The sequence below is a fragment of the Mustela putorius genome, unplaced genomic scaffold (genome assembly GCF_011764305.1).
Source record: "Mustela putorius furo isolate JIRA1106 unplaced genomic scaffold, ASM1176430v1.1 tig00000127_pilon_pilon_pilon, whole genome shotgun sequence".
NCBI lineage: Eukaryota > Metazoa > Chordata > Mammalia > Carnivora > Mustelidae > Mustela > Mustela putorius.
Genome location: NW_025421288.1, coordinates 10,924,808 through 11,178,953, shown reverse-complemented (window position 1 = coordinate 11,178,953; position 254,146 = coordinate 10,924,808). Strand labels below are relative to the sequence as shown.

At 47.9% G+C, this 254,146-nt stretch overlaps 9 protein-coding genes and 1 non-coding gene across 22 annotated transcripts; 3 read left to right on the top strand and 7 right to left on the bottom strand.

The window, feature by feature from the left end:
- Nucleotides 1-7,055: 7,055 nt before the first annotated feature.
- Nucleotides 7,056-9,716, top strand: CD248 (CD248 molecule). Its single transcript, XM_004769956.3, has one exon. It carries the CDS (start codon nt 7,118-7,120, stop codon nt 9,431-9,433), a length of 2,316 nt encoding a protein of 771 aa, XP_004770013.1. The 5' UTR covers nt 7,056-7,117; the 3' UTR covers nt 9,434-9,716.
- A 5,031-nt stretch (nt 9,717-14,747) lies between these two features.
- LOC123388735 lies at nt 14,748-14,883 on the bottom strand. The gene has a single exon (XR_006603257.1). It is a non-coding gene; the product is annotated as a small nucleolar RNA SNORA18 (small nucleolar RNA).
- Nucleotides 14,884-21,905: 7,022 nt separating this feature from the next.
- On the bottom strand, nt 21,906-26,819 carry TMEM151A (transmembrane protein 151A). The gene is made up of 2 exons (XM_004769957.3): nt 26,568-26,819; nt 21,906-24,355 (listed from the first exon to the last, which is right to left on the bottom strand). The coding sequence occupies exons 1-2, from the start codon at nt 26,640-26,642 to the stop codon at nt 23,024-23,026; spliced, it is 1,407 nt and encodes a 468-aa protein (XP_004770014.2). The 5' UTR covers nt 26,643-26,819; the 3' UTR covers nt 21,906-23,023.
- A 2,286-nt stretch (nt 26,820-29,105) lies between these two features.
- YIF1A (Yip1 interacting factor homolog A, membrane trafficking protein) lies at nt 29,106-33,441 on the top strand. Its single transcript, XM_004769959.3, has 8 exons — nt 29,106-29,329; nt 30,027-30,238; nt 30,403-30,507; nt 30,642-30,720; nt 32,225-32,282; nt 32,448-32,603; nt 33,044-33,137; nt 33,235-33,441. The coding sequence occupies exons 1-8, from the start codon at nt 29,299-29,301 to the stop codon at nt 33,379-33,381; spliced, it is 882 nt and encodes a 293-aa protein (XP_004770016.1). The 5' UTR covers nt 29,106-29,298; the 3' UTR covers nt 33,382-33,441.
- A 364-nt stretch (nt 33,442-33,805) lies between these two features.
- CNIH2 (cornichon family AMPA receptor auxiliary protein 2) lies at nt 33,806-39,813 on the bottom strand. Its single transcript, XM_004769961.3, has 6 exons — nt 39,445-39,813; nt 35,733-35,801; nt 35,266-35,313; nt 34,905-35,017; nt 34,634-34,777; nt 33,806-34,450 (listed from the first exon to the last, which is right to left on the bottom strand). The coding sequence occupies exons 1-6, from the start codon at nt 39,523-39,525 to the stop codon at nt 34,423-34,425; spliced, it is 483 nt and encodes a 160-aa protein (XP_004770018.1). The 5' UTR covers nt 39,526-39,813; the 3' UTR covers nt 33,806-34,422.
- A 686-nt stretch (nt 39,814-40,499) lies between these two features.
- Nucleotides 40,500-47,898, bottom strand: RAB1B (RAB1B, member RAS oncogene family). Of its 2 annotated transcripts, none has more exons than XM_004769965.3 (6): nt 47,758-47,898; nt 46,026-46,098; nt 45,651-45,746; nt 45,442-45,537; nt 42,097-42,228; nt 40,500-42,001 (listed from the first exon to the last, which is right to left on the bottom strand). In XM_004769965.3, exons 1-6 carry the CDS (start codon nt 47,769-47,771, stop codon nt 41,807-41,809), a joined length of 606 nt encoding a protein of 201 aa, XP_004770022.1. In that variant the 5' UTR covers nt 47,772-47,898; the 3' UTR covers nt 40,500-41,806. The 2 variants fall into 2 exon arrangements, with proteins under 2 accessions (XP_004770022.1, XP_044921227.1); XM_045065292.1 differs by lacking the exon at nt 47,758-47,898 and adding an exon at nt 47,003-47,097.
- Nucleotides 47,899-48,580: 682 nt separating this feature from the next.
- On the bottom strand, nt 48,581-58,422 carry KLC2 (kinesin light chain 2). Of its 8 annotated transcripts, none has more exons than XM_045065276.1 (16): nt 58,331-58,422; nt 57,225-57,499; nt 54,520-54,750; nt 54,331-54,400; nt 53,497-53,719; nt 52,746-52,833; nt 52,546-52,647; nt 52,281-52,454; nt 52,074-52,173; nt 51,380-51,429; nt 51,206-51,273; nt 50,637-50,745; nt 50,375-50,533; nt 50,174-50,298; nt 49,910-49,967; nt 48,581-49,622 (listed from the first exon to the last, which is right to left on the bottom strand). In XM_045065276.1, exons 2-16 carry the CDS (start codon nt 57,450-57,452, stop codon nt 49,371-49,373), a joined length of 2,037 nt encoding a protein of 678 aa, XP_044921211.1. In that variant the 5' UTR covers nt 57,453-57,499; nt 58,331-58,422; the 3' UTR covers nt 48,581-49,370. The 8 variants fall into 8 exon arrangements, with proteins under 8 accessions (XP_044921211.1, XP_044921196.1, XP_044921222.1 ...); XM_045065261.1 differs by having other exon boundaries at nt 57,225-57,462; nt 58,331-58,421; XM_045065287.1 differs by having other exon boundaries at nt 48,581-49,587; nt 57,225-57,462; nt 58,331-58,420.
- An 11,023-nt stretch (nt 58,423-69,445) lies between these two features.
- On the bottom strand, nt 69,446-210,261 carry PACS1 (phosphofurin acidic cluster sorting protein 1). Of its 2 annotated transcripts, none has more exons than XM_004769970.3 (24): nt 209,706-210,261; nt 109,264-109,351; nt 100,532-100,621; nt 99,257-99,382; nt 94,795-94,939; nt 94,428-94,519; nt 94,252-94,332; nt 91,404-91,463; nt 90,396-90,556; nt 89,939-90,032; nt 84,615-84,695; nt 83,169-83,284; nt 82,863-82,998; nt 81,554-81,658; nt 80,731-80,837; nt 79,852-80,006; nt 79,605-79,715; nt 78,730-78,832; nt 78,252-78,294; nt 76,060-76,102; nt 75,669-75,804; nt 72,815-73,041; nt 71,064-71,183; nt 69,446-70,913 (listed from the first exon to the last, which is right to left on the bottom strand). In XM_004769970.3, the coding sequence occupies exons 1-24, from the start codon at nt 210,053-210,055 to the stop codon at nt 70,798-70,800; spliced, it is 2,886 nt and encodes a 961-aa protein (XP_004770027.3). In that variant the 5' UTR covers nt 210,056-210,261; the 3' UTR covers nt 69,446-70,797. The 2 variants fall into 2 exon arrangements, with proteins under 2 accessions (XP_004770027.3, XP_004770026.2); XM_004769969.2 differs by having other exon boundaries at nt 82,863-82,995.
- Nucleotides 210,262-211,723: 1,462 nt separating this feature from the next.
- Nucleotides 211,724-226,067, bottom strand: SF3B2 (splicing factor 3b subunit 2). 4 transcript variants are annotated; one of them, XM_045065248.1, is made up of 22 exons: nt 225,895-226,067; nt 225,687-225,736; nt 225,310-225,387; nt 224,326-224,574; nt 223,854-223,904; nt 222,799-222,916; nt 222,405-222,505; nt 221,980-222,076; nt 221,691-221,782; nt 221,107-221,322; nt 220,816-220,953; nt 220,567-220,647; nt 220,121-220,348; nt 218,934-219,083; nt 218,168-218,257; nt 217,949-218,056; nt 217,091-217,198; nt 216,673-216,815; nt 216,488-216,589; nt 212,574-212,673; nt 212,298-212,483; nt 211,724-211,955 (listed from the first exon to the last, which is right to left on the bottom strand). In XM_045065248.1, the coding sequence occupies exons 1-22, from the start codon at nt 226,025-226,027 to the stop codon at nt 211,884-211,886; spliced, it is 2,691 nt and encodes an 896-aa protein (XP_044921183.1). In that variant the 5' UTR covers nt 226,028-226,067; the 3' UTR covers nt 211,724-211,883. The 4 variants fall into 4 exon arrangements, with proteins under 4 accessions (XP_044921183.1, XP_012900115.1, XP_004770034.1 ...); XM_013044661.2 differs by having other exon boundaries at nt 223,854-223,901; XM_004769977.3 differs by having other exon boundaries at nt 225,687-225,733.
- A 2,858-nt stretch (nt 226,068-228,925) lies between these two features.
- Nucleotides 228,926-236,906, top strand: GAL3ST3 (galactose-3-O-sulfotransferase 3). Its single transcript, XM_004769978.3, has 3 exons — nt 228,926-229,125; nt 232,630-232,866; nt 235,173-236,906. The coding sequence occupies exons 2-3, from the start codon at nt 232,742-232,744 to the stop codon at nt 236,341-236,343; spliced, it is 1,296 nt and encodes a 431-aa protein (XP_004770035.2). The 5' UTR covers nt 228,926-229,125; nt 232,630-232,741; the 3' UTR covers nt 236,344-236,906.
- The last annotated feature ends 17,240 nt before the right edge of the window (nt 236,907-254,146 follow it).

The following is a 254,146-nucleotide window of genomic DNA, read 5'->3' as shown; positions in this document are numbered from 1 at the left end:
TCCCGACTAATCTCACTCCAGCCTGGGCCTATCCCTGCCACACTCAGCCATTCCAGGCCATGGTGGACCCTGGTGGGGTCTGGAAGTTGCTGAGGAGACCCCCGTGGGGGGTGTGGCACCCCCACTGGCCAGGAGGGAAGCAGAGGCCGGAGGTCCCCCGGGCGGGGCGGCCTGAGCTCATCAGATTCCAGCCTGAGTGATTCACGGGAAGCGCCCCGGGAAGGATCTGCGAGGGTGGGGGGAATGACCCAGGGGCTGGGGCTTTGGGGGCCCGGGTTGGCTTCAGACTGGAAAGCATCTTGGGTCCAAAGCAAGCCTCTAGTGCGGGAGGGGGCTTCCTGAAGGGTGGCCCAGCCTGAGGGGTGTCTGCAGGGTCTGGCCCCTGGGAGGGGCTCAGGACACGGAGCTGAGCCCGCAGGATGAGACAATCGGCCACTCCCTCCCTCCCCACCCCCCCCACCCCACCCCCCCGGGCCTGGGCCCCTGACCCTAAGCCTTCCCAGCCCCAGCAGCTGGGTGTCTTTAGCAGGGGTTAGGCCAAGGGTGGGGGGCAGGGGTGGGGTGACCTTCACGGCCATCTTGGCCCCTTGGGCCTTCAGACCGGCAGCCGTACTGGACCCCAGAGACCCTGAAGGGCGGGAGCCGGCTGGCCCAGTCGGGGCTGACAGGGTTACAGACCCTCGCTGCCCTGCCAGGCCAGGCTTCTGCCAGAGAGAACACAGCGCCACGGATGTTTTCCTGCTGAGATGGAGTCCTCGGCTCCTGCCGCCTCCTGAGCCCCCTGCCTCCCCGGAGGGGCTGATGCTCGGAGGACCCGCTCCTGCAGGGTGACAGGAAGACAGGATAGGGCTGGAGGCAGGACCGGGGTTGCAGGAAGTGCCTTTCTTGGAACTTGGTACCAAAATAGCCTGTTCTGTCCCTACTCTAGATCTCAGTGTCCCACGGGGGAGAGATAAGTGTCACCAAGGAGACCCTCACCAGGGAGGGGCCTGAGCTGACCTTAATCAGGCTTTGGCTCACCACCCCTCCCCTCTCCTACCCAGACCAGCCCCCACCAAGCCTGCCTCAGGCTCTGCTCTGCTTTGAAGTCCTAACATAAATATCATGTCTGCTTGGGTTCCCCTTCCCGGCCTGGTCACAGCCCCCAGACCTGGCTCCCACCCCAGCCAGCCCTGGGGGTGCGTACGGGGGGGGGGCGGGGGGAGGCCTGGACCACCCAGGGAAGGGGGCGAGCCAGAGACGCTGGAACAGCAATTGGGAGACAGGGCAGGCAGCAGAGGCAGAGAGGGAAGGCACGGAAGTAGGCAGACCTACAAGGTGGCCATCCTGGGGACAGGAGAGGAGACAGAGAGACCCCAGAGGGTGACAGGAGCGCAGGAGATGCCTGGCTGCAGAGAGGGAGGAGAGGATGAGAAATAGTGCCGAAGGCCAGTGAGACTGCAGAGATCCCTGGGGCAGGGAGGGGGCAGGAAGAGAAGGGAAGCTTCCAGGGTGCGGGGGTGCAGACTGCGACGCTGACACTGGGGTAGCAGAGGGAAGGACACGATGGAAAAATAAACATCCTGGCAACAGAGTGACGGAGCATCCTCACTTGCTGGGGCGCTAACGGGGTCCCCACTAGACAGGATTTGCAGTGCTGAGACCAGAACGCTCCCCAGCAAACTGTGACAGGTTGGTCACCCTCGGCAGCAGGCTTCTGCCAGATGCCCCAAGGACCACAGAGTCCCCACCCCCACAGCCAAAGAGCAGCAGAGGAAGGACAGGAACAGCAGAGGCCAGGGGAGCAGCTGTCCCTCCTGGGAACCCCAGACTCGGGCAGTCCCTGCTCTGCCTCCACCCTGTGACCCAGGGCCAGCCTTGTCCCTCTCCGAGCTGGGAGGACACTGAACAGAGGGCAGGGCTGGGCTCTTCTAGCTCTGCGCTGGGCTCCAAGATGCCCATCGTTGCGGGCAGATGTGGCCAGATGTTCAGGCCAGGCATCTGGCGGGAGAGGGACTGGGGCCCCAGCTGTGCCCAGGTTGGGCGATCCAGAGGAACCATACGTTGCTCCCCTCACAGCTGTGGGAGCAGGTGTGGGCCCGTGGGGATGCGCACACATCACCCAGCTGCATGGGCCTTCAGCAAAGCCAGCCCCGGGCAGGCACATACACTCATGGACACACTGCCATGTACAGACACCCAGGTACACCCACGAGCACGCCCAGTATCTTTCTGTGGGGGACGCCACCCTCCAGCCCGCTCCAGCTGTCAGAATCCCTTACCCCCAGGGACCAGGCCTGGGCACACCACTTCTTCCTGGGCCCCCCCTTCCCCAAGCCTCTCCTTCCCACCCTGTCCAGTCCCCAGCGCCACCCGCCTCCCCGCCCCCGCGCTCCCATCCAGAAGCACAGAGGGTGCGGCCCCAGCACGTGGGGAGGGAAAGGAGACCAAAGTCGCTGCCCTCCCCCCAGACAGCCCTCCCTCCCCACTTCTGCCCTGGGACCTCGCCCACCTCCCCGCCGTCTGGCCGTCCAGCAGCTCCCACTGGAGACCAGGCGCCTCCTGCCCACCAGTTGCCTGAAGGCTGGGGCGGTTTGGGAAGAATTTGGAAATGGAGGGAGGTGGGGGGATGGGGACCGAAGAGAAAGGAGGAAAGAGGTGATTTGTACACAAAGCAATGTGCTGGCTCGGCAGCGGGCGTGCCAGGGCTCCAGGACGCCCGCCCAGGGGGCGCCCCCCAATCCGATCAACACCCCCATCCTGGCTGCTCCACTGGGCTCTCTTCAGGCCAACCCCTCTGCAGGCCGCCTTCACCCCCGCCCCCACGGGCCCACACATTGCGTCCAAAACCACTGTCTGGTTTGTCCCAGTAGCTGGAAGACCAGGCTCCTCCTGGGGAAGTGGGCTTCTGTTTTCAAGGCCGTCTGGAGGTGCGCTCTTGCCGTAAGGGCCACGGTCAGAGCCAAGAACTGCAGCCTCCGAACCCACACTGAGACCCAAACTTGGTGTCTGGAGCTGTCTCCACCTCTGGGAGGGAGACGCAGAGGCCTTGGGCCCCCACCCGAGAAGACAGACCAAGGGAGCATCACACGTGATCCCTGCCAGTGGTCATTCCCAGCGGTCCTGCCATCCTACAGTCCCGAGTGGCATTCTGAGACCGCCATCCATCGTGGTGTGGCTCACTGCGAATCAGCCGTTCTGCCTGAATCCCTGTGGCCAGCCATGCCTCTCCACATCTTCTCTCGTCCGCACACGCGTACACTTAGCCGTCTGTCGGGCCAGCCCCTTCCTCCTTCCCCCACCCAGCCATTACCCGTCTGTCCGCCCATCCGGGCACCCACCCGTTCCCCACCTCCCCGCCCGGCCGTCCACGTGCACGTTCCTGCGTTCCCGCACGCGGGCACCCTCTACCCACCGCCCATCCTCCAAGGGCTGACTGCATCCGTTAGCATTTCTCTGTGCTGGGAGAAAAGCAGGAGGAGGCAGGCTGGACGCTACTGGCTGAAAGAGTAAGAGCCCCGCAACCAGCCCCTCTCTGTCCGCTCAGCCCCGGACCCCCGATGTTGTGCCCACTGCCTGCCTGTGCCCACTAGGGAAGGAAGTTCCTAGGCTGCTCCACTCCAACTCTCTCAATCCGGACAGGGGAGCAGGGGAATGCCGGGCACCCAGGTGCGGCTCCAAGCCTCAACCTCTACCCACGAAACCCTTCACTTTGTTGGGGTCAGAGGTGCCCCGCTCATTTCCACTCTTGCCCCCTCCTGGCTCAGCCATCGTCAGCCCAGACAAACCATCTGGAATTTGGCCTTTGACCCTCTTCCTCCTGCTTCTCTTGCCTGCCCCCCAACCCCTCACCCCAACCGAGGCTGGAGTCCTGACCTCTGATCTGACCTGCCTACTCGCCAGCCAGACGGCTCGCAGCCTCCCCTCAGACGCCCCAGCACGGGCCATTGCCCGAATCATGACTGGGCCCGCCACACCCTTGGATCCGGCTCTGGCCAGCCCCTGAGGAGCCTCCAGAGGCTGCCTCCCCCAGCCCGGCCCGCCCTGCGGCCCGGTTCTCCAGCCAGCTCCCGCCCCTCTCCCAGACTATTGCAACAACCTCCAGTCCCCCCTCCACCCACCACACACCAGCCCCAGGGAACTCCCATCATGCCTCCTTCCCTGGGTCCCCGTGACAGAGGCAAGTGTTTTAGGGGTAGCTGATTGCCTTCCAAGCTGGGCTGCTCCCCGCTTTCTGACATTCCCTCCTCACTACCGATGGTCCCTCCAGAAGCCCCTCACTCCAGTGGGGTCCTTTGTAGTCTCCAAAGGCATCTGGAGCTGCCCACCCCAGCGCTCTGTCTAGGCGGTGCCTTCTTGCTGTCAGGCCTTCCTCCGTCCTCACCTCCCGATGCCGTGCCCAGCTCTCCGACCACGCTTGAGAGCTCCTCAGGGCACCGCAGCCAAAAGAGAATTGGAACGAGAATCAGACAGCCTCGGTTCTAGTCCCAGCCCTGCCACAGATGAGCTTGGAGACTCCCTGGGCCTCAGTGTCCCTACCCGCAAAACGGTTTGCTGCTTTCCAGGGATCTCCCTGCTCTGAAATGGTCTGACTTCTGGGGAAGGCTGGGGAGGTGTGGGGAGTAGGTGGGCTTTGGCTCCGGAGAGCATCCTGGATTCCCCCAGCAGGGCCCTGGGCCAGGTTCTTCATTTATCTGAGTCTCATTCGTTCATTCACTCATTCGTTTGTTCGACAAACCCTACTGAGCAGCATCGATGGGCCAGGAACTTTCCAGGCTCTGGGGATACAGTAGGGAATGAGACAATGATGATGCCCTCATGGGGCCCACAGTCTCCTAGGGCAAGAGTCTCCACGGAGGGCATAACTAACATTCAGCAAGCTCTTGAGACACTTTTGATGGTCACAACTGGAGGGATGCTACTGGCCTCTAGGAGGAAACCAGGCTTTCTGCTAAACTCTTACAATGCACAAGGCAGTCCCTACAAGAGGTGGGCTTGGACCTGGTGAGTTTCACATACAGCTTCGAGGCCAGAGTAGTTGGAGCAGAGGGGTGAGTGAGAGTGGGGTAAGAAATCTGGGGGGGGGGGGCAGACCACATCACCCTGAAGGCCATGGCCAAGATGTTGGCCTGTCTTCTCAGTGAGATGGAGGCCCAGAGGTTCTGAGCAGGGGAGTAACCAGATCTGTCTTGGGTTTTAAAGGGATCCCTCTTGGCAGGATGGGGAAGGCAAGACAGAGACCAGAGGAGAGGCTGTTGCAAGAATCTGGATGGAAGGGGCCCGTGGCGCGGGCCAGAGGCGGGGGGCAAAAACGGTGGCAAGAAGCAGTCGGATTGCGGCTCTATCCCGAAGGTGAAGTCAACAGGATCTGCTGAGAGACTGGATGTGGGGTGTGGGGGGAAGAGGATGATCTCAAGGCTCTGGGCCTGAGCCAAGGGCAGGATGCACTGCCCCATATTGACCTTCCTCTCACGAGAAGGGGGATAATTCTATACATTTCACAGATGTAGACCTTAAAAGAAGGTACTGCCAGGGATGTAGCAAGCATTTCAAGAGCCCTGGTTCTCAGGGGGACTGGCTGAGTCTGCAGGGCCAGCCCCGGCACCGGCACAGTAAGGTGATTAGCAAAACTGCTCTGGTCCCCACCCCCAGCCCAGAAGATTTGCTCAGAAGACTAAGGAACATTAGCCTCCTGCCTTGCTGCTGACAAAGCACATTTTCAAACACCATGAGCTGTGATACAACAGCCTTGCTCAGCTAAAAGGCCCTGACCCATTACCCCATTTTGTAGATAAGACCAACGGAGACCCAGAGAGGGTCGGCGACTTCCCAGCAGTCACACAGCACATCAGGGGCAGAGCACTGAGGGGCAGATCCTCTCTTCCATGTCCCCACCCCCCCGGATCAAACTTCTGCTAAGAGTGGAGAGGGTGTTCATGGGTTAATCTGACAGCCCGCTCCCCAGGGACCATCCTGGATGATGGGCTCAGTGCACATGCCTCCAGAGGCCTCCAAGAGGGGCGGGCGGAGGGACCCTGGCCAGGCCCACGCAGCAGCCTGCAGGGAAGGCTCCACACATGTGATGCCTGTGTCACACACACATGGATGTGACATTGTGAGCTTCACGCCCATACATGGCTTCTCCCCGGCCGTTCCCCTCCCAGCCAGCCCTGCTCCCCCACCCCGCAGTGCAGCCTGGCTCTAGCCTGCCCCCTCCCCCACGCACCCTGCCCTTGTGCAGCAGGAGCCCAGAGAAGCATTTCCTGTTTGGGGGCTGCCTCCTCCCCCTCTAAGCCCAGGTTCCCAGGGCCCCAGGCTGAGCAGAGGTGAAGGGAGGGCAGCCCCCTGCCCCTCCCCCTCCCCCCAACCCGGTCCAGCTGGAGCCAGGAAGCTTGGGGGTGGGGGGAGGTTGAGGCAGGAGTTTCGTTCATGAATGAGGGTGCATGATGCCCCTGTGCGACGCCTGCGTGATCAAGACGGGTTCCGTTCAGGGGCCGCACATGAATGTAAGGGGTGTCTCGTGTGAGGGCACGGAGAACCCCACAAGGACCCCACACCACTTGAGGATGTGCATCCACGGGGGGGGGGGGTTAGCGTGTCAGAGCGTGTACGAGTCTGGGACGACAGGACAGTATCAAGAGAGTGCCCTTACGTGGGGAGCCGAGCGTTCACACACACACACACGTGTGTGATGCGAAGGCCATGAGTCAGAGCACGTTTCCACATGTATGACGAGCCGCTGGGCCCTGAGACAGTTCACAAGTACGATGAGGTTGGTGTGTCCAGACAGGATCTGGGGTGAGTCTCTGGGAAGGGACCTCAGCCCACCGCCAGGAGCCCCGACTGCCGGCACCTTCTGAGGGTCTACCAGCCTCCTCTCCCCGACTCCCAGCGGGCTAGCGGTGCCTCCCCCCGCCCGCCCCTCCGGCACCCCCCTCCTCTGCCCCCCGCCCGACTGCTTCCTGCTCCAGCGGCCCCGGGGGAGCGGGAGCAGGGAGCTGGCAGCGGCCCCAACCCACTCCTTACAAGGCCTGAGCCCGGCCCAGGCCCGCCCCCGGCCCGCCTGCCAGAGGCCCCGGTCCCTCCCCCTGTCAAGAACGGCCGAGAGCCGGCCCCGGGCCAGTCGGGGGGCATCGCGATGCTGCTGCGCCTGCTGCTGGCCTGGGCGGCCGCAGTGCCCACGCTGGGCCAGGCCCCCTGGGCGGCCGAGCCCCGGGCCATCTGCGGCCCCAGCAGCTGCTACGCGCTCTTCCCTCGGCGCCGCACCTTCTTGGAGGCTTGGCGGGCCTGCCGCGAGCTGGGGGGTGACCTGGCCACGCCGCGGACCCCCGAGGAGGCCCAGCGTGTGGACAGCCTGGTGGGTTCGGGCCCGGCCAGCCAGCTGCTGTGGATCGGCCTGCAGCGGCAGGCCCGCCAGTGCCAACCCCAGCGCCCGCTGCGTGGCTTCACGTGGACCACGGGAGACCAGGACACGGCCTTCACCAACTGGGCCCAGCCGGCCACAGAAGGGCCCTGCCCAGCCCAGCGCTGCGCCGCCCTTGAGGCAAGCGGCGAGCATCGCTGGCTTGAGGGCTCGTGCACACTGGCCGTCGACGGCTACCTGTGCCAGTTCGGCTTCGAGGGCTCCTGCCCCGCGTTGCCGGACGAGGCGGGCCAGGCAGGCCCGGTGGTCTACACCACACCCTTCCACCTGGTGTCCATCGAGTTTGAGTGGCTGCCCTTCGGCTCCGTGGCGGCTGTGCCGTGCCAGGCTGGCAGAGAAACGTCCCTGCTCTGCGTGAAGCAGCCCGATGGTGGCGTGGGCTGGTCTCGGGCCGGGCCCTTGTGCCCGGCACCCGGCTGCGGCCCAGACAACGGGGGCTGCGAACACGAATGCGTGGAGGAGGTGGACGGCCGCGTGTCCTGTCGCTGCACTGAGGGCTTCCGGCTGGCGGCAGATGGGCAGAGCTGCGAGGACCCCTGTGCCCAGGCTCCATGTGAACAGCAGTGTGAGCCCGGCGGGCCGCAGGGCTATAGCTGTCATTGTCGCCTGGGTTTCCGACCGGCCGAGGATGAACCGCACCGCTGCGTGGACACAGATGAGTGCCAGATTGCTGGCGTGTGCCAGCAAATGTGTGTCAACTACGTCGGTGGTTTTGAGTGCTACTGCAGGGAGGGCCACGAGCTCGAGGCTGACGGCATCAGCTGCAGCCCGGCTGGAGCCATGGGAGCCCACACTGCCCAGGACCTAGGGGACGAGCTGCTTGACGATGGGGAGGACGAAGAGGATGAACATGAGGCCTGGGCTACCTTTGATGGCAGCTGGACGGAGGTGCCTGGGGTGCCGTGGATGGAGGCCACGCAGCCGCCTGACTTTGGCCTGGCCTACAGACCTAGTTTCCCGGAGGAGGGAGATCATCCGATGCCCTACCTGGACCCCACCTGGCCACCCCCGCTTAGTGCTCCCAGGGTCCCCTACCACTCCTCGGTGCTCTCTGTCACCCGACCCGTGGTGGTCTCTGCCACACGCCCCACACTGCCTTCTGCCCACCGGCCCCCTATCATCTCTGCCACACGCCCACCCTGGGCCCCTGCCCCCGAGCCCCCCATGATCCCTGCTAGGCATCCAGTTTTGCCTCCTAACCACCAGTTCCCCATGATCTCAGCCAACCATCCAGATTTGCCCTCTGCCTACCAACCCCCCATTATCTCTGCCACTCGCCCAGCACAGGCCCCGGCTCACCAGCCCCCAATTATCTCAGCCAAATATCCTGAACTGTCCTCTGTGTTTCCAGACACCCGGGTCACTGATACCCAGACCACCGCTCATGTGCTTCAGATCCCTGCTAACCACACTCCTCTGGGCACCACTTCTGGGGGCCGTCAATCCCTTGTCACCCCAGATGTCCCGGTCCTCCAAGCCCAGGCCACCCACCTTCCCATTACCTCGACTGTCCAGCCCCCTCTGACCACTACCTCCAGATCCCCTGTGCTCCCTGCCCATCAAGTTCCTGGGTCTCCTGCCCCCCAGCCGCCAGCCCCCCACACTACCCTCATCTCAGAGCCCCCCCAGAGCCCCACTAACCAGACCTCATTCACCAGCCCTACACACCCCCATTCCAAGCCCCCACAAGTCCCAAGGGAGAGTGCCTGGGATGCTAAGGTGGCCCCATGGCTGCCCTCAGCAGCCCCCACAGCAGCCCCGACAGCCCTGGGAGACTCCAGTCCGGCAGGCCACAGCCGGAGGGATGACCGGTGGCTGCTGGTGGCACTCCTAGTACCCACATGTGTCTTCTTGGTGGTCCTACTCGCATTGGGCATCGTGTACTGCACTCGCTGTGGTCCCCACGCACCCAACAAGCGAGTTACCGACTGCTATCGCTGGGTCACCCACGCCGGGAGCAAGGGCCCAACAGAACCAATGCCCCACCGGGGCAGCCTCACAGGGGTGCAGACCTGCAGAACCAGCGTGTGATGGGGCGCAGCACCCCCTCTGCGGGGTGGGGGGGAAGGTGCGTGCATTGGACACATGGCCCAGGCTGCACCAGGGACCCACGGGGGCTGCCCAGCCGGACAGAGGGCTTCCTGCTCCCCCGGGCCCAGCCAGGCTCCTCTCTCGGTCAACTACCAGACTAGACTCTTGGGGATTCCGCTCCCCGACCCAGCACTCACGGCAGAGGAGACGCCAAGGCTCCCAGGACCTCAGGGGGTGGGTGCTGGGGTCTTCTTCAATAAACGGGGTGCCAACCTCACCCAAAGTTCCTGACCCCCATTGATGTCTGAGGGGAGGGCCTGGGAGGACTCAGCAAAAAAGAGGGGACCTTCCTTCAGCTTGTGTGAGCCCCAAGGAAATAAGGTAAGACACCTTAAAGGAGGGTATGCTTCAGAGATTCTCTGGTAAACAGGAGCCCAGAGAGGGCAGAGCCTTGCCCAAGGTCACACAGCTAGCCCGGGAGTGGGAGTTTTGGCATGGAGAGAGTTTCATATTTGTTTTTTCTTTTTAGCAAAACTCCAAGAAAGTGGGGCTAAAAATGGGGGAGCGTTCTAGAACGAGGGCTTCTGATCAACGGCAGCCAAACTGGGATTTAGGAGTCAAAGTTAAGCTCTGGGTCTGGCAGTTCTGGGGAGTGAAGGGTGAGCTTCTAACTGTCTTCTGGTACTTGCCATCCCATCCCCACAGGCCGCCCAGAAGTTGGCAGCTGGGGTCCAGCTCTCCACTCCGCTGGGTTATAGGTGCTCTGAAGGAGCCCGTCCTCCCTGCTCTGCGGAGGAGGTGGGAGTCACTGCCTAGCAGGCTGGGATGTGGAGAGCGCAGAACGTGGGGGAGACATCCCGCATCCAGCTCCCCTGGCAGGCTTCTGAGCAAGGCTTCAGCCGCATTTTGCCCTTCTCCATGCGGGTGGTGCTGGGACAGAGAAAACCCGGGAGACCAGAGCTTGGGCAAGTTGCTCAATGCTGAGGTGTCCCATGAAACCAGAAGGGGATGGTCAAAGATCACAGCCTGCAGGAACCTGGCAAACTCTTCTCATCCTGGGCTCACTGCCTTGGGGATGGGGAGAGGAGGGACCTGCGCCGCGGCAGGGGGTGGGGGGTGGGGGGGGGTAAGGCTCCGGTTCCCACTGCCTCTGTAATTTTTTCAGTTGCAATCTCGAAGGGGCCTCTAATTAGGACGGAGCAGAACCACCACGACCACCCAGACAGGAGAGGAGGGGTGGCCTAGAGGCCCCTTCCCTACTGGGTGCCCTATGCCATCCTCTAGCCCCAGGGCCTGGACCTCGGCCGGGCCGCAGGGGACCGGTAGAGGAGGGGTCAGAACTGGGGACGAACGGGGCGCTGTGGAGGGGGTGGAGGGAACGCTATGCACCGCCCCCGGCCCCCGCTCTCATGTTCCCCTAACTCAAACCAGACGCCCCCGCCAGATCCTGCCCAAGCGTTTAACCTCAGCAATGCCGCTGGAGAGATTCGATGCAGGAGAGTGGAGTCGCGGGGTGGCCTAGAGGCCCGAGTCTGAGAAGTAGGTGTGGGAGCAACCTGGGGCGGGAAACAAAGCCTGCCAGGATGGCACAGACTGGAGCTCCCTCCTGGGACCCTGAGCAGGGTATCCAGAGCGCCGTCAGGGCAGCAAGGAGTTAAATGCACTGCTGTCGGAGGGAGGGGATGGGCGTGGGGAAGGGGGCCCAGAGCCGGCTCTTTGTCATCCCGTAATGAGCAACAGATGCGGAGCTGCGTGCGGGCCTAAACAGACTGCCTCGCAAGGCAGAAACCCCGCCTGCGCCCAGGCTGGGCTCTGCCCAGACCCGGAGCTGTGTCTTGGGCTCCGCCCACCGACCCTCAGACCCCTCCTCATCCAGGCGCGAACGTCGCCTGTAGGCAGATGCCGACACTGACCGACAGATCCCTCCTAGCTACGAGCCACGCCCACCCACTACTGTCAACGTGCCCCTCGGGAGTTCTTCCGAAGCACCGCCCACCAAAGCCACCAGCCACGCCCCCTGCCAGCTCAGAGATTCTCCAAGAACTATTGCCCCTCCCCTCCTCTCTATCAGCTCCGCCCCGGCCGAGGCAGTAACAATGGCCCCGCCCACCAGGGGGTTCATAAGCCCCGCCCCCTTAGGGCGGCTCGCACAGACTGGCAGTTATTGGTTCCCGCTTCCAGAAAGTACGAACAGTTTCCTCTCACGCCGCGTTGTGTGCCCCGCCTAACAGAACCACAAGCTCCGCCCCTCCGCGGAGCCGGAGACTCAGCTCACGAGTGCAGGGGATCGCGCAGAAACCCAGTTGCAAGTCCCGCCCATTCATAGCGGCTCAAATCGTAGGGCGGGCTCCAGGCCCGCCTCCCTTGGGAAAGAGCTCCGCCCACGTCCAGCTAACACTTTCCCTTCTCACCGAGGTGATGGCCCACCTACAGGGTCCTCGGGTCCGCCCACTGAGAATACCCACAAGCTCCACCCCTGCCTATCCCTTAAGTCCCGCCTACCCAGAGCGCCCCAGGTCGGGGGCGTGGCACAAAAGCATCCGCCCACGCAGAGAGCCTAACCTAACCTCTTCTCTCAGGCTCCACCTACTGTGAATGCATAGCCACGCCTACCTGTAGGTTCCGCCTTCTCGGCTTTCCGGGGCCCGAGACTCCCAAAGTCGCTGACCGCCTTCTGAATTTGCTCAGAATAGTGTGGATCCGAACTCCTTGTCCCTGACCAGGATGCCCCTGAACCCGGTCCTGGCACCCCGTCTCCCTCCCGAGAGTACACGGTTTCCGGTCGTCTAGATTGCAGGTTCTCTGGAGGGAGCTCCGGGAAGAGGTCGAGAGCCCGACGGGCGACGTGAAGGAATGGGCCTTTGGCGCCACCTGCCTTCGGCGCCCGGGCTTGCAGCCACCGGCCCGTCTCCCAAAGCACATTCGGGCTCAATAAATACTTGCTTAATTCATTAAATGTTTGTATTATTCCGATTTTGGCTGCTTCGGCAAATATTTGCTCGCAGGAAAAACAGCACATCCACTCGCATGGGCCCTCTGTCGTATTTGGAAGACGCCAAGGGGGCCTCTGTGAGCTGAAGCGGCCCCCCGCCAGTCTTTACAGCAGCTGGGGGGACTTTCGCTGTCCCCTACCCACGAATCCTGTTTCCCAGGGCTGAAAGCACAGACTCTTACCTGAATCCTTAAGGCTGGATCCTCCCCTCCCCCAGCTAGTTCTCCAAAGTGTGGACACCTTCTTTAGAGGGGTGCCTTTAGCAGGAGGGAGTGGGTTTGGGCTCACAGACCCTCCTGTAGAAGCTGACACTCGCAGTGTCATCACTACGTTTGAAAATATTCCCCTGCTCACTCCCACACTAGACGGGGGTTCCAGGAGCCAAGGACACTCCAGAGTTCGGTGTCAGGGGCGCAATGTTTTTTCAAACATTACTGGGGCAGACTGGGGAGCTAAGGTTGAAGACGGGCAGCACTAACATCTACTGAGCTCCAGTAGGTACCAGCACCGCGCTGGACACCCTTCACTTCCTGCTTTAGACATTTGGTGGTGGAGCGCCCACCCCCATCCCCCCACCGCACCCTCCTCCCCTGCCCGCAACTCAAAGCCTGGGGAATGAGATGCTTTCCAGATGAGATTTCCAGTTCTGGCGTCCTGGGGACTATGAACAACGGGAGTAGGGTTCAGGGCTAAATCGTAATGAAAATAATCGTCTGCCTCATCCTGTTCTAAGGGCTTTGCATGTCTTTACCCACTTGAGGTCAAGAAGGACCTTGCAGTGAGGGCCACTCTCGCCATGATTTGCAGATGAGGAAGCTGAAGGCGCTTGCCTGAGTGCCTTGGGTCAACCCACCCACCCCACTTGATCAAGTTAGTAAGTGGAGGTTTGAACCCAGATGGATTCCATGATCTTCACCCCTAGAGCAGAATCAGTCCATAATAATAGCCACGTCTCAGATTAGGAAATGCACACCTTCCAGGGAACTTGGCTTTTGTTTGTTTGTTTGTTTGTTTGTTTTGGTCAATACTTTTTTTTAAAAGATTTTATTTATTTATTTGACAGACAGAGATCACAAGTAGGCAGAGAGACAGGCAGAGAGAGAGGAGGAAGCAGGCTCCCCGCTGAGCAGAGAGACTGATGCGTGGCTCGATCCCAGGACCCTGGGATCATGACCTGAGCTGAAGACAGAGGCTTTAACCCACTGAGCCACCCAGGCGCCCTGGTCAATACATTTTTATTTAAGGAATTTTATGTGATTCCTTCCACACCCAATCACTTTAGTTCCTCCCAAGTCAGAATCATAATCTTCAAAATAATCATTTAAAAAGAACTGTTTAATCCACAGTTGTCGGTGTCAGTCCACAATCCTTTTTAAATGTTTTTATTTATTTATTTATCTATTTATTTGAGAGAGAGAGCATGAGAGGGGGGAAGGTCAGAGGGAGAAGGGAGCCTGATGTGGGACTTGATCCTGGGACTTCAGGGTTATGACCTGACCCAAAGACAGTGGCTTCACCAACTCAGCCACCCAGGGGCCCCAGTCCACAATCCTTCATGGTGGGCTTCTTTGATCTCCACTTGAATATGGACATACTTAAGAAATTCTGTACCTGTAATCTTTGGAATCCAATTTCTTTACTTTAGGACCACATTCGGGGGCAGAGTAGGTGGTTCTTTCTGGTTCTCTATTCCAGACACTCTCTAAGCATGAATAATGTCAATCATATTCATCCCTGAACTATCACACTCTGGAATTGTACAGATTATTGGGATATGCCAATAACTAAGATTGAAGGTATTTGACTGCAGGGCACCTAGGTGGCTCTGTCCGTTAAGTGTTGAGCTCTTGGTTCCAGCTCAAGATCAGAGTCTCATGTGTTGTGGGATCGAGCCCCCAGGGGAGACCTCTGTCCCTCCTCTCTGCCTCTCCGCCTGTCCCCCGTCTCCGCCTGTGCCAGCTCTGGGCTCTCCTGGAAGTCTGCTAGAAGATTCTCTCCCTTTGCCCCTCCCCCTACTCATGCATGCATGCTTTCTCTGTCTCTTAAATAAAAAAATGTGTGTGTGTTTTTTTTAAGATTTTATTTACTTATTTAGCAGACAGAGATCACAAGTAGGCAGAGAGGCAGGCAGAGAGAGAGGAAGGGAAGCAGGCTCCCTGCTGAGCAGAGAGCCCGATGCGGGGCTCGATCCCAGGACCCTGGGATCATGACCCAGCTGAAGGCAGAGGCTTTAACCCACTGAACCACCCAGGCGCCCCAAATAAAAAATATTTTTAAGAAGATAATGAAATATTTGACAGGCCTTCCGCGCAGCTTCTAGATCGATGTCTTGTAGTTCTTTCACATAGATCTAACACATAGTTCTGTGAATAAAGGAAGCCACACATCTACATCTATTTTATGAGGCATTTCCAGCTATATAGGTCTACAGAAAAAGCCCCATGGGGTCGACCTCAACCCGGGGAGCTTGCTTTCACCGAGGAGCCTGCAAGACATACACTCCCCTTGTGCTTTGATAATGCTGGTTACACAAGGCATTACTCGTGACTTTATGAGATCCGGGTGAGGGGTCCAGATGAGGGGTCCAGTCTAGGCTCAGTTTTAGGGCATCCAGCTGTGGCCAGCCTTTAGCATGGTTTTGGTGAGTTCAAGGATTTCTCCCTGGGAAGCCCCAGTGTGGTGCTCGATCTCCTGACTCAGATCAGGACCTGACCCAAAAATCAAGAGTCCAACGTTTAACAGACTGAGCCACCCAGGCATCCCAAAGAGGTACTTATAGTTTAATACCTCAGTAGTTATTTGAAAGAATAATACACATACACTGAAAGATGGAAGAATATTTTTATTCTTAAGTAATCACAATCACTTGCTAGTGGGCTATGTGTGCCTGTTGCGCACTGCACAATTTCTCAAAACTTGGAACCAGATTGGACAGCGCCACTTTCATTTCCTGTCACACACGGACTCTCCCAATAGTACTTGCTTTTGCTGGTGGCAGCTGCCAAAACCCCAGATTCACAGAGATATTATGTTATCAAAAGGAACGTGTGCAATACAGTGGTGAAACTGTGAACTGCCTCGAGCTAGCCGTCTGAGAGATGTCCAGTATTTCTCTCAAAGTTTTATAGTATTTTGTGGCCTCCTGGGAGTTTGCTGCAGTGTGGCAGGCCCTACGTCGAAGGAAGGGTCTTGTTAGACAGCTGGATCCACTTGGAGAGCAGGGAGGAAGGTTCGGGATTGGGGATGTCTACACCCCTTCCCCTCTCCCCTTTCTTTACTTCACTGCGAGGTTGACCCCATTGTGGCTGATGAGAGGGTGAAAACAGAAACTGATATGGGCCTGTGGGAGGCATGCAGAAGTCAGACTGGGAAGGCGACGACACATCTAGGATGGGTGATGGAAGCCAGGGAGGCAAAGAGCATGCAAACCTGAAATTCGGGGCTGCCCTATCAGGCGGCCGAAAGGAACTATTCAGATCTTCTTTTTTTTTTTTTTTAAAGATTTTATTAATTTGTTTGACAGAGATCACAAGTAGTCAGAGAGGCAAGCAGAGAGAGCGGAGGAAGCAGGCTCCCTGCCGAGCAGAGAGCCCAATGCAGGGCTCGATCCCAGGACCCTGAGACTATGACCTGAGCCAAAGGCAAAGGCTTTAACCCACTGAGCCACCCAGGCATCCCGGAACTATTCAGATCTTGACACATGGATTGTCTTAGGGGGTGCTCAGGGAAAGGTCAGTTTTCTTGCTCTAACACAGACATCTGGTGGCAGCTTTTTCCAGAGGGTTCCCTCTAGCCTGGACCTAACACTGACCCACACTATGAAGAGTCAGACTTCCTTTGGAATACTACGTAGGGAAGAATTGTAAGGCTTGGAGGAAAAAATCTATCCCACCCATGAGCTGCAGGGTCCACAGACTGGTGCTTTGCCAGCCCCCAGCGATTCTCCACTCTCTGTGGCCCCTGAAAACAGGCTGATCAAAGGAGCCCCCAAAAGGCTGGTTGAAATGGATGCTGCACCTGGATATTTTACAATTATCTTCACACTTCAAGGTCCTTACCTTTGTTATTTTTTAAAAAAGATTTCATTTATTTGACAGAGCGTGAGAGAGTACAAGCAGGGGGAGCTGCAGAGGGAGAGGGAGAAGCAGGCTCTCTCCACGAGCAGGGAGCCCATCATGGGGCTCAATCCCAGGACCCTAGGATCACAATCTGAGTTGATTGTGATTTAACCAACTAAGGCAGGCATTTAACCAACTAAGCCACCTGGGCACCCAAGTTTACTTTTTTTTTTTTTTTGAAAATTTAATTTATTTATTTATTCGTGAGAGAGCGAGAGTGAGTGCGCATGAGCGGGGGCAGGGGAAGAGGGAGAAGCATGTTGTGCTTTTATTTTTTTAAGTATTTTATTTATTTAGTTGACAGACAGAGTTCACAAGTAGACAGAGAGGCAGGCAGAGAGAGAGTGGGGGAAGCAGGCTCCCCGCTGAGCAGAGAGCCTGATGCAGGGCTGGATCCTAGGACCCTGGGATCATGACCTGAGCCAAAGGCAGAGGCTTAAACCACTGAAACACCCAGGCGCCCTGCATATTGTGCTTTTACAACACATACATTGAAATTCTTCTACTGAGGGGTGCCTGGGTGGCTCAGTCGGTTGAGCGTCTGCCTTTGATTTAGGTCATGATCTCGGGTCCTGGGATTGAGCCCTGCATTAGGCTCCCTGCTCATCGGGAAGCCTGCTTCTCCCTCATCCTTTGGCTGCCACTCTGCCTGCTTGTGCTCGCTCGCTCTCTGTGAAATTAAAAAAAAAATTCTTTGAAATTCTTCTCCTGAAAGAATTCAGTATTTTTATTTTGGTCTCTTTCATCTTACAAGTTTCAAAAATAGCAGTCAAAGAGAAGAAAAACACGCCTGTCTTTCAAAGTAGGACCCCGGGTTACTGAAAACCATTTGATCTGGGCCTCAGCTGACGTTCTGGACAGAAACTCCTCTTTGGAGCAGATGCCGGACTTATGGCCTCTGGCCCATCGTGTGCCCTTATCAAGCTGGCCGGTCTGGCTTTCTTTCTTTCTGTGGAATCTGACTTCTAGGAGCCTTCACCCAGCAGGGCAATAGCACTCTGTGCCCGCCCTGACTCAAGGATGTGTCCAGTTTCGGGCTGGACGCCTGACCCTCCTCACATGCTTTCCAGAAACACTCCGGCCACCTCAGCGATGACTTCTCTCGGGAGCTTCGGAGAAGAGATTGGCAGCACGGGTGACATAAGAGAGAGGATAAAACTCATGGAAAAGGCAGGGGCCAGCGAGCTGGGTGAAGCTCTCTGAGGGGCAGGGGTCCTGGGCCTCAATTCATGGGGGAGACGCAAAACTTCAGGTGTGCTCTGGCTGGGAAGGCTGCTTGCGTTTCCCCAGGGGCCCTTCTTGGGTGCATTCATGTCCTTGGGATTGTAAGTCTCCACCTCAAACGAGGCTGAGTAAGGCAAAGGCTCCTGTGGCTGGTCTGGGCTCTGGGCTGAGTGGGTCTATGACTCCGCCCTCAGGACACAGTAACCCTGGATGTCGGAGGTGTCGGTCATTCACTTAGCACATACCGCCTGGACGTCTATCGTGTGGCAGGCGCGGTGCCTGTAATTTTGTGCTGACTACTGGCGAAGCATGTGTCTGTCATTTGGAGTGTCTGTTCATAGTTAGTAATGATACTAGTACTGATAATAATACTAGTACTGATGACGATTACAGCTAAAGGTATTGACCGCTGACTATAGTGGGGCCCTGTGTTAGGCATGGTATTATATGATCTCACTCAGTCCTTATGACAACCCTCTGAAGTCAGTAGATTTGATTATTATCCCCCATTTGAGCTGAGAAGACTGAAGCAGAAAGAGTAAGTGACTTGCCCAGGGCCACTCAGGTCATACTGGCAGACTTTGTCCAACTCAAAGGTCTACATCTGGGACCACCTGCCTCCCAGAGCTTTAGTGCTAATAGAAGAGCAAATAATGCACTTGTACACACTTACATAGAAATTAGTGCAAGGATAGCAGTGGGGTTGGTGGGGGATGGATTTAGACCATCAGGACTCACACACAAGCCAAGCCCCCAGGGGTGAGAGGAGCAAGGGAAGAGTGAGGGGAAGGAAGAGAGCTCCGGGAGGTGGGACAGAATGTGCCAAGGCTTTGAGGCAGGAAGGAGCTGGCCCTGTTGTAGGATCAGGCACCAGGTCCCTGTGGCTGGGACTTTGTTAGGAAAGAGGGGCCTTGTGTCAGCTCTCCAGTGCCCGCATCTCACTGCCTCTAAGCTCAGTGTCATAAAACGACAAGGATTTCTTATTTCTCACCAATCTGGAGGTCAACAATTTGGTCTGGGAACAGCCCCGTGATTCTTCTGCTAGTTGCACCCAGGATCATTCTTGTGGCTGTCTATGGTGATCTGTGATTCAGTTGGGTCGAACATATCCAAGATGGCCCCATTACCATATCTGGAAGCTGATGGTAATAACTAGCTCTTGACTGGGGGCCCTAGTCTTCTTGCACACAACCTATCATCCACCAGGAGGCGAGGCTGACCACAGCTTGGTGGTCTCGGGGCTCCAAGACACCAAGGGTAGAAGTTGCAAGGCCTCTCAAGACCCAACCTCTCCAGGTGCAAACATCACATCCACCATGTTCTATTGGTCAAAGCAAGTCACGAAGCCATCCCGGATTTAAAGAGTGGCTAGATAGATGCCATCTCTTGAGGGAAGGCTGTGAAGAATTGGGGGCCATATTTAAGCTATCCTGGGTCAGAGGGCCCCAGTAAATGACCTGAGCAGGTCGTTCTGTCCGCAGTTGGCCCACATCTGTCATGTCACCACCTTCTCTCAAACCAACATCATGAAAGGGTTGGTGTTCATATTGTAGACCACTCTGTAGATGTCTGTCAGTTAGGTCTGGCATTTGGCTCAGTGGCTGATTGCCTTTTTTTTAAAAAAAATATTTTATTTATTTATTTGACAGACAAAGATCACAAGTAGGCAGAGATGCAGGCAGAGAGAGAGGAGGAAGCAGGCTTCCCGCTGAGCAGAGAGTCTGATGTGGGGCTCGATCCCAGGACTCTGGGATCATGACCTGAGCTGAAGGCAGAGGCTTTAACCCACTGAGCCACCCAGGTGCCCCTGATTGCCTTTTTGAAGATAATCACCAGGGTATCTCCTATCTGGCATCCCAATTGTACAATGTGATGTTGACAAACTCCCGCTGTGATGTGGGTCTTCTATTTCCTCCCCTAGAAACTGGGTAGATTTTCTTAATAAACTTGACCAACAGAAAGGGGTAGAAGTGGCATGCGTGGCTTCTAAGACTAGATCATAATGGACAATAACAGCTTTTACCCTCATGATACACTTGTCCTTGGAACCAGCCACCATGTTACGAGGGAGCCCAAGCTACATGGGGAGAGGTCTCTTTGGGTGTCCCAGTCAACAGACCTAATTAGGCCCTCAGCCATCAGTCAGCACCAACTGCCCAACATATGAATTAATGAGACTTCAGATGATTCTTCCCCTGGCTTTAGAACCTTCCAGCAGAGGCCCTAGATGTCCCAAAGCAGAGTTTAAACCATCACTGTTTGCCCTGTCTGAATTCTTGACCCACAGAAACCAGGAGGGATAATAATGATTATTAATGTTTTAAGCCACTAAGTTTTGGGGTAATTTGTTATGTGGTAGTAGATAATTAACATAGGATGCCAGTAATAGAAACAAGGCGGGGGGCGGAAACAGTAGCTTAAAACAAACTGGAAGTTTATTTCTCCTTTTTATTGAGAATCTGGAAGTAGGCAACCCTAGGATGATATGGAACCTCCTATGATGTCATCAGAAGCCCAGGGTATTTTATCTTGTTGTTCTGCTAGCCTCAGCACAGGAGTACAATTCTCAAGATCACATCCTGATCCAACATTGCTGCTGGAGCTCCAACCATCACATCTGCATTCCAGGCTGAATACAGGATGAAACAAGAGGACAGAACTAGCCTTCACGGATACTATTTCTATTTCATGGACTGTCTTAAAAATCCTTTCCAACACCTTCTGCTTGTATCTCATATCCTAAAATTGAGTATCTCCACACTATATATGCAGGGGAGGCTAGAAATGTTGCCTATTAGCTGGGCTCATTGCCATCTGAAGTAAAACTGGGGTTCTGCTGTTAAGAAGGAGAGCATAGTGGATCATAGCTAGCAGGGAGTTCGTGACTGTGCTGTTAGTGCAGGAATATGGAAAAAGGAGACCTTCTCCATGGGCAGAAGTTGGATCCAGTGAACCACGTCCCCCCAGCCCCCACACACACACACACACACACACACACACACACACACACACACACACTGTCCCTGCAGCCTCCTTAAATGCTTGGGTACCATAGTTTTTTCAAGTTGCTTCTGAACAAAGAGCCAACTTCACTTCCAAAGAAGCGAGGCAGCAATGTCCAGGGAAAGCTTTGGTTTAACACCTCCCTCCCCACATGGCCAGCAGGCAGCTGGACTTTGCCTAAAATTCTAAGAGGGGGTCCTGACCTCGTCACTAACCTGCACAACCACGTTTGTGGATCCAGATTGCCCCAGCTTACAGACAATTTCTGAGGTCTGGTATTGAAGGTCTTACCAGCTGTTTCACGGCTGTTGGCTTCTCCCTCCTCTTCATGCCTTGCTTCATGCCTTGCATCCAGGCCTTTGTGTGGACAGCTCTCATGGCCCAGAAACCCCTCTGCCCTGTCTCTGCTCGGGTGAATCCCACCCCTTCCCAGGACCTTTCTAGAGCCACTAGTCCTTCTGGCGCTTTTGCACAGATTAGAGAAGGGTGCCTTGGTGCAGGAGGGTGCAGCTCCAAGCCGGGGCTGGAGGAGCCACCCACAGGTTGGCTTCCACCCACACGTGCCCTTCAGCCGGGTGCCCTGGCACAGTGAACATCCTGCACAGCCGTACATGGGAAGATGCCATTGCCAAGAGTAAGCGAGGCCCTTCCTTCGCCCTTGTTCCCGGTCTTCAGATCCCATGTGCTGGCGTGGGGCTGGCTGCTTCCCACCCTGTGTCCTCCCCCCGGCTCAGCACCCCTTCCCCCGAACACCAGTAGCCATCGGGGGCACTGAACTGGCACCACAGACCATATCTCTTTCCTTCCACTCTGATCTTTTGGTCCTCAGCCTGCCTAGCCATGGAATGAAAACCCCCTCCGGGCTGGAAGATGGACCACTTAGACGATGCGTTAAAAGTGATCCAGATACCAGTTGGCCCGTGGGAGTCAGCTGCTCAGAGCAACTCAAACCTGGGTCTTGGCCCTCAGCTGAGCAGGGTTGGGGGTTCCCTCACAGCTTACCCTGTTCCTGGGAGCACTGGAGCCCAACCCAGCATCCCCTTCCAGAACCAAGCATTGAATCACTGACCCTGGGTGGCCCATTGCACATGTAGTGTCCTTGGACACACCCTGTAGGAATGCACGTGAGAAGACCTTCCATTTCATACCTTTTTATTTTATCTGCATCTTCTCCACCTCCTCCCTCCCCCACTGGCCCCTGAGAGGTGGTGGAAAGCCCAGTTGGAAGGGGACTCCTCTCTCCTCCCTGGAGGAGGGCTGGTGTCCACTGGGCTGGGCCCCACCGGTGGGAGAAGCAGGGGCCCCCGTGGCAGAGCAGGTGCATCGTCCAAGAGGCTGTGGCCAAGGCCAAAGTCCCTCAGATGCCCTGTGGCCCGGGCCCCGTGGGTCATCAGGAAGGTGAAGAGCGGAGAAGTCTGGGGGCGCAATGAGAGGGCAAAGCCTGGGGGAGCGTGTGGGTGGCTGATAGAGGCAGAGGTGACCTTGGGGGGCACAAGAGCAGAGGCCAGGAGTTGTGGGATCAAGGTGGGGCCCTGAGAAGGAACCCCAGGTCACAGGGGAGCTGGATGTTGGGGGAGGGCACACCGGGGAAAAACAGGGGGCCACGGGGGACAAGGCTCTGCTCCAAGAACCTGGCTTCCAGTACAGGGGCTGTGCCGCAGGGTCTGACTGGGGACTGGCCCTGAGCAAAGACCAGGGGGCAGGCAGGGAGGGGCGTGTCAGGGGAGGAGGACGGGGACTTGGGGCCAGTAGCCACGGCCAGCTCCTCAGCTTCATGGAGGCTGGCCCGGCCAGGCATGGCCCCAAACCACCAATTTGTGCTTCTGGGTTGCTCGAGGGCTCCCAGTGTGGCCTCAGCCGTGCAGGGAAGAGCCTAGAGGCAGCCCTCGGCTGCATGCAACAGCTGTCCCCAGGACTCTTCCTCCGTCAGGCTTTCTGGAAGCATCCCCGCCACCCACTGCCCAACCTGAGAGGGGCCTAAGCTGGATCACCAGCCACTGCAGGGGGTGGAACGTCATGGCGGTGGCAGGGGCGGTGTTGGGACAGTCCACGGACTCAACTCCAGTGCTGTCCATTTACCCCCAAAATGACCCTAGGTCACTGCGCTTCACTCTGTTTAAGGACTTTACCCACCCGACCCCCCGCCTCATGTGCTGGTCTGTTTTCCCCTCCGTCTAGGACAACAGCTGCTCAGGCATTGAAGGCCGTGGCAGGGTGGTGGGGAGGAGGCCGCTCCGGGAGGCCACGTGGGTCTCAGAGTGCCCCCTGCCCATCCCCCTGGCAGCCGCTGTCACCGTGGACGATGAGCACCGGGAAGTAAAGGGCGTCCTCGTAGCACGGGGGGCTTTCCAGGGGCTCTGTGTCCTCTCCACGGCGCCCCAGTGGCCCCCCGCTCAGGCTTCGGAAGACCCCTGGCGTGGCCCGACCCCCAGCTCCCAGGGACAGGCGGCTGCGGCTGAAAGGCAGGCGGGGCCCGCTGGGCCGGGCCGGGGGCAGCGAGTTGCTGCTGAGGGAGCGGCGGCAGCGCTGGCAGCCCCGGAGGTAGGCGCCCGAGCCGGCGCCCATGACCACGGCCTCCGAGTAGCTGGGCACCAGCTGCCGGTTGGAGCAGATGTGCCACTCCAGCTCGGTGAAGTCCACCGTGGCCACGCGGGAGAGCGGGGGCCCGCTGGGCACGGCGCCGGGGGGCGGCGAGCTGGCCCCGAACAGCTTCTCCACCTGGTAGTGCACGTGGGCCGTGCCGTAGGCGGCCACGACGCGCAGCGGCCAGGACAGCGTGGCCGCCGACACCAGCCAGAAGACCCAGGCGCGGGCGTACCAGGGCGGGCTGCGGGGGTCCGCGAAGACCATGAGGGACTCGCGGAAGTCCACGTCCTTCAGGTGCATGCCCTCGCGGGCCTCCAGGTAGTCGTCCAGGCCCTCGTTGGCGCTGAAGAAGCGGGCCCTCTGGGTGAGGTACGAGGCCTCGGCCTCGGCGCTGCCGAAGCTGAAGCACTTGGTGAAGCGCAGCCGCGTGGCCGCGTGCTCGGCCAGGCCCACCAGCTCCTTGGAGACGTCGCGGACGCCGTGGGCCGAGTAGTCGAACTCGCCGCGCGCCGTGCGGCTGTCGGCCCGCTCGTGGTAGACCTGCGTGGTGGTGTAGGCGTCGCCGTTCCGGTAGCGGGTGATCTGGCGCGTGCGGCGCACGTAGTGGTAGCTGGTGGCCTTCCACCAGACGCACGGCGGCGCCTGCTGCAGCCGGCGGATCAGCGCCAGCACCGTGCCCGCGTCGGTGCGCGGGGCCTGGCAGGAGCGCACGTGGCAGTGCCAGCACTCGGCCAGGTAGAGGAGGTAGAGGAGGGAGACGAAGGCCAGCGGGATGTACAGGTAGCCGTCGGAGCAGGGGCTGGCCGGGTAGGTGGGCGGGGGGACCCCGGCCCCTCGGGCCAGAGCTGCCTCAGGCCCCAGGACCAGCCTGGGCACGGTGGCCAGGCGACACCAGGCCACCACGGCGCCGCAGGCATGGATGAGCAGCGTGAGGAGCAGGCACTTCCAGTGCGACTCTCGGCACAGGGAGCTTCCCAGGGACTGTTTCAAGGGCCGCTGCTGCAGGGCGGGCAGAGAGGGGAGAGGCGCGGGTCAGGACAGGTCATCCGTCACAACTGCCCCTCTGCCTGAGCCCTGGGAAGGAGCTGGGGCAGGTTCCCCACTCCATGGAGGGGGAAACAGAGGGTCTGAGGGACAGAGCCTCTTGCCCCAAACCTCACCCTTCAGGCTCTCCTGCAGTAGGGCTGCAGGATTCAAACTGGGGCCTCTCTGCTCCGGATCCTGTCCTCTACTGCGCCCCATCATCGCTCAGTCAAGGCCACCCAGGACAAAACAGACCCATCTCTGCCAAGAGGAAGGAAGGGCCCCCTGACTGGCTATTGAGAAAATGGAGCTCTGGTCCCAGCTCTGCCCCTAATTTGCTGTGTGGTCTTGGCCATATTGCTCCCCTCTCTGGGCCTTGATTCCTGGATGTGTTGGTACAGGAGACCAGAGTGGCAGGGGGCCTGTGGATGAAGACCATGGGCTTTAGAGCCCCACAGCCCAGGACTCGGGGTGCTGGCTCTCCCACTTACTGGGCAACTTGGACAGCTCCCCCATCCTCTCTGGACCTCAGTCTCCTCATCTGTAAACTGGGGCTTTTGTGAGGTTTCAACAAATTCTTATGTGTAGCCATCTCGGCACGGGGTCTGGCCATGGCAATAAATATTATTGCTGTTGCCCTGAGACTCCCTCTCGTCCCTTGGTTCCACTTAGAGACTTGGGAGAAGCTTTTAAGTAAGCGAGAAAGAGGAAGAGCTGGGAACGGAGGAGGTGTGAGTCGGGGGAGCAGATGGAGCGGCGTCCTCCGCTCCCCATCTGTGCTGTGACAGCGGGGGCGGAACACAGCTGCTGGGCAGCAGGGGCCACTCTTGGCCCAGAGGGTTTGGCCTCCCCTCCAGCCTGGCCCCCACCTCACCTCTAGCGTCCCCACAGAGACAGAAATGGGGGAAGGAGTGGGGAAGAGATGGAGAAGGAAAAGTTAAGGGGCCACCTCTTCAACCCCAGGACCACCAGGTCTTGAGAGACCCCAGAGGAGAGGAAATGCCCCCAGCCCAGCCCAGGGCAGTGTACCCTATCCCTGGTCACCCACCACATGAAAACATCCCCACCATGACCCACAGGTCCAGTCAGAGGCATACACCCACACACCCACCCTCCAGCCCATGTTAATCACAGACCTACCTACCACCGATGTGCACACGGCCGGCTCAGCCCAGATCCCGGACCTTCATGGGTGCCCACCCAATCATAACATGGCGCACAGGTGCCTGCACTCGCAACCCCCACCACCACGCACATGCGCACACAGACCCACCCAGCACAGGACGCACACACAGGCGCATATACCCGTTACAAATTCACTGAAACCCAGGTCCACACCAGAGCCTCGCCTGAGCGCGTGCACAGCCTCCAACCCCACCCCTACTGCAACCTGAAATCACACCCTAGACTCTACAGGAGAGACCCACCCACGACAGAACACGCTCACACATCCCTACATCACCCAGGCGAAGCACCCACCAGACCATCACCTGACTTTGGCTCACCCAAGGTGTGGGGAGCATGGACTAGCATTCACACACCCACAAGCACGCTACATCCATCCAAACACATACACAGACCCACTGGCCACCTATCACCCCCACAACGGGCGCAGGGCCCCACACTTCTGCAGACCCTTTCCTTGGCTAGCTCTGGTGAGAGGCCAGTCTGGAGGGGTCCCACCCTGAAGGATGGGCCCTCGGGCCTCATCGCGGGGAGAGGGAGAAGGGGTACCAGAGGCCGCATCCTTTCCTCTTTCCCCTCCTCCCTCCGCTCCCTCCCCCCAACTCCCGGCTACTGCTGCTGCATTGCAGGCGTCGCCCGGGCACCTCGTGAGCCGCTGGGCTGGGCTGGGCTGGGGGCCTGACCCCCGGGCCTTGGGGGTGAGGGGCAGCGCTGCGGAATGAGGGCGCGCAGGGGCCAGGCGTTGACGTCACAGGAGGGCGAGGAGGGACGAAGGGGCGTCCGGGGCAGTAGTCGCCCCCTCCTCCCTTCCCAGTCACCCCCCCACCTCAACCCCCACGCGAGCCCCTCCGCTCGCCAGACGCCAGCTACCCTAATGACGTCATTGGCAACTGGGGTTTGGGGACTTCCCTCCTCACCCCCTGTCCCGGTGTTTGCCCCTTCCGTAGTCCCCCTCACCCCGCTCTAGCCCTGGCTCCGGCCCCCCAGCACACAGCGCCGGTACCTCCTCCCGCAGCGGCTCGCCGTCCGGGATGAACGCGGGCACCTCCCCGCTGTCGCCTCCGCCGCCCTCGGGCATGGTGTCCTGGGTGTTTGCGCGGCCCGGGCCCGGGCCCGGGGCATGATAGGGGGGAGCGCAGAGGGCTGCGGCGCGGCCCCGAGGGCGTCCGCTCGGCTCGGCGGCCGCGCAGGGAGTGCGCGGAGCTCGAGCCCGAGCGCGGCGGCGGCGGCGGTGGCGGCGGCGGCGGCGGCGGCGGCGGCGGCGGCGGCGGCGGCAGCGTTGGCGGCCGCGGTGCCCGGCGCCCCGCCCTCCGCTGACCCCGCCCCCGCGGCACCCGCGGCGCCGCCGGCAGCGCCTGGTACCACGGGCACTGCCAGCCCCCCCACCCAAGAACCCCAGGCGGGCCGACCCAAGCTTGTGTTCTCCTCCCGCCGCGCTTGCGCTTGCGACCTTGGCCGAGTCCTTGCTCTTGGGGCCTGTTTCCCCTGCTGTAAAATGAAGGGGGATGGATCCCAAAGGTGGGTAATACCTCCGGCGTCCTGTCTCTGAGGAATGGGCCTAGGCCTAAGCCCACCCAGACTCCACTCCGGAAGCCTTGATGGTAGGGAAAAAAACAGTTACAACCCATAAAGGTGTGATATGCCTCACTCACTGGACAGAGGTGCTGGGTGCTGCTTGAGAGCAGGCAGGACACCCAGGGTCCTAGGCTCCGTGACCTTGGGCCTGCACTCTCTACCCCAACCTCAGTTTTCTCATCTAAGAAATGGGAATAGAAAGGTGCAAACCGTTCATTGTGAGGTACAGGGGAGTGGGATCTGTCCTTGGGAGGATGCCCTCCCAAGTAGTGGTGGACGCAGGGCTGCTCCTTGGCCCTGAGGGGCCTCAGACCTTCACACCCGCCCCTGGGTCTGGGCTATCCCCAAACTAAACAATTATTTGGTGAGATATAGGTGAGTTTTGGGTTGCTTTGTCACTTTTTCCCCCCAAAGGGCAACTCAAAAACCATTCAGTTCAACACTCCTACCCGTTTAAAGATGAGGTGATTGAAATGATAGAGTAAAGGAGTGACCCAGGGCTTCATCCGTTCATTTTTTATTTACTGGGCACAGAGGTTTGTTGGGTATCTTCTATATCCAAGTATTGTGTTTGGCACTCTGAAGACGAGGGGAGGAATGGAGAATGACACAGGTCCGGTCCTAGTGGAATTTATATCCAGGACAGACTAGTGTACCCAGAGGGAGCCTGGAACCCAGCTTCTGGTCTCAACCCCCAGCCAGGTCAGTCCTCTGTTCCTTCTGTCTCTCTGAGAGGCACAAGTTAAACTGATTCTTAAAGAATAGGCTTTGGACAAATGGATATGAGGGGGAAGGGCATCCCAGGTAGAGGGGATTTCTGAGCAAAGACACTGCGATTAGATCACGTGGGCTGTGTTTAGAAAGCAGGAAAGTCACCTGGTGTAACTGGACACTGGGTTAGCTAGAGGCAGGTTGCAGAGGACCTGATTTTGCTCTCTAGAAAGTGGTGGCTGAAGGTGTGTGAGAGAAGACGCCCCTGAAGGCTAGCTCTGAGGAGGGTGAGAGTGGTCACAAACTGGGCAGAGAGAAAGGAACACACCCCGCCTCAGGAGGGAGGCTTGGTGTTGGGGGTGGGTAATCTCGCTTGAAGATGGACCGCAGGGCCAGCAATGACTCAGGAGTTTCAAGTGCAGCTTCAGGAGGTGGACCAGCGCACCTCCACACCCAAACTGGCTGGATCACGGGAAAATTGATGGGTCAGGCCTGGTGCAGGGTTCTGTCCCGACTATACCGCCCAATCTCTGGGACTTCAGATCTTTTGGAGTTTTCAGTATGTGTAATGCGTGTGTGTGTGTGTGTGTGTGCGCGCGCGCGCGGGGGGCGTCTCTCTGTCTTAAGAGGTCAGACCCTCCCAGCAGCAGGCCCCTAGGCTGTGCAGGGTAGCGGCAGTGGCCATAGGGCATTTCAGCACCGGATAACGGACAGCGCCCGCGCGGGAAGGAGGGGCGGGAGGTAGGAGGAGGAGTCAGCTTCCTGGGTTCGCTGGGCCGCGCTGTCACTGCCCCGCCCGGCCTCCAATAACACCTCGCGGGCTGCCCGGGCTCCGTGCCAGGACTTGGGGGGGTAGCGTGGAGGATGGGAGAGGAAAGCTGGCATTGAGAGGGAGGGACAGGAGACCCAAGGGGCGGGACTTGGTAGAGCCCCACGGACCCATTCCCTCCTGGGGCACGTCCCGCGAGCGAAACTCCGTTCCTGGACTCACGCCTCCGCCAGGTCTCCACCTGGTGTAGTCGTGGCACGGCGAGCGTCATGCGCCCCACTACGCAGGCGCGGAAATAATTCTCAACCCCCTCCTACCTTAACCCATCCATTGGCTGCTCTGGCCCCGAGCTAGCAAACCCACCATCCAATCCGAGAGCTCCTTGAATTGCTCCGCCTCTCTCCCTCCCGGAAGTTGACTACTGCCGAAATCCAATTCGGCGAGGTCGGGCCAGCAGCCAATTGGGAGAGGGGAGGGACGAGCTAGCGCCGCCGAGGAGCCAATGGCAGGCGACGGAGGATAACGCTGAGGACATGGCGGCTGCGGTCGGAGAGTTCGCGGACGTGTCGGTCGGCTCCGTAACCCGGGTCGGCGCCCAGGCACCAGAGCAGCTGGCTTATTAGTATTCGTACCCACGAGGCGGCGCAGCGGGCCCTTGGGGAGCGCCAGCATCGCGGCCATGGCTTATCACTCGGGCTACGGAGCCCACGGTGCGTGGGGCGCGGGGCGGGCGGGACGCGGCCCGACCGGCCGGAGGAGGGTCGGCGGCGCGGCCCGCTCACCCTCAGGGAGAGGGCCAGTCGTGACCGCTCCCCAGGGCGGCGGGTGTCTTTCGGGTTTCTGCCCTGCGGGACTCCACATCGCGTCCCGGACTTCGCCCTCTGGGTCCAATCCTGAGATCGGGCGGTGACAGCACAGCTGGGATTCCCTTGCCCGACCCAGGCACGAACGGGGTCTGCCTTCGGAACTTTCTTTACCTGTCATGGCCCCGTTGGGGCTCTCACCACAGCCCAGGGCCTTTGGGTACCAAGCTATCGCTTTTCCCACCCTTGTTCCTGCGGGGTGCCCTCGCAGTTAGTTATCTTCACCTAGGAACTTTCTCTCTCCCCCAAGGCTCAGTTCAGAGATCACTTCCCTCGAGAAGCCCGCCCCCCCAAACCTATAGGTGGGCAGCCGCTTCCAGGCGCTGCCTCAGCTCTTTCTTTGCCTACATTTAGTACCTCTGGAAAAGGAGCCCTCATCAAAGTTCTTTCTGGGTTACCTACACCTATGCAGCCCGGATTTCACTAACCGATTGCTGGGTGGCCCCAGGACCCATACAGGGCTGCCCAGCTTGGGGAAAGGGGTGGTGGTTTGGGCCCATGCTTGATATTCCTGTCACCTACTCCAGTACCTACAAACCCACAGGCTCCAAGCACAGGGCCCGGGCAGCTCCAGACCCCCCTCCCCTCTTCGATGACACAAGCGGTGCTTACTCCAGCCAGCCAGGGGAATATCCAGCCCCAGGAGCCGACGTGGCCTTCAATGTCAACCACTTGCTTGGGGACCCAATGGCCAACGTGGCTATGGCCTATGGCAGCTCCATCGCATCCCATGGGAAGGACATGGTGCACAAGGAGGTGTGGCCCGCCCCCAGGGCAAGGGTGGCAAGATTTGTGGCCAGGGATGGGGCATCATGGGATCCCGCCTAATTCTCCCAGCAGCCCTCAGGGAAGGAGCACACCGAGGAGCACCCTGAGGTTTGGTGTGCGGCTTGCCCACAGCCTCCTCTCTCCTCTCCCAGCTGCACCGTTTTGTGTCTGTGAACAAACTCAAGTATTTTTTTGCTGTGGACACAGCCTATGTGGCCAAGAAGCTGGGGCTACTGGTCTTCCCCTACACACACCAGGTGAGCTGCCTACCAGGTGAGCTGGCGGGGCCCTGCGCCTCCCTCCGCCCGTCCCAGAGTTTGGCCCCCAGATCTCAACCCCCTTCTTTCTTTTCATCTTTTTCTCGTGCCCTGGCTGCTGCTGCCACCGCCAGAACTGGGAGGTGCAGTATAGTCGCGATGTGCCTCTGCCCCCGCGACAAGATCTCAACGCCCCTGACCTCTATATCCCCAGTGAGTCTTTCTTTGACCTGGGCTGGGGGACCGTGGGGGGGACTTGTGCCTTGAGGCCCCAACAAGGAGAGAGACGCTCGTGCATTGATTCAGCATCTGCTCGATGCTTTTGTGTGTGGTGGTTGCTAGACACCTAGTAGACAGAGTAGCGGGACCAGTAAGGAGCTTCCCGGGCGTGCCCTCAGGGCCTTCGGAGTTTTTCCTTTTGCGATCTTCTCGCCTCTTAACTGGGATCGTGTCCTTCCACAGCCTGGAGCTCAGGGCTTAGACCTGATCCTGCGGCTTCCGGGAATGGGACCTCAGGCTGGCTGCTTTTACTCTTACGTACGCAGGAATGACAACAGTCTCTACCACAAAGGACTGTTGTGGAGATTCAGGGAGGTGATGTGCACTCAGCAGGGGGCACACTGAAAATAATAGTGTCACAGCGATTACTGGTCCCCCAAGTCCTCCAACATTGCCTTCTCAGAGGAAGTGGTCACTCCCTTCTGGGTTCCCATAACTGCCCATCCACATGGCACGGGGTCAGGCTGCCCACCTTGGACAGTGGCTGGCAGGCTGTCCCTCTGACTCCTCTCTGTCCTGGGGCCTGCAAGAGGCGAAGCCCAGGGTGGACACCCCGGAGGAGGGGTGAGTGGCCCTGCGCGGCCTGCAGGCGGGTTGCCGGGGCAGCCAGTCGGCTCAGTTGCTCCGGGCTGGCTCCTGGTTCTTCTGTCCTCCAGTCCACTTCCTCCCAGAGCCACGTTGTCATGCAGGACTTGCCATCCCCCTTTTACGTGTGGAAGTCAGGGCTCGGAGACAGCTGTCTTTGAAGCCGCATAGCTTATAGGTGGTAGAGCTCGTTTCCTGACTTCAGACCCTGTGCTTTCTGGTGGGCGTGTCAGTTCTGGTGCTTCGAGGGGGGCAGAGAAGAGGGCCGAGGAGTTCCAGGCTGTGAAAGCCCAGCTCCCCCGGCGCTCTGAGCTTTTGTGGAAACAGCAGAGGTAAACTGGGTGGGAGCCCTCTACATCGGTGGGACGGCCAAAGCCAGAGCCAGTGGCCAGACCCAAAATTCCTGGCTGAGGGGAAGTCTTCCCCATGGCCGGACTCTGGGGAGAGCCTGGGTTGTCTCCAAGTCTGTATTTTAGTCCTGTCGTGTTGTGGGAGATCAGTGTGGCTCCTGCCCGTTGGTCTAGGATTAGTAATAGCCTTGGCCTATGATCCGGTGTGATCCAAGCAGGAAACTTGAGTTAGTGAGTTTCCTAACACAGGGACAGGGAAGGAGGTGGCTCGGTGGTCCTGAGAGAAGGGTCCGGAAGCATTCACACCGGGAGAGAGGGCTGAGCCGGAAAAGGCATCCCAGGCAGGGCAGTAGGAGTGACTGGAGGCTGGGCCCATGCATATGTGCGGGCGCGCAGGAAGGGATGTATGGGGGGAAGGTAGGGAGTGGAAATGGCCCCAAATACCTAGCCCGGGGCTCTGATTGAGGAAACCAGGCGAATGGCATCTTTCTGGCTCTCGGCAGCAATGGCCTTCATCACCTACGTGCTGTTGGCGGGGATGGCACTGGGCATTCAGCAGAGGTTAGTACCGACGCCTCCCCATTCCCACCGGCACCCCTTCCTGCTCTCCTCACCTCCCTAGGGGACCTGTGTGGCCGGTCCCAAGCCCAGCCCATGTCCTCAGTCTCACACCTGCCACAGGATGGCTGGTTTCCAAACAGCACTTTTCCCTGCGCATGGTCACAGGTTCTCCCCGGAGGTGCTGGGTCTGTGTGCGAGCACGGCGCTGGTGTGGGTCGTGATGGAGGTGCTTGCCCTGCTCCTGGGCGTCTACCTGGCCACCGTACGCAGTGACCTGAGCACCTTCCACCTGCTAGCCTACAGCGGCTACAAATATGTGGGGTGAGTACCTACGGGCCGGCCAGAAGCAGGCCTGGGAGAGGGGCCTGCTGCCGTGGGTCCCCAGCTGGTGCAGCTGTTGCCTTGAATTGGGTCTGCCCTCTCTGGGCCCTAGCTCTTCCGTTAGAGGAACCAGCTGCTTTTGGCATTGTGCTCGGGACCCGTGTACTGTTGCTCAGGTCAGGAGTGTAGGCGAGTCACCCTGGGACCACAGGGGAGAAGGGCCTTGTGCTGGGGGCGTGAAGGGGGTCTCACGTCCACATTCTACACTGAGTCCTAGGCCTTCTAGGTTCATTTTGAGTCCAGGAGCCTCAGGGGATAGACTGGAGATAAAGGGCCCCAGTGGCGGTGGGTGGGATCTAGGTGGGCTGTGGGGCCCGTCTGAGGCCCGGACCCTTCTCTTTCTCCTCTCCCCCTCCCCCATCGGCCCCCCGCCCCCGCAGGATGATTCTCAGCGTGCTCACCGGGCTGCTCTTTGGCAGTGACGGCTACTACGTGGCCCTGGCCTGGACCTCGTCCGCGCTCATGTACTTCATCGTGAGTCTGGGGCTGCCCCTTGTGCTTCACCCCGGGGTCGGAGCTGGGAACGAGCCTCCCCTGCCCGGCCCAGCTTCAGCGCCCTCCTTTCTCCCAGGTGCGCTCTTTGCGGACAGCAGCCCTGGGCCCCGACAACATGGGGGGCCCAGCTCCCCGACAGCGCCTCCAGCTCTACCTGACCCTGGGAGCTGCGGCCTTCCAGCCCCTCATCATATACTGGCTGACCTTCCACCTGGTCCGGTGACCCCTGACCCCCACTGGCACTGATTTTTTTTTCCATCCATTGAAGATTTGATTTCCTTGATTGTATTTGACCCTTGTTCCTGGGGACGGGGGTTGGGCGGGGGCTCGCCCTTGCCCGGGTTTACCAGGCTCAGGGCACCCAGGGGAGGGCTTCCTGGAGTTGGTGGCCTTGGTACCAATTTGAGAGGGAGGTGGAAGGGTTTCAGCAGGAATGGCTCTTTGGCTGTGGCCAGGGAAGGGAGGAGAGAAGGGAGCGGCTGCCGACCACACCGTGAAGGCCTCTGATCCATCCGAGGGGTTTCCTAGAGGGTCCCGTGGGCGGGTGGTTTGAGCCTGGCTGTACTGGGGATTCAGCTGAGGGCTGCTCCCTATAGAGTCCCTGTGCCCCATGTCCTCTTCAAGCCTTTCCGGAGCAGAACCGGGGCCCACGTGTTTGCAGTAGTTTATTCATATTTTCTCACAAATGGCCGGGGAGGGGGTGCCGGACTCCTCCAGGCAACATAGAAAATGGGTCCAAGAGACAGGACAGGCTGGGATTGGGGCAAGTGGGGATGGGGAAGGGGGAGGTCTGGAGAGAGCCTGGGAGGGGAGAGGGCAGACTAGGGGTGGGACTGCCCCCCTGCTGAGCCTGCTCATTCCCGGTGCGGGTACCCCCCCACCTGCAGGGGGAGCCTCAGGGTGGGGGTGGAGAGGGGCGGCCCAGAACTTCCAGGGTCAAGCCCTGCCCTTTGGCAGGGTCCATGTTCCCCCCGAGAAGTGGACAAGGCCGGAGGTTCCGCCCCTTCCAAGACTGACTGCCATGCCTACAGGCTGGCAGAGGAGCCCCTGCCCCATTTAGAGCTCTGCCCAGCCCTGGTCCAAGGGGAGGGGGCTCTGAAGGCGGGAGGTCCCCCGCAGCAGCAGTTTGGAGGGGTGGAGAGGAGGCTGGGGGCACCAGTGCCCCCTCCCTCCCCAGGGCTGAGGCCTCTGCGGCCGAGGGGTAGGGCTGGGGGTGCACAGGCGTCCGGTCCATTCTGGGCTTGCTCCCTGGCCGGCTTCCCCCTTAGAAACTCACCAACGTATAAACCATACTGCAGGAAGAGGAGGCAGTGAGCCGAATCCCGAGGAGGCCCGGGTACTGGCCGCCCACGCCCCCATACCCCGGGCTGCCCTCAGTCCTTAGGGGGAAAAGGCGGCAACTTGGGGCCCGACCATTCCTGGAATTGGAGGCACATCCCTTCCCTGGCTTCTGACTGTGGCGGGCAGGGCCTCACCTGTACAGGTAATAGAAGAAGGAGAGCAGGTAGAAGGCGAGTTTGCACCAGGACTCCTTCTGGCAGTAGTTGAGGATGTCAGCATTCATGATGGAGACCGCATCATACATGACCTCAGAGCCGTCCGCCGGGCGGTGGAAGTACCTGGCGTGAGGGAGGGGCCTGAGCGCCCACCTCAGAGCTCCCCCCATCTCTCCCCTGCTCTTCCGCCTCCCCCCTCCCCAAGGCAGCTTCCAGAGGCGGCCCAGCCTGGGGAGGCTGAGGCCCTCACCTCCAGAGGTGGTAGAAGAGGAGCGGGATGTTGAGGCCCAGGGTCACCCACTCTGCCGCGCACAGAAACATCAGACAGAAGAGGCCGTGGATGGAGTATTCCGGGACCACCAGCTGGGGAGGGAGGGCGAGAAGTCAGCGGCCTGGTGGGAGGATGCCCCGCAGCTTCAAGGGCACAGAGGGGAGCCGGGGTTTGGGAGGTGCCCCCCACCGTAACCTCTGGGGACTAAAGAGGCCTCGAGCCTCCCACTCCCTCCCGGTGGCGGACCAGAGGGGCCCAGAGGGGCAAGGCGGCGCTCCGGGTCGCAGAGAGAAGGGCCAGCCTGGGCTAGGAGCCTCCTGCTACTGGCCCTGACACTGACCTTCCTCAGGAGGCAGCAGATGCGTTCGATGTTTTTTAAACGCTCGCGCTGTAGGGGGAGGAAAAGGTTGCCATGGGGGAGGCGGAGGAGCGGGCACTGGGGGGTGCCCCCCTGCCCTCCCTACATCCCCCGCCGACCCTCAAGTGGCCGCCAGGGGGCGCCAGAGCGGTCGTTGCGGCAGGGAAGCAGCCGCGCCGTCCCCATGGCAACCGTCACCATGGAGGGACCTTCACCCGCGTCTCCACGGCAACGGCCCAGAGCCTGGCAACGGCCGCCCCGCCAGGAGGAACCCGAGCCCTGAGCCCGCGCCAGGTGTTTGCTGGGGGCGGGGGCAGACAGGAAAGGGCCACGGCCGGCGCCCGTCCCACCACGCAACCCTTTCTTCCCGTCCCCCATCCCCCTTCTCCTGGGACAGATGGAAAGACAGATGGACGGACACACCTCGGCACAGCACATGTATCACTTACTGCCCGCGCTGGGTTCCCCTGGTCGATGGGGTTCTTGAAGTCGGTCCGCAGCTCGTCAAAGGCTATGATCTGGGGGAGGAGCGTGTGCCTGTCAGGGTTGGGGCAGCAGCTGATGGCCCCCCCACCCGTCCTTCCGTGACTCAGGAATTCATGCATGGGCACTGGACCAGATGGAGCTTGATGCAAAGGTGGAGAAACAGGTTGAGGGAGGGGCGGGGCCTGGCCCAAGGTCACCCAACAGTGGGGAATGGCATCTTGGTGCGCTATCGCCCAAGTCAAGCCATATTCACGACGCTTCCGTCCAAAACATCCCAAGAGATGGTGTCTTTTTCTGCCCTTTGCTGGCCACCGGGGCCCCAGAGGCCTCAGGCACAGCCCTCGCCTGGGTAGGCTCCCTTGCTTGGGAGAGCTGTGAAGAATGTTCCAGAGTGATGGGTCTACTGGGGTGCCTGGTCCAGCGCTGGGCGTGATGGGGGGCAGAGTTCAGGCTGGACTCTGAGTGGGTGACTGGTGAACAAGCGCGGGGGGGGGGGCAGTCCGAGCAGCAGGAACAGCAGGCACAAAAACGGAAGGTTGAAAGAACAAGGAACATTGAGGAAGCTGCCGCTTCCATGGGGTCGAGTGACGGTGTGAGGTGAGCGGGAAGAAAGAAGGAATGTGAGAGATGGGCTGGAGATGCTGTGAACCCGGACCAGATGTTTGGACTTTAACCCAAAATAAAGGGGAGCCATTGAGGGGTATAAGCCGCAGAGTAGGACGGTCAGGCCAACACTTGAGGTTGGATGGAGCGGGAAGCACACGTTGGCGAACAGTCCCGGCGAAGACCTGTATGACGTTTGCTCTACGCCAGCAGGCTTTACGTATACTACCTCACTCACTGCTTGCAACAACCTGACGGTGTAGGGCCTGGTATTATCCTAGCCGTCTTGCAGATAAGGAAACTGACACAGACAGGCTAAGTCACTTGTCCAAGGCCACACAGCGAGTCAGTGCTAAGCCAGGATTCTAACCCAGTTAGACTCCAGCATTAAAATTCTTAATGGCTTTATCCTAGGAAGGCCAGGCCAGTGAGGAAGTGGGGGAAGGGTGGCAGGTGCTGCTCATCGATGATGATCGGCATGGGGACAGCAGCAGTGAGAGTGGAGAGGTGTGGAGGGATTGCAGAGCTGTTTAGAAGCCAGACTCCAGTGGGTTGAATGGCAGGAGTCGAGGCACAGGGGACCAAGTTGCCTTTGGGTGTTGGGGCACTTGGTAGATGGCAGTGTACTCCTTGGGATGGGGAACTCTTGGGAGGTACAGGTGTTCCTGGGTGGGGGGCAGTGGGAGCTGACATGGAAGGAGGTCTGGAAGAAAAGTCTTCTGGGGTCCCCTCCCCTCAGCACCAGGGCCCATCACCCCCAAGTATCCCGGACCCCAGACGGCTTGGAAGGAGAGAACATGGGCTTCCTGGAGGGAGCCGGGGCCATCTGGAGCAGCACCCCCCTCCCCATGGACTCTGGGCAGCCACCTGCCTGCCAGGCACAGCAACAGGGTCCAGCAGGGAGCGGAAGGGTGCCGTCTGTCTGCCCCAGAGCTGGCACCACCAGCAGGCAGCGGGTGTCGCGCCTCCCACCCCCCAGGCTGCCTGGCTCTGACTCAGCCCCCTGGAACAAACAATCCCCCACGATGACAGCTGACACGCGTCACTCACCACCAGGGTTGCCTAGCGACTAGTGGGGACTGGGCTCAGGGTCTGGGGTGGGATCTGGGGTCCTGCCCTGGAAGGTTCTGGTTCTTACTGATTCGGATTGAGGACCACACCTCCTATGCCTATGCCCAACCCACCCCCCTTAGCAGGTCATGCTCTGGGCACTCTGATGTATATACAACAAACCCACTTTATCCACAAGGAAACAGACTCAGCATGAGTGACTTGCTAAGATCACCGAACTAAATAGCTTAGCTGAGTGAACACCGGGCTTGACGCATAATACGTGCTCAATAAATATTTGCTGGGCCCTTTTCCCCAGCCTAGGAGCCTTACAAGGGCAAAGCCTGAGTCCTACTCATCCTTGACTCTCCTTCAGCTGCCCAGACCCCGGTTCTCAGGAAGCATCGACACTGGTGTGTTGGATGGAGGAGTGCTCTGAGTAGCCCTTAAGAACAGGGACCCCCAGAGGGGCTGTGGAAGGTCTTTGGGTGGGGAGAGGCCTGAAAAGGGGCTACTTGATTTCCAGGAACTTTCTCCCAGGAACTCGTTAGGTCCGTGTTCCCAGCCTGTGACCCTCAATTTCTCCTGATTTTTGGGACCCCAGCTCTCCTGCCCCCAGGATTGTCCACAACTCTGGGATGAGACAGGAAGCTCAGAGAGATCAAGAGATCAAGACAAAGGGGGAGAAAAGAAAAAGCAACTAAGAGACCCAGAGAGAGAGGGAGGGGGGAGAGGCAAAACCAGGGAGAGGGCTGGAGACGGGAGGGGGATGTGTCGAAGGAGCCTGCAGGGGCTCACTCCTTATGCAGGAGGGTGCAGTGAGAGCCCATGGAACCCTGAGGCTGAGGAGGGGGCTGGGGGATGGTGAAGGGAGAGATTGGGCAAGAGCCAGACAGGCTCACGGGGGCAGGCCGCAGGTCCCAGGAAAAAGAGAGGAAGTGGGGAGACCAGGCGATAGCAGGTGAGGTAATGAGGAGGACGGAAAGTGTGGGTTCCGGGGGGCGGGGACTGCAGAGGGGGAAGGGAACCCCCCTGGAGGGCTGGAAGATCAGGAAGATGTCCTGGAGCACAGGGTGCTGAAACCGACAGAGCAGGCCGGCCTGGCCCAGGCCGTCCGAGAGGGGCAGTCCTCACTGAGGGGAGAGAGGTGGAGGAGGGCGGGGGGGGGGGCAAGCGTCCCAAACAGTGAGCAGGAGGCTGAGTGACAGAGTTCTTGGTGAGAGGAAGGGGGCCAGGCAGAGGGGACCACTGAGGAGACCCCGGAGAGAATGAGGGAGAGGGACTCTCAGGGGAGGCGATTAGGATGGAGGATGAGAAACGGACACAGAAAGAGCAGGTGTGAAGCCGGGCCAGAGTGAGAGACAGACCAAAGGGGATACCAGACAAAGGGGGAAGTGGGAAGGAAGAGGAGGGAAAATGGGAAGTGGGGAGGAAACCCGAGGCGGGGAAGCCCAGAAAGGAGGGGGCGGGGAAGCCCAAGGTGAGCTGGCGGCGGGGACGAGGTCTCTGGTCTGCTTAAGAGCCAATCGCCGCTGGGTCAGGGAGGTGAGTGAGAGGGAAGGGGTTAATGGACTCTGCGATCTGTGGGTCCTGTAAACAGATGCAGTTGCCATGGCAACCGGCTCCATCACTCCAGCTGGAAAAACCCACAGAGGGGGGGCAAGCAGACAGACAAACTGCCCGACAGACAAACGGGGGCGACTGGATTGGGGGGTGGTAGAGGAAAGGCACAAGAACCCCAGAATTCTGCCCCACACCCCAAGGCGGCGTGGGGCAGGGGCAGGGGGTCAGGGACCAACTGACATACCCACAGACAGGCGGGGGCGGCGGAGGAAGGGGGCCCCAGGAAGGAAGCCGACAACGCGAGGGGGTATTCATGGGGGCGAACAGAAGCTGACCGAAGGGGTATAGCGGAGAGGAGCTCCAAGTTTCCGCGGACCCCGAGCCCATCTGCTCGGCCCCCTCCCGCGCCGTGTGCCCCCGGCCCCCCCCACCCCGCCCCCAGCCCCAGCCCGGCCTTACGTGCCAGATGACAAAGAAGATGAGGGAGGCGCACAGCACCAGGGTGAGCATGTAGCAGAACGCGGCGAAGGTGAACGCCATGGCCCCCGCGCCGGGCGGCGGCCCGGGGGGCGCCAGCGCGGGGCCCGGGCGCAAGGGGACGCCCCCCGGTCCGCGTTCAGGGCCGGCCGGGCATGGCCCGCAGGCCTCGGGGGACGCGGGCGGCGCGGCCGGGACCGGGGCCGCGGGGCCGTGGGGCGCGCGGGGCGCGGGCCGGTGGGCTCGGGGGGCGCGTCCGCTGCCGGCTGCCCGGGCCGCGATCGCTCATCCTGCGATCCCTCGCCCGCGGCTCCCTCGCTCTCCAGCCCGCGAAGCCGGCGGGGCGGAGCCGGGGGCGGGGCCGCCGTGCGAGCGGCCTCGGGCGGGGCCGGGTCTCTGCGCGCCCCTCCGCCTGCACCGCCCGGCCCGGGCGCCACCCCCGCCCCAACCTCGGGGACACGTCGGCATGGACGCACATCCCTGGCATGCGCCCGCCCCCGCCCCCCGCGTCACACGAATTGGGTCCACTCGGAGGAGCGCGCCGCACACACACACACCCCTACCCTCACATACTGTATTTTGCACACTAGCCTCCCTGGGAGGCCAGGCTGAGGTCCGAAGTGGGAGAACTTGGGACTGTCCCGGGGCCGAGACACCTGGCTTGAACCCAGAGCAAAGACGGGAGCGGGGGCAGAAGGGGATGCGGGCCGGGCATGATGGGGCACGTCCGCAGCGCCACCTCACAGGCCGGACAGCGTGCACCTGTGTGGCTGTCGGCGGCCGCTCACCAGGTACTCGCCCATGGCCGCCTGCCTCCCCTGCTGCTGGAACCGTGCTGGGCCCGTGGGGACACACCACAGAAGCGAAAGCAGGCAGCACTCCTGGCTTTAAGAAGTGGGTCAAGGACTTTCAACAGCAACCCTAGGACACACAGCCCAATCCAGGGACCCCTGTACCGCCAGCCAAGCCCAGGGCACCAGTCCCACTCCCCCACCCCAAGACAGCTCCCACCACAGACCACACTCAACCACCACAACTTCCTTGCAAAAACCCTCGGCTCACCCGAGGGCCAGTGGAAATTTATTTATTTTTTGTCCTTTCTTTCTTTCCCCAAGTGGCTTTTCCTTGCAAAATGCCTGACATGACACCAGAGGGGAACCTGGGAGTGGGGGCACCCCAGGGACTTAAATATAAGCTGGAGGGCAGGGCACAGGTGGGACAGGCGAGAGACAGCACAAGGGACATGGCTTCTCAGGTAGAGACCAAAGGTTTGTTTTTTCTGTAAGGAGAAGCTGTGCCAGACGGCAGCGGCGGTGGGGGTGGAGGTGGGGGTGGGGGTGGGGGGAGGCTAGGAGGGAGGGGGTGAGGGGAGAGGCCCGGACCCTGGGTCTGCACTGACATTCCCCGGAGGAGAAGCAGTGACAGGGTATGAGGACCTGCCCTCACAGGCTCCAAAGAACAGAAGGGGGAGAATAAGCCAGATGTGCTGCCTCAGAGAAAGGGAAGAGTTGCTGGCAGAGTAAGGGTTAAGGCTGGTGCCCAGCCTCTGGCACGGTGGGCCTTCCGCCTCTGCCTGCCATGGGGACAAAGGGGCTCGGTGGGCAGGCAGCACATGGCCCGGCTCTGGCAGGGCAGGCGGTGGCAGGAGCAGGACCCCTCTGGGCTCAAAACACAGGCCCAGCATGGCTGTCCGCCCACCTGCTCTAGATGTGCTCCGACCCCACGGCGGCCGGTCGGCTGGAGCTGTGAGTATGGAAGGGGCGGGGAAGAGGCACGGCGAGGAGAGGCAGGGAGGAGAGGAAAGGGTGGGCTGCTGGGCCCCGATGGCCCCCATGCCCTTCCTGAGGTCCAGCCCAGGGCCCTGGATCCTGGGTCCTGGATCCCCTGGTCCCATTCCTGGTCCCTGGCGCTCTCACTGCAGCCAGGGACTGTAGAGGCCAGGGAGGCTCCCAGCTCTTGGGGAAAGGGAGCGGGGACAGAAGGAAAAAGGGTACAGGAAAGAAACCCGCTGCAGCGTACAGGGGTCGGGGGGCAAGGGAGGGAACAGAGGAGCCCTCATCCCGAAGAAAGGTGTGTGGTGGGGTAGCTTTTGAAGTTACCTAGAGGCAGCAGCAGAGCAAGCCCACATCCCCACCCCAGCCAAAGGTCCTGGGTATCCTCCTTGGGGGCTTTGACAAAACCAGGGCTCAGGGCAGCAGGCAGATGGGCCAGAGGGAGATGGGGAGCCCAGGACACCCCAAAGCCACAGACTCAAATGCCCCAGGAGAGGGAGGCCACCTCCTATCCCCTCCAGGGGCATCATCTGGAGAAGGTGCCCCCTCCTGTCCCACCCCACGTGCCCCTCCTAGCAACAGCCGCCACCAGCCGGCTTCACAGGGGTGCTGTCGATCTTGAGGTTGGGCCGCTCACCCCCCGAAGCTGCCCCAGGCCCCATCCGCTTTTTGATCTCAGCAGCCATGGTCATGAAAGCCTGCTCGACATTGGTAGCGTTCTTGGCACTTGTCTCCAGGAAGGGGATGCCCAGAGAATCCGCAAACTCCTGACAAGGAGAGGAGAGAGAAGAAGAGGGGAGGGACGAGTGAGGGGCAACAGACCCCAGCCCGCCCTGGGTGGCCCGACGCAGGCCCCGCCCACCTTGGCCGTGGTGTTGTCCACCACTTTCTTGGTGGTGAGGTCGCTCTTGTTGCCCACCAGGAGCTTGTTGACGTTCTCGCTGGCATAGCGGTCGATCTCCTGCAGCCACTGCTTCACGTTGGCATAGGATTCCTAGAGGAGCCAGAATCAAAATACAGTTATTTTGCTCCCTACGCCCACCCCTACTCAAGGCCAGGAGAGCAGGGGCTTCTGAAGGGGGTTTCCCTGGGCTCCCAAGAGAGACAGAACCCCAGAGCTCAGGGACCCAAAGGAAGCTGTCCCCTCTCCTCTAGGCTTAGATCTCCTCCCTGACCTGCTCCCTCTGAGACCCCCAAAGCCAAACCTGGCACAGCACCAGCTGTCTGCCAACAGCTGCAACACCTAACAGACTGGGCCTAAGGGCCAGCCAGCTCTTCTTCCTGCAGCCGGTCTCCCCGAGACACAAAAGGCCAAAAATACGTGGAGGAGCAAGTGACAACAGGAGAGACACCAGAGAGGACAGACACAGAGAAGGAGGGAAACAGGTTCATAAGAATCACAAAATTCCCCACAGTGGCCTTAAAATCCCTGTAAGGTGTGAAGGCTTTCAGCCCAGTGGTAGGTGGAGGGTCCTCGCAGAGGAGACCCTGGCCCATGAGGAACAGGTGCATCCTGGGAACAGAGCCAGATGTTCATCCTGCTTCCGGCACTAACAGCCTCCTTGCTCAGTCGGCTCTCCTGACAGCTGGCCGCTCCCCACCCCCTACCCCGGCTCAGAGACAAAAACAGAACTTTTAGGAACGTGGTTGAGCTAGAGCCACACTTTCCCTTCTCAGGAGTCAAAAGCGTGGTTGATACCCACTGGGTTCAAATGTATACGTGCTGCCACGTCTCAGGCCGGGCCCTGTGGACAACGAAGGGACAAATACCTGGATCCTGCCCCGATGCACTCAGCGGACAGTGGAGGACTAGACAGGGACACACATACACAATGGCAAGACAGGGTGATGAGTGCTGCCCGAGCTCCAGGACCAGCTCCTTCTGGAGAGACTACGGCTGACCTGTGTCCGAAGGGACAAACTGGCCTTGTGTGGAAGCAAGCGGAAGGGTGACAAAGTGAAGGCGAGGAGAGGACATACACCAGGTCGCGCTTCGGGTCTGTATGGCACCTCTGGGGAGCAAGGAGAAGCTGAAGGCTGCTGAGACACAGGTTCGAGCCCAGAAGGAGGGGAAAGGAGGCAGGCCCGAGAATGAAAGGTCTCAGCCGGGCTAAATCTGGACAACCAGGAGCCCCCAAAAGTTTTCTTAGGAAGGGAGCCGGAGAAGTACACCTGAGTCCCGGGAAGATAGTCGGGACAGGAGCGTAGAGGCCAGATCAGCCTGGCAAGAAGATGGCGAGCACCTGGGAGGTGCCTGGAGCGATCCAGGGAAGGGATGTGCTGCGGGCCAGGCAGCGACGTGAGGCGAGCACGGGATTTAGAGTCCGGCCACGCTGGAGGCGCCCCAGCTCCGCCACTTGCTGTGAGACCCTACACTGGTCACCTGACCCCTCCGAGCACCAGCTTCCTCATTTTGAGAAAACAGTAGCTCTCCCTGGGGCTGTTGTGCACCCCAGATAATGAATGCGGGCCTGTCTTGTAACAAGTGCTTAATTAGCAGGAGCTGCTGTCATCCTCATCACGGCTATTGTTACACGGGAAAGGCCTTGAACGAGAAGGTGGAGGGAGAGAACAGAGGGAAGGGAGGGGAGGGAAGAGTTTTCTGGTCAGGCCAACAGGAACCCTGTCACGAAGATGGCGAGGCAGGGGCCAGTTTAGCGCGAGAGGGTGAGGCCAGTGCGAGACATGCTGAGTTCTGAAGATGATGTGGAGCTCAGGAGGTTGCCTAGGAGCAGGGAAGGGTAAGCTCAGAAGCCAAGAACCTTGGGTTCAAACACTGACTTTGCCTCTCCTAGCAAACGAGCTAGCTGTGAGACCACGGGCAAGTTACCCAACACCTCCCCCAGCGTATTTCACCTGGAAAAAAGGGACCCCAGCGCTTAGTTCGCTGGGTGATACGATGAAGGTCAGAACTACTGCACAAAGTGCCAGCAAAGTAGAACACAGAGAAGATGCACAGTGAGAGCTGTTTATACAGGAATGACAGAACAGAAGACAGAAGTCAAACCACAAAGGGCCAGACCCATGCAGGAAAAGTCAGGAAGCGTAAGACTGGGGGTAGGAGGGGTCCAGAGGGCAGGGACTGTGGTGGTGGTAGTACAGGGCAAACTGGTCCAAAGTCCCTGAAAAGAGAAGCTAAAGTAGCAAGAGGCAGGAGAGCTGGAGACAGCAAACTTTGCAAGGAGAGGGAGGAGGAGGAAGGTAGAAGCCATGAGAGGTCGATCAGGGCCAGAACTGCAATGAGGTCACGGGACTTGGCAGCTAGAGGCCCCTGACGACCTCTGAGTAGCGCACAGTCCACCCACAGCTTGTTGTCCAGAAAGCATCGTGAGTTCCTGGTGAGCCCAAGGGCCCAGCTGCCCGTCGGAGCAGGACTCCTCCAGGCCCAGAGCTGATGTAAACGCTTCCGTGTCCCCAGGGCCTGCTCCCCACTAACCAACAAGGTTTAGCAGGAAGAATAAAGCAAGGAGAATCAGAAGACCGAGGTTTCCTCTTTCTGCCACTTAACTAGCTACACGGCCCCAAGCAAGTCTCCTCACCACTCTGACCCATTTCCTCACCTGTAAAATGGGAACCTGCTGCAGACTGCTTCAGAGTGTTAAGAGGCCGTGGCATAAAGGACGGTAGGACTGTCTCAGCCTGTTAACACCACCACCGCTGCCGCAGCAGACCCAGAGTGCTAAGCTCCCTCGCCCGTCTAAAGCCCTGCACTGGATTCTCCAAGTGTCTTCACACAGGAAGCCAGGGGCCCAGCACAGCAACCAACCAGCTGACTAAACCCCTTCGAAACACAGGTGCCTAGAAACTCTAGAATAAGGCGGCAAGTTCAGCCAGGAGGTGTGAGGCCCGTTTCTGCCAACGCCCCTCTCCGGGGCCTGAGCAGAATGCACTTCTGCCGCGGTTTCGCTCCCTGTGAAGTGAGTCCAAGCACAGCCTCCCTTCCAGGCAGCATCCGGAAGGGAGGAGGGAAAAGTACGAGGAAACAAGAACCAAAGACCTGGAGCGCCCGGCTGGCTCAGTCAGTACAGCGTGTGATTCTTGATTTCAGGGATCGTGAGTTCAAGCCCCACGCTGGGTGTGCAGGTTACTTAAAAAAAATAAAATCCTAAAAAAACAAAACACAACAAAAAACCCAAAACCCGGAACAAAACAAGAACCAAGACCTAAAGCCAAGGAGGCAAAACTGGAGATGTGACCCGAGGAGTACCTGGTCGGTGACATCGTACACCACAATGATGCCGTGAGCCCCCCGGTAGTAGCTGGAAGTGATGGTCCGGAACCGCTCCTGACCAGCCGTGTCCCACTACCAGACAGCAAGGAGAGAAGAGCAGGTCAGCGCCAGGCTACTTCCCTGGAGCCGCCACCCCTCCCGAGGCGGCTGCCTCTGTACCAGGGACTGGGAAGAGCGACACTCACGATCTGAAGTTTGATGGTTTTGCCATCCAGCTCGATGGTTCGGATCTTGAAGTCCACCCCGATGGTGCTGATGTAGCTCTCCGTGTATGTGTCATCCTGGAAAAGGACCAACAAAATGGCCTAGGTGAACAGGCCCATTTAGAAAATCTCCCTCCAGCCCCCTGCCCTGGCCAAGCTTATAACTGCTAAGCCCCCACTTTCAGCACCCCAACCTGCCAGCCCTGAGTCTTTGTTCAGTCAGAGATGTTACTAGAAGGTCCTGCAACTTCCTCCTTGGTTCCAAGGTCTTGCAACCACTGCGCTCTGGGTTGCCCCCTCTCCCTCCTGCCGCCAGCCAGGACCCCCGGTGGATGGTACGGGAGGCTTCTTACTCACAGCAAACCGCAGAAGCAGGCATGACTTGCCCACGCCCGAATCACCAATCAAAAGCAGCTTAAACAGGTAGTCACTAGAGAGAAAGGACGGGAAGGCATGAAGGCAGGCAGGGAGCCCACCCGTCATGCCATCCTACAGTCACAACTACGGCTTTCTCCCACGCTGTGAGGCTTGCCTTGGTTCGGAGTATCTAGGTGCTCACAATATCCTCCCACAAGTCCTGGGAAGAATAGGGCTGACCACCCCCCATACTACAGCTGGCCCAAAGGACTGAGTCTGAATTTCCACTTTACAGAGAAGGAAACTGAGGCACAGAGAGGGAGGCACATAACCTACCAAGGATCACCATCATTAGGAGAAAAAGCTGGGTGTCCTACCCTGACACCTGCCAGACTGTGGTCTCTGGGCCAGTAGGGGCTAGTTAGGAAACCCCCGTCACTGCCCTGGGGCCGATCTGGCTTGACAGGGGAGGTCCCAGAAATGGAAGCTAGGACCCAGCCTAGAACGGGTTAAGTGAGTATCTACGTAAAGAGCCTGGTAGGAAGCCTCTAAGAGGTGGCCAACGAGTAGCAAGGACCGCAGTTAAAATGCACTGAGTTCCTACTTTGCACCTGGCCCTATGTTAAACACTGCAATGCATCATCTCACTTAAGCCCCTCACATCAGCCCTCTGCAGTGGACGGTGTTATTCCCAACTAATGAGGAAACCAGAGGTCAGAAGAGGGAAGTGACTTGCCCTAAGTTACACAGCTGTTAACTTTAAGACTGGAAACCAGGTTCAGACTCCAGAGTCTCTGTGAGAGCCTGCTGGTTCCCTTCTGGGTCCCTTATAATCCAGCTCAGAGCTTCTCCCTTCCCCAAGGAAATCTGAGGCCTGGATCTGGAGGAGAAATAGGAAGTGGCAGAAGAGGAAGACGACAACTGACACTGGGGGAAAACTGTCAGGAGAAGTCGGGGCAGACATGTGGGCCACCTACCCGCAGGGGGAGTGACCAAGAAGTGAGGAGAGTCTGAGGTACAGAGAATCCCACTGGAAGGGGAGAAACAAATGCCACATTCATCTAAACTTCATCGGCAGCGTGACGGCGAAGGGAAGGGGTGTGACGGTGGCGCAGGGGGCCTGCACAAAGGTGAGGAGAAGGCGGGAAGGGACTGGCCTCCAGGAGAGCCAGGGCAGCAAGACCCAGCAAAGGCCGAAGCGGCAGCCCTTGAGGGGAGGACCTCCGGGACAGCGACCCAGAGCACTCCCTCGGGGCCTCCCGCGACTGCCCAGCCCCGGGAACCGGATTCCGGGAGAACGGGAAAAACAGAAAAGATTTACTGTCAGACCTAAAGGGCCCGAGTCTGGACAGGCTCCAAAACGCCGGGACCGTCGTCAGCACCCAGACCGCCACTGCAAGCAGCAGGTGGGGAAACTGAGGCCTGGAGAGACCGAGGCTGCGGGGTCACCTGACCAATAGGCCTGTTAGGGATCGGTGCTTCGGGCTGAAGTAGTGCCCCTTGGGGTCGCAGTGTCTGGGTCCCCGGTGCAAGAACTCGGGGTGCCGAGCCGGGGTCCTGGGGCCCCCCGGGGGGAGGGGCAGGACCCGGATGTGGGGGGGGGTCAGCGGAAGAGGGACCCGGATGTGGGGGCACCGCTCCGTCCTGACCCAGGCCGGACAACCCCGGTAAGCGTACAGCCCCGTACTCGGGATCGAGGCTGCGCCGGACGGCGCGGGCGGGGCTCACTCACTATTCGGGGTTCATGGCGGCGGCGGTGGCCCGCTCGGTCGCTCCCAGTCAGCTCTGCTCCGCCTCCCGTTCCAAGATGGTGGCCGCTCCGCCCCAGAGGCCCCGCCCGCGTTGCGCAGGCGCAAACATTCCCGACTGGGGCCTTGCCGCGTTGCTTCTCGGAACTTGTAGTCTCTTCACTTTGCCCGACCACACCCCTCACCCCCACGCCTGCTGTTGCGCAGGCGTAAACCCGAGGCCGCGTCTCCCAGCCCACGCCCCATCACCGCCGCGCATTGCCTTCTGGGGCTTGTAGTTCGCTCCCTATAGCCGTACCTCGGCTTGAGGACACCTGACGCGTCCCGACCTCAGTGAGAGGTCAGTTTAGGGCTGGGGTCGACACGTTTCATGTTTGTCTGGCAGAGGCAGTCATCACTACCCTCGCAGTTCCCGGAGTTTTTAGCACCAGAAGTTCACTTATTTGGGGTTCTTGGTGTGCTGGCACTCCTAACTCAGACGCAGCCCCCGGAGGGTGTCGTCACCCACATTTCATAGATGGAAAAGGTCTAGTCTCGGTAACTTGCTCAAGATAAAACAGCTCAGTAAGGGGCAGAGTTCAAAGCCCGCGGTCTCCGGAACTTAAGTGATGAAGGTTAGAAAAAACTCAACCTGTGAGGCCCCCAAACAAATCCGGGAAAGGAGCAAACTACCTGGGCTTCAGCAGTGCCGAACCGGACGTGAGCGACACACACACTCGTTGGCTCTCGCTCGCAGCCTCTCCCGACCTCACCCCCAATCTAGAGACGCTAGGGGCCCTTGGCCTCCGCCCCCAAAACAAGCCCGGCTCAGATTCAAACGGTCTTTATTTCTACAGCAACATTTGAAAATAGAGAGAGACCGCCTCACCCCCGCAACTGGGGCAGCCCCTCCTGCCACAGGGGCCATCACTGCCCCTAGCAAGAAGCCGCAGGCGAGGGGAGAGGCGTGGCAGGATGGCTCGACGGGCGGTGCCCGGGGCGGGGTCAGGCCGTGCCTGGGCGGGGCCGGGCGGGAGGGGCAGTGCATAAGGCCGGGACGCTGGGCGGGACCCGGCGGTGAGAGGACGGGCAAGGGTAGGGCTCTCCGTCCTGGGGCATGGGGCGATGATGGGGCGATGATGGGGCTCAACGCGCCCCTCAGAGGCCAGGAGGAGCGCGAGAAGGCCCAGGGAACCCTTTGGGGAGGCGCCGCTCCCCGAGATGTAGAGCCTGGAAGATACCACCGCGCGGAATGGGGGTGATTAAGGCCTGGGCGGTACCACTAGAGAAGGGCACGGTGAGGGCATAACCGGGCAGTACCGTGGACTGAGGGGAGGGGCGCGGCCAATAACTTATTTCTCTATATACAGAAGCAACGGCCGGGGGGTTGGGGGCAGAAGGGCAGGAGTGCTGAAGGGACCGCAGGTGCTTAGTGTTCTTGGCTCGGTGGGGCCTGGGGAGGGCGGGCCACTGAGTCTCTATCTTGGAGACTCTGGCCAGCCTCTCACCTGGCCCTGAACCTAAAGAGGGGGCCCTGCTGGATGGAATAAATAAGAGCCGGAGCTGGAGCGGGCAGGCCCAGCCTCCAGGGCTCAGGCTGAGATGACAAGGGAGGAGGTTACCCTGAGATTGAACAGAAAAGACGGGGGTCCTTGGGAGAGACAGGTGGGGCAAGCAGCAGGCCCATGCGAAGGGCTGGGGGTGGGGGCAGTGCCGGGTGGAGGCTCTGGCAACTGGCTGCCCTTTCAGGATTAACCCACGAGGGAGCTTCGTCGGGAGAGGTCCATGGAGCTGGAGCTGAGGGTGCGGCTGTCCGAGAAGCCGGTAGCTCCAGGCTGTGGGCAGAGCGGGCAGGCAGCTCAGTGTCATGCTGCTGCCCAGATGGGGTCCAATCAGCCAGAGTCCCTGGCCCTCCCGCCCACCTCCACAGTCACTGTGTCGGCCCCGGCCACTTGCACGTCCACCCCCGGCAGGAGCTGGGTTTCCCTCATTTGTCTTCCCAGGGTCCAGCCCAAAGCCAGGCCCGGCACAGAGCTGGAAAGGTTTCGAAATGGGCAGACGTGGCCGACAAGCTCGGCCAGTACACAGGACATGCAGTTTCTGGGCCCTGGGGCCTGGGCCTCACTGCCCAGTACCCCCACACCCACCCAGCCATACCTGGACGGGCTCCTCCACGCTCTTGTTGAGGAAGTTGAGGGAACTGGCCCGCTTCATCCTGAGGAGAAGAACGCGTGGATTTGCCAAGGGTGGAACGGGGTGAGGGAGGAGGAGGGAAGGGGTCGGGCGGGGGCCGGAGACGGAGGCTCACGGAGGGGAGCAGATCTGGTGGGTGGTGGAGCTTTCGGGAGATGAGGGGGTTCACCTGGGTCAGGAGCTCATCTGGGGTGGGTGGGCTACCGGGTGGCTTCTTGGGAGGCTCACCTGGGGTTAGGAGGCTCCTGGGGGCCACCACCCTGCAACTTCTTCACCAGCATCTCACTGCTGCGCCGCAGGGCATCTCGGAGCTTCCCAAAGGAGCCGCTGCGCCGCAGGGAGCCACTACCGTCCTGCGGGGTGGACCAGTCTTTCTCTCTGCCACACTGATGACCCCTCCTCCTGGCCCGGCCCAGCCTCCAGACTCACCCCGCTCCACTCAGCTGCAGGCCCTGCCTCCTCAAAGTCAGACTCAGGCCGCGCCCCGGCCCCCCCTGCCACATCTCGGCTGCCCCGGCGGTCTCCGCGCCCGCCGCTGCCATCTTTCAGCAGTTCCACCACCTTGGTCTGGCTTGCGGGGTCCAGGCCCTGAGGGAGGAGCAGGGCGTATCAGCTGGAGCCCTGAATCCTGACGGGAACACACACGGCCACCCAGGTCCCTGCCCACATCCCCCCATGCCCGTTGGCCCACCTGCTTGCGGCTGCGGCTGGCACAGTCCTCCAGTGTATGTGCAGCTTCTAGCTTGCCCTGGCGCCGGTACAGGGCCCCCAAGCTGCGCAGGGTGGTGTTGACTGTGGGGCTGTGGATGGGACAGCAGGGTGGTGTCCAACTCCGTGTTCCCCGGGCAACCGGGCCCATCCTAGCCTCCGGCCCACATGGGGCCCTGAGGAACCATCCCGCCGACCAGAATCTCTCCCCTCTTGTGTCCAGCCCTGTGCTAGGCCTACTTAGACTCTCCTGTCTTGGAATCACCCCAGGTGTCTAGGGTTGGGGACCTGGCCCCAGAGCCCTAAGTGGGATGTTGCCACCAGGACTAAAAGCTGGGAGACCCAAGGGCAAGATAATCGGGCTGTCCCAGTGCAGAAAGCCTTTTTGGGACAGGTAGCCTATGACTCAGTTCTCGAAAGACAAATTGACACAGAGGGGTGTGTGTGTGTGTGTGTGTGAGCATTACGCAGCGTAGAGTTTGGACCGGGCCCTGACCCAGGATGCTGTTTCCCGCCGTCTGTTCAGTTCCAGCCGCACCCTGCCGTCCTCACCTGTCCACTTTACAGGCCTTGTACCAGCTGCCATACTCCCCGTAGGGGGTGCTGTCCCGGCGCTTGTCCTGGAGGAAGGAACGGTCAGGGGAGGTGGCAGAAGTCCCTCCCCTCTACATATCCCTCAGCTCACCCTGCCTCCCCAGACCACCCCAGCCCTGCCCACGGAGCTACCTTGCTCTCCTCCCGTTCTTCTGCGTGCATCCAGATGGGCTTGTTGTCCCCTGGGGGGAGAAAGGGGGCCGTCACCAGCCTCCCATATAGGCTTCTCCTGGTTGAAACATAGGACTGGGGTCTGGGGAGGGGGTCGGGGGTACCCAAGAAGGATCAGGATTGGGCTTCGTTGAATGAATGAAGGTATGAATGAATGAATGAGTGAACAAAAAACAGACTCGAAACAATACTGACCCTCTTCTGGAACACGGAGATGACATGGTACGGGCCTGTGTTTGAGGGGCTTGGGATAGAGGCCTGGGGGGAGCGGGTCCTTAAACGCCTCAAGTCCACGGCCTGGGGCACATGCTGGGCCTGAAGGACAGGCCAGGCTGGTGACCCCAGAGCAGGAAATGACTGACCACTGGGGGCTGGAAGGTGGCTTCCCAGCCGGGAAAACATTCGGGGTGGGCCCTCACAGTGAGCAGGAATCCCCAGCGGAGGAAGGGGAAGACTCTGCTAAGGGCACACGCAGCACCAGCAGGACCCGGGAGGCTGTGTGAGTTAGGCTCATGTGTTCACACGTGCATACACACGGCTGGGAACCAGCCAGACCCCACAAGGGCCCGCCAAGCTCAAGTATTTGCCCTGGATGCTGATGGCCGGCCAGGCTTGCGCTGTGTGAGCCGGGGGCACGTGGTGGTCTGAGCCTCACCATTGACAGAGCCAAACTCTTTCTCGTGGGCGCGGGTGAGGATCTCCTTGTACAGGGTCTCTGCGTCCTGGTACTTGCCCTGCTTCAGGTAGCAGGAGGCCTGGAGGGAAGGGCCCAGAGAGCGAGCGGGGATATGGGGAGCTGAGCCTTCTCCTTCCTTCCCCTTCACTCCTGCCCTCGCCCCGCCCCACTCCCGGCTCAGGGTACCAGGTTGTTCTTGGTCTTGGCCACGTTGGGGTCATCAGGCCCAAGGCGGGTGGCGTAGATCTCCAGGGCCCTGCGGTAGTAGTGCTCCACCTCCTCGGCTTTGCCCTGGTTCTGGCACAGTAGGGCCAGGTTGCTCAGCTGCTTGGCCACGTCCGGATGAAACTTGCCCAGGACCTGGGAGCAGGAGCCAGTGGCTGGGCTCAGGGCTGCCCTCAGCCCCCGCCTGCTGGGCCCTGCTGGCCTGCCCAGCCCTGCCTGCTCCCACCTTCTCTCGGATTTCCAGCGCCCGCTTGCACAGGGGCTCGGCCTCTTTGTACTTGCCCCGCTTGCCATACAGAACTGCCAGGTTGTTTAATGTTGCGGCCACCTGTCGGGGAGCGGGGGCAGAATCGACACTCAGTGATCCAGGGCCCTGCCCAGGGCAGGGCAGGGGCCAGCCCCCACCTCGCACCCACTCTCACTCACAGCCGGATGGTCTTTGCCCAGTGTCTTCTCACGGATGGCCAGGGCATCGTTGAGCAGGTGGGCAGCCTCTTTGTACTTGTTCTGGTCCCTGAGTGCAGGTAGAAGCACAGTGAGGGGTGTCCTCCAGCCCAAGGCCCTCCCCCTGTTGGTCCCAGATCCCCATGGTCACTCCTCTGGTATTTATTGATGAGTGGATGATTATGACGCAGGGGTTGGGGAGACCTGGTCAGCCTCTGCCCTCCAGGGGCTTGGGGGGACTTTGAACAGTTTACTCACAACTCACCAGGGCATCGAGTACTGGGATAGGATGTGCCAGACTCCCCAGGATTCTACCCCAACTTCCTCATGCCCAGTGCACCTTGCTGTCTACTCCCCAGGGCCTTTGCTCATACTGTTCTTTCCAGCAAGGAAAACTTTTCCAACCCTCTCATGTTCTGGGCACTCCTCTTTCACCAAAGACCTGGGCTGCCTCCTTTGTGTCCTTAGAGTCCTCAGGACTCTAGCTATGTCCCCATCCCTAGCTATGCCCAAGCCTTTATCCTCCAATAAGCCCAGACTCAGGGAGGCCCTAGGCACCCCATAGGCCCAGGCCTCTCTGGGCATAAGCTCCTCATCTGCGGCCGGGCTGCCTGGTAGAGCCGAGCTGCCCAGTCCCGGCCCACAGCAGGGACCGGGGGTTTGTGACCCAGGGCTGGAGCCCTCAGGCAGCGTGCAGACTCTCACAGATGCTTGTGACCAGAGGCGCCCTCACCGATAGACCAAAGCCAGGATGTTCAGCATGGTGGCGACGTCAGGGTGGTCATGGCCTGAGGTCTTCTCCAGGTCCTCGAGCGCCTGCTTGCAGAGTGGCACGGCCACCTCGTAGCGGCCCTGGGAGGCGTACTGAATCACCAGGTTGTGTAGCGTGCGGAGCCGTGCTGGGATTTCATAGCCCCCGTGCTGGGCAGCCACATCCCCTCCTCCAGGGCTGGGGGCTGCAAGGCCAAGAGCAGACCAGATGTGCCCACTGCCCCCCAGGGCGGGGCTGGCACATGCAAGCCATGCCTTTGACCTACCCTACAAGTCACTAGCTATTCTGCCTCAGTTTCCCCATCTGTAGAGTGGGTAGAGTCCTAGTCCCAATCCCTCAAGCTGTGTGTTGTAGAGCAAGCCGCCTAACCCCCGAGCCGCAGCTGCCCATCTGCAGGAGGGAGACTTGGACATGGGGGCTCGACGCCATTAGCAAGCCGAACACGGGCCTTGGGCTCAGCCCTGTGCATGTGTCCTCCTCAACCCTCAGAGGAGGCTGAGAGGGAGAGAAACCAGTGGTCCCAGGACGACTTGTGGCAGAGCACGACCTGAGCCCAGGCCAGGCTGCTCCAAAGCTCTCTACTGCGATACCTGTTCCTCAGAGCTTAGGGGGAGAGAAGCAACACGTGAGACCTGCCTGACGACTCCAGCATGCTGGGCTGTGATGGTCAGAAACGCGGCGGGAAAGAACACGGTGGACTTTCGGTCACCGTTTCTGGTGACCGCTGGGTCCCAAGGACAAGGAGTTCCCACAGCCCCCGCCTCCCCTTCCCCAGAACCAGCCGCCCCTCTGCACCTGGGCTCTGCTCCTCCTCGTTGGGGAACAGGTCATCCAGTGAGTCTTTGGGGACATCCCCCTTCTCCTCCTGAGGACAGAATGAGCGTCAGTGTCAGTGGCTGGGTTAGAGCCCAGTGGACTCCGTGTCCCTCCCTGCTCCCAGGACCCCCGCCCGATGGCCCTGCAGCGGCCGTGGTGGGGGCTCACACTGGGGGACGTGTCCTCATCCAGCTTGCGGATCTGGCTCATGAACAGCAGGTGCTGCTTCTCCTCCTCGAGCTGGGCCACGGCCTGCTCGCTGCGCTGCAGCTTCTGCTGGGTTCCGGCCAGCTCCTCTCGCAGCCACTGGTTCTCCTGCACTAGACGCCGCACCTGAGCCCGCAGCTTCTGCTTTTCTGACTCCACAGCCCCCAGGTGGCTCGACAGCGCCAGGATCACCTGTGGTGCCAGCCAGCCAGGATGAGGGCTAGTCTCGTCCACCCCCAGCCTGGGCCTCCTGGGGTGCTGGGGCCTGGCCCTGCCTACAGGGCTGAGGGCGACCAAGTTCTCCTTTTGTCAAGGGAGTTTCCCCCGAAGGCCCCAAATAGACCCTAGTCCAGGACCTGAACCCAGGAGGTTTGGGACCACCCCCCCACCCCCCACCCCAGCTTCTTCCTGCTGGGGTCAGGCCCTGGGTTCCCAGGCTGGCTCTGCTGGACTCGGAGAAAGTCCATCCCCTCCCCTGGGCCTCTAGCTAGTCCTCTGCATTAAAACTCCCAGGTCCCACCTCACTGACTTGATCACGAAGAGGGCTGGCTGCGGTTCTGTGCTTTCCCTGAGCGAGCCATTCTCTTCCTTTGTCTCTCCTGGGGGTTGTACCCAAGCTCTGCTGCCACAGCCACTATCCCAGTGCCCCCTACCCCAGCGCTAGCAATTTCCTAAGAACCCTGAGAAGTGGCTGAAGGGACATGGAAAGACCCCATCCTGATTTCTGCCAAGGTAAGCCCCTGGTCTTATGCAGCTCCTAGAAAGGAGAGGTGTATGTGTCCCAAGCCCCCTGGGAACCAGAGGGGAAGGGGACCCAGAGGCCTCAGCTTCAGCCCCTACCCGTCTTTCCAACCTCTAGGACTCTTTTCCTGAGCCCTTAAGTTCTTCCTGCCTTGGAGCCTCGCACAGGCTCTACTCTTTCTCCACCCTTCACAGCCAGGGTCATTCCCGCAGCCCCAGGAAAGAAGGGCACTTTCCCTCCATGCCATCCTCTTGCCCATCTGTGTCGGCGTCTGCGCACACTAGGAGGGGGACCCCTCTGTGTTTCTCTCCGTACCCGGCAGCCAACCGGCCAAGGAGGGAATGACCAGCACACCGCACTGCCACAGGGCCAGGCCGTCTGGGACCCCGCACTTTCTAGCTGACTAGCAAATGCGTAAGTGACAGGTGTTTTCACAACCGCTAGCTTTTTAAAAAATTCCCTAAACAGCCTGGAAGTATACACAGCAGATGGCATGAGCCCTATTTTAAAGACAAGGAAACCAAGATGATGCCACCTGCCTAGGATATCTGGAGCCAGACGGCATCTCAGCCAACACTGCTCTGGAGAAAGTGTGTACTCCTTGTCCACCCCTCGTCCGCCTCCTGAATTATCTCCATCACCATATCGTCCTGGCAGCCCCAGTGTCAAGAGGACCAAAACAGAACCCCTGATCATGTAGGCTTTCTTGCCCCCTTCACTTGCTGCAACCACACTCTGGGTTACACTGCCCTCCTCTCTCTCTCCCTCTCCCTTACTTCACCTCCAGGTCCTGCTGGACCCACCTCCAGAACATCCAGAACATGCAGTCCTTTCTCTCCTCCCTCGCAGCCACCTCTGTAGTCCAGGCTACCATTCCTCATTTGAATTCCGGCAGTGGCTTGCTAGCTACCTGCCACCTGCTTCCGCCCTTGATGTGCTCCATATGGTTCATTCTCCACCCCTCAGCCGAAGGGAGTTTTTATTTTAAGACTCTTTTATTAAAAGTCATTTCTACACCCAACAAGGGACTTGAACTCACAATCTCAGAATCAAGAGTCACATGTTCTACTGAATCAGCCAGGCGCTCCCAAAGGAAGCTTTTAAAATCTAAGGCGGACTGTATCTTTTGACTACTGAAGCCCTCCAAAGGCTTCCTACTTTTCTGAGAATACGACCCAAGCTACTAAGCTGCAGCATGATCTTGTCCACAGGCCTCTCCTGTCCCTCTCCTTCCCCAGGAAGCTCTGGTTAGACAGGTCTTCTCTCTTTTCTCCCACCACAAGATCTCTCCTATCTCAGGACCTTTGCACATGTAACCTCTTGCCTCCCTCCCTTTTCTGAAGGCCAGTTCATTTCTTCCTTCGGGTCCTGGCTTAAATGTCACTTCCTTAGAAGTCTTCCCTGACCCATAAACAAGACCTCCGGCTTTAAGCTATCTCAAGATCTTGTTCTCTATGTAGAACTTAATCACAACATGTAGCAAATGTACGTGTGTTTCTGACTCTCTCCCCAGTAGATTAGGGCAGAGATCTTGTCTCTTGTTGGACCTGTGTCTCTGGCACATAACAGACTGCCTGGCACATAGTGGGCACTTGATAATTTACCTGTAAAGGAATGAATAAGAAAATGAAGGGGAGGCGGTTCTTAAGGACCTCCTTTTTGTTCTCCTATGCTTTTGGCCTCCGCTACCCATCAGAGAAGTCAGGAACAGGGTTCTGCGTGGGGACTAAAGGATGATCAGGCTCTTCTGAGGCAAGGCACAGCTGGGGTTTTCAAAGCCAGTTCATTTTTCACCAGATATTTACCATGGGCTCCAGAGGCCACAGGGTTCCCTGTTCTGGTTCTGTTCCTACACTGCCAGGATTCCTCTGGAAGGCTCCATCCCTCCCGTAACCTCCCACCTCAGCATCCCACACCAGCCTACCTGGGCCTCCCCAAGACCCAGCTCGATGGCTTCCAGGGAGCGACGCAGGAGGACACATCGCTCCTGTGAGCCCGGCTCCGCCTCGCCAGCTTCATGAGCTACCAAGGGAGCGAGAAGGGCACGATGCTCCCCGCGTAGGGTCTCCAGGCCTTGGATGACGGCCTTGGTGCCCAGCACAATCTCATCCTGGCTCAGCTTCTCCTCCCGCGGAAGCACCATCGTAGCCATGGCGTGCCGCCTGTGAAGGCGAGGGGGCGGGCAGGCGAGTGCCGGGCCTGGGGCCACACCGCCGTCCGCCCCGAATTAGGTAAACACCTCCAGTCCCAGGACGCCTGGGTCCCCAGGGTGCCCGGGTCCCCCAGCCGGCAACCCGTACCGTGCCCGCGCTCGGCCTACAGGGGGCGCGCCCAGCTCGTCTCGGCCAGGGAGACGCAATGCGGTGAGGCCGGTGAGGCTGGACCCGGATTCGGCCCAGACCACCGGCTCAGGCCGGCTGGGGACTTCCCCGGGGACTCCCCTAGCCAGGACAGGGAGCGCTGGAGAACGGTCCTACAGGGATCGTGGAGGCTCACTCCAGTGCAGGAGACCCCGGCGCCTCTAGGGGATGCAGACCCAACCCCTCGGGCAGCCCCTTCCCCAAAAGGCAGCCGAGTCACAGAGCCCCTCCTCTAGGGAAGGCCGCCCCTTGGGAGACCCTTCCCCTAGAGGGCCTTTAGATCTCGGCTTCTTCGTCTCCCCCCACCCCGAGGCCGCGCCCACAATGACCGCTCCCCGTACGCCGGCGCGACGTCCCGCAGACCCCCCTCCCCTGAAAAGGCCGAGCTCCCGCCCCCGGCCACCCAGGACCGCGCCCCCTCCCAGCAGGCCGGCCTCGTTCTCCCACAGCCTGCGCCCACGACGACCCCTCCCCTAGGCGGACCCAGAGGCCCGTCTCCCGACCTGATCAGCCCGCGCGGACCTACGCCTTCGGCTCGGGCCGGGCTCCTGCTCAGGTTCCGGCTCCCGCCCCGCTTCACCCGGACCCGCAGCCGTGAGCGGGTCCCGCCGCCTCCATCCCGCCGGCCTTCCCAGCAGTCCCCGCGCCGCCTTAAAGGTGAAGCCTCTACCTCGGCGGCGTCGGAGGGGGCGAAACGCGCTCTTCTCTTCCCGCAGGCTGCCTTAAAGGAGCGCGCAGGCCGGAGTCTCTCAGGGCTGGGAGGGGGGACTGGGGCGGGGCCATGCGATGTGGGGGGCGGGGTCATTGCGGGGGCGGGGCGGGGGCTCCCGGAGGCACCGGTTCCCAAAGGCCACCACCCCTACCCCCGCGGCCTCGGATTCCTCGACTGTACACCGCCCCCAGGCCGCAGGGGTGTGCAAAGGCTCGGGAGATCCTAACCCTGCACGCACCCAGTGCCATGGCCAAAGAGGACAGCGGTAGAAACCGAGGCGCAAGAAGAAGGCCTGGCCTCCTGGCCTCCTCCGAATACAGAACCAGACTTTTGACATTTATTGACGTTTATCGAGGTAGTTGCCACTTCCTGAGCGCTTATTGTATGTCGGACGCTTTGATGCTTTAAGTGCATGTACTCATTTAATGCCCACAAAGACCCAATGAACCGAGAACTGCTGTTACCCGCGTCTTCCAGGTCTGATCCCAGGTCCCTTTGTCTCCACAGACTAGTTATGCCCCTCGCCCAACTTTCAGAACTGTTTATGTCCCTGTGGGATTCGTAGTAGTTTAGGGCTGCTTCCTAGGGGAAGGGCTTCTTGGCCCTAAGGGAGAAAAAGTTGACGAACGGCAGCTGGGCATCTGTGGAAACAGAGAGTCTTATCCCTGTGGGTGAATGGCCACAAGTGATGTCTGTTGACCACCTGCCCAAGGCAAAGTGATTCTGGCCTCAGAGTAAATGTCACCTCCTCAGAGAGCCTTCTCTGATCCCTGACTTCTCTCTCTTTTTTTTAAGATTGTATTTATTTATTTGAGAGAGAGACAGGGAGAGAGAGCATGAGTGAGGAGAAGGGCAGAGAGAGAAGCAGACTCCCCGTGGAGCTGGGAGCCGGATGCGGGACTCGACCCCGGGACTCCGAGATCATGACCTGAGCCGAAAGCAGTTGTCCAACCAACTGAGCCACCCAGGTGTCCCGCCTGCCTGGCCCTGATGGAATGATCCCTGACTTCTCATAGAGCCACCTCCTACACCTGTTTCTCTCTGTAGAACTTAGTTCTTCTAATATTTTTCTTGTTGGTTTTCTGTCTCCTCCCTAGAATGCAGCCCAAGACCTGCTTGTCATGTTCACTTCCGTAGTAGCCCCTGGCCAGCCACACAAAAACAATTAGTAAATGTTGGTTTAAAAAAAAGTGTGGGGTCGCCTGGGTGGCTCAGTCGTTAATCGGTAAGCATCTGCCTTCAGCTCAGGTCATGTTCCCAGGGTCCTGGGATCCAACCCCCAATCCGGCTCCCTGCTCAGCGGGCAGCCTTCTTCTCCCTCTCCCACTCCCCTGCTTGTGTTCCCTCCTTGCTGTGTCTCTCTCTCTTGTCAAATAAATAAATAAAATCTTTAAAAAAGAAAAAAATAATGTGGGAGGAGGCACCTGTTGGCCTTGCCAAATCCCTTCCAGGCCCAGGTTTTGGTCTGATGCTCTGCAGCTCTGGATTGGTGGCTACTCTGGCACTGCCCCCACTGCCCCTAGGTTGATATCACTAGTGGGCGACAGCAGGGTAACCCCTTGAGGTACAAACCCTGCATAACAAAGCCTGGCCCTGGTCCCAGATATCTGGGATATTCCTTATGAGTCAAGGTGTATTCAGACCCAGAGTCCCCCAGGTTCAGTGTCCCGGTGGATGTCAGAATCCCCTTGTCATCATCTCTGCCAGGGAGAAGTCCTACATTCCTAGGTCAAGGATGTCCTTTGACAGGGAGCTCACCACATTCTGCTGTGAGACTGATCTAAAGGTTAGGAAGTTCTCCTTAGCTCGGAAATTACCTTCCAAACTCAAGTTCCATCTTCAGGAAGAACAGCTTCTTCTCTTTTCCTAGTGGAGATATTTGCAGACCTCTGTGGTCCCCCACCCAGGCTTCTCCTTGCCTGTCCTGACAAACCTGTCCCTTTACCTTCCTTGCTCCAGTTTCCTGACCCTTCTCCACTCCAGTTTCTTTTTTCGGGGTGTATTTTAGGTTCAATCCGGAGACTGCTCAGAATGTGGTGCTCAGTCAGTCCAGGGCTCAGGGATCCAGCCAGGGAGTGAACTTCATGGATCACAGAGGGATAGTCCGCATGTAAGGACAATGCCACCTGCCCACTGTGAAGTTGCAGGCCAGGCTAAGTTTGAGAGCCACCACACTGGGTCTGCTCAGGGTAAGCTTGTCGGCTAAAACTCTAGACTTGTGTGCCTCCCAGTTCCGTCCTGCCAGGTTCTTCCAAGTTCTGAGCTCCTGCCCATTATTTTTTTCCCCCAGTGATTTTTAAAGGTAGCTAGAATAGTTCTACAATGCAAAATTCAAAAGGCACCTACAAGTTACAATGCCCTATACTTCTTTCTTTCTGATGGCTGTCCTCAGCCCTCAGCTCTTCTTCCCAGGATCTCCTACTGTTACCAGTTTCCTGTGTTCATCCATTAGATTGTGTCCCTTAGTGTTGAACTTGGGTTTGTCCTTGTCAGTCTTCCTCCAGGCCCCAGCAGGTTGGAGTCTTTAGTGTTTGGGGGTCTGTCTTCCTTTAGCCCTCCTATAGGCCTTTTCTCCCAGAAGAGGGCTGGCTGCAGTGTGATAATCGGTGTGATAATTTCACGATATGAAAACCTCATATCGTGACTGCATTCCCAACTTGACGGCAAGTTCTTGGAGAGGAAACGGGAATCTGGAGCTCAGGGCCCCTTTGTCGTTCTTATCGAGGCTCGACTTGGGAATGTCTTGTGAAAGAGGCTTCATTGGAAGGTTCTTCTAGAGGTTGGGATTCACTGGTGCCACGTGGGTCCTGGGTATCTCTTATTATTTTAAGCCTTCAGTGGTGCCCCGTGCTGTCCGTCCTGGGTCAAGAGCCACCGCTTAAATGTTTTTGTTCTATAAGTAAGGAAACTGAAGCTGGGAGAGGGGAAGGCAGCTGCACGTGCAGAGAGAGCATGCTGTAGTCGGGGAGCTCAGGCTCCCAGTGACCACCATGTCCTTCTCTCATCTATAGAACAGCTTATTTTGCTGCATTGTGTGGGGGAGACAGACCACATAGAGTAGCGGTCAAGAGAACTGAGGTCCGATTGCTTGTATACACCCTCAACACAGCCTCACACAGGTCCACCTGGAAGCCCTGAACGGACACTTGTCTGCCACATGCACGTGGAGGTGTGCCCGTGTTTACAGGCCCACGTAGGACCATATGACACATACCCAAGCACAAACACACAGCCACAACCGCTGCCTTTTCCCCTTGTGCTCTCTCTCAGTCTAATAGCGCACATTCCTTTTGTCATCTTTTTCCAGGTAAATGGAAAGAGCATTTTTCAGTCTCCCTTTATGACTTCTGCTGGATTCCTGCTCTGGCTTTTCTGCTCTCCACAGGGTTCTGGGCTTTCTTTGTGATTCTCTTTGGCCATCCTGCCCTGCTCCTCCCTGTGTGCTGAGTAGGGGTGGGGGTGGGGGTCTGCCCTGCTGGGTTCTCAGGCTCTTATCTTGCTTTAAAGCACTTAATCTTGCATGTGTCCAACCTTTTCAGCCACTTGGCTTCTAATCTTGTCCCTGAGGGTTCTACTGTGCATCTCCCAGGAGAAGAGACTGTTACTTCATCCCGCTCTGTTCTGCATTCCCCCTGCAGCTGCTGGTCTCCTGCCAGTCTGCTGATGGGTGCTCTGTTAGCGGAGAAAAAGGGAGGAGTCTATGCCCAGTGGTGATTCAGCTCCTTATGCCATTTTCTGCAGAGCTTATCAGTTTGCCTCCACCTGTCCCATGCCTGGGGAGGTTGTTTTGCTACTTTTAATGTTTTCTCCCTTAAAATCACTCCTCCTGCTCCCACCCCTTCCCCTTGGATCCTCAGAAGCACCCATTCCATTGAAATCTGCTTTCTTAAATTTTTCTTTTTCCTTTGGCTAGCGTCACTACTTTTCTTGGAAGTGTTTGGGGGGCACTTTTTCCAAGCATATCTTCCACCTGGAAATGTCAGAAGGTTCATGACATGCTCAAGATTGGAGGCTCCTTCAAGATCGTGTCTCCTTTACGTGATGAGCAGCTCATTGCTTCCTGAGGAACTCGTTCTACTGTGAACACCCCTGGTTGTCCATTCTTTCTGCCCCTGAGTCAAGAGTCCGGACTGCTTAGAGCTCCCCCAAGAGGCTCCTGATTGCTATCCTGGTAGCCACTTGGCAAACCGATACCCTCTCTTCCTTTTGACCTCCCAGCCAGACTAGAGGTGTCCTCACCCTGCTCAGTGAGAGGGCACACGGGCTTTGGGGTCATCCTCAGCTAGGTTCAATGCCATATTTCTCCATCTGCTATCCATCTATTTATCCATCTCCTATCTGCTATAGGGCTTTGCACGTGCTCTGTAACTTCACCTGTTTCCTCATTTGTAAAATAAAGCTCCTCATACTTACCTCTTTGGATCCTTGCAGAAATAGAATAAAACAGCAGAGTTAAGATCTTAACATTAGGCCTTGTACATAACAGACACTGTTACTCGTAGTTATTTAGGATTATCACCACCAGCCTTACTGTTGGATCGACCCGGTGCTAGTGGACGGAGAGTGGGGAGAAAGCATACGAAATATTGGGCGGTCTCTTAAGGTGTTGGAAGGAGAACACATTCGGGATGGAAGCGAGCAGTAAAAGAGGCAGCAAATGGAAAGCCGTGTCTGGATACAAGTGCTAAGCTGTCTGGTGCTGGCAGTAGATGCCCTACACGGTCAGGATGGAGAGAGCTCCGCCCAGCCAGGGGTGTTCTCGCCTTCTCTGTCCAGTGAGTTCCCCTGTGTGTTCAGGACGCCCCAATCACTGCCCTGAGCTCCGTCCAGGCCTATTTTTCAACTCCAATTGGACACTAACCTCTGAGCAGCACAGAGCATCGTTGCCCTGAACTCACCATCTCCTGCCCAAATCTCTTCCAGGAATGTCCCACCCTCTGCTGGTTCACCTAGAGCAGCCAGCCAGCCCCTCTCCTTGGCTCTATCTCTTTTGACCCAATTTCCTCCCCAACCACCTACCCCTACTGATTTTACCTCTTAAATTGAATGAACATTTCCATTCTCCTGCAGCTCTCCTCCCTTTAACCATCGTCTAGGTCTCGGTCACATCTTTCCTCAATTGCTGCAACACCCTTCCAGCTCTTCTGGTCTTCAGTCTTGTTTCCTCCAATCTGTGTCACAATTCCCTTGCTAAATTCCCTCCTCTTGCTAAATTCCCTCCTCTCACTACCCTGGCTCTCCACTGATCTCAGGAAAAAGTGCACAGCCCTCACCCAGGCAGACAGTGAGGATAACCACAGCTATAGGGCTCCGTAGAGCCCTGGCTGTCTTTCTCTTCTGCCCTGTCGTGCCCCATGCCCACTGCTTTGCAGTCCTGTTAACCACCCAAGGGTCTCGGAACAAGGCAGACTCTCTCTTATCTCCCGTTTTTGCTACTGCCTGTGTCCGGAACATCCACTGCGTCAGGCATCTTTAAGATGCTGCTCAGGTGTTGTCTCCTTTGTGACATCTTCCCCAGGCTGGATTAGATGTCCTTCTGGCATATTCCTGTGCAACATGTCGTGCTTTGTGGCAATTGTCTGTCTGCCTCCCTTGCTCACCTCGGAGTTCCTATATAGGTAAGAACCCAACCATGTTTTCATCATGTACCATGATAGGACATTAATACGTGTAGGATGTACAGATGGTTGGGAATTTGGGATCTGAGTGGGGCCTTGAGAAATGGTCTGGAGTGAGATGACCTGGGTTAGAAATCTGGTTCCTTCTCAACAGGTCTATGTGCATTGGACAAGTGGCAACCCTGCACTCATCCTTTTAGCTAGCTTTTTAGTATTTGCCATGTGCCAGAGTGATGGGTGCTGGAGATGTAGGCTGAGTCCCTGTTCACCTGGAGCTCTCATTCTGATGTGGTACAAAGACATTTATTGCCAGGGACGTTGAATGCTGTGACTACAGAAAGGGCTCAGGTAGAGGCTAACTTAACAGCGGCGCTTTGGGCAGGGCAGTTGGGAAAGCCTCAGTGATGTGTAGGCTGCATCCTAAAGGCAAAGAGAGTAGCTCTGTGGGGGCGGACAGACCATTTAAGGTGGGAAGAACCATGTGTTTGAGCCCCGAGCAGGGAAGAGGAGTGTGATCACTGCAGGATCAGGTGTGGCTCAAGGGCGAAGATCGTAGGGCTGGAGAAAGCAGCTAAAAGGGAAGTGAGGGGTAGTGGGGCCAAATGTGTAGGCCTGATGGGTCACGAGGTGGGTGACTGGAGGTAGCTGCTGAAGGGCCCTAGCAAGGCAGGGAGGTTCTCTGGCTTACGTTTGGGAACAGTGTCTGAGAGGCAGAATGAACAGGAGTCATTGTGGTGACACAGAACAACTCGGTGGCTTCTGCCTTGTATAGGATGGACGCTGTGTCATTATCAAAACTGGGGCGGATGGAGGGAAATCAAGAGTTCTGTTTGAGCCACACTGGGTTTGGGAGGTCCGTGAGTATTCAAGTCATGTAAATGCTTAGAAATGAGAGTTTATTGGCAGCTGGGTGTCTCAGTCGGTTAACCGTCTGCCTTGGGCTCAGGTCACGATCCCAGGGTCCTGTGATCTAGTCCTGCATCAGGCTCCCTGCTCAGTGGGGAGTCTGCTTCTTTGCCTGCTGCTCCCCGTGCTTGTGCTCTCAATCCCTCTCTGAGAAATAAATAAATAAAATCTTAAAAAAAGAAATGAGAGTTTAGATTTGGGATGGGGGTGGGGGTGGGGCTGGGAGCGGGCGGCTCTCTGAATTGGGGCTTTCTCCTTGGTAAAAAGGAAGTATCAGCTGAACTTATTTCCTGGGGCAGCTTGAAGGAGTCTGGGGCAGAAGCCGCACGAAGCATTCTTGCAGCAGCCTGGCCAGAAGAAAATGCTCGCAGGCGGTGTTGAGAGGGTCATCCATGCCATAGTCTCTGGACACAGCAGTGGGTGGTGAGGGATGGAGTTTAAAAACATGGATTTAGAAGTCTGCTGTCTAGAAGAAATCTGCTCTCCAGAACCCAAATAATGCATGCAGAGGAAAATCTGTATTTTATCTAGGCTGTGCTTAGTGGCTTCCAGCCCAGGAGCACAGTAGGGAAGGGGGTGTGAGCTTACTAGCCAACACCACCTCAGTCAGATGATCAAGACTGACATATCATGTTGAAGGCGGGTCCCCTTGATGTGATGTGCTGGCAAATTGCTGTCAAGGGGCAGTCTACAAAATATGTGACCAGTACACCTCAAAGCTGTCAAGGTTATCAAAAATAGAGAAAGTTTAAGAAAATGCCATAGCTTGGGGCGCCTGGGTGGCTCAGTGGGTTAAAGCCTCTGCCTTCAGCTCAGGTCATGACTCAGGGTCCTGGGATCAAGCCCCACATCAGATTCTCTGCTTAGCGTGGAGCCTGCTTCCTTCTCTCTGCCTACTTGTGATCTCTGTCAAATAAATAAATAAATTCTTAAAAAAAAAAAAAAAACAAAAAAAGAAAGAAAGAAAATGTCATAGCTCCAAATATTAAATGTAGTGTGGTATCCTGGAATGCATAAAAGGACTTTAGGGGTGCTGGGTGGCTCAGTCTGTTAAATGTTAAACATTAAAAATATCTGTCTTCACTGAGGTCATGATCCTGGGGTTCTGGAATCCAGCCCCACATCTGGCACCCTGCTCAGTGGGGAGCCTGATTCTCTCTCTTCCTCTGCAGCTCCCCCGGCTCGTGCTCTCTCACTTCCTCTCTCAAAAACAAACAAACAAACAAAACTTTAAAAAACCCTGACTTTAGGGAAAAACTAAGGAACTGGAGTGAAACATGGACTTTAGTTTATAATAATGTATCAGTGTTGGTCCGTTAGTTGCAAGAAATGCGCCATGCTAATGTAACGAGTTAGCCACAGGAGAAGGCCAGCGCGGGCGCGGGGCTGTTGTACAGCAACTCTTTGTTCCATCTTTGCAACTTTTCTGTAAATCTAAAACTATTCTAAAATCCGTGTTTGTTTAAATTAACAATAAAACAATCTGGCGTTGGTATACGAGTTAGACAGAAGTTCTTCCACCTTCTGCACCAAAATGCTACTCTTGGCCTTAGAGAATGTTTCTGGCAGCCCCATGGACAGTTCTGCTCTGGGGCAACCTTGACTCTCCTTGACTGGGCAAAGCTGTCTCAATGTGTAAATCTGAGTTGCTCCATGTTTGGAATTCTGGAGATCATTGCTTCACAACCCTTTCCCTCTTCTTAGGAGTCTATCTTCTTACTCCAGGGCCTGTGGGAAGTCAGGTATCTTGCGGGCTGAGGCACTGAAGTGTCTGAGCAGTGCATGGGGACTGGGGACTCCACTGCCGCAGCACAAGGCCTCTTCACTCATTCTGTTGACAGTCACTGTGGACCTAGGACGAGCCAAGAAGGATCCTGGGTACCAAAGTTAGAGCAGGTTAAAAAAATAACTCCCATTTCCTTGGAGCTTACATTCCGGTGAGGAGAGAGAGACAAATGGATAATTAAGTGCTAAGGAATGAGAAGTGCTAATAAGGAAAACTAAAGAAGGAGGAGAGAAAAGGAAGGTGCTACGTGAGACAGGTAGCTTCTCTGTCTCACGTAGGGAAGGCTTCTCTGTCACCTTTAAGCCAAGACTTCAATGGGGGAGCAAACCATAAGGACCTAGAGGCGGGGGCAGGATGGGCAGGGGGAACAGCTTATGCAAAGACCCTGAGGCAGAGCATGCCTGTGTCTGAGGAATGCAGAGGGGGCCATTGGGGGAGGGGCAGAATGAGAGGAGAAATCAATCAGCCCTCAGGAGGTCGGATCACGTAGGCCTTGTGAGTTATGGTGAGGGCTTTGAATTATATTCCTAGTGGGATGGAAGCCATTGGACAGTTCAAATTGGTAATTTAACACGATATGATTAACATTTTAAAAAGCTCTCTCTGGCTATTGTGTGGAGAACAGAGTACAGGAAGAGTAGGTGGAAGCACAGATAATTAGGAGGCTATGAACACATCCAGAGACGGATAACAGCAGCAGCGAAAGCGGTGCAGCACTGCTGGGTTCCCAGTCTGTCTTGGGAAAGTTGGTAGGATTTGCCGGTGGACTGGATGTTGGGGACGAGGGACAGATGAGTCAGTGGCGGTTCCACAGGTTTTGGCCTCAGCTCCTGAAGAGTGGGGCGGCGGGGTGGGCGGGGGGGTGGCGCGGGGAGTCCGTGCACAGAGCAGTAATTCACACTGCAGGGCTGAGTGTGGGGGGAGAGGAGGCCGGTGCGCGAGCCCCGCACTGCCCAGTGTTCCACGGCTGGGAAGCTGGAGAGACAGTAAGGGAGGCCAAGAAAGGGCAGTCAGAGGAGTGGAAGGAGAGCAGAGAGCTGTCCACAGGCCAAGTGCGGGGGTCAGGAAAGAAAACTGACCCTTGGATGTGGCACCTGAGGTCACGGGTGACCTCGGTAAGGGAACTTCTGATGGGCTGTTGAGGATAAAAGCCTGAAGGAGTAGAAGCAAGAGGCAGGATGCAGGAACAGCTTCAAAATACTTTCACTTTCCAGGGAGCAGAGACGCGGCTGTCAGAGGGAATCTAGAAGCAGGGAAGTTGTTTTTGACAGGAGAGCTGTTACTTAGTGTGGGCATGCAGATGGCAGGCGGACAGGAAAGAGCCAAAGATCCGGTAGAGATGGAGGCAGGAGAAAGGGGGCAACCGCAAGAGTGAAGCCCCCAGAGGCGGGAGGAGGGGCGGCCCTGGATGCAGAGTCGGACCCCGCAGGCCGGGAGCGCGGGTCTCTCCCTCCCCCTCATCTTCCCATCATCTGCTCGGTCTTCTCAGTTCTGAGCTGGACCTGAGTCTGCTTGTGCCCCACACCCCTCCAGCTGGGGACTTCCACCGCTCCTGGGTCTCCCCTCCCCGCTGCACTGCCTGCACCCTCTCCCTTGGCCTCCAGCCCCCAGGTCTCTCTTGGAGCTTCCAGTCTGTCCTGAGGCAACACTCACATCCTCTCTAGCTCATCTTAAACACAATTTGACTTCTGGCGTTTCCTCTCACCACCCAGATTGTACACCTTGTTCGGTAACTAACGTGCAGATTGCATTTCTGGGACACTGTCACAGACCTCGCTGGACTTTCCCCCTTGGGAGATGGGCATTATCTCCACATTCCAGGCTCAGAGAGCTTGGTGCGGGGCTACACTGCCGAGTCCCAGAGCCTCCCTCCCTTAGGTCACTGGACCACAGGGCTCGGGGAGCCAGTACGGCCTGTCCTGCTTGGTCATCCACTCCTCTGTGGCTGTGTCCTGCAGGGGAAGGACGCCAAGCCCTTCGGTCTCCTTCCCCACGCAAGCCCCAACCTCTGGGCACTTCTTCACCAGAGGAAGGCTGGTGTGCAGGCCTCCATCCGGGAGTGTGTGAAGAACCAGGCATCCGGGGAGCAGGGGCTATGGCTGTTTTCCATCTCTGAGTTAAGGGCAGGTAGGAAAGCCAACTCAATGACAAACCCCAGCTCCACCCCTCCACCTGGGCCTCAGACTTAACCAGCTTCCAGAAACTATGGCAGGACATCGGCCTAGCAGAGGGAAAGAAGCCAAGTTCTAATCTTTAATCAGAAGAGCAGAAACTGGGGCACCTGGGTGGCTCAGTGGGTTAAAGCCCCTGCCTTTGGCTCAGGTCATGATCCCAGGGTCCTGGGATCAAGCCCCACATCGGCTCTCTGCTCGGCAGGGAGCCTGCTTCCTGCCTCTCTACCTACTTGTGATCTCTGCCTGTCAAATGAATAAATAAAATCTTAAAAAAAAAAAAAAAAAAAAAAAGAAGAGCAGAAATTGCCCTTGACATGTCCTTGTCTTGGGAGGTGGGATTTGGGAATAGTGAGTCCTATAGAAAAAGAAGAGATTGGTGTGAGCAGAGCGTTACTTCTGTTTCTGACCTCTGAGTGCCTCATACTGGGCAAGGCACCTTCATGCCTATTTCTCTAATTAAGGAAATGAGAATACTTCTTGCCAGCCATTTGAAAGGAGTTGATTTTGAAAGGAGTCGACTGTGTTGTGGAGGGGAGAGGGTCGTACAGATCCTGAGTCACAGTGAGAGGCATAGAAGCCCAAGCCTTGCTAGTTGGTAAGAAATCACCAGTTTATTGAATGAAAAACCCAACCAACATCCACTCAGTCCCTCAAGCCCCGCCCCTCTCCGGCCCCGAGAGAGCAGCTCAGCCCAGGAGACGCTCCGGACGCAGGGCTGAGCAGGGGTAAGGGCTGGAGGAGTTTGGGGAGGTATGGAGAATGAGAAAAACACTTTTCAAAATGAAGTTCTGTGCAAAAACTTCTAGAAGGGGTGAGAGAGGGCAACGGTAAAGCTCCGAAGGTGTGCGGTGTCGGGGGGGGGGCACGGAGGGCTACGGCTGGGATGGTGGCCCTGTGTGCTCAGCTTCTCCTGAGAATGCTGATGGCCAAGGCTGAGGGGTTGGCTCAGACCCCCATGGCGAGAGGGCAGGATTGGAGCCCACTGGAGAAACACCCGCTGGGAAGGCGGGCTCTCTGCCTAGGCGAGAGGAGGGGACGGACACAATAGGGAGTGCGACACAAATAGACACGGAAGGCACAGGGAGATGCAGGGTCACAGACAATATGCCGGTGGGGGGGTCTCTCTCCCTTCTGTCCCAGTCTGGAGTTCAGGAAGAGGCAGCCCTGTGCTGGCGGGGGAAGGGGAGAGGCAGAGGGAGGAGAGTCACCAACAGGGGGAAGCCACAAGGACAGGGGTTGGTGCCCAAGCAAGTCACATGGAACCACCAAGAGACTGGCTGTGCAGAGAACCAAAGAAACATTCAAGGGTGCTTGTGACATGTAGGGGGGAACCTGGGGGTAAGTGAGGTGGTCGTGCATGGGGGAGACTGGGAAGGCCCCTCCACCCCAGAGAAACATGGCATCACCATAAAAAAGCTGTCCTGGTGGTGAGGGAGGGTGGGGCTGCCCCTGTGACTGTGGAGGGGAGGTGGGGGGGTCCTTGGGTTCAGGGTACCCCTCTGACCCCCAGTGGGAGAACCCACAGCATGGGAAGTGGCCGTGGGCTCCACTTGAGGGGGACAGGCAGGGCAGCTGGCAGAGATGGGGAGGCCTGGACTCCCTGCTGGGGACCAGAATCCCAGGCTTCCTATTTCCAGGAAGGAACTGGAGCCATGTGAGGAGATTAGAAGTCAGTGAAGGAATGCCCAGGCCTCAATTCCAGGGATGGGCGCCAGAAGGCAAAATCGACATGCCTTGGCCTGGAGCAGGAAGGAGAGGACTGAGCAGGAGGGAGGGGGGCAGTGTCCCCACTGGCAGTGTCCTTCAGGACTGGGCAAAAAAGACGCAGACTCCCGGGCCAGGAAAGGGGATGCTGGGCCGGGGCCTGCTGGCCTCCCCCTGCCCGCAGGCGGTGAGGCTGGTGGCAGTGCCAGGAGGGAGAGTGGCCAGGAGAGAATGCCCTCAGGTGGCCTTGCTGCCACTGAACAGTCCCACTGGAAAGTGCTTGACATGGGTGGGCCACTGGGCCGCCAGCTGGAAGAACTTGATGTCACTCCACTCAACTCCATCGATGGACACTGGGGTGACAGGGGAAGGAGGGGTTGACCAGGGCTGCTAAGGCCACCTCCCCAGGGTCCCTTGGGGAGGGCCATCGCCTCCCTCCCCCCAGAGTCCCCGGCCCCTCTTCTTCCCACCCCGCCCGGCACCTTCCGCCCATTTCTCCGTACCTCTCAGCATGGTCTGCTGCTGCTTAGCGGAGCAGATGAGGCGGCTGATACCCTCGATGACCTGGCTCTTGGAATCTACCTCCTTTTCTCGAGGTTTCTTGCTCAGGAAGATGGTGGGAACTGGAAGGCAAGCAAAACCACCTCCATCACAGCCCTTGGAAAAGCAGCCACCCCTCTCCTCTCTCTCATCCCCACCAGCCCCTCTTCCTGTGGGAAGGGGAGGTGATTTGCAGCCAGCCATCCCTTCTCCCCCCTCCCTAGCTCGGGGGATGCAGGAAGTGCAAACCAGATCTTTGTTCCGCCCCCTCCCAGCACAAGCCTCTCCCTGAACCTTGGTATCTTTAACTGTGTAACGAGGACCTGGAGCTAGTTAGTTTCTGAGGTCCCTTCTGGCTTGAATGTTCTAGGTAGCCTGTGGGGCAAGGTGCCCGTGTCCTTGGGCTCTCCCTCCTACACGCTCACATGCACATAGGGCCGAGTCTGCTGTGGCTAGGAGGGCCTCATGGCAGGGTCTGCAATGGCTCTGGCCCAGGGCTTTCAGGGCATCGAGGGGCGCATCACGGCAGGCTTGCCCGGGCTGCGTCTCTGAGCTGCCTCTGTTGTTTGGCTTTAGGTCTGCTGCAGCCCCTGCTTGCCCCCATGCGGAGCACTATGAAGCAGAGGCATGAACAGAGAGGCCTAGCTGCTTTGGGAGTGCTGAGGAGGGAGGGTCCGGCAGTTAAAGGAACCTGACCGCTGGCTGGCGGTGGGCTTTGAGGGCCCGAGTCCCCCGGCAGGCTTGCCCGCTGCGGCCGGCGCACAGCAGAGCACACAGCGGCAAGCTCTGCCTGGCACTGGCCCGGCCGGGGGCGTTCCTGCCTTACTCTCTCAGAGCAGAGGGCCCGGGGACACCCCCCAACTCTGCCTCTAGTGCCTGAAACCGCCCCTCTTATCCAAAATGGGCTGTACTACTCGTAATTCTTTTTAAAAAATATTTTATTTATTTGAAAGAGAGCATGAGTGGAGAGAGGGAGAAGGAGACTCCCTGCTGAGCAGGGAGACCAACATGGGACCCGATCCAAGGACCCTGAGATCATGACCTGATCTGAAGGCAGACACTTTTTCTTTTTTTAAAGATTTTATTTATTTATTTGACAGAGAGAGAGATCACAAGTAGGCAGAGAGACAGGAAGAGAGAGAGAGAGGAAGGGAAGCAGACTCCCTGCTGAGCAGAGAGCCTGATGCGGGGCTCGATATCATGACCTGAGCCAAAGGCAGAGGCTTTAACCCACTGAGCCACGCAGCGCCCCCCGAAGGCAGACACTTAACTGACTGAGCCACGCAGGTGCCTTTAACTCCTCTTAACTCTTAAACAACTATGCCCTTTTGCTCATGTGGGCTTGAGCGACTTCTAGGACTGGGTGCAAATGCCTGCTTCATGGGGACGCAGTGATGGCCTCCTCTGTCATGTGGTCCACCCTAGAGGGCAGTGGCTGGAAAGGCTCCGTTCGTTATGGCAGCACTAACTGCCCCAGCCCCTACGGCGCTGATGTTCAGCAGGCAGGGACTGATTACTCACTGGGGACATTCATTTCCTTGATTACAGAAGGACTGGCCTCATCTCGCAAGGTGAGCTAAGAGCCTTGCAGGACCCTGGGCTGGACCACATGATAGATGGGCTGCTCTGCCCTTATCCAGAGGGCTCCCCGACCCTGAGAGGAGTCAGTGAACCCTGGTGGCCCCGATCGTCCCTGGCCTCAGATGTCACCTACCTTTCTTGTTCTTCTCTTTGGTGACTACAGTCATTGCCATGGTGCCGGAAAGCTGGGCCTCCCCACCATGGGGCAGGCGGGACACCTGCACTGAGCGGAAGACGCTCTTGAGGGTGTTCTTGGAGCTGGCATCCCTCTTGTCACCTTCCCTCCTCCGCTCGCCAGGGTGGCCCAGCCAGTAGTCCACCTGGAGGCCAATCACGTCCCCATATGGGCTGTTGGGGCTCCTGAGGAAGGGGAACAGTAACGGAGAGTAGGCTCTGCCCTCAGTTCCCAACTACACGGCCGGCCTCAGGGATCAGCAGGGGACTGCCAGGCTCTGGGCAGGGTGAGGGGAGGTGGCGGGCTAGTGGTCCTGGGTTCCCCCCGGTCCCACAGAATTGGTTTCTGTGGGAAGGGAGTGATGGAATGATCGGAAGACAAAGTCAGGAGAGGGTGAAGACCTGAGGCACTGTGAGGGAACCAAACACAAAGTCACAGGGGCGGAGAGGAGCGGAGAGGAAGGAGGCTTGCCGCAGGAGGTGTGCACACATACTTACACACGCTCCTGCATGCACTCGTGCACACACATACATGGACACACCCGGCAAGCAGAGCCCAGGCGAGACCCAACCGAGGGCCAGAGAGACAAAGTGTGCAGAGGCGCAAGCACCTTGGCCGGCTCCGCCACAGCCCCAGGAGGCCGAGCCGGTGGCTGCCGACCCGCAGCTTTCTCTTATTTATGGCACTTCTAGCTCAGGGGTAATTTTAGCTCCATGGGGAGAAAAGGCTGATGTTTTCTAGAAAGGAGGTGTCAGACACAATAGGTACACAGGCTACAAAAGTCATCTGACATTTCTCTTTCTGCCTGGTTCTAGCTGTTCCACTAGAAACCAGCTTTAATGGGATGGGAAAGGAGGTCGAGGTTAAGGGCTGGTCTGCAGACCCTTCGGGAAGCCTGGAACCCTGAAGCATTACTGGCCGTGTGCGATTTCCTCCTTTCCTGAACTGTCCCTCCCACAGATCAGCGAGACCACGAAGGGAAGGGGGAAGGAAGGAGGGGAGGAGGGTGAGGGAGGGCACGGGCTGGGATCCAAGGCGCAACCGACGCTTCTCGACATCTGAGAACATTCACGCTCTTCAGGGACCACGACCCTGTCACTGGTGTTTCTGGACAAAACACTAGCCAGTGCCTACCCTCTCTGCTGCTGAGGACCCTCCCCAGAAGAAACAGGAAGAGGCCAGGCAGAGAAAAGGGGAAGAGGGAGGAAGAAGGTGCAGCGGCCCATCTGTGTTCCTGCCCCACGCCTGCCCTTTACTCACCTCATGGCCTGTTCCCCTCGGGCCCCTTCTGGGACGGCTCTGCTCCACCCTCCCCTTCAGCGCCTCCTGCTCAGGCCTGGCAGGACAGCTGCCTCCTGAGAGGCACCCTGAGCACCTGGTCTAAACTCTGGATACTTAAGACCCTAAAGAAATTCTTTCCCCTTGCAGAACCATCCTCTACTGGTTTTTCATAGTGCTCACTGCAATCTACAGTTTGAATTTTTTACGGCTCTGGCATTGCCAGGGCCCAGCAGCCTAAGCTCTAAGACTAGGACTAGCCTTTCCTATTTGCTGCTACAGCTCCAGTGCCCCAAATGGCACTGGACAGACAGACAGACTGCCTGCCTGAAAGAAGGCAGCAGCTCCCGCATGCCAGGTACCAACAACACAAGCTCTTCCTGAAGCCTCACAAAACTCTGACATGGCCATTTCACTCCACTCCCGGAGTCCGAAACGAAGCTTAGTAACTAAACTTTAGAAACTTTAGTTTGGCTCCTAATCCTTTTCAGAGGCCCATTTGTGTACTTGCTTGTAAAATCCATTTTTAGCAAGAACCCTGCTAAGACAGTTAGCAAGAGCCCCACCCCCCATCTGATCCCCTGCGGCTCCTCACCCCTGCCGCCCCCCCAGGAGATGTCTGACACCATGACTTGTCTCAGCAAGAGTCCTGTCAGGACTGTTCAGAAGCCCCCCCCCCCCCCCCGTACCCCTGGCTTTTCCTCTTAGTAATTTTCCACCCATGCTCACTCCCAGGGTAGACATCTCCACGTGGAGCTGAGCCACCCACCCTGCAAAATCCACAGCAGTGCCCCCTACACCTGTCTCGATGGTCACGCCCTGATGTGGTCTCCCTCACTGTGTCTTTTTTTTTTTTTTAAGGTTTTATTTATTTATTTGGGGTGGGGGAAGCATGCAAGTGGGGGGAGGGACAGAGGCAGAGGCAGAGAGAGAATTCCAAGCTGACTCTGTGCTGAGCGTGGATCCTGGACATGGGGCTCGATCCCACGATCCTGAGACCACGACCTGGGCTGAAATCAAGAGTCAGAGGCTTAACCAACTGAGTCACCCAGGTGCCCCTCCCTCACTGTGCTTTAACAAGTGTCACTGAGTAATCTGTTCTTTAGCACAAGCTAGTATAGTCAACTAACACAGAGTCATGACTCAAACCGGGCTGTGCAGGTCTCCCATGGCGGCACTCCACCACACCCGCCAGACCCCAGCAAGACCCCTGCATAGCACTTTACAGGCTGGTACGAGCCCCCCTGCCACTTGTCTCATTCCCTTCTACCCCGGGAGACAGATGGGGAAGAAAGTAACCCGCACTGTACAGAGTAGCTCCACGTGCCTGGCTAGCACCCCAAGTCTCTGAATTGGGACTCCAAAGCTCTCGCCACTGTCCTGTTCTCCACACTCAGTAAGCCATCGTCGTCATGCAATGCTGTAGGCAGGCGGGGATGGAGGGGTGGGGGAGGGGGGAGCTAAGTCGGTCAGGTTCCTGGGCACTGATGGAGGGGTTTGGAAGGAAGGAGAGGTATGGGCAAGAGCCCCTTACCCCATGACGGCGAGGGCACTGCTCATGGAGGGGGATGAAGGAGGGGTGGCTGTGGTATCTCGGCTCAGGCCTGAGCTGGAAGGCGGTGATGTGGAGGGCACGGTGAGGCTGACCACGGGCGAGTCGTCCCCATCGCCTGTCAGGGGGACAGATACAGTTGGTCAGAGGAAGCCACCCCTGACCAGTTAATTACAAGGGGTCTCAGCTGCTGCTGAGCTAAGTGTGGACAGCTCCCCACTGCCCCCTGCTACTTCACCTGGGAAGTGAGGGTGCCCAAACTCTGACTTAACCTTAGGACACCCAGAGGCTTCACCTTCTGGCCTGCCGGACTAGAGAGGAGGCCGAGAAGGCATCGCCTCACTCCACAGGGGCACCAGGGCCCCAGGCTCACCTGCTGTGGAGGGAGAGTCTTCAACCAGACCCACCTTCACCACCTGGGAGAAAGAAGAGACGCTGCATTAGGTCCTCTGACTAAAGCTGTACGCATTTTGGTCCACTTGGAAGCCAGTGATTAGACACAATAGCCATTACTATATATCATGCTTTAAACATCTTTGCAAATCCAGATCTGATCTTTATATGTAAAAAAAGCCCCATTCCAAACAATGAGCTGGAGGGCACACAAGACCTCACAGCTCACCTCTGGGGAGTGCAAGGCCACCCCGAAGGCAGGACCCATTTCAGTATTCTGATCGGGCTTCTTCTAAGACCACATGGGTAAGACACCGTCTTCCCATGTCAGAGCCACTGGGAGAAAGCTTGGTAAGGCAGCGTGCTGCGGGGGGTGGGGGAGACTCCCTGAATGCCTGCCTGTGTGAAACCAAGCAAGGGACCAGTTTCCTCCTTTCTAGACTTGCTGGAATCTGAGAGAATATGGATAAGATAGTGATCCCAGGCACCCCCACCCGTTCTCTACCTCAAGGCAGTGTACTAATTTCAGCTTCCCAAAGAATTTTAGATTTCTCATAGAGAATTCTGGGAAGGAGAGAGGGGGCCCTCCAGCAGCCAGCAAAGGCACAGCTAGAAACAGACTATTTGAATGTCACAGCTGTGGCTTGAAGTGACAGGTGAATCCTGATGAAGTAGCAGGCCCAGGGCCTAGCACCTGGCAGAGGTGCTAGGGAGTGCTATGAGGTCACGGAAACGGGACCCCAGGGACTGACGGGGAGTCGAGATCACGATCACGTGTGGATGGTTCCCTCAAGGCTACTCAGAACACAGGGCTGCTATTCCCTTGTTTGTCCCAAACTCTCTATGCATCCTTATTTTAGTTCCTGGAAAGTAACATCCTAACATTCCCAACTTCCTGGATACAATTCCCCTTGCTCCCCTGGTATTATATGAGGCTGCCCTTCCTTTGTTTATTTCAATTGAAAAAAAATTTTTTTTTCACATCTCTCTCTGTCTGTGAGGCTAGAGTGGGCAGCAACCCACAGCTCCATGAAGATGCAAATCAAATCATCAGCCTAGGCTACAGACTGTGGTCTAGAGCTTCCAACATGGCTTCTGGGAGTAGCCCCAGGGCCTAACAGGGACTAAGTGGACTGTTCAGACAGGAGGTCTTAGCAAGGCACAAGAAGGGGCAACCGAATTTCTCCAGGCTCAGGGATTTCCCACGATCACTCAAGACTTCCAGAACCTGGGTTGAGCATAGAAGAGGCCCTTCACATTTGCATATGCCCCCTACCCAAAGCTAGGAGATTGGAGGAAAAAAGACAAGCTGATTTTGAAGAGAAATTCGATTGTCTCACACATGGAAATCTGAAATTTCAGTCATGCTTTTGTGGTATGCTTTCGTCTCCCAGGGTGTCACCTCTGTCACCTCTGGGGTCCCTCTTTTGGTTGGGTCTCTGCCTTATGGCTCACTACTGCCAAATGAAAAGACAGCACCACCTGACATCAGAGATACCCAAGAGGTTTCCCTTTGATTTCCAAAATCAACTCATCTAGAGATTCTCCTTTGACTAAATAGGAGGGAAAAGAAGGAATCTTCGTTTCAAAGGTACATCTGACCCTGGACACAGAAATACCTACTTCTTGGACTTCTCTTCAGAATATCATCTATCATTATTTCATTTCAGAGGCAGCTTGCTTTTCCCTGGAGGCTGCAGAACTATGCTCTGGACGTCCTGCCCCAGGCCAAGGCACCAGGTTCAGGGCTTGGTGTAATAAAAAGGAGATACCAGTGGTGATCTGGGGACAGCCCATGATTCGGGAAAGGAGAACACCAAAAGGAGCAGCTCAGTGCATATCCCAGCCCCGGGTTTCTCCACCTGGGCACTACTGACACTGGGGCCAGATCAGTCTGTCGTAGGGGCTGTCCTGAGCACTGTGGGAAGTTCAGCAGCACCCCTGCTCCCTAACCATCAGATGCCAGTAGAACCCCAACTTCAGCTGTGACAACCAAAAAACGTCTGCAGACACTGCTAGACCTCTCCTGGGGGCAAAACTGCTTCTGGATGAGAACCACTGTCTAGATGAATCTTGGGTGTGTGTGTGCACGCGCGCACACATGAGGGCACTGGGGGACAGGAAGGCCAGGAGAACGGGTGTGGTACAGAGGAGCGGGGAGTCAGTACTCACACCAATGAAGGGGATAAACTTCTGATAGGAGTCTTCATCAGGGCTGTTGGGAGACAAAGGGAAGCCTTACAGTTAGTGGGTCATCTGCATGGAGAGCTGGGGATACAAGCTTTTCATAGTTTACTGTGGTGTCAAGGGAGTCCAGACACTACATGACAATTTCCATCGCATCTCAGGACGGCACGAGGAGCCTCAGATGGAGGCAAAAAAAATAGTTTTGCATGCTACACCATGCGTGAATGTCAGCGCCTAGGATGGGCTTCTCTTATACTGAGGGGGTATCCATTTGGGCGGGGAGGCCCAGGTTAGGGAGGGGAGTGCCTGGATGGGAGGTAGTCAAAACCCCGTCTCTTTTGCTCTTGGCTGCCTATGAAGGGAAATGGGTGGGGAGACGGAAAAATACAGAAAAGGGAAGAAAACTCAAGATTTATCTAGCCCACCCACCTGTTTCCAAGAAATTCCCTGAAGTCAAACTTACAACTTATGTCTGCAGGTCAGCATGGCCTCAGCCACAGGGAGCTGGTGCGTCACCCCCGCCCCGTTGACATACTGCATGACCCGACCTACCACGTCCAGTTGCTCTGGAGAAAAGACAAGAGATAACTACCAACTTATTTCAGCAGGCAAACCTGAAAACCCTCTTAAAGAGACCCCTTCTGGAGACCCATCAGAAGACCCTAGCAGCTGCAGTAGAGAAAGCGTTCTAAGGGTCCTCTGGCTTTGAATATAAGAAATGATGAACCAAAGAGCTGTTCTCTCCTTTCCGACCTCTGCACTTCCTCAGTTTTGCTCTTTCTCAGGCTGATCACGCTCCCACATCACGTCTGTTTTGCTCAAACCAATCTCGTAATCTAGAGGAACCCCTCCACTCCAACTCTCTGCCCATCACTTCCTTCAAGGTCTGGCGATGCATTTACTGCTCCCCAGCCTTGCAAGGTTCAAGCTCACTCTAAGCCCTGCCACTCCTACTCTGTATTTCAGACAAAAGACAAGGTCAGCATAGTGTTACTCGCTTATCAACAGATTGCTTAGTAACTATCCTCTGCTTCTTATATTTGAGTTCTACCACTAGAGATGTCCTCCTCACCACCTCCTCATGCCTGTCCTCATTTCTAGATGTACAGGAGCAGAGCAGAAAGCAGAGACTGAAAACATCCAGAGTGAAGAAGGGCTGCCCATAATGGGCCTCCCCCTAACAAATATTTGCTGAAAAAATAAACATGCAAGAGACTGGGGGTGGCAGAGGCGCAGGGAGGAAGAGAAGCACGCTCCTGCAGCCTTCTCCTCTGGCCAAGACTGGCTCTCCGTGGACCAGGTGGCATCCTGCCTCAACCCCTTGCGGAGGGCCATTACCTGACACGGGGGGCTCCGAGCGACTGAAGAGATCTCTCCAGCTAGAATCCAGGAAGGTACTGCTGTATCTGCTGTCAACTGAGCCCAAGTATTTGGCGACAGGGTGAGAACCTGGGAGATGGAAACCAGAGAAGGTAAACTGGTTAAGGGGTAGAATGATGGCCTGGCCTTCGGTCTCCCTAACTGTCCCTTCGTAGGGCCCAGCCCCAACATGCTGCTTCAGGAATGAAATCTGCCCCATCTTTACCGAGGGGAATGATGAGAAAGCGCATGTAGCCAAGCCAGTCAGAGGTCTTGCTGGCCAGCGACTTGACAAAGAACCGGAGGATGGAGCTCAGGTAGCTCTGGCCTCCCACGGCTGCCACCTTCACCGGTCTCGGCATGGATGAGTTGCAGTTGCAGCTGGGGAGCAAGGGAAGAGTCACAACCACATCCGGGAGGTTCACCAGCGTCCTGCTTGGAGGAGGGGCCCAAGCTCTGACTTTACTTGATCTCAACAACCCGCAGGGAAAAAATTAGCCAGTAAGCATAATTCCCAGAGAAGCCATAAACTACAGTGCTTCTGCAATTAGGAGAGAAATGTAGGATCAAAGAGGACAGGTAATCATCTAGAAGAAAGAATTAGCTTAGGCTAATGGGAGGCAATTTGGCAGTGCTGCCAGGGGTCAGCAGTGGGCATGAACCAAGACACCTGCAAGGCCCGAAGTTCTCGTTCCCATTGGCAGGGACTCCTGGCCCCTAGTCTAGGGAGGTCCTGAGGAGGGAAAGCCCTGACTCTGGATGCCACATGGCACAGCACAGTAGGAGGGGTGAGAGTAAAATGCCTTTGTAAAACTCTGGTTCTCTCTTCCTGATCTTCTTCATCCTGGGTCTAAGAAGACGATGTGGCGGGTCAAGGAGAGTCCAGGTGGGGAGGAAGGGAGAGCAGGAAAATGACGTTTTCACACGCTGACCTCTGGGACCAGCAGGGTCATCAGAGGACCATTGCCTGCCATTGCCCAACCACACAGTGACCAAGGATTTTTGGTCTGATGAGGCCAGGCGGTCCTGTCACTGCTTAGAAGTCAGGGTGGGAGGAAGAGGTGAGAGGGAACCCCAAAGGGCAGGAGGTAAGTAGAACCCTTACTAGCGCTGGATGCGGGTGAGCAGGGCGGACAGCACGGCCTGGACCTCTACGGTGGAACAGGTACACACGACAGGCTTCCGTTGGTCTTGGAGCAGTTCTGCCACATACTGGGGGGCAGGGAGGGAAAGGGCGGGGACACAGGTGAGGCCACGCAGCAGGGACAACCGCTCTCCCACAGGCACCAAGAGAGCAAGGCCTAGCTAGAGGTGCAGGGCCCCAGCCTCTGTCCTTCAGACCAGAGCTGGGCCGAGAAGGTCAGGGTTCCTGCCGCCACTGACGAGAAGGTGGGGCTAGAGCCCATGCAGACATGCTCACCAGGCCACGTGGGAAGGCTAAGGAATCTTTAGATTCCAATGCTGTCTCTGTAGGATATGTTCCAGGAGGCAGGGCTATTAGGAAAGAGGGATTCTGGCACAGGATCTAATTGGGTGGACAGCAGTGACTGGGAGCCCAAGCGGATTGGCTCTGCCTCTTCTGAACTGCCTTCATGGGACCCACGGGCCACCTCGGGCACGTTACAGCACTTCGTACCTCTCAAGATACCATTATTCCGCTATGCTGATGGGAAAACCACACATAACCCCCCAGGAAGGAAGGTAGATCAGTTGCTTTTCTACAGATGAGGAAGCCGAGGTACAGAAAATAAGGGACGTGAGATCCCACAGGCCAGAACGTGACAGAAGTAGGACAGGATCCCAAAGCTATCGGCTGAGTTCAGGGAAGAGGGGCCCGAGATGTGGGGCTCACTTTCCTTTTTCTCCATGTCCTGCGTCTTGTTCCCCAGAACCCTTCCTCCCCATCCCTGCCATCTGTAATGCTTTACCTGGCCCTGCCAGTCAGCAGTGTTGACAAGGATGACATTTTCCGGGAGGGCTGCATCCGATACCAGGATCTGATTCAGCTGGTCATATACCACCTTTCTTGGGATCTGTAGGGACAGAAGTGCCTGTCAGGCATCCCAGGCAGTCTACCAGGCAGTCTAAGGGCAGGGGAGGGAGCAGTGGGGTAGAAGATCTCTGGAGCAAGGGCATTCAGAGAAAACATACTAGGAATTTCTGGAGGAGACCCAGTACCCCACCGGTCAGAGCAAACCGGAAAGGAGCAGGATAAAGAGTGAGCAGAGTCCTTAAGGAACACGCACTCGGACTCCAGGAACAAAGCCACAGCAGCTGTCCTGACAGAGGGAGGAGCGCGGTGAGCCTCCCTTAAGGGTAACAATAGGGCATGCAGTACCGGGAGAGGAGGGGGAGGTACCAGTTAGCAGGTGCTCCCCGAAGTGAAAACGAGGGCAGTGGGGAGAGAACCAAGGAGCACAGCAGTGAGTGCCGTGTGGGGAGCCCCACTGTCGCAGAGGACAACAGGTACTTCAGGAACAGTGACTACCAAGAAGGACGACCCCTCGCCCCAGGCACAGTCTATTCTGGTCTCCAGCTCACTCTCAGCTCTGTGACAGCATTGAACTGGGGAAGCCACGTTGACACAAACTCTCCTCTCACTGTTATTTATCAGGTAAATGAACAGGCTTGCTGTTCTCCAGAGGAGGAGGAGCTGTGTGAGCTCCTTCCCCAAGCCCCCTGCACCGCTGGCCTTTAGGAAGAGGACGGAATTCCCGAGGCCCAGTCTCTTTTGCTTCTCTTCCAGCCTACTCTTAGGTCTCTCAATCAAAGAATTTTAATACTGTTGATTTGTCACCTTGAAGTCACAATCACTGGCCCACAGTAGTGCTCAAGTTATCTGAGCCCAGGTGGGAGACGTCCAGTGGGATTTTGACGGCTGCTGTCCTCTAGAACGACTGGCTTACCACACTGTCTCCAGACAGATGTCTGATGGGGGCAGAGGAGGCAGAGCAAACAAGGTGTGGAAATGCCACTTGGGCTGATGCAGGCTGCGACGAAGCCGGTGTCTCCTGCTCCCCCCTCTGCTCCCCGAAGAGCAGCTACCAAGCCAATCCCACATGAGGAGTGGCGCATGGTAGACTTCTCTGATGTAGATCTGTCTTCAAGACTTTTACTCAGGGCACTTCAAAGTATTCCTCCTTTTTTCTCTACCTAACCACCCCAGGAAGATGACAAAACAGAAGCCAAGGGCTGAGGACGCTCAGAGGGTCCCGGCCTGGAGGGGTGAGGGGGTACCTGTGTGCTGTGGCCCAGGTCGGGCGACCGCTCGCTGTCAGAGCTGTTGGTCCTCTCGCTCAGGGGCTTGGAGAGCTGCCGCTCCTTCAGGGGTGTGCTCCTCTTCTGCCGCGGTGTGAGCACCCCATCCATTCTGCTGCCGGAGACGTGGGAAGGAGATAGTTACTAGCCTTTGCAATCCAAGGCCACGGCTAGTCCCACTCTTCCCTAGGCCAGGAGCCTCTGCTGAGCATGGTCACAGCCTGGCACTATTTGATTGGTTTAATTCTACTCCCTGTTTTAGGATTTTCTTCTCATCTTGAGTACCTGGGGGAAGCAGAACCTTGGAGATCTGTTTTGCTGGATTTCATGGGAGTTTTGACCTTCTCCGGCACAACCAGACTCGTGCTCACATCGCCAAACATGTCCTGGTCAGTGATTTCCTGCCATGGAAGAAAGGAAACAGCAAGGGTTACTGCCCTGTCAGTGACCACCCAGGAGTCTCATCTGTTTTGACAGGGCCCATCACCATGACAGGGAGAGTCGGTCTCTTGGTCTTTTTTCCTTGGAAGCACAGGGTTCTACAGCTCCTACCTCACCAGAGGAGGAAGACTTCTGTTTAACTTAACTGAGCATACCCACTGTCTGGAGACTGTCTCTTGCTAGTCAGTGTGCATTTATGAACTATGCGTCAACGCACAAACCCGGACTGATGCTCTGGCTTCTTTAGGTAGGAAGGAGAATTTTAACCAGGAAGTGAAATGACTGGAGTTTCACTTCGGAAATGGCCACTCTGCAGTATGAACCACAGTTGGGCAAGAGTGGAAGCTGGGTTTTTGGATTTGTGGTGAACTATAAAGTGCAAGTGAGAAGTTTTAGATTACCCTGCATCAGGCCTAACGTTGGGTTATACACCAGATCTTCAAGGCACCATCATTTATATAGGAAACTGAAGTCTGAACTAATTCTTCCTTGGACTCCATTCAACTACCAGGTCTCACCGTGAGGCTAATACATAGTCCAGCCCCAGACGGTATTGGTAAGGTTCTCTGCTCCCTCCCGCCCTGTGTCCATGTCCAGTCCCACTGGGTGAACTTCTGCATATTCTGAGAGGCCCAGTTTAGATGTCCCTCTCTAGTCGGAATCACTCTGTCCTTCCCTCGGCCTCCACAGAGCCTCTGCACAGGTGTACACAGCGTGGCTTTCCTCCTGGAGGGTGGCATCTTGATGCCAGACACCATGACGTTCTCACCTTTGCATCTTCATTGCTCAGCACATGTAGCTGCCCAGAAAACGTTGTTTAAACTGGGCACCCCAGGCAATTCATTCCATTTCTCTAGGGCTTGGCCTGCCTTCCTGGGCAGCTCGTGTCTCTTAGGGGAAACACTTGACCAATAGTCACTTGGAAATTTAACGTGTAGGCTGCCTGCTCACTCTAAGAGCCACACTGGAGGAATGGTTTTTGAGAGGAAGATACCGGTTGTCATCTCTCAGAAGTAAATAAGGGTGACAGAGAGTGAGAAGTTATCTGAATTAGCATTTAATCAGATCGAGTTAAAAAACAGAATGGGGACATTTTTGGTTTGCTAATTTAGGGAATGACCTGTTCTCCAGGGTAGGTTACATTTCATGGGTAGGGATTCCAGGAAGAAAGAGAACACAGGACATTCACAAGTCCACAGATACAAGATCCCAGGGTGGTCCTAAAGGTCTTTTGGTTTTATTTCTAAAGATATAAAAACTATGTTAAATGGGGGACTGAGCCACACATACCAGAGTGTCTGTTTCAGTCAAGCTGTCATCTTGGTTTTTAATCCAAGCAGATTTGACTTTTTCTAGAGCAGCCAATTCCATCTGCAAAAATTATAATAATTAGTCATCACCAATCCAAGTAACTACCATTCTAACTGGTTTTCTAGATTCCCGAGGAGTTTAAAATACTCCCACTTAATATGAAGACCTCATAAAATCTTTGGAATTTTAGTCTTATAAGGAGTATGTTTTTGTGAAAACTAAGTGTCAGAAGGGTCAGTTATTTTTATAATCATTAAATTACACAGTAAGATGCAGAACCCAGCAGTTCTGACTCTCACAAGATGTCACAGAAAAGAGAGGCTCAAAGTTTAGATGGCTTTGTATGGGATCCACAGGGTCTCTGACTCTGGATGTAGTAAATGCCCTTTATCCAGGAGGGACATTTGGGGCCTCTTCTACTTGTCAGAAGTTATTGAGAAGAAAGGAGAATCTCACAGTTCAGGTCTTTGACTTTGAGACTAAAGTCATCCATGGCAGCCAAATTTATTTTGCTTGGTAGAAACATCTAGAATATCCTCAAAAAAATTAATATACTAAGCAAAAAGACACCCAATGTCAAGCCATTTAGGTATGAATGAATTTTCCCTTTGTCCCCAAGTCTTACTAGCATTTCTAATAAACATTAAAAATTTACTTCACAAATACTCATACATAAAATTAGATTTTTCACATTTGCTAATACTGTTTCTGGCTGTGCAGATGTTAATGTCAAAGTCATGAGAATTTGAGGATTGTGGGTCTTAGAGGTAGGGAAGGTACTGGCCTTAGTGAATCTCTTCGGAAACCAGGGAGTCAGGAAAGATCAAAGATATCCTACTTCATCCCAATTACTCAAAGTCCCTCTTCTGAGTAAATTATAAATAGTACTGAGAAACGGGGGGCATGTAAGTTCAAGGGGACACTTGGCAAACTAATGAACAAGCAGGCCCATGTTTTCTCCACCTCGGCCCCGATGACACTTTGGCCCAGATCTTCTTCATTGTGGGGGATGCTGTCCTGTATGCCACAGGATGTTAAACAGCATCCCAGCCTCTCCTCACTGGATGCCAGCAGCAGCACCACCCCTGCCAGGTCTGATCATCAAAATGTCTCTAGTCACTGCCAGAGCTCAATGTTCCTTGGAAGGAGGCAAAAATCACCCCTGGTAGAGAGCCACTGTCCAAAACCACCTGCAAGATCAACCCAACACACTTTATCTGACTGTGACTCCAGGTCTGGAGTTGCTTTGCCTCCAATTACACAGCTAGTTCACTGCACATTATCTATGTGAATACCAATGCCAACAGAGTCCAGAATTGTGAAAAAGTCCTGGTCAGATTTGAGACTGAAGATGGGGACGCTCGGGTGGCTCAGTCAATTAAGTGTGCAGTTCTTGATTTTGGCTCAGGTCAGGACCCTAGGGTCATGAGACGAAGCCCAGCACGGAGCTCTGTGCTCAGTGGCGGGCGGGGGGGGGTTTCTGCTTGATAGTCTCTCCCTCCCTCCATGCCACCTTTCTTTCCCCTGTCGCAGGTGTGCTCTTTCTCTCTCTCTCAAATAAATAAATCTTTTTTTTTTATTTTATTTATTTATTTGACACAAAGAGAGAGAGAGAGAGAGATCACAAGTAGGCAGAGAGGCAGGCAGAGAGAGAGGAGGAAGCAGGCTCCCAGCTGAGCAGAGACCCTGATGCGGGGCTCGATCCCAGGACCCTGGGACCATGACCTGAGCCGAAGGCAGAGGGTTTAACCCACTGAGCCACCCAGGCGCCCCTCTCAAATAAATAAATCTTAAAAAAAAAAAAAAAGACTGAAGATGATTTCACTCCATTTTGGATCTCAGTATGACAAATGAGTTAAACCCATTCAAGGAGAACGAACTGGGGCATTAACATCATTTTGCTGGAGGGCTTTAAAGAGCACATCCTGTTATTAAGCCTTCCGACAGGTACAGAATTGTTTCCGTGGTTAAGCTGCAACAACTTTCACTTGGGTTGGCATCAGAGGGAACCTGCTGGCTATTTCCTGACTCTTCTAGATGTTCCAAACAATCCCATTAGAAGCAAACTCCCAATTCTCCAAATTTCTACTTCTATAAATACGAAGGGCTTTTCTCACCCCAGAGCCCCGGACCACCAGCTGTGCCGTAGCTGCATCTAACTGTGTGGTACTGGAGGCAGATGCCAGCAGCCCAAGGCACTGCGCCCGTCGGGTAATGCCGGCTGCTGCAGGAGGAGGACCTGCTCCTGTGGAGATTGGGGGAGCAGAGTGGGGTGGTATTTTAGGCTATCAATTTTATGAAGTACTAGTCTCAAACGCCATCATCTGCAGTGCAATGGAAATAACAACTTCCAGCAGCAGGCAGTCTTGGCTGAAAGGCTACATCTCTTGACCTCCCTAACTAAAGCACTGTCAGCACCTACTGTTATCAGCTTGGAAAACCAAATTATGTTGCTACTGTGGGCTCCCAGTTTTGGGAAAATTCAACAACTGTACTAATTTTTAAAAAATTATTTGAGAGAGAGAAAATCCCAAGCAGACGCCACACTGAGTGCGGAGCCCCATGTGGAGCTCGATCTTATGACCTTAAGATCATGACCTGAGCTGAAAGGTTAACTGACAGAGCCACCCAGATGCCTCAACAACTGTAATAATTTGTGTCAGCAGAAATACCTTCTGGTTCTAGTAATAAACTGAATCCTCTGAAATTTCGGGAACGAAAAAGAAGATTAAGAAAAACAACTACGTAACAACACTAGGAAGTCAGAGAGAGACAGAGGATAAAAGTTGGGTTGCATGTGCACACCTGCCCACGTATGCACAATCTCAGTGTTCTTTCCCTAATATACTGGGCAGTTCTCTGTAAAAGCACGGCTCACTCTGTCATTCCCGAAGGGCCTTTCATACTAAAAGGATTCCAAAATTCCGCATCCACATCGAAACATATGGGCCTCTTCAAAATAGAAATATCACAGAGAATCAGCAAAGCAAGTCTGAAATCTGGCCAGCAGAACGAGGATTTGAAGGACTCATGACAAAGACAGCTAGATCCCAACAGTTTCAGGAGAGCAGAACTGAAACGGTTCTAACTGACGGTAAGGAGAAGAGCCACGGCAGCTTCTGTTCACCGCACGCTCGCTGAGTAGTAAATCCATCCACCCATCAACCCACCGCCACATGGAGGATCATCATATCTGTGCACTGCCTTACAAGGTGTGTGCTTTTAACAAGTACTTTGTAGATGAAGAAACGAAGACAACGGCCCCAGATCACACAGTCAGTAGAATGATGGAGTCGAGATTCAAACTCAGAAGTCTTCCTCCAGACCACGTGCTCTCAACCCAGTCCCGCTTTGCCCAGATGAATGTTCTGCGTAGACAGGGACCCTTAGGCCATTATATTGTTAAGACTGATACTCAGTTGTCCTAACTCTGAGCTAACTGGCCTGCTGGGTCAACTCTAAGGCACCTGGAGGCTCAGAACATCAGTGGTTTCCCCTTTAAATCATGTTAGCCACGTAACTGAGACTAAAGCAGAACCTGCAGACACGTTCTATCAACCCAGAAATACCTTCATTAGTATAAAATAATGTATCAATTTAATAATAACAATCCCTAGCATTTACCGAGCATTCATTACAAGTCAGTGTTATGCTCAGTGCTTTGGGGCATTATATCAGTTAAAAATTTATTTTTTTATTTTTTTAAAGATTTTATTTATTTGACAGAGAGAGATCACAAGTAGGCAGAGAGGCAGGCAGAGAGAGAAAGAGAGGAGGAAGCAGGCTCCCTGCTGAGCAGAGAGCCCGATGCGGGACTCGATCCCAGGACCCCGAGATCATGACCTGAGCCGAAGGCAGCGGCTTAACCCACTGAGCCACCCAGGCGCCCCATCAGTTAAAAATTTAACTGCATTTTGTTACGTACTCCTTGTTCCACACTCCTAGGACACTAGGAAACAGCTCTCCTTCGGCCCGGTCCCAGGTTCCTCTCTAGAAGAGTCAACCCTTGTATTTATAATTAAGATGGAATCTGGCTGTAGGGGCCTGTGATCTATGTGGACACTGACGATTCAGCAGGGCCATTCAGCAGGACCTCCTACCACCCCCCCCAAGAAAGAGTAGCTAAAAGCCACGTAAACAGCAAGGTAAGGCCTCAGCTGCAGGTCACAGAGCACAGGGTCTGTAAGTGGCATGCCAGAGGCTTCTCTGTCGGAGGGATTCTGCTTGTTTTCCACCCCACATTTCCTCACTAATGCCAGCTGGGGCCACTGTTCTAGGGCCAGACAGTTGCCCACAGTGCCTTACCAGGAAGAGGGATAAGGTGGGTGGCAGCCCCACCTGGTGGCAGCAAGTAGTAAGGCAGCCCATGCACTGCCACGAGCAGCCCCACTGGTCTGCAGACACACTGGGGACAGGCGGCAGCCTTTCCATAGTCACAGGGCTTTTCAGGCGATGGAGGGCCTCACATGCCTCACATGTCTCACACAGCATTTCCTCACAAGTAATACCTATTTTCAAGGTGAGCTCTGTACGCCCTCTCTTAAAGCGGGAAGAATAGGAGGACTTAAAGGATTCAGTTTCTCTGATCTACAGGAAAGACACTGTGCTTGCAACAGCAAACCATAAACTGCACTAAAACCACGCACATCTCCTTCCTTTAGTTGTAACGACGGGAAGAACAGCTCCCCAGGGCCTGACATAGATACAGCATCAACCCAGGCTCCAACCTCTGATTCACTGCCATAGGGAGAGCTTTCCCAAGCAGGGACAGAGCATGGTCCAGGATGACACTGGGCTCTTGGGTACTACGGGAAAGAGCAACTCTTTCTTCTTGGTCACCAGCCGAAATGGAAATCTGCCCGTCAAATTTGTAATTCTTTGCAAGTACTGCCTGCGTCTTTGAATAAAGCCTATGTGGCATCTTTGATTAGACCTTGTGGGCTTCCTGCCTCCTTGCATTCTTTCTCCACCTGGAAAGCACCATTACTTATCACCGCAGGATGCCATATTCCCAGCAACCATGTGACGCATGTTGAGGGAGAAATTTAATACTGTGTGTTCTGGGAGGGAAGGCTCCTTCTTGTAGCAGGAACTGACCAAAAAGGACACTCAAATAGCCACAGCAATGCCCATGAGAACCAAGCTCCCAGGAGGACCGCAGTCAGGATACCCAAGTTAAAACAAAAGGAGAAGCCCGCTCTTTCAGCACCACAAGGTGAGCCAGCAGCACAGTGCCCAGAGTGTTATGCCCCAACACTCCCCGGCCCCCCTCCCCGACCCCCACAGCCATTGGTCTTGCTCACAGGGCTGGTGGTGTCTTTGCCGAGACTGCCCTTGCTGTTGAGGCTGCCAATCTCCGTCTGTGAGCTGGACTGCGACATCCCCTCAAAGAAGGGCCTGCGGCAAAGAAGCACAGCCAGGGTCAGTGGCCACCAGGGCCCAGGGCAGCAGCTCATGAGAGCTGGGTCGTGATGGTGTGCACGAAAGGCTGACAACCCGGGCTTGAAGGACATGCCTGCTGAGGAAGGACATGGCAGTGGGTGACCCAGCAGGGCCTGGATCAAAGGACTCGAGATTATCAGGACTTTTGTCAGCTAGAGGCAAAAACAGTGATCTCTATCCAGACAGCTGGAGGTTCCACGAGGGTGAGGAGCCAAGATACCCCAATAATGGAGGGGGCGGGAGGGAGGGCATCTAGGAGGTCACTCTGGCTCAGAGAGACGCAGGGAGACAACCTGGTGGAAGAGGTTTGGGCCTCACTTGAGCTTGGGCTTCGGAGTACTAAGGATGCTCTCGGTCTCCTCCATTTCAGGGCCACTGTCGCTGGGATTATACATCTCCAGACTATCATACAGTTCGTCCAAGTCCTCTTCCACCTCTCGTATCTGCTCTCGGGATACATGTTCCAAGCCAAAACCTACCTATGGGGGAAAAAGATCTTTGAGTCTGGGGTTACATCTGTTAACAGCTATGGTAGATGGGCAACTCTGGTTGATGGGTACCAACTGGCTTCCTTAACTCGTCCTCCTTAAGGGACAGGCCATAGCTTCACACTCATTGAGGTAACCTTGGTGTCCTCTCTGTGACCCAATCCTGAGAGCGGGGATGTGGTGAGACCACCTCTTCTTTTCAGTGTCTCCCTACCACTCCATGCTACAGGCCTGGCACAAGGAAGAAACGTAGAAGTGCTAAAGGACCTCTGCCAGAGAACAGGTGCGAGAGAACCCAGAAGACTGCGACCCCTTGCAGGCTGGTCCTGTTCTCCTGAGGAGCCCACAGAAGGACAAAGAAACCTCTGAACAATCTTCCTCTCCATCTCTTCTCCAGCGCACTGAGAAGCCAAGCCTACGAAAACTGGGACCAGGCTGGTCAGAGCCCAGGGAGGACACTGCTTCTCTTTCCGTGACCGATTCTTGGTTACTTAATGGCCAACCATTGAGGACTCTCAACTACCTCACAGGTCGTTGTGCACCATGATCCCTCCCTCTGACAGGAGGGAAAACCAAACAACAACCAGACGTTACTAATGCCCCATGCCAGAAGGGTGGCATTAGCCAACAGTCGGGTATAACCACACTACCCCTCCCTGCAGGTACCGCGAATCCTTTCTTTCTCTTTTTATGTAGCTTAAAGCCCTTCTTTAGCTATTCTCTCATTTGGGGGTCCTGTAGTCCCGACTCCCAGGGGCAGGAAAAAATGCACCCCAGGAACAAGGGTGAAACTCAGGGAATTCTACTCACCATCAACCTTGGGAGTAAGGGGTCGTACCTCATCTGAAACTTTAAACCGCTTCAGGAGGGCCACAAACTTCTGCTTGATGTTAGGTTGCTGTGGGAACAAATGGCACAGAAGTTCTCAACAACACCCACCCATGCACAACGACCAGTTTAAGCCAACGGAGTGATCCAGAGCCCACTCTTTCCTTTGCAAAGCACTGTGGGAAGACATAAAGATGGGAAAACAGCTTCTATCCCTCCCTTTCTCCAGTCCTTCAGAAACGTGGTGCTGCTTGATGATTTCCGGCTGCATCCACACAGGCACCTCCAGTCCAGCATTCCCAAGAATTATCACCTTCTCCCCGTGTTCCCATCCTGGGTACCATTATCACAACCCCCGATCACAGGAATCTGAACCCAGAGTGTCTCCCTCCCCTTTCTCCTCATAGACCACTGTTTACTAACCCCGACTCTCTCTTTCATCTGCAATACCACTGCTGTCCTTCAGGCCTTTCTCCCCACAGCCCTGTGGGGTCACTGCAACGGCCTTCAACCGCCACACCCTCAGCCTCACACTCCCAGCTAGCTTCTGGTCTTATTCTCTCCAGAGCCCACAGTGATCCTTACAAACGCAAACCTCATCATGCTACTCCCCGAATCAGGGGTCTTCACTGGCCCCCAGTGCCCAGGGAAGAAAGCTGCGGCATTAAGCATGGGTCTGTCTGAGGACTTCCCTGCCTGTCCCTAGCCCCATGTCACCACTGAACACCTCCCCCGTCTATTCAAGTGGAAACTGCTGATAGTTCTGTAAAGAGAGGCATGGGGGTCTTTATAGAGCGTATCCTTTGCCCTGTCTGCACATTCTCTTGGCACTCCTGCCCAGAGTCGGCCACTTTCCCCTGCGCACCATCGCTGTCCCTTACGCCAAGCTCTAACTTCTAGCACCTACTCTACTGTGTTGTAGCAGCTGGTTTAGATGCTGTCTGTGTTCGGACATCGTGATCTCCTTGATGGCACGGACTAGGCCTTTCTTGTTTCTATGTCTCTAACTCCAGGCGCAATGACTGGTCTGAAGTACTTCTGCCTGACAGACTTGCCATCTGGGGATGGAAGAGACTAACTTGCGAATAAGACTGAGCCAGGCCTTCAGAAAAAAAGCAGGGGTTCCAAAGGTAGAAAGGGTATCCATAGCAGAGAAAAAACGCAGCAAATCAATTAGTGTATCTAGAACAAAGTATTCTTGGTAGGGAGAGAAGAATGCATGTGTACAAAAGGAAACAGAAACTAAAGAACCATTCCAAGTCTTTGGTAATCTGACTGGAGAGAGCCTGCAGCTAAAAAAAACCCCAAAAACAAAAAACAAAGAACAACCTTTCAAGAAAAGGATATTAATAGGAGTGCTGAATTCTGGTCATATAATAGGGTAAAGCTATGGTTCCTCCGAGACCACAGGGAAAGGTGACTTATAAAGCTCCAGCAGGTCTCTCCACCTTTGCGGAGCCAGAGAAAGAAGAACTTAATGGAAGAAGCTACAACACAAAGGGATCCTCCAACCTCTCCCCATTGTAAGTACAACAGCTAAGATGTCTGAGGCCCTGGGGACATGCCCTACCCAGGCCATTTTGGAGTGCCAAGCAGGGATTAGATACCTGAGGACAAAACAGTTCTCACACTCTCTAGTCATTCATTATTTAATGGGGGAAATCAAGGCCACAGTCTTGAGGACTTTAAGGCCAGTAATGCCTAAGGAGGCAAGGAGAGAGGACAGTGTGGTTTCACTGCGAATGCCAGGCTCAGAGGCAACACATCTGGAAGGTCTGGCTGACATTTATTTCATTCCTGCAGGTGATGGAAATCTCTGCTCTTGGGGTCCCTAAGCTAGTTCTACTCTAGACAATCAGGATATGTGGGGGGAAAATGAAATTGGGTTTCTAGCACTTTTGACTCTCCCACACTTTAGCACAGGAACTCCAGCATCAAAGTTAACCTAGACCGAGAAACAGACTCTGAACTACAGAGAACAAACTGATGGTTACCAGAGGGAGGGGGCAGGGGGATGGGTGAAACAGGAGAAGGGGATTAAGACTGCACATATCACGATGAGCACGGAGTCATGTACAGAACTGCTGAATCACTATATTACACACCGTAACTAATGTAATACTGTAGGTTAACCATACTGCAATTAAAATGAAATTACATTTAATTTAAAAAACAAAAACAAAAACAAAAATAAAAAACAACAACCCCAAAGTTAACCTAGAAATCCAGGTATTAAGTGTCTTTTTTTTTTTTCAGGTATTAAGTGTCTTAGTCCAGGATTCTAATTTCACCAAAAATAGTGACTCCTGAGGACATCTTATGCAGGAGACACAATTCAAAGGCATTTGGCTTCTAAGATTATGGATCCATTAAGGCAGGAATGATACCCAATGTAATTAGACCTTACCAAACCCAGTTCTAAGCACTAGCCTATTATTTCTGGGTTAAAATGATTAAAAATGGTGATAGCCCTAGAAAAGACTGTGTCTGTCTATGTGGTAGGTAGGACGTAATTTGAAGTAGTCACCTGGAGAGGGGACGAGGGGTGCCCGAGGCATTCTGCTTCTTGAAGAAGCATTACCTGTTGCAAAGTCTAAAACAAGGTTTCTCAACCTATTTTCTATCCCGAGATAACCTGAAAAATATAACACGCTCCTATAAGTAACACTGCTTCTCTACAACAGTGACTCTTAATTACATGGTGGTGCTGGTGGAGGGGATAAAGGGGTGTATCAGAACCTCCAGAACCTTCATGTGCATATTTTAAAAAAGACCTCAGGAAGTTTCAATACACCACTCCCTCCTACCTTCAAATTTAAAATCTCAGCTAAAACATTCCCAGGACCTTTGAGGCTCACCCTTGTGATGGCAGAGGTCGAGGTTAGTTTCCTCCGGGTCTTCTTTACTTTCCGTAGATCTTCATCTTCATAGAACAGGTCCTAAGGGGGTAGGTGGATGGAATGAAGTTGGGAAATCCCAGGGGTGTCTGGAATTATTTCTCAGACGCTACACGTGAGGGGCTGTGGAAAGTTACCTGCCCATGCAATGGATCATCACTGCCTTCCTGCTCTGATGAAAAACTCTCTTCCTCTTCCTCAGAATAATTGTCAATATCAGGAGAACGATCTGGAAAGAGACACCTTAGTAAGACAACCTTGCGATCTGAAGATCTGGCCTAAGAGAGCTGGGTTGGCTACAGTCATGGCTCTCGTCAGGTGGAAATATGGCTGGGGTAGAGGAGAGAGCCACAGCCATTGAAGGTCACATTTATTCTCAGGGATCTCTACACTTTTTTCATAGAAACGTTTTAGGCCTGTCTTGTTCAGCTTTCCCAGGATGGGGAGCCGATGATGGGCTTGTTCTTGACCCACAGGGCTCTCCCGATACTATATACATCTTACCAGACAGCTTGGACTTGATTCCTTCATGGTCAATGGGCTGGCTGGACAGAGAGTAGATCTTTATTTCTGCCACAGGCACAGACACGTCCTTCACGTTGCTGTGCAGGCCGAGCACCAGGGCACCCTCACTAGGGTGCTGCATCACCTGAGGCCAAAGGGCAGCAATGCAAACGCCTTACTAAGGGAGGTGAGTCGTCTATTTTCATAAATCCAAGTGGATGTGCAAACCAATGGGAATGGATTGTGTTGATACATTTTCTTTCTCGCTACCTTTCAAACCCAAGGTTACTGTTCTCCTCTTACCTTCAAGGTCCTACTCGAATTGTCAGCCTGGTCAGGCCCAGTCACTGGTCAGGCCCTGTGCTTAAAAACGAAGATCAAGACTCAAGACTAAAATGATGGCTAATCTCCAGGACTACATTTAAGTGTTAGTCCTTGACAGAGAACTAGTTCTCCTGGCTGGTTGGGGCCAGACTGCAGACGGTAGTTACCTGTGCCTAGCAATGGGGAAAAGGACCTACAGGACCTGAGAAAACGGAAGGGCTTGACACAGGTGGGGAATTGTGGTGTCCATAACACTTCACTTCCTACAGTCCTTCATATTGATTCAAAGCACGAAGAGGAAAGACAGATGGGCTGGGGCTGTCTCACGTATTCTATTTATTAAGGTCACAAAATTTTCCTATTCAACATAGTAAAGTAGATGTAAGTTAAAACTGATTTGTGGGCCAGCTGCGCGGGGGCTGGGCAGGTGGCAGTCGCTGAGCTCTGCACAGGGGGGAAAGCCTCCTGGCACCAGCCACAGACAGGACTGTGATGGATGTCAACTATTTCATGTGGCCCGATTTGAGGAGCAAGCTAATGCTTTTCAGGAGCAGGAAATCAATAGAAAATCCCTGTTGACATGTTGACAGGACTTCAATTAAATGGGGCCTGCTCTGAAAATCTACAAGTATCATGTAAAACCTCTGCAGACAAAGCATTTAAAGAACAACTCTTCGTAGTATAGTCAAACTGAGCTCTTAGACATCAAAAAATACATAATGACATAATTTCCTTTCCTGTGATGAAACTCTGCAAACATAATACATACACGTGTATATGTAAAGAATTTCAGTCAAATGAAATGCCATCCTACTGGTTAGAGGAGGCAATCCATCGGCTGACCGGAACTCAGCCAGGAGGAGCACGGATACCTTGTAGACAGGACAGTTTTCTTGTGGAGCCTGTCAGAGAGAGTGATCTTTGACATGACTGAACACCCCTTCCCACTAAAGGGATTTTCTTCACAGAGTGCTTTCCCAAAATCCTTGAAAAAGGACTGAACTGAATGATCTTTTGGTTACAGATGTAGGGAGATTACAAACAAGAAAACTTGGGGAAGAGGAGAGGAGAGAGATAGCAGTCTTCTTTGAATTCCTCTGCTCCTGAGAGCTTGTGTTATTTGGGTGGAAATGACAACACCGCTTTTCACAGAGGCTCCTTCACTTGACCTTATTAAGGCTTCGCTGGGACGCGCACTGTGATGTGTGAGGTGAATGTGCGTCACGGCCCCTGCCGAAGCAGAACCTCTGGAAACAGAAACTCTGCTGTGTTTGGGGGATATCCATCTATATTCAGCTTCTTTCACAGGGGGTAATGAATGGATTTTCTGCAGAGATGTACTTTCAGATCGGCTCTTTATTTCCATAGAAGGAAGCGTTTTTTCCCTCTACGGTTGCTATCTATACTAATTTGTTTCTGAAGGAATATGCAGGAAGTTATAGATCAGAAAGCCTTGTTACTGTATTTTATATATATATATATATACACATACATACAGAATACAGACGCGCGCACACACACACACATATGCCTTCATGATGGTGTAATTTTTTTTTAAGGGTTTTTTTTTTTTGACAGAGAGAGATCACAAGTAGGCAGAGAGGCAGACAGAGAGAGAGGGAGAAGCAGGCTCCCTGCTGAGCAGAAAGCCGGATGCAGGGCTCGATCCTAGGACCCTGAGATCAAGACTGAGCCGAAGGCAGAGGCTTAATCCACTGAGCCACCCAGGCGCCCCTAACATTTTATATTTGAGTGCTCTCTACACCCAACGTGGGGTGTGAATATATAACCCCAAGACCACTGCAGCCTCCACTGGCTGAATTAGCCAGGTGCCACAATGTGTAATTTTTAAAAACTGCCCTCGTGCTTTGTTTGATTCTTGATTTGAGTCCTTGTTTTTAAGAACTTGAAATGGTGGGCTTGCTACATACATATCTGTTCAAGAAGATATTTGTTTGAATTCCCAGTATCAATGCCTTGTTGAATTGGTGCTTTATAGTCACAATAAAGCATTGCTTCGGCTTAAAAACATAATAAAAAGTAAAACTGATTTGGGACCCCTTTTTTCTTTCCCTGTTTCAGGGTTGAGAGGATTCACCTGGCACACAAGAGAACTATACAAATGAGCAAACACACTGAGGATAATGGAAGTCTACTTTCATTCTGTTGGAGGGAATTAGAGCTGTGGAAAGGGGAAAGGCTACAATAAGCCCAATGGTGTTGGGTTGGAATTAATTGGGACGTGACCTCATGATCGGACAGACAGACACAGACAGGGAAACAGGCATGATGCATGTATGTACGTATGTATGAGGGCATATACACATATGGAGATATATTTTCTAGTTCTATCTGTTGAGAGGGAGTAGAAGTAATGACACCCTACCTGGGAAAATGAATACTTCTGGTACCCACATGTTGGTTTCTAAATACCATGCTCCACTGAAAGGAAACAGGACCCTTCAGAGAATCAGTTCATTCTAAGACTGGGTCAGGAAAAGTACAAGATGATATTTTGTACCAGAAAGTAAAGAAATATATAAAGAATGGTGGGACATATAAAAAGAAAGATATAGGAACCAGCTTGAAGGGGCTCTCACTGGCCAAATTTGAGATAATCTCAGCATCAAAATAACTAATGACAGTTACAGATTAAACCCCTGAATTAAACAGGAATCCATAGGTCCATAATTAATACCAAAAATGAACCAATCAATAAATGGTGAAGAAGAGAAAGCTCTGTCTTACAACAGAAAGCAAACTCATGATACAGCAGGAATGACGGGATTATAAAGTCACTGTCTGGCAAGCATCAAAATAATAATTGAATCACGCAAGAATCATGAGTAGATGCTAAACTTAGTTGGTGAACATATGAGGAGAGAAAAGGTTGTTACATAAACATCACAAAACATCTGCCTGTCACATATTTTTTCATTGGTAAATACAAAAAAATGTATTAGTTTGGACTGGAAATGCTGACAGACATCATCTTAACCAAGAAAGAGAAGCTAACCTCACCAGAAATGGAACAAATTGGCGTGCAGCACTGCCCGTCGTGCACTGGGAAGAACACAGCATTACTTCTGTGGTAATTCTGCCAAAAATGTCAGAAGACATCCGACAAACCCAAACTAAGGAATATTCTCTAAGGTAACCAGCCTGTATTCTTTCTTTCCCTCTCTTTCTTTCTTAGCCTGTACTCTTAAAAAAAAAAAGTCAAGGGAATGAAAGACAAGGGAAATCTGAGGGACTGTTGAAAACTGAAGACCAAAAAGGCACGACAACTAAATGAACATGTAATCCTAGATTAAAGTCTGTGCCTGTAAAGGACATGACTGAGACACTTGGCACAGCGTGAACGGGGACTGTGGGCAGGACGGTGATCCTGTACCAGTGTTAATGTGCTTATCTTTAGGGCAGGCACGGTGCTGAGCACACAGGAGAGTATTCTTATTTTTAGGAAATTAATCGTTTCTCGGCCTTTTGGCTAAGATCAAGTGTAGGAAATTTAACACACTGTAGTATTAACATGTAATAGGGCATCATGTCTGCAACTTACTCTCAGTGGTTCAGAGAATATGCAGGAATGATTATACAGGGAGAGGAAAATAAGGCAAATGTGGTTAACATGTTAGCACTGAAGAATCCAAGGGAGGGTATATGGGAGTTCTTTATACTATTCTTACAACTTTTCTGTAAGTTTGAATTTTCTTTTAAACTGAAAGAAAAACATTCTGTGAGGGAGAAAGTACCTCCTGAGGTATAGCCTGAATTTCCAATAAAAGAACTGACTTGGGGGCGCCTGGGTGGCTCAGTGGGTTAAAGCCTCTGCCTTCGGCTCAGGTCATGATCCCAGGGTCCTGGGATTGAGCCCCACATCGGGCTCTCTGCTCAGCAGGGAGCCTGCTTCCTCCTCTCTCTCTCTCTCTCTCTCTGCCTGCCTCTCTGCCTACTTGTGATCTCTGTCTGTCAAATAAATAAATAAAATCTTAAAAAAAAAAAAAAAAGAACTGACTTGTAAATAAAATAGAACACACAGGTAGTAGGCTGGGAAGATCGTTTGCTGAGCTCAACTGGCTGGGCCTAGTGTCTCTCTTGGCTTTCCGACTTAAGGGCTGGAGACGGTTCTTCTTACCTCTGCCATGTTGATGAGTCCCACAGCCAGGGTCTTATAGCCCAGGATGGTCCGGTTCTTGTAGCGCTTTCTCCTTTGCAACATGATCTGTAGCTTGTTGGCATCTCGCTTCAGGAAATGAGGATACTGCCAAGTACAAAAGAGTCAAATACTGTTAATAAGTAACTGGGTCTTGGGGCACCTGGGTAGCTCAGTCGGTTGAGTGCCTGCCTTTGGCTCAGGTCCTGATCCCAAGGTTTTGGGATCAAGCCCTACATCTGGCTCCCTGCTCCGTGGAAGCCTGCCTCTCCCTCTTTCTCTGCCCCTCCCCCTGCTTGTGCTCTCTCTCTCTCTCAAATAAATAAATAAAATCTTAAAAAAAAAAAAATGCATCTGGGTCTTGGTGGGTTCTGGTCCTGCTGGAGGATACACAGTGCAACAAGCCTCACTGTCTCCTGGCTTTACAAGGCTGGGAAGCAGGGGTGAATGAACCACCATTAAGGTGCTGCTCAGGGTCTGGTTCTGCTTGGTGCCTGACTTTCACTATGCAGCTCTACAGTACACATATATTCAGAAAACTGCCTTCTGGTGGCTCAGTCAACTAAGCGCTGCCTTTGGCTCAGTTCATGATCCTGGGACCCAGGGATTGAGCCCTTTGTTGGCTCCCTGCTCAGGGGGGAGTCGGATTGTCCCTCTCCTGGTCCCTCCACCCCACCTGCCCCCCAGCTCGTTCTTTCTCTCTCACTCTTTCTCCAATAAATACAATCTCGAAAAGAAAAGAAAAGAAGAGAAAAGGAAAGAAAAGAAAAGAAAAGAAAAGAAAATTGCCTCTTTCTTTGCCATGTGACCAAGCATTTCTCCATGTGCTTCAATCTGGGCTCCTGGGATTACAATGAGAGAGAGACATACTAAAAAGGGATAAGGAGGAGAAGGGAAGAACTGAGATTACAACATGGGAGCAGAGTGAGACTGAAAGGGACAAATTCAGCTGGGGTGTGGACTGCAGATTACCACGGAGAGGTAAAGGGGCTGAGGGCAGGCTGAGAAAGGATGGGTAGGCTAACAGCCTTATCCAAGGAAAAGGAAAAGAACTTGGGTCTCAGCATCCCCACTGTGGCTGGCTAAGTCATTGCTTTGGCCCTCTAGGCTTGCTATAGATGAATGAATGCTCAATTCATTGGATGACTTTAATTCACTGTGCTACGGCTTCTCTCGGATAAAACAAGTCTCCAGATTAAACGACTATTTAGGAACTAGACTGGACATTAGTGACCTAAGATTGAGTTAGATTCTCACCTGGAGGGAAAAGGTTAATTGGAGTTCTGTTTCCACCAGTCCACTAGCTGGAAGGATGATCTCATTGGAGCGAAGAATCCTTTTTGAACCCTGAAAACCAAGAAAAAATAGGCCCAATGTATATCATCAAAAAATCACACCAAAAGAAATACTAAGTTTGCAAACAACTTCTAAACTCTATCAATATCCTTACCAAATACTTCCTTGGTTTTTGTTAGACACATCAAAATCAAGCCACATCATAGATATGATTTTACAGGTTATTATATTGTGTGTTCATGAAAGGTTTTCACATAAAAAATGAGTAATTTTTTCACGTAGAGCTCTCCTGAAGAAGAACCAGGCAGGTAGCAGTACCCCCCGCCCCCATGCTCAACTCTGCCTCCCTTCTTCCTCTCAAATTGATACTTCACCTGTACTGTCTTGTCTTTGGGCCTTTATTTTCACACGCCCCCCCCCCATGCTTATTCATGCTTCTACACATACCTAAGGCACTCATTTTTCAGGTCTCAGTTTAATTTTTCCCAGGAACCTTTCCTTTTAGCCCTACCCCTTCTAACCTAACAAGAGGGTAGCTATCCTAGCATTTTTCGCTCTAAAAATAAAGTTGGGCCAAACTACTCCAAAAGTGTAAAAAATGACCAGCAGGAGGGCCTAAGGAATGCCAGTAAATTTGTATAGATTAATTTTTCAAAAAAATTATTTAAACACAGTGAAATGCCCAGATCTCCAGTACACGAATCAATGAGCTGATAAATGCATTTATGTGTGTAACAAGCCACAACTGCCTCAGGACATCTATCATTTTCATTGCTCCAGGAAAACTCTGTGATCCTTCCCGAACAATTCTACACTGCCCTTTCTGGTAAGCACTGTTCTGATTTCTTTCAGCATAGGTTAGTTTTGCCAATTCTAAAATTCCATATACATGGTCATATGGTATGCACTATTTTAGCTGGGCTTCTTTAAACATCATCTTTTGAGGTTCACATAGGGTGTCGCATCTATTAGTAGTTCATTCCTTCTTACTGCCAAGTGGAATCCCGTTCTATGAATACACCACCTTTGTCCATCCTACTGTTGTTGAACATTCGCACTTGGGTCGTTTCTAGTTTTTGTCTATTATGGCTAACACTGCCATTCGTGTTACAAGTCTGGGAAAAAAATATGTTTTACTTTTTCTTGGGCAAACACCTAGGAGAGGAATTGCTGGGTTTCAGGGTAGATGTATGTTTAATTTTATGAGAAACTGCCAGACCAATTTCCAAAGTGTTGGTATGATGCCCACCCCCAGCAGCAGTGTATGAGAGCTCCAGTGACCCCGTGTCTTCGCCGGCACTTGGTATGACCAGGCTTCGGTTCATGGATTCTAGTGGAGACAGACAGTGGAATATCGCTGTGGTTGCGATTTGCATTTCCCTGATGACTACTACTGATAAGCACCTTCCCATTTGTTTACTGATCATTTGTATACTGCCATTTATGAGATGGCCTGGTCAAATATTTTCATCCAGGTTTGTTCAACTTGTTTTTGAGTTGTAAGAGGTTTGTTTTGTTTTGTTTAAAGATTTTATTTATTTATTTATTTGACAGGCAGAGATCACAAGTAGGCAGAGAGGTAGGTAGAGAGAGAGGAGGAAGCAGGCTCCCTGCTGAACAGAGAGCCCGATGCGGGCCTCGATCCCAGGACCCTGAGATCATGACCTGAGCCGAAAGCAGAGGCTTTAACCCACTGAGCCACCCAGGCGCTCCTGTTTTTTTTTTTTTTTTTTTTTTTTTTATGTATACAAGTCACTTGTCAGATATATGTATGGTAAATATTTTCTTGCCTACTTATTTTCTTAATGGTATCTATTAATGAAGTATTTAATTGTGATCAAGTGTACTTTATTACTTTTTTATGGTTAATGTATTCTGGGTCCTAGCTAAGACATCTCTGCCTACTTTAAGATTGTGAAGTTACTCTGCTAACTTCAGTTACTCTGCTAACTGTGTTGGAGCAGATATTCTCCTGTTTCCCTTTAAAAATTTTGCAATTTTAGGGGTTCCTGGGTGGCTCAGTGGGTTAAAGCCTCTGATCACGATTCCGAGCACCACAAGGGGCTCTCTGCTCAGCGGGGAGCCTGCTTCCCTTCCTCTCTCTCTGCCTGCCTCTCTGCCTACTTGTGATCTCTGTCTGTCAAATAAATAAATAAAATCTTTAAAGCCAGGCAGAGGCTTAACCCACTGAGCCACCCAGGTACCCCTTTAAAAAAATTAAAAAAAAATATATAATCTTAGTGGGGTTTTTTTTGCGGTAGTTATTATTTTTTTTAATTTAATTTTTTTCAGTGTTCCAAAATTCACTGTTTATGTACCACACCCAGTACTCCATGCGATACGTGCCTTCCATAATACCCACATATATTTTGGTTTTACATCCATTTCTAATTTTGTTTTTACAAAATGCAAACTTTATTTAATGCAGAGAGGAAAATCTAAATACAATAGTTCGCAATGTTTTTGTAACAAGAATAGTGTACCATACCAGTGAAATATAATAAAGGAAATTCTGCCTCACCTGTTAGATAACACTTTCGTAGTAACCACTATTACGAACAACAATCTTGACAAAATTTTCACCTGACTTTATTGATTTGATTTTTAAAAATCTCTGTAAAATGAAACTCAGAAATGTTGAAAGAATTCAAAATGTGGTTGATATATAGCAGTGGTTCCAACTAGAGGTAGGAAACATTTGGCAATATTTAGAGATATTTTGGGTGGTTGTGACTGGTGTGTGTGTGCGTGCGTGTAAAGTATTTCTAGAGGGTAGAGGCCAGGTTGTTGCTGACCATCCTATTGTGCACAAACAGACCCCATGTCTAGTGCCACTGAGAAACCCTCTAGCTGAAACCTCATCTCCACCGAAGACATGGCTTCTTGGGTAACTATCTCAAATGGTGGCCGTTTTTCTCCCATAAGAGAAGGGGACTTCTCTTATGGGACACACCGCTGGACTGGAAATGGGGAAGGTGTCCTCCTTGTTTTCATCACCAGTTCTAGAACATTCTCCCTTCCATCTCTCTAAAAATCCTTTTCTGGACTGATGCTCTCAGTTCATATTGACCTCTATCCCTGCTGTTGCTGGGATCTTTACCTGTAGTCATTCTTGCTCACTTCCTGATTTTAGCTCCTCATTCACTGTTCTTCTCCCCAGCAGGACACCAGCCGTAACTCTCCGTGGTTTCAATACATGCTCTTTCCTACATCTTGGCTGCCCCAATCCCCTAATCTCTCTTTTCCGATGATTTTGTCCTCACACTTGTTCTAGCTACTCACCCAAATGTTCTTTCTCCAGATCTTACCATTACCAATAATTACAACCAATACCTAATCTCAGTTTCATGCTCCCCACTCTCTGATTACCACCTATCTTTTCAGCTCATTTTCTCTGGTTTGTCAACAACAATAATCCTTTAGACCCACCAGGGCCTACAATCCAAGGATGCTTCCATTGTTTCAATTTTCCCCAGGGTCCTGTTGTCTATCTTTCCTCCTTACCCAGCTTAAATGCCATAGGCAATCTGTATAAACATGTTCTTGCACACACCCTTAACTCCTGTGCTCTGCTGCTAGTCTGCCGTATTCACTTGGTAAAAATTACAACCCTATTTAAACCCAACTGCAGGGCGCCTGGGTGGCTCAGTCGGTTACGTGTCTGCCTTCAGCTCAGGTCATGATTCCAGGGTCCTGGGACTGAGCCCCACATCAGGGCCCTTTCTCAGTAGGTAGTCTGCTTCTCTCTCACCCTCTGTCCCTCCCCTGGCTCCTGCTCTCTCTCTCTCTCAAATAAATTCATAAAATCTGAAAAAAAAATCCAAACTGCACCAGCTAAACATGCCCAGAGAGAATCATATAATCAGGTGAACTGGTCTGTCTTAATACATGACCCCAAATCAGTAGTGTGCTGACAAGGCAGCCTGGCAATTACTCTGTATTGTCTCAAGTCTTTTCACTTTTCTGCTCTACTTGATGATGGTTTTATATCTTCTCATTTTCATATACATGGAATCATACAATATGTGGCCTTTTGTGCCTGCCTTTCATTTACCACAATGTTTTCAAGGTTCACCTGTGTTGTAGCATGGATATATTTTATTTTTGTTCATTGCTAAAAAAATATCCCATTGTACTGATATACCACCTTTTACACATCCATTCCTCAGTTAATAGACTTGGTTTGTTTCAAATTTTTAGGTATTATGAATAGATGCTGTGATGAGCATTTATGTGCAAGATTTTACATGGCCATGTTTTCATTTCTCTTGGGTAACTTCTAGGAGTGGAATTGTTGGGTCATCTGGTAACTAACACTATGTCACACCTTTTCAGGAACTGCAAGTCTGTTTCCAAGATGGCTGTATCATTTTACATTCTCAACAGCAGTATGAAGGAGAAGGCATTACCTTTCTGCAGTATGAAGGAGAGAGCATACCTTTCTATAAGCCTCTCTTTTTAAAAATTAATTAATTGGTTAATTAATTTAGTTTTATTAACATATAATGTATTTTTGCCTCAGAGGTACAGGTTTGTGTGAAAGCCTGCTTTCCTTCCTCTCTCTCTGCCTGCCTCTCTGCCTACTTGTGATCTTTGTCTGTCAAATAAATTAAAAAAAAAAAAGAAAAAGAAAAATTGGGAAATCTGAATAGCCTTTCTTTTTTTTTTTTTTTTTAAAGATTTTATTTACTTATTTATTTGACAGAGAGACAGTGAGAGAGGAAACACAAGCAGGGCGAGTGAGAAAGGGAGAAGCAGGCTTCCCGATCAGCAGGGAGCCTGATGTGGGCCTTACACATTTCACAGCACTCACCATAGCACACATCCTCCCCAGTGTCCATAACTCAGCCACCCCATCCCTCCCACCTTACCTCCCAGCAACCCTCAATTCATTTCGTGAATCTCTTATGGTTTGTCTCCCTCCTGATTCCATCTTGTTTCATTTTTTTCCTCCTTAACCCCATTAACCCTCGCCCTGCCTCTCAAATTCTTCATATCAGAGGGGAATTATCATATGATAATTATCTTTCTTTGATTGACTTATTTAATGTTTGGCTAATATAAGACAACAGGATTCCCCTTCCTGCTTCTGTACTCAAGTTGTTGCAAAATATGATTTTGGTTGAGTATATGAAAAAAATCCAGGGGTGCCTGGGTGGCTCAGTGGGTTAAGCCTTTGCCTTTGGCTCAGGTCATGATCTCAGGGTCCTGGGATTGAGTCCCTGTTGGGCTCTCTGCTCAGCGGGAAGCTTCCCCCTCCCCCAACCTTTTCTCTGCCTGCCTCTCTGCCTACTTGTGATTTCTGTCAAATAAATAAATAAAATCTTAAAAAAAAATCTAGACTCAAGAAGATATGAGGTTAAAAAAAGGAGGAGGCTTTTGTAACATTGTTATACATTAAAATTAACAGAAAAAGGACAACAGTTGAAAAACTGGGAAATCTGGGGCGCCTGGGTGGCTCAGTTGGTTAAAGCCTCTGCTTTTGGCTCAGGTCGTGATCTCAGGGTCCTGGGATCGGGCCCCGTATCAGGCTCCCTGCTCCACAGAGGAGCCTGCTTTCCTTCCTCTCTCTCTGCCTGCCTCTCTGCCTACTTGTGATCTTTGTCTGTCAAATAAATTAAAAAAAAAAAAGAAAAAGAAAAATTGGGAAATCTGAATAGCCTTTCTTTTTTTTTTTTTTTTTTTAAAGATTTTATTTACTTATTTATTTGACAGAGAGACAGTGAGAGAGGAAACACAAGCAGGGCGAGTGAGAGAGGGAGAAGCAGGCTTCCCGATCAGCAGGGAGCCTGATGTGGGCCTTGATCCCAGGACCCTGGGATCATGACCTGAGCCAAAGGCAGATGCTTAATGACTGAGCTACCCAGGTGCCCATGAATAAAGTTTTTAATTTAATTAATAATATTGAACCAATGTAATTTCTTAGTTTTGATACATGTACCATGGCTAAGAAAGATGTTAACATTGGGAAAAGCTGGGCAAAGGGAATACAGGAACTCTATGTACTATCCCTGCATCTCCTGCAAATTTAAAATTACCTCAAAATAAAATGTTAAAAATAAAAATCCAATCCATTGGTCTATTTTGTTCTTTGAATGGATCTTTTACCTAGCATGATTTTGTAACATCATGCATTCGTCATTTGGAAAACACTGAGTCACTGAGTTAGGCCAATGCTTCAAATGTTATATACTTTTTATTATATAATTTAAAAAATTGTTATCATTACTATCACCACTGATCTCTTCAGAAAAGTCCTTAAAAAATGGGAAGCTGTGAAGCTTATAATGACAAACACATTTTACAAAATTCTAATTTTCACTTGAAAGATCAAATTTTATTTGTCATTGGCCAAAAATATGTCTCAGTTGTTTCCCTTGAAGTGATAGGTTCACTTTGCTCATTTTCAAGAAAATACATTCCAAGTAGCTGAGTCTGAATAACTTGTTTATGAGGTCTGCTTTCACTTAAAAATGGTGTTCCATTAAAAAAGCAGTTTGTTTGTTTGTTTATCTATTTATTTATTTGAGAGAGCGCCTGCACATGAGAAGGTGGGGCGGGAGAGAGAGAATCTTAATTAAGCAGGCTCCCTGTCCAGTGCAGAGCCTTGGCGCAGGCCTCCATCTCATGACCCAAGATCATGACCTGAGCCGAAATTAAGAGTCAGACAATTAAATGACTGGCCATCCACATGCGCCCCAAAGCAGCTATTTTACTTCACAACTGAATTGCAGAAGTATTGGTTCAAGACAAGAGCATACTTCCCAATGAAGCAGAAGTGCTTTATGCATGCTTGGGGCACCTAGGAGGCTCAGCTGGTTAAGTGTCCAACTCTTGATTTCAACTCATGATCTCATGAGTTGATCATGATCTCAGGGTTATGAGATCAACCCCTGCGTCAGGCTCCACAATCAGCAGAAAGTCCACTTGAGAGTTGCTCTCCCTCTGTCCCCAACCCCCAACCCGTCCCCATGCACTCTCTCTCAAATAAATAAATACATCTTAAAAAAAGGGCTTTGTGCATGTTTCCCTCTGTTTTATCCTCTCACTGCTGTAATCCCTGTGTGTAGAGCAATGCTTTGCATATAATAGATGCTCAATAAAAATGTATTAAATGAATGAAAAAATGAATAAATGAGTTACTGGATAAACGAATGTGATAACATCTGTAATTACTTCCAGCTGCCTGGAAGTAAAGCAATAAAAAATTAAGGATATTTATAGTTTTGGGGTATAATTTTAAATTTTACAGAATGTTAAATATTTAATCAGGAAAAAAAGGAAATTATTTCTTTTGGCAAAGGCATTTGACTGTGGGTATGGCAAAAGCAGTGGGGCACTTTCCAAACCATACCAACAGTGTTTGCATTGGAAAGCAACAGCTTTTAGCAAAGCAACAATTCCTGAAAACTGGAACCCGGCCCATGACCTAGAAATGGGTGCAAAAGCGGGACAGAAGCAAAGACATTGGAAGTCTCTACTTACACATCATTACCCCATACTTGCTTTCTCAACGTAGGGTGCCTGGGAATGTTTCACAGAACTGGGAGGTATTATGTACAAAGATGAACAGGGAGTCAGAATATAAAGTGAGACATGCAGATATTCATAAGGAGTAATTAAAATGCCTTAAGTTCTGAGGACGAAATTAAGATCTTGTATTTGTCTCAGAAAGAGAGCTGAGGACCTCAGGGCATTGTACACGCACTGTGAGTGCTATAGACGTGGAGTCCGGTGAAGCCAGTATTGGAACAATACACCGCTGCACCACAGCTGTCTAGCTAATACGATCTGCTGGCTGGTAGGGCGTTACCATACAGTTCACTATTTTCAATGAATAAGAATTCATTCACTAAATACACCACTCGTCAGTTGAGGAATCCAGTCATTATTTAACAACTCCAGAATCTCAGTGAGCTCTAGGGAGTCATCACTAGAAAGGACTTAGCAGTTAAGGAAGGCCTCATCGTGGAGTTTGATGACTATATATAAATTACTTGCTCTTTAGTTTCTAGTACCACTTCTGCCACCTGGCAATTAGCTGGCAACAGGTAAATTCCTTAACATTCCCACAGTGCAGTTCTCCCTTCTTTTCTGAACTTCAGGAATGCTTAAGAGTATGAATGTTTGTTAATATTTTGGGTCCCTTGAAGATACCAAGTAAGTATAAGCAGTTTTAATGGGTGGATTACCCAGAAGTTAAATTATTCCAGTAAATTTTTCATTGCCAAGTCAGAAACAATAATCTATAAATTTCTTCTACCTTATAGAAAACCTCCAAAGTGCTTCTTCAACCCATGCATTTCCTTGGACCCAGAAACCCCGAGAGTAACACTGAAACAGGCATTGGCCACCACAGCAATTTCTGAATCATTTATCATACACTTTAGCATCTGTATCACCTGATCGTCAGCCTAATCCTGTTCGATATGCAAGGCAGGAAGGACCAAGTTTTAAACTTTCAGATAAAGAAACTAAGGTTTAAAGAAACTGAGCGGTTTAAGTAAGAGACAGAACTGGGACTCACTAGGTCTCATGAACTCAGTCATTTTACACTATTGTTTCTTGCTTGGCTGAGGAGGAAGGGAAGGAGGGAAGAGGCAGGCCCCCAGCAGTATTTCTGGAGTCCCAACAGCAGGCAAAAAGTTATCCAGCTTCCTTGGACCCTGAACAAACGATCTTGGTCAACTCACCTGTAGCTTCACAGCAATGACCACTGAGTTAAGGTCTTTGTCCATTTCTTTCAGCATGACAAGTTTCTTCAGGGTCAAGCTGAACAGCCTAGAAAAATTTTGAGAAAGACAATCCAGTCAAACATAAGGAACTTAGGAGAAAAGTGATAGATGATGTTGGGGAAACACTGTTTTACCTAAAGAAAGAATGTCAGATGCCAATCTGTGTCCGCCTTTAGTGAAAGAGCATCCTTCTATTTAATTCTGATACTTGAGAATTGTCAAAAGATACAATATTCCACGAACTGCTGTGGATATCCAATTATCTCAAGTTAAACTTACACACTTTTCTACTTCTGATACATGGGGAGCAATTTCTGCAGGGAGAAGGGTAGGTATACCAAGGGCAGGTATGGATGTGTGAGGAGGTCGGAAGGATTAAGAAACTTGACCAAGATCACACAAAAGAGGCCGAGCCAAGATGCAAATTTACGCCTGTCTTAGCCCAGAACCCAATTTAAGTTACTACAAGGTACTTTGTTAGAAAGTTAGAAGAAATTATTTTAATTACAAGTAAATATTTTCAACATATATTTCAATACAACAGAAAAGCTCCAAGGAAATAAGATACATTTCTCCTTAAACCCACACTCACACGCAGTTGACTGTAACAGTCCAAGACGGTTCTGAGGTAACGATGCCCGAGTCTGGCAAGATGTTCTGACTGGAGGTGTTATAATTCATAAGAGGCTGCGGTAGATTCCGATCCTACGTTTTGTTGTTGCCCTATGTTTTATTGGTTGAGTATTTCTTATGCAGTTAAAATACAGAATCCAAGGCCTAGACAGAAGGGTCCTTCCCTGATCACACTCCTGTTTTAAGAATTCCAAGTGCTGGTGAAGATGTGGCATAACCTGAAGTCCCCCATGTGGCTGGTAAGAGTGTAAAATCATACAATTACTCAAGAAAACCATTTGGTAGTTTATTAGTAGACATTAATTATATTCCTATTCCCATGCCCAGCTACTCCCAAGAGAACCCAACAACAGAGTCTGAGATCATGAGCTGAGCTGAAGGTAGCTGCCTAACTGACTGAGCCACCCAGGTACCCCACTTCTAGCTGTTCTAGCATCCTATAAGGATAGAAAGAAGGAAAGTGAAGGCGAGGAGGGAAAAGCTGAGTTAGAAGGCAGCTGTCATCATGCCAGCAGTAGACGACTAGTGGTTTAGAGGGTGGTAGAAGCATGGCAGCAGCAGAGGTGGTAAAAAATGGTTTGAATTTTGGATATATTACTGAAGATACACGTCAGCTCCTGGGTTTTTGGCCTGATCCTCTGGAAAGGTGGGGAAAACTCTGGGTAAAGCAGGTTTGAGGAGTTTAAGGTTAAGACTTCAATTTTGGACACTCTAAGTTTGTCTATTTGACTTCTCAGTAGACACGTTGAGTAGAGAGTTAGATATCAAGTTTGTCTCCAGACTGAAAATATCAATATGCAGGTGTGGCATACAAATGGAATTTAAAGTCACAAGGCTGCATGAGAGGATCCATAGAACGAGGACGTACACAAAGAGAAGAGGGGTTAAGCTCATGAATACGTCACCATTAAAGACAGAAGTGAAGGTGATGAACTAGCAGAGGTGATCAAGAAGGATCAACCAGGGAGGCAGGGGGAACACCGAGTAAATGTGATATTCTAGAAGCCAAGAGAGAATGGTTGGCTGGATCAAATGCTGCTGCGCGGTCAAGACAAAGACTGAGAAGAGATGACTGAATTTAGTCACATGGGCCTAAACAAGAGCAGTTCGACAGAAGAGTGAAGATGAAGGCCTAAATGGAATGAATTTGAGAGAGGATGGGAGGCAAGGCACTAGAGAGAGCAAATATAAAGACACAAATCTGTGGGACCCCCTGGGTGGCTCAGTCAGTTAACTGTCTTCCTTTGGCTCAGGTCATGATCCTGGGGTCCTGGGATCAAGTTTCACATAGGGTTCTTTGCTCAGCGGGGAGCCTGCTTCTCCCTCTGTCTGCTGCTCCCCCTGCTTATGCTCACTCTTTCTCACTCTGAAAAATATAAAATACAATCTTAAAAAAAAAAGGCACAAATCTGTTTCAACCCTAACTCCAACCCAATATCCCCAGTAGTAAACTTCTTGTCCAACAGAAAATACAGTACAAGCCACAGGTGTAACTTTCTCTCCGGTGGTCTGTAATTTTGCTATGTGCTAGGAAGAGGGTACGCAACTGATCAGACCCAAAACAAACCTGGGCACTAGGTCTCTAATGAGCTTCCCTGGTAACATTTCTTAGTTGTCACAATTCACTGTATATTGTGTGACTTCACTGGGAGAAAATTCTTGAAAGCTTACACCTGGTTTTGCCCATGTACCCTCTCTCTTCACTGACTTCACTTTTGTACCCCTCTAAGGAAATAAATCATAGCTGTGACTATGACTGTGTATTCTGAGTCTTGTGAGTCTTCTTAGGAATCATCGCACCCAGGGGTGGTCCTGTAGAACCCCAACACAGAGTGGGTGGGAAGGGATAATTACAAAAGGGTACTAATATTGGGGTGACAGATATGTTAATTTTCTTAACTGTGGTGATGGTTTCACAAGTATGTATTTATGTCAAAACTTGTCAAATTGTACACTTTAAATATGTGCAATTTATTGTATGCCAATACGGCAATAAAACTTTTTTAAAAAAAATATTTTATTTGAGAGAGAGAGAGAGAATGCATACGGGCGTGAGACAGTGTGGGCAGGGGAGAGGGGCAGAGGGAGAAAGAGAAGCAAACTCCCTGCTGAGCAAGAAGCCTGACACGGGGCTTGATCTCAGGATCCTGGGATCATGACCTGAGCTGAAAGAAGACTCTTAACCAACTGAGCCACCCAGATGCCCCTAAACTGTTTCTTCTTTAAATATTTTATTTATTTATTTGAGAGTGAGAGAAAGCATGACAGGGAAAGGGCCAGAGGGAGAAGCAGACTCCCTGTTAAGCAGGGAGCCTGACATGGGACTCAATCCCAGACTCCAGAGTCATGACCTAAACGGAAGGCAGTCATTTAGCCAACTGAGCCACCCAGGTGCCCTGTTTCTTCTTTTTAAAGAAGGTTCTACCCAGTGTCCTAGAGTCTGCTAATTGCCTATCCAGCATCTATTCCCCCCTTTCTACTTAGCAACACAGCACCAATTTTCAGCTGAGCATGTTGCTTCTTAACATAAAAGACCATGCTTTCCAGCTTCTTTTGCAGCTAGGTTAGAACACATGGCTAAATGTGGCCAGTGTAAGTGGACATACTAGGTAAGACTTGTGGGAAGATTATTTAAAGGGAGTCCATTCACCTGACAGATCCTTTTACCTTCTTTTGGTATGCAAGGCAAGCCGATGGCTTTAGCTCCTACAACGAACTTGGACCATGAGGAAACCTTGATAATTCAAGCCATGTGTCAGGAACATAAATTAGAAAGAGAGGAGTCAGGACCCTTGAGGACACCGCAGGAGCTACTGTTATCAATTGTGGACTATTTAGCTCCAGAATTTTCATTTCTTTTTCTTTTTTTTTTTTAAGATTTTATTTATTTATTTGACAGACAGAGATCACAAGTAGGCAGAAAGGCAGGCAGAGAGAGAGGAGGAAGCAAGCTCTCCGCTGAGCAAAGAGCCCAACGCGGGGCTCGATCCCAGGATTTTTCATTTCTTTAAGTGAGAAAGAAATAAACTCCATTTTACATAAGTATCTTCTTTTGAATTTCTTATTTATGCAGGTAAACTTATATTTTTAAAAGATTTTTAAATATTTATTTATTTTGACAGACAGAGACCACAAGTAGGCAGAGAGGCAGGCAGAGAAAGAGGGGAAAGCAGGCTCCCCACTGAGCAAAAAGCCCAATTCGGGGCCCGATCCCAGGACCCTGGGACCATGACCCGAGCCGAAGGCAGAGGGTTTAACCCACTGAGCCGCCCACATGCCCCATTATTTATGTAGGTAAACGTATTTTTAAGTGATATACCGTGAACAGATTCTCCAGGTGTTAGGGTTCATCCCCCAGCTCTCAAATACTTTTGAGAGAATCAGTTGCGTTATTCCCAAAGTTACTTTATCTATTTAAAGTTTGTTTATTTATTTTTTTGCAATCTTTACATCCAGTGTGGGGCTTGAACTCATGACCCCAAGACCAAGAGTCGCATGCTCAGTACACCTGGATGGCTCCGTCAGTTAGATGTCTGCCTACAGCTCAGGTCATGATCCCAGGGTCCTGGGATTGAGTCCCATGCTGGGACTGGGATTGGGCTCCTTGCTCACTGGGGAGCCTGCTTCTCCCCCTGCTTGTGCTCTCTCTCCCTCTCTCTGTAACAAATAAATAAAATCTAAAAAAAAAAAAAAAGTCACATGTTCTTCAGACCGTGTCAGCCAGATGCCCCCAAAAGTCCATTTTAAAGGGTGATGCCTTATCAATAAATCCTAGCTTTCATCCTTATGGAAGGAAGGCAAGATATCTCAAAAGTTGAAAGAAAAAAAGATTCTTTTCATGATCCTTTGAAGAACCAAATTCCTAGACTTCGGCATTTCAGAAAGCTCACTAGGAATGTCTGTGATACAGCGGGTTGGAAGCCAGTTTCATGGTCCACCTTGGCAACACGTGAACTGGGTGAGGACTCTTCTGTACCTACCTCCCTATTGTCTCCTCATCTAGGGATGAGAAAAGAGGGCAGTTCTAGGTAAAGGTCTTTAACCAAAGGAGGTTTCAATGGAACGTGTGGCTGGGGTTCCCCAAGAATCCACCTCTGGTATGTCAGTGAAAGGCCAGACAGAGAAAGATGCACCTCTGTGTGCTAGAACTCGAAGAAGTCAACAGTCTGCTTCTCATAATGTGTATCATAAAGATTGTTGGAATCCAATGGATTTATAAAGGAGGGTCCCAAGTTATTCAGCCCCAAAATAATCTTCCCTTCTGCAAAGGCACTTTGAAAATATACTGGTAATCGGACTCATTTATTGTCATTTTTTAAGACTCCATTTGGAAACGCTAGTGAAGTCTAGCATTAATAAAACAATGAAACATCAAATCAAGGTCCCCTGATTACTCAAAGTGTTTCTTCCTTCTTCATCTTGGTCTTTTCCTGATTCCACCCCTGTCTTTCCTTGCTGGGCAAACTTTGGTGACCTTTGTGTCTCAATTTTCTCAGATAAAATGAAGACAATGACCGTGCCTATTTAATAACATGTGCTACGGTTTAATTGAGAGAATGGAAAGCAAAACAGGGCCTGGCATATGGTGAGATGCTGTAACTGCTACACTTGCAACCGTCATCGTCATCATGATCATTCTTATTTGTTCACTGTTTAAGTCTGTGTTTGATCTCCTTTTTTGGGGAGACTGACTTTGTTCCAATAAAGGTAGTGATGCAACTGCCATTCTAAACAGGGAGGGAGCTCCTCCTGGCCTCTACTCTCATTCCCTGTGTCCCAGTCATTTCCTTTCCACTTGATACGCCCTCAAGCCCTTGAAGAGAACACCCTCGCTGCACTCATCAACAGTTCGGACCATCGGAGCTAACACTGATGGAGCCTATACCTGGCTTAAAGACTTTCTTTTTGCACAGCAAGATTTCCATCAACCACTTACTGTATATATCTTCACTGTACTTAGCTCTACACTAGAAGCTATAAGGTACTTAGAAAAATGAGGCATATTCTCTGCTTCTGAGCAGTTTATAATCTAGTTGAGAGGACAGGATTTAAGTATATCAAACAATTATCTAACAAATGTAATGGTGCATACAAAATTAAGTACTACATTACGTAAGAGAGCTTCTTCCTTAGCTCACAGCTTCAGTGAGGACCTACCATTTGAGCCCAAGTAAATTCTCTCAAGAAATTTTCTTTAGATCCCAATTGACTGAATCTGAGAGAGTAAGACTGTCTACTTGATAAGTTAGTTGAGAGAGAATGATATAAAAATATAACAAGAATCTTTTGAAACCTTCTAAATTATTCTATTTTGTGCTTCACTATAAGATGAAGGAGAAACAGCTTTAAATGTCATCTACAAATGGTTCCCAACCTGTACTTCACAGCTGCTTCAAACTTATTCCATGCCAAGCAGAACTAGAGAGACTCGCCAAAAGAAAAAGTCATAGTCCACCCCTACTCCCCAAACTCCTTTCGACCAGGGTATCAATGAAGAGTAAAGTGGCCACATTTTGGACAGGAAAGATGGAAGAAAGGAGAAATGAAGATCCGGATGGAATAAAACACTGCACACTTGGCCTCTGAATCACACTGACAGTCCTTCTGGGACCAGAAGACAAGTGACCTGGATGTTTTTTGCTCCTACGAAGAAATGACTATGTTATATTAACAAATCAATTTTTTCCCCCCTTTAGTTCTTTAATCACAATATAGGAAGAAGCAGCTCTACCTTCTCTCTGCAAAAGCATTTATCAGGACAAAGAGCAAATCAAAAGAAAAAAACTTAAGGAAAAGTTTTCCTTTGTGAGAGTAATCTTCATTTTTACAATTGCTTCAGTTTTAACAGGGCACTTGTAGATGTCTGGATGAACTTCAGTGACAATAACACAAAAGGTAAATGTCTGAGCTGTGTAATTTTACTGCTTAAGAAGCTACTTGAATATGTAGACATTGAAGTTATAATTTTACATAAAATAGCATAGACTGTGAAACAATGAATTAAGGCAGTATTATTTTAAAATTAGTAAGTCAGGGCATCTGGGTGGCTTAGTTAGTTGATTGTCAGACTCTTGATTTTAGCTTAGGTTACGATCTCAGGGCTGTGAGACCGAGCCCTAGGCAGGTCTCTGTGCTGACATGGAGCCTGCTTGGGATTCTCTTTCTCCTTTTCCCTCTGACCCTTTCCCTGCACATGGGCACGAAAGCCCTTTCTCTCAACAAACAAACAAACAAACAAACAAACAAACAACATTAGTAATGAAAAGGCTTGTGAGATGTAGAGAGGAATGGATTTTACAATGACTGGGTAAAAGGAAAAAAGACTTCCTGGGATGCTTGGGTGGCTCAGCTGGTTGAGTGTCTGCCTTCAGCTCAGGTCATGATCCCAGCGTTGTGGGATCGAGTCCCACACTGGGCTCCTTGCTCAGTGGGGAGCCTGCTTTTGCCTCTGCCTGCTATTCTCCTTGCTTCTGCTTGCTCTCTCTCTGACAAATACATAAATAAAATCTTAAAAAAAGAAGGAAAAGCAAATAAAGGCTTCCTGTCCATAACTGTCTCACAAAGAAATCAGATGGAACTAGGCATTGTTCAGATGGGGAAACACAAGAGAATGAGACCCAAACAAAAAACATAACCTAGGAATAGGCTTTGGCATGTTTTATTCCCTAGCCATAGGATGTGACTTTCTGTGAAGCAGAGGTACGAAGTTTATAAGTAAATCCTTAATTTTCAGTTATTTAGCATACGTTTACTTTGGCACTATATAAAAATTATATATATATTTATTTATTATATATGTACACAATCTTGTTGATATGTGCAAGTATTGGTGTTTGTATAAATGTAATGTATATGTATATGCATGTGTGTGTGTATATGTACATGCATATACATATACATTACATATATACAAACACCAATACTTGCACATATCAACAAGATTATAACATTTTCCCCCCTTCCTACAATTTCCTTAATGACAATCTTCTTGAGGGGAAAGGACTTTAAATATGGGGGAAGGTGGGGTCTCACTACTAAAACTACACACAGAAATTCTAATGTCTGCAGCTCCTTCAGTAATTTTGAACAGACTTACATGTGAGTTTATCATCTGTAAAACAGAACTAGTATGTGAACTAACAAGTGTGAAAAGTACCTATGCACAGAGCCTGGTGCATCATAAGTGTTGAGAAAGGCTGAGTGCCTTCCTTAACCTTTGCTCAAAAAAACCCTATGTACCATCAGCATCTGACACGTCTAGTCACTTAAATTATAGTCCTTCAATATGACAGCCCCTTAATCCATGTGTTTCAGGGATAGAGGCAGAAGAGGTGTGTGGGAAGAACAAAACAAAAACCCTCCAAATTTCGGTCCAGCCAAAAATAAGTGATCTGAGTCAGGGGCAAGAACCAATAAAATACATTAAAACAAAAATATATCTGAGGGAGACTCCCAAGACAAGCATGGTTGAATATTAGGGGATTGTTAATACATTTTATCACAATAATTTTGGAAAAAATGTAATTACCTTATGAGATACTAAAAAGGTGTTTGATAAATTCAACATACATTCCTAATTTTATTTATTTTTTTTAAAAAGATTTCTTTATTTTAGAGAAAGTGTGAGTAAGAGAGCGTGTGTCAGGGGAAGGATAAAGGGAGAGAATCTTCAAGAGGACTCCCCACTGAGTGTGGAGCTGAGGCTGGATTTTATAGCTCATGAGATCATGATCTGAGTTGAAACCAAGAGTTCTGCTTTCAACCAACGGAGCCACCCAAGCGCCCCTATGTTCCTAATTTTAAAAAAGACCCTTGGGGGCACCTGGCTGACTCAGTCTTTAGAGCATGGGACTCTTGATCTCAGGGTTGTGAGTTCAAGTCCTATGCTGGGTGTAGAGATTCCTTAAAAACTTTTTTAATTTAAAAATTAATTTTAACATCAATAGAAAAATACTTCCTGAACATAAACTTAAAAAACATACTTTCCAGGGGCGCCTGGGTGGCTCAGTGGGTTAAAGCCTCTGCCTTCGGCTCAGGTCATGATCCCAGGGTCCTGGGATCGAGCCCTGCATCGGGCTCTCTGCTCTGCGGGGAGCCTGCTTCCTCTTCTCTGTGCCTGCCTCTCTGCCTACTTGTGATCTCTCTGTCAAATAAATAAATAAAATCTTAAAAAAAAAAAAAACATACTTCCCATAAATAGCATCAGGAGTAAAGATGAGAGACCACAGTATTCCTTCTGAAGACAGGAGTGATACAAGGGCCTATCTCTGCTATTCCTGAAAGCTGGCTGAAATAATTAGAAATAACTGATACTGGGGCACCTGGGTGGCTTAGGCAGTTAAGCATCCCATTCTTGGTTTCAACTCAGTTCAAGATCTCAGGGTTGTGAGACTGAGCCCCACATTGGGCTCTGCACTCCATACAAAGTCTGCCTGAGATCCTCTCCCTCTGCCCATGCCCCCCAGCCCCCCCCCCCACCATGCTCACTGTCTCTCTAAAATAAATAAATAAAATAAAAATTTTTTTTAAGAAAGAAAGAAATGATATCAATGCTGAAAGGAGGACGAAGAACAATTGCCATTTGCAGATATATGACTGTATGAGAGCCCAAGAGAGTCAACCAAAAAACTAGTAGAATCATTATGAAAATATCAAAATAAATATACAGAAGTGTCCTTAATGCAAATAATAATCAATAATTAAATATAATTAAAAAGTAAGTAGAGATGAACACTGCAGTATTCAAGGGGGAAATGATTTTGTAATTAACTTCAAAATACTGAAAGAATTATAATAATTGTTCAATCTAGGAGATGAATATACATGGGGGTTCATTAGACCCTTCTCTCTACTTCTCTGTAGGTTTAAAAAATTTCATAGTAAAGAAAGAAAGAAAAGGAAAGGAAAGGAAAGGAAAGGAAAAAAAGAGACAGAGAGGGAGGGAGGGAAGGAAGGTGGAAAGGAAAGAGGAAGGAAGGGAGGAAGAAGACAGATGCCAAGAAACTTTGGGGAAAAATAGAGTAAAGGAAAAGGGCTTTATCCAATAGGATATTAACATGTATTCTAAAGCCCAAATAGTGAAAACATCGTGGTATTGGGAACAAAATAAACAAAGAGATCAACAGAAGGAACAAAGTCCAAAATTAGACCCAAGTATAAACAAAAATTTAATGTATGCAAGAAATAGATGAGTTACTCAACTAATAAATTGTACTGGAAAACTGGCTATTTGAATAAAAACATCGATGGCTCTCTATCTCACCCCTTACAGTACTGTATGCACAGATAAAATATATTTTAGAAATGAGGGGTAATTAAAGCCAGGAAATAAAAACTGACAGTTTACTAGCAAAGGACTCTCATCAATGTGTATTCTTTATCTACTGCTATGTAACAAAGCAAATGACTTAAGATAATACACATTTATTATCTCACAGTTTCTGTGTGTCAGAAATTCGGAAGCATCTGAGTTGGATGGTCCTGGCTCAGGGTTTCTCATGAGGCTGCAGTCAGGATGTTGGCCAGGGCTGCAATTCAGCTGGCCCACAGCTGCAGGATCTGCTTCCCAGGTGGCTCCTTACAAGTACTGGCAATTGACAGGTGGCCACAGTTCCTCTCCCGGGGCTGAGTCACAATCTCATGACACAGCAGCTGGCTTTCCCACACAGTGAATGTTCCAAGAAAGAGCAAGGCAAAAGGCGCAATGCATTTTATGACCCAGCCTCAGAAGTCACACTCCATCACTTCCCAAATGTCCTCCTGGTTTAGGTCAGCCCTATTCAGTGTGGGAGGGAATCACTGAAGAGTGTCGATCCCAGGAAGGGGAATCGCTGTGGGTGCCTTGGAAGGTGGTTTGAACATTAGTGCTACTTCTTAAGGATAACTGTAAAAATAAGAAAGTGGTCCTAAAAGATCAAGGAAAGGAAAAGAAATGGTAGACAAAGAAAATTGTAAAACTGTAGATAAATTAAGACAAACACGGCTAATATGAAACAAGAATGTCTATGCTTGATTTACAAACTATAAATATTACAGCATGGACATGACAGGAACTGACTCAAGTCAGAATTTTTTAAGTTCCCTGAATTGTTTCAGAGGGAAAAAATGGAAAACTAACATTAAACTCTTTCTTTTTAAAAAAGATTTATTTATCTGTTAGAGAGAGAGAGTGAGAGAGGGGAAACCAAGAGCCAGACCCTTAAGTGACTGCAGCACTGAGGTGACCCTAGAATATTTTCTTTAAAACTAAGAATATAGGGGTGCCTGGGTGGCTCAGTGGGTTAAAGCCTCTGCCTTCGGCTCAGGTCATGAACCCAGGGTCCTGGGATCGAACCCCACATCCGGCTCTCTGCTCAGCAGGGAGCCTGCTTTCCCCCTACCCCCCCCCCCAACCCCAGCTGCTTCTCTACTTGTGATCTCTCTCTCTGTCAAATAAATAAAATCATTAAAAAAAAATTTAAAACCAAGAATATGACAAGGTATTCACATTCCCATTTCTATTCAAGGGTATACTGTTAGATGTTAGCTCAGTAAGAGAGGGAAAAAAAAAACAGAAACAAAAAACACATAAAAATGTAAGAATTAAAATGGAAGAAACAAAAGTCATTATTTGCAGGCTGATACATGATATTTGGGAAATCTGGAAGAATTCCCAGTAGGACTGATGAGAGTTTAACCAGGTTGCTAGATTTCCAAAAATCAACTGTATTTCTGAACACCAGAAACAAAGAAATAAGACACATTTTAAAAAAAAGATACTATACACAAAGTAACAACAACAACAACAACAACAAGACACCTGGGATAAAACAGCAATAGTAAGAGGTAACAACTACTGAGCATTTACTGTGTATCTCCAGGAAATAGAAACTATTAGCTTTGTTTTGCAGATGAGGAAATGAAGGCACAGAGAAGCTGATTTACCCAAGACCACACAGTTAGTCAGCAGCTAAAGGAGGATTTAAACCCAAGCAGTCTGGTTCCAGCACCTTTGGTCTTAACCACTACTTTAAACTGCCTTCCTTTGCAAGATACGCAAGGCCTCATGGAGTTGTAGGATATGTTCAACATGCATAAGTGTTTTGAGACATTAAACAAATAAAAGAAATGCCATGCTCATGCATAAGGGAAATTCTAGCATCATGATCTTAATTCCCTTCCAAATTGATACACAAAATACAAGACAGATCAAAATTCCATCAGAATTTTCCATAGATGTTAATTCTAACATTTATAAGGAAGAAGGACAAAAAAACCCAAGACATTCTTCTTTTTTTTTTCTTTTAAGATTTTATTTATTTATTTGACAGAGAGAAAGAGAACACACAAGCAGGGTGGGTGGCAGAAAGGGAGAAGCAGGCTCCATACGGACTCAATGCCAGGATCCTGGGATCCTGACTTGAGCCAAAGGCATTCCAAACCAAGACATTCTTGAAGAAGAAAAACAAGGTGGGTAAAGTAGCCTATCAGATATACAGAATTATCAAAAAGCAGTATTAGTTGAGGTAGTGTTAGCGAAATAATATAAAGGTCAAGGGAACAGACCAGGGTGCCTAGAAAAAATCCTATAATTATACAGAAACTTTATAATAAGAGCAGTATTTCAACAATTGGGAAAAGAATAACTATAGAAGGGGGAAATTGAATCCACACTTCACAGTATACATATGAAATAATCTCTAGGTGGATCGAATGTGAAATATAAAACTATATGAGAAATACGGGACATTATCTTTCATACTCTGAGGCAATGATGGATTTCTTTTTTTTTTTTTTTAAGATTTTATTTATTTTATTTGACAGACAGAGATTACAAGTAGGCAGAGAGGCAGGCGGAGAGAGAGAGGAGGAAGCAGACTCCCTGCTGAGCAGAGAGCCCGATGCGGGCCTCGATCCCAGGACCCTGAGATCATGACCTGAGCGGAAGGCAGCGGCTTAACCCACTGAGCCACCCAGGCGCCCAATGATGGATTTCTTAAACAAGACACTGAAAACAGGGCACCTGGGTGGCTCAGTGGGTTAAGCCTCTGCCTTCGGCTCAGGTCATGATCTCAGGGTCCTGGGATTGAGGCCCGCCATCAGGCTTTCTACTCAGCGGGGAGCCTGCTTCTCCCTTCCTCTGCCTCTCTGCCTACTTGTGATCTCTCTCTCTGCCAAATAAATAAATAAATAAAATCTTAAACACACACACACACACACACACACACACACACTGAAAACACCGAGAAATATAACTCCATACTAAAATTAGGAATTCTTCTTCATCAGGAGCTATCATAAAGAGTTAAAACACCAGTCATGAACTCGGAGAAGACATCTGAAACTCATAATATTGACAAAGGGTCTAGAATATAAAGAATTATATTCAATAAGTAAAAGACTCACAAATAGAAATGTGGGCACAAAACATGAACAGATGTTTTATATTTCCAGAAGAGGAAACATTAATGGCTAATAAATACACAAAAATATGCTCAAACTCATTATGAATCAGGGAAATGCAAATTGAAATCAAAATATCATTTACACCCACAAAACTGGCAAAACTAAATGTGGGTGAAGATGTGGTGCATTGAGAGCTCATATGCCACTGGTGGGAGTTATGACTGGTACAATCACTTAGAAAACTACTAGGCATCATTTCATGAAGAACATGTGTAAAATCCGTGGTCAAGCACTTTCTCTCCTAGAGAAACTCTGACCCTTGTGTACCAGAAGACATACAAAAGCATTCAGAGCACTCATGGACCTATACAACCTTGGGTAAACTATTTCATCTTCCTACACCTCTGTTTTGTCATCAGCAAAATGAGGACTGTAATATCAACCTGACAGTTGTGAGGATTCATATATACAAAAGCCCTGAGAACAGTGCCTGGCCCATAGTAAGTTCTCTATAAATTAGGTATTGCTTGTATTATGCTTACTCAGAACCCAAATGTACCCCGTGTGAAAGACCACGTAGATAAACTGGTGTGTACTTAAACAATCAAGGATTGGGGCGCCTGGGTGGCTCAGTCGTTAAGCGTCTGCCTCTGGCTCAGGTCATGCTCCCAGCTTCCTGGGATCGAGTCCCGCATCCGGCTCCTTGCACAGAGGAGAGCCTGCTTCTCCCTTTTCCATTCCCCCTACTTGTGTTTCCTCTCTCGCTGTGTCTCTCTGTCAAATAAAAAAATAAAAAAATAAATAAATAAAATCTTTTAAAAACAAACCAGGGGCGCCTGGGTGGCTCAATGGGTTAAGCCGCTGCCTTTGGCTCAGGGTCCTGGGATCGGGCTCTCTGCTCAGCAGGGAGCCTGCTTCTCTCTCTCTCTCTGCCTGCCTCTCCATCTACTTGTGATTTCTCTCTGTCAAATAAATAAATAAAATCTTAAAAAAAAAAACAAACAAACCAAAAAACCTCCCAAAAGAAACAAACAAAAAATCAAGTGCTATCCAGCAGTGAAAATGAATGAACTAAGCTTCCACTTCAACATGCATTAATCTCAAAACACATCACTGACTGAGAAACAAGCTGCAGAAGAGCACATCTAGTACGACACTACGTCAAATCCAAATCCAAGCAAAAATAAACTACTAATTATCTAGGAATATACAGATAGGTAAAGCTATAAAGAGCATGTGGCTGAAACATAAAATGACTTTGGGATATGACGGAAACAGAGAGAGCAAGCACGTGTGGAGCACAGTGAGTGAAGGAGCAGCAAGATGTGAGGGGAGAAAAGCAAATGGAGGCTGGGCTATGAGGTAGAGAACTTGACTTGATGGTGGGAAGCCAATGAAGAATTACAAACCAGGGGATGATGTAAAATGATTTATGCAAGATCATCCTACTGTTACGTGAATAATAGCCTACAGAAAAGGGGGGATAGAAACAGGAAGACCAGTTACGAGGCTGCTGCAGTGGTACAGGTAGGACAGGAAGGTCTGGTCTGCAGTAATAGCAGGAGGGATGGGTAGAAGGGTGTTCAGGAACATTTTGGTAGAACTGATAGACCTTGCTGATGGACTGAATGCAGACTATGGAGGAAAGGGAAGCTCAAACATGTTTATAGGTTTTTGGCTTGAGTAACTGAGTGTATGGATGGCATTACTGTTTACTGAGATGAGGGAGACAAGAGGAAGTTTAGGGGTGAATAAGGCAGAAAAATCAGGAGGTTATTTAGTTTATTAATATCTGAGTGGAAAAATTAAAGTAGGCAACTGGCCATACAAGCCTTGAGCTCAAGGGAAAGAAAGATGAGGCTACAGACAGAGATTCAGGAGTCATGGCATAAAGATGGTATTTAGAGGAATGGGAATGGTTGAGATCTTCCAGAGAAAAGTTCAAATAAAAAAGACAAGGCCAAGGATAGAACCCTGGCCATGCCGATGCATGCATACAAATCTGGCAGAAGAAAAAGCTTCCAGTGAGGTAGGAAGAGGATGTGCCCTCACAAATCTTGAGAAGAAGTGCTTAGGATGATGTGTCAAACACTGCTGGGAAGTAGAATAAATGGAAGACAGAAAATGGGGCGCCTGGGTGGCTCAGGTATTAAGCATCTGCCTTTGACTCAGGTCATGATCCTGGAGTCCTGGGATTGAGCCCTGCATCAGGCTCCCTGCTCAGCAGGAAGCCTACTTCTCCCTCTCACACTCCCCCTGCTTGTGTTCCGCCTCTGTCTGTCTCTCTGTCAAATAAATAAATTAAAAAATAAATAAAATCAGAAGACAGAAAATGGATACCCGGTGACCACAATACTAGGCATTTCAAAGAGTAATAAAAACAAAAGCCTGATTGAGAGACTTTTCTCCATAGAAAAATAAGCAGTTGCTGATGAGGAGGATAGGGGAACAAGAGTTCAAGCTGGAAAAAAGTAATGTAGTACAGAAGAAGGAACTTGGTTTCCATACTGACTAGTATGTGAATCTAACACTTCTCATTTTCTAACATTCAGCTGCTTCTTAAGATGTTGGAACCAAATGGTTTTATCTAAGGTCCTGTGGTTCTCAGTATTCCCCTCTAAAAAGAGATGTTTATCTGAGAATACAAGGAAAAGAGGTGATTGGGATCTGAATGGAATAACTCAACAAAATATAAAAGGTTTTTTTAGAAGTAGCTCTATAGTGTGCCTGGGTGGCTCAATCCGTTAAGCGTCTGACTCTTGATCTCAGCTCAGGTCTTGATCTCAGGGTCATGAGTTCAAGCTCCATGTTAGGCTCCACTCTGGGTGTGGAGCTTACTTAAAAAAAGGAAAAAAAGCTCTGGTGGGCCTTTAGAATTATATACAAGGAAAATGATATAGCATAAAAGTACCCAGAAAGTTTCAACTATGTGCTACCATATCATTATCCCAGGACCACTGTACTATTTTTTAAATCACAAAGGTGAGGAGTTGATCCTTCTGTGACGAGACTTGACCAACAAACTGAACACCACATTGATGAAGTCCCAGAACCTAAGTCAGGTTCGGTGGGGTGAGGAGGTTCGGCTCTCTTTGTTTGTAAATCTCAAGGACATTTGCAAACCAAGGGAGACTCCTGTCTTGTAGGATTGTGATCTTAGCAAGTTAACTATTTATCATTTTATGGCAGTCAGGGGTGCCTGAGGAATGCTACACCTATGGAGGGGAGCAGATGGAAGGGGGGGGTGCAAGGCGCCAGCTCTTGCTTTGTCCTCAGCCAGCCTCCTGCTCCCTCATCAACATGAGGAAGAAATCTTTAACTTTGACATTCAAAAGAAGCCCCGTAACACCAATCGGCTAAAAATGAAGAACTTTGTTCCATTCCCAATTATGACAGTAATTCAGCCATCCAAATCCTCCTGCTCCACACAAACTGAAGAGCCAGAAAGGAAAGCCCAAACTCTTCCTTGTGCTCGTTTCCCTTTGTCATTTGCCTTTTCTTTCCTTTATTTCTCTGTCCCAACATTTAGCCTCTGGCAGATTCTTACATTTAAATGAACAAAACAAGAAACCCGTGTAATTTAGACTCAAGAGGTCTTTCTTTACAAAGAATGAATATTTTCAAAAGTAGGTCATGTTGGGGACTGAAACAGCTTGCCATTTTACCTTTAAATGATACTTTTGTAAGTACTGTATAACCAGCTGGTTACTTTTTTCCAGAGATAATTCTATCTTTTTCTTATCTCCCTATCCATCCCACCTGAAGGCAGTACCCACATTTTGCTCCAGAAACAAACAGCTGCTGACTGATGGAGACAGCAGGATAATCCTTAGGCCTTCTTGATAAAGGACTTCACAGAGAGGAACTACCATTATCTTACTGTTTGAAACCATAGGGCTTCATTTTTTTTTTTTAATTTAAGAATTTTTATTTATTTGAGAGAGAGAGAGAGAAGAGACTCCCTGCTGAGAAGGAAGCCTGATGCAGGGCTCAATCACAAGACCTGGAAATCATGACCTGAGCAGAAGGCAGACGCTTAACTGACTCAGTCCCCTAGGCACCCCGAAACTACAGGGCTTTAAACAAGAATATGTTCCAAATCATAGCTATCTATTCAAAGACCTTTCACCTTGAAAAGAATGCTGACATGTGAATGAACATCTTTTTAAAGTCCACTGTTGGGACCATAACACATGGAGTACAAATTTTAGACTGAAGATCTGAATAATCATTTACCTTTAGATCAGAAGTGTTAGCGGAAATAACTAAAAAATAAAATAAATAAAATAAAATAACCCTGGTCTCAAAGTAATTATAAATGTTAGATGGGACAGAGATACTGAGTAAGAAGAGTATCAGGTCAGGCTCTACCAATACTTTTTTTCAAATAAGTTATAATCAATCAATCAATATGAAAAATCATATTAAAATTCAGTAAAATTTACTTGTATGAATTTTAGTATTGTTTTAGTTATTCTCTAGTGGCAAATTTAATGCACATATTTATAAGTTTGCCCAATACCCCGATAGACAGACACACACACACACACACACACACACACACACTCTCTCTCATTTTTTTCTAAGGGCTCCAAATAAAAAAGGGTCATTTTATTATGCTTTTCAGGATTATTTACATCTAAAATGTTATTCTGGACTCCTTCCACCCCAAATTAACTGCCTACAAAATTTTAAGGTTCTTTACTCGGCTTTATACAATGGATGTACAAGTCTAAGAAAATATTTTTGGTTTCTGCAAAAAATAACTGTCCCATTGACAACTTCAAATATACCTTATTTTATTTTATTTTTTTAAAAGATTTTATTTATTTACTTGATAGAGAATGCAAGTAGGCAGAGAGGCAGGCAGAGAGAGGAGGGAAGCAGGCTCCCTGCTGAGCAAAGAGCCTGATGCTGGGGATTGATCCCAGGATCCTGAGGTCATGACCTGAGCTGAGGGCAGTAGCTTAACCCTCTGAGCCACCCAGGCGCCCCAAAGCTCTACTTTCTTGTTTGGCTGAGAGTTCAAGTGGAAATTTATTCATTGTCCCAACAGAATTAGATTAATACTGTAATTTTATTATTACTATTGCCTACAACATACACATTCTGATTTTCTACTTGAGTTTAAAACCATGAATTTATTCACTTTTTTCCCAATTGCCCAGGAAGAAATTATTTTCTAATACAAGGAGAACTAAGATTCCATCTAATCAAATTATAAGCTCCTCTTGATAATCTTTAAAACAAATTTTTTTTTTAAGATTTTGTTTGAGAGAGAGCGAAAGATGGAGAGAGAACACAGCAGGGGGAACAGAGTTAGAGGGAGAAGCAGACTCCCTGTTGAGCAAGGAGCCCAATGCCTGGGCTTGATCCTGGGACTCCCGAGGACCCTGATCCTGCCCTGAGCCAAAGGCAGATGCTTAACCAACTAAGCCACTGAGGCATCCCTCCCTCTTGATCATCTCCAATTACTTTTCCTTTCTCCCCTACAGGGCCATCCTTCACCCTAGGTCATGTAAATCGTGTGTGTGTGGCGCAAGAGCGTATGAATGCATACCTTTATTCCCTGGTGCCTTTCCACTCATCAGTGGAATATACATATACCGGTAGATTTTCTATTTCAGAGTCTAATGGGATTTCTTTAAGTCTTGGCCATACACACATACAAGGAAGAGAAACAGGAACAGCACTTATTCTGCCTTACACTATTCTAAATGTTATGTGTATTAACTTATTTAATCCTCATTCTATAAAGAGTATTATCATCTACATTATAAGAATGAACGAACTGAGAGAGATTAAGAGAGACTACTAAACGGGGGGACCAGAATATGAACCCAAGCACGTAGGTTCCAGAGTCCATGTTCCTAGACATTACCCAAGACTGCCTCTGATGTAATGTGACAAAATGTTCTATAGTGGTGAGGCTACAGGAGAATTTTTTTTTTTTTAAAGATTTTATTTATTCATATGACAGAGATCACAAGTAGGCAGAGGCAGGCAGAGAGAGGGGAAAGTAGGCTCCCCGCCGGGCAGAGAGCCCAATGCGGGGCTCAATCCCAGGACATGGAGACCATGACCCAAGCCGAAGGCAGAGGCTCAACCCACGGAGCCACCCAGACACCCCTACAGGAGAATTTTAAAAACTGTTTTCTATATATCCCATATTTGCTACAATGATCAGAGATTAATTTTGTAACCTCAAAATATTTTTTAAAAAAGATTTTATTTATTTATTTGACAGAGAGAGATCACAAGTAGGCAGAGAGGCAGGCAGAGAGAGAGAAAGGGAAGCAGGCTCCCTGCTGAGCAGAGAGCCCGATGTGGGGCTCGATCCCAGGACCCTGTGATCATGACCTGAGCCGAAGAAAGAGGCTTTAACCCACTGAGCCACCCAGGCACCCCCAAAATATTCTTTTAAGTAGAAAGAAAAAAGCATCAATTTGTGAGGGTACAACACAATGATAGCAAGCAGAGAACACTATGAGCCAGGCACTGCTTGTAATATGTGATTTATATACATTAGTTTAATCTTCAAAACAATTATCTTTATTTCTAGAAGAGAAAGCAGAGGCACAGAGAAGTTAAACAGCTTGCCCAAGGTCGTACTGCTAGCATGTGGCAGCCAGGATTGCCTAGCTTGAGTCTGTGATCTTGACTAGGTTGCGCTGCCTAAATTAGATATAAAACTGTGGAGCTAAGCCCCAGGCTGACTCTCTCCTAGAGTGCACTAACGCCAAGAAAAGAGGTGTTGCACATCCTGTCACCCAAACCAGAAAGAAAGACAATTAAAAAACTTTCCTTTGCCACTGAATTGCTGGATCTATTGCTACCCATTAGTTCGGGTCATCCCAAATCCTACCTGCCCTTCGGATTTCCCACTACTGAGTGAGCTTCGACCCTTCCCGGAGGCCGCACTGCTTCCTCCTCATACAGTACCCATGCTGCGCTTCCCTGAATCACAGTCACCCGGCACTAAATATGTCTTATTCTTACTTGAATCCTAACTTCTAGCACAGCGGTTTGAAAGAGAACAAGAAATGTTCAGTTTGTTTAGTTAAACTGTAATCTTTACCATTCACTGCAAATATATTTAAAGAGAAGATTTTTAAGGGAAAAAAAAGTCGGCTTCACCACACTAAGTATAAAAAAACCCGAGTGTTTTCATTCTAATAGACTCCTTAATTGGACAATACTAGCTCAGATTAGAGGGCATTTAAATTATCCCTTTCTAAACAGTGTCACAAATGCAGAATATTTTTTTCCCTTTGCTACTGGATGAACTGGGCATGCTGCCAAATCTTTTTCTAATTAGGTCCTGTGGTTAATTTCTTAATCTGTCAGCATTTCCTTGCATCTTATTAAAAGTAAATAGAGTTGGACTTTTTCCATTGCTTTTGTGAAACTGAGGTAATCTTTCTGTGGCAGCCTCACAGGAATAGACTCATCATTAAATAGCTGCTATCCTTTACCTATCAGATGAGCAAATACCTCCAACATGACCTCAAACAAACAAACAAACAAAAACCCTGTAGCACTGTGGGCAAGGCTATGGGAAAATGGGCATTCATACCTTGCTCGTAGGAACCTGGCATACCTCTATTGAGGGCAATTTCTACCTCACCTGCAAATGCATATAATCTTTGACTTAGGGTTTCTACTCTAGGAATTGATTGTACAGATATACATCATTTCTAATAGCAATAGATTGGAAAACCTAAAATATCCACTAACAGGGGAGTATTAAACAAATTATGGTATATTTAGAGGATGACAATTATGCAGGTTTAAAAGCAAATGAAGAAGCTATCCTGATACTGATATGAAAAAACCTCCAAGAAAAATTAAGTGAAAAAGAGTACAGAAGAGTACACAGCATGTTGGCATTTATGTAAAGCAGGAAGAAAATGAAAATATACATTTAATGTTTGCTAGTGCATGCATAAAGTAACTCTGGAAGAATTAACACACCAACAGTGCTTACCAGAATGGGGTAAGGATGAAAACTGGGAAATGCACTGAGTTGGTAATTTTAGAAACCTCATGATGATTGCTACATAGCAGGCTTATACACTAACAGTCCAGATTAGGAGAAAGAGGCCTCTAGGAAAGAGATTTTTGGATAAAAAGGGCTAATCCAGGTAATAAGAAGTATACATGAGGTATCAGAAAAACCTGAGGGTATCAAAAAGGCATATTATTCTGCTGAGAAGAAAAAAGAAAAATGATAGATCCTAGGGATGAAAACCAGAAAGTTATAAAAAAATCCAAACATGAGGCAAAGTAAAATATGATATGATTTTAAGTAAAATTTATGAAAAAAGAAGCCATGTGATCTTTATCCCAGGGACTCTCCTCTGAATATAGAAAATGTCATCTTAGTACTACAAATACTTAGATTTGTAGGACTATATTCACAATAATTATAGAGTGATAAATAAATATTATTTATTGTCTTTCAGTTTTTAGGTGGAAGGAGAAAATCTAACTACAGGTAATGGCACTAATGGAGCCAGAAATAGTGGTATAACTAAAATATTTAAGTCACAAAAGTTAGTAACAAAAACAACTTTTGAGAATGGTTCCCAAACACAGGTAGGAGGAAGAAGGAAGAAAATAAAGGGCTGCACATTAAATTCTCAACTTTCACATCAGAAAGTCAATAGATCTTTCGTAATTCAACAGAAAGAGGTAAAAATAAATGAGTAGTCATGTCTCATGGGAGGGGCTCTCCCCAGTTCAAGGGCTGATTCTTGGTCTAAGCAAAAGATGCCAGTCTTATTTTAACAACAAAAAGAACTACAAAGATATCTTAACCTGTATCAAGTAATCATACTAGTAACAACATGGTATTATTTTAAAACTATTACATATAGTGTAAGATAAAAGACATAGATAATTATGTTAATGTTAAGGTCTTTATCATAAAAGAAATGCAAATAAAAAACAAGGTAGTTAAAAACCCTGAAGTCAAAATTATTTCTATTTATTTTTATTTTTTAAAGATTTTATTTATTTGAGAGAAAGAGAATAAGAGAGAGAGAGAAAGAGAGAGAGAAAGCACATGAGAGGGGGAGGGGCAGGCAGAGGAAGAAGGTGACTACCTGCTGAGCAGGGACTCCATTCCTGGACTCCATGATCATGACCTGAGGCAGTTGCTTAACCAACTGAGCCACCCAGGCGCCCAAAATTCTTTTTTTAAAAAAAGATTTTATTTATTTATTTGAGAAAGAATGAGCAAGCAGGGGGCGGGGAGAGGGAGAAGGAGAAGCAGACTCCACACTGAGCGGGGAGTCCACTGTATGGCTCGATCCCAGGACCCTGGGATCATGACCTGAGCAGAGCGCAGAGGTTTAACTGACTGAGCCAGCCAGGCTCCCCTTATGATTGCTTTTTTTTAAAAGAAAAGAGTATTCCTAAATTCTGAACCCTGAAAAGGCCTAGAAGCAATAAGCATCCCTATTACCCTAACTGTGGTCTCTAAATACCATTTCCCATTAAAGGAAAGTAACTGATTGTAAACCTGAGGCAGGAAATGTACAAGATAAGCCCAGAAAATCTTCTCATACCAGAAAGGAAGAAAGATACTAAAGGCAACTAGGATTGTATCAAAATGCCATGGAAGCCGCCTTGAAAGAAATCTCAAAGGCCAAAGATGAGACAATTTGAACATTCAAAATAATGATGGTAACAGATGGAAAATCACCAAGTATATAAAAATCCATGAGTTTATACACACATATACATCAACTTTGAAGGTAGCCAGGGAACAAACTCATTCTGAAAACAGGGAAATAAAGGGAAAGAGTCAAACCCTCATTTATAGCATGTTCGCTAACTCGACTCACGGTTAGACAATGACTGCTGCAATGCTCATCACTACATCCTCAACCTCTGTCACACACTAACAAGAGGCAGAAAATAAGAACTTGCTTTCTCAGGTCTCAGTTTTATCACAATTTCTTTTTTGAGGGGGGGTGCCTGCGTGGCTCAGTGGATTAAGCCTCTGCCTTCAGCTGAGGTCATGATCTCAGGGTCCTGGGATCGAGCCTTGCATTGGGCTCTCTGCCCGCCCCCGCCCCCCACCTGCCTCTCTGCCTGCTTGTGATCTCTCTCTCTGTCAAATAAATAAATAAGATCTTTTAAAACATTTTTTCTTTCTTTCTTTTTTTTTTTTTTTTTGAAGTAGGCTCCACACTCAATGTGGGGCTTGAAAACTCATGAACCTGAGATCAAGAGTTCCATGCTCGACCACCAACTGAGCCAGCCAGGTGCCCCAGGTCTCAATTTTTTAAATTTAGTCTTTATTTATATCAGGATAATAAGTATATATTATTTTACATAGTAAATCATACTATAAGGCTTAATCAACAAAACAGTTCCTTCTTCATCCCTTCTTACCTCCTAGTTGTTAGGAATACGAGAGAGTAGTAACCTGAAAGAGTGGGATGCCTACTGGGTACTAACTCTTCCACATTTCAGACTTTTTTTTTTTTTTTAAAGATATTATCTATTTACTTGATAGAGCGAGAGGGCACATAAACAAGGAGAGGGGCAGAGGGAGGAAACAGATTCCCTGCTGAGCAGAGAACCCGATGTGGGGCTTGATTCCAGGACCCCAGGATCATGACCTGAGCCGAACGCAGACACCCAACCGACTGAGCCACTCTGGTGCCCCTTCACATTTCAGACTTTCAACTAATACTCCTAATTTCAGGCCCAATGTATATCCCACATTCAGAGAAACCTAAAACTTATCTCAGAACATTGCCTACTTATGGCTGAAAATGGGTTAGCTTTTCATTAGCTTCCTCTACTGCCAATACTTAGTAAAGCAAGGAAAGTTGAAATCTAAGTTACTTATCATATATGTACCTGCTTTTCAGCTTTCAAAATTTGTGAGTAATATTCTGGCCCTACTGCTATCTCCTCTTCCTTTCTCTTCATCCTCATAGGTTTATGCTTTTTTTTTTTTTTTAAGATTTTATTTATTTAGGGGCGCCTGGGTGGCTCAGTTGGTTAAGCGACTGCCTTCGGCTCAGGTCATGATCCTGGAGTCCTGGGATAAAGTCCCACATCAGACTCCCTGCTCAGCGGGGAGTCTGCTTCTCCCGCTGATCTCTCTCCTCTCGTGCTTGCTCTCTCTCTCTCTCAAATAAATAAATAAAATCATTAAAAAAAAAAAGATTTTATTTATTTATTTGACAGAGACAGAGATCACAAGTAGGCAGACAGGCAGGCAGAGAAAGGGGAGGGGGAGCAGGCTCCCTGCTGAGCAGAGAGCCCGATGCGGGGCTTGATCCCAGGACCCTGAGATCATGACCTGAGTCGAAGGCAGAGGCCCAACCCACTGAGCCACCCAGGCGCTCCTAGGTTTATGCTTTTTATTTTATTTTTTAAGATTTTATTAATTTATTTGAAACAGAGAGAGCGTGTGCATGCAAGTATGAGCAAGAGGGGAGAGGCAGGAAGGAAGGGGGAAGCAGACTCCTCACTGAGCAGTGAGCCCAACATGGTGCTCAATCCCAAGACACTGGGATCATGACCTGAGTCAAAGGCAGACACTTAACCAACTGAGCCACCCAGGCACCCTTACACCTTTCATTTTTGGGAAAATTCCTTGACTATAATTTTAATGGGGTTAGGGAAAGAGCAAATACCATTTATCACATCTCTTCATCTTTTCTAAAAGTCCCTCCCAGCACAGTTATGCTCATCTGTCATTGGCCAAAACTGGTAACATGCTACACAGCTGAGGAGACAGCAAAATTATCAAGACGAAGCAAAACCACCAGGATAGGACCAGTCTTCTTAGAAGAACATGACTGCAAAGAGAAACCTGACGTCTGAACAAAATAGAAGTTCTGAAAAAGAACAAGTAACCTAAAGGATAATCATCTAGTGAATGGATACTGAATAGCCTTCTTTAAACAGTGTAAACCACCAACTTTATTAGGTAATTTATGCATGATAAATGTAAAATTTACATACATTATACCAGTGTAACCATCATCACCATAAAGAACATTTCCATCACTCCTAAAAGTTCCTTTGTTCCCTTTTGCAACCTATCTCCTTTGTACTTCACGCCCCAGACAACCAACGATCTGCCTTCTTGTCACTATACATTTGTTTGTATCTTCTAGATTTTTAAATAATCATACAATATGTACACCTTTGTTTCTGGTTTCTTTCATATGCCATAATGCTTCTGAGATTAATACATGTTGTGGTATGTATCAACAGTTCCTTTTTATTGATGAGTAGTATTTCATTGTATTGGTATCCCACAATTTGCTTATTCATTCACCTGCTGATGGGACACTTGGATTGTTTCCAGTCTTTGGCTATGATGAATAAAGCTGATATGAATACAGATCTTCCTCAACTTATGATGGAGTTATATTTAGATAGGCCCAACTGTAGGTTGAATTCAACTGTAAGTTAAAAAGACCCTAAGTCAAAATGTATTTGATATATCTAACTTACCAAACATCATAGCTTAGCTTAGCTGACCTTTAAGGTGCTCAGAACACTTATGGGGCACTGGGGTAGCTCAGATGGTTAACGTCTGCCTTCCATTCAGGTCATAATCCCAGGATCCTGGGATGGAGCCCCACAATGAGCTCCCTGCTCAGCAGGGACTCTGCTTTTCCCTCTAGACTCTGTCTCTCCACCACCACTCATGTTATCTCTCTCTCTCAAATGAATAAATAAAATCTTAAAAAAACCACAAACACATCAGCCTACAGTTGGGTAAAATCACTGAATATAAAGCCTATTTTATAATAAAGTGTTGATTATTTCATGTAATTTATCAAATGCTTTACTAAGAGTGAAAAACAGAATGGCTGTATGAGTACAGAAGACTGTAAGTGTATCTGGTGTTTATCCTTATTTTTCCTTGTGATTGTGTAGCTGACTGGGAGCTGCTGCTTGCTGCCACTGCCCAGCATCATGAGAGAGTATTATACTGCATGTTGCTAGTCCAGAAGATCAACCTTCAAAATTTGAAGAATGGTTTATACTGAATGCACATCACTTTCAAGTCATTGTAAGGTCCCCAAATCCCAAGTCAAACCATAGTAAGTAAGGGACCATCTTAAATAGAGAAATCTTTGTGCAGACTTTTGTTTTCTTTTCTCTTAGGTAAATATCTAAGAAGGAATTACTAGGTCCTATGATAAGTACATGTTTAATACTAAAAGAAACTGCCAACTGTACTATCCATACCACTTTATCTTCTCAACCAAAGAGTATGAAAGAAAGTTCAACTTGTTCCGTATTTGTCAATTTTGGCTATGCTACTGGGTATACACTGGTAGTTATTATGGTTTTAGACTGTTTTTCCTTGATGACTAATAATGAAAGTATCTTTTCATGTAACTTCTGGCCATTAGTATATCTTATCTTGTGAAGTATCCATTCCCATCTTTTTGCCCATTTTGAAAAACAGGCTTACCATCTTATTGTTGGGATTAGAACTTCTTTACAGTACTTGTCAGATACATATATTGCCTATATTTTGTACCATACCTTGGTATGCCTTTTCCTTTCCTTTTCTTTTTTTCTTTTTTTAAGATTTTATTTATTTATTTGACAGACAGAGATCACAAGTAGGCAGAGAAGCAGGCAGAGAGAGGAGGAAGCAGGTTCCCTGCTAAGCAGAGAGCCCAATGTGGGGCTCGATCCCAGGACCCTGGGATCATGACCTGAGCCGAAGGCAGAGGCTTTAACCCACTGAGCCACCCAGGCACCCCAACCTTTTCCTTTTCTTAATAGTGTTTTCGAAGAACATTTTAAATTTTTATAAACTCTAATTTAGCATTCATTTATTTTGATTTATACTTTCTGTGCCCTATTTTTTTTATTTTTATTTTTTAAAAGATTTTATTTATTTATTTGACAGATCACAAGTAGGCAGAGAAGCAGGCAGAGAGAGGAAGGGAAGCAGGCTCCCTGCTGAGCAGAGAGCCCGATGTGGGGCTTGATCCCAGGACCCCGGGACCATGACCTGAGCCGAAAGCAGAGGCTTTAACCCACTGAGCCACCCAGGTGCCCCTTTTTGTGCCCTATTTAGGAAATTTTTCCATACCCAAAGGTCATATATATTTTGTTTTTCTTCCAGAAGGTTTATAGTTTTAACTCTTACTTTTAGGTCTCTGATCCATTTGTAGTTATTTTTTGCATAGGATATAATGTAAGGGCTAATGCTGATTTTCTTTCACATAAAAATTCAGTTGGTCCTGCACCATTTATGGAAAAGACTTTCCTTTCTCCATTGATTGCTTTGACATTGTTGCTGCAAACTGCCTGTCTATACATGTGTAGGGCTGTATGTATGTAGACCTATTTCTGAACTCTATTTGGTCTCATTTTATGTACATGTCTGTTCTTTGCTAAGCCATAATTTTATGGTAGTACAAGCAAGTACTCCCACTTTGCTCTTTTAAAAACTGGATTTTCCTATTCTAAGTGTTTTGCATTTCTATATACATTTTAGAGTTGGCGTATCAGTTTCTACAACAAAAAGCAAAATTTTGAGGGGTGCCTGGGTGGCTTAGTTGGTTAAGTGTCTGCCTTTGGCTCAGGTCATGATCTCAGGGTCCTGGGATCGAGTCCCATGCTGGGATCCCTGCTCAGAGGGAGTCTCCTTCTCCCTCTCTCTGCCTCTGGCCCTGCTTGTGCTCTTTCTCTCTAGCTCGCTCTCAAATAAGTAACAAAATAAATCTTTAAATTTTTTTGAGTTTGTGTTAAACCCATAGATTAATTTATAGAAAATTAGTATCTTTATGATACTGAGATTTTCAATCCATGTGCCCATTTCAGTCTTCTTTCATTTCTCTCAGAAATGTTCTATAGTTTTCAGTATACAAGCTCTGCACACATTTTGTTAAATTTATCCCTAAGTATTTCATGTATCTGGATGATAAGGTAAATGGAACTATACTTTTCCCCCCAATTATTTGTTGCTAGTATATAAACAATGATTTGGTTTTGGGTAAACCAATCTTGTATCCTACAACTTTGTTAAACTCACTTATTAGTTAGAAGCTTTTTGGTAATTTTTAAAAATGAATTTCTATATTATATATGATCATTTCATCTGCAAATAGTAATAATTTTATTTATCTTTTATAAATCTTAGCTTTTGGGGTGCCTAGGTGGCTCAACTGGTTAAGCGTCTGTCTTCAGCTCAGGTCATGATCCCAGAGTCCTGGGATGGAGCCCCATGTTGGGCTCTCTGCTCGGCAGGGAATTTTCTCCTCCCCCTTCTCTCTTTCTCAAATAAAAAATCTTAAAAAAAAAAAAAAAGTAAAAACCCAAATCTGCTTTTTTCATCTTTTTCTTGCCTTACTGCACAGACTACAGCTTCCAGTACATTGTTGAATATATGCAGTTAAAGTAGACATCTGTGCTTTGCTACCAATCCTATGAATAGGGGCGCCTGGGTGGCTCAGTGGGTTAAGCCGCTGCCTTCGGCTCAGGTCATGATCCCAGGGTCCTGGGATCGAGCCCCGCATCGGGCTCTCTGCTCAGCAGGGAGCCTGCTTCCTCCTCTCTCTCTGCCTGCCTCTCTGCCTGCTTGTGATCTCTCTCTGTCAAATAAATAAAGAAAATCTTTAAAAAAAAAAAAAATCCTATGAATAAAGGCTTTTTTCTCTTTATTAACTGTCAATATGGTAAATTACACTGATTGATTATTGCATATCTAATCAACCTCGCATTAATGAGATGAACCTTACTTGGTCACATTATTATACTCCTGTACATGTTTTTATTTTTATTTTTATTTTTTTTAAAGATTTTATTTATTTATTTGACAGAGAGAAATCACAAGTAGTCGGAGAAGCAGGCAGAGAGAGAGAGAGGGAAGCAGGCTCCCTGCTGAGCAGAGAGCCCGATGCGGGACTCGATCCCAGGACCCTGAGATCATGACCTGAGCCGAAGGCAGCGGCCTAACCCACTGAGCCACCCAGGCGCCCCCTGTACATGTTTTTAGATTTTATTTGCTAATATTGTGTTATGTATTTTTGCAGCCATGTTAATTAAAGATATTGGTCTGTGGTTTTTTGTTTTTGTACTGTCTTTGCTTTACTTTGGTATCTAAGTAACACCAGCCTCACAAAATTCGTTGTGAAGTATGTGCAACTGGTATTATGGTCAACAGAATAAAACAGTCAATTCGTCTGCACCTGGAGTTTGATTCGGGAAATGGTTTTTAATTACAAATTCAATTCATTTGGTAGGTATAGGGCTATTCACTACTCACATTTCCATTTCTTCTTGTGTCAGCTTTGGTAATTTGTGACCTTAAAGAAATCTGTTCCAGGGCACCTGACTGGCTCAGTCAGTGAAGCACCCTACTCTTGATCTTGGGGTTACAAGTTTGAGCCCCATAGTGAGTGTAGAGATTACTTAGATTTTTTTTTTTTAAAGTTTGTTCCTTTCAACTGATAATTTATTGACACTAAATTGTTCATAACACTCCCTTATTATCCTTCTATTGTCTAGCAACTGTGCAGTGGTGCCCCCTCTTTCATTCCTAATACTTATAATCTGTGTCTTCCATTTTTCTTGATCACCATAATTAGCGGCTTATTGATTTTATCTTTTCTAATAATCAACATTTGGTTCAACTGATTTTTTCCTTATATTTATATTCTTTCTCTCAATAATTTCTGTTAGACTCTTTTAACCCTTTTCTACTTACCTAAGGTTTTATTTTCTTTTTCAAGAATTTCTAAGTTAAAACTTTTATAATTAAGTTTAGATCCTTCTTATTTAATCTTGTAAATTTCCCTAAACAGTGCTTTAGGTACATCCCACAAATTTTGATGCATTACATTTTTTTTTTTAAAGATTTTATTTATTTGACAAAGAGGGAGAGATCACAAGTAGGCAGAGAGGCAGGCAGAGGGAGAGAAGGAAGCAGGCTCTCTGCTGAGCAGAGAGCCCAATGCGGGGCTCAATCCCAGGACCCTGAGATGACCTGAGCCAAAAGGCAGAGGCCCAAGCCACTGAGCCATCCAGGTGCCCGATGTGTTACATTTTTATTATTATTCAGTTCAAAATATTTCCTAACTTCCTTTGTGATTTCTTCTTTGATCCCTAGGTTGTTTAAAAATCAATTTCCATATACTTGGAGCTTTTCTAGATGTCTTTAAAATTCATGATTTCTAATTTCATTCTTTTGGAGTCAGAGAATATCTATGTAAGGTATCACTCTTTTTAATTCTACTGAGATTTGTCTTATGGTCCAGCACTTGGTTAAGACTTGGTTAATGTTTCATATGCATGTAAAAATGGAACATATTCTGTATAACGCTCAGTAACAATTATGTTAAGCTGGTTATAATGTCATTCAGATATTTTATGTTTCTACTCATTTTTATTTCATTTTATAATCAGTTAATGAGAAAGAATGTTAAAATCTCCAATAATGATTATGGATTTGTCTATATTTCCCTTTATATCAGTTTTTGTTTCAGTATTTTGAAGCTCTATTATGGGTATAAACATTAAAGATTTTTATTTCTCCTTAATGTACTGACTCTTTTATCATATAGGGTCCTTCTTATCTCTAGTAATATTCCTTGTCTTGATGTCTATTTTGTTTGATGTTAATACAGCCACTTCAACTTTCTTATGCTTATTGTTTACATAGTTTATCTTTTTCCATCCTTTCACTTTCAACCTGTGTCTTTGTATTTAAAATCAATCTTTTTTTTTTTAAGATTTTATTTATTTATTTGACAGAGAGAAATCACAAGTAGACGGAGAGGCAGGCAGAGAGAGAGAGGAAAGCAGCCTCCCTGCTGAGCAGAGAGCCCGATGTGGGACTCAATCCCAGGACCCTGAGATCATGACCTGAGCCAAAGGCAGCGGCCCAACCCACTGTGCCACCCAGGCGCCCCTAAAATAAATCTTGTCATAGACAGGTAAAATGCAAGAACCTTACTATAGTAGATTTCCATTTACCCCAAACTATATTAGTGTTACTGTTGTTGTGCTGCAACTCTATACACATTATAAACCCAACATCACAGTGTTAAATAGTGTTTACTGTAATGTCATATATCTTTTAGAGAAATTAGAGAAGAAAATACAGACTTTACTTGACCTATTTCTAGTTTTCTTCATTTCTTCCTATAGATCTGACCTACCATGTAGTGTCATTTCCCTTCATTCCAAAAATTTCCTTTAGTCTAAGTCTGCTGTTGACAAATTTTCTCCGTTTCTATCTGGAAATGTCTTTATTTTTAATTTCTGAAAGATTCTTTCTCTGGATTTTGAATTTCTCATTAGTAGCTTTTTTCTTTCAGTACTGAATATCTAGCTTCCATTATTTCTGATAACTTAGCCATATCCATAACACTGATGCTTCATATGTAATGTGTTTTTATTTTTCTCTATCTGCTTTCAAGATTTCTTTTTTAACCTTTGGTTTTAGCAGTTGGACTATGATGTTCTTATAACTGCTTTTCTTTGTGTTTATTCTGCTCAGAGTACACTGAACTTCTTGGATCTGTAATTAATATTTTCTACCAAATTTGGGGAGCTTGGGGTTATTACTGTCTTCAAATATTGATTTTGGCCCATTTCACCCCTCTCCTTCTAAGTTTTTAAAATTTATTTGAGAGAGAGCAAGAGAGAGAAAGAGAGAGCATGAGCAGGGGGAGGGGCAGTGGGAGAAGGACAAGCAGGTTCTCTACTGAGCAGGAAGCCAGATGCAGGGCTCAATCCCAGGACCCTGGGATAATGACCTGAGTTGAAGGCAGATTCCTAATCTACTAAGCCACCCAGGTACCCCTCCATAGAATTTCAATTACAGCTATATCATACTGCTTCATATTGTCCTGTAAGTCTCTGAGGTTCCGTTCACTTTTCTTCAATATTTTCATTTCTCTCTTCTTTGAACTGGGTAATTTCTTTCTTTTTTCTTGTCCTTTATTTTCTTTCTTTCTTTCTAGATTTTATGTGAAAGAGAAAGAGAGAGGGAGAGCAGAGAGGGAGGGTGAGAGGGAGAAGACGACTCCCTGCTGAGCAGAGAGCTCAATGTGGATCTTGATTCCAGGACCCCAGGATCATGACCTAAACCGAAGGCAACACTTAATGACTGAGCCACCCCGGCACCATTTGAACTGGGTAATTTCTATTCTATTTTCAAAGCCAGATTCTTTTGTCTGTTTTTTAAAATTAATTAATTTACTTATTTTCTTTTTATGCAATCTCTATGCCCAACATGGGGTTTGAACTCACAACCCTGAGATCAAGAGTTGCATGCTCTACTGACTGAGCCAGCCGGACACCCTTTATTATTTCAAAACTACTGTTGAGCACATCTAATGAGTTCTTATTTCAGTTACTGTTTTATCTGAACCCTAAAAGTTCCTTTTTCAGTTCCCATTTCTTTGTTCTAATTTATCTACTCAATTATTCTTCCTTTAATTCTCTGATCATATTCTCCTATACTTCTTTGATCATATCTATAACAGCTGCTTTGAAGTCTTTGCCTGCAAAATCTAACATCTATACCCATTTAAGAGAGTCAGAGTCAGTTTCTACTGATTGACTTTCTTCCAGAGTATGAGTTACACTTTCTTGTTTCTTTAGGTTCTAGTAATTATAGGCTGAAAACTGGACCCTATAGATAAGATGTTGCAGCAATTTTAGATTCTGCCCTGTCCTTTTGCGGATTACTGCTTTTTCATTCTAGTAGGCAGTTAACTTGCCTAGATTCAAACTATAAATTTGTCTCTCTTGTGGTATACAACATCTGACAAATCTGCTCAGTTCTTATGGCTTCAAACTACTGTGTTTTCAGCCTGGCTCCCTAGGGTCTCCTTTGCATCTGTGTAATCTGGCCGAGAGCCAAAGATTTGGGCCATTTATATGCAGATTTGAGGGCTTATGCTCTCTGTGATTTTGTGGTTTCCCTCTAATTTTCCAAAGGCTCTACCAGTTTCAGGGTCTGTTTTCTGACACCCCAAGCTAGTAAGACTTCAGTCTTCTCCTGCCCAAGTAATGCACAGTTTAGCAATCTGTTTAAAAAACAAAAATTAAACTTACAGATTTCAGCTAGTATAAGTCTGTCTTTCGAGGACTGATTCTCCTCTTGACTCTGCCTGCTTATTTGGTTGGTGGTTGTTGTTTTTAAAGATTGTATTTGTTTATTTGTCAGAGAGAGAGCAAGAGAGAGCACAAGCAGCGGGAGCAGGACCCTGAGATCATGACCTGAGCCGAAGGCAGCGGCTTAACCACTGAGCCACCCAGGCACCCAGTATTTTCTTATATTTTGTTCAGATTTTCTAATTGTTATCTTTGGGAGGGTTTGAGCAACAACTTCATTCCACCTCCTTAGTAGAAATTTCCCTAAACTAACTGAGAATAATCTACAATTAAATATACTTTTCATGTTTTTTATAATACCCTACCTTTAAAAGCACAGTGCTACATGCAAGAGATTTATAAGAACAAAATTTTAAAACAAGAACAATAACATTTCAATGGTAAAGTCCTGATTGTCTTAGAAATTTATTAAGTCAAACAGTCCACATGTAATAAAGTCAAAGGCAGAAAGGGCTTGGGACTGTTTTTTCTATTTCAATGAAAAGGAAACAACATAAAATGAAAGAAAAACAGACCAGGGCCCAAATTAAAGAAGCTAGAAACTGGAATTCTGCACCTAGAAAATGAATCTTCTTCCTGCCTAGGACTCAACACAACTCAGTCTGTTCTACATTTAGTAATTGGAGGACATGGGGGAAAATAGAGCTCTTCTTTGTTTTAGTTTTGTTTTACTTTATTTTGATAATCTCAGTGGATATTTTCGCAGGGAAAAGAAAGAAAGAGCATGGACTGAATAGCTATACTACAGATTACTGGATTCCAACTGTTGTATGGAAGAATTACTATATATCTCTAATAAAGTAAGATACTTGCAGTCAATCTGCTATGTGCAATGCACTCTGTATAGTGGGGACAGAGAAATGGGATGAGGGAAAAGCAAACAAATAGGAGTAGTAGTAGTAGTAGCAAAGATCTTTATAACGGAGTCAAGAGGCATGTTTAAAGAAGGAAAACGACAGACGAGAAGGAAGACAGGCGTAGGAAGACAGAAGGTGCAATGGAGGTAAAGTGAAGCGCTGCTTGTAAGACTCGAGTACCTGATTTAGTAAGCCTCCCCAAACTCCAAACCAGTTAGTTTTATAGTGTGAGCTGCTTTTAAAAATGTGTGTGTGTGTGTGTGTGTGTGTGTGTGTGTGTTTTTATAAGGTATTACTGGTATGCTACAGAAAAAAAAATCTCATTCATTTTGGAAATATATGAGACAGTGAAAGAAACATCCCCATAAACCTCTAAAGAGGATCACTGTAAAGTCTAGGGGAAAAAATATCTGAAATACATCCACCAACCTTTCAGCATGGATTTTTGTGCTTCAATCTCCCTCTTTTTAACCAAATGGGTCATTTTATGCATATCTTACAACTCATATTAATTAGGTGGGTGCCTTTGCATGTTAGTTATCTTCCTGGACTATCTCTCCCAGGGTGTGCAGCCAGGATGTCTACTCAGTCAACTTTTTTTTTTTTTAATTCTTTTTTGTTTGTTTTTAAAGATTTTATTTATTTATTTGAGGGGGGGGGAATAAGTAGGGGAGGGGAAGAGGGAAAAGCAGAATCCCCACTGAGCAGGAAGCCTGATGTGGGGCTCAATCCCAGGCCCCAGAGATCATGACCTGAGCTGAAGGAAGAGGCTTCACCAGCTGAGCCAACCAAGTACCCCACTTGTTCTTATTTTTAAACCTGACTTCCTAGGGATTGTTGCTATGTCTACAAGTTTAATGATAAGCCAATGATTGGCTAAAGGTTGTGCTCTCACATCTTTAAAGATTTTTTTTTTTTTAATTTGACAGACAGAGACCACAAGTAGGCAGAGAGGCAGGCAGAGAGAGAGAGGGGAGGAAGCAGGCTCCCTGCTGAGCAAAGAGCCCAACACGGGGCTCGATCCCAGGACCCCAGGACCACAACCCGAGCCGAAGGCAGAGGCCTTAACCCAGAGCCACCCAGGCAACCCTGTGCTCTCACATCTTAAGCCATCCAGGCTTCCAACCTCTATCCAAGGATCTGTGTAGGGACTATAGAACACAAAGTTCAAGGTGTGCCCCAACTTCTACTTCTTCTTGCATTTCCTCTGTGTATTCATTCAGTTTCCCAGCCAAGGAGAGATATACAGATAACCTGGGACTTCCGTAGTCTTGCCTCCATGCGGGTGAAGGTTTCCAGTCAGTAGACTGCCTGGCGAGCTCTGTGAACCTTTTGTAGCTGTGTCCTTTCCACAGTCTCTGTTAAGTTCTTGGCTAGTCTACCAGTCTGCTGCTTCACCCAACTGGGACAGCTATTTAGGTATCAGTACCAGAACTGCCTTTATTCACTTGCCACTAAGATCCTAACTTTTCCTGACAATACTAACAGGCGTTGGCTTTCCACCTTCTGCTCCAAATCAAGTCAGCCCCCTCTGGCAGTCAAGTTGCTAGTTTCCATAGTCTGCTCCACCTGAGACAACTACTACACCAGGGGGAAGGGTAGTCCCAGGCAAGAACATCAAAAACTCCCTCTGTTATTACCCAAAGTTTAGCAGTTTCTTATGGATGAATGAGTCTCAATTTGTTGTTTGCATTTGTTCTATTTCCAGAGTCCTTAAATTTTTTTTTTTTTTAACTTTGTCCAGTTCATTGTTGTTTTGGGGGAGAGATCTGCCAACTTCCTCCTTCCATCTACCAAAGTCCTGCCTCTGTCTTCAGCTACTTTTGAATCTTTTCATCCTCAAGTGTACCACTTGATCTCATGACAAAAAACTACACTATAAACCAAATGCGAAATCATAAAGAAAAATGAACTTTCTTCATGTCCTTTTGTCTTCCTACACTATTATACCATGTACTTCTAGGTCCTGAAAGAGTGAAATGTAACTTTTTAAAAGATGGCTATACAACTCTACCTCGCCTAAAAGTAAACCAGCTCTCTGTGTTTCAAGTCCTATCTAGGTACCATGAGCAGGTTTCAACTTGACTCTTTTACAAAAGAAAGCTGCTTGGCTATTTTTTGTTTTCCTTTCCTACAAGCTATGTGTTCTCTCTATTGGCTGGCATCTGAAGTCACCCAAAAGCTACTGAAAGCTGGCTACCCAATCTATAGTGAAGACAGACCACCCTGATAGCCTCCTATGTTTATTTGTATAAATAACAAACCCGGTATTTATTTGGCCTTGTTTAGTAGATCTTGTTCTCTTCCTGAACAGGATATAGATTCTTTTTATATTAGAAATGACTCATACTGCTGTACCTTATCCTACTAAAACTGTAAAATATCACATGGTTTGCTCTGGTCATTCAGTAAACATATTATTATTACTTTTGTTAGTTTTCCCATTCTTTGATAAGAACCCAACTCAAGGGGCACCTGGGTGGCTCAGTGGGTTAAGCCGCTGCCTTCGGCTCAGGTCATGATCCCAGGGTCCTGGGATTGAGTCCCGTATCGGGCTCTCTGCTCAGCAGGGAGCCTGCTTCCCTCTATCTCTCTGCCTGCCTCTCTGCCTGCTTCTGATCTCTCTGTCAAATAAATAAATAAAATCTTTAAAAAAAAAAAAAGAACCCAACTCAAGAGAGAGCTAAATATAACCAACTATCAGTAAGAGGCAAACTAGAACCAAAGTTCAAGACTTTCTAACTCACTTCCATGATAATGCAACTTCCCAAATTAAAAGCATTTTTCAATATTATTGCTATGTGGATATTACTGAGTTTTTGAAAAAAAAAAATTCCATAAAACCCATCCTAAATTAATTGCAAATGACTTTGGAGCTTCTTAAAATGCTTTTTCCTCACAAAAGTCTTCAACAGTAAGTGGCTTCCCAAACTGAGTGTTTCACATTGTATCGGGGCAAACATTACAGCAAATAATTTTTCATTCACTTCTTCCCTTCGGTGGGTGGTACAAGATAACAGGCTTCCACAAAAGAGAAGAGCAGTAACTGTAGGAAGAAGGATTTTGAGGCCACCACATCCAGGGCTGCTGGGTGCCCGCAGCAAGGCCTCAGCTGTAAAACATCCCAGGACCAAACATCCACCCGCTTTCTGCTCAGCGGCGGTTCCAGAAGGTCCTCCCAGCCAGTGGCCTCACTTACGCTGGAGTAAGAAATAAGCCACCTGAGGAATGAGGAAGGTGGAAATGCCTCAGATAATGTCTCTTTCAGACAGCAAGATGTTTTAAATAATCCACATGAAGACTCTGGAAGCCAGTAGTCCATTACAAGTAGAGTTAACTGATAAGGTAGGATTGATTACAAGAAGGTAATTCAATTCCAAGCCTCTTGACAACACCATAATCTAATACTGCTTGGGAGGGAAATCACTCTGTTTGGCATTTTCATTAACAGAACCACCTGACTACAGTTTAAAAAACTCCATCAGGAAAAAGAAAGCCTTTTACCAGCTTTACTCCATATAATGACCTGACCTATCCATAAATAAAACAATTTCTAGTCAAACCATACAGTTGGAGTCAAAGTAGCTGAACTTTGGTTTGTGAGTCATTTTATTTTCTCAGCGATGGCATGCCAGATACAAATATCATTCATGGATTCAGGTTTTTTCCAGTGAAGGAGGCTAACATGGAGTGGACTAATGTAAAAACCCTGGACATCAGTCGGAACAATGCAGTAGCCAGCGCTGTGCTAATGGTATGGGCATGTCAGATGGCAGCTTGCTTGAGCCCTACTCCACTCTTTTCAGGAGTTCCATTCCCATTTGGCTTTAACTAACAGCTCTGAATTACAGAAATCATCCTGTTGGGATGCCTGGGTGGTTCAGTTGGTTAAGCATCTGCCTTTGGCTCAGGTCATGATCTTGAGTCCTGAGATCAAGTCCTGCATCAGGCTCCCTGGTCAGTGAGCTGGGAGCCTACTGCTCTCTCTCTGCCTACTGCTCCCCCTGCCTCTCTCTGTCTGACAAATAAATAAGAACAATCTTAAAAAAAAGAAGAAGAAAGCATCAGGTTTATATCTGATAGAAATTATCTGCTTCCTCTTTTTTAAATAAGATGTGATTCATAACAAATAAATATATTCTACCAGGATTATAGAAATAGAATCTATCTGTGGCGCCTGGATGACTCAGTTGGTTGAGCATCCTACTCTTGGTTTCAGCTCAGGTCATGATCTTGGGGTCCTGAGACTGAGTCCAGTGTTGGGCTCTGTGCTGGGGGGGGGGGTGGGCAGCAACGGGGGGGGGCGGTTCTGCTTGAGATTCTCTCTCCCTCTTGCCCACTTGTGCATGCGCGCACACTCTCTCTCTCGAAATAGATAAATCTTAAAAAAATAACAAAAAAGGAATCTGGCCTATATACAGCATTTTAAAAATCTTTTCAATATTAATAATATTAGAGATGAGAAAACACCTTCTAAATCCAACCAGAGAGAACTTAAAGATATAAAAATAATATTGCATTACATATATTACAAGTTCAAGATAAATACATTTTAAGGCTTTATAAAACGGAATCATATTGCTGTATAACAGACATAAAATACATAATATACCAAAATATATGACTGTGATGAATTTATTCTTTGCAGCATTTGTTTATAACAGTAAAAAAGTCAAAACAATTTAAATTTCTTTCCTAAACGAAATCCATGAAGTACCTGTCCAAACATTCCTCTCATACTTGAGGAAAAAGTTCTTAAGTATAGGTCAGTCAAAAATCACGTTTTGTGTTCTAGATCAGAACCTTCAGTATCACTTGAGAAACTTGTTAAAAGTGCAGAATCCCAGACCTACTAAATCGGAATCTGCATGTTAACAGATCTGCAGTTACTCCTATGCACATTAAAGCTTGAGAAACAATGAATAGAAGGATGCCCAAATCTTGCAGCTGATACTGAAATCTTAATCTCTTTCTAACACATGATGTTATATTTCTAAATAAGAAAGAGTGAGGAGTGGCCCTCTACCAAAGTCTACAGGACAGCCTGATACTGGCCAGCATTTCTGTCACCCTCTTAGTCAATGGCCTGGATAAGGACATGACAGAGATGCTTATTAACTTGCAGGTGGCACAAGGCAAGAGGTTGCTAGTACAAGAAGTAACAAAGTCAAACCACCTTGACAGGCTGAACATTTAACTATGATAAGTACATAAACAGTTTCACATTCAGGCTAAAAAACTGAATAATGAATGAATAAGATGTGTGATGGTTTGCTTGGCAGCAAAACATATGAAAAATCCTGGGAATATACCCACAAGTACGTCAGGAATTTAATATAGTGGGATTTAAAATTTGCAGGAGAAAATGAATAATAAATAGCACTGGAGTAAGCGGGTAGCTAACTGGGAAAAATATAAATCTGAGCTGGTACCTTACATCTTATATCAAAATTAATTCTGGAAGGATCAAAGATTTAAACATAAAAACAAATTCACTAAAATATTAGAAGAAAATATTTACAAAATAACAGAGTGGAGTGAAGCTTTCTTAAGCATGAACAAAATCCAAAAGCATATAAAATCCGGAGGCCACTAAAAACTTTTGATAAATTTTACAGCATTAAGAAAAACCTGCATGGTGGGATGCCTGGGTGGCTCAGTGGGTTAAAACCTCTGCCTTTGGCTCAGGTCACGATCCCGGGGTCCTGGGATCGAGCCCCGCATCAAGCCCCACAGCGGGCTCTCTGCTCAGCAGGGAGCCTGCTTCCTCCTCTCTCTCTGCCTGCCTCTCTGCCTACTTGTGATCTCTCTCTGTCAAATAAGTAAATAAAATATTTAAAAAAAAGAAAGAAAAGAAAAACATGCATGGTAAACACCACTGTAAATGAAGCCTGAAGAAAAATGACAACTCATATCAAAGACAGAGAGCTATTTTTTTTAATGTTGAAAAACTCAAAATCATTAAGGAAAAAAGACCAACAAGCCAAAAGAAAGCTTAGCTGGGGTTGAGAGCGGTCCTCCAATAGCTGAAAGGCATTCTTGTAAGTGAAAAAATTGAGTCATCTGTTTCTATAAATGGTTGAATCAGGATCAGGGGTGGAAATTCCCAGGAGTTAAATGTCAGCTGAATATACAAAAGAACTTTCTAAGAATTAGCAAAGTCCATAAACGGATTCAGGCCAAGGCTAAACAGCCAACTTAAAAGAAGTTTTTGGAAGGAGGGGACCACATTAGATGGGAAACTAAACTACATGATGACTAAGGTTCTGTCAAACTCTAAAATTATGCAGTTCTACCCTAAAGATTATATTGGCTCTAAAAAGTTAAGAGCATGAAATCAGATAATGATACTCCAAAAAAGTATCAAATTCCAGAAAGACGGGAAACCATGATACTCATCACTCGTAACTTTTACTATTAGTGCAGTGTTCTGGGGGAGGGGGGGATATGAATGATAATTCTTGACTCAGGATTCCTGTACTGAGGAGTATTATGAGTTTTTTCATGGTAGTGGGGTTGGACAATACTGTTTCGCTCACTGTCCTCCCCTAGGCTCCTCCATTATTGAAAAAGAGAGCAGAGTTTTGAAAGAGAGTGAATTAGTGTTGACAGGTTAAGTATTAAGTCTCAGTAGTATGTTTTTTGTTGTATAAAACTCATAACCTCTAACCCATGGGAGCTACCCAGGTATCAATGTCACTTTTGCTACAGTCTTATTATGAGCTAAAGAGCACAAACAAATAAATGATACAAAGAATTCAACTTATAAATGGGCTATATTACAGAAACTAGTTCACAAGTCAGTTGGATAGAATCTGAAACAGCACTAAGAATGCGGAGAGCAGGAGAGAAGGAAAGCCTTCTTTCCTCCTTTCCTTCTGAGGAAAGAAGGCTTTCCTGTTGAGGGACCAGATGGAGGGTGGGTCCCTCAGTCAGGCCATCAGTGCACACTCAACCCACGATGCATCTGATATGGAGCATCAGCACTTTTTCCAAGAGATAATTAATACCAATGGAACAGTAGTAGTTTATAAAGTGAAATAAAATTGAAGAAGTGTTTAATTTTCCTGGAATTTTAATCTTTAAGACAAAGGCTGAGAAGGTTAACAAAAATTTATAAAGATCCTGAAAACTTTTAATGTATCTCAAAGTTCTAGATGTTGGCAACAGTCTTTTTTGAGGTATCTAATTTCACTTCAAAATTTAGTGCTTCCTTTTGCCTTAATAAGTACATACTGCTAAATACTTTTAATCCATGATTGGGGTAAGATTTTAGTTCAAAAGTATAATGAAAAAACATGAATGGGGAGAAGAAATAAGATACTTCTGAGGTAAGAGAACAAAGAAGGTAAGAAATAAGAGCCCAAAGAGTAGATAAGAAGGATTATCTCAAGTAAAATTATCCAAAATGCATGACAGAACCAAAGTACATAAAGGCTGCGGTAGGGAGGGAATTCTCCAGGAAAGAGAAAGGGGAAGATGACACTGTGACCAAATTTCTGTATAGGCCATCAGGGGGCACCATGAGTCCAGGACAACTTTGCTATTGACAGGGTATAGGGAGAAGAATCTAATGGACTTTCACATTTATAGGCTATACCCAAATTGGGAATATTACACTAAACCGTAAAGCATTAGAAATGCTTTCAGTGGGGGTTGCCTGGGAGGCTTAGTGGGTTAAAGGCTCTGCCTTTGGCTCAGGTCATGATCCCAGAGTCCTGGGTTGGAGCCCTGCATCCGGCTCTCTGCTCAGAGGGGAGCCTGCTTCCCAACCCTCTCTGCCTGCCTCCCTGCCTACTTGTGATCTCTGTCTGTCAAATAAATAAATAAAATCTTAAAAAAAAAAAAAAGTAAAAAGAAAAAAATGCTTTTACCGGTTAACAGAGGGGGAAAAAAACATTAAAAACAAAATTAGTTATCTTCCATTTGTTCCCATATTTGCTTATCCAAATCAGAAAGAACAATGACTAGTAGTATCATTTGGCATCCAGAAGTAAGGAAGGCCAGGGAAAGCTGAAGAATTTCTTCATGGAGTTCCCACTACTCTGGACTGAGGAGGGAGTCAGGATGGTCAAGGCAGCACAGAGTATGGCTGAAGCCCCACAGACGCAGGCTGTGGTGCAGGGGAATTAAGCCAATAGGAATTTCAGGCTAGGGCAGAGACAAGAGACCTGAAGCAGTGACAATTTATATACACCTTAGGAATAAATATATTTTATGGATATGTTGAAGCTAGCTTTTCATATCTCTGAGAAATGGAATAAACATGGGGTATATGTTATATGTCAGAGGGATCGAAAAAGAAGGAAGTCAAATGTCTTGCTCAGTATCACATTTAACCAGGAAAAGTGTAACTGGTGTAACTGTTTCACTGGTCCAGTGACATCCCTCAGATATAGATTCATGACTTCTTCAAAAAGCAGAAAGCATTGTTTTTAGGTACATCTAACAATGAGGTCTGCTAAGTATCTTAACTTAGATGATACACACAAGCAAATTTGTTTCTTTAGAAGCTACTTTGTGTGGCCCTCATACTGCAGACATATTTAAGACACCCCTTGACCTATACTATGAACCATGAGCCTTACCAGCTGCTCTAATGACTGTACCAGGGTTAGCAAGTGTCAGTCAACAGTGAGGCCTCCAGCAGCCACTAGAGAACCCAAAGAGGAGAGATGGCTGAGGGAAGCACAGAAAGAAGAGAAGCCAAAGTACAAAAGTGGAGAACAAACTGGTGTGGTAGTAGTTCACTCTACACAGAGTGCCACTCAGATTGTCATTTGATGAGATCCCTGGTCATAGCTGCTTTCATCTGTCCCTGCAGTAGAATTCATCTGTGCAATTTTAATAATACTGGCTTAAAATTTACATACCAAAACCAAAAATGTTAGAAATATGGTTTTTACATTGACACTTGGTGTGTAGGAGTTGATGAGGAGGTTTCAGAATTGTGGGGGTCAGCTCTGTTCTGAGACCAGGGGCAGGCACTGCCAGGGCGTCTGCCGTTTTCCTAAGTCATTTCATTTATTCCTCACAAAACATCAGTAAGGTATGTGTCATTACCTCCACTCTATAAATGACAGAACACATACAGAAAAGAAAAATGACTCACCTAAGATCTCAAAACCAGTGAGTGGCAGAGCCAGATTAAAATTGAAGGCTGTCTGAAATGACAGTTGCCTTCCTCTCAGTGCGAAACAAAAAGCAATTCCTCCAGCCAGCAGTCTATGGGCCACTCTGCACTGTGAGAGGTACTGCCTTCATTCATTCATTCAAAATATATTTGCTGGGGCACCTGGGTGGCTCAGTCGGTTAAGCAACTGCCTTTGGCTCAGGTTATGATCCCAGGGTCCTCAGACAGAGGGCCACATCTGGCTCTCTGCTCAGCAGGGAGCCTGCTTCTCCCTCCCTCTCTGTCCGCCACTCCCCTTGCTTGATCTCTCTCTCTAATAAAAAAAATCTTTGAGAAACAAACCCCACAAAGAACAAAATATATTTACTAACTGCCATCACATGCTGCAGCACTGTTGCAAACACAGATACAACCATGAATGAGCCAGAGTCTGGGGCCCTACTCTCAAAAGCTAGCTGCGAAGCTGGGGGGAAGCAGTGCTGCAGTGAATACATGTGATAAACAAGCAACATAACATCAGAGAGTTAACAATGAGAGTGAGACACAGACAGGAGAGAGGGGAGAGACCTAATTCAAACTGAATAGTTAGAGAAGGATATATTGAGGAAGGAATGGAGAACTGAATGGGAAGGCAAGAACCGGCCATGCAAACAGTGAGGGGCAGAACACTCAGGCTAAGAGAATGGCAAGCAAACGCCCTGAGGAAGAAAGAGGTTTGGGTGAAACAAAAAATCATCCTGATGCACCCGAGTGATGCAGCTGGTTCAGAGTCTGACTCTTGGGTTTTGATTCAGGTCACCATCACAGGATTATGGGATCAAGCCCTGTGTTGGGCTCCAGGGCTCCATGCTCACTGGAGAGGCTCTCTCTTGCTCTCCCTCTGCCCCCACCCCAATCAATCAATCAATCTTTTAAAAATAGACCCATTTGGCTGGAGCATAATAAGAGAGAGAATAAGAGAGGAGGTTAGACAAATACACAGAGATAGGTCATACTGGTCTTGAAATAAAGGTAAGGAGTTAGCATTTTATTCTGTGATTGGAAATGATCAGAGTTTTTTTTTAAGCAGGTGACATGCTCTGACTAGTGTCTGTCAAGGGTTACTCTGGCTGCTAATGAACTGGAGAGAGGCCAGTGGGAAGGCCACTGCTGGACCAATGACGGTGGAGCAGCAGGTGGCACTGGAAAGACAGAGAGAGCTTTAATATATACTCTGGAGTTAGAATGGCTAGCACTTGTTGAGGGACTGGATGTAGAGACCATGAAAAAGGAAAGAAGCAATAACATGGGTTTTGACTTAAGCAATGGGGTGGGTGGTGGTGGTGGTGCCCCTTTACTGTGGTGAATAAAGACTGGAAAAGAGTCTTTTTTTTTAATAGGAAAAGGATCAAATAAAGAGGTCTGTTTTAGCAACACTAATTTGAGATATCAGAGACTGAGATGGAACTATCACGTAGTCAGTGAGTACAGAAATTTAGAGACCAATGAAAAAATCAAACTGGAGATATAAATTTAAAAGATACCTAAATACCCAATGTGTTTCTTCTCTTCTTTTTTTTTTTTTTTTTTTAAAGATTTATTTATTTATTGGGGCACCTGGGTGGCTCAGTCCTTAAGCGTCTGCCTTTGGCTCAGGTCGTGATCCCAGGGTCCTGGGATAAAGCCCCGCATTGGGCTGGCTCCCTGTTAAGTGGGAAGCCTGCTTCTCCCTCTCCCACTCCCTGTGCTTGTGTTCCCTCTCTCGCTGCGTCTCTCTCTGTCAAATAATAAAAAAAAATCTTAAAAAAAAAAACCCCACATATCCATAATATCATTTTCACATTTAAAATAACTGACAATAACTTTCTCAATATCATCAAATAATCAGTCAGTATTCACATTTCCCAGATTGTTTCACATTTTTTCCCTCATTTTGTTTGAGAGAATCAGACCCACATATTACAATTGGCTCATTCACATTTTAAATCTCTTTTTATCCATAGGTATCCCTTCTATCCTTTTCCCCTCGCTTATAATTTATTTGTTGAAGAAACTGGTATTTTTTGTCCTATAAAACACCTACATTTTGGACTATACTGGTTGCATCCCTAAAAAATATTTATCATGTTTCTCTGATCCTTGCATTCCCTACAACTTTGTAGTAAGATCTAGAGGTTTTAAAAAATTCAGGTTCTATTTTAGTTGGCGAGGACACTTTACTATCAGGAGATAGATACAATGTCTCATTCTCTTTTTGTCTCACTTTTCGAAAACATAGTCTTTTCCTGAACTAAGTGAAAATAAAAGCAATTATTATGGTGCATAAGACTCATTTAGTTAAGAGAAGTATAGGACATCAATCCCCGTTAAACAGAATGCTTCTGGACTAGAGCTGTTCCTGTAAAGGAAGAGCACTTCTTGAGTCACTCTCTGAAATTTTAGAGATGGCTCTAATTGCTGTAGCCACATATCACTTATTTGGAGTTATACAGTGAACATAAACTGCCATGTTCATCTTCTGTACATGTAAGAGCTCCTTGATTATATTTTTAGCTCCTGAGAGAAGAAGTAAGAGTCTTACACCTCTACTCAATCCCTACCACAGACAGCTCTGCGCACAGACAGCACTCGTGAATGACGGTGACCATGCAATTCTCTGCTGAGGAAAGGCCCTTCTCTACCCTTCATGCAGTCCAGCTCCTTTTATTAGTCCTTTACAGCTTTCCTCCAGAGTCCACAGTTCCCACATTTCACCATGGAGAGAACAGGCACATAGACATATGAACAGTGTATCAGTGGAAGGTTACAATAACTCCAAAATCACTGGTCATTTAGAAAAACCTGCTGAGTTAAGTAGTATTTCTACGTCAATGCCTCCTCCTTCCCTTCAGGGAAATATGTGAGTCTAGACCTTAGCAGTCTTTGAGAGAAAGGGCTACAGACATTCCATAGACAAGGAACCAGAGGGCACGGTAAGGTGACCTTCCTGCTCTCTTTGGCAGAACAAGTCCCTGCTTGACAAGAACTAAGTTATCACGAAAGAGAGTAAGAATCAGTTTAGTTAAAGAGATAAACCATGAGGGGAGCCTGGCTGGCTTAGCAGATGGAACATGCTATGCTTGATCTCAGGAGTCGTGAGTTCAAGCCCCACACGCGGTGTAGAGATTACTTAAAAATGAAATCTTGAAACAAAACAAAAACAAAGAGAGGGAGACAGAGAGAAGCCATGAAATTTGGGCTGGGGAAGAAGAGAACTTTACATTCTAACCTCGCCAAAGTCCAGTGGAGAAGCATGTTATTACTATGCTTTGCAGAGGAAGTTAGAGTCATTAGCAGAACGACTGGGGCCTCTCCTTCTTCCCACTTTGATAAAACCCTCCACCACCTGCAGGAAAGTGTTGTACTAATAGCTACAGGGCCCTCTGTTGCCAGTCACCTCCCACTCATCTCTGTGCTTGGCTGGTTCTTTACTGCCTCCAGAAATAAAAGTTAGAACACAGTACTAGCTAGGCCAGTAACCACTACCTGATACCATCAAGTCCAGAAGCACAGGCCTATGCTTACAAACTGCATAACCTTCAGGGAAAGAAGAGAGCTCTCCCTCATTCCTGTCCCCAGCCCCGGACAAGCACAGATTAAATTAAGAATTCTCAAAATTCCCAATGGTGTCAAAAGCATTTAAAGTTGCCAGGTCAAAGATTCATTTTTGCAGCAGACAACCACAAAGGATTTCAGTGTTACATACAGTGGAAATGATTTTAAGAAATTCTAAATATGGACAGATCAGTAATTTAAAGTCTTTTTCTAATGGCTAATACTTTGTCAGTTCAATATCTGATTCTAAGTCAGGCTCCAATTAAGGAAAGCAAGACCCAGTTTTCTGGTTCCACTGGGATTTACTCATGCAGGGATTACCTGTCTGCCAGTTATGAATCTGTTTCCAGTCAATACTGTGCTGGAATCTGTGGTGACTAATATGTTTCGGAACAAGGAAACACCCAGATTAGTAGGAGTCAAGGGCAAACAAAAGCCCAAAACAAGGAACTCTCTCACTCCTGGTCTGGTGCTTTCCCTAGTAGGCCACTGCCGCTGTCTTGGACCAACTGTGTGAAGCCTACAAATCAATCTACCTGGGTTCTGGTTTCCTCTTCCACAAAATCAAAAGGTAAAACCAGTTGGTCTTTAAGAGATACCTCTATCCCTAAGATTCTACCATTCTTTTTTTTTTTTTTTAAGGTAGCTATTAGTCTTCACTCCATTTCTCAGTGGGGGAAGCTAAGTCATAGAGAACTTAAGCACACGTAAGCCATAAATAGTGATACTTGGGTTTGACCCCCCAGATTCTACCATTCTTTTGACAAATATTATGAGCAAATCACATGCTAAGCACAGTAGGGCACATAAAGAATCAGAAACGGGTCGAAGAGGTTGCTGCCTGTGTTCAGACTCGGAGGAGCTGCTGGCAGAAGACACGTACAAAAAAGATCATGCAAAGAAGAGAAAGTCATGACAGAATGGCTGAATATAATAAGGGTCTAAAATAACCACGATATAGTGTTCAGTGAACAAAGGAAGTCACAGAAGAGAATGTACAATAGAAAATTAGTTCTGTATGTATAGATGCATGGTTATATACATACCCTTTGTAAACTATGGAAGGGCATTAGGATAGCTAACTACCAACAACAGTTATCCCAGGGGATGACTCCCAAGAATTCTCCAATTTTTACTTTAAATAATACTACTTATTTAATCTTTTCTCCTAGTGTGTTTTACTTTTGCAATCAGAAAAAAATTTTGAAAAGAAAGCAAAAGAAGAAATCCAAAGCTGGCAATTTACCAGGGCAATAACATCAATAATCCTGTATTATCATCTCTCTCCTCTATTTAGATGGAAAGTTAATTTTCTTTTATTGCTACTTCTATAAGGCAGAGATTTCTGTATTGAACTACGAAATCACTGTTGATAGAAATCACAAAATAGAGCACAAAAAAACAGAACCCCACTGGTAAGTATGAACACTAACACAGAAAGTGGCAAATAATCTAAAAAAATAAGTACTAAGGTTGACAAGATATTTCAAGCAAAAGTGAATCATTTTCTTCTTGAATTACTTGGATACCTAAACTATCCCAGTTTTCCATTTTGTTTTACTTACATAGGCATACTTACATTTAGTTAGAATAAGACTAGAGACAAAAGATAGACTGGCAACTCTACTCCAATGAGTGACTAAGGCACACTCTCATTCACTCTGAATTACTTAATGTGACTTAGCTCTCTGACCCTGAAAATCACTCTGAATCTAAAACACCTTCAAGGGACGCCTTCGGCTCAGGTCATGATCCTGGGGTCCTAGGATGGAGTCCCACACTGGGCTCCTCGCTCAGCAGGGAGCCTGCTTCTCCCTCTGCCTGTCTCTCTCTCTGGTAAACAAATGAATAAAATCTTTAAGGAAAAAAAAAAATACCCTCAAAATAAATGATGGAATAAAATTATTTCCAAGATTCCTTTCAGTTATTTGGTTCATTTTTTCTTGAATATGGGATCAAATTCCGTTAAGCAACAAGTTAGTGTCTCAAAATATTTCAAATACTGGGATTTCATTACATCAAATGATGCCAAAAACAGAAATTTAACAGCAATAAGATTTGGGTCTATGTATTAATGAAATGATGTTGCATTTTAAGAAGAATTTATCATACACCAAAGTTCATAGCAGCAGTATTCACAATAGCCCGAAGGTGGAAACAACCTAAATGTCCATCAGGAAAAAGAAAGAAACAGTCCCTCTTTCTCAGGTGGATATTCTGGTGACAATCTGTGTCACCTGAAGTCACAACAGACTACCTGAGACCATGGGGAGGCAACCACGACAAGTGAATGCACTGAGGACGGCAGGGCAGGAAGATGGAATGAACTGGGGTCCTCGATGTCTTTGCTGAGCTGCTAAATTAACCCGCATTGGAGTCACCCTATCTCCAGACCCCTTGTTATCTGAAATACCATCTGTGTGTTCAAGTCATAAAGCTGGTGTTTCCACTTCTTTAAGGTGAAAATATTCCAATTGGTGGCATTTATTAATTTACAAAGTTTTGCACCCCACAACACTGTTGAATGCCAGTTTGATCTCTAAAATGAAAACAAACAAAAAAAGCAAAACAAATTACCCCGTTCTTGTCGTTAAAACATGAGAAAGGCTTTAGAACAGGTAAAGAGGGGCGCCTGGTGGCTCAGTGGGTTAAAGCCTCTGCCTTCAGCTCAGGTCATGATCCCAGGGTCCTGGGATTGAGCCCCACATCGGGCTCTCTGCTCAGTGATGAGCCTGCTTTGCTTCCTCTCTCTGCCTGCCTCTCTGCCTACTTGTGATCTCTGCCTGTCAAATAAATAAATAAAATCTTTAAAAAAAAAAAAAAGAACAGGTTAAAAAAGGTAAAGAACTAAGGTTATGAGGAAAAGTACAGTGCAGTGGCTGCACACATTCAGCAATTCAGTAAGTAAACCTGGACCCAGGAGCTGGCCTGAATGAATGACTGCGTTTCATTTTAGGAATACTAATTGGAAAATAATGACTGAAGATTCAGTCTCCATGTTCACAACAAGCTTATGAGATAGAGATATTGTTGTCACTTTACAAATGAGGACACTAAAGCACAGAGAAGCTAAGTGACTCGCCTGAAGTCACCTCCCTCTTCTGTGCAGTTTGTCCTCCTGGAATTCTTGTCTCTTTTCCCTGAGCAAACGCCTACAGTGTTAGGAGTTAACCAACTAAACCTGGAATCTTTCAGGTTTCAATTTAAATAAACACGACTTCCCTAGAAAAAGGCTTCTTTGATGCGTCCAGACAAGGTCCAAAGCCCCTGTTAGACCCTCTACCACATTCTGTGCTCTACCACGGCACTGTGTACGCTCTACACTGTGTACATGACTATTTAAGTATCTGTCTGCACCACCAGGCTGTACACGCCCGGAGAACAGTTCTATCTTGTCTACCACCGTAGGGTATTTCGAAATTGTAGAGAATGCCTTGCCCTTAAGGGGCTCACAGTCCGATAGAGAGAGAGAGAGGTAAGTAACCAGTTCCTATAATGTAATGTGGAGGCAGAAAGGTGTGCATAAGACCCCATGAAAACACATGATGTGGGGTGAGGAAGGCTTCCTGCAGAAGATGTCCCTTGAACTGAGCTCGGAAGGGCAGTAAGAGGAGAAAAAGCAGTAAGGAGCAAGTTGTTCTAAGCACACAGAGCTCAGGTGTGTGCAGCGAGGTGAAAGAGGCCACCAAACTTCGGGGAAATCACTAGCTCACCATGGCTGCCATTTATACCAGGGAGCAAAAAATGAAACTTGAGAGAGGAAGATCCAGTTCCATATTTAAATATGGCAAAATGCTGTACAGACCTCTAAGGATCATGGAACAACAATGGATTCATTGGAGGCACTCACTCTATACCAGCCACCACGCTGAACACATCACATGTATAATTTTATTTCACCTTCACAGCCTCCCTATTATTATCCCCATGAGGACATAAGACCGTAAGTAAATGGCAAGAAAGACCTTGAACCACAGCCATAATATATGATTCCAAAGCCTGTGCTCTCAACTACAGACTAGTACTTGTCTAACGTAGTATACACCGATATGATCTTACATAGTCAAATGTAGTTCAAATAATTATCTTTTTTTTTTTTAAAGATTTTATTTATTTATTTGACAGAGAGAAATCACAAGTAGATGGAGAAACAGGCAGAGAGAGAGAGAGAGGGAAGCAGGCTCTCTGCCGAGCAGAGAGCCCGATGCGGGACCCGGTCCCAGGACCCTGAGATCATGACCTGAGCCGAAGGCAGCGGCTTAAACCACTGAGCCACCCAGGCGCCCCTCAAATAATTATCTTGATTCTACTAGGAAAGTTAGTTATTTAGTGGAACCCCATTCCTTTTTCATTAAGCACATACAAATCATAAACACAAATATTTCATATATTGGTTTTACTTAAAATAGATAATTAGTATTCAAGGGACTTTTACAGATAAAATCAAAGGAAAATTATTCAAAAATATAAAATGCAGCATCCTGATTGATAATCCAGGGATACAGTTTGTTTTTTCTTTTTAAGTAATCTCTATGCCCAATGTGGGGCTCAAACTCATGACCCCAAGATCGAGACAGACGTTCTCCAACTGAGCCAGCCAGGTACCTTGATTGATTATCCAATACAGTCTCTAGAACTATGTTACCTCTACACCCTCAAAAATTACACTAAGCAAACATTAGAACTTCTTGGTCAAAACTAACCTTCCTAAGTGGGATTCAAATCATTCATTAAACAACTGAATCAATTATTCAGAATAGATGGAAAGGGAAAAAGAATTTAATACAGAGGAAAGATGGTATGATACAAAAAATCTCTTTACCCTACCATCAACTGCTTTAAGCATGGTAAAATGACAATATGATTGAACGTGTTTACAAGACAAGATAAACACTCTGTCTGCCAATTCAATTTAAAACAGAGCTAGAAAATGTACCACTTAGGGAAAGTCTTGGTTCAAAGAATTCAGTGTTTCAGAAAACCAGTTACCAGCAAAATTGCAAGTGTACTAAGTCACAGTGGATGGGCTTTTAATAAACAAGTAAAACAAACTACTGGGAGATCTTTGCTTTTTAAACCGTTTTGCCGTATGTAATAGGAGTCCACAGACTGATAATAATCATTAAACACTTACTAGTGCCAGGAGTTTTAAGAACACAATCTCATTTCATTCTTACAAGGTTATTCTCACAACCTCATTTTCAGATGAGCAAACTAAGGCACACAGAGTTTAGAGAAGGCGTGCAAGGGAGTATCAGCAGGAAGTGGCAGAGCCGGGACTCACAAGGCTGGTGTGCCACCACGGTGCACACCCCTTCCACAACACAGCAATGTCTTTAATGAGCTAACAGTTGCCTAGTTTACTCACCAGTCAACCCTATCATTTAGAGACTGTGGGCAGGTTAAAGGACTTTTGCTAATGTCCCCTGGCTAGTTTACATCACAAGTGAAAGTGAACCCCATGTTTCCCCTCTTCAGGCAAGCACATTCTGTATTCATCTTCACTCATACCAAATCTTTTAAAAATATATTAAAAATTTCCCCATAGCTACATTCAAAATAGACAAAACAAGAAGGATACAAATGCTTGTTACTGTGCACTGAGGTGTGGATGCATTATGTTTTAGTGGAGGATAGGAAAAGAAGAGTCTCGAACATTTCCTGTACATTACGCAACTAGCTAATAGAAGATAAGAGGATTTTATGCCTTCCTTTGACTACCATCATGTTTTCAGCCTCCTGCTTTTCAGTAGGGCACAGAAAACATTAAAGCAGGAGCCGGCAAAACTTATTCTATAAAGGGCCTTGAGGCCTTGTGGGCTATGTGGTCTCTGTTGCAAATACTCTGTAGTTTAAAGGAGAAAAAAAGCCACAGATAATATATAGATAAGCATGGCTGTGTTCCAATAAAGTTTAACTTCTGGATACATAAATTTGAATTTCATATAATTTTCACATCACAAAATATTATCATTCTTTTGATTTTTAAAAACTACTTAAAAAGGTACAATTTGTGGGCTACAGAAAAAGGCAGTAGGGTGGAGGGCCATCTCTCCACACTGCATTAAACTAAAGAAGTACTTTCACTCAGAAGAAAAAGGAAAAGGAAAAGGAAAAGGAAAAAGGAAAAGCAGCCAGCAACACAGCAAGGCTATGGCCTTTTTCTTGACTCAGTTCTGATGCCACTGAATCAGGATCATCCCCATTCCCGCCTGGGAGAGGTGTTCCACTTTTGTGTTCTCACTGAAACTTGGGTTTATCTCTATTCTAGCACTTACCATAACATACTATGATTGATTATTCAATCATCTGTTTCTCCCCAAGCATGAGGGCAAGCAATGTTTTCGTTTGCTTCTTAATTTGTATTCCAGACATAAAGGCTCCCCAAAAAAAAAAAAAAAAAAAAAAAAAGTGTGGTGGGGGGAGGATAAAAGAGGAACAAGCTCAGAAATTCTTATCTTTATATAGACAGTAGATATCAGTGCAAGATCTTGACAGTGGTTCAATGGCACGCACCTGAAGAGTTTAATCAGTGGTTCACCCACTTTTTGCACATGTTGTTTATGTCTAGTAAATATGCACCAACTCCTCAATCTATTCTCTTTACCTATACCTGCACAAGGTCAGGCATCTGATTAACTTGTTTAGACCAATCTGGATGAGAAAGATATAGGCATAAGTTTAAAATGACCCCACAGTCGGGGTACCCTGGGTGGATCAGTCGGTTAAGCGGCTGCCTTTGGCTCAGGTCATGATCAGGGTCCTGGGATCGAATACCATATCAGGCTCTTTGCTTAGCAGGAAGCCTGCTTCTCCCTCTGCCTGACAGTCCATTCTCTCTGCCTGTGACCTCTCACATAAACAAATAAAACCTTTAAAAAATATAAATAAGGGGCGCTTGGGTGGCTCAGTGGGTTAAAGCCTCTGCCTTTGGTTCAGGTCATGATCCTAGGGTCCTGGGATCGAGACCCACGTTGGGCTCTCTGCTTAGCGGGGAGCCTGCTTCCCTTCCTCTCTCTCTCTGCCTGCCTCTCTGCCTACCTGTGATCTCTGTCAGATAAATAAATAAAATCTTAAAATATCTATATCTCTATCTATATCTAAAAATAAATAAATGAAATGACCCCCAGGATCTCCAGAAAATCTTCAGGGTACCATGGGGTTCTGCAGAGCAAAATAGAAAAACTACTGTCCTACAAACTAGCCTCCTTAAACTCAACACCCAAAAAACAGATAATCATGTCAAAAAATGGGCAGAAGACTTGAATAGACACTTCTCCGAAGAAGACATACAAATGACTAGCAGACACATGAAAAAATGTTCATCATTATTAGCCATCAGGGAAATTCAAATCAAATACCACATTGAGATACCACCTTACACCAGTTAGGATGGCCAAAATGAACAGGACAGGAAACAACAAGTGTTGGAAAGGATGTGGTGAAAGGGGAACCTTCTCTTACACTGTTGGTGGGAATGCAAGTTGGTGCAGCCACTTTGGAAATCAGTGTGGAGAAGATTCCTCAAAAAATTAAAAATAGAGCTACCCTATGATCCTTCAATTGTACTACTGGGTATTTACCCCAAAGATACAGATGTAGTGAAAAGAAGGGCCATACGTACCTCAATGATCAGAGCAGCAATGACCACAATAGCCAAGCTGTGGAAGGAGCCGAGATGCCCTTCAATAGAAGAATGGATAAAGAAGATATGGTCCATATACACAATGGAGTATTATGCCTCCATCAGAAAGGATGAATACCAAACTTCTATATCAACAGGGATGGAATCAGAGGAGATTATACTGAGTGAAATAAGTCAAGCAGAGAAAGTCAATTATCATATGGTCTCACTTACTTGTGGAGCATAAGGAATAACATGGAGGACATTAGGAGAAGGAAAGGAAAAGTGAATTGGGGGAAATTGTAGGGAGAGATGAACTATGAGAGACTGTGGACTCTGAGAAACAAACTGAGGGTTTGAGAGGGGAGGGGAGTGGTGGGATGGGTGAGTCTGGTTGTGGGTATTAAAAAGGGTACATATTGCATGGAGCACTGGGTACTGTTCATAAACCACGAATCTTGGAACATTGAAAAAATAAAATTTTTTAAAAATCAATGATGATTTCAAATCATTTAAGGAAAATATGAAAGCCACATTACCATATATAATAGAAAAATAAACATGGAAAAGTCTACCTCATCATTATCACAGCAATAAACACATTACAGTCATGCAAAGTTGGATGGCTGCTGGGTCCTTAACCTTTTCCATGCCATGAGTCCCCTCGGTAGAATGGAGAAGCCAGCAAACCCCTTCTCAGAACAATGCTTATGGATACATAAAATAATACATATACTTTTTAAAAAAGAAATTAAATTAAATTAAAATTAAAAAGTTACAATAACAATTTACCCCTACTACCTCCCCTGTCCCATCCTGACTTCTTTCCCTGTTTTATTTTTTCTGCTTAGCATTTGTCACTAACAACACTATATACTACTTGTGTTCCCTTATTTGGTAGCTGTTACCACAAATAGAACCTAATTTTCATGAGAGCAGGGAAGTTTATTTATTTAGTTCACCCCACTATTTCCAAAACCTATAAAATGTCTGGTATACAGTAATACCTAGTGTATATTTGTTGAATTATTAAAACACCTGTCTCATAAGAGTAATACTCTAAGACAAATCAAAGGTAATTCTACTAGAATCTATATTCTTAAGAAAGATAATATATAATATTTCATATTTACAAATGCCTTCTTGGTGGACACTGGAACCCTCTTATAAGCATAATCTCATTCATCCACAATAAACATAGTATCTAATGACCAAAGGCAAAGAAATGACTTAAGGTAGAGAAGGCAAATGCTTCAAGCTTAGTCAGTGAACAAAACCCATGGGCTATGTCTGTTTATTAACCTTGCCCCTTCACTTTACCCATTGCCTTTTGAAGCTATTTGCTGCACTGCTTAAAGTACAGAATCATTCTCACTGAAGGTATCTAGTTATACACTAAAAATAAGAGACACTCTTATGAGATCTGAACTTCCATGGGATCCAAGCAGACTCGTTCATAACAAATAGCTACACACTCTTTTGCAACCAAGTTCTGGAATTTCCAACTTCTTGCCAAGGCAAAAAAAACACTTTTTTTTTTTTTTTTTTTAAAGATCGTATTTATTTATTTGACAGAGAGAGAGAACACAAGCAGGGGAAGTGGGAGAGGGAGAAGCATCTTCCGCTGAGCAGGGAGCCCAATGAGTGACTCAATCCCAGGACCCTGGGAACATGACCTGAGCCAAAGGTAGACGCTTAACAATCGAGCCACTCAGGTGCAATTTTTAAATAGAGAAATTGGTTTTAGAGAAATAGAGAAAATGGTTTTCTTTTTAAAATTAATCGTAACCAACCAATCAATCAATAAAATTCCCCTTAATCACAATAAATTAAAAGGTTAACAAGAATGTAAACCCTCAGACATGATAGGTTACCTACATAGTTTTCTCACATAATCCTAAGAGGAAGGAAGTTCAAAGCCAAGACAACTAAATCCAATAGAGAAAAATAATAATTTATACCAACTGCAGTGCCTTCACTCCACAGTGTGATAACCGGAAAGGCAAACCAAAACCAAATAGGAAAAGGGGGGTAGGGAAGATGAGGTTAACAATGAGGTCAGTTAATATGAAAGAAAACAGTATCCTCAGACTGTTTCATAACTAAGAAAGCAGTCAAAACCTAACAGGAAGGCAGTTTTGGCTTTCCTTGAGTAGGTAAAACAAATGTCAGCCTGCTCTCCACCCCCACTATTTGCCCAAAAGCAGTGCTGAGAAAATGCGCTTATATCATGAGGGGTTTTGAGGTACTCAAACCCATTTGCTTAAAATATAACTTTCTAATTCTGCTTAAACATCAGAATTTTCCATATTTGTGCATCTGCCTAGATACAGGGGGAAAAATGTGAAGAAGCAGATTTTCTGTGTGTTTGCTAATAAACTAGCAACAGCTGGTCATCAACAGAGGATGACTGAATGTTCCATAGCAATGATGTGCATTAACTGGATATCGAATTTTAAAAAAATAAAGAGAATGGGGTGCCTGGGTGGCTCCATCAGTTAAGCATCTGCCTGGGCTGGGGTCCTGCGATCAACCTACATTAGGATCCCTGTTCAGGGGGAATCTGCTTTTCCTTCTCCCTTTGTTCTCTTTGTCAAATAAATAAATAAAATCTTTTTAATAAATGAAGAGGGAAAACATTTTTCACATACGCTTAACTCCAGCTCAATGGGAAAATATTAACCTAGAACCACCATTATAACCAATAGCTGATTTTTTATATTGATCAGCTCTAATCCTTAGCAATGTATGCTTCTTTTGAACTAACTTGGTAATTAAAAACTGTAAGATAATTTTCTGACTACTTATAGTACTTTGGTTTATAATCACACATAAAAAGAAAGCCCTGAAGACACAAGACTAAATAATACTAACACTCACAGAGAACTTACATCCAACCTTTTCTTCTAAAGCAAAGGTTTCATATAGTGTTGTTCTAATATTAAAACATCCTTGAAGTACTCCATACCCCAATAAGTTTTAAAAGATAGTATAAAGCGGGATGCCTGGGTGGCTCAGTGGGTTAAAGCCTTTGCCTTCAGCTCAGGTCATGATCCTGGGGTCCTGGGATCGAGCCCCACATCAGGCTCTCTGCTCAGCAGGGAGCCTGCTTCCCTTCCTCTCTCTCTGCCTGCCTCTGCCTACTTGTGATCTCTGTCTGTCAAATAAATAAATAAAATCTTAAAAAAAATTAAAAATAAAAAATAGTATAAAGAATTATACAGCTGAAAAAAAGAAAAAAACCCTAAAATCACAAATTACTTACATTAATCTAAATCCACTTTTTGATAGAGTGAAAATCAGAAATAAACTAGGTACTTATTTAGTGGGATTAGTTAATTAAACTGTGTTTGGTCCATTCTGTAGAAAACTACACAGCCATTAAAAAATTAGAGGGGTTCCTGGGTGGCTCAATGGGTTGAGCCTCTGCCTTCGGCTCAGGTCATGATTTCAGGGTCCTGGGATCAAGCCCCGCATTGGGCTCTCTGCTCAGGGGGAGCCAGCTCCCCTCCCCTCTACCCCACCTGCCTTTTGCCTACTTGTGATTTCTCTGTCAAACAAATAAATAAAATCTTAAAAAAAAAAAAAAGAATTAGAAAGGCTTCTAAGTACAGAAATGGAAAAATTTCCCAAGATACCCTGTTCAGGAAAAGAGTAAGCTGATCAGCTCACACTGATTCTGCTTATGTAAAATATTTCTGTGAATCTGTATATACTGTATGTAAATGCTCAGGAAAATATCTAGAATGCATGCTAATTTTTTTTCTTTTTTAAAGATTTATTTATTTGAGAGAGAGAACAGAGGGAGGGGCAGAGGGTGACGGAGAGAAAGAATCCTCAAGGAGGCTCCCAGCTGAGTGTGGAGCCTGACACAGGGCCTAAATCCCAGGACCCTGAGATCACGATCTGAGCTGAAATCAAGAGTCAGACACTCAACCGAGTATGCCACCAGGTGTCCCCATGCCAAACTGTTAACAGTGATTTTTTCTGAGGAGTAGGGAGAAGTGAGCGAGCTTTGCCAAGATTTTCACATTATGCTCTGTTTATGGCTTAAATACTTTATAAGGCTGTATTCATATCTCACTTGTGTATTAAAAGTCTTAAAAAGGGGGGCGCCTTGGTGGCTCAGTGGGTTAAAGCCTCTGCCTTTGGCTCAGGTCATGATCCCAGGGTTCTGGGATCAAGCCCAACATCCGGCTCTCTGCTTAGCAGGGAGCCTGCTTCCTCCTCTCTCTGCCTGCCTCTCTGCCTACTTGTGATCTCTACCTGTCAAATAAATAAATAAAATCTTTTTAAAAAATTTATTTATTTGACTGAGAAAGAGATCATAAGTAGGCAGAGAGGCAGGCAGAGAGAGAGAGGGGGAAGCAGGCTCCCCGCTGAACAGGGAGCCTGATGTGGTGCTCGACCCCAGGAACCTGGGATCATGACCTGAGCCAAAGGCAGAGGCTTTAACTCACTGAGCCACCCAGACACCCCAATAAATAAAATCTTAAAAAACAAACAAACAAACAAACAAAAAGAAGTCTTAAAAAGGAAGAAAGGGCTAGATGATTCTATGAACTAAAGGAAATCAAACCAAAAGATGAAAACTTGCTGGATACTAAGGTATATTAATGACTGAGCAAGAATATTAGGCAGTCTTCTATTCACTACAACTCAATATAGATAGCCTTCAATTCAGCTGTTATATTGATAGTAACAAGATGAATCATAAAGAATAAGATTTCTAGGGGCGCCTGGGTGGCTCAGTAGGTTAAAGTCTCTGCCTTCAGTTTGGGTTGTGGTCCTGGGGTCCTGGGATCTAGCCTGGCATCAGGCTCTCAGCAGAGAGCCTGCTTCCTCCTCTCTCTCTCCCTGCCTCCCTGCCTACTTGTGATCTCTCTCTGTATGAAATAAATAGATAAAATCTTAGAAAAAAAAAAAAAGAATAAGATTTCTGGGGGCACCTGGGTGTCTCAGTCATTAAGGTCTGCCCTCGGCTCAGGTCATGATCCCAGGGTCCTGAGATCGAGACCTGCATCAGGCTCTCTCTTGGAGGGGAGCCTACTTTTCCCTCTGTCACTCCCCCTGCTTGTGTTCCCTCTCTTGCTGTGTCTCTGTCAAATAAATAAATAAAATCTTAAAAAAAAAAAAAAGAATAAGATTTCTGAAGTGATCAAAATAAACAATTCATGATGACAGATGTTAACCAAATTTACCGTGGTGACCGTTTTTGCAACACACACAAATATCAATTGTGTTATATACCTGAAACTAGTATGTCAATTATGTCTCCCTAAAAAACAATACAAGTCAGATCTAAAAGAACTGAGAGTTTAAAATGTATGCTTCTTATGTCTTCTTATCAAGCTAAATGAACTGTAAACACTTTTTCTTTTTTTTTTTTTTAAAGATTTTATTTATTTATTTGACAGAGAGAGTGAGAGAGGGAACACAAGCAGGGGGAGTGGGAGAAGGAGAAGCAGGCTCCCCACCAAGCAGGGAGCCTGATTCAGGGTTCAATCCCAGGACCCTGGGATCATGACCTAAGCCAAAGGCAGACGCTTAACGACTGAGCCACCCAGGCGCCCTAACATTTTCTTTTCTTGTTTTATTACAAAACAGCCATGCTTCAACTGAAAGTACTTATTCTTTGGTACTGAAATCCAATTAGCCTTAAAGGCCAATTTCAATAGCATCTCTGAAAATAGCCAATAGCACTGCAATTAAAAAGATATTACACGGTTTTTGTACAAACTTGTTTCTCAGTATGTTGTTACTGTGGAAAAATGAAGGGAGGGAATTTTGGAAGGTTGGAGGAAATTGATCAAGACCTAATCTCCCTCTTTTTTAGTGAATAAATAGAACATTGTTGGGAAAAAATAAAAATAAAAAGATGCTCTACTAGCTAGAGATAAGAGCACAGACCCAAAGAATGTTGGTACTGATTCAGAAACAGGAAAGCCAGCATGTCTAAGATGAGTCAGCAGATGGCTAGATCATCCTGAAACTTAAAGTCATCTGCCCAAAAAGTAGGGAGGTAAGTAAGACAAAAGAAATCCAAAATGCACTTAAATGTAGAGACCATTAGTTTTTTTTATTTTATTGAGATATAGTTTATACACAATCAAGTGGGCCCATTTTAACTGTATATTTTGGTAAGTTTTGACAAATCTGTACACTGTATAATCACCATCATATTCAAGATATAGAACATTTCCCAAATCCCCCAAATTTTCTTATAATATTTCTTATATGTCTCATCCTAAGCAAACTACTGCCATCCCTGGCCCCAGTTAAACTTTTTTTTTTTTTAAAGTAAGTAAGTGTGTATGTATGTATGTATTTATTTGTCAGAGAAAGAGAGAGCATGCACAAGCAGGCAAAGTGGCAGGCAGAAGCAGAGGGAGAAGCAGGCTTCACACTGGGAAGGGAGCCCAGCTCAGGGCTCAGACCCAGGACCCTGGGATCATGACCTGAGCCGAAGGCAGATACTTAACTGACTGAGCCACCCAGGTGTTCCTAGATAAACATTTTTGACACTACAGATTAGATTTGTCTTTTCTAGAATTTCATATAAATCGCTCTTCTGTGTAAGGCTTCCTTTCACTCAGCGTAATATTTTCAAGATTCATTCATGTTACACCATATATCACTAGTTCATCCCTTTTTATGACCAATTAATATTCTATTATTTGTTTTTTTAAAAGATTTTATTTATTTATTTGACAGAGAGATCACAAGTAGGCAGTGAGGCAGGGGGCGGAGGGGGGGCAGACTCCCCACGGAGCAGAGAGCCCGATGCGGGGCTCAATCCCGACCCTGAGACCATGACCCAAGCCGAAAGCAGAGGCTTAACCCACTGAGCCACCCAGGCACCCCAAAATAATATTCAATTGTATGGACCACAATTTGTTTATCTGTCCATCTATTCATGAACATTTGGGTTGTTTCCAGTTTGGGATTATGATGACTAAATTTGTTGTGAATATGCAAGGCACCAGCTACTCTGATTGCTTTCATTTTCTAACTCAGCACTATCCATACACTCTCAGTTCATCATAGCTTCAACCCTTACACTGGCCTTATAATTATGAGAAAAGCAATCAGTCATTCAACAAATGCATATTAAAGACCTGCTGTATGACAGAAACTGTTCAGGCACTATAGATATAACAATAAATAAGACAGTATAATCCCTCTTCTGTACGATTTATAATCTTTTTGGAGGGGGAAAGAGTGGGAAAGAGGAGACAAAAACAAAGATAATTTTGGACAGGAAATGTAACAGAAAAGTTAAAATAATATATTAACAGTGTATCTAATCCAAATTTGGCAAGCAGAGAAGGCCTATCTGAGCAGAGATCTGAATGACACAAAGGAGAGGCCATGTAACTATCTGAGATCACAGCACTCCAGGCAAAGAGAACTCCAAGTGCAAAGCCCTAAGGAGAGAATGAATTTTTTTTCAAACAGCGAGAAAAGGCCAGTATGATAGAAATGTAGTGAACTAGGTTAGGTGAAAGGGTAAGAGGTGAGGCTAGAGAGGCAGGTAGAGGCCAAGTCAAACAGAATCCTATATGCCATAATACTAAAGTTGGGTTTTATTGGAGGGTATTAAGCGGGAGCGTAAAATAATCAGATTTGCATTTCAAAAAGATCACACAGGCTGTGTAGAGAAAGAGTGGAAGCAGATCAGGTAGGTGGCTACAGTGCAGGTGGTGAAGGCTTGAACTACAGGAAAGTGGAAGAAATACGAGAGACGGGGATGGTTTCAAGACATCCTTGAAGCAGAATCAATGGCTCTTGGGGCGCCTGGGTGGCTCAGTGGGTTAAGTCTCTGCCTTCGGCTCAGGTCATGATCTCAGGGTCCTGGAATCGAGCCCCGCATCGGGCTCTTTACTCGGCAGGGCGCCTGCGTCCCCCTCTCTCTCTGCCTGCCTCTCTGCCTAATTGTGATCTCTGTCAAATAAGTAAATAACATCTTAAACAAACAAACAAACAAAAACAACCAGAATCAATGGCTCTTATTAATGTGTTGGATGTGGTAGGGACAAAAAGAAGAATCTAGGATAAGTCCCGGGTTAGGCTTGGGCAACTAGGTGGGTGATAGTGCCATCTACTGAAACGGGAGGGGCACCTCTGGGGCTCAGTGGGTTAAGCAGCTGATGATCTTAAGTAGCTCAGGTCTTGTTAAGTAGCTCAGGTCTTGATCTCAGGGTCATGAGTTCAAGACCCATATCAGGCTCCACACTGGGTGTGCAACTTACTTAAAAAATAAAAAGAAAGAAAGAAAGAAATGGGGAACATTGGAGGAGAAATAGGTTTGGAGTTGTGGGGAGAATCAAGAGTTTTTTGCTAATTATACTAAATTTGTGATGTCAACTGACCATCCAAATGTAGATGTCAAATAGGCACTTGGACATGTGAGTTTGTAGTTAAGAGGAAAAGTCAGGCTGGGTACACAGTATAATGGAATAATATCTGAAACTAAGAAGTACATACAGTTTTGCTTCTGAAAGCAGTATACATATACGTCAGTACGCCAGGGTCACACCAGATAAATAGGACCCCAAGTACAATTTCACTTGTAATCAGAAGTGAGGGCGGGTAGGAAGGGATAAACTGTATATTTGAACACACACATAATAAAGAGTAAAATTCTGAATTTACACAATTTTTCAAGATCAGATATAAGATTTCAAAGAAACTGTAGTTGTAGTGGGCAGTCTTTGAACTACAGGCACCCCAGATGTACACTTTCATCTTTCTCTTGGGAGTATTTCAGGAAAAAAGCTGAAACAGCATCAGAATACACAGTAATTAGCCAATAAATATTTAACATACAGATTAGATCACTGTCTATAGTTGTAGAGATTACAACAAGAACAGTACAGTTGTTAAGGACATGGACTTTGCATACAGTCTTTAGAGTCCAGGAGATCTAGGTTCAATTCCTACCCCTGCTACCTATTAGCTGTGGAGACAATAACGCTCATAGGTTCAGTATAGGACTCAATGACAGAATGAATACTCAGAGTGCACTCAGTCACAGTCTGATTAAACAGTAACTCCCGGGGGGCGCCTGGGTGGCTCAGTGGGTTAAGGCCTCTGCCTTCGGCTCAGGTCATGATCCTGGGGTCCTGGGATCGAGCCCCACATCGGGCTCTCTGCTCTGCAGGGAGCCTGCTTCCTCCTCTCTCTCTCTCTCTCTGCCTGCCTCTCTGCCTAGTTGTGATTTCTGTCTGTCAAATAAATAAATAAAATCTTTTTTTTTTAATTTATTTATTTGACAGACAGAAATCACAACTAGGCAGAGAGAGAGAGAGAGGAGGAAGCAGATCTTTAAAAAAAAAAAAAAAAGAAGTTATTAAACAGTAACTCCCGCGATGCCTGGGTGGCTCAGTTGTTTAAGCCGCTGCCTTCGGCTCAGATCATGGTCCCAGGGTCCTGGGATCGAGTCCTGCATCGGGCTCCTTGCTCAGCAGGGAATCCGCTTCTCTCGCTGCCTCTGCCAGACACTCTGCCTGCTTGTGTGTGCTCTCTCTCTTGAACTCTCTCTCTCTCTAACAAATAAATAAATTAAATCTTTAAAAAAATAAAAAAATAAAAAAAAAATAAACAGTATCTCCCAATAGTGCCTCTCTCCAGGGTCTCACTGGCTAAAAAAAAATCAACAAAGCATGAATCTCTAAAAGAACAATAATATAAACTACATATTAAAAATGCTAAATATGATTGGTAAGACTGGTCACAAAGCATTGAGATTTGGGCTGAAGATTAATACAGAGAAACAGGAAAGCTTTTACCTTTTGTTCACTTCTATTTTTATTTGAGGGGTAATAATGAAAGCAAATAAAGAGGGAAAGTAATGTAGAAAAGATGAGAACTACCACTTGCTGAGAATTCCTGCTCATCAGCCCTTTTTCTCTCTCTGTCTCTTTTTTTAAGATTTTATTTTATTTGTCAGAAAGAGAAAGAGAGTGAGCATAAGCAAGGGGAGTGGCAGACAGAAGGAGAAACAGGTTTCCCACTGAGCAAGGAGCCTGATATGGGACTCAATCCCTGGGATCATAATCCGAGCCCAAGGCAGACACTTAACTGACTGAGCCACCCAGGTCTCCCTCATTTGTCCTTTCTTGAAAACAACTTATGCTCTAATTCATGTTATACAATTCATTGATTAAACTGTAGAATTCAATTGTTAGTGTATTCACAGAGTTGTGGAATCATTACCATAATCTGTTTTAGAACATTTTCATCATCCCAGAAAGAAACCCTAGACCCTTTAGCAGTCACTCCCCATTTCCCCTCTACCCCATAAGTCCTTGGCAACCACTAATCTGTTTTCTGTCGCAATGGACTTTCCTATTCTGGACGTTTCATGTAAATGCAATCATATAATATGTGACTGGCTGCTTTCACTTACTATGTTTCCAGAGCTCATCTGTGTTGTACATTAGTCATTACTTCATTTTTGTTGCCAAATAAATTCTACCTTACAGATACACTACATTTTACTTAACTATCCATTAGTTGATGGACACATGGGTTACTTCTACTTTTTAGAAGTAGCATTACGAGTAAGACTACGATGAACACTCATATACAAATTTTGTACGGACTTGTGTTTTCATTTCTCTTGGGTACACAAGTGGTCCCCTCCCTCACCTGTGGATCTGCTTTCTGAGATTTTAGTTAACTGCAGTCAGCCATGGTCCCCAAAGTGGATGATCCTCCTCCTGGTATACTGTCGAAGGTAAACAGCAATCCAACACTACATCACAGTAACTATGTCATTCATCTCCCTTCATCTCCTCATGTAGGCATTTATCACTACATCATCACAGGAAGAAAGGTGAGTAAGATTTTGGGAGAGAGAGACCACATTCATGTAACTTTTATTATAGTATATTGTTATAACTGTTCTATTTATTATTAGTTTTTGTTGTTACTGGGTCTAATTTATAAAATTAAACTTTATCATAGGTATATATGTATAGGAAAACCAGTGTACACAAGGTTTGGTACACCCCGCGGTTTCAGACATCCGCTGGGGGTCCTGGAATACCCCCACAGATAAGGGGGTACAGCTGTACCTAGAAGTGCAATTGCTGGGTCTTACAGCTAAATTCTGCTTTTTCTTTAGAGGAACAGCCCAAATTGTTAGAGGTAATACAGTCAGCTCCAAATAGTCAAATGTCAGTAACTAATTACCTAGCATCTGAAGTTACTATCAATGCTCAGACTTTCACATTGTTTATATGATTTTTAAGTTTGTATAAAAAGTGCAGAAACACTAAACTACCTCTGAAACTAATAATATACTATATATTAACTAACTGATTTTAAATCTTAAAAAAAAAGGCTGTAGGAAAATGTAAGCATGCAGAAAATAGAAGATCAATAAGCCAGTAAAACAGAATGCTCTTTGAAAAAACCAAAAAGCTTCATGGGACAAACTGGATACAAAAGCCAACATTATGGACACTTAGAAGAGAAACAAGAAAAAGAGGTACTTAGTACCAATTGAGTGCACCCATGTGTTGAGGATGAGTGTGTATGAATGAGAAAGCTGTACAAGCAAGTGAAATGTTTTGCCAACTGTTTTAGCCTCTCAGGGTAACTTTGGGAAAGACTCTCTTCTGCATTTTACACCCTCTCGCGTTGTCAAAGGTCAAAGAAACCATGGAAATTTCTTTTATACTGATTAATTTCATCAATTTATTTTTCCCTTTGTAATGTAGCTATTAGAAAATTTTAAAGTACATATATCTGCGAACATACTAAAAACAATGGATTGTATATTTTAAATGAGCAAATTGCATGGTATATGAATCAGACCTCAGTAAAACTGTTTTTTTTAAAGTACATGTGTGTGACTCTTAACTACAGGAAACAAACTGAGCTTTGCTAGAGGAGAGGTGAGTGGGGAGATGGCATAAGTGGGTGATGGGCCTTAAGGAGGGCACAGATACAATGAGCACTAGGTGTTATATGTAACCAATTAAAAATAAATAAATAAATACATGTGTGGCTGGCACTGTATTTCTCTTTGACAGGGTTAGTTTCTCCGTTCATGAAGCTACCATGAGTCAGTTACAGTAGTAATGAGAAAGGAAGAAAAAAGAGAAAATCACATTTATATCTGGTTTAGATAATAGCCTTTGTGATAAAAAAAAAATAGCCTCTGTGATGGAACTATTTAAAAAAAACAAGGTAAAATTATAAAGCTATTTAAAAAGAGAACCATCTACTGAATAAATTAACTTCAATAATTATAATGGATAGTTATCAGAGTATTAGAAAATATCCTATGTGAGGATGGAAAAGAAAAATGGAATAAAAACCAAAAAAATACAATGTGAAGGCCAAGACTACCTTCAGGAATACCAAGAAAGTTCCACAACTAACACTAGTAGATGTTCAACTGATGTTAGATGGAAGGACAGAAAAGAATAGTTGGGTGAACGAATAAACAAATTTTAATAGAAAGATGAAAGGAAGGATAATAAGAAAGAAAAAAGATATTTAATAACTTTTTAAAAGCCTCAACTACACAATTATAGAAACTATTGATAGTCAGTTCAACTTACATGTCAGCAGGTCACCTGTCTGAGGAAGTTTACAACCCATGGACCACAGACATCAGAGACAAAGAGAGACACACAGAATCAACCAAAAAGAGAAGAATTACAGAGAGTGTGCACCGGATTTTGAGTATTTTTGTGGAGTGTGCTAAGTAAAGACATGCCATTAAAATCAGGAGGCATATGGTAAGAGCTCTGGTAGCTTATCAAAGGATCAGAAAGCAGTAAGCCATGCAGTAAGTGCTTTTTGATTATTTCAAGACCATGAATCATCAATGAGACCAGGGCACGAAACGGCTACTCCCTCTATCTCCATGCTGTTAGAGAAATCAATTATACTCTCATAAATGTGTCTGAGCACAGGGAAAAAAACCAGTTCAGTTTGAAGTGTATGGCAACCAAGACAAACTTAATTTAATGTTATATGTGTCCTCCTGAGAGGGAAAAATAAATGTTGGCTGACGAAGTAGGGAATTCTCTGGAGTCATAACTGATCAAAGCACTTGTGCCATTAATATAGTAAGAACTTCACAAACGCTGCACCAGTAACTGCAATTTTGTAAACAGAGTATTACTGCTGGCTAACAACCTCCTTTATCACTTATTAATGGCAAGTGGTAGGCTCTGACAGAAGCAGTTCTGACTTAACACCAGGAACTGCCTTTGGAGAAAGCTAGAGCTAAGGAGAGAGAACCAAAGGTTCAACTCAACTTGAAGAAAGAAATAAGGGGGGGAAAAAAGTAACTTTTGATGGAGTATGAAGAGAAAAATAATTGGTTGTTAAAACAACACAGGTGAATGTGTGAGAGGTAAAGGTTGAGGAGAGGGGCTGGCATAACCACAGCTGAAGGACTAAAGCCAAGAGGGGACAACGAGGGTTTACCCCAGAGTGGAAAGAACTGCCTTCTTCCTGCCGTACGTGTGATTGTTGTCATACTACTGTATTATATGCTACTATGCAAGAAACAATGGATATACTTATTGAAAGATGTGCAAAAATATACATGACCATCCCAAAGAGGCTTTCCTAGATACATATATACACCCCTACAGTCCTCACACTGCCTCCTGGGCTAAACTGAGCTTCATGAGGTCAAGATACAGGCTTGTATCCCCTGAATCTAGCATGATGCTTGGTATCTCACCTGAAACATAGTGTTATTTGTTCTAGTAAAAGAAATGACCATTGTTACAGACTGAGTCGTGTATCCCCCTCCCCAAATTCATACGATGAAGTCCTAACTCCAAGGTGACTATATCTGGAGACAGGGCCTTTAGGGAGATAAAGTTAAATGAAGTCATAAAAATGGGACCCTAATCCAATAGGATTGGTGTCCTTACAAGAGACACAAAAGATCAGTATCTCAGAGTTTGCACAAAGGAAAGGCCACATTGAGGACACAGTGAGCAGGTGCCTCTCTAGAGGCGCCTGGGTGGCTCACTGGGTTAAGCCTCTGCCTTCAGCTCAGGTTATGATCTCAGGGTCCTGGGATCGAGCCCCATGTTGGGCTCTCTGCTCAGCAGGGGGCCTACTTCTCTCCCCACCCTACCCTACCGCCGCCTGCCTCTCTGTCTACTTGTGATCATTCTCTCCCTGTCCAGAAATAAATAAAATCTTTTATTTATTTATTTATCTGACAGAGAGACATCACAAGTAGGCAGAAAGGCAGGCAGAGAGAGAGAGAGGAAGGGAAGCAGGTTCCCTGCTGAGCAGAGAGCCCAATGCGGGACTCGATCCCAGGACCCTGAGATCATGACCTGAGCCGAAGGCAGCGGCTTAACCCACTGAGCCACCCAGGCGCCCCTCTTTTTTTTTTTTTAAAGAAAAAAAAAAAAAAAGTGGCTCTCTGCAAGTCAGGAAGAAAGGTCTTTACCAGAAACCAGCCTTGACAGCATCTTGACCTTAGACTTCCACTCTCCAGAACTAGGAGAAAATAATGTCTGCTGTTTTATTGTGGCAGCCCAGGCTGACTAATACACACTCAAACCAGAATATGGGTGTTCTCCTGGTCTCACTGATATAGCTGTCAAGATGTACCGAGGCAGCTCCTTAGGAGAAGACTGTGAGATGGTGCCATACGAAGGACATTAAGGCAAGGTCAATACTTGTCCTTCAAAAACAGAATTAGATTCCTTATAAGTGGGTAGACTAGGATAGGTCCCACAAGGTAGAGAGCAAGCTAGTTACCCAGATGCAAGAGCCATACAACATGAGGCAGACTGTTGTACTTCTGACATTTTCTGTACTGATTTCCCTATTGGTCTTGGTACTGAAACATTTCCTGGAGCTCTCTAGCCAACCTCAGTTATGCCAAAGCAGAACCAAGATTAGAAGTTTTCCTTTTTGCATATTAAAGAGGAAAAAAAGGATGCCTGTGGCTCATTCGGTTGAGCATCTGCCTTTAGCTCAGGTCATGATCCCAGGGTCTTGGGATCAAGTCCCACATCGGGCTCCTTGCTTGGCAGGAAGCCTGCTTTTCCTTCTGCCTGCAGCTCCCCCTGCTTGTGCTCACTCACTCACTCTCTCTGTGATGAATGAGTAAATAAATAAAATCTTAAAAAAAAAATAAAGGGGAAAACAGTATCCTTGAGCTCAAGGTGGTATGGTTAACAGTCATATAGGTAAGAAGATTCCAAGTTAAAGGTGAAATGCAGTGTCCCAGCCACTTCATTCCTTCAACAAGTATTTACCAAGCACTTACTATACAACTGACCCGTCTAACCACTAGGGATGCAACAGCATAAACCCCCTGCCCTCACAGAGGAGCTTCCATTCTAGCTGGGAGAGGGAAGGAGACAGTAAAAGATAAGCATATATGGAAGCATAATATATAGACCATATAAGGAAATGATTAGTGTGTTAGAAGTTGATAAGTGCTGGGTACCTGGGTGGCTCAGTTGTTCAGGAGTCTGCCTTCGGCTCAGGTCATGATCCCAGGGTCCTGGGATGGAGCCCCACATCGGGCTCCCTTCTCACTGGGGAGCCTGCTTCTCCCTTTCCCTCTGCTCCTACCCCCCTGCATGTGCTCGCTCTCTCTCTTGCTCTCTCTCAAATAAATAAACACATAAAATCTTAAAAGAAAAAGTTGACAAGTGCTATGGACAATAAGAGGCAAGAATGCTGGGGGGGAAGGGGCTCAGGACCAATGTCACTGGGAAAGCGACCCTCAGGCAAACACTTGGAGGAACAGCAAGAATGAACTGTGCCTCTACTGGTAGAGGCAGGACGAAGAAGCAGGTCATGTCTGACACTTTCCAGGAAGGGCAAGACTCCCATATGACAGAATGCTGTGACCTACAAGGAAACAGTAGGTGGTCAAATTAATAAGAGGGGCAGGGAGTCCTACCACATAGGCTCTTGTACACCACTTAGAAAGACTCTTGAGTTCTACTTTGAATTAAAAGAGAAAAGGTACTTCAACATCTTTCCATCAGTGAAATTTGGGAGGTAAGATTGTGGAATCTTTATGCATTCTGTTTTATCCTGCACAATTTCAGCCCCTGACAAGATACTCAGATGAAGCCTCAAGACAATGGCTACAACACTATATATAATCTAGAAATGTAGTTTGGTAGAATAAACACACTTATTTAAATAAAAAGACTGCAAACTCACTACATTCTTGGGAAAGGCAGAGAGAACCACAGTTTTGTACATGGCAAAGCTGATATTAAAAAAAAAAAAAAACAACTTACCATGTTTTTAAAGGCAGCATGAAATGAAATAGGAAGAAAACCAGATGAACTCCACATGACCGCAGCCCCAAGAAAATACTGCCTTTCTACGGCACTCAGGCAAAGCTAGCCAGAACATGGGTCTCAGAGCAAGAGGAAAAATGGGACATGCTCTCAGAAACACACATATGAGACATTCTCACCTAGACTACTCCTTTCCACCATGCCTGTTCCTGTTCCATTTTAAATAAAAAGGCTTTTGTCTAAATGTAAGCTTACAACCCATATCAGGCTCTTACCAACAATGCTTACAGGCACACTTCCTGCTGGGAAGAATACTACAGCAGTTTATGATGGGATAAAATGAAACATCTGTCCATAATTCCATAATGCCCATCAAACTTCCCAGTGCTGAGATTCAATACAAACGCCTTCTTCTGAATATCGCATTATTTGTGATCCACACTAATGGTTATATAGCTGGATAAGGCACAGAGTTTGGGGCAGGCAGAGAAACATGGAAAAATTATTTATTTTAAAATCGTTATTGAAAATATGAGGTAGCAACAGTATTAAAGAATATTCTGGAGAGAAAAAGACACTCCAAAATCCACTATCTTAAAACAATGATTTCATGTTTGCACTATCTTATAGTCTTTGTCTACGTTCACATGTATTTTAGAGAGGCAGTGTCCATCTTATCAATGAAGCAAGTTTCTAAACTTTGCTGGGGAAAAACTATAACACATTTACATAACGGGATTGTTGCTATCTACAATTAACCATTTTACTCCCCTAAAAGGCTCCAAATGTGTCTAATGCAGAAGAGAAGCAAAAAGACTAAGACAATAATTATCTGTCCAACAACTATTTACTGAGGGCCTACTAAGTGTCTAGCTTTAATCCAGGCCCTGGGAATAGAGTAGTGAACAACAGATATGGTATCTCTGACTTCACAGAGTTTAAGTTCTAGTTGGGGGAAGAAAGACAATAAATAATTTAACGATCAACAGAAAAAGAAATTCTTAGAGAAACTTACTTTCTCAAGCTATAGAGTGACTGATACAGACAGAGCAAAACAAATTCCAAAGCTTCTGATTCACAACAATGGCTGTTCCTAATCGATACACTGAACACAGTTTTCTGACAGTACTAAACCCAGAAACCTTCTAGATCAGGGGTAAGCAAACATTTCCTATAAAAGCCAGACAGTAAATATTTTGGGGTTTTGCAGCCTATAGGGTCTCTGTTGCAACTACCCAACTGCGTCATTACAGGGTGAAAGCAGCCACAGACAACATGAAAATGAACAGATGTAGCTGTTTGCCAATAAAACTTTACTTATAAACACCAGCTGAGAGTAAGACTTGGCCTGCAAGTTCTATATGGCTCAAAAGAGCACTCAAACACTGTTAACAAGAAATAGAGAGAAGCTACACATGCAACCCTCAGGTGGAAAATTCCATTGAGTTTTCTTTTGCAATGACTCATTTTGTCACTTCCTTTCCACTTCCATTGCCACATCCCCAAATCAGATTTTTATTACCTTTCACTTACGCACATTCCCCTGCTTTTGCATATGCTGTTCCTTTAATCTGCATTCCCTACCTCCCATTCACCACCTATTAAAAATCTTCTCTGTAAAGTCCAGCTCAGTTGACTGCAAATTAGATAAGGACTTACTGTTAGTTATTTTAGGAATGGTAACAGCATTTAGGTTGTGTATTTTTTATAAGTGTCCCTGTCTTTTAGACGGACATATTGAAATTGTTGTAGAAGAGATGCTGTGATGTCTGGGATTTGCTTCAAATTAATCTGGGGGTGAAAGTGAGGGAAGGGAAGATACAGCTGAAACAACCCGGAGCTGATAATGAAGCCGAATGATGAGTTCAGAGATTCATTATACATTTTCTCTATTTTTGTATATTTTTGACATTTTCCAGACAAAAAGTCCAAAGAATTCCAGTTCAAACGCCTGATTCTACAGAGGAATTAATATCTTTTCTCCTGTACCATGTCAGCATGTACCTCTATTTATTACTTATTTTAATCTGCTTTGTACTGGTATTAGCCGTTTGCACCAAGACAGTGAGCTCTTTATGGACAGGCTCATATCATATTCATCTCTGTAGCTTTCCCAGCATGCTTTCCATATAATTGACATCTGATATTGTCTGCTGAAGTTATCTGAAAAAAGACCAAAAACGAAGAGACTAGAAAGAAAAACAGTAACAGGAGCACCTTTCATTCCTGATCAAAATTAAATCTGAAAGACTTTTATCATATCAACTGCACCATTTACATAGAGCTCTTGGGCTATCTCTAGCTTTGAACTTCAATAAGCCAAACTAAAAGTAGAAAACAGCAACCATTCCCTTCAACATTCTGGGAGCCAGTGGAGGGGGTGGGGGGAAGACAAGATGTTTGTTCCTAAAAAGGAGGTAGCATTGTTATTCTCCACTACTGACTTCAAGGCCACCAGTATTTTCAATTATCATCATCATCATCACCATCATCATCATCATGGTGGCCCACAGGTGAATCACAGTGGTTATCAGCTCAATGGTTTCAGTAGAATCACACTTCTGTCCTGTTCATTATATATCTATTACTTAGCTATGCAACAAATCCTGTAACATAAAAGAGAAAACAATCTTCCTTCAGCCATTCAACGATACTAATTATCACATATTACCTAGGTTGATTCGATTTGAAAGAGATTAAGGAAGTTCCAACCAAGCAGCTCTGGCTTAGATTTTAAAGGTCTAAAGTGCCTCCAAAAGACGAGCAAAGTCACACTCCTATAAAAGGTTCTCTCAACCCATGTTATATAAAATGAAAATAAAAACTCTGCTTCTGAAAAATGGCTAGTTTAAAAAAAAAAACACCACAACTTAATGCATCAAGTGAGAATACCCAGGGGATCCTGGCAGAATGAAATCGCATTTTCTGGGTCTACCACACAGCAAACACTGAGCAAGACCCAGCACTCTCAAGTGACCATCTATCTACCTCAGAGCTTTGCGTAAAAGCTCCAATCCTATCCGTGGACTCACACACTTGCCTGTCTCTTGTGTGTCTTCAAGTGTCTCCAATCTCTTGTTAGGCAATTTTACTGAATGCAAAAACACTCATTTCCCTGAGAAAAGCAAAGCCACCAACGTACCTCCCCATTACCATTTTTCCAACTTCCTTATCTCCTCTGATGGCACATCTAAGACTCTAGGAATATGAATACTATTCTCTGTTCCTCATTCCTGACCACTTTTTTAGAAGATTTTATTTATTTATTTGAGAGAGAGAGAGAGCGCGCATGAGGGGGATAATGGGGGAGGAAGAGGGAAAAAACGACTCCCCATTGAGCAGGACCCTGGGATCACAGCCCAAGCCAAAGGCATACGCTTAACTGACAGAGCAACCCAGGCGCCTTCTTTTCTTTTTCTTTTTTCTTTTTTTGAGAGAGTGCACCCATGAGGGTACGGAAAGGAAGAGGAAGAAAGAGAATCTATTTATTTATTTATTTACTATTCTTCCTACAGTATTTTTTTTATTTTCCAAGTTTTCTTATTATGATCAGTTAGCCAACATATAGTAGCACATCGTTACTTTTTGATGTAGTGTTCAACGATTCATTAGTTGTGTATAACACACAGTGCTCATCACGCTCATCACAACATGTGCCCTCCTTAATATCTGCCCTGCAGTTACCCCATCCCCCCACCCCCCTCCCTTCTGTAACCCTCAGTTTGTCTCCTGGAGAGAGAATCTTAGGCAGGCTCCACACCCAGCACAGAGCCCAAGGCAGGGCTTAATCTCAAAATCATGAGATCATAACCCAGGCCAAAATCAAGAGTCAGACACTCAAGTGACTGAGCCACTCAGGTGGCCCAGGGACAATTTTTCCTTTAAACCCTGTCCCTCAGGCGCCTGAGTGGCTCAGTGGGTTAAGCCGCTGCCCTCAGCTCAGGTCATGATCTCAGGGTCCTCAGATCGAGTCCCGCATCGCATCGCATCGGGCTCTCTGCTCAGCAGGGAACCTGCTCCCCCCCCCCCCGCCCGCTCTCTCTCTGCCTGCCTCTCCATCTACTTGTGATCTCTCTCTGTCAAATAAATAAATAAAATCTTTAAAAATAAATAAATAAATAAACCCTGTCCCTCTCTATTCCTATTCCGAGTCTAGTCTTCTGTTCCTTCATAATTAAATAACTAAATCAGAAAATAGAGTATGTGCAGCCATTAAAAAGGACAAAGTAGAACAAAATCTCCTGACTTATAGGAACTTACACAAGGTGCTCAGTAAGAAAAGCAAGATGCAAAAAATCAATTTTAATATGATTCTATTCTTAAAACAATATCCCCAATCCATGGTATGTATATGTAGATACATTTCTATATTATACAAGAATAGAAAAGATAAAGAAGGATAAAGATGTTACATGGTAGGGAATGGTTCAAAATGAGAAAATAAAGAGAAAAGGGAAATGAGGCAAGCAAAAGAGAAAACAACAGATATCAGTAAATAATACATATATATGATATGATCCCTTTTACGTACCTATGCAAAAGTACATATACATTTTTTATAAGTTTTAAATAAAATGGGGGTGGCTGGGTAGCCCAGTCAGTTAAGAGTCTGCCTTTGGCTCAGGTCATGATCCAGAGGTCCTGGGATTGAGCCCCAAATCAGGCTCCCTGCTCAGTGGGAAGCCCGATTCTCCCTCTCTCCACCTCCCCCACCCCATTCCTGCTCTCTTATGCTTGCTCTCTTTCTAATAAATAAATAAATCAAATCTTTTTAAAAAAAAAAAAAAAAAAGCTTTAGGGGCACCTGGGTGGCTCAGGTCATGATCCCAGGGACCTGGGATCAAACCCCGCATGGGGCTCTCTGCTCAGCAGGGAGCCTGCTTCCCCCTCTCTCTATGCCTGCCTCTGCCTACTTGTGATCTCTATCAAATCAATAAATAAAATCTTTTAAAAAAGAAAGTTTTAAACAAAATGAATGAAAAGTACTAAACAAATTCAACTGTACACATGAAAGGACTTCCTACTCATTCAGAAAAATATTTTTAAATACCATGTTGGTTTTAAAACATGTCTACAGGGCACCTGGCTGGCTTGGTCAGCGGAGCATGCAAGTCTTGATCCTGGAGTTGTGAGTTCAAGCCCTATGTTCAGTTTAGTAAAGATTACTTAAAAATGAAAAAAAATTTTTTAAATGTCTACAAATTCTTTGACAGTCCTTTCATGAAAAGATAGAAATGAATTCCATTGCCCTTAAATATGGGCTGGGCTTAGGGACTCACTTCTAATGAACAGAATGCAATGGTAATGATACTGTGTGACTTCACAGGCTAAGTAAGTAAAGACAATTTGGCTTCCACCCGGCTTTCTCTCTTGTGATGCTTCCCCTTGGACCCCGGCCACTATGATGTGAAGAAGACAAGAGCCACCATGACAGGCTGCCTGTAGGTGTTCTAGCCACAGCCCTGGCTGAGGGCCCAGCCAACAAGCTAGCATCAGCCACCAGACATGGCAATGAAAGGCCCTACATATGAGTCCAGGCACCCCATTTTAAGCCATTCCGCTCCTTGAGTGGAGCAGAGAATTCTTCCCAAGCTCTGCCTAAATTGCAGATCTGTGTGCTAAATAATACTGTTCATATTTAAAGTGACTAAGTTTTGGAGTGGCTTTTTTGTACAACAGTAGATCACTGGAACAAATACTATTTAAGATTTTATAGAGTAAATTGGGCCACTTCTCACTTTCCACCTCTTTGTCTTAGGAGTCATGTTAATTAAGTTTACCACTTGTCTACCTGCTTTCCTGCTTCTACCTGCTAGTGCTCAAGCACACAAAGTGCTCAAGTGGGGTGCAAACATGGCAAATGGAGAAGGCTGGGCAGTTGGGAGGTCAGTTACAATGAGCAAATAACTTAATTAAAGAAACAACTAAATATTCTGAGAATAATGAAAGCTAGCTTTCTCATTCTTGAAAAAGATTCTTACAAACATAAAAAGAGATAAGGCTGGAGAGAAACCCAAGGTATAATATTGGAATAAAATATATTAGTTTGAACTCATAGTTTTTAAGGATATACACAGAAATAGATATATAAAGAAACGAGAGAGAGAGAGAAGAGTGCTGTATAAGCATACTTATATTTCCTGGCTCTTTCTGCTAAGAGCACCTAGAAGCAATGGTATCCTAAAGCAGTGAGCATAACAAATTCCCAAATCTTGGTTTCTGAATACCATCCTCCATGAAAAGAACCAGGACTCTTTAGAGAAATGGCTGATTCCAGGGCTAGGGCAGGGAAAATGCAAGATGACTCTGGAACTAGAAAATTAGGAACTGTGTGGGTGGCTCAGTCAGTTAAGTGTGTGCCTTCCACTCAGGTCCTGAACCCAGGGTCCTGCAATCGAGCCCCATGCTGGGCTCCCTGCTCAGCAGAGAGCCTGCTTTTCCTTCTCCCTCTGCCTGCCACTCTCCCTGTTCGTTCTCTCTCTCCCTCTCTAATCAGTCAATCAACAAATCTTTAAAAAAATTAAGATGTGTTCAAAGAATGATAAGGACACATAAAAGGGAAATAGCTTGAAAGGGCTCCCACTGACCATAACTGGAGTAATCTGAGCATCAATATAAATACTACTACTAACAAATTACAACCCAACGAGTAAACCGCAAATATAGGAGTCCATACTGAAGAAAGGGAGGAAGGGAGGGGATGAGAAAGCTCATCCTTACAGTAGAAGGCCAATTTATAAATGCAGAAAGAATAATGGAAACAAACAAAAATCATCATTTGGCAAACATACTGTGGTTACTGATTTAGGCAGGACACTGATGCTGGTCGCTTCAAGTCTGATGAGGAATAAGATACTGGCAAAACCTCACATTGTCTCCACAGAATACCTGTCAGTTACAAAAAGCAAAGCAACAAGTGTATAGTGAAGAAAAGTAGAGATACATGACACCACCTTCCATCAATAAGTTATTGCTATAGTGGCCATGCCAGGAGAACCCCAATGGGGCACATCCAGACTATTTAGAAGGCTTCATCCTTGTGACTATGTTCATTGTCCTTACAAACTCACAAACTGACTACATGGCATTTTGTTAGTACTTTAAGACAATAAATTTCTAAGTTGTTTCATATTAATCAAGGTTAATATCACCGGTAATGGGATTGCTTCATATCATGTGTGCCTCGATGTGAAGTACTGGGAACATTACAGCATCATTTCTGTGATATTTTTGCCAAGAAATCACGACCTGAGTCATGAGGAAATATTAATGGATTCGACCTGCAGCTCATCCTCCTGAATACAGGTGTGTTGAGGACATGAATGACAGTAAAAGACCAAGGGGTTACTCCTGGAGGAAATGGAAAGACACGACAATGTCTCCAGTAGAGACCACTGCATGTTGCACGCTGGAATACTGGACCAAAATGGAAAAGGAAACATTGCTGGGGCAGCTGCTGGGGCAGCTGGCAAAATGGGACCAGGGCCTATGGACTGGGGAGTAGGGTTTCATCAGTGCTAATTATCTAACTTAGAAAGACATGTAGTAGTTACTTGGGAGTGCCCTTGACTGGGGGAAATAAACACACAGAAATAGTATGGGGTCATAGGGCAACATGTATGCAACTTGTTCTCAAATGATTCAGAAAAACTAGTTTAGAGAAAGATAATCTAATGGAGTAGATGTGGTAAAGCGCTAACAGTCTGGGAACCTGGCTGAGGTGAGAGGAATGTGGAAGCTTCTCCCAGCCACAGACTGGAAGAAAATAATACACTCATTTTACTGTCACAGATAAAACATTTTTTTACAAATATAAGGCTTGCGGGGCGCCTAGGTGGCTCAGTCATTAAGCATCTGTGTCCGGCTCAGGTCATGATCCCAGGGTACTGGGATCAAGCTCCGCATCAGGCTCCCTGCTCAGCGGGAAGCCTGCTTCCTCCTCTCCCACACTCCCTGTTCTCTCTGCCAAATAAATGAATAAAATCTTTAAAACAAAAACAAATATAAGTTTTGTGGCAACCCTGTATCAAACAAGTCTACTGGTGCCATTTCCCAAAAGCATTTGCTCACTCTGTGTCTCTGTGTCACATTTTGGTAATTCTCTTAATATTTCAAACTCTTTCATCATTATTGTATTTGTTATGGTGATCTGCAATCAGTGATTATGATTTTTGTTAAAAGGCTCAGAAACAGAGAGCCTGCTTCTCCCTCTTCCTCTGACTCTCTCTCAGTACTCATGTTCTCACCTGCTCTGCTCTCTCTCTCCCTCAAATAAATAAATAATCTTTAAAAAAAGAACTACTATAGGGTTAAAAAAAAAAAAAAAAAAAAGAAACTGTCATTTTACCAAAAGTGGTTGTATTAGTTTACATTCCCACTTACTATGGCAGACAGATTCTTTTTTTTTTTTTAAAGATTTTATTTATTTATTTGATAGACAGACATCACAAGTAGACAGAGAGGCAGGCAGAGAGAGAAAGGGGGGGGAAGCAAACTCCCCATTGAGTAGAGAACCTGATGCGGGGCTCGATCCCAGGACCCTGGGATCATGACCTGAGCTGAAGGCAGAGGCTTTAACCCACTGAGCCACCCAGGCACCTCTATAGCAGACAGATTCTAAAGGTGGCCCCAATACCCCATGGCTCCTGGTATCTATTCCCACTGTAATTCCCTCCCCTTGAGTATGGGTGTGACTTGCTCCTTCCTAATAGACTGTGACAACAGTGACAGGATATACATGATCATATACATATACATGTATGTGATTATGTTACATCAGACTGTAATGTCCATCTTGTGAGGATACTCTCTCCTTGCTGGCTTTGGAGAGGCCAGTTGCAATGTTGTAAGCTGCCTATGGAGAGGGCTGTGTGGCAGGGAGCTGAGGGCAGCTTCAAGTTCACAGCCAGCAAAAAGTATTGTCCTCAGTCTGGTAGCCTGAGAACTGAATGCTGCCAATAACCATGTGAGCTTGGTAACTCAAGCCTGTCGTGAGACCACAGCCCCAGCTGACACCTTGGTTGAAAAATCTTGTTGAGGACTCAGTTATGCTGCACCAAACTCACTGAAACTGTGAGATAATAAATATCTGTTGTTTTAAGCTGCAAAATTTGTGACACTACTGTGAACACAGCAGTAGTTAACAAAGACTAGCAATGTTCAAGAGTTCCCATTGCTCCACATCTCCACCATTACTTAGTTGTTAGTTTTGAAAAAATTTTAGCCGGGTTCATGAGTGTGAAATTGTAACTCCCTCTAGTTTAATTTTGCATTTCTTTAATGACTAATGACATGGGACTACCTGCTGACTGGCCATTTGGATATCTTCTTTTGTGAAGAATCTGTTTAAATCTTGGCTATTTTATAAATTGGTATGTTTGTTTTTTAATTTGCTTATAGCAGTTATTTATATATTACAGATCAGGTCCTCTCAGATACATATGTGTGTGTATAGGAGTATGTGTGCGTGTGCATGCATGTCTGATATATATAGGTATATCTCAGAGATAATGCAGATTTAGTTCCAAACCCCCTTCTGAAACAAATATTCCAATAAATTGAGTCAAATGAATTTTTTGGTTTCCAAGTGCATTTAAAAGTTGTATTTATAGGCTACTAAGTGTGCAATAGCATTGTCTAAAAAAAACAACATATACACCTTAAAAATACTTCATTGCTAAAATAATGCTAATCATCATCTGAGCTTTTCTTTTTAAATTTTATTTATTTATTTATTTGTGTGTGTGGGCGCACGAGGGAGAGAGAGAGCAAGAGTGCATGCGAGATCTCAAGCAGGTGAGCACAAGGGGGAAGGGCAGAGGGAGAAGCAGACTCCCCGCTGAGCAAGGAGCCCGATGTGGAACTGGATCCCAGGACCCTGGAATCATGACCCAAGCTGAAGGCAGACGCTTAACCCATTGAGTCACCCAGGCGCCCCAAAATGGCAGTTTCTTATAAAGCTAAACATATAGCTACTCTAAGACCTACCATTCTACTTCTACATATTTACCTCCAAAGAAATGAAAATGTCCATACAAAACCTATACAGGAAAGTTCATAGCAGCTTTATTCATAAAGAACAAAACTGTAAACAACCTATATACCCATCAATAGGAGAACAAATTGTTGGTAAACTGATCAACAAACTGTAGTTTCTTTTTCTTTTTCCAAAATTTTTTTAAGCAGACTCCATGCTCAATGTGGGGCTGAAACTCAAGAGTCACATGATCCACTGACTGAGCCCAAGTGCCCCTGTAGTCTCTTTTTCAGTGATGTCCTATTTAGCCACAAAAAGAACGAACTACTAACATACACAACATAAATGAATCTGACAAAAGAAGGCCAACGAAGAATACATACTACTGTAAATCATTCCATTTATTTGAGGTTCAAGAATAGACAACTAATTCTGGTGATATAAACCAGAACAGTTACTGCCTATCTCTCATAGGCAGTATGGGGACTGACTGGAAGTGATCAGTATATTCTATATCTTAATTCAGGTGTCGGTTACATGAATGTAAGTATTTGTGAAAACTCACCAAACTATAAACCCAAGTTCTGTGCATTTCACTCTTAAATTTTACTTCAATAGAAGAAACATTTAAGTACACATTAATAGGAAATGAAGAGTTTAGCACGGTAGCTTAGAGAATAGATTCTGTGGCCCCACTGCCAGGGTTTGGACTTTGGCTATGTTACTTTTTTGGGCAAGTTGCCTAACCTCTCTACCTGTCTGGTAATTAAATGAGTTAACACATGGACGGCAATTAGAACAGCACCTAATATATATCTGACAATTAATGTTAGCTATTATTAAGCAAAACTAAAAAGATAATGATTAATGTCAGGAAAAATTAAAAGTTGGCCAGGAAAGGAAAATCACAGTTTACTACATGACTGAACAGTGACTAGCCTTTCTATGGTCATAATAATAATAAGCAAAATTCAATTTTATTGGGAGAATGTGGTGATGGTAGCCAATCTTCCAGGTAACATCCAAAGACTGTTTGAGGCTAACAAGGAAACACTCCTTGTAGAACTTACTTGACTTTCCAAAACATAAGTATAACACTGATTAAAAATAAATACAACAACAAGAAAAAAGACTATTGGGGGAAGTGAACTATTAAAAAATAAAACCATGGGAAGGAAAATAACCATGTGCTGAAACTCAACTGAAGCCAAAATGCAGCTAAAAGGAGCACCGGCCAGTCTGTGTAAGAGGCCACAGTCTAGAGGGAGCACTAACCAGAGGGGAATCACACTGAAATTCAGTATCATTTGAGTATTAAGTATATCTCCATTTAAAATTGCAGAGATAGTATCCTTCCTCTCTCACAACTACATTCCAGGGTCTTATCACTCTTGTAGTGTGACATTAGCCAGGCATTTCTGAATCCATTGGCTAGAAGGCCATATAGTGAATTAATGTGAACAAGTGTTTAATTATAATAATGTATCACTTATATTCACACGGACACTTTCACTGAGGAACTAAAACTTGCTTAGATTTTACCATAATCTTCAAAGCATTTCTAAGCAGTAAGATAATGAAGGAGATGGAAAATGAGTGGTTTGCCTACTTTCACTTTGAAAACCAGAATTAAGATATAGAAATCCCAACAAGGTAGTGCTCTTATTACCTTCCTATAAACACACAAGCTTTTAGAAAACAGAAACTACCTTCCATCAACAAGTTATTGCTATAGTGGCCATGCCAGGAGAACCCCAAGGGGGCACATCCAAACTATTTAGGAGGCTTCATCTTTGTGACTATGCTTGTTGTCCCTGCAAACTCACAAACTGGCATCAGTGGCATTTTGTTAGTACTTTAAGACAAAGAACCTATAAATTGTTTCATCTGTTCTTCCCTACAACCTTGAGGAGTCAGCTGGGTAGTTATTTTTATTTCTTTCCATTCTGATGAAAGACTGAAGCTTAAAAGGTAACTAACTCCAAATCACAGAGTTTTTATTAAAGGAAGATTTCATTCTTCTGGCTCCAAATACAGTGTTCAATCCACTCTGCACAACAGAAGTTTGTGACAATGAATCATTTGCTAATTTTTAAAGCCTAGATTACAAATGGCAACATCCGAAACCGTTGGCTTACCTTAGGTTTCTTCCTAAAGCAAACAAAAAGCAAACACTTGAGAACATTCCAGCACCTTTTCATACATTTATGGACTATGATAACTGTAATAAAGGAAAAATGTCTTTAATAAGTGAATCTTAATATGGCAATGATGGTACTAATGCCTCTAAAGTGCTTTCTTAATTGTCACAATGATTGGGGACTTTAGTGACATTCAACGATGGATAAACCAGGAATGCAAGATATCCTACAACTCCCAATTCCTCTGAGTCCTGCACAATTAAGAAATTACTAGCTTCCTGCATGTTTCCAACATTCATGTAAGTGAAAACGTTCCATCCAACGGCAGAACCAGGTTTTGTAGGGCCTAAAGCTTATTCTAATTGGAGGGTCCTGCATAATAAAAATCACACAAATTCACAATTACAAAATTAGGTCTAGAATCCTAAAATATCAAATATGTAGGAATACATCTGAAGAAAGATATACCATATTTCTATACTATTAAGTGCAAAATCAATTAAAGATGTAAGTAAATGGAGGGGCATACCACATTCATTAATAGAAAGATTCAATATTTTAAGGACTTCAGTTCTCTCCAAAGTAATCTACAGATCCAATATAATCCTAACACAATAAAGTAAATTGAAAAGCTGGTTCTAAAATTTCTAAGGAAATGCAAAGAACAAAGGCTAGTCAAGGCAACCAAGAACACACACACACAGCTGGAAGACTTAATACCATCCAGTAATAGGCCTACTATAAAGATGCAGTTACAGGGGCGCCTGGACAGCTCAGTCGGTTAAGTATCTGCCTTCAGCTCAGATCATGATCGGGGGTCCTGGGACTGGGCTTCCTGCTCAGCAGGGAGTCTACTTCTGACCACCCCACCCCCGACTTGTGCTCTTGCTATTGTGAACACTCTATAATGAATATATTTAAAAATCTTTTAAAAATAAATAAATAAACGGGCGCCTGAGTGGCTTAATCTGTTAAGTATCTGCCTCCGGCTCAGGTCATGATCTTAGGGTTATGGGATCGAACCCCAATCCAGCTCCCCACTTGTCGGGAAGCCTGCTTCTCCCTCTCCCCCTGCTGCTCCCCCTGCTTGTATTCTCTCTCTGTCAAATAAAATAATAAAATCTTAAAAAAAAATAAAGATTAGTAATAGAGACAGGGTACATTAGTGCAAGCATGGACAAACTCACTGATGTACAAAACAGAAAGTCTAAAATAGATGCACATGTGAAATATCATGTGATTTACAATCAAGGTGACAATGCAAAGCAGTAGAAAAAAGATGATCTTTTCAAATAAATGGTGTACGGTTAATTGAATATCCATATGGAGGGAAATGTATCTTAACCTGTCACACCACACACAAATAGCAATTCCAGATGGACTGTAGATCTAAATGTGAAAAGTAAAATAACACATTTTTAAAAGAAAATATTAGTGAACACCTTCATGATATTCATGATATTGAAGTAGGCTAAGATTTCTTGAAGAGGACATAAAAGGCACTGAACATAAAGGAGGAAACTGAGAAACTGGACTAAATCAAGATTAAGAATGTCTATTCATCAGGGGCACCTGGGTGGCTCAGTCGGTTAAGTGTCTGCCTTCAGTTCAGGTCAATATCCCATAGTCCTGGGATCGAGCCCCATACCATGACCCCTGCTGAGTTTCTCTCTCTCGGCCTGCTGCTCCCCCGTTTGTGCTCTCTTTCACCTTCTCTGACAAATAAATAAATGGAATCTTTAAAAAAAAATTCTGTTCACCAAAGACACCATTAAAAGAATAAAAAGACAAAATAAATAAGTAAGTAAAAAGGCAATCTATGGGGTATAAGAGTATGTTTGTAAGAAAAAGAACTCCTGGGGCACCTGGGTGGCTCAGTGGGTTAAGCGTCTGCCTCCAGCTCAGATCATGATCTCAGGGTTCTGGGATCAAGCCCCGCGTCCAGCTCTCTGCTCAGCAGGGAGCCTGCTTTTCCCTCCTCTCTCTCTGCCTGCCTCTCTGCCTACTTATGATTTCTCTCTCTGTGAAATAATCTTTAAAAAAAAAAAAGGAAGAAAGAAAAAGAACTCCTATAAGTCAGTAAGAAACAGAGAGACAACCCAGTAGAAAAATGGGCAAAGGACCTGAACAGACGATTCATAAAAGAGAATATGAAATATTAATAAGCTTATGAAAAGATACTCCACATTATGAGGGAAATGCAAATTAAAACCACTGGAGAAACCATTTTTTTTTGTTTTTTTGTTTTTTTTTTAATTTTTAATTTTTAATTTTTTATAAACATATATTTTCATCCCCATGGGTACCCATTTTAACTCCAACCAGAAAGACCAAAGAATACCACCTGTTGGTGGAGATGTGGTACAACTGGAACGCTCGTACTGCTGAGAATATACATACCCCATGATCTGGCAATTCCATTCCTGCTTATGCTCAAAAGAGAGGAAATGAAATATATCAGAGTGCTGATATCCACCAACCACGTACAAGCATGTTCATAGCAGCACTATCCATAATCACCCCAAACTGGAAATCTCCCATGACCATCACCACAGAGTAGTGAAATAAACTGTGATGAATTTACACAGGGAACACTGCATGGTAAGAATATATGAACTGCAACTACCTGTAACGATGTGGATGAATCACTCAACATCCTACTGAGCAAAATCAGATACAAGAGTATGCACGTATGAAGTAAAAGGGCAGGCAAAACTCGACTAACACTGCTATGAGGTTAGGATTCTTTCATTTTTGGTGGGGTGGGGTGGTTTAGTGATTAGAAGGGGCAAGGCAATGTTTTGGGTTGTTGACAATGTTCGGTTTCCTACGGTGTGTGCTAGTTATGGGGGGTAGAAATTCATCAACTGTACTTATTATGTGTACTTTTCTAAGTATATATTATACCCCAACAAAAAGTCGTTTGTTGGGGCACCTGGGTGGCTCCATGGGTTAAAGCCTCTGCCTTTGGCTCAGGTCATGGTCTCAGGATCCTGGGATGGAGCCCAGCATCCTGGCTCTCTGCTCAGCAGGGAATCTGCTTCCTCCTCTCTCTTACTACTTGTAATCTCTGTCTATCAAATAAATAAATAATATCTTTAAAAAGTCACTTGTTTTTCTTTTTAATTAGGTATAGGGCTATGAGGGAGCCTGTACACATGAAAGGCCTTAAGCTTAAGTTTCATTAGCTTCATAATTAACTTGCCTTTGGTGTCACCAGACATATATGTAAGTAAATAAAAAGCAGTTTATAATTATCTAAGCCTACATCTAAATAGAGAGAAATTTAAGTACCTTTCTCATCATATAATATATATGGAATTTTCCAGGAATGTAACTATGTTTTGTGCATAACTTCATGATTTATTCAGAATTCTAGAAAATCATATCACCAATGGCACTGCCACATATCACCTGACTCACCCACACAGTACACCTGTATCAGTCTCTATTTATAAGTGTCATACTCACAGAGGGAAACCTACATGTACCTGCAAGTACCTGACAGCTACACTTCTGACGGGCCTTGCCATTTACAAATGTCTTCTGAGAATTCACATATAGTAATACATCTTGTATTACAAACAGCCTTCCTGCTGTTTTTCCTTCATACTGTAGTTAAGATATCGTAGACATGCTGGTAAAGTTTTATTATCTGGGAATTTCATCTTAGGATAGAAAAGGGGCCATAAATTTTAATTCCTGAACTCAATAACTATTCTTTTATGCAACTCACATTATCCAAATCACAAGTTAAGTAACATATTTACTTAAAACATAAAAAGATAATGAAAAAGAAAAACCCAGATGCCATTTCAGGAGCAATTACCTAAATATATCATAAACTTGACCTAGACACGCTGAACAGAGCAAGAGGAAAAGAGGAGTCCAAACTACAAAATCTAACTAAGCACTTTTCCTTTTAAATCACTAAGATCCAGTTTGGCATTCACAGCGAAGGGCTCCATTATTTTCCTGCTCTCTTTCAAAAATAGCTCCACCTTCAAGATTATACAAATTAGATCATTCTGCAGCAGGATTCCTCCTTACAGAGCAGCTCCTAGGAAGCACAGGCAGGCTGTCTGCTGCAGCAAACTATTCATTTAAAAAACAAAACAAAACATGTTTTTGACTTTTTGGTTTTATGTGACAGAGAACATGTGCTATAGGTATTAATGGCTTTTGCCACAGATCTCCCTTACCAAAACATATCAAATAAATAGGGGTCACAGAGAATATACCAGACCCAGCAAATATGAGAGCAGAATAATCAGGGATGTTGAGACTCAGCTGCTCGCATAGCTTCCTCATGGCCCACAGCACAAATAGAAATTAACCTAAATCAGTAACACAATCAGTTGCCAACCTGTAGATTACTCATTCCATCACCCAGTAAACTCCCAAGGAAACTTATTCCCAATTAATTACAAATAGCAAAAGTGGAAGCAAACTCCCTTCAAGAACTTTGACAAGTTTTGTTATACAGATTTCATTCTTTTTTTAAAAAAATATTTTATTTATTTATTTGACAGAGAGAGACACGGCAAGAAAGGGAACACAAGCAGGAGGAGTGGGAGAGGGAGAAGCAGGTTTCCTGCTGAGCAGGGAGTCTGATGTGGGGCTTGATCTCAGGAGCCTGAGATCACGACCTGAGCTGAAGGCAGAGGCTTAACCCACTGAGCCACCCAGGCACCCCTACAGATCTCATTCTTATATAATGTCACTTAAGATAAAGTAATGGCAACAGTAATAAATTTCTTTGTAAAAATCAGAAAACCGACATAACGAAGTTAAATAAAATTTTCAAGTCATCTTTGAATCCTTTGGCTCTTGTCATACCCTAAATACAACCTATAAGCAAATCCTTTAGGCTTGAAAATAGACCTAGAATCTGAAGAATTCTCTTCTCTTCCTCCTCTATGACCCTGTTCTAAGTCAGCATTAGCTCCCAAGACATTATCACAACACTTGTACCTGAACTCCTTGCTTCCAACCTATCCTTCTTTATAAGCTATTCTACACACAGCGGCCAGTAAGTATGTTAATATTAAAGTCGTTATCATGACTGACTCGTACTCAGAACCCCCAAAGGCTTCCCGTCTCACTCAATGTCAAAGTTAAGTCTTACAATGACCATGAGATCTGGGTCCCATTTGCTTCTGTGACTTCACTCGCTCCTCATTCATTGGCTCCAGGCTACTGGCCTCCTAGATGTTCCTGGAACCTACCAGTACTTGCTGTTCCCTCTGCTGGCTTGGCTAAACGTGTGCCCCACAAGGACTGCTCCGCTTCTCCAAGGTCTTGTTGACTACCTTATTTAAAACTGTAACTCTCTCTGCTCCACTTATCCCCTCTTCCTACTTTCTTTTTCCCATCTGACATACTCTATCACTGGCTCATTCATTTGCTTATCCTCTGCTGCCCACCCACCCCTAGAAGGTAGCCTCCACAAGAGCTGGGATATTGTCTCTGTTATTGGCTGTTCTCTCCTCGGTGTCTAAAATGTGACCAGCTTGCGATGTGTACTCAACAGTTACTTGCTGACTAAGTGACTCCTAGGTAGAGAAGAGTTAAAAGAGACTTATCCAAATCCACATGATCAAGTAAAGCCAATTAAGAAAACAAATTCTAAGGTCAAAACATTTTTGGCACATGGTTTTAAAGAGATTATAGCCATTTGCTGACTTTTTTCCTGCAGATATATTATAAGAATAGGAGGAAATACCTGAACAAGCATCAAACAAAACAAAGCAAAACAAAACAAAACCTAAATAGAGCCATCATTCCAAACAGTCATTTTTCTTAAAAAATGTTCTCTTAAATGGACCCAAATAAGATGAAACTTCACCAACTGAGACATGGCATTCATTCATCAGTAAGGCTGCCTGAGAACCAGGCCCTTCCCAAACATAAGTAAACTTACCACTTGGTCTAAGCCCAAAGCATGCCAAACTAATTTTATGCCAAGTCTTAGTTTAAGAAACCATATCCCGTTTCTAGCCCAAATTCATTTCCCAATGAAAGGATATTTTCCTTTTTCTCCATGGAGAGAAAAGCTGACTGAAAAGATTAAGGAGTAATATTTATATTATAGCTATCCTCTTTTATGTTTTTTTTAAGGAAAGATAAAGGGGATTATCTACAAGTAATAAAAACAAAGTGATAATGACATTACATACACTTAATGAAAAATTCTCCCCATTAAAGGCAAGGGTATAAACAATTTATTGCACATTTTGGTGGCAGAGAGTAAATACAATTAAATCCATTAATAGCTACAAGAGTTTTTATGTTCCCAGAGGATCTTGGTTTCCAGAGTTGCTTATTCATTTTTATCCACAGCAAAAAATGGTGCATGGCAGAGATGGCAAATGTTGTAGACTACTTTCCATGTATTTTAGTTTTGAGGAGACAGTTTTATTAAACAATAGACTTAAGATAGATTACACTGCCACATTCCATTGGATATGAGCTAAAAGTGCCAAACAAAAGCCTACTTGTGAAGACAATGTAAATGATGACTAATGTAAATCAGGTCTATCATGGGTCAACAAATATTATACCATCAAATTCACAGCTTCACTGACATTACCCAGAGATGTTATGGTAATGATTTCTATGAATATAGATGCTCAAACATTTTACATTGTTTCTCTCCATAACAAATCAGAAAGGCAAAATAAATAAATAAATAAATAAGGTATACTCACTTAAAAAAAAAATTTTTTAAAGATTCTTATTTATTTATTTGACCGAGGAGAGAGATCACAAGCAAGCAGAGAGGCAGGCAGAAAGAGAGGGGTAAGCAGGCTCCCTGCAGCACAGAGCCCCCAAGGTGGGGCTCAATCTGAGGACCCTGAGATCATGACCTGAGCCGAAGGCAGAGGCTTAACCACTGAGACACCCAAGTGCCCCTGTAGTCACTTTTTAAAAACAGGGAAAATAGTGATTTGCTTACCGGTAATCAAAACAAATCTAACCAATCTGATCCACAATTCTCCAAACCAAATGCAAAATTTGACTTGTATCTCTAACTCCATCTTCAATAGGGTTTTTGACTCCCTAAGATTTTGGAAGATTAAACCCCTACCCAAACTCACCAACAATCCCAAGCAAACCAAGAAGTATGTAAAATGTTCCTTCCTAGTTCCAGAACACCACAGCTGTGAATTTTATGTATTCTGATGATACTATCCATTACTTTCAGCCGTCATTTCCAGAGTCCATTCATTCTTACCATATTTGATTACCTGGGTTTTTTTAGCCCATGGTCTATTTAAAGCAATAAAGCAGAAAGAAGGCATATTGATAGCAATAGGGAGAAATAAAGACAAAAAAAGAGCAAACACATGAATTTAAAGTATGTAACACATACCAGTCTATATTCTTCATTTTAAGCCCTGATGTTCACCATGAAGATACCATTCATCATGATAATCCACGCTTGAGAAGTTAATCTGTGTTTTACATATTCTTAAAGAAGAACCAGAAACATTTAAATGTATCTGTAGATTTCCAACTAAAATGGGGCAGGGGCATCTGTGTGGCTCAGTCAGTTAAGCATCCAACTCTTGATTTCGGCTCACGTCATGATCTGAGAGTTGTGAAATTGAGCCCCACAGTGGGCTCTGTGCTCAGCTGAGAGTCTGCTTGGGATTCTCTCTCTCCCTCTCCCTCTGCCCCTATTCCCCACTTTCTCTCCCTCTCTAAAAATAATAATAAAATAAAATGGGACAGTGAAGTCTTGGTGTTAATTAAAGGAGAAAATTAACATACATACACACACACACACACACACACACACACTCAAATGTTTCATGATAGGCCTTAAATGTATTATCAGGTTTATCTTATAAAAATAAAATAGGATTTTTTCATGGTTCCAGACGTAAAAAGGAAAGTTTAAGGAGATAAGAGAAAAATATCAATTCCATTTAAACCCTCATTTTCTTAGGAGTCACTTAGCTTTTATTAGTAATAAATGGCTAGCTGTAAACCAGTTTAGTTGCTCTTCTGGCTGCCAAACCAGAGCTAAAGAAGTCAGCAGGTAGAATAGGGAAGCTGTCAAGTCAAATTGGCTCAAAACAAAGTTGTGGTTTGCAGGCGGAGCCTGACCCATGTCTTCCGTTCATATAAGCTGGCAGGATGTAGAAACAGGATCCCGATCCAGCCACTGCTTCAGAAAACCAAAATACTTTACTCTGACTTTAAGCTTGGCGTTTGGCAGGATCTGTGTCTAAAGTGAACCCAAGACCTTAGGAAGGTCCCACTGAGCAAATTATATATCAACCAAGTTGCCCTGACTCCAGAAAGAAAGCAGTGTTTAGAGGGGTGTCAGCAAGAGACAGAGAAGCTGGACTGGCAGTAAACACAGCAAAAGAACAGTAGTAACAACTATTATTTTGAAGTGTTTTCTGTTTACCATGTAAGCATTTACTTGTATTAGTCTCATTTAATCCTCATAATTAATGAGAAGTAGGGACAGTTAGGCCTGTTTTGCAGATGAGAAAATTAAAACATTAGAGAAGTTAAATAATTTGCCCAAATCACTAAATGGTAAACGACAGATTCGGGATTTAAATCCTGGCTAATGGGCTCCAGAACGGGCAGTTATAGCCATTCTGATGTTAAGTTTCTTGGTATCTATAATTTGGTAATAGAGCAGCATTCTATAATTCCAGTGTGACAAAGCATAAACATTAAATATTATTTGTCAACTACGAGAACCAGCCAGGGCTTGAGGACCATCAAGTTTAAAGAGAGAAATCGTTCTGGTGTCAGATAATCATGAGTCATGAGACAAATCCCAACTCTACCTACCTCTAAACACACAGTTTTTAAGGCTACATAACCTTAAAAAAGTGCATTCATCTCACTCGGCCTTGATTTCCCTTTCTAAGAAAGGGGTCTCAGTACTTGCCTCTGAAGGCTACTGTGACACACAGTAAATGCTCAATTAATCTGGTTCACTTCATTCAGGTATCAGCTCAAATGTCACTCCCCCAGAGACCTTCTCTGCCTCCCCCACCCCCCGTCCAGAAGAGCCCTTCCACCAACTTTCTCAATTCCCTCATTACGCTTTATTTTTCATCATGGCATTCACTCATCACCCCTTTATTTATACTGTAAACATATAAAATAAATACCTATTTATTTATACTTATATTACCTAATTATAACTATTTGTTTATTATCTGTCTCCCTCTACCTGAACATACACTCTAGGAGAGAATGAATTTTGTCAACTTGTTTGCCACCGTTCCCCCAGCACCTACAGCAGTGCTTGGCACACAGAAATAGTCAATAAGTATTTGCTAAATGTAAGAACTGTGTATAACAAATACTCACTCAACAAGCATTATAAATAAAAAAGGCACTATTCCTTTAATAAACATATTCATTGAGTACCTGTAAGGTAACTAGTAAATGAACAGGATTATTTCAGATGACAGTAACAAATTACGAAGATTTATAAACTCCTAGAATGTAACAGGCAGGGAAGGGTAGCTTTCCAAGGTGGTAGATTAACTGAGACCTGAATGATACTCACAAGCCAGCCACATGATGAAGTGGGGACAAAGCACCATTCCAGGTGCAAGTGCCAAAGCCCAAAGGCAGAGGTGACCACGTCTAGGCTCTGCTTCCCAGAACCAAGCAAGCACCGTGGAGAATGACAGAAGATAAGGTCAAAGACAAAGGAAGGGGTCACATCTTGAAGTCTTTCCTAAGGCATGAAAGGGGTTTTATTTTATTCTATGTATGATGAAAAGTTATTTGACAGTGTCACTTAATCTTCACCCATTAGAATATATACTTAGGAGTTCAAGGAGACCAGCTGGTCTACAAACATTTGCTAAATGAATGAACTGGCAAGATTATGAAGAAGGGAGTGACATAATCTGATTTTCTTTTGAAACATCACCCTGACCTGCTACTAGTGGTTACACTCCAGGAGGAAACTAGGGTGGAAAAAGATGGGCAGAATTACAAACAGTAGAATGCAATGTGGTTTGAGAGGTACTGTAATACAAAGAAACGGAAGGATAAAGCTGCTCGGTAAACCTTGAAGCCGTTTGGTGATTTTAAACAGGAGACAGGAAAAGGTCAGTGAGGAGGAACAAATAAATGACAACTAATATCCTAAACCGTTTGTGTTTTCTATACTATTTTTAATTGGTACAAAGATTCTCTACCTCACCTATGAAAAAAGGAACAAAAGGAAAACTCGAGAGAGAGACACACACACATACGCAGACACAAAATGTTTTGGAGAACAACTATAAGGAAAAAACACCTTTTTATGTCTAAGCACAACAATCAGTATAAATTTCCCCAGGGACAATTCATAAGTCAGTTACATCCACAGTGTGACCTGGTGGAAATCTTGCTCCAGGAAGATTCGGAGAGGCAAGCTGTCATTTGGGAGAGTTACACAGTCCACAAAGAGAGGAACAGGTATATTCCTCTAGTAGGAATCAAGTTTTAAAACATTCCCTTCATATCTACCTTTATCTGTATTGAGTCACTAAAAAACACATAAATTACAGCATAATTTCTAAGATACTCATCACAGTTCTAAAATTTTTTTTTTGCAAAAAATATACTACAGATATTACCTAAGTGTCATGTTCACAGAACTAGAAGTACTGTAAATGCTGAACGGATTTATCTTGGAGTTGGCAAGGACCATTGACCCCAAAGAGAAAAAAGGAAGGCCAGTATTCAGGGTCAGAAAAATATGTGAAGCTACAGCTAAACTCAGAGATTCTTACCTTGAGTGTATCTTAAAACACTTTACTATCTAAAAGAATCTATGTAAATATTAAACAAATAAATAAATAAATGTGCCATTTTCAATACTACTTTGTCACCCACCTACCACAAGGGAAACAGTGTCTAGAACATTCCCCACTCACCACATTTACTATCAATAAAAAGGAACAAGCAATTCTAGAACCAAAAAGGAAAGTAATGAGTGGATTAAAACTTTAGTTCCCCCAGGTCTTCATCCATTCAATATGTACTTTTTTTTACAGCCTTATTGCAATATAAAAATTGTAAAGTTCACTCCTTCAAGGTCTACAATTAAGGAGAGTAGATATGTATTTTTAAATATATATATATATTTTTTTAAAGATTTTATTTATTTATTTGACAGAGATCACAGGTAGGCAGAGAGGCAGGCAAAGAGAGAGAGAGGGGGAAGCAGGCTCCCTGCTGAGCAGAGAGCCCAGATGCAGTGCTCGATCCCAGGACCCTGGGATCATGACCTGAGCTGAAAGCAGAGGCTTTAACCCACTGAGCCACCCAGGTGCCCCTTAAATATATATTTTTAAAACAACATTCACTGGTCTGTTCTGCAATGCATGTTTATTATATAAAGTTGGAAATCATCACAAAAAAATAAGGACCAAAATTAATACCACATATAATCTAAACATCTAAAGTCATTTTGTTTTTTTTTAATTTTTATTTATTTGAGAGTGAGAGTGACAGCAAGAGAGAGAGAGAGAACAAGTCAGAGGGAGGGGTAAAGGGAAAGGGAGAAGCAGACTCACCACTGAGCAGGAAGCCCGACAGGGGGCTGGATCCCAGGACCCCAGGATCATGACCTGAGCCAAAGGCAGATGCTTAAGCGACTGAGCCACCCAGGCGCCCCTAAAAGCCATTTTAGAAATAATGTCTCCAGACAGTTTTCTCAATAGGTATTGACTAAGACCTAAAACTGTGGGAAACAAATGGTAGGCAAGCACCAGGAAACAAATTCCCTACCTAAGAAGTGAGCAGATTAAAAGGTAAAAACATTTAAAGGGGAACAACTAACAGAAGAAAACTAAGAGGTCCTTGAAATAGTGAAAAAAGGGACATTTAAAAATAAACTGGGGGCGCCTGGGTGGCTCAGTGGGTTAAAGCCTCTGCCTTCAGATCGGGTCATGGTCCCAAGGTGCTGGGATTGAGCCCCGCATCGGGCTCTCTGCTTATCAGGGAGCATGCTTCTCCCTCTCTCTCTGCTTGCCTCTCTGTCTACTTGCGATCTCCGTCAAATAAATAAATAAAATCTTTAAAAAAAAATCTGGAAGTGGACAAAAGTATTCAACTTAATTAAAAAAATAAAGAGAAACCACAGATAGTAATACGAGAAATATCATGGTTAGGCAATTTTCTCTTTAGTGTTATCTAGGGATGCCTCAGTGGCTCAGTTGGTTAAGCATCGGCCTTCAGCTCAGGTCACAATGCCGGGGTCCTGGAATCAAGTCCTGTATCGGGCTACCCACAGACCCTGCTTCTCCCTCTACCTGCCACTCTCCTTGCTTGTGTGTTCTCTCTCTCTGACCAACAAACAAACAAATAAATAAATAAATAATAGTGTTATCTAAAAGAACTTTCTGTGGTCCTGAATGTTCTAGATCTGCCTTGTCTAATACGGAAGCCACTAATCACACGAGACTAGTATGACACGAAATGTGGCTAATACAACTAAGAAAGAGAATTTTTAATTTTATTCAATTTTAATGAATCTTAAATAGCCACACACAACGTGGTTACTGTATTAGATAGCACAGCTTTAAAGATAAAACAGCTTACGATGTCAAGATTTAACTGGATGTCAAATGGAATGCTTTCACAAACTGTTTTCTGGAAGATATATAAGCTAAGTAACAGTTTATCTTCATTTCCTGGCCTTCTCTACTGCTCTTCTACTCTACTTCTCTACCCAAGGTAGAGGTCACATACAGGTCTGTCTAAGCAGCTCCCTGAGCTGTGACTGTAGCTCTTCTCTGGTTTATAAGGTAAAAGAGAATGCATCAGGGTTTCTAACCAGACAACAGCCCTGTGAATGGCAGGAAGAGGAAAATACTCTAGAGTTGGTGTCTAGGCATTAACATCTTGATTCTCTAAAACTATCCGAAGCTATGCTGCTTACTCTTCCAACTAGGCCTGGAGAAGGGTGAATTCTGTCTGCACGTGCCAGTCTAAAACCAAACCATCTCACTCAATCCAGCCCAAGGGGCCGCTGAAAGACATTCTAAGACCAAGTTCAAACTCTTTTCTCAAGAGCCCTAATACCACTCTGAACCCACACTGGAAAAAGACCAATTCTTATGAGCATTGCCACAGCTACCTTGGACGCCTAAAGTACTCCCAGAATGTGATGCCACAGATGCAAGCCAAGCCAATTTCAAATTTCAGAGGACGCACTAAACCCTCAAGTCCAGGCCAAAACAAAACAAGCTTCCTGGGTTGAAGCAGGGAGAAGACACAGCCCATATTCTTACTTGTACCTCCCTCAGGCACACTGAGGCAAACACGCACAGTGACAGTAGCAGCTCATTGGCTCAGCTAATAAATTGGAAAACTAGTTTAAAAAGAAATCACATAACCACTAAGGTACCCAAAAGATCTGTAAATCAATACATGTAAAACAGACTCTGTGAAAGTCATTCTCTTTCTGACTTAAGGAATCTGAGCTTCCGCAGGGACAATGGATAATATTACCCTGATAGAGAGGATATTCTATTACAACACTCACAATGTGAAACTCAAATCTTCTAAGATACGAATATGCTTTTAAGACTTTTAATGCTAGGGAAATAGCAGAAATTTCACCACGTCTCTCGTATTTGATCAATTTCATTTACTTCCTATCTACATTTAAGAAGTACTTCCTCCTACAGACCTATATGTTCTATTTCATATTTATTTCAGCCACATTTTAGAATGAATGGCAAGTAGAAGTATTCCCAATCAATGGATTAAAAAACCAAGGTTTGGAAGAGGTTGTCTTGGCATATAATAAGAATAGAAGGATAATATATCCTGGCTTGCCTACTGCTTTTGTGGTTAGAGGGGCAACTCTCCCTAAGTGTCCTGATGAAAGTAACACTTCTGCTGCAGACTAATCATGTCAACCTAGCCATGGCCACCTCCTTTGGTTCTAATAGTTTTATCGAATAAGGCTTAACTTTGGAATCCAATTAAAAAAAATGTGATCTAAGGAGAAATGTGACTGATAACTCCTGAACTCCTTTCCTAAGTGCTCACACAGGTAAGGACATGCAAATGTACTTTGTACTCAAAGACAAATGTGATACAGTTTGTAAGTGATACAGCAGAACACATTTTATCTCCCAATAATTGGTTTTATGCTACTGAGGAAATTAAGTATACCTGTGAAATTTAATAATTTTTCTGCCTCCCCTACTGAAGTAGCTCAAAAAAAGAAAAGAACTCTCTTTTCTCAAAAAGAGAAAAGAACATCAGGGAAAACGTCACCATACAAGGACCAAAGAGAAGGGATCAACAATCAAACTCTAAAGCTCTTCCCTTAACATCAAGCAACATGCCACCTGTTTATAATGTCACCACACCACTAGCCAATCCATGGGCCATAGTAGAGGAAGAACTACTTAGTATGGAGAGAAAACAATGCCAACTTCCAAAGCTGTGAATTTCATGAACAGTAATAGACCTATACCGGCTTGAAACAGAATCTTAAAAGCCAACTGTATTTCCCAGTGATTACCTCTGGAGAGCGAAAACAGAGACAAGGCTGGGGGCTTTTTCCTTTAAAATGTCCATCTTTTGGGTGCCTGGGTGGCTTAGTTGGTTAAGCAACTGCCTTCCATTCAGGTCATGATCCCAGAGTCCTGGGATCGAGTCCCGCATCAGGCTCTCAGCTCCATGGAGAGTCTGCTTCTCCTTCTGACCTTCTCCCCTCTCATGCTCTCTCTCACTCTCTCTCTCTCTCAAATAAATAAATAAAATCTTTAAAAAATAAAAAATAAAAAAATAATAAAATGTCCATCTTTCTGTACTTCTTGAATTTCTAATCATGGACATGTATTAATCTTTTAATTTAAAAAAAATGCTGGTAAAAATGTCAATGAATCAAACAATTTAGTTATTTTAAAGCCAACTGTAAGTATTCTCTTCAGCCATATAAAGTTAAATATATATATATATATATATATATAAAGCCTTAAATCCACAATCATGTTTACATTTCTTAAGTGCACGTATGTTACATGCTTGTGTCTCATTTAAGTTACAAGAGACAAGAATGTTAATCCTAGGCTATATACTGAATGCTGCATACAGAGTACACATTGCCAATATATTCTAAACAACATGAACAAGCAAATAAGGAGATCTCAAATTAACCAGATGACTCTAGTAATTGGAAGGGCCAATAGCAGGATATTTTCTCCCCACAGGGTGTTATTTTCCATCCTGCAGATAAAACAGCATGCTCCAAAGAGCACAAGTGTTCCACAAGGGGCTGGGAGGCACAAGGGTGATAGCTGAAAAACAAAGTTAACAGGACAGCTGACAATCTCAAGGATTGGTTAGTAGACATGACATAACCGCATGATCCCAGGAGGTCGAAAACAACAAGCAACCTAAAGCCTCTCACACCAAGTTAGTGTAATAATTACCCATTTACTCAGGATGGTAGGCTGTTTCCTGGGCTAGTAATTTATTACATGGACTTTTTAGTGACCAATAGGTGTGGAAAAAAAAAATCAATGTCAATCAGTGATTTTATTTATCTCCCTCTGTTGCACAGCAGCTTCTTCCCTGTTGGCTCAACGCCTTGTCAATCTAACAAGCTAGAAAAGGCAGTTGTCCAACTGTCACCAGTCAAACACAGCAACAGATATGAAGGAAGCATGTATTACTAACACTGAACCAATGCAGGAAGGGGTACAGTGTTTTTATGTTTGAAAGAGGTAGATTAAAATACTTGGACTATAGATGGACCTACCTAGAAAGAGAGAAGCCTGCTAAGGACCATTACATACTAAACTCCCACTTGAGTTTGGTGTTGTGCTGGGCACTGGCCAAAGCAAACTAAGCTAATGTGGCTTCTGATTACCCTAAAGGAAAGACAAAAGAAAAAAAAAAGTGTAAGTCAGTGAAGTGAATGCTGAAACAAAAAGTAAGAGGGGTAGAGCATGAATGGAAGACAATTAGCATTATCTTAAAATAGTTTCAGATGTATACTCTGCAAACAGCAATTCCATCCCTACATATAAAGAAACCAAAAGAAACTTTTGCAAGGCACCAGGAGTCCTGGACAAAAATATTTAAAGCATTACTATTCCCGTTAACAAACAAAAAAACAACATAAATATTCACCAAAAGGAGAATTATGATGTATTCATACAATGAAATTCTATCCATTAGTGAAAATATTTAAAGTAGAGCCACTATATTCCACAGACGAGTCTCACAAGCTGAATGCTTAGTCAAAACCCACGAACACAACTGAGTTAATCCACAGAACACACAGTGTGACGGCACTTATATAAACTTCAAAAACACTCAAAACTAAAACATACTGTTTAGAGGTGCAATCATGCATTAAAAATATTTTTAAAAGACAAGGGAAACACAATTTAGGATAGTGTTTGCCTAGGGGAAGTTGGGAGTATGGTCAGGACGGGGCACCCTGAGGCCTTCAACATAATTTATAATGCTCAATTTTTTAAGGTGAGTCAAGTATAGACATGTACTTTTCATCATTTTTGTAAAATACCCTATCTAGGAGGGGTGTGTGTGTGTGTGTGTGTGTGTAATTTTGTAAGCAAGAAATGATTCAAAATAAAGGGAGGGGGAGATAAACAGAGCCAAGCCTGGAACTAGACGTTACTTCCTAACCCCCACTTAAACCTCCATCTACCCAAGCCTGGGCTAACAGAATAAGGAGAGAGTCTAAAACTCCAAGGCAACCGAATGGGTTCAGTTTAGAGGTGACAAAAAGATCACCTCCAGGCACTTTCCTGGGCTTACTAGGTGAAACCAGCTCCACAGTGTCTGTTCACGGGGTAAACTGTAAAACACTGCACACTGTCCCCAAAGAGTTGGAAAAAGAAAGACTGCTTTCCCAATACAGAAAGAGAGAACATCACAAACTCACGCATATTTTACCAATGAAAGGAAAGTCCCCAGATGGTTCCAACAGACAGAGGAATGGACTGAATTTAAGTAACAAGGCAGTAATTATATGTAGTCCTCCAGGGCTAGGAGAATTTGTGACTTGCTACTGGGGAGGAAGGAGGGGATGAAAAATACACTTAAAGACACACTCAACAGGACTTTTACAAGAGCACAGAGGCCAGGACAGAATGTGTGTGATCTGAAGCCCAAATGAACGTGTGCGTATTGAAGACTAGAAGCCTCAAGGATTACTCTATGGGCTTTACCTGGCAGAAGGTGACAATGAGTCTGGCACACGCTTAGTATATTGGGAAATAATAATATCAAAAGACATCTATACCGCATCGATGTAACAAATGTACAGCCCACGGGCACCCAACGAGCCAGGGAAAAGAGTCTGTGACATTCGCAGGGAAACTGACCGTCAGGAAGGCCGGATTCGGTCAGATCGACGAAGAGAAGGCCCCGGGCTGCGAGTCCAGAAGGCCCCAATCGGGGAGGGGAAAAGGGTGGTCCCGGGCCAAGGCAGAAGGTGGGGCTGCCAGGAGAGGGCGGGGTCCCCGCAGGAGGCGTCCTGGGAGGCCCGGCAGGGGCCAGGCCCGGCAGCCAGAGGGTATCCAGGGAGGGGGCGCTCCCTTGGGCGCTGGGACGGGGAGGAATGAGAAGCCGGGGGCCTGTCACAGACCCGGCCCTGCGGCCCCGAGGGCCCGGTCCCCCCGCCCGCCGCTCACCTGGGCACGCAGCTGGACGAGCTCCGGTCCACCTCCCAGGTGGCGTACAGGTTCATCTGCACTGGGGCGGGGGTGCGGCCTGGCCCCGGGCCGCCGGGAGGCGCGGAGCCCGAGGCCACCGCGACGGCCATGGAGGTGGAGGTGGACGAGGACGAGGAGGAGGCGGCCGCCGCCGAGGTGGACGAGGACGACGAGGTGGCCTGGGCCAGCTTGGGGGGCGTCGGCTGCTGAGGCGTCGGCTGCTGCGGCGGCTGCTGCTGTTGCGGGGACTGGGCGACCCCAGAGCCCCGCTGGCCGCTGCCGCCCCCGGCGCCTCCGGGACCACCGCCCGCCCCTCCGCGTTCAGCCATGGCCCGGCCGGAGGTGGGGGGCGCGGGGGTTACGGGGATCCGGGCGACGCCGAGAGGACGCCCAGCCTTCTCCCACCGCGGCGGCGAGGGATCCACTCGTCTCCTCAGCCCGCCCGCCCGAGCGCGCGAGCGAGCGAGAGGCTGCACGCACGCGCGGGGCCTCTCGGCGCGCGGTCCTCGCGCTCGCCCGCCGCTGCCTGTTGCGGCTCGCGCCGCCTAGACACTGGGTGGGCGTGTTCGGGGGGGCGGGGAGCTCGGGCTGGCGCCGGCCCCACCCAGCGCCGAGGGGCGGGGCCCGGGCTCGCGCTCGCGCCCCTGGCGAGCTTGTGGGCGCGCTCCCCTCGTTCCCCTCGCTCCGTAGCTGCCCCCGCTCCCCGCGCTCCCGAACCCGGCCGGACCTGCCCTCAAATCCGCGGCGCGGGCGGCAGTCAGCCGGCCCGGCCCTCCCCTCCCCCTCGCCCTCTCGACTGCAACAGCCAGGCCAGCGGAAACTCCGCTTTTCCGGGGCGCGGCCCCGGCCAGAAGGGGGCTGCCGCGGGAGCGCGCCTTGGGCCCTTTGGATCCCCAGAGCCGAGGCAAAAGCGGCCGCCGGCCAAAGCCCGCGTCACACCAGCCCACCTGGCCCCCACCCCGCTGTGCTGCCCCGGGGTTTCTTCACGACCTACGAAAGGGAGCCGTGGCGACCCCAGGGGACGGCCCGCTCGCCTGTGGGCCGTGAAGTTTCCTTCCCTGCCTTTCTCCACCATAGACGTATGGGCTCACGGACCTACAGTCCAAAAGGCCCTGGCAAGGGTGAGATCTAAAGCTAAGCCCTGGCCCATCCGGAGCCACCCTTCCTCCTTTTCTTACCTACAGCTCCCCTCCCCCAAAGCAGCATTCTGGAGTTCCAAGGCCCCCCATCCCTACCCTCAATTTCTTTCACCTGTAATGTTTCCCCTGCTTCACTGTTTAATCTCTAACATCCTACTCCTCCCAAGACCTAGCTCAGTCAACGCCCTCCCACACTACCCCACCCCAATCCATCACCTCCAAAAACCATCTTGAAGCCTCCTGACATCTGCACCTTGGTTGGTGCACTTAGGGCAACAGCAGTAGGTCTTCTCAGCACCCAGCAAATGCCCGTTGGGCCCCTGAAGTCCCAACCTGTTGGGCTGACTTCTAGGGACCAGAGGACTTACACAGAGAAAGCAAGCCTACCTCCACACACCCACCCACACCTAGATACTGGGTGACTGAAAGCACTCAGTTCATGTGAGCGCAAAACAATCTCGATTTTGAGTTGTGTTTTCTCCCAGGTATGGACTCAGGACTCTTCAGGCCACAGGTCTATTAGGAAGGCCTGACCTGGCCTACTTCCCAAGCCCACTGCACTTCCTCAGCCCAGCCAGGGTGTTAAGCTGGCTATTTTTAGTCCCCAAGGACAAAGTAGTAAGGTCAAACCAGACCTAAAGGTACTTCCCGGGGAGCCCTTTTACAAAAGCAAGCCGTGGTAACACACAATTTCAGCATGGCCTTGAATTTATCACCGGTCTCAACTGCAACGTCTGATCCAGGCGCATGCCCCAGGTCACTGAGGCAGCCCTGAAGTTGCAGAAAAAGCCTGTTTTAGTCCTTTTGACGAGGGGATTAAAAGACGAAGGAGGATCAGAAGTGTTACATATGCATCTCTTTCCTTGGGAAACAGCTTTATTTACAAAACAGGTCTAAAATAAGAACATGAAATGACAAGCCCTTGGGAATTGTGGGAGAGCTGGCTCTTGGGGACCATGTGTGAAGCCCAAACATCCAGACAGAGGGCCTAAAGGAGGACCAGGTGTGTGAGGGGGACCTAAAATTTGAACTCCTTGTATTTTTTACTTCCCCCGCGGCTATCCTGGGGCTGAGCTTTCCGTTTCTTTTGCTGAAGGAGAGAAAGAGAAACTGGTTACAACGGGTGAAACAACCCACTAATCCCCAAGACAAGGGTGGGCAGCCTGACTCAGACACATAGGTCTGTGGAAAAAGTGCTAAAACTGGATTCTCTGACTTGGATGAGTTCCCCTCCTTGTGCCTTAGTTTCATCATCCTTAAAGAGGGCAGCCCACCGGAGGATTTTTAAGGTTTTCGGGACCGGGGACGCTCAGGGCAGCAGACCTGAGTGCACCCCCATTCTCATATTAGAGGACAACATGCCACTGAAAAAGGAGGCCCTGGTACCTCGTCCCTGGCTCACATCCAGCTGGGTTCCCCTGTGACCTCCTACCTTTTGTTTGGCAGCATGCTCGGCCACCATGTCACTGAAGTCTTCCTTCTCCACCTGTGCCTGCTGCTCCCGCACATGCTCCTCATACTTCTGGGTCATGGCCATGGGATCCAGCTCCAACTCTTCAGGTGCCAGGGCCACTTCCACACCCTGTAGCTCGGGAGCTGGGCCCTTCCGGCTCATCACCTGGAAAAGGGATCAGAGTCTTGTCATCTACAGAGAGGCTTACAAGACTAAGTTTCTGCCCCCTTTCCCAGCCCCCAAAAGAGTGCTCACTGTGGACATGTCATAGATGTGGGTTGATCCCATCATGGCTCCCCCAACAGTGGCCGTTCTCTTCTCTGGTAACACAGTGAACAGCTGAGGTGTCTCACTTCTGCAAAGGACAATGCAGTCAGGCCCAAAAAGGAAGAGACAAAAGGGTCTCCAGTAGGGGAAGAAAAGAGAACACAAGCAGCACCTCCGCCCAGCTCCCAAAGAGACTGCCAGTCACCCAGAGGAAAAACGATGCCTAGGCTGCCTCTGCAGGCAGTAGAGACCCAGAAGAGGAAACAACTTGGTTGGTGGGGAGTGGGGTGGAACAGTGCGATTCTGGGAAAAATAGCCTTGAAGGAATATAGGGACTGAGTTAAAGGATCCCCTGACCCAAGTTTAGGGGATCAAAGACCAAGATTCCCACATGTGAAGAAGGGCTAAGGGTCGGGCTAAAAGTTCCGCAAGAACTCTGGTACAGAGAAGATGACAGGAGAAAAGAGACAGCTCCTGCTCAAAGCTGTACCTGGAGTTCTAACATAGAGAACTCAAACTTCCAGTACTTCCTATAGCACAAGAACTAGCCGAACCAGTCTTGCCATGTACCTCAATGATTCCACTCAAAACACAAAAGCAAATCTAGCAATATCAACCTGGACCTCCCCTCACCTCTCCCTCTGGAGAAGTAACCATCTATTCTTTTTTTGTTTTTGTTTTTTCCCAATTTATTTGACAGACAGAGATCACATGTAGGAAGAGAGGCAGGCAGAGAGATAGGGGAAGAAGCAGGCTCCCCGCTGAGCAGAGAGCCCGATGCGGGGCTTGATCCCAGGACCCTGGGATCACGACCTGAGCTGAAGGCAGAAGCTTTATGAACCCACTGAGCCCCCCAGGCACTCCAGTAACCATCTACTCTCACACAACAGCCAGTTACCACCTTAGAACAGTTTAGATCCAGTCATTCCTTTGCTCAAAAACCTCTGAGGCTTGCTTATTTGAATAAACCCAACCTCCCTACGTGATCTAAAGGGTTCATAATCTGGTCCCTGTTCACTATGCTCCAACCACAAGACCCTTCTTTCTTTTCTTCCTTGTGTATATATGCCAAGCTTGAGCCTTCTGCAGAAGGAGTAACGGACGAGATTTACCCTCCCACCTGAAACAATCAAAAAAATTAAAAAGTGGGCAAAACACATGAAACAAAGATTTCAGGTCACTGGACAGGGGTAACAAAGCAGAATAACTTGTGAGACAGGAAACAAATGAGGCGTGTCCTTCAGTGACACTGCCTACTGCACTGAGACAATCTGCAGGCCACACAAGGAGGGGGAAGCCATGTAGAGCCCAAAGGACTCTAGCTGACTGAGTTGAAGGGATGAAACTGAAAGGCCACAGAGATCAAGGCGGCTAGAGGTCACAGGGCAGAGTCCTAGAGAAGAGAGAGCAGCACAGAAACTTGAGAGCTCCGGAGACCGACAGAGGGTCTTCCTCAGTGTTGATGTGAGTGAATTGCCAGAGCCGGGGACAGAACCACCCAAAGGCACTGGTGGTAACCGTGTCTGCTTCCCACATGGGCCAGGGAATAGCACCTAACACACCAGCCTGATTAAAAATCCTCCTGATTAACAGGGCATTGGGTGGAATGTACAGAACGTCTGTGCCTGGTGGTGGAGAGGACCGCACACCGCTTCAGTCCTGCCTCAGGAACCTGAAATGCAAGACCTGAGAATCAAACTGTTTCCAAGTACCTTAACTGTGTGCCTAGACAAACCCGAGCAAGGCTTGCAGGAATACAAAGAAGCCAGAACCCCGCACCCAATGAGGTAGATTTCACTAAGTCTGGCTTTCAGTCAAAAATTAACAAGCATGTGGGGTGCCTGGGTGGCACAGTCGGGTAAGTGTCCAACTTTGTTTTTGGCTCAGGTCATGATCTCAGGGCTAGATCAAGGCCCCCATTAAGATCTGCGCTCAGCACGGAGTCTGCTTGGGATTCTCTCTCTCTGTCCCTCTGCTCCTCCTGCTTGTGCTCGCTCTCTCTCTCAAATAAATATATCTTAAAAAAAAAAAAGTAAATACAAAAGAGATTTTCAAAAGGAACAGAGCTTCAGGGAGCAGGAGGGCAGCTTTGAGAGATCTAATACATACATAATTGGAGTTACAAAGGAGAAGAAGAGAAAGCAAAGGTACCAGAAGATATATCTGGAGAGGGGCACCTGGGTGGCTCAGTTGGTTAAGCATCCAACTCTTGATTCTGGCTCAGAGTTGTGAGAGCAAGCCCCATGCTGGGCCTGGAGCCTCCCTCATGGACCCCGCTAGGGATTCTCTCCCTTTGCCTCACACCCGCCCCAAAATAAAGTACTGAAAGTAAACTACTGCCAACCTAGAATCCTATCCCCGATCAAAATCAAAAATCTTTCAAAAGGACATTTAAATAAAACCAAAAAATTTTAAAATAAAATAAATCTTTCAAAAGGACAAACGAAGAAATTTTCAGGCTGCCAATACTGGAAGAATTTATGACCATAAGATCCACAACAAGAAATGCTGAAGGATGCCTTTCAGGTGGCAGGAAAATGCCACCAGATGGAAACCTGGATGTACATAAAGAAATGAAAGTTCACTGAGAATGGTATTTATGAGTTAATATAGGACAAATTATTTAAATCACTCTAAAAGATTAAAAAAAAAAAAAAGGACAACTAATCATTTAAACAAAAATAACCACATAAGGGGCGCCTGGGTGGCTGAGTGGGTAAAGCCTCTGTCTTCGGCTCAGGTCATGATCTCAGAGTCCTGGGATCGAGCCCCGCATCGGGCTCTCTGCTCAGCACAGAGCCTGCTTCCTCCTCTCTCTCTGCCTGCCTCTCTGCCTGCTTATGTTCTCACTCTGTCAAATAAATAAATAATATCTTTAAAAATAAATAAATAAATAAATAAACGAAACAACCACATAACGTAGGATTTACAATACGTAAAAGTAAAAAGCATGATGACCACACAAAGGCTGGGAAGAGAAAAACGGAGTACACTGCTGTTAGGTACTCACTTCCCTCTGCAAGCAGCATGATCACTTGAAGGTAGATTGTGATAAAGACCCGTACTATAAACCCTACAGCAACCACTAAAAATAACAAAACAAGGGTGCCTGGGTGGCTCAGTCACTAAGCGTCTGCCTTCAGCTCAGGTCATGATCTGAGCTCCACATCAGGCTCCCTGCTTGGCAGTAAGCCTGCTTCTCCCTCTCCCACTCCCCATGCTTGGGTTCCCTCTCTTGCTGTCTCTCTCTGTCAAATAAATAAATTAAATCTTTAGGAAAATAAAGTAAAATAAAATTTAAAAAAATAACAAAACAGAACTTTACAGTTAATAAGTCAACAAAGGAGATAAAATGGAATCATAAAAAAAAAAGTTCAATTAATCTAAAATGTACCAAATAGGAAAACGGAACACAATCCAGAATGAGCAAAGAAATGGCCTCAGGACAAAGGAGTCAATTCATCAAGAAGCCTTAACAATCCTACACAGTTACATACCTAGTAAGGGAGTTTCCATTGCAAGACTCGGAGAAACCCCTGTCTGTCTTAGGCACTTCCGCTTCCTTCTGCCTCAGATTACCTTGCAGTTAGATCTTTCCCAACATTCAGCTCTCAGCTCCAATACCTCAGTGAGACCTTCCCAAAGACCTCCCCGCCACCCAGTTCCCTCCACATCCCATTACCTGGTTGAGTTTGCGTCACCTTCCTACCCCTATCTGAAATCACCTTGTTCTCTGAGGATCTGCTTACCTGGTGTTTTTCAGTGCCTAAAGCTGTGCCTAGCAGAGTCCATAACTGGTTCACAAGGTAGGGAAAGCGGGGCACAAGTCAGCTGGCCAACCCAGAGGCTGAAGGGAAGAGGAAGACCTTCCCTCTCAGCTGTGCTGTGCCTGGTTCTCTCACCCATCCATTGCTTCCTCAATCTTCTTCTTCCTCAGCTCAATGAGCTCAGGGGTCTCCATTCCAGCCGGCACCGACGAGAACCCTCCAGGGGTGATGAGGCCACTGCGAAGAGAGAAACAAGCTCTGGAGTCATGAGAAAGCCCCCAGCGACAGGCCACTTTAGCGGCAGACTCTGCTCGCCCCACCTGTCCGCAGGGGTAATAAAACCGGTCTCATCTGGTTTGTCCTCATCACTTTCTTCTTCTTCCTCTTCTTCTGAAGACTCTTCATCAGATGGCTCCAGCTCCCCCCAAGGGGTCCTATCAATCTCCTCTTCCTCAGTCTTGGTCTGAAAGAGATCATTCATTCATTCATTCAGCAAACGTTTACTATGTACCCACGATGCGTCAAGTTGTTGCGAACTGAAGGGATGGAAAAGTAAACGGACAATAATCTCTGCCCAGAGAGAGCTCACATTCTATTGGGGAACTTACTGCAGTCACATCTCGGGAAAATGCATGCCCTTTTTCAGACTCTGAAACTTCCAAACACCTGGCTCCCTGACAATGACTATAAACTACCTCCACACTTCACAACCTGAAGTAAGACAGCCATGGCCTATACCTGAAATTCAGCAGCATTGGTTCCAAACACGTCCCCGTAGAGTGGTTTCCCAGTCTCATCTACTGGGGGTTTGCCCCAGCCACCAGCATGGTACCCAAAGGAACAGCTCTGCAAGAGACCGAACACAAGTCAGTTCCACTGCTAAGCGCCGGAGCAAACGCTGGAGCCCTGGAGAGACGTCACGCTACACAGTACAGAACTAGCGCTTGGTAACTCTGAAAATTATAATTTCAGGGAAGAATTAAATGTTATAAAGCATTACAGAGCAAAAGTAGTAAGCGAGAAAAATCCAGAGGCAACAGGATGGGGAAATGGGAGGCAGAGAGTTGACTAATAAACCTCGGCCTTCACGGTAGATTCCACGTTGCCTGAAGGTCAAAAACACGACTCTTACCGATTTTTCCTAACTTTAAGAAGCTTTTAAAATCTATTTCTCTAAAGGGACAGAAATTTTTACCTGAAGTTTAACAATTACTTCTTTTTTACCGTAATGACTTTGCTATCAAAGTTTTTTTTAAATCAGTGCTTCATATTTCAAAATAAAAGCGTAATGCCATTCTTGAGATAAAATTATTTCTATCTGTCCAGCCACGTATAAAGCAAAGAGATATCTGGAAACACATTCACCAAATTTTAAATCTGGTTATTTCTGAGTGGTGAAATGATAGGCCATTTGTTTTCATCTTTGGACTCATCAATTCTCATTGACTGTTTTATAACAAACAAAAACTTATTTTTTGGGAGAAAAAAAAAAGAGAGAGACAGAGACATGGTAGGATGGGATAAGAGAAGGAGAAAAAAAAAAATCATCCTCTAGTCAAAAAGCAGAGGCAACTAAGAATGAAAGCCAGTACTCACCTCGGGGATGGGCGAGTTCAGCCCAGGAATTTTCAGGTTGGGGTACGACGGGGGTGGTCCGTATCGCTGCATGGCAATCAGCCACGGGGGAGGGACCTTGTGAGCATTCTGCCGGAAAAAGAGAACAGGATACCATTTGCCCAACCTTGTCCTTTGTCTCTCTTCTGCCCCAATTCCCATCCTCTTCTTGGCCTCCCCAGTCAGGTAGCTGGCACTCACTGGTCCGACCGGCATCCCCAAAGAAATCCTTAGCTCATCAGACAGATCTCCTGGCTTCTTCTCCTTCAGTCGTGTCTCAAACTCCTTCCCCTGAGGAAAAAGCAGAGCACACTGTATTATGAATGCCAGACACACACTGGGAATTCAATGGCAAGAGGCTAGGCTAGGAACAAAGATGAGAAGTCCCAATCCACTCCAGACACAAAATCCCACGGAGAGCTGCCCTAGTGCCTGTTGATTCTCATCACTCCTTTCCCCGGCTGGAGTAGGAAAAGGAATAAAGGCCAGAAAGGAGGAGAGAAGCAGGACTCCCAGTGCCGATGTTAACCCACCAGAAGAACACGGCCAGATTCAGGACCTGCTTTCTCATCTGTGAAATGAGGACACTTGACAGGATGATCGCCAAGATCCTTCCACCCCCACAATTTCCTGATATTCCGGCGGCGGCCATTTCAAGGATCAGTAGGAAAAAATAAAAACTTTTCTCCCACCCTCAGTATTAACTGTTTTCCTAAAAGCATCTACCACTTGGTGCCTCTGCCTCTTATCCAGTCATCCAGTCATCATTTTAAAGACACGGACTGAACTCCTCCTCAAAAAAAACCTACCTCATTTTAAGATTTCAAATTCCACTCCCTCCAAGGAGAGTTAAGAGCTAAGGCTGAGGAGAGGAGCCACTGTACCATCTTGGAAAACTTTTCCAACTAAGTGTTACAAAGCTATGACTGAAGGCCCAGTCTCTCCTTCCCAGCCCCTACACCCAAACCTCATAGTACAGGTCCCCGTGGATGGTCAGCTTTGGCTTGGTCTGCCACTTGAAGAAAGCATCATGCAGTTTCTGGTAGTCAATGTCGATCTTCCCCATCTTTGGCCGAACCTTCTCTCGCATTTTGGACTTCATGGTCTTCTGTTCTTCCTGTGAAAAATGCCAGAAGACAGATTATAAAAAATATTCACCAAGTTCGGCTCTTTAAAGATCTGGCTCCCTACTGCCAAAAGAAATACAGGAAGGGGCGCCTGAGTGGTTTAGTTAGTTAAGCACCTGCCTTCAGCTCAAATCATGATCCCAGAGTCCTGGGATCGAGCCCCGCACTGGGCTCTGCTCAGCGGGGTGTCCGGTTCTCCCTCTCCCTCTAGCCCGTCCCCTTCCACACATGCTGTCTCTCATTTTCTCACTCCCAAATAAGTATTTAAAAAATAAAAAAAAAGAAAGGGAAACTTCATTTATCTCATTCCAGAAGTCACCAAAATCCTTCCCGCTCAAACCCTTCAAAATTACATAATCCCAGTTGAACAAAATAGATGTGTCACATAAAATCATCTTCAGGTACGGACACCGATGGTTTTTCAAACCATCTGATCAAGAGACTGACCTCATCAGCTGCCTCTGGACAGAACTGGGTGACTGGAGTCTAACTGACAGACAGTTTTCATCATGTATTTTTGTACCTCCTGAATTTTCTGCAGTATACACAAGTATTCTCTACTCAAAGTATTTCACTTAAAAATTTAAATCTAAAAAGTTATACAACCACCCTGAATCTCCAGCCACAAAGTGCATCAGGCTCACATTGGGAACAGGGAACTGCACACACAGCTAAAAGCCACCTGCAGGAAAAGGAGTCACCGTGTGCAGTTCAAAGAATTGGCCTAGTGCAGGCAGAGGAAGGAGGAGGAGACGAGGGGGGACACGGAGCCATGTGGAATCAGAAATCTCAGCATGGGGCAGGAGAGCCAGCTCTGAACATCGAGGTCGGGTCTGCCTTTCATGAGCTGCTGTCTTCCCCCCGCCCTTCCCGCTCTCTGTCATAGGCAGTGGTGACTTCTGGAGAATGGATAATTAGACAAGTAACAAGAAGGTAGACTCTGGGAACCACATTCCCGATTTTGAAACAGGCGACTACTAAAGCCGTGGAGCTGCCGGGCGGATCTGGGCCCTGGCTGGTCCCCTACCTTCTCCTGCAGGGCTTCCCGCATCTCCTGGATGCCTGTGCGTTTGATGAAGTCTGGCAGCTCAAACGGGGGCTTCTCGATGCCTCGTTTGCCCTGTAGGTACTTGCGCTTAAAACACCAGTGGCGTGGTACAGGCACAGAATTCCGAGTGGCCTTGAGGTGAACCAAGAGCTTGGGGTCCTGTGCGGTGACATCGTGCATCTCCACGACATCGGGCCGAGCCACCAGCTGGAAAACACAGCAACGTGCCACTAGAAAGCCCTAACCTCTCAGATCTGAGACTCTCTCTCTTTCATTCCTCAGAGAACATGTGCCCACGTCACCCAGGCCTCCTTCAAAGCCCTCCTCCCTTACCCCACAAAACAAAACCCTTGTGCCTCTCTAGGAGCTTTTCATGCAGTCTCCCAGCCAGGCTCTAGGATCTGCTAGATCCATTCCAAGCTCACCTGCTTGAGCTCAGCCACAGTGAAACGATTCATTCGGCGCAGCTTCTTCTTGGACAACTTGGGGGCCTCGGGCTTCTTTTCCTACAAGAAAACCATCATTTCTTTTCAGCAAGCCTATAAGGTATGAATCACGCTGCCTGGCTCACCCCAAAGGCATTCTCGTCTGCAGGAGCTCACCACGGCCCCTTGCCCGCTGCACCTCAGCCACCCATCCCAAGCCCCGTCCCGCCGAGAGCTTGCGGGCCTCACCTGTTCATCGTCACTGCTGTCGTCATCGCTGTCCTTGTGCTCCTCCTCAAAGCCCTTCTTCTTGGGGGCTGTGGAGTTCTCCAGTTTGTCGAGTTTCTCTGGCTCCTTCTCCTTCTCCTTCTTCACGTCGTCGGTGAGCTGGGAAGGCAGACGACGTGGAAACCCAAGCCCTGTGTCCCTCCCTAGTTCTGAACCCAGCACCAAAGAGACGCCCTCCCTTACTCTGTCTTTCCCCATCCCTGCCCGTTCCCTGCTCAGCTGTGCCCCTTCCCAATGTGCTGCTCCTTGTACCTTGAAAGCCTCAAAAATCCTCTTGAAGAAGATGAAGTTGGGCTCATAAATTTCCGGTTCTTCAGTCACATACTCAATTTCAACATCAGCTGCCGGGGAGTCGGAGCCGCGGGACCGGGTTGACTCTTTCTCTCGGTCCCCAGAGCTCTCAGAAGACGCCCCCCGAACCCGCTGGGGCTTTTTCTTCTTCTTTCGGTTCCGCCGCTTCCGGTTTTTCTTGCGAGAGAAGGAAAACCAACTGGGTCAGAGAATCCAAGCATCATGCCCTCCCCTAATCTCCTCATCCTGTTTCCCCAAGTGACCTTGAAGTTGGACTCCAAAGTTCTGCTCCTCTCAAGCTGTGTGCCTATCAGTAAATTCCTGCACCTCTCAGAACCTAAATGTCTACAGCTGTAAAACGCTGGCATGCATAGTACTCTGAACTCCAAAGATTATGATAATTAAACATGAAATATCTGTAAGATACTTGGGACAAGAACTGGCACAAATAGCAGCTATTACTTACTGAACACCTTGCGCTAGTATGACTTTAGTGCCCAAATACCGTCTCCTAACATTCCTTCCAGACTCTGCTCCATCCCTACCTCTTTCTTGGATACAGACACGGTGTCCTCCTCAGTCTCTGACGCTGACTGGCCCAGGGATGAGCGAGTGTCTGTTTCCATTTCCTCTTCCTCTGTAAGGGAGAAAGGCGGCCATCAGGCTCCTCGCACTGGTACCACACCACTCGCCTGCAGGAACTCCTTTTTTTTTTTAACCAAGGGCCAGTTTCCCTCTCAAAGGATGGGACAGAGGGAAGGGATGGAGGAGTGCAGACTCGGCCTCAGCCTCTCCAGGTTCTGCCCTGCAGCCCTCGGGCCCCAACACACTCACCGTGCTGAGAGTTCATCTCTTCCTGGCGGCTCTCCTTCAGCTGCAGGATCTTTTCCAAAGCCTGGGGGATCTTGGGTCCCACAGAGGGGTCATCCATCTGCCAGAGGCGACCCAGACAGAGAAGTTAATCTCAGATTTCGACCTCTTGTACAAGAAAGACTGCCAGGTAGGTGATGTAAACGGCAGAGAGCAACAGCACGAAAGGGTCACAATCATCCCTCAGCCCCCTTCAGAGTGAACCTCAGAACCCTGCCCAGGAAACGTCTCCTAAACCCTACTTCCTGCTCTACCTAAATACGCTTTAACTAGATATGGCTTTCCCCTGCCCCCCATCCCTGAAAGTCCTCCTATCTTCTCTCAGAATCCTTCTCCAGAAAGTTCTTCTCCACACTCTCCAGTTCCTAGAAAGAAATCACCAATCTCACCTCTCTATTCTCATCTCCAGGGGGTGGTGGGGGACCACGAGGCCGGGGAACCGGGGCTCCCATGGGCAAAACAGTGGGAGTGGGGCCCACTGGAGCAGCAACTGTGAGAAGAAAGAAATTCAAAGTCAGAAGAGACAAAACACGCATCTTAAAAATTACCTTTCTTGCTAAAGATCACTGTGACGGTCACCCTTAGGGAGAGGGGGTGGCTAGAAGGGAGCCCAGGAGAGATTTTGAGGTACTAGTATCATTCTGGTTCTTGGTCCTCGTGCTGGTTGTATGAGTTACTCAGTTTACGACAGTTCATTGAACTTACGCACTCCACAGGATGTGTACTTACGAGTAGGATTTTTCAAACAGTCTTTCCCCTTCCCTTCCATTTCTAGGGTCTTACCTCGAGGACCCAAAGGAGTGCGAACGCCAATCTGGCCCATGTCTTGTGGGGGCCGAGGGACTGGGGTGCCCATCTTGGCAATCTCCTGCTGCCGTTCCTGCTCCAGGAGCACGGCTGCCTGTAAGAGAGACGTGGGAGTGAAGACACAGCTTGGAAATCCACTGGGCAGGCAGCCTCTGGCAAACCCAGGCTGTTAGCCAATAGGCCCAAGAAGAACAATCAGGTACCACCAGAGTTCGGACATCCTCATCACCCCCGACCCTTCCAGGCTACTGATCCACGCACAGGAGGTCTCTCATCACAAAAGAAAACCCCTGGAAATAACACCAAAAAATCCCAGGGAACTCCTGGTTTCTAACAGAGAATTTAACATTTAGCTACAGAAAGCCTTCTATTTTTTTAACAAGAGTTTTCTTCCCCAAGAGATTAAGTTATTTCTAAGAAACAATGAATTCTTTTCTTATTCCTGCTCTTCAAGATCTAGCACAATCTAGACAAAACAGCACTTCATAAGTAATTTCGTGTCTATTCCTGTTAATGTTTACTTTCTAATACTCCCAGTAACACACTAGGGAACAACTGACAAAATGCCCCTCTGGGACTGAATGCCTTCTGTATCATTCTCTAACTACATCTACCATGTTTAGTCTAAATCCAATACAACTGACTAAATAAATCCAGGCTCTCCTCGTGGGTACCTAAAACAATTATCACATAAGACTAACAGGAGTCACCAAACTTCTTCTGTAATGGGCTAAACAATAAACATCTTAAACTTTATGGGTCATTGCAAAGGCCGTAGTATGTTCTGGTTTGCTTATTTTTTTTTTTCTTTAACAATCCTTTAAAGATAGAAACACCATTCTTAACTTGCAGGCCATGCTAAATCAGGTCACAGTCTGTAGTTTACCAATCCCAGGGCTCCAGTGAAGATGGGATTATTTGGAAGATACTGGAACTTAAGGATGAGGTAACCTCCACGGAAAAATTGCAAGGCACATCTTGTTCTGGACACTAAGCACTGGACCATAAGGCCAAAGGCTAGGGGGCATTACCCGTTTCTGCTGCTCCAAGAGCTCGTGTTCCTTCAGTGAATGATCTCCCTGCTTAAAAAAGAAAACAAGTTCCCATCAGTACCACCATCCCTGAGGCCAGGCTGTCATAACTCTGCTTCCTGGGGTCCTCTTCCATTTGAGGGCCTATGTTCTAGTCTTGGGTCCAGACCTTCCCAGAAAGCTCAGCCCCAGGGTGCCTGGGTGGCTCAGTTGGTTAAGCGTCTGCCTTCGGCTCAGGTCATGATCCCAGGGTCCAGGGATCAAGTCTCACATCAGGCTCCCTGCTCAGCAGGGATTCTGCTTCTCCTTCTCCCTCTGCCTCTGCCCTCCCCTCCTGCTCATGCTAATAAATAAAATATTTAAAAAAAAAAAAAAAGAGGAAGAGGAGGAGCCTTAGCCTCAGCCTCTCTGAAGCTCCACTGCCCCTTTAGCACCCTGTTGAGACCCACACCGAAGCTGCCATCTGCCCCACCTGCTTAGCACGTTCCTCTTGCTGCATCAGCAAAGCCGCCTGCTGCTGCGCCAGCTTCAGCCGCTCCTCCTCTGACAGAGCCACAGGCTCACCCACCCGGAGAGGAGGTGGTGGCCCCAAGTTTGGTGGGCGGGGTCCAACTGCCATAGGAAAGCCAAGGCCAAGGCCTGGTGGAGGTGGTGGGGGTGGTGGAGGAGGTTGCAGCGGGGGGAGTCCCATGGGTGGCGGCGGCATGGGAATCCCAGAAAGCTGTGGAGAAAAAATGTGAACCTAAACTAGGAAACGTTTACCTACTGCAGACATTTGCTGAAGATCAACTATGAGCCAGGCGCTAGGATTCAAAGTCAAATAAATGACATATAATTCTCGCATGTAAGAAAACAATACTCTATAACAATACCGAAAGAAGAGGATGCTAATTTGGGGGAACCAACCAAGGAAACTATTGACTTTCTCCCCAGAAAAACGTGAACACAGATTTTGCATACAATTTCAGGAAATTTGAGGACACCTCTAAAGGCCACCTGGGAACTCCTCGTCCCACACAGAGAAGTCAATAGTTCCCAGGTCAGAGCCATTGTCCTAGAGAAAAATTCAAATCCTGGCTCAGAAAGGACACGAAAGTTGAGAAGACTTAAGTAAACTGGAGCCAGTGTGTCCCAATGACTCACTAAATGTAAAAGCTATGAAATCAAACCAGGGAATGAGCCTTAATGTCTAACTGAACAAAATGGGAACTGTGCCCTGGGAAGGCAAAAAAGAGTTCTTCCCAGCTGAAGAAGAATCAAGTCAGGCTTCCAGATTATGTAAGCTGCACCTTAAACGACAGGTAGAATTTGGAAAAGCAGACACTGGGAAAGGTGATAAGGACCAGGACCAAAGGAGAACTGAAGAGCTGCCATTTCTCCCTGTCCAATCTGTTAGTTGCATCTCCAATACACTGAATGTGAGAGATCATCTTATAAAGTAGAACCACCCCCTTACCTGTGCAGACATGGGAGGGGGAGCAGCCTTGTCCCCATCTTCACCTCTCAGAACTGGCCGATTCAGCACGATGCCAGTCTGCAAAACAGAAAGGACTCCAGGTCAGTCCAAGAGGAGCTGTTCCACCAAACGACATTCACTCCCATTCATTCAACAAAATTTACCCAGTGCCTGTCTGCCAGAGCTTGAGCTACTGGAGAGGACCGACGCAGACAGAAACGATTACAACTGGTCAGATAATGACAAAAACAAGCGGGAACAGCAAACCCCTGCTTGCTGTGTAGAGCTACATAAAGAACCAAGACCGAGCAGTGAGGGGCCATGAAGGCCTTCTCTAAAAACTCGGCCTACCCCGACGTCCCGCCACCAACACGTACCTGGCGGGTGTAGGTCTGCAGCCTCTCCACCAGCTCCTCGCGACTCCCTGCTGGGCAAAGCACAAGATCAACAGGGTCCGTCAGGATCAAGTCAGGCCTCAGCGATCCGCCTCCGCCCCTCCCCCCGCCACCGGGTCTCCGGGGTAACCAGGCTCCGCTTCTCCTCAGGCCTGCGCTGCCCCGGCTCTTGACCTCTCGAGGTTCTCACCTTGGATCGGAGCTCCGATCTCTGCCAATTTGGCTTGCAGCTCCTGGGCAGCCCAAGCGCCATAGTGCCCAGGGGGTGGCGGCGGCGGCAGCTGCAACTCTCCTTTGGGAGGCTCGGGATGCTCGGCCGCCATCTTAGCCGCAGGAAGGCGCGCGACCAACCCGGAAGTTCGAGCCAGACTTGGGGCCCACTTCCCGGAACTTCCGGCAGCGCAGCACGCCACGTCCGCTGGAGGATTGGCAGGCCATACACACTGAGGCCCAGCCCCTGCGGATCTCCAAGGGTTCCCAGGGGACCTGGCCGCGAGGCCTTCTGGGACTTGTAGTACGCAGGTCCCCTGCTCTGGCGGTCCGACTCTGGGAGGACTGTACCGGGCTCAAGCACCGGGAACACTGGGGGCTGGAGCGGGGGCGGGGCTGCGGAGAACGATGGGCCCGCCCGAAAGGCGTGCTCTCCGCGTCTGACCCGCCGGAGCGCAGAGCCCCAGCCTTCCGACCCGACTTCCAGCTCAGGCGTGAGAGGTCCGGGCGCTTACGTTCCTCAGGGAGTCCTGAAGGACTCATTCCGCCGGCGGCCGCGCGTTACGGGCGCCAAGCGGGAGGTTGCAGCCGATGCCTGTGATAAAACAGTATCTGATTGTCTGCCCGCCCACCCCCGGCCCACGCATGGATGAATGGGCTGAAAGAGGATCGGAGCCGAAGAGAAGCGGGCTGAGCTCCAGCTGCCGACCTGGGGGAAGGGCCACACTAAAGCCCCTTTTTCCACCTATCAGGCCGGCTCAAATGTCTCCGCTAGGCTTTCTCCCGCTTTCCTTTCCTTCTTTGGAGCTCCCATAACACGTACAAACATCTACCGTTTGTTTTAAAGCCTTTCTTGCTCCTTTGCCCCTACCTCCTCCCCAAGAACCTGGGCTTTTTACTGTCTGGCAGCACCTGGCTCTCAAGAGGAGCTCAGTAATGATTCATGGGGGGCGGGGAGGAGGGGACAAACGAAACGGCCATTCGGGCGACAGGCTTTGCATCCTTTTTAGTCCCGAAAATGAACTCAGGACCTTTTCTTCCCTTGTCCCCACCAGACTACTGGCGGCGTGGACGCTGCCTCCCTTGCCCCACCACCGCCACCACCACCACCACCAGCGGCCTGTGCGCCGAGGGAGGGATGAGAAGCCCCCCCCGCCTCCCCGTCTGTCCAGCCTCCACCTCTCCCTATCCTGACCCGTCAGTTCTGTTTCTCTCGGCACCTCTGCCACTAGCTCTGAGATCCCCCTCCCATTCTAGCCCTGTCCTTTCACTGATAGGCTCACTGCCTGTGCGAGTATGTGTGTGGGGGGGGGGGGGGCGGTGAGAGAGCTGGGAAACTCAAGTAAAGCCTCATTTCCCCCCACACACCCACACCCTTCCTATCCTCTTTCTAGCATGCTCCATTTCACTGACTGCCCTCCCCAAGAGAAGTAGCCAAGAGCAGGGAAAAAAGATGGGGTGCCAGGTCTACGATAGGTGGGTTTAGGAGAAACAGAGAAGGACTGTGCCAGGAAGGTTTGCTCACATCCTAGCCCTAGCTAGAAAATTCCCTTCCCTCCTGCCCAAGCCTCAATCCTTCCTCTTCCCCTCACCACCACCATCCCAGTCTCCAGATACTCCCAAAGGAGAAGCCAAACCCAGAGAGGACAGAAGAAATAGCAGTGCTGCCCTCCCCTCCAGCTTGTCGGCACACTCAGGAAAAACCATTCCTGACCCAGAAGAAGCATCTTTCTGCTCCGTGTAACTGGAGAGCTGCTGGCAGGTCATCTGTCGGTGCAGGGCCCTAGGCAGGTGTATTCGCTGGGGAAGGTGATAGGGGTCGCTGGGCAAGATAAACTCAAGTCTGATGGGTGCAGAGGTAATGTAGTTGCGGCCAGAAAGGGACAAGTGGGGCCTTATCATAACAGCCCTGGGACGCAGACAGGACAGGACCTCCCATTGTGCAGAGGGGAAAGAGGGGCAGAGAGAAGCTGACATTCCCAAGAGGCCAAACTGGGACCACAAGCATTTCTCCTGACTGCAAGAGCCCCCATTCCCTTCTACCTCTTAACAAGGACCCTCATACAATAGCTACCTGTGTGGGACTGGAATGGAATCCAATCCTTTCCAGTCCTGGTTTGGGCTGCTATCCCAGCTCCAGCATCCTTGCTATACTCAGCTAAGAGGGGAGGAGAAAGCAGGGGTCCGTGAGAACCAATGAATTACATGTGGAGCCACTGATGTCTGGCCCCCGCGAGGTATTGCTGCCCGTCTCCCAGGGGGTAGGAACTAAGGCCTAAGAAGGCAGAAAATTCAGGAGCACCCCCCCCAACACACACACACACACACCCATGGGAATTTACACAGAACCTTCACATGTATCATCTCTGCAACTCCAAGAACACCTCTCTATTGGAGAGCTGAAAGTATTCAGGCACAGGGACTGGCTCTTGACTCTGGGACTTAATTAAGTTCAACAAGGGCTGAACTTGGGTTCTTTAATTTCCCAAAACAAAGTGCTAAAGCTCTGGTCAGGAGTGAGTGGGTCCGGAGTCCTGCTGGAGAGAAGGAGTAGGTCAGCAGCAGGGGACTGCCTCAGGAGCTGGAAGGAAAGTGTCCCCAGGAATGCCAGGGCAGAATGGGACCAGCCCCCAGCTGGAGCTGTGCTTCTCTACTGGAGGTGGGCAGAGGAGAAGGAGCATGTGGGTGCTTGTAGAAGTACCTGTGTCTCTAACTCCCCCAGGACCCACCAGCCCAAGGTCAGCCTGTGCAGCCAGGAATGTCCATCAATGTCAGAGTATCCAGAGACCTTCTGGGCCTCAGTTTCCCCTTCTGTAGAGTGAGGGCAAGGAGCTGACCACATGGGTGTCCAGTCTCTGTAAGGTTGCCAGCTGATACCCGCATCCAAAAAGGTCACACGGAGATTGTTCCTGGGCAGTCCACGAGTCAGAGCTGCCCCCTCCCCTTCCCGCTTCCCTTCCCTTCCCCCTCCGCTCTCGGCTGCCGGGCCCCCGCCCCCGCCCCGCCTCCGGTGTGCGATGGGGGGCGGGCGGCGGGCTGAGCGGAGAAGAGCGGAGCCGCCACCTGATCCCATCCAGGCGCGGAGAGGCGAGCGAACCGGCACTCGGTGCTCAGGGCCCCCGGCGCGCTCCGATTCGCATTGGATTTCGGGACAAGGTTTGGGAGATAGCGGCGACCACCCCCCACCCGGGTCGGAGGCAGAGCCCGCGGCGTGAGTACTGCAGTGGCCTGCGTGGGGCTGGGGGACGGAGGTGGACCGGATCAGGACAGAGATCGGAGCTCGAGGGTGGGCGGGAGGGTGTCGTGGGGGCCTAGTGCCCGGAGTGCATGGGGGGGGGGGGGCGCGCGCTCTGCCCCCTGGAGAGCGAGGGAGGCCCGGGGTGAGAGGGGGAATCTGGCCTATCCCCTATGGTGACCAGATCCTGGTGACGGGATCTCTGGAGTAGGTGGGGGATGAAATTGAGGGGATGGGGACTGGAGGGGCCATAGTGATGGAGAGAGGGGGATGAGGGGAATTCGGAGACAGGGATGCCGTGGGAGTGGGTGGCAGGGAGAGGGGACAAGGGGGACCTGGCAGCGGGCTGGGAGGAAAAAGGAAGGAAAAGAGAGAGAGGTGGAAAGATAATATGATCTCCTGGGCCACTTACATGCAACCCCCTGAGTCCTTGGCCCCTTCCTTTCTAGTGCCCTGGACTGTTTCCCTCCCTACTCACTGGGCTGTGCCATCCTTAAGGAAGGATGGAGTCTCCAGGTCATCCAACGGTCAGGTCTGGTGGTCCAGGCCAGGACACCCTCCTCCTCTAAAAGCACCCATATTGGCCCTAGGGCTGGGATGGAGAGAGAAAAGGGCTCATTTGGGAGTGGGTGGGTGTCCAGGCCAGTTTTCAAAGCTCTGGCTAGCTAGACCATTTTTTCCCCCTTTGGTTCCCTGGAGAAAGGAAAGCAATTTGCAAAACCAGGCAGCAGCCTGAGGTAAATTTTTCTGACTAAAATTAGCACTGATATTCTGATGAGGCTGGGCATCCTGACCTGTCTGGGACGGCTGGGGAAAACTCTCTATGGAGAAGACACAGGGGATGCAGAGGGAGTAGTTTGAAGCATGCAGTGGGCTGGAGCCAGGACCGCAGGAGACCACCACCCACCCCGTGCCAGCCTGGAGATTACAGAGGTTAAATCCAGCCCCAACCAGCCCCCTTCCCTGGATGCCAGTGCTCAGACTCCAGCTCCATAGGCAGCATCATGGAGAGAACTTGCCAAGGGAAGGGAGGCCTCCTCCAGTGTCCAAGCAGCACCCTCTCTCAGGACCTGGAATGTTTAGCCTGGCCGAGTGCCCACCCAGAGGAGACAAGGTTGCTGCTTTCAAATACCTGAAGGTCTGTCATGGAGAAAAATGACCCATGTGGTCTAGGAGGGCAGCACTAGCAATTGTGAGGAGTGGAAGGTGGAAGAGGCAAGCTGAGGAGGGCATTAACGGTGGTGGGCTGATCCTCGCTGTCCCAGAAACAACTTTGGGACAGCCAAGGCTGCTCAGAAATGGACCAGGATGTATCTGAAGGTGGTGAGCATCCTGTCACTGATGGTGGCCAAGCAGAAACTGGTGCCTACCCTGGAGGGCTGGTGTCCAGGGAGTGCTGATGATTCCCTATTCCAAGCTGGACCTCAGCCTGGAGTCTGGCTGGCTGGGTCCCCAGGGCTAAGCCATGGATGGGAGTGGGATGGAGAGGACCACCTGGCACTCTGTCCTCCTCCTCTGTGTGGCCTGGTTGAAGCATTCCCCAGGGAAAGTCCCAGTGTAGCTCCCTCCAGGCTTGACCTCCTTGGGTGACCCAGTGAGTCCACTGAAAATAGGGTAGTTTTAGTAAGTGTATCACAGATGAGAATAGGTTGACACCCCCCCCCCCAACTCTGCCTTCTCGAGAAACTCCCACCTTGTCACCAAATCCTCAAGGCAGGATGAGTGGCAGAGGCTATCAGCTCTGACTTGCTCTTGCGGCCTTCCTTACTCAGGCAAAGCCAGCCCTCCTCTGCCCCCAGCAATCCTTGAAAACACAGCAGGCCGTGAGGCTTTCTCTGCTCTGCCCTTGATTGGCCCTCTGTGGCTGTACCCTTCACCTCCCTTGGCTCCAGGCAGATTAAGTCTGTCTGCAGGCTGGTGGAGGAAACAAGGTGATGGGGCCTGGAAAAAAAAGAAAGGCATAACCAGGACATCTTTCTACCCAAACAGGTTTAAATGTAATCCAGGATTAATGAGGGGCCGGGGGGAGGTAGCCGTAAAGAAGAGGGACTGGAAACCAAGCTCCAAGCCCCAGGGGAAAGTGATGGTCAAAAGTTTTTACATTACCTCATCCCTCCTGGGACCCAGGTGTCCTAGTTCCATATACGTGCAAATGCCCGTAGAGTTCCCGGCTCATTCTCCCCTTTCAAGAGGTGTGTATGTAAGGCTGAACCTGAACCCAGACCTGGAGACCAAGGCCCCTGAGATAGAGACCCTACCCTAGTGGGGGGGGGGGACAGGCATTGTTGCCGAAGCTGACTTTCCACTAGTGTTGCCAAGGGCTGGGCTGTCCTTGAGCCAAGGCATTCGTGTGGGGACAGGTGCCTGGCCGGAAACCAGGCCCTCACTCTCACTTCTGCCTCTCACTCCTGCCACTCACCTGGGATAGGCCCACCTTCTCCTGGAGAGTCTCTGCAGGACAACAAGCAGGACTGCCTCTGTATCCCCCACACTCCCACCCCTCTCCTAGGCTGCCATGTCATGGCCTTGGCCAGGCACCTCTCCCTTCAGAGTCAGCGGATGGGTGGCCAGGGTTTCAGGTGTCTGGGGATGAAATCCAGATAAGGTTCTGGGATTTCAAGTCCTTCCTTTCTCTCCCTCATGGATTTATTGGTCTTGGGTCCTCAGGGCAGGTGCCCAGCAAGGAAGGCTCAGGGCTCAGAAGCAGGCAGAACTGCCAGAGTCTAGAACAGGGATGGGGAAATCAGTTCTCTGTGGAAGCAGCACACATAACACCAAGGGGGATGGGTTTTGAAACCAGAAAGAGCAGGTCTGAATCCTGATTCTGCCAACAGCTGTGTACCATGGGACAAGTAGCACCATCACTTAGAGACTCAGTTTCCTTGTCTGCAAAATGGGGAATCACACCTATGTTAGAGGGTGATGGGAATTAAATGGAAGTATGTAAGAGTGTAGTACATGTTGTAAGCCCACAGTAGTAATCCCTTGCCCGTGTCAAGAGACTCAAGAAACTACAGGTCTAGTCAGTGTCTTCTGAGTTCAGGCTCTGGGGAGTCAAGACGAGCTCTTGGCTGAAGCAGTCAGGCAAGGAGCCCTGGAGGAGGGAAACCTTGAATTGAGACTTCTGTGCTTTAACCCAAGCTCTGGTGCTAAGGTAAGCCTACTAGGGAGATAGATACAAATGACCACAAGACAAAGACAAATTAGGGCCCAGGCAGGAAAGCCAAGCCCGGGGCTCAAGGGAGGAGTGGCTACAGCTTGAAGGGCTGGCCACACCCCCGAGCCTGTAATTCCACCCAAGACTAAGTTATCTGGCGCAGGGTGGAGATAGGGTCTTGGTAATGGGAGGTAGGAATCCGATCTTCTCCGGCTTCTCCGTTCACCCCACCCTCTGGAGCTCTTCTTTGCAGCAGTCCTGCTGGGGCGCACAGCCCATCTCCTCTGCCTGCCGCAAACCTGTTTGCCTCCTTCTTCTGCCAGGCCTCTCAGGAATACTGGCCCTGCTACCAGAGCCCCAGGAGCCCCCATGAGTGCCGGCGAAGGGAGTCCTGGATAGCGAGGCCCTGGCTGGTCCAGGGGTGGGTACCCCATCATGCCCCCCATCCTCCAGCACATGCAGCTGGCCACCAAGATGATGAGCCGAAGGAAAATCCTGCTGCTGGTGCTAGGATGCAGCACCGTAAGCCTCCTCATCCACCAGGGGGCACAGCTCAGCTGGTAAGGGGGTGGGGCCTGGGCATGCTGGCGGGACACAGGCAAGTTGCATTCTTGCCTGGTTGGCAACAGAATTGGGACCTTCCCTTCCCATTCCTTCTATCTGCCAAAAGAGTCTGTCTTCTGCTGCACTTTGCTCCTTCACTCTATTCTAAAAGTGCTTTCTATACATTCTCTTTATTTTTATTTGTTTTAAAGATTTTATTTATTTACTTGACAGAGAGAGAGAGAGATCATAAGTAGGCAGAGGCAGGCAGAAAGAGAGGAGGAAGCAGGCTTCTCGCTGAGCAGAGAGCCTGATGCGGTGCTCGTTCCCAGAACCCTGGGATTATGACCTGAGCCGAAGGCAGAGGCTTTAACCCACTGAGCCACCCAGGCACCCTCTATACGTTCTCTTTAGATCCACACAACCTCCCTGGGCAGGCACTGGTCTTCACTGAAAGGTTGCTTGAAAGCACAGAGTTAGTCAGTGACTAAACTGGGGTTCTAATCCAGTCCAAGTCCTTCCCACGGCATCATAGTCTGAGTGCCTCCCCCAAAGGACTGCAGACAAGTTCTCATTGTTTCTGCTGTGCTGGGCAAATCCCCTTGTTCTCTGAGCCTGTTTCCTAGTCTATAGAATGGGAACGAAGACATGGGCGACCCAGTCAGCCATCCTGATACAGGATACCATGTGACAATGAATAGGACCCCTTGCCCTACTCCTGGCTCTGTGAACCCGGCAAATCCCTGCACTCTTCAGGACCTCAACTTTCCCATTTCCTACATGACCTGCCCTTGAGAAAGGTGTGAATGGGCTCAGTTCTCCTTGTTGGAGGATTTGCTGGTCTTCAAGAGGGGCATCTGGGTAGATATTACCCTGAGCCCAAACCGACCACAGATTAGGAAAGCTCAGTGGTGTTCTCAAGGGTGCTTAGAGTAGTCCTCATTACACGATGGCGAGGCTAGAAAAGAAATGAGAGTAACTCAGAGTCTGAAGGGAACTTACGGGCCATCTGTAATCCCCAACACCTTTGTTGCAGGAACAAGGAAACAGAAATGAAAGCTTCATGAAGGCTAAGAGTATTCTCCGTTTTTCATACTAGCAAAATTCCTGAGCCTAGAATAGTGTCTGGCACATAACAGATGCTCAAAAGAAAATTTGTTGGCTGAATGAACGAGGCTCCAGGGAACACAACAGAATCATATAGCAAATAGGTTGTCTCAAAGCCCATGCTGTGGGGACTCCTCCTCCATGAGGAGCCAGAGAAAGAGTAAAAGTGAAAAAGAAGACAGAGAACAAGAGAATATAGTGACTTTATCTGAGTTGCCAGAAAACGTAAATGAATTTTCTTCTGGTCCTCAGTTTCTTCGTGTGTAGAGTAGACTTTCTCAAGGATCTCCAAGGGCCTCTGTCCTTATATTCGTTATCTTATTTCTGTGTAGCCAAATTACCTCAAAACCTAGGTTTTCAACACATCAAACATTTACTGTCTTGCTCCTATGGGTCAGGCATCCACGTGTGGCTTAGCTGGGGATCTGTGGCTCAGGGTCACCGGGAGTTGCAATCAAGCTGGCTGCTGAGGGTGCAGTCTCATCTGAAGGTCTGACCGGAAGTGCTCCCCTTCCCATCGCCCTCATGTGGTTGCTGGCAGCTTTGAGTTCTTCAAGCAGGCTGACAGACTGAGGGCCCAGTACCTCCTGGACTGTTGCCACCTGGTACCTCCACACAGGGCTGCTCACAGAACGGCAGCTTGCTTCTCCCTGCCTGAGTTATCCCAGAGAGAGAGAGGAGAGACACCAAGATAGAAGCCATAGTCTTTATTATTTTGTTAAGATTTTATTTATTTATTTGACAGAGATCAAAGTAGGCAGAGAAGCAGGCAGAGAAGGGAGACGGGGAAGCGGACTCCCTGCTGAGCAGAGAGCCCAATGCGGGGCTCGATCCCAGGACCCTGGCTGGGATCATGACCTCTGCCGAAGGCAGAAGTTTAATCCACTGAGCCACCCAGGCGCCCCATTGAAGCCATAGTCCTTCTAATGTAACCTCACGAGTGACATTTCTACCTTCATTTCTACCTATTCTGTTCCCTAGTGGCAACAGTAAATCCTGCTCACACTCAGGGGGAGGGAAATGCACAAGAGAGTGAATACCAGAGGCCAGCAGGGATCACTGGGAGTCATCTTAGAGGCTGCCTGCCACACCCTCTACTGGTCCGTGCCTGTGGCCCATCTTACCGTCCTGGGGGAGGGGCAGGGGTCGAGACGCGCCCCTCACACACTTCCTCCCCCCCCCTCCCCGCACACTCCCCCCACCCCGGACTTGACAGGTACCCCAAGCTGTTTCCTCTGAGCTGCCCGCCTCTGCGGGACTCACCGCCCCGCCCCAAGCACATGACCGTGGCCTTCCTCAAGACGCACAAGACTGCAGGCACCACCGTCCAGAACATCCTGTTCCGCTTCGCCGAGCGCCACAACCTGACGGTGGCCCTGCCGCACCCGAGCTGCGAGCACCAGTTCTGCTACCCGCGCAACTTCTCGGCACACTTCGTGCACCCAGCCACGCGGCCACCGCACGTGCTGGCCAGCCACCTGCGCTTCGACCGCGCGGAGCTCGAGCGCCTCATGCCGCCCGGCACCGTCTACGTCACCATCCTGCGCGAGCCGGCCGCCATGTTCGAGTCGCTGTTCAGCTACTACAACCAGTACTGCCCGGCCTTCCGGCGCGTGCCCAACGCGTCGCTCGAGGCCTTCCTGCGCGCGCCCGAGGCCTACTACCGCGCGGGCGAGCACTTCGCCATGTTCGCGCACAACACGTTGGCCTACGACCTGGGCGGCGACAACGAGCGCAGCCCGCGCGACGACGCCGCCTACCTGGCGGGCCTCATCCGTCAGGTGGAAGAGGTCTTCTCGCTCGTCATGATCGCCGAGTACTTCGACGAGTCGCTGGTGCTGCTGCGGCGGCTCCTGGCCTGGGACCTGGACGACGTGCTCTACGCCAAGCTGAACGCGCGCGCCGCCAGCTCGCGCCTCGCCGCCATCCCCGCGGCGCTCGCGCGGGCCGCGCGCGCCTGGAACGCGCTCGACGCGGGCCTCTACGACCACTTCAACGCCACGTTCTGGCGCCGCGTGGCGAGCGCCGGCCGAGCCTGCGTGGAGCGCGAGGCGCGGGAGCTGCGCGAGGCCCGGGAGCGCCTGCTGCGGCGCTGCTTCGGCGAGGAGCCCGTGCTGCGGCCCGCCGCGCAGATCCGCACCAAGCAGCTGCAGCCGTGGCAGCCCAGCCGCAAGGTGGACATCATGGGCTACGACCTGCCCAGCGGCGGCGCCGGGCCGGCCACCGAGGCCTGCCTCAAGCTGGCCATGCCCGAGGTGCAGTACTCGAGCTACCTGCTGCGCAAGCAGAAGCGCCGGGGCGGCGTGCGGGCCCGGCCCGAACCGGTCCTGGACAATCCTCCGCCCCGGCCCATCCGGGCGCTACCCCGCGGCCCCCCTGGCCACTGAGCTCTCCAGTGTCTCCGTCCTACCCTGCCCACGGGGAGTCCTGCCTGGCACTGCCCGCAGCTCCTGCCTCGTCAGGGCCCCTACTGCTCAGTCCTTGAGGCAGCATCTCCCAATCTGGGCCTGCCTCCCCAGGGTGACTTGAACCCCGCCTTCGTGGAGGGTGCTGATAGGCCCGATCGAGCCCCGGGCCAACCCTTTTCTCCTTCCTGACCGGTTGGTGACTTTAACCAGAGGTCTGGAACCTGTCCGGAACTGCCCACCCTGCCTTTTTCTGTGGGTTGAGCCCTCCGCCCTGACCAGTCTTTTCTAAGTGGGTGAGCCCAGGCCTCACGCAGAGGGGGGCTGAGCCTTGGGAAGGGCTGCTTGGCCTGTCAGCTTCCCGGGACTCCTGCTCTTCCTCCCTGGGGATCAGAGACCCCCCACACCATCTGTCTTCCAGGTTCCACCCTCCCCACAGACCTAAGCTGCTCCCAGACTCCAGAACCAAGAGTTCTTGGGTTGGGCTTTTTGTTTGGTTGATTTTACTTTTTTTTTTTTTTTTAATAAAATATCTTTAAAAGGCATAGGTTGTATGTCAGTCATTGAAAACCAGATATCCCACGTTTGAGAATGAGGCCGATGCCCCAAAATAGCCGCTGTGCCTGTCACCACGAGGAACCGGGCCCAGCCTCAATCAGCCTCCTCCACTGCCCTTCCCAGGGGCTCACAACTCTCATTAGCACCCCCTTGACTGACTGGGCTTCCCCATGCAGACTGGCCCCCTCAGCTCCACTCTTTCCCTTTGAGAAAATCTAAATCGTCCCTTTTCATTCAATTCAGCCTCATTTATGGAGCATTATCTCCAACTCGGGGACGTGGGTGAACAAGGCAGGTAGGGTTCATGGAGCTCCTGGGGCGCACAGTGAGACGTTGGAATTGGAGCAGGACCTGAACACTGAAGGAAGGACCAGAGCTGGGGGGAGGGAAACCAGCTCCGGCTGAGCAGGGAGAGGCTGGATGGACAATCCTATCCGATAAGGAGGTGCTCAATTCCCCGGCCCCCTTCTGAGTCGCCAGCTTCACCTCTGGCCTTTCCCACAAGGAGAAGACACCCTGACTCCGATGAGGACCATTCCCTGCCCCCCAGTGTTCTTGAGCACAGCAGGACATCCAGCACTTGCAAATGAAACTCTCAAAACTAGCAGAGAATCAGGACTGTTTGTTACTTTATTCAGAGCTATGTTGACATATCTGGAGAAGTAATAAAAATAACAACTAACAGAGTCTGCTGTGTACCAGCCACTGTTTAAGGGCTTTACATACATTAAATTAGGAGATGAGCACCATCTAGGGGTAATGGAACTGAAACTTGGACAGATGAAGTGACACTCGGGGTCACACAGCCAGGACTTTAATTCAGACTGTAGCTTCTGAGTCATACTGCCGTTTGAATAAAGAAGTTCCCATGCCTTAGGCTAGGCTGACTTCCAGGACCTTGCCCTAAAAGAATGTAAAGTGAAGAAACCACAGCATCACTGTCGGCTTCTCTTTATTTTATTTTTAACAGAAACCTGTTTCTACGATGGAGATTTCAATGGTTAGTTGACAGCTTGGATGACAGTCTCTGGGCTGGAAGAGAGGCTATTTTTATAGCACCCCACTTTTTACCAGTAAAGGTCTGAAAAAGGCAAAAGGCGTAATTAGAGATGCACAAAGTCGTAATTAGGTTTCTGGTGTTAAGCGGCAGTAAAGAATTGTACTAGACTCAAAGTCATCTATCCAAAGAAAAGCAAGTGCTGGCCCCCCTGGCCAAGATGTCTGTCTGCCACTGCCCTCCTCCAGGCCTAGCCTCTAGTCATACCTTGGCCAAGAACATCCTTCACCTTGTCCTGGGTCCTCCTGGAAAACTCAGACTTGCCTTTAAGTTCTGCCTTGATAGGGGTGACTGAGTGACTCAGTTGGTTAAGCGTCTGGCTGCGGCTCAGATCATGGTCCCAGAGTCCTGAGATTGAGCCTCACATCAGGCTCCTTGCTCAGTGGGGAGCCTGCTTCTCCCTCTGCTTGTGCTCTCTCTCTCTGTTAAATAAATAAGTAGAATCTTTAAGGAAAAAATAAAGATCTGCCTTGATAGGCCTCTCCTGCTTTCCTAGCTCCCCCGGCTAGTGGGCCTTCTTTTATAAACTTTGCCCCACTTCAGCAGAGAGCACAATTCTGGACTCAGAAAAATCTGGATTCAAGAATTAACTGGAATCCTCTGGAATCATTAGGGCCTGGGACAGGGTTTCTCTGCAGAAGCAAAGAAAGACCCTAAGTAGCCACCAAACCAAATATTAGCCTTCAGTGACTAAGAGGCAGGGGGTGTGGGGTGGGGGACGGGGAGTGGACTCTGGGGCTCCTTGGTTCAAATACCTCCAGCTTCAGCTACAGGGAACCTCCAGCTTCAGCTACAGGGAAACAGACTCCAGCTTCTGGGTCCCCAGTGCCTTGCAAAGAGGCTTCTTCCAACACGCATGTGCTGCTGTCCACTCTGTGCCCACTCTATACCTTTCCAGAGCTGGGTAGTGGGTGGAGTGTGGTCGCCGCCTCAAGGAGCTCACAATAAAGTCTGGGACAGATGTGGAAGTAGTTACCTGGGTGACAATGACTTAATGAAAGCAATTACTTGCATCCATGACTTGCATCCATGACTCTGCCACCTACTGGTTACATGACCTTGGTCTTAGCCTTTGAGTCTCACTTTTCTCACCTATGAAAAAAGAACCATTCAGGGGCACCTGGGTGGCTCAGTGGGTTAAGCCTCTGTCTTTGGCTCAGGTCATGATCTCAGGGTCCTGGGATTGAGCCCCGCATCAGGCTCTCTGGTCAGTGGGGAGCCTGCTTCCCCCTCTCTCTCTGCCTGCTGCCCTGCCTGCTTGTGATCTCTCTCTCTCTGTCCAATAAATAAATAAAATCTTTAAAAAAAAAAAAAGAAAAGAAAATGAACCATTCTCAAAACAAACATAACAAAAAAGGAATCATTTCTGTCCTGAACTCTGTGACAGTATTGGAGATAAGGCACTGGGCACAGTGCCTAGTGTGTGGAAATGTTCCCAAAGTAGCAGGTCTGGTGTCATCAGGGCTCCACCAGGACAGACACCCTCCGTGTTGTAAGTGCTACAGGTCAGCACATCTATTCCAAGGGTTTACTGGCAGATAGAAGAAAACCATTTTGAGGTAAGGGTGCTTTTTTCCTTCCTTGCCCAAAGGCACTGTATGGGCAAGCAGCAGCCTGGCTGGTTATGATTATAGGAAGATGGCCAAAATGACTCTGAGGGCATCTGGAGAGGCTCCCTGAGGAAGAGAGGTCCCAGCTGAGAACAGGTACAGGGGAGAGTGCTCCAGACGGATAGAACCACACATGCCTCCCAGGTGAGAAAGCTGGGGCCTCTGGGAGCCCAGGATTGCTGGGCTACCTGGATGAGAAAAGCACATTGGGGGCGCCAGCTGAGAAAGGCCCTGAGTGTCCCGCTTGGAAGTTGAGATCATCCTGTGTGGGATGCTGGAGTGAACGGAAGGGCTGTGATGACTGTCAGGGGAGGCCGGGCTGTCCCCACAGCGGGTCTCTCACCGTCTGTAGCCCCTTCCTTGCTGGCGCGTCTGCACACCAGGTGGGGACTCTATTGTAAATGAAGAGGAGTCACTGAGGCAGGCAGGGGAAAGGTCTCCAGTTGCAAAGGCTCTTGGGAGAAGCCACATGGATAAGAACAGGGACACCAGCTAACGTCTTCTGAACACTTACGATGGGCTGGGGGCCTTTCTCTGTGCCTGTGTATTTTCACTCACCTGACTCTTCCACTGCCCCTGTGAAGGAGGTATTACTCTTTAACTCCTTTCCACAGAAGAGGAAACCGAGATACAAAAAAGTGTGGTGCCCAGGCTCACCGGGCCAGGAGAGGCTGAATCGGGACAGCACCCAGAGCGCTCAGACTCCCAAACCCCAGTCCCCATCATTGGAATCCATTGTCCCACCCCATCAAACTCAGGAGTCTGAGTAGGGTCTGTTCAAGCACCTCCTCGTAGAAGCCTCCAGAGAGCAGGCTTGAGTGGGAGAGAGAGGTAGAGAGCCTGAGCACTTTGGGGGCCTGAGGTGAAGCTGGCGATCTTTCAACATGATTGGGCAGCTTCTCAGGCTGTGTCAGAGGAGCAGGGAGGGACTGCAGGGCAGGAGCCCCTGAGGAGCGGGGGCAGCCCCTGGGGACATCCAGCTGAGGGGAAGTAAGGGACAAGGGTGATAATGAGGGGAGGTGAGAATGGCAGCCCCTTTCTCAATCTCGGAGACCTAAGATTGGCTCCTCTGACCCAGAAGTGCTGCAGGAATCTGAGGACCCCCGCTGCCCACGCCCTCTCCCCTCCAAAAGATCCCCCTGCACCCTCCAGTGGGCAAAAGACAGGACAAGACCAGCCTCCTCGTCCTGCTCTCCCTCCCAGAAAACCTCATAGGCTTTTCACAGCACTCAGGCAAGAGGGGGAAAGGACTCAGAGTCTAGTACCCCTTTACAGATGGGAAGACTGAGTCCCAGAGACGGGATGTGGCTTCCAGCGTGGCCTAGAGCCAGGGCAGAGATAGGAGTGGGTACCCTCCCATGAGCTGGAGCCACAAGAGGCAGGATCCTGGGTCCTCTATCCCAACTTTGTTTCCAGCCTAGACCTCCCCTCCTGGATGTTCCCCAAACTCATCAAACCCATTAAGTTCAAAAACAGACATCTCACCTTTTTCTCAAACTAGCTTCTCCAATATTCTCAGTTTCAGGAACTGGCAGCCCATTCAAGCAGATGCTCAAGCATCTTGGTGTCTCCTTAAGGTGACCCTCGCCCTTTCCCCAGCACCTCCTGTCACTATATCCTGTAGACTCTGACTTCTGACTAGTTGGCATCTACCCACATCTCCTTCCCTGCAACACCTGCGTCGGTCCAAGCTATCACCTCAGTTTCTTTACATCAGTTTTTCTATGGTTACATCCATGACCATACTTAGCTGATCTACTTGCCTTGGACTCTCCATGGCAAACACAGTCTCCTCTCTGTGTCCAGGGTATTCCTTCTTAAAGCAGCCTGGTCTTATCATCCCCCGGTTGAAACACCGCCCCCTCCTTACCAGCCCACAACACCTGGCCTAATCTGATCCTCATCCCCCACCAAACAACTCTTCAGCTACATCTCCAATTGCTTCTCTACCCCCATCATGTTCCGGCCACACTAGATTTTATACACCATTCCCTGAATGCAATAGTATGGCAAGTCTGGCTCTTACTGGCTCTTGAATGGTGAATTTTGCCAGCCAGTTGTTGAACACAATACAATCATATTAAAAATTAAAATTAAAATATTTATTCTGTAGACTTATCAAATATATTCTATTAAGAGCAAAGTTAATAAATACAACTCATTACTTTCCAATCCGTTTACGAGATTTTATCATAGTTTACGCTCTTAAGGTTATTTATGTCTCTTCTATCTGCCTGATGGAAATCCTGTAGAATGATGTGCTGCTTTACTATACATTTCTTCCAACTGTTACATTAGGAGCATGAAATCATCCATGGTGGGAATAATTGCACCACAAATCAACAAACCCTATACATCAAATCAATGTATTTTTTTTTGATCGTCTAGACCAGGGTTCAACAAACTGCAAGCCAAATCTGGCCCACCACCTGATTTTGTAAACTGAGTCTTATTAGAACACAGCTGAATTCATTCATTCAGCTATTATTCTGTGGTTGATTCTGCACAATAGCAGAGTTGTGTAGTGCCTATAGAGACTGTATGGCCACCAAAGGCTAAGATGCTTACTCCTTTGTCCTTCATGGAAAAAGTTTGTTACTCATTAACAAAGGCGAAAATATACAGCCAATATTCACGTCAGAACTACTCATGAAGAGATGGTATTAAACATTTACCGCACACTGCTGCCTAAAGCAGGGGCCATTCATACCTCCATTCTTTGCACATGATCTTCCCTTTGCCCACAATGCCTTTTCTCCTTTGATCCACATGGAAAGTTCCTACCCATTCTTTAATGTCCCTTTTCTGTGCTCCTGCATCAGTTAGCAATGTGCTCTGTAACAAACCACCCCCAAACATAAAGGCTTTAAAAAATGATTCTCATCAGATTATTGGTCCTCTGGGTGGTTCTGTGGATCTGGGCTGGGCTTGATTGTTCACTCACAGTCCACGGTCAGCTGGCAGGGTGGCTGGGATCTGGTTAGTCTAGGATGACCTCAACCAAGATGACTCAGCCGTGTCTTATTTGGTCTCTCTTATCTTTAGCAGATGAATTTGGGCTTGTTCTCACTGCCCATGTGTGAGTTCAAGAGTGCAAAGGAAAACAAACAAACTCTCTTGAGGCTTTCAAGAGATGCTCCATCACTTCTGCCACATTTTATTGGCCAAAGTAAGTCACCAGACCCATCCAGATTCAAGAGGCAGGGAAATAGATGCTGCAGAGTCCCATTTCAAGGGGCATTATGGATAGAAGGAGGGGACTATTTTTACATTCAATCTATCACCACCTTCCCCTCTTTCCTCAAGCAAAGGAGCTGCTCTTGATTCTGTGTTCACACAGCACTGCTAGGAAGCAAAACAAAACAAAGCCTGTCATAAGCACTTTGTGAAGATAAGGTATCTACAGAGACATTGATTTATTTACCTTTGGTCACAAAAGGACAAGAGACATGGACTGAACTCTGAGTTTCTTCTAACAAAGAAAATGGCAGTTTGTGTATCTTTTGAAGTTACAGTTTAAAAGTTACTTCTGTGAAAGTGATACTTTTATTGAAGTATCAGCCAGGATTTTATCAGAGAAACAAAATTACCGGGAGTGGTTACATGCGATAAAGATGTGTGGTGGGGATAAGACTACATAATTGTGAGAGCTGATTATGGAAGACTGGTGTCTTTTTGTCTGGTGCTGGAGCCCGCCTGGACAGCAGGCAGGCAGTTGACATGACTGCAAAGTGGGGGAAGTGAGAACCAACTGGCATTTATGAGGGCAAGCTAGACCTTACAGGGTGGACCGGAACTCACATCTGTCCCCCTCTGCACGTAAGCTTCCAACTTCGATGATGCAGATCACCTACAGAAGAAGCTAGCACAGTGTCAGGAAGGCAAACATGCACCAGAACAGAAGTGATGGAAGTTGAAGAAGGATCTGGCATAAGCTGGAGGAGCTACAGACCCAGATGCTGTCCCAGGACAGCAAGGCGAGTCCCCAAACAACGGTCCCTGTGAATAAGTCACAGCTATGTCTGGTGCCCCCAGACCAACCTTCCTAATGGAACAAGGAGGGTTTTCCCACTCAGGTTGTAAGTCTTTCATATGACTCCTGTTTCACGTCTACGCTTTCCAAATCTTACACAAAATGTCACTGTGGCCCACAAGAAGTCAGGACTATGCAGGGAAGAGAGGTCTGAGAAATGCAGTTCCAGCTTCATTAAAATGACTCTGTACAAATGCATTGTCCTTTCAGATGTTAATTTGATTATTACTCATGGAGACCAATTAACACTGGTGGCCTTTAGAGATTCCAGGTCACATTCCTGAGGCCCTCTGATCTGTGCTGTTTATTGTGATATTAATATTCAGTAGTTGGCAGAATTTCTCATTGGTTTCCTGCCACCATTTGGGATTTCAGAAGGGCATATCCTCTTATGACTTAACCTGTTTGATAGCAGAAAAGCAAAGTAATGATGTGACAATGCCAATCACAGCTCCTAGTCTAGATTTGAGATCCTTGGTGCAGAAAATCAGTATAAACACCAGCAACTGGCTACGGCTATTGAACTAGTAAGTGCTTTCTCTTACATTCCCAGGAGTATGGGAAATGACATTGTTGGAGTTTACATAGCAAGGATCACAGTATCTTGTTGTATCAGTATCTGTTGCAACAGTATCTTACTGTCTTGACCCTGGATTATGACATCCTCCTGCAAACCCCAAAGTCCAGAGGACTTTGACAGTCTCGATAACACAGAGAACACCATGCTGATACCCTCAGCAGAAGCCATTATGTTAACTGGGTGCTGTAAGTGGGGCAGAGCAAACACCTTGATGCCTTAGACATACCTGAAAGTGTGTAAGGGTCCAGACGTCTGGGACATGTTGGGCATCTCTTCTAAAGTGAGAAACGAGGGACTGTCCCTTCCACCATACACCAAGAAGAGAGTGGAGCGATGTCTGGTATGCCTTTTGAATTTTGGAGCCCACATATATCATATTTGGGCAAGCTGCTTTGACTCATTTACCGGGTAACCTATACGTCTGATGATGTTATGTTTGGCTTGAAGAAAGGCTCTTTGGTGTCAGCTAAAGATGCCACACAGAGCCTCCGGCAAGACCCAGGAGGGCATCAGAGTGAAGACCCTTGGAATTTGGGCCATGCTGTGCTCTGCTAATGACTATTCTACATTCTGAAAAGTAGCTTCTGGCTTGCTACTGGGACTTTGTAGAGATTGAATGCCTGATTTATGGGACACCAAGTTATTATTGAACCCAGATGTTCCGCAGGTGTTATCTGACCCACAGAATCATGAAACTGTATTTTCACAGTTGTATCCTATTAGAAATTGAAGTGTTATATGGGGTGCCTGGGTGGTTCAGTCAGTTAAGCGCCTGCCTTCCGCTCAGACCATGATCTCCAGATCTTGAGATCGGGCCCTGCATTGGACTCCCTGCTCCTGGGGGGACTTTGCTTCTCCCTCTTCTTCTGCCCCTCCCCTTGCTTGTTTGTGCTCTCTCTCTCAAATAAATAAATAATTCTAAAAAATCTTTAAAAAGAAAAGTACAAACCTGGTTTATGGAAGACTCTGCACAGTAGGCCAGCAACAGCCAGAGGAAGACAGCTGCTGCACGACACCACCATTCACAGGTGGCCCTGAAGGGCAGTGGTGAAGGAAAATCCCAATAGGCAGAACGTTGGGCAACGCAGCTGTTACCCACTGTGTGTGAAAGGAGAAAGAGCCTAAGGTGCAGATATATATGAACTCATGGGTGATATATGATGGGCTGGTTGCTTGCAGAGACTTGGAGAGAACACAGCTAGGAACTTGATCACATTATGGGTCTAGGAGACAGGTCTACGGGTGGCCTCTTAAAATGCTTACAGAATGGGAAGATATTCGTGTCCCATGTCAATTCCTATCAGAAGGAGATCAGTGGAGGAGTCCTCACCAGTTAGATAAGATGACCCATCCTGTAGATTGGGTCAGCATCTTTTCCCAGCCCAACTGATGTTTTCCCAATGGACCATGTACAGAGTGTGAAGCCACCAGATACCTATACATGGCAGGAGATTTCTGTGCTCTTTGTCCCAGTTCTTGCAGGTTTTTAAAATTTTTTTTTTTTACTGTGGTAAAATATACGTAACAAAATTTACCATTTAAACCATTTTTAAGGGGTATCTGGGTGGCTCAGTCATTTAGTGTCTTGCTTTGGCTCAGGTCATGATCCCAGGGTCCAGGGATCGAGCTCTGCATCAGCCTCCCTGCTCCGTGGGAAGCCTGCTTCTCCCTCTCCCACTCCCCCTACTTGTATTCCCTCACTTGCTGAATCTCTCTCTCTCTCTCTCTGTCGAATAAATAAAATCTTTTTTTAAGATTTTATTTCTTCATTTGACAGACAGAGATCACAAGTAGGCAGAGAAGCAGGCAGAGAGAGGAGGAAGCAGGCTTCCTGCTGAGCAGAGAGCCCAATGTGAGGCTTGATCCCAGGACTCTGGGATCATGACCTGAGCCGAAGGCAAAGGCTTTAACCCACTGAGCCACCCAGGCACCCAAATAAATGAAATCTTTAAAAAAAAATATTTCTAGGTGCATGATTTAGGGACATCGAGTGCACTTACGACGTTGTGTAAACATCACCCCTATTCATCGGCAGAACCTTTTCATCTTCCTTAACTGAAACTCTCTCCATTTAACAACTCCCCATTAGCCCCTCCCCTTAGCTCCTGACAACCACTCTTCAAACTTCTGTCTCTGAATTTGCCTAATCTGGGTACCTCCTTTCAGTGGAAGTGTACAATACCCATTCTTTTGTGTCTGGCTTATTTCACTTAGCTCAGTGTCTTCTGGGTTCATCCAGACTTTAGCAGGCATCCACATTTCCTTCCTCATTAAGGCTGAGTACCATCCCATGCCATGTACGTGTCACACTTTGTGTAGCCACTCAGCTGTCCCGGCACATTTGTGCTGTTTCCACCTTTGGCTGTCATGAATAATACTGCTGTGACCAGGGGTGTACGGGCATCTGTTCAAGTCCCTACTCTCAATTCTTTGGGTACATACACAGAAGTAGAATTCCAGATTGTAGCGCATAGTGTTTTTAAACACTCTCAAGTAAACCAGTGTTGGTTTAATAAAGTGAACCATTTTACAACATGATGGTTTCTTCATCTCCAAGAGTTTTTGACACTAGCACCTCTCTCTGAAGAAAGCAGCGTGTGTGACAACATCAAGGTTTTGCTTGTTGGGTTTTAGTTGTTTTCTGTTTTGTTTTGTTTTTTAGGATTTTGTTTTTTTGTTTGTCAGAGAGAGAGGGAGAGGGAGAGAGAGAGAGCGCGCACAAGCAGGGAGAGCAGCAGAGGGAGAGGGAGAAGCAGGCACCCCGCTGAGCAAGGAATCTGATGCCGGGCTCAGTCCCCTGACCCTGGGATCATGACCCTAGCGAAGGCAGCCGCTCAACCAACGAAGACACCCAGGTGCTCTCTTTGTTTATTTTAAACAAAAGAAGTGGAAAATCTTGTGGAGCAAACTCTTGATGGGAATACCATCAGTTCAAATGCCAAGGCAGTTCTTCTAAGACAGACCTCTTGAGCGTAGAAGTGAAGAAACCACTAAATATAGTTTGGCTGTTTGTTTCTCTGTGTGTCAAAAGCTGTTTGCAGCAGAGAACATTTTCTTGCTTATCACCCTCACTTACACATCTTTCCACATGCGTGGCGTTTATAAATGAAATACATTTACTTTTCAGCCTGGACCAAAAATCTGCTGTTTTTTTGTTCCTTTTTAAAAAAGTGTTATTTATTTATTTATTTATTTGAGATTGAGAGAGAGAGAGAGCACAAGCAGGGGGAGCAGCAGAGGGAAGGGTTGGCTCCCTGCTCAGGACTTTGTAGGACTCCATCCCAAAACCCTGAGATTATGACCAAGCTGAAGACAGATGCTTAACCGACTGAGCCACCCAAGTGCCCCTAGAATCTGCTGCTTTTTTTTTTGTTTATTAACAAACTGGCAGCTTCTCAGCCTCATGTGACCTCATCAATACATCAACTTACTGCTTTCTCTGAGAGTAGAACCTCTCCACTTCTTCATCTGGTATCACCCGCTACCGTTTCACTCACTCTAATTTCACCTGCCAGGATTATTAGGATCTCTTGTCTAGACAGTGAGTTCTGCTGCCAAATCACTCACTCTTTGAGCCTTTTTGCCGAAGGGGACCTTTAAAATAAAAGCCTTAATCTGTTTGCTTTGAGATAACGGTTGATACCAATTAGCTCATCTACTTTTCAAACGGCTGTAATTTGTAGTTAAATTCTTTTCAATATTGCTGAAGCCATTGCTGCCTTTGTAAACTGTAATTCTTTACTACTGACCCTACCAGATCTGTCCACAGTCCTGCCTCTCTCTTTCTCGTTTCACACCTCATAATGAAAAATCACCGTACTGGGCCATTAGACGCATTTATAAAACACAAATGCTAGTAAGACATAAAATAGAAGGGCATAATAAATAACTAAACAAAAAAGTGCAAAAATATGAAATTCTAGACCAGCATTCACTTCTAACTGGCATAATTCATGTTTTATAGTGTGTATGTCAACAGCAAAGCGGCAGGAAAGCCACTGAGTCATAATGTGTAAAAATTATTTATTTGGAAGGAACATTTCATCTGATTTTCCATCACACCAGGAAGCTGGTCTGCTCCCATCAGACAGTCGTCAGGGCATAAGGGGATTTGGGGGAAGGTCATTCAGGAGGGGGAGGCTGATGTCATCAGTCTTCCCCTCCTCCTGTCCAGGCAACACAGTATTCACAAATGATCAACCGACTTCCTGAGCTCACCTTGAAAACTGAGCTTTGGATGAACAGTTTCACTGTGGATGAACAGTGAATGGATGTTCATGGATGGGCAGATGAGCATGGATGAACACAGTTTCATTGCGCAGTGCCAGACAGGGCTGAATGACCTCTAGTGGTTTCTGAGGCTGCTTAAAGCCTGGGCATCACAGGGCACATGAAGGCAAAAAATAACACCCCTTTTTCTTTTCTTTTTTTTCTTAATCACAATACAGAACCCCTGGCCTGGAAGCATCTCGAGGCCAATTCTGTGGTTCTGCAGAACCTTGGTTGAAAACTCTGCTTTAGAATATCGATCCTAGGGGCGCCTGGGTGGCTCCGTGGGTTAAAGCCTCTGCCTTCGGCTTAGGTCGTGATCCCAGGGTCCTGGGATCGAGCCCCACATTGGGCTCTCTGCTCATCGGGGAGCCTGCTTCTGCACCCCCACCCCGCCCCACCTGCCTCTCTGCCTACTTGTGATCTCTCCCTGTCAAGTAAATATATAAAATCTTAAAAAAAAATAAGAGTGATGCCTGGGTGACTCAGTTGGTTAAGTGGCTGCCTTCTGCTCAGGTCATGATCCCAGTGTCCTGGGATCGAGCCCCACATCAGGCTCCTTGCTTGGCAGGGAGCCTGCTTCTCCCTCTGCCTCTGCCTGCCACTCTGCCTGTGCTTGCTCACTCTCTCTCTCTCTCTCTGACAAATAAATAAAATCTTTTAAAAAATTAGAGTATCGATCCTCTTTGCCTCTTGTATCCACACTCTGGCCCATAGGAAGGAGGAAAACAGACGTTCCTATGCCCAGCCCTTTAAATCCAAGACTGGGATGTTCTCACATTGTCTCTGCCCTCTTTAGCCACCCCTAGATGCAAAGGTTACTAGGAAATGTAATCTCTAATTGGGAGGCCATATACGTAGGAAGAAGAGGAGAATGGAGTTGGGAGTAGGGAAGCAGTCCTTCCACAAAGTCTTTTCCTTGTCTGCTGCTGGGAACAGACACTGAGCTCCTTGAGGGCAGGGACATGTCTCTTTCATTACTGGGAACCTGGTGTTCAATGCCACTGTGGACCTGGCTGTGTCCAAACACTCAGCAAGCAGCTGTAGTAAAAGAAGTGACCTTGAGCTTCTAGAAGACCTGCTCTGGGGAGAATGAATTCAGGGCACGGGAACAGTTTTGCAGTGAATTTCAGCAGAAAGACAGGATAGCATGGTGTTAAGGGGAAAGACTTCGGAGTTAGTACTGAATTTGGGAACTCACTTATACTCTCTGAGTCACAGCACCTTCCTCTGTAAAATGTAATAATATCCATTATGTGGGATGATTGTGAATATCAAATTAAGGGTACATAAAGTAGATCCTCAATAAATTAGGTCTGGTAATTTTATGTTAGTAATAATGTTAGGTGTTTGTTGGACAGTTAGGTAGTCAGGACCAGGGTCCCCAATAAGAAAATATGGAATTAGGACAGCGAAAGTAAAACCTTAGATAAGGACTTCACTAACATTCTGCTTTGCAGCCTTTGCAGAAATGACTTCTGCAAAATGTCCTAAAATAAGACAATTAACCACAAAGCATTTGTCAATATCATGGGCATGGGGCAGTTAAGACATAAGCCCCCAGGGGTCAGCAAAAAAAAAACCCACAAACCATCAGCATGGAGACATTAGCCTAATAGGTGGACAGATATGTGACCAAAGTCCTGACTGGCACCACTCAGCACATCACGAATGCTTAAGGAAGTTCTGCAGAAGCCCTCACAAAAGCCCCTAAACTTAGAAACTCCAGGGGCAACCCTCGTGGGCCCCCTCCCTCCCCAGGAGCTTTATACTATCGCTCAATAAACTTTGCTTTGCTGCCCACCACTCTTCATCCAGTCTATCTCTTCATTCTTTGAAGAGGCGTGACCAAGATCCATGGGCACCAAAAACCGAGAAATCCTGCAGCAATAATCCAAGAAGGAGGTTTCCATCATCGTTAATGATGGAGAGAGTGCTAATACCAATTAACATTTACTGTGCTTTATACAACTGCACTTTTTTGATCCAATGAGATGGGTGTTACTATCTCCATTTTACAGAAGAAACTGAGGCATAGGAATGTTAAGCAACTAGCGGCACCTGGGTGGCTCAGTGGGTTAAAGTCTCTGCCTTGGGCTCAGGTCATGATCTCAGGGTCCTGGGATCGAGCCCTGCATGGGGCTCTCTGCTCAGCAGGGAGCCTGCTTCCCTCTCTCTCTCTGCCTGCCTCTCTACCTACTTGGGATCTCTTGTCTATCAAATACATAAATAAAATCTTTTTTAAAAAAAAAAGGAATATTAAGCAACTAGCCCAAGATCACGTACCCACTTATGCTAAGCTAGGCAGTTTGAACCCCAGAGCCAGCTGGTATCTAGGTAGGACTGCGGACTGGACTGCATGGCCCCTTAAAGTTCTTTCCACCAAAAAGCTAAAGCGACTGCTGGGGCATGTGGGGTCACCCTGGACGTCTTTGTCCAGCTTTGCCAATCTGGGTCAACTTAGACCAAGCCCTCCCCCACCACACTTTTTTAACTTTAATTTTTTTTCTTCGTGATAAGTGCACTCTTTAATCCCCATTACCAATTTCACCCATCCCCCACCCACTTCCCCTCGGGTACCATCAGTTTGTTCTCTACAGTTAAGAGTCTGTTTCCTGGTTTGTCTCTCTTTCTCTCTCTCTCTTTTTCTTTTGCTCATTTGTTTTGTTTCTTAAATTCTACATCTGAGGGAGATCATATGGTATTTGTTTTACTCTGACGGACTTATTTCACTTAGCATTATACTCTCTAGTTCTATCCATGTTCTTCCAAATGGCAAAGTTTCACTCTCTTTTATGAATGAATAATATTCTACTACTATACATGCCATACACTGTGTATACACCACATCTTCTTTATCCATTAATCTATCAATGGACACTTGGGGTGCTTCCATAGTTTGGCTATTGTTAATGTTGTAAATAATGCCACAATAAACAATGCAGCATATATCCCTTTAAATTAGTGTTCTTGTATTTTGGGGGTAAACACCCAGTCATGCAATTACTGGGTCTCAGGCTAGTTCTATTTTTAATTTCTGGAGCAACCTCCACACTGTTTTCCACAGTGGCTACACCAGTTTGCATTCCCACCAACAGTGCAAAAGGGTTCTGTTTTCTCCACATCCTTACCAACAGCTTAGTTATTATTTGCTTATTTGAGCCATTCTGACAGGTATAAGGTTTTGATTTGTATTTCCCTGATGAGGAGTGATATTGAGCATCATTTCATCTGTCTGTTGGCTATCTGTATGTCTTCTTTGAAGAAATGTCTGTGTCTTCTGTCCATTTTTAATTGGATTATTTGTTTTGGGGGTGTTGACTTGTAACAGTTCTTTATATATTTTGGATACTAACACTTCACTGATGTAATTTGCAAATATCTTCTCCCCTGTAGTGGGTTGCTTTTTAGTTTTCTTATTTGTTTCCTTTACTATGCAGAAATTTTTTATTCTGATATAGTCCAAATAGGTTTTTTTTTTTTTAATTTATTTGACAAAGAGAGACACAGTGAGAGAAGGAACACAGCAGGGGAATTGGGAGTGGGAGGCAGAGAAGCAGGCTTCCCACTGAGCAGGGAGCCCGATGCAGGGCTTGATCCCAGGACCCCGGGATCATGACATGAGCTGAAGGCAGACGCTTAAGGACTGAGCCACCCAGGCAACCCCCAAAAGTTTATTTTTACTTTTATTTATTTCCCTTGCCTCAGGAGACATATTGAGAAAAATATTGCTATGGCCGATGGTTATGGTTACTGTCTGTGCTCTTTTCAAGGATTTTATGGTTTCAGGTCTTACATTTAGGTCCTTAATTCATTTTGAGTTTATTTTTGTATATGGTGAAAGAAAGTGTTCCAGTTCCATTTTTTTTAAATTTTTATTTATTTATTTGACAGACAGAGATCACAAGTAGGCAGAGAGGCAGGTAGAGAGAGAGGGGGAAGCAGGCTCCCTGGGGAGCAGAGAGCCTGACGTGGGGCTCGATCCCAGGACCCCGAGATCATGACCCGAGCTGAAGGCAGAGGCTTTAACCCACTGAGCCACCCAGGCGCCCCTCCAGTTCCATTTTTTGAATGTTGTTGTTCACGTTTCCCAACACCATTCGTTGAAAAGATTGTCTTTTTCCATTGTATATTCATTCCTCCCTGGTCAAAGAATAATTGACCATATAACTGTGGGTTTATTTCTGGGTGTTCTATCCTATTCCATTCATCTATATCCATTTAATGCCAGTACCATAGTTTTAATAGTTTTAATTACTATGGCTTTGTAATACAACTTGAAATGTGGAGTGTGATACCTTCAGTTTTGTTTTTGTTTCTCAAGATTTCTTTGCCTATTTGGGTCTTTTATGGTTCTATAGAAAATTTAGGATCATTTGTTCTAGTTCTGTGAAAAATGGTATTGACATTTTGATAGGGATTGCATTAAATCTGTAGATTGCTGTGGGTAATATAGACATTTTAACAATATTTTAACAATATTTGTTCCTCTAACCCAAGAGCATGGAATGTCTTTCCATGAGTGGAAAGACATTCTTTCATCGGCATTTTTCAGTCTTCAGAGTACATGTCTTTCACCTCTTTGGTTAAGCTTAAGCCAAGATATTTTTTTGTCTTCAGTGCAATTATAAATGGGATTGTTTTCTTGATTTCATTTTCTGCTGCTTCACTATTAGTGTATAGGAATGCAACAAATTTCTGTACATTGATTTTTTAACCTGTGACTTTACTGAATTCATTTATTAGTTCTAGTAATTTTTTGATTGGAGTCTTTAGGATTTCTATATGTAGTATCATGTCATCTGCAAATAGAATATTCCTTCTTCCTTACCAACTTGGATGCCTTTTGTTTCTTTTTCTTGTCTTATTGCTGTGGCTAGGACTTCCAGTACTATGTTGAATAAAAATGGTGAGGGTGGGCATCCTTGTCTTGTTCCAGACCTTAGAGGAAAAGTTCTCGGTTTTTCACCATTGAGTATGATGTTAGCTGTGGGTTTTTCACGTAAGGCCTTGATTATGTTGAAGTATGTTCCCTCTAGATCTACTTTGCAGAAAGTATCATGAATGGGTGTTGTCCTTGTCAAATGCTTTTTCTGCATCTATTGAAATGAAAACATGGTTTTTAATTCTCTTATTGATGTGACATGTCACATTGACCATTCTGCAAATACTGAATTGAATCACCTTTGTATTCTCGGAATAAATCCCACTTGATTGTTGTGTATGGTGTTTTTTTTTTTTTTTAAGATTTTTTTAAATTTGACAGACAGATATCACAAGTAGGCAGAGAGGCAGGCAGAGAGAGAGGGGGGAAGCAGGCTCCCCACAGAACAGAGAGCCCAATTTGGGGCTTGATCTCAACACCCTGATACCATGACCTGAGCAGAAGGCAGAAGCTCAACCTACTGAGCCACACAGTATGGTTTTCTTAAATAAATTTTTGGATTTGGCTTACTAATATTGTGTTGGGGATATTTGCATCTATACTCATCAGAGATATTGGCCTGTGGTTCTTGTCTGTGTGTGTGTGTGTGTGTGTGTGTGTGTGTGTGTGTGTGTGTGAGATATCTTTTTCTGGTTTTGGTATCAGGGTGATACCTCATAGAATGAATTTGAAAATTTTCCTTCTTATTCTATTTTTTGGAGTTTAAGAAGAATAGGTATTAATTCTTTTTTCA

Coding starts and splice junctions, on each gene's coding strand:
- KLC2 (XM_045065276.1), bottom strand. CDS start 57,452: ATGGCTACGATGGTGCTTCCGCGGGAGGAGAAGCTGAGCCAGGATGAG. Junction 53,720..54,330: donor CGAGGAGGAGCAGAGCCCAG/GTGCAGAGGGGC, acceptor TTGGCCTTGCAG/CCCCCAGCCCTGGAGGAGGG. Junction 52,834..53,496: donor ATCCTGGCTTTGGTCTATCG/GTGAGGGCGCCT, acceptor ACCTGCACTCAG/GGACCAGAACAAGTACAAAG.
- CNIH2 (XM_004769961.3), bottom strand. CDS start 39,525: ATGGCGTTCACCTTCGCCGCGTTCTGCTACATGCTCACCCTGGTGCTG. Junction 35,314..35,732: donor AGGGGAACCCAGCGCGGGCA/GTAAGTGATACA, acceptor CTCCCCCTACAG/CGCGAGCGTTTAAAAAACAT. Junction 34,778..34,904: donor CTCTTCTACCACCTCTGGAG/GTGAGGGCCTCA, acceptor CCCTCACGCCAG/GTACTTCCACCGCCCGGCGG.
- YIF1A (XM_004769959.3), top strand. CDS start 29,299: ATGGCTTATCACTCGGGCTACGGAGCCCACG. Junction 32,283..32,447: donor GCACTGGGCATTCAGCAGAG/GTTAGTACCGAC, acceptor GCATGGTCACAG/GTTCTCCCCGGAGGTGCTGG. Junction 33,138..33,234: donor CCGCGCTCATGTACTTCATC/GTGAGTCTGGGG, acceptor CCTTTCTCCCAG/GTGCGCTCTTTGCGGACAGC.
- SF3B2 (XM_045065248.1), bottom strand. CDS start 226,027: ATGGCGGCCGAGCATCCCGAGCCTCCCAAAGGAGAGTTGCAGCTGCCG. Junction 216,816..217,090: donor CCAATGCTGCTGAATTTCAG/GTATAGGCCATG, acceptor GATCTCTTTCAG/ACCAAGACTGAGGAAGAGGA. Junction 216,590..216,672: donor TTTATTACCCCTGCGGACAG/GTGGGGCGAGCA, acceptor CTCTCTTCGCAG/TGGCCTCATCACCCCTGGAG.
- RAB1B (XM_045065292.1), bottom strand. CDS start 47,082: ATGTGGCATTTGTTTCTCCCCTTCCAGTGGGATTCTCTGTACCTCAGA. Junction 45,538..45,650: donor AAACCATCAAACTTCAGATC/GTGAGTGTCGCT, acceptor GCTGTCTGGTAG/TGGGACACGGCTGGTCAGGA. Junction 42,229..45,441: donor TGTACGATGTCACCGACCAG/GTACTCCTCGGG, acceptor TGGCTCCTCTAG/GAATCCTATGCCAACGTGAA.
- PACS1 (XM_004769970.3), bottom strand. CDS start 210,055: ATGGCTGAACGCGGAGGGGCGGGCGGTGGTCCCGGAGGCGCCGGGGGC. Junction 99,383..100,531: donor AATTAACCTTTTCCCTCCAG/GTGAGAATCTAA, acceptor TGTACTTGGCAG/TATCCTCATTTCCTGAAGCG. Junction 78,295..78,729: donor CTGACCTGCAGACATAAGTT/GTAAGTTTGACT, acceptor GTCTCCCAACAG/CCCTGATGAAGACTCCTATC.
- CD248 (XM_004769956.3), top strand. CDS start 7,118: ATGCTGCTGCGCCTGCTGCTGGCCTGGGCGGCCGCAGTGCCCACGCTG.
- GAL3ST3 (XM_004769978.3), top strand. CDS start 232,742: ATGCCCCCCATCCTCCAGCACATGCAGCTGGCCACCAAGATGATGAGC. Junction 232,867..235,172: donor CAGGGGGCACAGCTCAGCTG/GTAAGGGGGTGG, acceptor CGGACTTGACAG/GTACCCCAAGCTGTTTCCTC.
- TMEM151A (XM_004769957.3), bottom strand. CDS start 26,642: ATGCCCGAGGGCGGCGGAGGCGACAGCGGGGAGGTGCCCGCGTTCATC. Junction 24,356..26,567: donor GCGAGCCGCTGCGGGAGGAG/GTACCGGCGCTG, acceptor CCCGCCCTGCAG/CAGCGGCCCTTGAAACAGTC.